The following is a 288,358-nucleotide window of genomic DNA, read 5'->3' as shown; positions in this document are numbered from 1 at the left end:
GTAACGGCCAGTGTTGCAATCAACGTACAGAATATTTTTGGCTCTGAACAGCTCCAGTGTTTCTGGTTGTTCTGACTGAAACCCCTCCCTCAAGCTATCACATTGCCTCTAAATCAGGGGTATTCAACTTTTACACACCTGGTATCCCAGGTGTAAATCAGTCCCTGATTAGAGGGGAAGAATGGGGGGAAAAAAAGGACAAACTGACTTTGAGGCCCAGAGTTGAGTTTGAGGACTCTAGATAGTGTGTTTGGGGGGGTTTTCTGAGGGAAAATGCTTAGGGTGGCTTTTGACTTACAGTGCTATCATGTGGTCAACATCTCTAGGCCCTGAGGGTCTGAGGGAATAACTAAAACCTCATCTCAGCACTGGCTAGCCTAGTCCTGACCCTCTTCAGGACAACCAGATAACTACACCAAAGTTCGGGGATCACTGGCAACTGTGATGGATTGCAATGAAGCTTAACCAACGCAGTTGCCTTGTGGTTAGTGTCTGCCCAGAGATTGGGAGGTTAGGGGTTCAGTCCTCGGTGGAGTCATACTTACAACTCAAAATGTCAAAAGTTTGCTGGCTGTCCTCCAGTGATATCTGTTGATGTATTTGTCACCTACATATTTTTCAGATCAGATTTCATTTTGTAAATACACTGCTTTTTTTCATCCCAGTACTTTAAAGGTGTCTCATACATATTGACACTCGCCAATGAAAACAGGGACAGTATATTGCCCACGTGTTGAGTCCCACACATACTGTAGTTTGTTTTCATTCTGGATTGCCATGTGGCAGACTATTACATATTATTACTTTGGCTGCAGTCGGTGCAGTACTGAAGCTTTCTGCTCAATAAACTAGGGGGGTTTCCATAGCAAAACTATGCTCTTAGCTCCCTCAGCCCTAGGGAGGTTAGCATTGCTACCATTACAGAGGCTAAATGTGTTTAGCGGTAAGCGCTAATGCTGTTTTGGATAGAATGTCCTGTAGTCCTGTAATCAACCACTTCAACACCCTGCTTCGGTGCGATCATATGGCCAGATAGAGCTTTGTGTTCAAGAATCTCCGTCTCCCAGCCGCAATAAATCAATTTCTGTTCCACCCTCTCGATATCCACTTACCTACTGATTCAACTGGCTGGAGAGACGTGTGTGATATCGCCTGTAGAAGGTAGCAACACTCACCTCACACAACTCCTCACCTCTTTCTTTAGTTTCATCTCTCCTATCTTACTCTCATCCCTCCATCTCACCATCATTCTCCAGCGTGGTCGTCGGGGCATCATGAAGGGTGGTGATGGAGCGCAGGCCAGAGAGAATAGAGAAGATGGACACTAAACCCAGTGTTGACGTGTCAGCGATGGATGTGGGGTGGCAGGAGACAGCCATTACCCAGCAGCCTGCAGAGTGAGTAACCTCTGGCTAGCACTTGAAGTTTGGTTTCTTCTCTAATGACAGAGAGTGAGGACGACCCTACTTTCTTCAGTCTATTTTCTCACTAGACGCTGGTTCCAAGCAATGCTAATATTTGGGAGTAGAAATTGAGTGTTGAAGGAACTCATTGGTCAGTAGGGATGTACTGTACAGCAAGTATTGGTTGAAATTCCTAATGTTGTGATGTCAGAAATAGTTTGGACCTAAATAACTGTTTGTCAAAGTTATCCACCAAACCATCAAACCTTTTGAATCTCAAAGTTTTGTCCTCTGATTGCCTGCTGTTGTTGCTGGCTCAGCTAACTTCTCTCAGGGTATCTCTTTCTAAATCTCAGATGGGATTTTAAACACTACATCCCCCCCACAAAGACACTGCACAAGTGAAGGGAAGAGGTGAGAGGAGGAGAGCGCGTAGATAGCTGCGAGAAGGAATTATATATATACAACGAGCAACGTGATCATGCTGTTTTTATGTGGATCAGGGGTGTATTCATTCCAGGGATAAACATACCTGAATTTGTCCAATGGAAACTCTAATGTGCAACTGTTGGACTAATGATTACATCCTATATGCAGGCAAGTGTGTGCAAGGCAGTATTGAATTTGTAACTCACCTTGATTACTCAAAATTCTCGACCTGTGCACCAACATTGTAAACTTTCAGCAATAGGGTAGGTTGTAGCAACTTCATGATGGATACAGGGAAAATGTGACTATCATGTAGTAGCCTAAACCTATCGATGTTACATTGAACTGGGTGAATGGAATATGAATGACAGTCATCCAATATTCTGTAATAGAATAAGACCCTGCTCATAAAATAAAAAAGAATCATCCTCCCTCATCTTAAACGGCACCGACCGCCACTGGATGTGATATGCCCCTGAATAGTTGATGCTGATCCAGAGTCTACTTTGTCTTTTTTCTACTAAATTCCATTCTAAAATACTTAGATTATTGTGAAGTATTATGGTGGGGATGAAGAGCATACTGAGTTGGGTGTACGTATGTATATTGGGATAGACTGTAAGAGTTAAGGTTTGGCAGAGTCAAGCAATTGACACTTGTAGGCCTCAAAGAGAAGTCTCGCCAATGACACACATTGTTTTAGTGTAAAGCAACGGATCTGGTGTCAAAATCTGATTTGGGAATCAGATTCGCAAGTCACCTCTGTAGGTAGTCCTGGACACTTCTACACCACATGCCCCCCCCCCCTTATTGGGTAAAACAAAGAGAGAAGAGCAAAAATCAGCCGTCACTCAACATCCTGCTCTACATTCCAATTTTCATCTTGCTTTAATCACTTTTCACCCCACACTAGTGGGGTGCCAGTGATCATCATTAGAGAGGCGTGTCCAAGCGTAGCTGGACGCCACGGGGGTTTAGATAGCCCATACATCACGGCGTGCTCTCTATTTATCCACATACGCCCCACTGCCCCATGGGAGGACCCCACTCAGTCCTACTGAGACAGGAAAGCTGATATAGGGTAACGCGTGTGGCGTCGTTGCGTAAAATACCATATTTCATTGCACTCGAGATTTGACTATTTGTCATCCCTCTGACAGGTTATGACATGAAGCAGTGAGAAGGTGTTCAATGTAAAATGTGTACAGTTTAAAGTGCTGTGTGGGAACAGGGAGAAAGCAAGTGAGAATAGGGATTGCAAATGCCTTGATGGGTAAAAGTGAAGATGTCAATTTGTTCTGTTTACATCACAGTCGTGTATTATTTTCAACACGTGTTGACATGAAGCTTTCAAGAGATGTCTGTGAGGCACATTGCAGATCTAATTTGAACAACAACCTTTTTGGTTGTACTCACCACCACCACCTCACCACCACTGCTTATGATTGACAAGTACAGTCATTTTTGACCCCTGAATGTCAAATATCATACATACAGTGCCTTGCGAAAGTATTCGGCCCCCTTGAACTTTGCGACCTTTTGCCACATTTCAGGCTTCAAACATAAAGATATAAAACTGTATTTTTTTGTGAAGAATCAACAACAAGTGGGACACAATCATGAAGTGGAACGACATTTATTGGATATTTCAAACTTTTTTAACAAATCAAAAACAGAAAAATTGGGCGTGCAAAATTATTCAGCCCCTTTACTTTCAGTGCAGCAAACTCTCTCCAGAAGTTCAGTGAGGATCTCTGAATGATCCAATGTTGACCTAAATGACTAATGATGATAAATACAATCCACCTGTGTGTAATCAAGTCTCCGTATAAATGCACCTGCACTGTGATAGTCTCAGAGGTCCGTTAAAAGCGCAGAGAGCATCATGAAGAACAAGGAACACACGAGGCAGGTCCGAGATACTGTTGTGAAGAAGTTTAAAGCCCGGATTTGGATACAAAAAGATTTCCCAAGCTTTAAACATCCCAAGGAGCACTGTGCAAGCGATAATATTGAAATGGAAGGAGTATCAGACCACTGCAAATCTACCAAGACCTGGCCGTCCCTCTAAACTTTCAGCTCATACAAGGAGAAGACTGATCAGAGATGCAGCCAAGAGGCCCATGATCACTCTGGATGAACTGCAGAGATCTACAGCTGAGGTGGGAGACTCTGTCCATAGGACAACAATCAGTCGTATATTGCACAAATCTGGCCTTTATGGAAGAGTGGCAAGAAGAAAGCCATCTCTTAAAGATATCCATAAAAAGTGTTGTTTAAAGTTTGCCACAAGCCACCTGGGAGACACACCAAACATGTGGAAGAAGGTGCTCTGGTCAGATGAAACCAAAATTGAACTTTTTGGCAAAAATGCAAAACGTTATGTTTGGCGTAAAAGCTACACAGGGACAGGGAAGATGGTTCAAATTGATGGGAAGATGGATGGATACAGGACCATTCTGGAAGAAAACCTGATGGAGTCTGCAAAAGACCTGAGACTGGGACGGAGATTTGTCTTCCAACAAGACAATGATCCAAAACATAAAGCAAAATCTACAATGGAATGTTTCAAAAATAAACATATCCAGAATGGCCAAGTCAAATGGCCAAGAATGGCCAAGTCAAAGTCCAGACCTGAATCCAATCGAGAATCTGTGGAAAGAACTGAAAACTGCTGTTCACAAATGCTCTCCATCCAACCTCACTGAGCTCAAGCTGTTTTGCAAGGAGGAATGGGAAAAAATGTCAGTCTCTCGATGTGCAAAACTGATAGAGACATACCCCAAGCGACTTACAGCTGTAATCGCAGCAAAAGGTGGCGCTACAAAGTATTAACTTAAGGGGGCTGAATAATTTTGCACGCCCAATTTTTCTGTTTTTGATTTGTTAAAAAAGTTTGAAATATCCAATAAATGTCGTTTCCACTTCATGATTGTGTCCCACTTGTTGTTGATTCTTAAAAAAAAAATACAGTTTTATATCTTTATGTTTGAAGCCTGAAATGTGGCAAAAGGTCGCAAAGTTCAAGGGGGCCGAATACTTTCGCAAGGCACTGTACGTGAATGTAGTACACATATACAGTTGAAGTCGGAAGTTTACATACACGTTAGCCAACTATATTTGAACTCAGTTTTCACAATTCCTGACATTTAATCCTAGTAAAAATTCCCTGTCTTAGGTCAGTTAGGATCACCACTTTATTTTAAGAATGTGAAATGTCAGAATAATAGTAGAGAAAATTATTTATTTCAGCCTTTATTGCTTTCATCACATTCCCAGTGGGTCAGAAGTTTACATACACTCAATTAATATTTGGTAGAATAGCCTTTTAAATTGAATAACTTGGGTCAAACGTTTCAGGTGGCCTTCCACAAGCTTCCCACAATAAGCTGGGTGAATTTTGGACCAATCCTCCTGACAGAGCTGGTGTAACTTGAGTCAGGATTGTAAGGCCTCCTTGCTCGCACACACTTTTTCAGTTCTGCCCACAAATGTTCTATAGGATTGAGGTCAGGGTTTGTGATGGCCACACCAACACCTTGACTTTGTTGTCCTTAAGCCATTTTTCCAAAACTTTGTAAGTATGCTTGGGGTCATTGTCCATTTGGAAGACCCATTTGCGACCAAGCTTTAACTTTAACTGACTGATGTCTGGAGATGCTTCAATATATCCACATAATTTTGTGAAGTGCACCAGTCCCTCCTGCAGCAAAACACCCCCACAACATGTTGCTGCCACCCCCGTGCTTCACGGTTGGGATGGTGTTCTTCGGCTTGCAAGCCTACCCCTTTGTCCTCCAAACATAACGATGGCAATTATGGCCAAACAGTTCTATTTTTGTTTCATCAGACCAGAGGACATTTCTCCAAAAATTACGATCTTTGTCCCCATGTGCAGTTGCAAACCGTAGTCTGGCTTTTTTTATGGCGGTTTTGGAGCAGTGGCTTCTTCCTTGCTAAGCGGCCTTTCAGGTTATGTCGATATGCAAATTGTTTTATTGTGGATATAGATACTTTTGTACCTGTTTCCTCCAGCATCTTTTCAAGGTCCTTTGCTGTTGATCTGGGATTGATTTTCACTTTTCGCACCACAGTACGTTCATCTCTAGGAGACAGAACGCGCCTCCTTCCTGAGTGGTATGACGGCTGCGTGGTCCCATGGTGTTTATACTTGCGTACTATTGTTTGTACAGATGAATGTGGTACCTTCAGGCATTTGGAAATTGCTCCCAAGGATGAACCAGACTTGTGGAGGTCTACAATTTATTTTCTGAGGTCTTGGCTCATTTCTTTTGATTTTCCCATGATGTCTAGCAAAGAGGCACTGAGTTTGGCACTGAGTTTGGTAGGCCTTGAAATATATCCACAGGTACACCTCCAATTGACTCAAGTTATGTCAATTAGCCTATCAGAAGCTTCTAAAGCCATGACATAATTTTCTGGAATTTTCCAAGCTGTTTAAAGGCACAGTCAACTTAGTGTATGTAAACTTCTGACCCACTGGAATTGTGATACAGTGAATAATCTGTCTGAAAACAATTGTTGGAAAAAGTAGATGTCCTAACCGACTTGCCAAAACTATAGTTTGTTAATAACAAGACATTTGTGGAGTGGTTGAAAAACGAGTTTTAATGGCTCCAACCTAAGTGTATGTAATCTTCCGAACTTCAACTGTAAGTACATTTTATTAATTACATTTACTTTTTATACTTAAATATGTAAAGTGTATGTAAACTTCCGACATCAACTGTAGCTCCTTCAGATCTCTGATCAATGGGGTCGATTCAACCATTGACCTCTCTTATCCCTTCAAAGTCTGCAGTCATTCATTCCCACGCATCCTAAATTTCCATAACCTTGTAGCAGACTTATCCTCTTTCTCTTTCACTCACCCCTTGTCCCACTCTTATGCTCTCCCAATCCCCCCACCTCTCTCATCTCTCTCTCTCATTCTGCACACTCATTCACTCTCTCTGAATTTCCTTGTCTTGTATCCAATGCTGAACCAGATAATGTGATGAAGCAGTATTCATCAAAGCCCTTGGTGGAGATAAAATATGACTGACTCTCTCTGGCTCTGTGTCTAAACCCCAGCACAAGGAAACAGTTAATGTTATTGCACTGTATTTAAAGTCTAAAGAGGTTACAGTGGTCGGGAGAGTTTAAATCTGATTGAGCCATCTGGAATGTGCCTGTACCCGCAGCTGGCTGGGCTGAGCCAGGTGAAACGTTCCCACTCTCTCTCTCTCTCTCTCTCTCTCTCTCTCTCTCCAGATGTGTCTGTGGAGGGATACCGCCCCGCCTCACACCGCGCCCCTAACTGAATAGTCCCACCTGACTCCCACCTAAGCCCTCCCAACACACCAGAGTCCCATCAGCTCTCACACAAACACACCTACCGCACATTTTTGCGATCATACTCGTGCATTTATTTTCCAACACCTTTTGACATCCTTTGTAATTACTTCATCTCCCTCTTGGGCTCAAGCGGAGTGAATTTGCTGCTGTAGTTTTTTTTAATGTGACGTGGCCTTTTGACCATCCCTGCGGATCAGGGTATAGAAGCCGGGAGCACTGCAGGATGATACTCTGAGTTATGAGGTAAGGATACATCTTTACTTGGAGTGAGGGATTTTTGTTCTTGAATGATGTGAAAATGTGTGTGCGTGTGTGTCTTTCTGGTTGTGTTGTGTTCAAGACCACCCAAAGCGAGACCGGTTCAAGACCGGAGAAAACCGAGTCCAAGACCAAGACTGGAGGGAGGGGCGAGACCGAGTCAAGACCAAGTTGATGTGTCATAAAAGGAGTGTGTATATTTGACCTGGCGAAGCGGTTTCATGCGCTGACTGAATAGGAACTGATAGGAACTCCGCTCTTGGTCTTGACTCTATTTTCTCTGGTCTTGGTCTTGACTCTGACTATTTTCTCTGGTCCTGGTCTTGACTCGGACTGGATTTGTGGTTTTATTTCACCTTTATTTAACCAGGTAGGTCAGTTGAGAACAAGTTCTCATTTACAATTGCGACCTGGCCAAGATAAAGCAAAGCAGTGCGACACATGGGATAAACAAACGTACAGTCAATAACACAATTGAAAAATCTATATACAGTGTGTGCAAATGTAGTAAGATTAGGGAGGTAAGGCAATAAATAGGCCATCGTGGCGAAATAATTACAATTCAGCATTAACACTGGAGTGATAGATGTGTAGATGATGATGTGCAAGTAGAAATACTGGGGTGCAAAAGAGCAAAAAAATAACATTATGGGGATGAGGTAGTTGGGTGGGCTATTTACAGATGGGCTCTGTACAGGTGCAGTGATTGGTAAGCTGCTCTGACAGTGAGGGAGTCACTGAAGTCTCCAGCTTCAGTGACTTTTGCAATTCGTTACACTCATTGGCAGCAGAGAAGTGGAAGGAAATGCGGCCAAAGGGGGTGTAGGCTTTGGGGTTGACCAGTGAAATATACCTGCTGGAGCGTGTGCTATGGGTGGGTGTTGCTATGGTGACCAGTGAGCTGAGATAAGACAGGGCTTTACCTTGCAAAGACTTATAGATGACCTGGAGCCAGTGGGTTTGTCAATGGATATGTAGCGAGGGCCAGCCAACGAGAGCATACAGGTCGCAGTGGAGGGTAGTATATGGGGCTTTGGTGACAAAATGGATGGCACTGTGATAGATCTAATTTGTTGAGTAAAGTGTTATTGGCTATTTTGTAAATGACCGCAGAAGTCAGGATCAGTAAGATAGTCAGTTTTACGAGGGTATGTTTGGCAGCATGAGTGAAGGAGGCTCTGTTGTGAAATAGGAAGCCAATTCTAGATTTAATTTTGGATTGGAGATGCTTAATGTGAGCCTGGAAGGAGAGTTTACAGTCTAGCCAGACACCTAGGTTTTTTGTAGTTGTCCACATAATCTAAGTCAGAACCGTCCAGAGTAGTGATGCTAGTCAGGCGGGTGGGTGCAGGCAGCGATCGGTTTAAGAGTATGCATTTACTTTTACTAGCATTTAAGAGCAGTTGGAAGCCACGGAGGTTTGTTAACACAGTGTCCAAAGAAGCGCCAGATGTATACAGAATGGTGTCGTCGGCGTAGAGGTGGATCAGAGAATCACCAGTAGCAAGAGCGACATCATTGATACAGAGAAAATAGTCAGCCCGAGAATTTAACCTTGTGGCACCCCCATAGAGACTGATAGGATGTGGCCTAAGAGCTACAGTGTACAGTAGTACTGGCTTGCGGGCGTAGGCAACACTTAATCACATTTAACATGTGACAAAGGTTAATTTGCCAATTAACCTACAAGCCATTTTTGCCAGAAACTACCAGAGATTCAATTTGAAATGAGGTGTGGAAATGAAATAATTAATACAACAAACTTGGTCACATCCTTAGGCCACATCCTCTCATTAAACATTGTGTGCTTATAAAATATGGAGCAATTATTAAAAAAGAAAACAGTTTCTTTCTGCAATGAAACAGCGGGTTCATAGCTCCTCTGGGTGTACTGCCTTTAGTTCCAGCTGATCCAACAACCCATTACCTTCCATAGAGACGGTAATTAACCTTTTAATTGGTTTTATATAACATGAATATGACATGAATACTGCCAGATCTGTATCCTGTACACCAAATCAGGAGTAAGTTACATGCCTATTCTTTGAAACAAGTCATGGGCAATGTCATACTCCGAGGTAAAATCGATATACCTTTGACTGTGTCTGCATGTAAATATTGATAAACTGTTTTATGGATAGATTACCAGAGGGTTTAAGCATGGTTAGTTTCAATGTTTCTGCATGTTGTCCATATTGTATGGCTCCTCTTGGTCTATGCCATGTAGCAGAGTTCTCTCAGTAGCCTTGTGTGTATTATGCCTATGTTAGCCTGCTGTCCTCCACACACACACAGACATACACACATATTCAATCGTGTTGTTTGTATGTCATGGGGGGGGGGGAATGGGGCTTCTACCTAGGTGGGGATCCCGCCCCAGAGTCCTGTGGCAGGTCACATGACTAGATGAGTTCCGGTTGGAGCACTACATCCTGATGGATAGCATGCTATAGAGTTCTGGCTTGTGCCATTGGCTAAAATAGTCAGCTTTCAACGGTAAAAAGCTGGAGTGCTTGTGTGCTGAGGCCCCTTACCTGAAACTTCACACAATACCAATATATATATATACATATTTAACCATGTCAAGATGATGTCATGACGCAGCGATGTCCAATAGTAGAGAAACCTGTATGTATGACATTGGCTGTAGACGGATTCGCTAACCTAGCATTTTAGATTAGAGGCAGTCAGCTTACTGCAGAGATGCCCAGCATCTGTCCCCTTAAGACAAAGCCCTGTACTAGGCAGGAGCAGAGCTCATCACACACACAGCGCCATCCACCATGTCATCACATCGAATTAGCATGGGCCATGAACTACAGTGCGTTAATAACACTGTGTTAATGTCATCCACTCAATATGTGAGTCACGGAGAGTGAGGACTTTGAGAAGGTCAAATAGATGTACTCTTTTGACCCTGTTGGAATGAAGATCTGAACAATTAAACGATAAATCAAGTGTTGATTGGTCAAGTCTTTTAGGTTGCCGAGCGATATGTAAGCCAATCAAGCAAAATCAGGAAGTCCATTCCCAAGCCAAGCCACATTATGTAAAGTAGGCTCATGGTTCAAATAAGTGGATAAAAAAATAAATAGCTTTAACTTACTAGACTCTTCATCTTGTTTTTCCTAGTAAACGGCCAGTTACGTAAGGGCCTAGCGATTCCAGATGGATGCTGCCTGTGACAGACTAGAGGCACAGCAATTTGGTGAACAGTCAATGCGGCGTGTTGCATGGGGCACCGCTGAGCTGCGTTAAATGAGAGCTTTGCTCAGTGGAAGTGGTATTAAGCTACAGAGTCCATATGCAGGGTAGTGATGTTCAGTCATCCTAGTTCACAGATCACAGTTTAGCCCCGGTTAACTGATGCTGTGTTGATCTTTTCACATGCAGATTTGTTTTAATTGGTTTTATACCGTTAGCAATAATGGAAAATAGCCAACCAATTTAGTTGTTTTTCTCTTGTTCCTGGAGGTTTGTCAATACAGTATGATCTATGCTTGGTTATTTTAGGTACTGCGTGTGGGAGTGAGGCAGCGATTAAAAATATTTGACACCCTAACTGTGAAACCAGTTATCCAGTCCCCCCCTGAGACACCTCTGGCATATTCAGGGTTAATAATACTGGCATCAGACAGCTGTCTCTAACTGCCGCTCCTGTCTCTGCCTCTGGTAACGGCTTTAGAGTTCGCTGGCTGGCACACATCTGTTCACGCATTGATCCTCTCCCCGTTTGTGTTGATCTCCCCATCACACTCCCAACGTTCTTTCTCTCTCTCTCTCTGTTTTCATTGCGCTCTCTCGTTGTCTCTCGCGCTCACTCTTTCTCTCTTGCTCTCACTCTTTCTCTATCTCTTTAAGCACAGGCCTGGAATGTGGTGGTGTTGTGTCATTATTCAGGGTGGGGGAGGCTGTCTCCCCAAGGGCACTGGCCCTTAGCTCGCACAGCATGACACTGTGAGTGTGTCTGAATGTGTGTGAGTGTGTGTGTCTGTTGAACGGTTTATCCCGGCTAGCCCAGATGCCCAGGCTAAATCCATCACCAGTGGTGCTGCGCAGCGAATGCTAAGCTGGAACATTTGGCACTGAGCTGAGGACCAATAGGGAGGGAGGTGAACAAAAAACACACAACGTTTTTCTCGCAAACACCAGGCAGTGGAGGAAGTGGATTTTCAGAGGGACTCTCAGGGAAAGGGACTGGAGCACATTCCCCTTTGAGCCTTTAGTGGGCTGGAGTGACCGTCCGTCCGTCTGAAGGGATGGAACGGTGCGATGATGAACTAGGGGTCTTCACCATCATCCAGTAAGTACTCTTTCTTTCTGCTTCACAGGCATGTATTGTTGTCCTCTTTGCCTTGAATAATTTTTGTGCAGCTATTATCTTGTTTGAACTACTAGGTAGAGTTATGGAGAGATTTGTAGGCCCTCTGAGGATGTGTGGTGTTGGAGACCAAACTGTCGTTCTGTATTCAGTAGAAGTATAATAGTTTTTTCCTCCCCTTACAGAAAAAAACCACATGATTTCACATGTGTCAGGATGCACATGATGTGTTTTTGGAAATGTTTCACATGTGCAGGTTCATGTTATCACATGTTGCTTTACATGTTGTTGCTTTACATGTTGTCACGTGTTATCACATTAACTTCACATAAAATCACAGGTTATCACCTATTCACATAGGTGAAATTCATGTGGTTTTTCCGTACGGGTCTTCCCAAAATGTCAGGTTGTTGTGTTGGATAGTGAGCCTTCTGTTGTCTGTGTCAAGATGGAGAATGTTCTGTTTTAGTCTTGAGTTGGATCTCATAGTGTTGCTGAGCTTTGAGAAAGATGGCAGCAGTACTGAGTTGGATCTCATAGTGTTGCTGAGCTTTGAGAAAGATGGCAGCAGTACTGAGTTGGATCTCATAGTGTTGCTGAGCTTTGAGAAAGATGCCAGCAGTATTGAGTTGGATCTCATAGTGTTGCTGAGCTTTGAGAAAGATGTCAGCAGTATTGAGTTGGATCTCATAGTGTTGCTGAGCTTTGAGAAAGATGGCAGCAGTATTGAGTTGGATCTCATAGTGTTGCTGAGCTTTGAGAAAGATGGCAGCAGTACTGAGTTGGATCTCATAGTGTTGCTGAGCTTTGAGAAAGATGGCAGCAGTATTGAGTTGGATCTCATAGTGTTGCTGAGCTTTGAGAAAGATGGCAGCAGTACTGAGTTGGATAGTGTTGCTGAGCTTTGAGAAAGATGCCAGCAGTATTGAGTTGGATCTCATAGTGTTGCTGAGCTTTGAGAAAGATGCCAGCAGTATTGAGTTGGATCTCATAGTGTTGCTGAGCTTTGAGAAAGATGGCAGCAGTACTGAGTTGGATCTCATAGTGTTGCTGAGCTTTGAGAAAGATGGCAGCAGTACTGAGTTGGATCTCATAGTGTTGCTGAGCTTTGAGAAAGATGGCAGCAGTATTGAGTTGGATCTCATAGTGTTGCTGAGCTTTGAGAAAGATGGCAGCAGTACTGAGTTGGATCTCATAGTGTTGCTGAGCTTTGAGAAAGATGGCAGCAGTACTGAGTTGGATAGTGTTGCTGAGCTTTGAGAAAGATGCCAGCAGTATTGAGTTGGTTCTCATAGTGTTGCTAAGCATTGAGAAAGATTGTAGCAGTATTCTACATGCTTTAGGTACACGTCTTGAGAAGACAAACCAGCAAACTAAAACGTGCACAAGCCCCAACCTCAAGCATCTCGAACCTCATTCGGTCTTTGAAGGCGGTGTTAATCAAACTAATTAACAATCCATAAACCAATTAACAATCCATAGGAAGGCAGCATGTAGTGTGGTGTATTGACATTTGATATCTGAGCGGTAACAGTCAGCATGGGGTACAATCCAACCCCTCACTAGTCAATATGTCCCATATCAACAGTAGCTTGTTTAGAGCTATGCAGTGGCCATCAGTACCCAAACCAATCGGAGCAGGATTGTTGTTGCATGGCATGTTGGGCAAGCGAGATGGTCTGATGGTAAATTCATCTGTCATTGCGCTTTTCCTGAGCTGGATTATAAGTGGCTAATATTGATCAATTACACTCTATGCAGGCAGATGCACACATGCCTTTCCTATTGGAAAGTGAAAGCAAACGATCGGAACTGTAATGGAGTCTCATCTAGCTCCGAGGGACTGCATACTAAAAGAAAGGAAGGTATTCTCAAGTAGAAGCTTAATAGTATGTAGTATGAGGGCTGTTTTATAAAATTATTAGTGTGAATATAATAGTTAAATCAAGGTTTTGGTTACATTGTTTAAAGGTTAAAGATGAGTTGGACATCTACAACAACATTGCAGACTACAGAAACACAGATAATCTATTCACCTAAGCCACGGAGGAACAATGACATCAAGGTGTGTAAGTCCAACCTTGCTTATTTTTTGGTCATTCAATTAAATAAGAAATCTCCTTCATGATTTTTATTTCAGATAAAAAATAAATAAAAAAATTTTACACCCAGGATTGAACATCTTGAAATAATTGTATGCCGAACTGCCACAGTACCACTAACCAGCATTTCCCAAACTCAGTCCTCGGAACCCAAAGTGGTGCACGTTTAGTTTTTTGCCCTAGCGCTACATAACTGATTCAAATAATTAACTAATCATCAAGCTTTGATCATTTGAGTCAGCTGTGTAGTGTTAGGGCAAAAAAAAAAATGTGCAACCCTTGGGGTTCCAAGGACTGAGTTTGGGAAATGCTGCACTACACATTGCCATGTTTCTATAGTGGGAAGAGTCAGGAGACGAGAATAGTCCTTGTTTCTATAGTGGGAGGAGTCAGGGGACAAGAATAGTCTGTGTTTCTATAGTGGTAGGAATCAGGGGAGAGTCAGTTGAGAAAGAACGGTATTCTTTCAGTTGAGCGTACTTCGCCTGTCTACCGGAAGTTGTTTCTGTTGCTATGGAACCTCTTGCTAGCTTGTTAGTGTAACAAATGACTTTTTACGACTTCGGTTGTGTTTGTAAATTCAATCTAGAGTGCGCTCTGGGCGTTGTCAGATTGTCCGTTCGTAAATTCAGAGCATTTCACTCTCGGAATGCTTATACTACGAGCCTACCTGACGAGCTAAATTACTTCTATGCTAGCTTCAAGGCAAATGACACTGAATCATGCATGAGAGCACCAGCTGTTCCTTAAGACTGTGTGATCACGCTCTCCGCAACCGATGTGAGTAAGACCTTTAAACAGGTCAACATTCACAAGGCCGCAGGGCCAGACGGTTTACCAGGACGTGTACTGCGAGTATGCGCTAACCAACTGGCAAGTATATTCACTGACATTTTCAACCTCTCCCTGTCCAAGTCTGTAATACCAACATGTTTTAAGCAGACCACCATAGTGCCTTGTGCCCAAGAACACGAAGGTAACCTGCCTAAATTACTACCGACCCATAGCACTCACATCTGTAGCCATGAAGTGCTTTGAAAGGCTGGTCATGGCTCACATCAACACCATTATCCCAGAAACCCTAGACCCACTCCAATTTGCATACCTCCCAAACAGATCCACTGATGATGCCATCTCTATTGCACTCCACACTGTCCTTTCCCCCCTGGACAATAGGAACACCTATGTGAGAATGCTATTCATTGACTAGAGCTCAGCATTCAACACCATAGTGCCCTCAACGCTCATCACTAATCTAAGGACCCTGGGACTAAACACCTCCCTCTGGATCCTGGACTTCCTGATGGGCTGCCCCAGGTGGTAAGGGTAGGTAACAACACATCCACCACACTGATCCTCAACACGGGGGCACCCCAGGGGTGCGTGCTCAGTCCCCTCCTGTACTCCCTGTTCACTCATGACTGCACAGCCAGGCACAACTCCAACACAATCATTAAGTTTGCCGATGACACAACAGTGGTAGGCCTGATCACCGACAATGACGAGACAGCCTATAGGGAGGAGGTCAGAGACCTGGCCATGTGGTGCCAGGAAAACAACCTCTCCCTCAACAGTCGCAAAGAGGGCACGACAACACCTATTCCCCTTCAGGAGACTGAAAAGATTTGGCATGGGTCTTCAGATCCTCAAAATTTTCTACAGCTGCACCATCGAGAGCATCCAGACTGGTTGCATAACTGCCTGGTATGGCAACTGCTCGGCCTCCGACTGCAGATGGTCCAGTACATCACTGGGGCCAAGCTTCCTGCCATCCAGGACCTCTATACCAGGCGTGTCAGAGGAAGGCCCTAAAAATTGTCAGACTCCAACCACCTTAGTCATAGACTGTTCTCTCTGGTACTGTACGGCAAGTGGTACCGCAGTGCCAAGTCTAGGTCCAAGAGGCTTCTAAACAGCTTCTACCCCCAAGCCATAAGACTCCTGAACACCTAATCAAATGGCTACCCAGACTATTTGCATTGCCCCCCCCCTTTCCCCCTCTTTTACACCGCTGCTACTCTCTGATATCATCATCTATGCATAGTCACTTTAATATCTCTACCTACATGTACATATTATCTCAACTAACCGGTGCCCCCGCACATTGGCTCTGTACTGGTACCCCCCTGTATATACTCTCCCTATTGTTATTTTACTGCTGCTCTTTAATTACTTGTTTCTTTTATTTCTTATCCATATTTTTGTTAACTGCATTTCACTGTAAGGTGTACACCTGTTGTATTCAGTGCATGTGACTAATAACATTTGATTTGATTTACTAATGGACACGATTAAGAAGAAGCGACTTGCTTGTGCCAGGAAACATGCACATTGGACATTAGACTGGTGAAAATCTGTCCTTCTGTCTGATGAGTTCAAATTTGAGATTTTTGGTACCGACCTCTGTGTCTTTGTGAGGCACGGAGTAGGTGATCTGAGGATCTCTGCATGTGTGGTTCTCACCGTGAAGCATGGGTGAGGAGGTGTGATTGTGTAGGGGTGCTTTGCTGTTGACCCTGTCAGTGATTTATTTAGAATTCAAAGCACACTTAACCAGCATGGCTTCCACAGCATTCAGTGATACACGATCCCATCTGGTTTGCCCTTAGTTGGACTATCATTTATTTTTCAACAGGGCAATGACCCAACACACCTCCAGGCTGTGTAAGGGCTATTTGAGCAAGAAGGAGAGTGATGGAGTGCTGCATCAGATGACCTGGCCTCCACAATCACCCGACCTCAACCCAATTGAGATGGTTTGGGATGAGTTGGACTGCAGGGTTAAGGAAAAGCAGCCAACAAGTGCTCAGCATATGTGGGAACTCCCACAAGATTGCTGGAAAAGCATTCCAGGTGAAGCTGGTTGAGAGAATGCCAAGAGTGTGCAAAGCTGTCATCAAGGCAAAGAGTGGCTACTTTGAAGAATCTCAAATATGAAATATATTTTGAATGGATTAACACTTTCTTTGGTTACTACAGGATTCCATATGTGTTATTTTATAGTTTTGATGTCTTCACTGTTATTCTACAATGTAAAATAAATTGTACAAATAAAGAAAAACCCTTGAATGAGTAGGTGCGTCCAAATGTTTGACTGGTACTGTATATTAATCACTTTAGAATTAACATTTGATCAGTTTGTAAAAACCATGATTGTGGATATAGATATTAGAGTAACTCTTTTATATTTTCTGCAAATTTATGAAACATAAATCTCAGAGCTGCATATATTGGCAATGTCTAGACTTATCTCAGTTCAATGAAGGGATAATATAGGAATATATGAATATACTGTAGATTATTGGAATAATGCCCCAATATTCAATCATAGCCAGTGTCATATTTTGATGTTTCAAGAACATTATTCTTGTGACATATGGTTACATCCGGTAGGATTTTGACTATAGGTTACATAATACGACCAAGACCACAGAGTACAGGACACACCAGTGTTCTTGATCACATGACTTTGAAAAAGAGATTGCGAGATCGCACATCGTTGTGGAGGATTACAACGATTGGGTGAAGGGTCACTCCCCATGAAACATGTGGCCTAGAAACCAGATAAATGAAATGTGCGTGTGGGAATTGGAATTATTTGTGAGGATATTTTAAAGGTGTGCGAGGGCAGTCACCAGCCATTTCTCTTTCTTTTTTTCACTCCTCTCTACCATTGCTAGTTTCAACAGGAAATGCAGATATGTGTTGACACATTGATAGCTCCTAATAATAGATTGATAATTTATCATGAAACATGTAATACAGGAGGGAATTCAATAGACCCAACTGTTCAGTGCTGTCTCCAGACACGTGAATGTCTCCACAGAGTTGGCAGGCATCTATAGCGCTACATCCTGCATCCCATAATCCCATGTCTGTCCGGCTCTGGAGCCTGGTGCATTATGGGATGCTGCTTTAGATGTCGCTGGGCCAGGCCGGCGGCCAAAGCGGTCAAGGCCGATTGGATTACACCACGGAGGCTTCCACTCCGAACACAGTCAGCGTCTCTTTACCTCGAACTCCTCCCCCTGTTTGTGAAACGTCATGGTGTCTGGAACTGACGCGGATAAAGCTGTTGACCACACATTGACCATGCTGACCACTGAATCACTAGGGAGTGCAGACTCTCGCAGAACTGTCAATACTATAGAGCTGGCGTACCCAGACAGGCTGGGTTCAGCATGGAACGCTTGTGGTTGTCTGCCCTACTGAGCTTGTTAGCCCAGTTTTGCCTGTGCTAATCCAAACGCTACCAGGGACAAGATACTCTTTATTTCTGGTGTGGCGGCTGTATGTTTGACGTAGCGAAAGTCATTTCAACATGGTGATTGCTGTGGGCAATAGGAAGGTGTTGGGAACATCTGACTCGCTCATCATGCCCCAAAAAGAGAAGCGTTCCAAAGTGCATATGCCACAACAAATATTAAGTACCCGCTAAAAGGGCAGTCTTCCTCAACAAAAAAAACAGCTTCTCTATTTTCGTCACCAACAACATGATCATTTTAATAGTGTGGCAATTGGGCAAATGCATGATGTACTCACCTACATTCCCGTGACACTGTGTGTACGCTCATCAGCCAATCACAGTTTTCTCAGTCCCTCATGGATGCAATAAGAGTGCCCATTACAGTTCCCGTGAAAAGTAGGAAATAGAACATATTGAGGTGAATGACGTTGGGGGAAACACTGTATCCACAACAATGGCAAGCAGATGGGTTCCTGTGTCCCGTGATCATAATCTTTCAGTAAGAAGGATTTTAGCATCCATGTCAGCCTAACGGATGGAGTCAATAGTGTAAATGGGTCTACAACTCATGCTAAGTGGGGATTTACAGTGTCAATCTATGAAAGGCTCCTGATGTTTGCCAACTGTCAGAGATCTTTTCATAAGGCAGAGCAGACCACGTTTAGTCTGGTTCTCGCACAATGGATCATATGGCCTCATTTGCCACCAATAAACCAGATCAAAGGTTCAACTCTTGCCTTAATATACTCTTCTCCGGCTCAAAAAGGTATTTTGTTGGGGTCGTATTTCAATTCATCGCTATCAAATGGGTCCAGCATAAATCCGTCCTTGACTAAGATTTGAATAAAGACATTAAAACATAGTTTGGAGACCCAGCACCTGGTGTAGAATGCAAAAGGAAGTGCTCTCAAGTGGAGAGCTGACATGCAGAGAGAGCACCTGAATACAGAGCATGTTTATTTTACAGAATTACAATGTTACATTACATTCCGATTCTGGTCTGGGGTCAGCATGTAGAGAGAGTGTCCACATGTGTAGTCTGGCATTGGTCTGACATACAGCAGGTCTAGATTCAGTATTTAGGGAATGTCAGTATGTGCACAGGTCTTAGATGCACATGTCTTCCATGCATGGCTGTGCACCTGTGTGTGTGTACCCTCTCTTCCTCTGCAGTGGTTCTGAATGTGGGGTGACAAACAGACTGTGACCCTCTCATCCAGACTGTGAAGCAGTGATAAATGGCTGTGGCTCTGTGACTCTCTAGTATCTAAACGTGCCACATGGAGCTCTGCTATTGATGAGGTAATTTAGTATTCTGACAGCAACCGTACGTCGCTGATCTACCCTCCTCGATGTCACAGACCGCATGAGTCAGGGGAGAGAGAGAGAGAGAGAAGGCCCCGAATGCCAGTAATCCATAAAAAAATATGTACTTTCCTTCCAAGAGGGAAATTCATTAAGTTATGGCTTTCGCTTGACTATACTGCAAGTCAGGAATCAAAAGCTTTTCGTTCCCTGCAGGTATAATTTATTGATGTGCGTTTGCTTGAATAGAGAGATTGAGAGATGAAAGTTATTCCTTTTTTCAAGACAGGTAGAGGTTTTTAGTGTTATGATGTGTTCGGACTATCAACCCACAGAGACAAGAGGCCATAACTGGTACTAAAACATTGCAGTATAGCTTATTTCTGGAGGGTTTTGTAACTTGAAACGGTCTTAGCGGTAGCCTACAATTGCAATCAAAACATACCTCCCATTAGACATTCTTGGTCGTGTTAATATATTCACAGTGCTCTGGACCCAGACATATGAGCATATTTTTGTGCTCAGACAGAGGTAATGGCATACATGACCCTCTGCAGTCACAGGCCTATTCTTGAGCCCAGTCTACGTTATATTACTCTAAAGTCGCTGGCTGGTCAGAATCTGTTAGGCCAAAGACAGGTGAGTTGGTCTTGAATAGGGCATCCGATCTCTCTAGGTAGATAGGTTTCCTCCCACATTAAAAAGGGTCCAGCATGCACGGGTCCACAGGTACAATTGTTGGTTGGGCTAGGTGGAAATGGAGTCTTATCCGTTAGTTAGTGTTACAAACTTTCAACCACAGACTGGCTGTGGCTATAATAAGTCTAGCTATCTGCATCCGAATTGTGTCTCTGTCATGTTTTCAAGGGGATTATTGTTCTAGAGCACAATTCTTGCTCTAATTTTAAATACCGCCTACCCAAACTCATGATTTGTTGGGAGTTGTCTTTCTGAAGAGCACCCTCCCCATTAGTGTTTTTTTTTTATCCCATTTTGAAGTGGTCCAGAAAACCCACCATGTTACCCAGACCCAGTGCTGTTGCCCTGACTACATGAGATCCTTCTTATATCTGTCAAGGGACCAGAGAATCACAGCAGCACTGTTTGGATGCCCCCCCCCCCTCTCTATTTCTCTCTCTCCATCTCCCACCCTCTATATCTATCTTCCTCCATCCCTCCATCTCCCTGGAGGGAATGGCTGCAGTGTTGTCTGGGGGATTAGGCAGCAGGCTTCCTGATAAGGAATGAAGAAATTGCTGCTTGGATTACAGGAGATGGGGTGCGCAAATCTATGATCTTATTGTTTAGACAGGACACAGAAGGCAGACATGCACTTTATCCCTAATAATTAGAAGCCAGAAAAAAACAGTTCCAAAAGGGTTCTTCAGCTTGCCCCATAGGAGAACCCTTTTTGGTTCCAGATAGAACTATTTTTGGTTCCATGTAGAATACTTTTGGGTTCCATGTAGAACCCAAAATCTAGGTTTTAGGTTCTAGATGGCACCTACCATAGTCGGCAGCGTAGCCTAGTGGTTAGAGCGTTGGACTAGCAACCAAAAGGTTGCAAGATTGAATCCCCGAGCTGACAAGGTACAAAATCTGTCATTCTGCCCCTGAACAAGGCAGTTAACCCACTGTTCCTATGCCGTCATTGAAAATAAGAATTTTTCTGAACTGACTTGCCTAGTTAAATAAAGGTTAAAAAAATAAAAAAATAGCCGCACCCTCAGCACCCCCTGAAAATATTTATTTTCTAGACAAAAGTAGTGCACTGGGCCTTTAGTAGTCGTGTATTAGGGGACATAGCCGTCTGTAGCAACCCCCACCCCCCAAACATCTTCTCACGACTATGACTACTACTAGTATTATGACTACTAAAAAGGGCTTTCTAAATTAATTTGATTGATTGACTACTACTGTAGCCTGGTCCCAGATCCATTTGCCAAACATGTTGCTATTCACACAGTCACCCAAATAGATCTGGGCCCAGACTACTAATACAGCTGCTGCTACTACTTTGGTGGGTTTAGATGTATAGTTGTTCCGGAAGACATTCGAAGTCATTTGAAGTGTATTGTTACTATAAGGTTTAGAAAGCAAAGCAGTTACTCCAATACACTATCTATTATGGACTGTTGATGATCCAATGCCAAAGAAACCAGTTAGTTAATGGAGAATTGGTACCACACAGTACCCATCACATTTCCATTGTGTAGAGGTAGGTTGCATCCCAAATAGTACCCTAAATCCCTATGTAGCATTTTTCTGGGCCCATAGGTCTCTGGTCAAAAGTAGTGCACTATATAGGGAACTGGGTGCCATTTGGGAACTACAGTACAAAGTGTACAGGACACTTCAGTATAAATCACGTCATGTTAATAGTAAAGCTGATTAATCATAAGATGGAGAGATATGTGATATGTACGCTGGGTGAGAGAGCGCTGCCAGCCAGTCATGTAAGAGCAGAGACAAGGCGTCACTGATGATGAATTAGCCACATGACATTGTGTTGATTCCTTTGTTAACATTCATTATCAGCACTGCTTTTTAATTAAATGCCACTATAAAGTCACACTCTGTAGGATGGTCATACTGTACCATCCAAAGAGTGGACCATCAACAATGTTGCAAATGCGTCCTCCATGATATTTTCACATGCAAATAGCACTTGACAACCAAAACATGTGAAAATAGGTCCTTCGTCCTTTAGTTATCATACGTTCATACAGATCCTATTAGTGTATTCATACATCATATTATATGTCCTTAATTGAAATGACTGGAAAGCTTACAGACAGTGTCTTTAAATGTGATTTTCAATACACCCATTTGGAGGGAGAAGTGACAGACTATGGATAAGATGCGGGAGCTTGGGGGTGTTGTTACGTAATACTGTAGAAGTGAATCAGCCTCTGTCAATCGCATGAGACACAATTACAAAGTCATCCTAGTCAAACAATAGATGTCTCGTTAAGAAATGTTCCAAGTCTCTTTGGCTTATCAATACCCCCCTCATGAAAAAAAGATTCACAAAAGGAGCATTTGTTGCAAGCTGACGTACTACGGTATTTGAATAGTTCATCTTGTGGTTGTTCTTTTATCACTCATATTATTGAATTATATTACAATCAAAGTGTAGCTATCTGACCCGGGACCATATCCTCAAAGCGTTCGAGAGTAGGCCTGCTAATTTAGGGTCAGGTCCATATAATGTTATTCATTATGACATCAAATGTGAAACTGATCCTAGATCACTACTGCTACTCTGAGAGGCTGCGTTCGTGTGCATTGCTATAACCTTCCTGCACATCATAGTAAAATCTGAACCTGCAGATGCCCTACTACAACTACATACGGTCCCTGTGTGTCGGAGCTGATATAATTCATAGTGCTATGAACACAGCAACCCTACAAGAACATCCAGGTCTTAAAACTCCATCTAACTCTTTTCCCAGACCCATAGCTGTTTCGTCTTGTGTTCAGTTTTCACCATTCTGGACCATCCCTTGGGCCACATGGAGAATACCAAAGCAAAATACTAATGTGTTTTTTAATAAAACACACACAGTCTCCCGTTGTGACCTTGGGTATATTGGTTTCCCCCTGTGGACAGTGTAGCCGAGCACGTCTTCCTTATCTCCCTGCAACACAAAGCATCATTGACGTTCTATGTAGACGAGCACCGCTGAGCACGTCCCTTGGCCCTATAAGGTTTAGAATCAGTGCAGGCGGTCTATTAAACCCAAGTCCAGGGCTTAGTGCTAGAAGGTGTCTTGTGTAACTTTGATGTAGAGGCTCTTGGCTTCCTGTATGGCTGGATTCTTTGGATCACAGATGTTCCAATAGCTGAGTTGACTTTCATGGTGTGGTATATGACAGGGGCACGACTTTGGTTTTAGAAGTGGGGGGGACATGTTCAAATACATATATATATATATCCAGTCTGATAAACACTCCAAACAGCCTACCTGACTGTTCGGAGGCATACGCATGGTCCTAAAGCACACCGTTGCCTCGTTTTGTTTCACATTCCAATTATAAAACTGGGAGGTACAAAAATGCAATTTCAGAATGTGGGGGGGGCGTGTCCCCCCGTCCCCAGTGAAAGTTGCACCTCTGGTATATGGTCTGAATATGGTCTCTAAATATGCTTTTGTGTCATAAAAGATCATCAAGAAGAAAGTTGAACCTCTTGAAATCTACATGACACTCTCTGTGTTGCCTATGTTTGAAAAAATAGGAACAGGCTACAGATGTGAGAAAGAGTTTTTCGCTTCAGGCTCATCTCTGAGATGAGTTGTCACGGCGACCCCTGGAGACAGCGCTCAAACACAGGTAGAGCTCTTTAGGAAACGCTGGAGTCCTCATAAAAAAATGGATGTGACATAAAAGAGCCCCTCTCCCACACCAAAGCTGTCTTCTCCCCTGCTTGACTTAAAGCTCTGTTTAATTTCGCTTCCCGACGCTCTGTTTTTAGAAAAGGGACGCTCCGTTCTTAGTGCGCCTTTGATTCACGGGGGGACGCAGAGAACAGCATACAGCGTTGAGCCATCAACCTACATGTGATGAACGAAGGGTTCTGCAGCTTTGTTTCCAGGAGCAGTTCAAAGTTCAGCAAGTGCTTGGACCTCTTGGCGTAACAAGTCACATTCACCATAGATTCACTATAGACTCCCATACAGGTGTGGGATTAGTTTGACTTTGTTGAAAGTAACCCCAGGTCAAAACAAGGTATACAGGTCTGGGATCAGGTTGAACATGTTAACATAGCCTGTGTTGACTGTGGCTGGAGAATATACACTGACCCCAGGACCGTAGTGGGTGTGTTTTCTGGTGCTGAGGAGATGAGCTGTGAGAGCTGTGTAACGGAGCCGCTAATATAACTAACACAATACGGGCAGACCTGAACCTGTGCATCTCAGAGAAGGAGTCCTGATCTACGATCAGTTATGTATTTTAGATCATAATGAATAATATGATATGGACAGGGGGGACCTCATCAGCACACTGAGATGCTTCATGAATACTATCCTAAATTCTACCTAGGCGTTCCCGGTACGGGGACCTCCTATATGTGCCCGTGCTCTTTAAAGCATCAATATGTAACTCGTAGGGGGACCCAACCAAATTCACATAGAACTGTGAGTTATAGATCTGTCATTCTCATTGAAAGCAAGTCTAAGAAATGATAGATATCTTCTATGTGCGCTATTTCTATGCTTCCCATTCTTAAGTTTAGGTTTTGTGCACCAGCTTCAAACAGCTGAAAATACAATATTTTTGGTTATGAAAAAGATATTTCACAACAGTTTAGATTGTACAATGATTCTCTACACTATACTCGCTTATTTTGTCACATAAACTGAAATTAGGCAAACTATTAGAATTTTAGCAACCATGGAATAGCTAAGCTATTTCTGCAGAGTGCATCTTAAAGAAAACTAAATGTATGGGCCTAATCATGGAACTGCATATAGAATCCTTACTAATTTCATGTAAAGCTGTGAAAACGATTCAACATGTTTCAGTTAAACTTGGATGCATATTTTATGTGGTTGAAAATGATATACTGTCATCTTTTATGTCATTGAATGAAATGGCATGTTTATAACAGGTCCCTAAGCATCACTCATTCTCTCAAGATGCTGAAAGAAAAAATGTATGTTTCTCCACTCCTGTTCCCGAGACAGAATTCACATTTGGTCAATCATTTTACTGTGAGAAACACTTCATTCTGCAGCAGTTAATATTATAATAGGCTACAAGTGAAGCTTACAGTCCTTTTCTAGACTTCAGTTAATATTATAATAAGCTACATGTGAGGCCTACAGTCAGTGTCCAGACAGTTACTATTCCAACTATTAGGTTACTTCAATTCTGCCATCCATTCAATTCTGCCGTCCATCCATACATTTGATCAATTCAAAGAGACCACTTCCAAAACACCACAAAGTGTTATGAATGACAGTCTGTTATTGTCATCCATTAGGCCCGCACAAGTCTTGTAACCTGAATTGATGCTGCTGCGGTCTCGGCCACTCATCTCTGCCTTATCATCGAACCACACTGCCTTTTGGAGCGTATTCCACAAGTTTTCAAGTCTATTCGCTCATTTTTCATGCGACTCACATCTCACATGCGGCAATGATAAATACTGTAATAGCCTACAGTTTTTGGAGAATCTATGTTCTAATTATTGTGATAGGCTCATGTTTTACTGGTTTATTTTGCCTGTACTCCATACGAGACCGTTTCAGCTTACTTTCACCCCTGATTCTACCACTGAACAGGATGACACAGTACAGGGCATTAGAAACAGATCTACACTATTAGTTAATATAGGAAAAAAGAGGATATAGGCGAAAAGGAATGATGACATTTGAAATAATATGGTATAATAAAATATACAATTAGTACAATATCATTTAACAGTAGGCTAACCTTGAATGCCAGTCTGTCTGTGCTTTCGTGCCAAAATTGCCACTCTTTGTCATGCCAAAAAACACTTGGCATGACAATTCCATAAGGGGTTGGCAAGTGAGTAGAAACAGACACCCAGGCTAAAATGCAGTAAAACTGCGACCAAAACACCACGGCACAGAAACAATCAGAGCAGAACTGAACAGACTTGCCTTTTGGTTGTGTTGCATTGGGTTTGTGTGTTGAATTGTAGTACATGGTACGGTAAATAGACTTAGGCAGTTTTACATTCGATTACAGTGTGTTGCGGCTGAGAGGCACGTTCATTATGGCTGCCATGTTCTGTCCTTGGCCCCCGTGGGCTGACTCACAGAAGGTAGAGCCTCCTGTTGCTCCCTGGACCATCTGCAGGACCACAGTCACTGCTTCAGGTCAAATGGCGAATGAGGATGGGTCCTAATGGACTTATGCGTTCCTGTTTGATGGTGGGTGGGTGGGTGGGTGGGTGTGTGTGCGTGTGTGTGCATGCGTGCGTGCATGCGAGAGAGAGCTAGTGAGAAAGAGAGACAGAGCAGTGTGCAATCGACGTACATAAAATGCATACAAAGCATGTCAAGGAGTAATTACACAAAACACAAACAGTCCTAACAGCTGTGTCTAGGCTCATATGTAACTACATATATTTCTGAGACTCATCAAAGAGTCGTCAAGCATAGCTCTGTTTCAGGTTTGTAATTAGATGAAAGTTAGCAGTGTGCTGGTGTTCTTTCTATATGTCAGTGTGGTTGCTGTGGCTCACTTAGCAACACAAATAAACCAGAGAGACAGGGTCCTGCTCCCGCCAGCCTCCCTCCCTCCCTCTCTCGTTCTGCAGAGTCAGCGCTCCTCTCCTAACGCTCGTCACGTCTCTCTCTCGTTTGTTTCTTTCTCTCTCACTCTTTCTCCCTCTCTCCCTTTCCATTCCTCTGCTGCACTCCCTCCTCCCCAGGCAATCCGAGCACCCCTCCCTATCTCTCTCCACCCCTCTCACTTTCGTAAAGGGGTGAAGACCAGGGGAACGGATGGCTCTTCTCTACTCTGCGGAGGACGTGTGAGTGCTGGGAGCATCCGTCATGTGGATTTGAGTCCCTCCTCCTTTCCTTCCCCTGCCTCTCTCACTCCTCTATCCCCCCTCCTCTTCATCCCCTCCCTCTCCTTCTTCGCTTTTATTCTCCATGTAGCTCTGGACCGGCACAATCTTTCAGCTCAGCTGAGATGGAGACCACCCAGAGAGGGCTCAGCGTTGCCCACCGCGGCCAGGGGGAGAGAGGGGTAGAGCGGACTGGCTAGTCAGAGGGGGGTCCTTCACTGGTCCACCCTATACCCTCTCAAGGGCAGTACTCTGGATAGGAAACAGGACAGGTCTTAAGGCTTAGCGCTTTCAGCAAGGAATGACACTTCTGCTTGTTGGACTTCTCCAATATTTTAGCACGGTTACTTACTGAATCCTGATCATGGAGTTTGTGCAAATGTGGTTTTCCCTACTCTGGATTTGAATCTGGATCTAATCGCCATCTGGAGTGCCTGAGTTTTTACAGCCGTAACTGGAACGCATGGACGTCTTTGGTTTCGCAAAGATGGCAAAGCTGTCAGGGTGAGTGTGTGTACCGTGCCGGGACGACGGAAACTAAGCGGGCACGCTGGGAGGGGTTGAGGGTGGCGGGGGTTGTCTCTGCATAGGAACACGGTGTGTGTGACCAATGAGCGAGCAGTCTGTTGTGCCTGGGAGCGGAGTGTGGACTGCAACACAAGCAGTGAGTCAGGACTCAGACCACGGCTTTATGGCTGATCCATAAAGTTCTGAGAGAGAGCGAGATATATATATATATATATATATATATATATGAGCTGAGCGACTGTGTTTGGCCAGATAGTTAAGTTGCAAGAGAGAGTTTGACATAGAGAGTGGGAGAGAGTAAGATAAAGACTAAGGGGAAGTGAAGGTGGGTGAACTATAGAAGTCATCATTTATGTTAGTGAGAAAGGACAGAAAGCAGACATGGAGATGATGTACCAGAGAGCTACAGAGGGAGGAGGGAAGGAGGAACAGAGTAACAACAAGATAAAGCAAGGTAAGTAAAGTGAAGAAGTAGAAAGAGGAGAAGGCCCAACAGGGAATGTGAAAGAGATAGAGGAAGATAGGGGGGGGCTCTTCATTGACTTGAAGCAGAAGAGGTTCCATAAGTAGAATGTTGTTGTAATGATGAATAGCAGAGAGCACAATTCTTCCTGATCTCTGTTACTTCCTGATCTTTGTGCTTCTAGTCCACACACACACATGCACACACACGCAAACAGAGCCTGTAGCACACACAAACACTAACACAATCACACACACAGACGTTGGGATGTTCCCTCACTTGAGTGGGGTCGCAACATTTTAAACCTCAGCACACAGAGAGAGGTCTACAGCTGGAATGAATCATTCTCTCTCTTGTGAAGTAGTGGGAGTGTGTGGCGTAGCTCGGCACCTCAAGTTTGCAGAGGCCCGGGAATTTCTGGGTTCCTTCGAGGGATTCCTTTAAGAGAGATGAGGCAGCTATGTGGATCTAGTTGGGGCTGTTCTAGTTGTTGGCTAGAAAATTATCAAACGGGGGTTATTGATGCTTATCGATGTCTCTATATTGTTTCCAGGGGCGCAACTTTCACTGGGGATTCTGAAATTGCATTTTTGTCCACACCAGTTTTATCACTGGAATGTGATACAAAGCGATGCAACGGTGTGCTTTAGGATCATGCGAATGGCTCCGAGCGTTCGAGTAGACTGTTTGGAGTGTTTATCAGACTATATATATACACAGTGCCAGTCAAAGGTTTGGACACACCTATTTATTCCAGGGGTTTTCTTTATTTTTACTATTTTCTACATTGTAGAATAATAGTGAAGACATCAAAATTATGAAATAACAAATATGGAACCATGTAGTAACCCAAAAAGTGTTAAACAAATCATAATATATAGTAGCCACTCTTTGCCTTGATGACAGCTTTTCAACTGGAATGCTTTTCCAACAGTCTTGAAGGAGTTCCCACATATGCTGAGCACTTGTTGGGTACTCTGTGGTCCAACTCTTCCCAAACCACCTCAATTGGGTTGATGTCAGGTGCTTGTGGAGGCCAGGTCATCTGATGCAGCACTCCATCACTCTCCTTCTTGGTCAAATATCCCATACACAGCCTGGTGGTGAGTTGGGTCATTGTCCTGTTGAAAAACAAATTATAGTCCCACTAAGCCCAAACCAAATGGGATGGCGTATCGCTGCAGAATGCTGTGGTAGCCATGCTGGTTAAGTGTACCTTGAATTCTAAGGTCAAGTTTTGCTGGTTCCATCGATAAAAGATCATAACGATAATTTCAAGTTTTACCGCCACAGTCGACCGTTGAATTATTCTATGAATCTGCTGTTTCTCAGAGCAAGGTGCAAGCAGTGTCACATATATGTTTGAATATAGATATCAGAGAGGCAGCCAGCCGGGAGAAACCAATAGGTTAGCGCAGGAAAACCACACATTTCTTGATTTGAGTCACGCTAATCCTCCCAAGGGATTTTGACGGGTGATCACCACTGCACACATGACCCCCCGCTTCATTCGACTGGATGAAATCGCTGAAGCATGTCACCCTCTGTCCGTGTATCTGTCAGTCAGTCAGCGAGAGAGAGAAAGAAAGGACAGACAAGAATAGGGGAACAAATAAATACACAACAATGCGGCCTTGTATTATGAAAGAAAAGATTGAGGGATTTTATAAGAGGAGGTTGTTGCTCGTGGAGGTCTGAGTAGGGACACTGTAAAGACACCCGCATGTTGTGTGGGTAGTTAGTGTTGATTATGTAGAGTCTACGTAAGGGATAATCAACGAGGGGCTATGCGTTCTGTGGAAAATAATGAACGACGTCAAAGATTTTTATAACTAAACCAAGATAGACCACAATGGGAACAAATGAGTCTTAGCAGGCAGAAAAAGCAAGGTGGTAGGCGCCTGTGCAATAACTCAATTTGCCTTTGCACTCCTTCTAAACAGAGCGATTTTTAAAAAAACTTTGCAAAGGGTAAAGTCTACAAAACTTAGTCCACCCTTTTCATAACAGATTCTAGTTTTGGGAACAGAAAGCTGTATTGAGATCAAATATTTAATTGATGAGAACATTTGCAGAATCTCATTCCATCTTCTCCCACTGCCCCACCAGTGGGCTTCCTCTCACTACCATATTTGGTAGTGAGTGGAAACGCTAATCGGATGCTTCACAATTATACATCCAGTGAAATATCTGTCTCATTGTTCTATCTGTGAAGATGTGGAAGAGAACACATAGAGCCCTGAGTTGATTATCCCTTTTATACCATGGTTATAATTTAACACATTTGCCAGTAGAAATGTGTCAATTTCCCGGTAGAAAAGTGTTCAACATCCAATGAAGTAGCTGGCAAGTTAACTAGATAGCTATACTAGTTGCTGTGGTAACCACACAAACATACTTGCTTGTTTTGCTAATCAAACCATCAGTCCTAGCATGCTATTATGTTATGAAAATCGAATTCAACAGCACCAATAAAGTTTTCAATTAAACTTTTGCTTTAAAAAGCAGCTCAAACCAAATATGTGAGAATTAACTATAGCCATTTAATTCTACCTTGCTGATATACTGTGCGTTATAGGGAATTATAAAATGGATGGGTCTAATCTTGAATGCTGATTGGTTAAAACCGCATTCAAGGCGGTGTCTATTCCACAAGTTACCACCGGCTAAATATATGATGTTAAAATGCCTATTTACTCTGTTCCATCTGTCTCATCAGCCCAGCCAAGCAAATTATAAACGTGATCTCCACTATAAAAAGCATCGCGACATTATCTCACATTTAGTTTTCAACAGTGGAGATGTGTATAAACCTTGCTGCCTGTCTCTCCGACAATAGCAGCATTGTTTCAATATTCAAATTCAATCTCCAGCTGTCCCATAGTAATGAACGTGTTGGGAGTCGGGATGAAACAGACAGGCAGGCAGCGTTTCTCAGCCAGTCGAAATCATGAATCAGCTGGCCTCGTGTTTATGGATATATACAAACAAATGTAAATTGAAAAAAGGTCAAACGAAATTAAGTGCAGCTAGTTTGCAGTCTTTCCAGCGTCACTTTGACGTGATTGTGTTCGCTGTGTTGTTGGCTAGCTCCTCTGAACAATAGTGTTCTGACGAGAGAGCACGTTTTCTCTGCAAGGCGAAATTGCTACAAAACAGCTTAAACAAATGCAAATGCAGCTACTGTTGTTATTCTGGCTGCACTGTTGACGTAGTTCGCTAGCTAGCAAGTAAGGGATAAGAACGTTGCCAGCCAGTATGTCCATAGATACAAAACAAAAAGACTGAACGACTGGGTCGCGTCTCTGGCAACCGAACCGATAGAACAACCAGCCGGCTTGGGTAGCAACCCTAGATTTGTGTCGGGACTCTATCTTGTAGAAGGATGAAATAGTATGAATAAATGTATAAAAATAACATTTTTAATGAAAATATGTAATCATTATTTGAATATGTTGGTAACCCGTATAAAAGTGATAATGCCCTCGAAGCTGGTGTTTGGAGGACATATTGGCATGGTTCTAACAACACCCGTGCCAATATATCCTCCAAACACCATCTTCTCAGGCATTATCACATTAATAATGCATGCTCTAGAATGCCCTTCAAGCCTATAACAAATGAGTATTCAACAATGCCATGGTATAATGTTGGTTATGTAGTTTATACTGTTGTTTATACTGTTGATTATGTAGTTTCTACTGTTGATTATGTCCCAATAGGCATTGTGGAAAATATTAGTCACTGGGTCTCAAACACCAGTGTAAGTCAGAGGACCGAGTTGGGAAACGCTGGTGTAAGTTATATGTTGTAAGAAGATACTTGAAATAGAAAATGGCTACTGGGCTGTTTGGGGTTTTGGCAATATCTTGAAATGAAGCTATTGTAATTATCTGTTCAATTGTTGTTGTTTTTTGCTTTTGCCAAGCAACAAGAAGGAAACTCATGTTTGATTATCCTGCCCACCTTCCAGTGGTATAGAGTAACATAGTTAGCAACCAAACTTGATCTCATGAACGCGGATCTCCAAAACATTGATTTAAACTAGAAAGTCATCTTCAGCCAAGGAAATTAAGTCCACTGCTTGGAATAAATCAGTTTGCTTGTTTTGTTTTTAGTTGAAGCAACATTCTTCTCGGCGGAAGCCACCTGCATGCATCAACTTTTAATCAGATGTGGTGTCGAAGAGACAAATACGGCCGACAACACCATATTCAAAATGATAGCCTGTATAGACAGAGGATTAATCATACAGTAGCATTTCTAACTTCTGGTTACACTGAGGAGATCAAGCACATCCTCTTCTCTCCTCCATTTATCACCAGCGTCCCCCAGATCAATTATGGAAATAAAGCAAGCAAACAACCTTTTTTTTTGCTTTCAATTTAAATTCTTGCTTACCCCATCTCTGGCAGGAAAATAAATTCGCTTTCAGGGAGAGTTCACTTACATTATGATTTGCACCAAGCGACTGAACGGAACAGAACTGAACTTTGGGTCCCAAGTCCTCTGGTTAGTTTGTTTTGACAGCAGTTTGTGTCAAAGTAATTGTCAGATTTTGGTCTGATCCCTACATGCTCTTCGATAGTGCCTTTTAGCAGATGCTATTTCCAACTTCTCTCTGTTTTACTTTCCATGCATTTCTGGAGGGGAGTGTTTCTGTTCCTGAGCACTGATCAAGTTAGAGTTATCCTGTTTGGAAAATGTTTAATGTTTTTAATGTTGACCTTCACGTTTCAATTGAGGGTTCTACAGTTAAGTGGGTGATATCAGCTTCTATGTTAGATTACAACCACAGCCTTCAGTTCTGAGGAACTGAGCTGTTTTAAAAATATATAGCATCTTGTTTTGGAGTATATAGAAAGTGTCTCTCTGAGTGGTGGGCTAAAGTCGGATTTATAAATAAGCCTCTATGTTTGAAGAGAGAATCATCTATAAGGTACATATTGGCACTCTGTGCTCAACCAACCTGGCCTCAGGGCAATTTGTAAGATTTAGTACGTACATTTCTTTCATTCATTGAGTATGATATATTACATTAAGTTACACTATGAATTAAATAGTGGTCGTACACTATGATACGAATTAGAGAAATTCTAGTGTCATACGTCTTACCCAGTCATACAATATCATAGGAATTGGATTAAGTAATGTATTATACTTTTAGGGACGTATGGTATTATACATATTTCTCTGAGACCAGGCTGCTTGTTGCTCTGTAACAACAAAGGACAATTCCTAGGTGAATTTACGTTGCTGGTATGGAGAACTAATAACAAAGGTTAGGAGAATGTACATAGCAGGTTAGGTGAATTAGGTTAAGGTTAGGGGACGGGTTAGCAAAAAGTGTACAGTTCCCGTCAAACAAGCAACCTTGGTTTGCTAGACAGTGCTTGTAATCCTCCCCGACCCATGGCCGGCGTTATGGGCGGGCCTTAGAGAACTAGCCCGGCCTGCCGTATCTCCTTGCCAGTCCAAATAAAATATTGATAATTTATTTGACCGAGATGCGCGATGACAGAAACACTCATCAATCTCAGCTAATTCATCTGAGCGAGTGACACAGCGCCGCTCTGTCTCAGTATGTGTAGACCATGTATCTGATGCTGTCTGGACCAAAATACCAAAACATGTCATAGTATTTCTGTCCAGACAGCATCAGATACATGAGCTACATATAGAGGGGCGCTGTTTCGCTCGCCTGGAAACTTTCTCTGTTTCGCTCGCCTGGAAACTTTCTCTCTTCCTCTCTGTTTCAGCAGAGAGGAAGAGGCGAAACAAGAGGGTTCACTCACAATCTGTCCAGTGTAAACCCAGTGTGTTTCTATGGGAATAATATGCAGACCTAACCTTGTCGCCTGCCTTCCCACCTTTGGGACAAAGACTCCCATTGTTAGGGCGGAGACATGAGCATCATCATTATATACAGATCTCTTCTTTCAGTCTCCTGAGAATTGGAAAGGAAAGTTGGTGAATGCTCAGTGCACTGTTAGGATGCTGGATTGCCCTAAAGTAAAACCAAAATTTTATTTATTTATTTTAACCTATTTATTTAACCTTTATTTAACTAGGAAAATCAGTTAAGAACAAATTCTTATTTACAATGACTGCCTACCCCAGCCAAACCCTAACCCGGACGACGACGCTGGGCCAATTGTGCGGCCCTATGGGACTCCCAATCACGGACGGTTGTGATACAGCCTGGAATCGAACCAGCGTCTGTAGTGACGCCTCAAGCACTGAGATGCCGTGCCTTAGACCACTGCCCCATATATAAGAATTTGAATTTGAACTTTTAGATTTGTATCATTTTGCTTCAGATTTGTATGATTAACCACGTGACAATGACTTAGAAACGTAAACGTTATTAATGAAATGAAACTGTTCCACGAAAATGTGCATATAAGAAAGTTCATAACTGTCATTCAGATCGGTAGAAATTCTAGGTTAAAATTGTAAGATTTCCCAAACTTGAAACTCACGAGCTGCCTATGGTCTTTACTATAACACCCATTAAAAAAATGGTGTGGATGCGCAAGCACGTGCACACATAGGAGGTCCGGTGAAAAATGACTGGACCGCATATTGCAACCAACTGATTCGTTCTGGCGCCAGTTCTGCACGGACCAACCCCCCTACTTTCGTTTCTGTCATTTATTTGGTTTCAGGTAACCATACCGTTCTTGATGTAACATAACATGACTAAAGCTAGTTAGGGATAGGCGGGACGCCTATGTACCAACTGGCCAATTGCCAGGGAAAATGCAGAGCGCCAGATTCAAATAAAATACTATACAATTCAAACTTTCATTAAATAACACATGTAAGATACTCAATTAAAGCTACACTCGTTGTGAATCCAGCCAACATGTATAAGAAGCTATTATCTGATAGCCTGCGCCATCTGCACCAGCAGTAAACAAAGGAGTTAGCATATTTCAACCCTGCAGGCGCTACACAAAACGCTGAAATAAAATATAAAACATGCATTACCTTTGACAAGCTTCTTTTGTTGGCACTACAATATGTCCCATAAACATCACAATTGGTCCTTTTGTTCGATTAATTCCGTCCATATATATCCAAAATGTCCATTTATAAAGCGCGTTTGACCCAGAAAAAAACAGCTTACAAAAAACACAACATCACTACAAAATATTTCAGAGGTTGCCTATAAAGGTTGCCAAAATATGCCAAAATATTTCAAACTACTTTTGTAATACAACTTTAGGTATTTTTAAACGTTAATAATCTATCAAATTGTAGACGGGGCAATCTGTGTTCAATACTGGAATGAAAACAAACCAGCGCCACTTTTCACGTCTTGCGCAACTCACAAAAGTGTACCCAGTTCCTAGTTTGCCTACTTCTTCATTGCACAAAGGAATAACCTCAACCAAATTCCAAAGACTGGTGACATCCAGTGGAAGCGGTAGGAACTGAAAACAGGTTCCTAAGAAATATCCCTTGGCAATAACAAGTCAGGAAACAGAAAGAGGCAAAAATAATTTACAATTCTGAACAGTTAGTCCTCTGGGTTTTGCCTGCTACATAAGTTCTGTTATACTCACAGACATGATTCAAACAGTTTTAGAAACTTCAGAGTGTTTTCTATCCAAATCTATGAATAATATGCATATCTTATATTCTTGGCATGAGTAGCAGGAAGTTGAAATTGGGCACGCTATTTATCCAAAAGTGAAAATTCTGCCCCCTAGCCCCAAGAGGATTTATTTTAATGGAGGTACACACATTTACGTAAAACAGCCTTTGCCTGTCCAGTGAGTCCAGCTTGGCTCAACAAACAGCTACAAAAGAAAATGATTTATATTATTCATATGTTTTATGCGATTCATTCAAATTGGTAATTTGCATCTCATTAGAATATAGTTATTGTCTCATGCTCTAGTCTAGTGTGTCTGGGACCTGTTTGGTTTAGGACTTTCCAGTCTAGCGTTTAATCCGCTAATGATGTCAACTCACTCAGCGATTTGTTTTGCTCTAGATAGTATCACTCACTCACTACATGGATTCACAGTTAACGACAAGCTGAGAGAAAGAGACCAAGACATTAGTGGATGTCAACAGGCACAAGCACACGCAGACCGACAGACACGCAGACCGACAGACACACATACATACACATACCCACCCCCCTGTCCCTTCGCTGAAGACTACATTAACGGTGGTAGAAAAAGTACTCAATTGTCATACTTAATAGGAAATGACTCAAGTGAAAGTGAGTCACCCAGTAAAATACTACTTTAGTGTTTAGTAAGTCCGCGAGGCAGTTTAGTGGGTCCGTGAGTCCGCGAGGCAGTAGGTAAGATAACGTATTATATTGATAGGTACATGAATTCAAATCAAATGTTATTTATCACATGCGCAAATACAACAGGTTAGATCTTACCGTGAAATGCGAACTTACAAGCTCTTAACTAACAATGCAGTTCAGGAAATAGTAAAGAAAATATTTACTAAATAAATTGAAGTGAAAAAAATAAGCAAAAAGTAACAATAAAATGACATAACAATAACGAGGCTGAGTACCGGTACCGAGTCAATGTGCGGGGTACAGGTTTGTCGAGGTCATTTGTAAAGTGACTATGCATAGAATTTGATCATATTGCTGTCCTGCCTGAGCATTCAAAATGTAATGAGTACATTTGGTTGCCAGCGAAAATGTATGGGAGTTAAAACTACAGATTTTCTTTACAAATGAAGTAGTGTAAAAGTAAAAATGATCCAAATACAGATACGGAAGTACAGTAAGTATTTTTACTTAGTTACTTTACACCACTTAAATACTACTGCTGAAACAGCACTGAAACAGCACTGAAACAGCACTGAAACAGCACTGAAACAGCACTGCTCTTTGGCACTAATGATTATCTTTTGTGGTCTTGTTTGGGATATATTTGTCTTGTATTTAGTGATGCTTGTTCTGTGGGATTTTTATCTGTGGGATTTGTGTTTTGCTATTGCAGATGTTGCATTCATCTGTTTTTAACACTGGCGAACGTGATGCACCCCAACCCCACCACAAAATCTGTATGTATGCACACAAGCTGCTACCATCAGCTGGGGCTTTGTCAACGAGAACCTGCACAGACCTCTTAATGATCGCTTCACGAGACTTGTGTTTCCTTATTGTCTAAGAAAGTTGAAGAACCCAATCTGGCTTTCCGGACAATTTATAATAATGACTGAACCCAATCTGGCAACCTGGAGCATTTATTAAAATGGATGAATATCAAAAAAAGCTTTTATGAGCCATTTAGGAAATCTAGGTCTACAACATCTGACTGCAATATACGCGCTCCCTTTTTCGTATGTGTGTGATGTGTTTAGTCAGTTTTCATACTGAAATGAATTATACTATCCTATGTGCCAGCCTGGCTAACATGCCAGCTCCCTGTCACACTTTGGCATGCTGAACATGTTTGCACAAACAGGTCTGGGACCAGGGCTAGGCTAGAATCATACTGTCTGGAATGTGTTCTATTTAACCCCAACATCAGTTTGGGCAGAAAATAGAAGATTTACAAATACATCTTGTTCTGCAACTGATAATATATCAATATTGTAAACAATGTTATCTAAACAAATCATGTCCACATTGTACTACTAACATACAAGTGATCAGGTTATCTCAGGGTTACCAGTACATTGAAGTGGGAGGAGAACAATGTGAGAAATGGCTGGATTAAATTATTTTCCAACAATTAAAATGACAGTGATTATCTCTAATCTGTGGTTTTGAAATATCCCTCTTGAATGACCTACAGAGTTTGTTTTATTCCGAATTAGCATGGCCATTGCAAACTATCACAGATGTGACCTAGCCCTCTGAATCACTTTGTTAATGAGTGAGGTGTGTGTCAGCCGGCCAAATAAGGGGCCAAATAATGGGCTATAATTCAATGTCATAACTTTATGTTAATGCATCCTTTAACTGAAGGACGATACAGGTTGAAATATTCAATGGACAGGTGCCTCTAGATTATAGGAAGTCAAACCAAATATATTGAATGCCCTAGTAGAATATTTCCTTTCCACATCATTCAGTACTCAAGGACACACCACTTGAAGAGGATATTTGGCCTATATGATTGTTGTTTGAAGGACTAGGAACAAAGGTGTTCAGCTCCAGCCTTTGAGTCATGAGTTGAGTCATGAGTTGAATACTGATAGTCTCCATCCCTCTGTGTGTGAGTGAGTCTTGCTGGCTGGCTGGCTAGTGGGGCCTACTGAGGATGTACTGTTCTTACTGTTCTGCTGCAGAGGGTCATGCTTTGCTGTGGGCTTCCTGCCAGACCATGTGCCAGGGTTAAAACAACAACCCTCGCCACTACCACCATTACCACCAGCAGCCTCCATGGCAGCCTCCTACAGCGTGCACACCCCCACGACCCTCTCTCTCTGTCTCTTTGCTCTGCCTATGGGTTTCCTGCTACTGTCACTCAGGGACAGGAAGAGGGGCATGGCTTTGTTTTGTTCTGCCTTTCATGTTCTTCTCCTTCTGATCTGTGCTCCCTTGAAGCACAGTGTGATAGGTATGGGGATGTCAGAACAGGTTATGTCATTTATTGTAAGATCAGAGCAATCGGCGTCAATGGAGGTGTGTGTGCGTGCACGTGTGCGGTATACACACACTTGACTTGATGCGACTGTAAACTACACGGACACGAAGGAGTATCAAGGCGCCACCCAGAGAATGTAGCTGATAGCTGTAACTGTATCATTGCATTCGTTACTGAGTATCAAGACTGTTCATTTAGCCAGTTGACGTACATCATTATACATAGCAGAGCCATGAATGAATAGCAATCAAAATAAGAGCATGGGGAGGCCTGTGAGAACCATAGCCTGTCATGGTCTGTGTGTGCCGGCAAGGAGACCAAAAGGCTCAGGGGCTATGTTAGTGTGTGTGAGTGACAGAGAGAGCGAGAGAGAGTCACTAAGTGACAGTGAAGAAAGAGAATTTGCGGGCTTTGTCATTCCAGCAATGTGCTTTTTGACCTTCCATTTGAGTAAATTGCTGCATCAAGGTGATTGCAGTGAGTAGTGCGGCTTCAGTATGGTGGCTGGGTTGAGCACTAGTGCTGTCCATGGTGCTGAACAATTCAGGGCTACTGGTGGTGCTGAATGGAAACCTAAACCCCTTGTTTTTCATAGTGGAACATCATGCTTTTCCCATGCTCTAAAGCAATGAACTCTAAATGAATAGCAATTAACTCTGAGTAACAAAATCCCAATAAAACTGCAAGGTTATCCACTTAAAATGTACATTTTTGATAACTCAAAGCTTCCATACATTGCCTTTTAACAACAGCTGCCTCTGCAAAACGCTTGCAGTTTTCATGTGGTCCTCAGCATTCCCTCGTCCAGGCCTATAGTGCATCCTCCCTGGACAAAATGTTCAGAGCAGAGCATGGGTTGTGGTATGGCTGGGTTACATAAAATGTCGCTGTGAGAGCTGAAGCATGTTGCCTTCTTCAGAAAGCCATGCTGTATTAATAGGGAGCACTTTGAGGGCATCTTTTAAAGACATGGAGGGATGTTTCATTTATGACTCTCTGAAGCACCACAGACCGACATGGGAGGGGAGAGGAATCTCTAGTAGGCTGCTGGTGGTGGAAAAAGTTAATGGGATGCCTTGAGTCACAGCTCTTGGATGGTGATGAAGTCAAGATCATAGATTTACGATGTGTAGAATTTGCATTAAACGTGGCCGATGGCAACCATATTGGTGGGGCTATTTGTATCTCCAGCTTGACTAATTTTATACCACATTCTGACCACATGACCTGTGAAGATGTACGCTGTCTAGGTAGGTCTAAGTAGAATTTAAAACCCTCTCCATTCTGCCGTGTCTATTTCTACAGTTTGGAGCAGAGTGCAGAAGTGATAAAATGGCTCCTAGCAGAGTGTTTTAGTCATCCACAGGGAATGTTGCAGAACCACATAGGGACACACTGATGCTCTCTAGCCACTGCCTTTGTGTCCTTTTCTATAATTCATGGCAGGGAACCAGACCTCCACACACTTTAGATGGATGATCCCCAGATGGAGGGAGAGTAACCTGGGTTGTTCGTGGAAAAAAAGCCTAAAATATACTCGTCCGGGATCACTTTAGCCTTTGCTCTCTGCAACTGTAGAATTCCCGCCGAACAAGGGAGGCCTTTTAGCCAATAAATAATGAAAAACAACTATATTGTGAAAATACGCTGTAAAGAAACACAAAATTTAGGCAGATTTTTCACAAATGTTAATGTTTCCTGTCCCCAATAACTTGTCTCAATTGTATGACTGAGGTGCTCTCTTGTCGTTGGATATTTCTATGCCCTCCACCCAGTCTTGGAGCGAAGGGGGGTATTAGCCTAGTTATTCCTTACAGTGTAAAAAGAGAGGCAGGGCTCGGGGAGGGAGATTGTAGCATCTCTTTTTGACATTGTGCTAATGGAGACTAACGCATCATGGAAAAGCTATTAGCATGTGTGTGGCTGGCTGAATGTCTGGGTAGAGACCTAGGTAGTGGGGGGAGAACGGGTTTTTAACCAGGGCTCGCACTCTCTCTCACTGTCTCTCTCTCTCGGTCTAGCCTCTTTACCCCTGCTTGCTGGAGCATGTTGAGTGAGGAGCCGTCCAAGCTGAACATACTGCTGTGTGGAGTGTGACGAAAGCCTGCTAGCACTAACGGCATGAGGTCTCCTCAGCCATCAGAGCTCGACAAGAATGTGATTCTCTGAACCAAGCGATAATTGTTCTGATGATCATAGCTGGCGGTGGTGCAACAGAATAGTCCACAATTAGATGGGTATTTGAGGATGGGAGCACTCGGGAAAAGGAAAATGGCTTTTGACACACTTCTTGCTTGAAGAATAGGACAATGCTGGACTCCATACTCTCCTTTCTGCTCCAACATAGATGGTTTTAGAAATGCTGGAGAAAAGCTGGAGAGTGTGCGTGAGACATGTGATCTGAAAGACCCTTTTCAAAGCATGTAGGTTATACATAGCAAAGATATTTCGCTAGGCAATGCTTGCGCAATGAGTAAACTGTCCTGAGACCAGAATACTTGTTACCTCCCAGTGCGTGCACACACACACACACACACACACACACACACACACACACACACACACACACACACACACACATCCAGTGCAGGGAGATTGCTGATTGTGAAATATGCCACTGTAGGCCATTGTTTGTTTCAAGTGTTTTACAGACCTGTTCAAAAGAAGGGAAAATCAGTGGATGTAATGGCAGGCTTTGAAGGTATAACCAAGCAATAGGATGTAAGACTTCATTCAGGAGGCTACGGCCGTTAAACAACAGACTATGTGTCATCATGAGACTGGCTGTCATTTACAGCTAGGTATTAGGTTATGAGCCCAAATCTTACAACAACTTTTGGAAATGACTCGATTCACCATCATTCTGTTCAGAATGGCCAAGAGATAATCGGTCTACGTTTAGATTTGTTGCTCAGTTTTAGTTCTTTGGGTCCTTTTTGCAGTTGAATCAGAATGATTGATTCAAGGCCTTGAGTGGTTCTGCTATCTTTTTTTTTGGGGGGGGGGGGGGGGGGGGGCAGCAAAAGCTATTCAGAAATGACCAATTCTACCTCTGAAAGGGAAAGTGCTTTTCGATTTCCTTGAAAAGTGTTACTACATGGCCCACGTTTCATATTGATTACAGGCTTCATGGGTCAATGGTTGCTTTTTTTATTCATGCAAAGTACAGCCACTCTGTTTGATGATGATGATGATCATCATTGAACTGATCATTTGAATCTCTTATTCTCATAGTCTTCTCCTCTTTTTAACTCCCACAACTTTTCCTTCCTGCAAAAACAATTGTCATATTTGCACTGAGACCATAGGGTTCCCACATCAATACCCAAATCCCTTTGCCTTCTGTACATCAACTGTTTTTGAGGAACAGTCTCCCCCTTCTGCTCCCTGCTATGCTGTGACATCAGATCTCTAGTGGAATGGCGTTTTTCATACACTCCCTCTCCTCCTCCTCTTCCTTTAAATCCTCTTACTACACACACACACACACACACACACAGTGGTAGATTTGTTTTGGCTCTGATGAGGAGGATTAGGAGATGAAGGCCTCAGCTCGGAATCCGCCACAGCAGTTTGGTTTAGACCAAAAGCCTCTTCAACACAATGAGACACACGCTGAGACACAAGCATGCCGACCGACTGCAGAGCTGGCTCTCTGAAACCCACCCCCATGATGGGATAATGGGGTTGATATTGTCCCACTGATGGCTTAATGTAGTCAACCCATTAAGTCTATAAGTATGATATTTTTGAGGGATATTTAAGTATCAGCTGACTAAAATCCACGCTAAATTGTTTTCACTGGGGTTTTGTGTCCATAAAGAAAGGTTACTGATGAAAACATGTTTTCTGATCTTGTCTTTATTGTTCTACATATTGCCGTATGGTGCCTTATCACGTTGTGCTACCACGTTGTGCTACCACATTGTGCTACCACGTTGTGCTACCACGTTGTGCTTCCACGTTGTGCTTCCACGTTGTGCTTTACATGTGTAAAGTCTTCAGCAGACATCAATGCAGCGTGGCGTGTCGGTGGCTGAAGGCCAGAGTGTGAATGAATACACTGTGACACATCAATCTGTGGGTGTTTGTCACCTACTGTGTGTTTCTGACATGATGTCCTCCGTGTTCCACTGTGCCCTAGCTTGGCGTTGTCATTGAACTGTCACGACAGTGTTATTTCTACCTCAAGGCTTGGAAGCCAATCTTTTGTATGTGATAAAAAATCAACAAATGGTGGCTATTGTATGTTCTGTATGATTTGGCCCTGTGAAGAGTTGAGAATGACAATGATACATTTTGATTCTAGGCACACTTGATGCAAAGTTTATCCAAGAGAGGATGCCAATGTTAGTGCTGTTGATACGCAACCAATTTCACAAATCTCCAAGCATTAGTTTGAAGCCTGTCGTGCCTTGACGTCTCGGTTACACCATTCATTTAATTTACGGTGAGCCCTCCGACGGTCGTCTCGGGGTTCTCTGACCGCCTCATGCCTTCACACTCTTAACAAAATTTCATGGCAGGACTTGGCTACAGCGGCTATGTAATGACCGTAGCAGCCAATTATGTTAAGCTATGTAGATATCCAGCACGAAGGACTAGGAACAATAATGTCCCGTGGTCCAGTAGTGGGTAGGCTCTGAGAAAGGTTGTTCCTTACAGCAACATCACATATTAGTAAGACGCCCATACGATCATCCTTACACCTAATTTTGCTCTGCTTCAGCCACAAGACCAAATCATCGGGCTGGCCTCCCCCCTCTGGATCCTGGGGCTCCCTGCCGGGACCCCCCTATGGCTGGGACATGGGCTCTTACAGGGACGGCCGAGACTACTTCAGCAAGTAAGTACCATCCCTCCCCAGGGGGGTGTACAACAACAGTGTCCAGGCCCAACCCCCCCCCCCCCAAAAAAAGTTGCCAATTCTAGGCCTAATTCAAGTCCACCTCACTCAGCTATTAACATTCAAATCACTTGTTGTAGCATTATAACACGGGACACACTGTTGCTCAGTGAGTGTGCCTTACAGTATAATTAGCGAGTGTGTGTGTGTGTGTGTGTGTGTGTGTGTGTGTGTGTGTGTGTGTGTGTGTGTGTGTGTGTGTGTGTGTGTGTGTGTGTGTGTGTGTGTGTGTGTGTGTGTGTGTGTGTGTGTGTGTGTGTGTGTGTGTGTGTGTGATCACCTACATTGTTTGATTAACCGTCCTGACTTAAACTTGAAATGAACCTCTGATCAAATTTCCCCCACATGCTTCATAGTGTGATTACTCAAAATGTCAGTGCTAGGGAACACCTGCGCTGTAATGGAGATTCCTAAGGATTATGAGGACTAGTGTAGTGTTTTTCTTTTTAAAGGTCCGTCGTTCCAATTTTGTCTGGAAATTCCAGACGCGTCATCTTCTCCCGTGTCCTGTATCAACAGTGTGCCAATGGAATACTGATTCCCCCCCCCCCACCTCCATCCCCTCATCCCTGTCTGATGTAGACTGCCTCAGTGTCTTGAATTATTTCGGAATACTGACTTATTTTACTACCTCTGTGGATACATAAAGCACACCTTTTCCCCACTGAGTGACACAGGAGCTCTGAACAAGGAAAGGGTGCTGTCTCCTATCTCTAGATGTGTCACTAGCATGGAGGCTTCTTTGATCCCAAGTGAGAATGGGGTGACGTTCACAGAGATGACACCGGAGTGCAGATAAGGGAGCGTGACAATTGGATTTCTAGGCGCGAGAAATAAATGGATGAGGACAGGTTAAACCACGAGATTGTTCTCCTAACCTAACCTAGCACAACCTACTGTTACAGGTTTAGTGAATGTTGCTGTTCTCCTTCGTGGCAAAGGGGAATGTGTGTGCTTGCCTGCCTACGTGTGTGTGTGCACGTGGGCGTGTATGTACGAGCCGTACCATTGGAGGTATGAGACAGCTATTAGGAGGATAATATATGGCTGGTCTCAGAGCAATATATCTGGCTTTGTGGCGATATTTTTCTCTGATTTGGCCCGAGTGTAATAGATGGTTCTCCCTGTTGGGCATAAAGGACTGAGTGGATTTCAAATACATCACCCTCTCTGTGCGCTTGGGATAATGATAGTACACTGAATCCTGAATCCCAGACAGTCCACACTATTGATATTATCCTTTGATATCCAGGGAATATTAGACATTCCGGTGTTTACTGTACCCTTGGTATACCCATGTATGGATTACCTGGTCCCGGTCTGTGTAGATTCGCTGCAACATCAGCATTTAACCTTCCATGGCACAGATGCCAGTGAACTCTGAACTCTGACCATTTGCCCAGCTCTTGGAGATGAAACCGTGATCGATATGCCTGCGTGTAGCTCACCTAGGGTACGGGACTGAACACGATTCATCAGAATACAGATTTAGGAGAGGGAGAGCTACAGTAAAGTAGTGAAGCTGTATTGAAACTAGTCCTGAGAAAATGGACCTGAACAGAGAGAGAATGGAGATGCCAAAAAGACGTAATGGATTATATAACCCAGAGATACTTCATATTATCACAGAACCAATAGACATTAGTTTAGCAGGGGACAGAACCAATTGGAATAGGTAAAGAGAGGGCAAAAAAACACAAACATGGAGGATGTGGACTGTGGATATGGTGCAAGTGGGTACATCAGAAGCACAAATGTAGGATGCCACACCCGATCACATCACTAATGCCAGACAGTGAACTTCAACCTTTGACCCATTGTGCGTACGTGCTTGCATGAGGAAGTGTGTCAGATGGTTTAGGAGTGTTATGTAGCACAGTGTCAATTAGATGTGTGAGTTATCTAAGTGGGAAGTGTCTATTTGTAGACTGCTGACCACACCCAGATACAGGGTGCCAGACTGCTGATTGTTTTTATGAATCAGGTTGTCATTGTAAATAAGAATGTGTTCTTAATTGACTTACCTGTATAAATAAAGGTCAAATAATAATTACTTGAGTTAATAACAGAATCATTCTGGGGCCCAATTCCAAACTGATCCCACTACCCTCTCGCCGGTTCCTGTTTTAGGCAGGGAACAAAAGAGTTTGGAGTAAGGCCTACCCAATACTAGGGAAAATATTATTCTAGTCAGGAGAGTCCTATGTCATTAGTCTCCAGTTGGATCAGTTTGGACTGAGAAGCTCCCCTATTGAGTCTATCTCTGATGATGCGTTGCCTGTTCCTGTTTCCTCTCAGCCACGTGTCCCAGAGCAGCTCCCTGGAGGAGGTGCACCGTCTGGATGGGGTGCAGCTGGTGCCCCCTGACCCCCGGCTGGTGGAGATGAGACGGGACCCTGTCCTGGGGTTTGGCTTCGTGGCCGGGAGTGAGAAACCGGTGGTGGTACGCTCTGTTACGCCTGGTATGCATCAACGTCCCACCAACTGCCTACATCTCCCATGACCCCTCCTGGTATATCCCTCCGCCTACGTCTCCCATGACCCCTCCTGGTATATCCCTCCGCCTACGTCTCCCATGATGATCACTGACCAAACTCACCTGAAGAGCTCTAATTTAAAACCATATCAATACACATGACACTCTCACGTCAGAACAGGGCCGTAGCTGTTTCATGGGATCATATCCAGATATGTCCCTACATGAAGTTTAGAAATCTACTGAACATGATATTGGTACAAAGTGTTCAAAGGCATTTTAGTCAATGCAAATTACATTCTAGTGTATGTGTTATGGATACCTTTACATCCTTGGGTTCATTCTGGCTTTTCAACCTTTCAAGTGTCGGTAACATTATCTGTATTTTGGTTAATAAGAGCAGTTCAATCGTTGTCACATGCTTGTAGTATGACATTGATGCCATAGGGCTTTTCACGCTCCGCACTTTGTAAGCAGTGGTCCTTGGCTCCAAGCACATGTCACGTCTCTATCAGCCTAGGGGGTATATCAATAATCCAATAATCACTGTTTGATCAACAATACAATTCAATAACCACAATTTTCTTGATTAGAGAATTATTAAGGAATATGAGGGTCGTGTTAATTCTAATGAGACTTCTGGCCCTGGTGTGATGTTATCTATCTAGTCCCCGCGATATGTCCCCGTGCATTGAATAGTCCCCGCGATATGCAACTTTTCAGGGAAGTCAGGAACCAATATACGCAGTCAGTTAGCAAAGCAAAGGCTAGCTTTTTCAAACAGAAATTTGCATCCTGTAGCTTTAACTCCAAAAAGTTTTGGGACACTGTAAATTCCTTGGAGAATAAGAGCACCTTCTCCCAGTTGTCCACGGCACTGAGGCTAGGAAACACTGTCACCACCGATAAATCCACGATAATCAAGAATTTCAATAAGCATTTATTTACGGCTGGCCATGCTTTCCTCCTGGCTACCCCAGCCCCGGCCAACAGCTCCACACCCCCCGCAGCTACTTGCTCAAGCCTCCCCAGCTTCTCCTTCACCCAAATCCAGATAGCAGATGTTCTGAAAGAGCTGCAAAACCTGGACCTGTACAAATTAGCTGGGCTAGACAATCTGGACCCTCTCTTTCTAAAATTATCTGCCGCCATTGTTGCAACCCCTATTACTAGTCTGTTCAAACTCTCTTTCGTATTGTCCAAGATTCCCAAAGATTGGAAAGCTGCCGCGGTCATCCCCATCTTCAAAGGGGGTGACACTCTAGACCCAAACTGTTACAGACCTATATCCATCTTGCCCTGCCTTTCTAAAGTCTTTGAAAGCCAAGTTAATCAACAGATCACTGACCATTTCAAATCCCACCGTACCTTCTCCGCTGTGCAATCCGGTTACCGAGCTGGTCATGGGTGCACCTCAACCACGCTCAAGGTACTAAACGATATCATAACCGCCATCGATAAAAGACTGTACTATACAGCCGTCTTCATCGACCTGGCCAAGGCTTTCGACTCTGTCAATCACCGCATTCTTATCGGCAGACTCAACAGCCTTGGTTTCTCAAATGACTGCCTTGCCTGGTTCACCAACTACTTCAGACAGAGTTCAGTGTGTAAAATCGGAGGGCCTGTTGTACGGACCTCTGGCAGTCTCTATGAGGGTACCACAGGGTTTAATTCTCAGGCCAACTCTTTTCTCTGTATTTATCAACGATGTCGCTCTTGCTGCGGGTGATTCCTTGATCCACCTCTACGCAGACAACACCATTCTGTATACATCTGGCCCTTCTTTGGACACTGTGTTAACAAACCTCCAAATGAGCTTCAATGCCATACAACACTCCTTCCATGGCCTCCAACTGCTCTTAAACGCAAGTAAAACTAATTGCATGCTTTTCAACCGATCGCTGCCCGCACCCACCCGACTAGCATCACTACTCTGGACGGTTCTTGGAATATGTGGACAACTACAATACCTAGGTGTCTGGATAGACTGTAAACTCTCCATCCAGTTTCATATTAAACATCTCCAATCCAAAATTAAATCTGGAATCGGCTTCCTATTTGGTAACAGAGCCTTCTTCACTCACGCTGCCAAACATACCCTCGTAAAACTGACTATCCTACCGATCCTCGACTTCGGCGATGTCATTTACAAAATAGCCTCCAACACTCTACTCAGCAAACTGGATGCAGTCTATCACAGTGCCATCCGTTTTGTCACTAAAGCCCCATATACTACCCACCACTGCGACTTGTCTGCTCTCGTTGGCTGGCCCTCGCTACATATTCGTCGCCAGACCCACTGGCTCCAGGTCATCTATAAGTCTTTGCTAGGTAAAGCTCTGCCTTATCTCAGCTCACCAAAACACCACCCACCCGTAGCACACGCTCCAGCAGGTATATCTCACTGGTCATCCCCAAAGCCAACACCTAATTTGGCTGCCTTTCCTTCCAGTTCTCTGCTGCCAATTTTTATTTTATTTTACTAGGCAAGTCAGTTAAGAACAAATTCTTATTTTCAATGACACTCTGGGATTCGAACTTGCAATCTTTCGGTTACTAGTCCAACGCTCTAACCACTAGGCTACCCTGCCGTCCCAATGACTGGAACGAATTGCAAAAATCGCTGAAGTCAACTTTAAACATCAGCTATCTGAGCAACTTACCGATCACTGCACCTGTACACAGCCCATCTGTAAATAGCCCATCCAACTACCTACCTCATCCCCATATTGTTTTTATTTACTTTTTTGCTCTTTTGCACACCAGTATTTCTACTTGCACATCATCACCTGCACATCTATCACTCCAGTGTTAATTTCTTGAATTGTAATTACTTCGCTGCTATGGCCTATTTATTGTCTTACCTCCTTATGCCATTTGCACACACTCTACATAGACTTTTTCTATTGTGTTATTGACTGTACGTTTGTTTATCCCATGTGTAACTCTGTTGTTGTTGTCTGTGTCACACTGCTTTGCTTTATCTTGGCCAGGTCGCAGTTGCAAATGAGAACTTGTTCTCAACTAGCCTACCTGGTTAAATAAAGATTTGATTTGATTTATTTTTATTTATTTATTCTCATCTGACAACTTTGGTGAGGTACAGCGAATATTAGTCGGTGAGAAACACCAATCACTGATGGATTACATGATGGTTGTTGGACAATCGATCCTTTAGGTATTCCATGTTGTTTTCATTTTATCCCAATAATCTACTGAAAGACTTTGACACATGTAACATTGTCAGTCAACTTATGAGTGTTGCTCATCCGGTGCTTAGTGTGACTACAGACTGAGACGACAAAACAGTAAGGCAGAGGGATTCTCTCTCAGCGTCTCTCTATTCTATTCAGATGTTGGGAGAGTTTCTGAAGCCCCTTACGCTCTCTCCCCACGTCTCCTCTCCTCAGCCAGTGTCATCCATCAATCCGTTTATTCAGGACTTCACTATCATGGGAAACAGGCTTTCTTGTTGGAAAATAATTAGCACTTTCAGAATCGGTGCAGGCATCGGGAACAAAGGCCCATCTTCATCTGTGCCTCTACATTGTGCCTCTACAACACAAGCAGAGAGATTCAATTGCCAGAGCCGGTTGAGAAGCTCGTAATCTCCACAGGAGAGAGTGGGACGCAGAGAGACTGTGTCACACCTGGGAATTGAGTGAACCTGAGTTTTTGAGAAAAATGTCATGAGTTCATTTTTCTTTGGTGTTAGCGGGTAGGGCTGACGTTTGAAACCAGATTTGAACCGAAGACAACGTGAACACGGAGCCTAAACGTCTCAGTGCATCAGCATTGTTTACGACAAATGTATGTACAAATCCCTGACAATCTGTGTGCATGTGTGTGTGTGTGTGCCTGTGCATTCATGTGCATTCATGTGCGTGTGTTGGTGTGTGTGTGTGTGTGTGTGTGTGTGTGTGTGTGTGTGTGTGTGTGTGTGTGTGTGTGTGTGTGTGTGTGTGTGTGTGTGTGTGTGTGTGTGTGTGTGCAGGAGGTCCCTCGGAGGGAAAGCTGATCCCAGGAGATGAGATCATCATGATCAACGACGAGGCAGTCAGCTCAGTGCCCAGGGAACGAGTCATCGACCTCGTCAGGTGACCCTGTCTGTCTGTCTTATTGTCTCTGTTTATCTAGGGTATTCATCATGGGTAACTATGTCCAGTTGTGCCAACAGCTGTTATCTCCCTTGGCCCTTCAGGCGCCAGACTTTACAGGCACTTTTTTCCTTTTGAGAAAAGAAATTCATAAACCATTATTTCTGTCTCCTTAACAAAGTAGAGACGTTACAAAGTATTCTGTGATTTGATGGCTGTAATTTCCCGGACACATCCGAACCCTTAGGGGGGGGGGGGCATCTTGTGTCCTGTCCTTCACGTTGTAGTTTTTATTTTGTGATTATGCTCTGTGGAGTGTAAACACGGCTGACAGTTGTTGTATTTCTGAAGGATGACCAGACTTTCTCAAAAGGCCTTCGGTCGTTTTTATGTGTTCAATTCTGAAAAGTGAAGATTGCATTTTCGTGACTGCATTACTTGATTGGGCATCTCTCAGATATTCAGAGCCAATTGTACTGAACAGAACTCAGCCAAAAGCTTGGGTAATTATACTTTCTAACATAGCAGACATGACATTTCATTTGAAATTGATAAATGTCAGAGTCTGAAGTGAGGCTGTGTTCTTGCCTGTTTGTTAGTGGAGACGTGAACATTTTTAATAACATCTCATCCCCCCCAGATACCAGAATATGGTGTGTGTATGCATGTCCATGCATGTGTGTGCCTCCAAACATGTGTGCATGCGTGCGTGTGTGCGCGTCTGTGCCTGTGTGCGCGTGTAGTTCATTATATTGGATTGGAAATCATTGATTTCCTGTTTACGTTGCCATTAAATTGAAGTCATTCACTGTGACTATCAGTCAATTAAATGTGCTTTTCTCCCTCCAGAAACTGTAAGGAGTCCATTATGTTGACTGTTGTCCAGCCGTACCCTGTGAGTATCTTTATGTTTTAGAACTGTTGGTTATAATAACAGGATGTAACATTGCTGCACACCCGACACGGGGATTGGTTTCATCCTGACCTCCATGCTAAATCTCTTTGTTCTCAGTCGCCCAAATCAGCGTTCATCAGTGCAGCCAAAAAAGCCAAGCTCAAGTCCAATCCGGTCAAAGTGCGCTTTGCAGAAGAGGTCATCATTAACGGTCAGGTTCCGGTGAGTTCTCCTCCTGTCACATGGTTGACCATTGAATTTATCCATTTGACCTTTAACCACCAACTGAACTGAGCAAGTTATTTGTGTACAGTTGAAGTTGGAAGTTTACATACACTTAGGTTGGAGTCATTAAAACTCGTTTTTTAACCACTCCACAAATTTCTTGTTAACAAACTATAGTTTTGGCAAGTCAGTTAGGACATTTACTTTGTGCATGACTCAAGTTATTTTTCCAACAATTGTTTACAGACAGATTATTTTACTTATAATTCAGTGGGTCAGACGTTTACATACACTAATTTGACTGTGCCTTTAAACCTTTTAAGCTTGGAAGATTCCCGAAAATTATGTCATGACTTTAGAAGCTTATGATAGGCTAATTGATATCATTTGAGTCAATTGGACGTGTACCTGGGGATATATTTCAAGGCCTACCTTCGAACTCAGTGCCCCTTTGCTTGACATCATGGGAAAATCAAAAGGAATCAGCCAAGACCTCAGAAAAAAATTGTAGACCTCCACAAGTCTGGTTCATCCTTGGAAGCAATTTCCGAATGCAATAGTACGCAAGTATAAACACCATGGGATCACGCAGCCGTCATACCGCTCAGGAAGGAGACGTGTTCTGTCTCCTAGAGATTAACGTACTTTGGTGCAAAAAGTGCAAATCAATCCCAGAACAACAGCAAGGGACCTTGTGAAGATGCTGGAGGAAACAGGTACAAAAGTATCTATATCCAGAGTAAAATTTGTCCTATATTGACATAACCTGAAAGGCCGCTCAGCATGGAAGAAGCCACTGCTCCAAAACCACCATAAAAAAGCCAGACTACGGTTTGCAACTGCACATGGGGACAAAGATCGTACTTTTTGGAGAAATGTCATCTGGTCTGATGAAACAAAAATAGAACTGTTTGGCCGTAATGACCAATAAAATGACCATCACAAAGCCCTGACCTCAATCCCATAGAAAATTTGTGGGCAGAACTGGAAAGGCGTACACGAGCAAGGAGGCCAAAAAACCTGACTCGGTTTCACCAGCTTATTGTGGGAAGCTTGTGGAAGGCTACCCAAAACAATTTAAGGCAATGCTAGCAAATACTAATTGAGTGTATGTAAACTTCTGACCCACTGGGAATGTGATGAAATAAATAAAGCTGAAATAAATAATTGTATCTACTATTATTCTGACATTTCACATTCTTAAAATAAAGTGGTGATCCTAACTGACCTAAGACAGAGACCTTTTACTAGGATTAAATGTCAGGAATTGTGAAACTGAGTTTAAATATATTTGGCTGAGGTGTATGTAAACTTCCGACTTCAACTGTATATTTGGTTCACATGAATTATATCTTTGTATTTAATTTTTTATAAGTAAGGCTCTCTTCCAAAATACACATCAGCATATCAGTTCAAATGAAACAATTTATTGGGGATGCATTGTAAATGGTGTGCTAGTATGGATATTGCTATTCACACCCCTTGACTTTTTCCACATTTTGTTACATTACAGCCTTATTCTAAAATCGATTAAACAAAAGGTTTTCTTTATCAATCTACACCCAGTACCTCATACAAAAAAAACTGTTTTTTAGAATTTTTTGCACATTTATTAAACCTAAAAAACAGATGTACCTTATTTACATAAGTATTCAGACCCTTTGCTATGAGACTCGAAATTGAGCTCAGGTGCATCCTGTTTCCATTGATCATCCTTGAGATGTTTCTACAACTTGATTGGAGTCCACCTGTGGTAAATTCAATTGACTGGACATGATTTGGAAAGGCACACACCTGTCTATATAAGGTCCCACAGTTGACAGTGCACATCTGAGCAAAAACCAAGCCATGAGGTCGAAGGAATTGTCCGCAGAGCTCAGAGACAGGATTGTGTCGAGGAACAGATCTGGGGAAAGGTACCAAAACATTTCTGCAGCATTGAAGATCCCCAAGAACACAGTGGCCTCCGTCATTCATGAATGGAAGAAGTTTGGAACTGCCAACGTTCTTCCTAGAGCTGACTGCCCAGGCCAAACTGAGCAATAGGGTTCCTCTGTGGAGAAGGGGGAACCTTCCACAAGGACAACTATCTCTGCAACACTCCACCAATCAGGCCATTATGGTAGAGTGGCCAGACGGAAGCCACTCCTCAGTAAAAGGCACATGACAGCCTGGTTGGAGTTTGCCAAAAGGCACCTAAAGAGTCTCAGACCATGAGAAACAAGATTCTCTGGTCTGATGAAACCAAGTTTGAATTCTTTGGCCTGAATGCCCAGCGTCACATCTGGAGGAAACCTGGCACCATCCCTGCGGTGAAGTATGCTCGTGGCAGCATCATGCATTGGGGATTTTTTTCAGCTGCAGGGACTGTGAGAATAGTCAGGATCGAGGGAAAGATGAACGGAACAAGGTACAGAGAGATCCTTGATGAAAACATGCTCCAGAGAGCTCAAAACCTCGGACTGGGGCAAAGGTTTATCTTCCAACAGGACAACGACTCTAAGCACATAACCAAGACAAAGCAAGAGTGGCTTCGGGACAAGTCTCTGAATATCCTTGAGTGGCCCAGCCAGAGCCCCGACTTGAGCCCGATCAAACATCTCTGGAGAGAACTGAAAATAGCTGTGCAGCGATGCTCCCCATTCAACCTGACAGAGCTTGAGAGGATCTGCAGATAAGAATTGGAAAAACTCCCCAAATACAGGTGTGCCTGTAGCTTGTAGCGTCATACCCAAGAAGAGTTGAGCCTGTAATCACTGCCAAAGGTGCTTCAACAAAGTACAGAGTAAAGGGTCTGAATACTTATATAAATGTGATATTTCCGTTAGAAATGTTTATAAATTTGCTAACATTTCAAAAAAACTGTTTTTGCTTTGTCATTATGGGGTATTGTGTGTAGGGGGGGGGGACAATGTAATACATTTTAGAATAAGGCTGTAACAAAATGTGGAAAAAGTCAAGGGGTCTGAATACTTTCTGTGTTGATATACACTTGTTTATCTGACTACATCCAGACAGTTCAACAATGCTAGCAAGCAATATAAGGTCATTCCTTTGTAAGTCCTGCTTCCACCTAGAACGCAGTGAAGGACAACTCTGTTGTCTTCATGTAGGCTACTGTATGTCTTGTATGTCATTCTTCTGTGTCTCCTTTCCACCCAGAACACAGTGAAGGACAACTCTCTCCTCTTCATGCAGAACGTTCTGAAGGTGTACCTGGAGAACGGGCAGACCAAGTCCTTCCGGTTCGACTGCAGCACATCCATCAAGGTGTGTGTGGCTCTTTGTGGAGGGGGTTGGAGTGGCACTCTTTCTATAATTACTGTGGTGAAATGGGAGGAAATTAATGGAATATGGCGTGGGGACTCAACCTTGACTTGAAATGCAAATTGCATTCTAACCATCTTAGCTACACAGTGGCAGAAAACAAGAAAACAAATACAAAATGTATCATTTGCTATTAGGACATTGACATTGACCTTTGGTTATGGTGTGATAGGATGTTATCATGACCTTACAAGAGAAGCTGTCTATCAAGTGCATTGAGCACTTCTCCCTGATGCTGGAACAGCGGACGGAGGGATCGGGCAGCAGGCTGCTACTGTTGCATGAACAGGAGATGCTAACTCAGGTAGGAATTACTGTAGGCATGCTAACGCTAAGTCATTGGTTTGACCTTTACTTATCCAGGAAGTCCCATTGAGGTCAAGCGACCTCTTATGTAAGGTATACCCGGCCAAGAGGGCAATTCATGACAGAGATCAATCAATGACTCAATCAACCAATCAATTTACAAAGCCCTTTTTACTAGTGCTTTGCAGTATACACTTATGCATTTCATCTAACACAAAGCAAATGGAGCTTCTGCTTTCTGCCATAAGTCCTAATAGTTTGAAAAAGCTATTAGCCCATTTCAGGAGGATAGGTCTCAGTATGGAGCTCTATAGCTACAGGTCCAAGTTATCAATGTCCCAGAGAGAATAGAGAGAATGAAAGTCATTCATCTGTTGCTAGCCCAGAGTCACCCTCAGTGATCCCATTCTGCTTCCTAAACACACTCCCACCTCGGCCTCTTCACTTAGTATCCTATAGATAAGAGGCAATTCTATTCCAGCACTACCGCACAATCACACTCCAAGCTTCTATCTGAGACAGACAAAGTACACATCCCAAATGGCACCCTATTCCCATTATAGGTCACTACTTTTGACCAGGGCCCATAGAGCATCCCATAGAGTGCTGGTCAAAAGTAGTGCACTCGGGAATGGGGTGCCATTTGGGACATGCGCAAACACTTCCTGCTCAGTATTCATAGAGCGACTCAAGAACACAGCGTGATTTATCAAGTCCGGCACAGCAGGGCGCCTCTGCTTTCAATGTTTTAATGAAAGTGTGCTGCGATCAGAGTGAGGATACTTTTAATATGCATCACCATCATCCTGCATAGACAGCCCTTTGGTGGTAAGCAATAACCGGACTAACCGACGAATAACATGTTATTCTTCTTTTCAAGGATGAAAAGAGTTATGTAATAGGTTTTGTTATGATTCTTGTAAGGGGCTGAAATCTGTAAGCTCAATGCTCAAGATGTTACACTCTTAGAAAAGAAAGGCGCTATCTACGTAGAACCAAAAAGAGTTCTCCTATGTGGCCAGCCGAAGCACCCTTTTGGAACCTTTTTTTCTAAGAGTGTACCTTTGAAGGAACGAGGGCAAACTACTGACCAGTGTAGCACTTACAATATATCTCCCTCTGCGTGTCTTAATGAATTCCTGTCCCTTGACAGAGGCCAAGAACCTGTCCAATGGATGTAAATTTGCCTGACTTGTATTTGCAACCATGACTCACCCTGTCCTTAGCACTGACCTTACCATCCCATTATGTCCTCGGGAATGAATTTACCTGACCATTTTATGAAGTTTGACGTAGCACCTTGAGGGATCTTGCATTTGATGTTTTCCATTTTGATGTGTCTGTATCTCTTTCACATCAGTATACATTTACAGTGCAGTAAAACATTGTAATATTTTCTCTATAACACACACTCAATTCCTCCCCCTCCTTTCTCACATCCTCTCGTCCCCTTTTTCGTTTCAGGTGACACAGAGGCCGGGGTCTGATAAGATGAAATGTTTCTTCAGAATCAGCTTTGTCCCCAAGGACCCGGTGGATCTGCTCAGACGGGATGCCGTGGCATTTGAATACCTCTACGTTCAGGTGAGAGCACCACAGGAGACCTGGCCCAATCATAGTGGATAACACAAGACCGCACTCCTGTATTCTCAGGTGAACTTGTCTGACAAGCATTGGGACTTTAGCATGTCAATAATGACCTTTTGATCAATTACTGTACATGCATATCAAGTTCAAGGTTCCCATCCAAAATTGGTTAGTTGTCCAAGGTTTTAGGCTCATTCAGAACTTCATAATATTTTCTGTTCTCTTGGGATTGACTATTCAAAGCAAAATCGCTTCTATGACAACAATGCCCGGTTTCTAGCTTGTCCTTCATCAACTTGTAAATAGAACAAAATGCATCTATTTTGAATGGATTTGAATCCACTGGTTCTAACTGCCCCTCCTGGTCTTCCGTAGAGCTGTAACGATGTGGTTCTTGAGCGCTTCGGCTCGGAGCTGAAGTATGACGCCGCGCTCCGATTGGCCGCTCTGCAGATGTACGTCCTCACTATGACGACCAGGCAGACGCAGAAGGTCTCGCTCAAATACATCCAGTAAGTTCAGCTCCTTACTGCAAGTCAGTTAAGAACAAATTCTTATTTTCAATGACGGCCTAGGAACAGTGGGTTAACTGCATTGTTCAGGGGCAGAACGACAGATTTTTACCTTGTCAGCTCGGGGGATTCGATCTTGCAACCTTTCAGTTACTAGTCCAACGCTCTAACCATTTCTCTCTCTCTCTCTCTAATTTGCATTATTTCTACGCCCTTGAATATCAAATGACTTCTTAATTTCCAGGAAGGAGTGGGGTCTGGCCCTTTTCATCCCACCAGCGGTGATGACCAGCATGAAGGAAAAGAACATCAAGAAAGCACTGACGCACATCCTCAAAACCAATCAGAACCTAGTGCCTCCGGGAAAAAAGGTACTGTACGGATTCCATCGTCCTCTCTCTCTCGTATGCTTAGCAGAGCTGCCCTCTAGAGGAGTGTAGCTGTCTGTTTGCTTTCTTTTTTTTTCTTCATCGTCAATGATGATGTCAGTTGTGTATTTGAGACAGAGATACAGTCAAACCTATAAACAGTTAGTGTATTTTTGTTAACCCCAAGATATTTTCCTCTGGCTTTTTCCCCCTGCAGTTGACTGCGTTGCAGGCAAAGGTGCACTACTTGAAGTATCTCAGTGACCTGAGGTTGTATGGAGGGAGAGTGTTCAAATCCATACTTTTGGTAAGGCCACTAGTTGTATCTGTCCCTATTTTAATCATTTGTCAACTAGAAAAACAATATTGTTCCAAATCCATATCCTGCCTTCTCTATTTTACACACTCTCTCACACACACACACATACACACCCCTCTTCAACCCCAACACACACACACACACTCACCCCCAACACACACCCTCACAGCAAGGGGAGAAGCAGACAGAGGTGACCTTGCTAGTGGGGCCCAGGTACGGCATCAGTCACGTGATCAACACCAAGACCAACCTGATGGCCCTGCTGGCAGACTTCAGCCACGTGAACCGCATCGAGATCCTCACAGAGGATGATATCAACGTCCGCGTGGAGCTACACGTCATGGATGTCAGGGTAAGGAGTGGGGCCTGAGGTGTCGAGTTGACACAGTTAACTGAGTGGCTTGAGGCTTGGACCAGTAACCGAAAGGTCGCTCGTTCAAATCCTGAGCCGGCAAGGTGGGAAAATCTGCCGTTCTGCCCTTGAGCAAGGCAGCCCCCCAAACCTCTCTGGTTCAAGGGGGTTGGGTTAAATACGGAAGAAACATTTTGGTTGAATGCATTTAGTTGCGCAACTGACTAGGTAAAAGTGTACAGATACCCATAAGGCATCATGCCCTGGTCAATAGCTGGCTATTAAGTAGAAAAAAACAGTTTGTACATAAATGCTATTCTTGCAAGACCACATCCTTGTGTTCTGTAATGTTTTTCTTCATGTTTGATCTGAAGCCCATCACATTGATAATGGAGTCCAGTGATGCCATGAACCTGGCGTGTCTGACAGCAGGGTACTATCGACTCCTAGTGGACTCTAGGAGATCTATCTTCAACATGGCCCACTGCAACAGCATTGCTGAAGAAATGGGTTGGTCAATCTAGTACTATGCAGTGTGTGTGTGCGCTTCTGTATAAATGTCTATTATTATCAGAATTTCGCCAAATTGTTGAAGTGAGTTCTTCTATTAAACAACAGATCAGGACAATCTTCTGGAGTGGCCGTACAGCACTTCGTTAGGCAACTGTGAGGACCCCAATGCTGCCGGCCAGGATGAGCGTTACAGCAGTGACATGGACTTCTCTAACAATGGAGGGAGAGAGAACAACATCTCTCCCCACGTTCCCGAGTCCCAAAACCATACCCTAACCCTGCAGCAGAACGAGAGGCATTCGGAGGGGCGGAGGAGTCCCCAGCCCCCACCTCTCCCCCCCGCCAGAAACAAACCCAAAGACTCCCCCCGGAGTGCCAAGGTCTCCTTCATCTTCGGAGACCCCCCTTTGAACACTGTGAACCCCCAGAACTTAGGCTACGAGTGCCTGATGGATGAGAGTCCCGAGGTGCCCGAGAACAGGCCCATAGCCTACTTGCACAACAACGTCAACAACACGGGGGACTTCAGGACCCAGGTGACCGTGCCCTATCAGTTCGCCGACGGCAGTTCGCATGTGGTCTACAGCAACATCGGTGAGGAGCTGGTGGAGGAACCGCTGCTCAGGGACCTTTGTTATGCAGACACCACGGACGACGCCGAGGATGAGGACGACGCCAGCTGTGAGGAAGACTCTACCGGGGGGGGAGGGGGGGAGGATGGCGGCAGAGGTGGAGAGGGCGGCACGACGGCGGCAAGCAAAGCCACGTTCCTCACCCTCTCAGGCTCCAGCGATGACATCATCGACCTGACCTCACTTCCTCCCCCCGAGGGGGGCGATGACGACGATGATGATACTGACGGCGTCCTCCATTCCCTAAATCTCGCCATTGCTGCCCCTCCCCCGGGGTTCAGAGACAGTTCTGATGAGGAGAGTCCCGAGGGTCGCCCTTTGGCCACTGCCGACAACGATGACATGCCCGTGTCGCTGATCGACGCTGTCCCCACGGGGTCACGTGTCGAGGTGAGCGGCGGGGAAAGGAGGCTGGAGGATGCCATGGTGACAACCCTGCAGGCACTGGAAGCCCTGACTGTGTCCGAGGAGAGGCCACGCCCACCACGCCCACAGCGACCACAGCCCAACAGTAACCCAGGTCTTTAGTTCTACCGTCATTGTGCCAACATCACTTATAGTTTACAGCTGTTGTACATACAGTGTCATGGCCTTGCTCTAGTTTTGGTTTTTCATTGCTCACTGTTGTGCTTGTGGTCAGACCTGGCCCAAATTAGGATGTCTTCAAACTATATGTTGAACTTTGTTTAAAGTGATATAATAGAATTATATTACTTTTATGTAGTTAAGGTTGAAAGAAGCTCAAATTATAATATTTTTTCTCTCTGGCTCACATAGGTGTGCATATGTCTCGGGCTTTCAGTCCTGAGTCTTCCTCTGACTCAGGCAATGAGACCAACTCCTCAGAGATGACCGAGACCATGGAGCAGGCCGCCGCCCACAAACTCATCCACGAGAACCACAGGCGCCTCCTTATCGCCACCTCCGAGGGCTACCAGCCTCTGATGGAGGAAAAGACAGACTTCCCTGTCTCGCCCAGAGTGGCCACCCAAAAGAAAGCCCACAGCCCCTCCCACCATCGAGACGGCGGGCCGCCGTCGTCCGCCACGCTCCCTAAACAGACCCTCCATCCAGATGGCATAGAGCTGGATCCAGAAACCACTGATTCTCTGACTAATCTCTCCTCCGGCTTCAGCAAGCGACCCAACTCCGTAGTTGTTGGAGGGAAACAGCTAAAAAAGTTGGCCGACACCAACGGGAAGTTCAACACGTTCAGTACCAGAGACGGCCAAAGGGGGAGCCAGCTGGATGTGGAGCGTACCTCGTTCTGCGAGAGGTTGCAGAGAAGGCCGCCTCTTCCTCTACCAGAGAATTCCATCTCCATCATGGCGGAGAACCTGGCGGTGAACAGCCTGCCGAGGAGTCACCGCAGGCTGCCGTGCCCCCCTCCCCCACACCCTGAACGGACAGAGCCTGTGGAGGAACTTGGGGAGGCTGCAGGGGGGGACACTGGGGCGATGGGCGGCCAGGAGGAAGGGTACCTGGGGGGAGCGGCAGGTCCTTTCCCCTCCTCCCCAACCAAGAAACCCCGGGACCCCCCCGGTGGGCAGGGAGATGCCCCAGGGGAGCAGCTGCAGCAAGTGAGGCAAGGAGTTGCCCGGCTGTGTGAGTACCACCTAGCCAAACGGATCTCGTCCCTCCAGAGCGAGGCCCACAACTCCCTGCAGGGCTCCCAGTGCTCATCACTGGACGCGGGCTGCAGCACGGGGAGCAGCGCCTGTGGCACCCCAACGGATTCACCCCTCTGTGCCCCTGACGGCAACCACCATCCGCTCTCCGAATCTTCCACGTCCCTCAGGGTTTTCACCTACGAGGACAAGGCTCCCCATTGCACCCCGGGCCAGATCCCTGGGGGCAGGGACCTCCACCCCCAAGCAGACCCCACACTCCTGCGGAAGATGCTGCCCAACATACACCCTCCTGGGTCAGACACCAGCAGAGAGGGTTCCATCCGGTCGGCCAAGATGAAAGAAACCACAGGTAGTACAGCTAGAAGGAGTAACCTTCAAAATGATCTGCATGCCAAGACAGCCTGTGTAAGGGGGGCTAACTCCAAGGAGGGGAATGAGTCCTATAGGCAGCTCATTAACTACCTGACAGTGAGCCAGATGCACCAGGGAGGCAGGTTGCACAGTGCAGGCCTGGGAGGGGGAGTCAGGAAGGACACTAGGAGATATATTACCAGTAATCCCCAACTGATAGAGATGGTTAGGAGTAAAGGGAACACCATTCACCGCTATCCCTGCATGCCCTCCTCGTCCTTCCTCAGCCCGAGTCTAGTGAACCCCAATGCAGCCACCTCACGGGGTGACAAAGGCTCCCGACTGTATCACTCCGCCACGCTGCCCACTAAGTTGAAGAGCTATCCTGACTTGCATGCTCAGAGACCTGCTGACAGTCTTGAAGTAAGGCCCAGTGGCACAGAGAGGAGGAGCTCCTTTTCGGGCCTTGAGAGTGAGTTAGAGAGGGGCGCCATCGACCCTGAGGTCGAGCGGTTCCTGTCCCTGAGGGACAGCATCCATGGAGGGGGTGGGGGCATGGTCCACAGGCCCCCCTCCAGGGCGCGGAGTGTGATGTTCCAAAGCGGTGCAAGCATCTGTGGCCCAGAGGACTGGCTCAGGTCTGACTGCAGGACAAAGCATGCCGTCCGACAGGCTCTTAACGATTCTCTCTGTTTCTCTACTGCCCCTAGTGTAGCTCGCACAGAGCAGCTGGGGACGTCACTGGGAGCGGAAGCAGGAGATCACCCATCAGCTTTCACTAAGCAGGCCCGAGCCTGTGCCACGGCTCCTCCTCCTCCTCCACCACCTCCTCCACCTCCCCTACCAGCCAACATGAGCACCATCAACTCCACTGTGCCAAAGCAGGAATCCACCGTCACATACAGACAAAACCACATCCAGTCAGTCACAGCCAGCCTCCACCACGAGTGCGAGCCCAATATGAACAGCCTCCAGCGGGGCAGGGATTCCAGTGTGAACAGCCTCCACCTGGGCAGGGAGCCCAGCACCAACAGCCTCCACCTGGGCAGGGAGTCCAGCACCAACAGCCTCCACCTGGGCAGGGAGCCCAGCACCAACAGCCTGCAGCGGGGCAGGGAGCTCAGGCGGAGCACCAGTAATGTAACTGCGGGCTGCGGGAGTGTGGAGGTGCTCTTCGACAAAGGCAGAACTAAGTGCCAGCAGCAGCAAAGACCAGTTGACCCCAAACTACAGAGGAGACCGACGAGGAAGAGGCTGTCGAAGAGCTACTCGCAGGGCTCGGTAGCGTCCACCTGCTGGTCGGCTGGGGGCAGAGACAGCCGGAGGGCCTCAGTGATGTTCCCCCTGCAGAAGGACACCAAGCACATGAAGGGCTCGCAGAAGCTGGACTCGGGCAGCCCCTGGAGGTGCCATGGTCCCTTCAGCTACTGCTTCTTCAAGAGGAAGAGCCAGGCGGAGGAGGATGAGGTAGAGGGAGACGAGAGGGGCGAGAGGTCCAGGCACAGCCGTGGCGGGGAAATGGAAGAAGCAGCCTCTACCTACGGCCCGGCCATGGACGCAGCAGGCGACCAGCTCTACAGCGAGGTCCTGACCAACATGAGCTTCAGCGACCGGCTGTCGCGCATCAACACACTCAAAGACCGCATGTACGTCTTCCCCGTTGGCTTCTCGGACGTACACCGTGACGCCAGCGAGCTCATCGCTCTAGTGCGCTCAAGCGTAGGCAGGGGGGACCGCAGCGGCCAGGTGCCACAGATCACAGCAGACCTGTCCCAGTACAAGCAGCTGCTATCCATCGAGTCTAAAGAGCTGGGGCGGGCATGTCGCAGGATGGCCCAGGCCCACGGCAGCCCAGAGGAGATGCTGCTGGCCATCACCTGCAGTTTCCAGGTGCTGTGCTGCCTGTCTGAGGCCTGCATGTGCCTGGTGAGGGGCCTGGGGGCATCAGCCGCCCAACAGCAGAGGGAGGTGGTGGCCAAGGTGGACGAGCTGGTCATGAACTACATCTGCCTGCTGCGCGCAGCCGAGGCGGCGTCCATCGGAGCGCCCAGCGACCACAGCGTCAATGCCCTGGTCCGCCACTCCAGCACCATGTCAGCCATCGCCAACGCACTCACCCGCTCCCTCAAAACGCTGCTTAGCAAGTAGTAGGACGCCCAGCCGGCGGCACCATCTTTTAGTGTTATGTACATTATACAAAGCCATACAAGTCCAGAACTTTGTAATAAGAACTGATGTTATTATAGACACCCTTCTTCCTGTGTACATTTTCTTCCCATGTATATAATGTACATACAGTACATATGATACACTATATGAATATATCAATTACTAAAGATATTTTGAGTGGTTATTGGGAAGACATGTACTCTTTAATGTGATATTGACGATGCAGTTATAGGTTGCAATGTGGAGAGGATTGATGTACCGTAGCACTGAAATTGCACTGCATTTCACACTCCTTAGTGTCATTTCTAAATTCTTTTGACATGTTTTTTTTTTAAATACAGAGGGCAAAAACTTATAATGAAAAGACATAAAATATGTAAGCAAGTATCTTATTAAAGCGCTTTTAAGTCAGTGTGTAATGTTTAATCATTTAAAAAAAGTTATTTCATTGTATTTGTTTTAATATGATCCTCTCTGGACTCAATGGTGTCCTTCAACAGCTATAGTTGAAGTCGGAAGTTTACATACACTTAGGTTGGAGTCATTAAAACTCATTTTTCAACCACTCCACAATATTTCTTGTTAACGAACTATAGTTTTGGCAAGTCGGTTAGGACATCTACTTTGTGCATGACACAAGTAATTTTTCCAACAATTGTTTACAGACAGATTATTTCACTTATAATTCACTATATCACAATTCCAGTGGGTCAGACACTAAATTGACTGTGCCTTTAAACAGCTTGGAAAATTCCAGAAAATGACATTATAGCTTTAGAAGCTTCTGATAGCCTAATTGACTTTTATTGTGTTGTTTTACCAGGTAAATTGACTGAGAACACGTTCTCATTTACAGCAACGACCTGGGGAATAGTTACATGGCATAGGAGGGAGATGAATGAGCCAATTGTAAACTGGGGCTTATTAGGTGACCGTGATGGCCAGATTGGGAATTTAGCCAGGACACCAGGGTTAACAGCCCTACTCTTACAATAAGTGCCAGGGGATCTTTAATGACCTCAGAGAGTCAGGACACCCGTTTAACATCCCATCCAAAAGACAGCACCCTACACAGGGCAGTGTCCCCCCCCCCCTTTTTTAGACCAGAGGAAAGAGTGCCTCCTACTGGCCCTCCAACACCACTTCCAGCAGCATCTGGTCTCCCATTGAGGGACTGACCAGGCCCAACCCTGCTTAGCTTCAGAAGCAAGCCAGCAGTGGTATGTAGGGTGGTATGCTGCTGGCTCCAATTTGAGTCAATTGGAGGTATACCCGTGGATGTATTTCAAGGCCTACCTTCAAACTCAGTGCTTGACATCATGGGAAAATCAAAATAAATCAGCCAAGACCTCAGAAAAAAGTCTGGTTCATTCTTGGGAGCAATTTCCAAAAGGTACCATGTTCATCTGTCCAAACAATAGTCTGCAAGTATAAACACCATGGGACCACGCAGCCAATCATACCGCTCAGGAAGGAGACGTGTTCTGTCTCCTAGAAATGAACGTACTTTGGTGCAAAAAGTGCAAATAAATTCCAAAACAACAGCAAAGGACCTTGTGAAGATGCTGGAGGAAACACATACAAAAGTATCTAACATCCACAGTAAAACAAGTCCTATATTGACATAACCTGAAAGGCCGCTCAGCAAGGAAGAAGCCACTGCTCCAAAACCTCCATAAAAAAGCCAGCCTAGGGTTTGCAACTGCACATGGGGACAAAGATCGTACTTTTTGGAGAAATGTCCTCTGTTCTGATGAAACAAAAATAGAACTGTTTGGCCATAATGACCATCATTATGTTTGGAGGAAAAAGGGGGAGGCTTGCAAGCCGAAGAACACCATCCCAACTGCTTTTCTGCAGGAGGGACTGGTGCACTTCACAAAATAGATGACATTATGAGGCAGGAAAATTCTGTGTATATATTGAAGCAACATCTCAAGACATCAGTCAGGAAGTTAAAGCTTGGTCGCAAATGGGTCTCCCAAATGGACAATGACCCCAAGCATACTTCCAAAGTTGTGGCAAAATGGCTTAAGGACAACAAAGTCAAGGTATTGGAGTGGCCACTACATAGTCCTGACCTCAATCCTATGAATAAATGGTGGGCTGAACTGAAAAAGTGTGTGCGAGCAAGGAGGCCTATAAATCTGATTAAGTTCCACCAGCTCTGTCAGGAGGAATGGGACAAAATTCACACAACTTATTGTGGGAAACTTGTGGAAGGCTACCCGAAACGTTTGCTACCAAATACTAATTGAGTGTATGTAAACTTTTGACCCACTGAGAATGTGATGAAAGGAATAAAAACTGAAATAAATCCTTCTCTCTACTATTATTCTGACATTTCACATTTTTAAAATAAAGTGGTGATCCTAACTGACCTAAGAGGGCATTTTTACTAGGATTAAATGTCAGGAATTGTGTAAAACAGAGTTTAAATGTACTTGGCTAAGGTGTATGTAAACTTCCGACTTCAGCTGTATGTATCAGATTACATTTTATTTCTCCGACCATAAACATAAAAATCCACTCAATATTTTTTCAGCTTCTCTGACCCATTAAAACATTTTACATATCTGTGGGTCATGGTGTGTCTTCACCTGCTATTTAATTTGCTCCACTAATATCTTGTAGAAGAACTCCATTCAGTAAAAAAAAGATGAACTTGTGCACTGTCTCATTTTTCTACACCCTAGGCCTAGTAGCTTTCTCTATCTACTAGTAGCTTTCTCTATGAACATGAAAATGTTTCATTCCAAACTACGTCTTATTCATTTGGACATAAAACCATCTATTCGTTTCAAGTGAACAGGAGGCCCTTCTTTCCTAGCGTGATGCTTCTCATGTGAGCATAGTAAGAGGGAGTGTTTCACCAAGGGTTTGACAAAGGTTTCTGTGTGTGGATAAAATAAGCACTTGAGGTATCAATCTCTCTCAGAGTTAAATCAAGTTAAAACACACAGATCCAGAGGCCTTAAAGGGTAAAGGGGGGACCCCCTGTAAGAGACCATTCCTTTCTGAATCTTTGGCCAATGTGCTTTTCAAACCAACAGTACATGTAACTATTATGCCTTGATCACACCAATAGTGTCATTGCTCAAAATAGTGTGCGGCATCATCTGGATATGCATGCAACAAAAGTTCAACATTCAACTTCTGCTACCATGTCTGTCAAGCTGTCTACGCATACAGTTTGGCACAAATGTTCAATAAATCCAACGTATGCCCCACACAGAACACACTGCAAATGCCTCTGCAACGCAAGGCTGCAAGGCAAACGCAGCGTTACATTGGAAACGAATGTACTTGTGATGTACCAAAATGCAATGACGCTGTCCGTGTGATTGGGGCGTTAGTCAGTAGGCCTGATGTATGTGTGGCAGGACAAACAAATACATCGTTGTTTTTTTTAAGGCCCAGCGCAGTCAAAATTAAGATTTTCTTTATATATATTTCCACAATATGAGGTTGGAATAATACTGTGAAATGTTTTAAATTACTATAATGCCATATTAGTGTAAAAGCTGTTTGAAAACACTGACTGAAATGTCAGCCTGTTTTGGTGGGATGGAGTTTTGGCCTTCCAAATAGCATGGACCATAACGTTTAATGTCAACCGCGGGAAAAAAAACACCTAAGAAGAAAGGCATTGATTTTGTCCAATTAGGAAGAGGATGGAAGCCGCAGAGATATACTTGGGTTTGTGAGGTTTTACTGCAGAACAGTTGCAGGGAGTGTTGATTGGTCGTGTTCTGTCCCCCCAGACCATAGTAGGATTAGATAGGGTAAATAATGGAATACGGTGGTTTTTTTGTGTGTTTTTTTTTAGGGCTAATAGATGGCAGGATACATTTTCCTTTTCCCCAATTGTATAATACTGTATCACAAATAACTTAATGTAGGTTGGCTGTGAATAGCCTCACGCTCCAATACAATAGGTGGCAGTGCATGAACCTGAAATCGGACGCGATCCGCCAAAACAATCCCAAAGAATAAGAATAAGAATTAGGAAGAGACACTTCCGCTATACCATGCAAACACTGTTCTCACTTCCTTTTCAGTTTTAGGTGTCCTGTCGTGCTGATCTGCTATGCGTGGGCTACAGCGATAATAAGTTAACTTGTTAGCTAACTTGCCCCTTGAGGGATAATTGTTGCATCCAAAATCTCCTACTCACATTACCAAATTGCACATAAATATTTAGGACATGCCAAACATCGTGCTTTTCAGCGGGAGCTCCCACCAAGACCTGTCACAAAAAGTGGCTGATCGCCTCGGACTGGAATTGGGGAAAGTGATAACGAAGAAATTCTCCAACCAAGAAACATGGTAGGTTTCGTTTTTTTACGCATTTATCGTCTGCATTTAGATACGTGCATGATTATCTAATTGATCTGCTGAGCTAGCCTAGCAAGCTATCTGGTGCTGGACGTTAACTTACTGCAGCCTGGGTCATGCATACACGTGTGCGCAGTAGTAGTAAGTTTGCTATGCTAACGGCACTGAATAACGTTAGCTTGCTGCCGCTATTACATCAACACCTAAATTGGAAAGTTAGTTATGTAATCCCATGGTCACGCGTGCTGGTGTTCATTGTTGAGTCGTAACTTTGCAAGATACACCATGCTAGCTAGTTTGCGAAAAGACTCACGTGACTTAATAATAGCCAACATAGTTCAGGTAAACAGAACCAACTACTGCAGCAACAGAGAACGAGGCCACATTCAGTAGGAAAACGTTACAGATAAAGTGTAATGAACAGAGAATGAAAAGAAGAGTGATAACTGCAGGTAGCCTAGTGGGTAAGAGGTTTCTGCCAGTAACCAAAAATCCGCCGGTTTGAACCCCCTGCACCGACTAGGTGAAAAATCGCTCGATGTGCCCTAATTGTACCAGTAAGTCGCTCTGATAAAATGTAAAATGTATGCATGTGTGTTATCCAAATTGTTCCTATAATTATTCGCCCTGCTGCAACCCCAGATTCAATCTCTGCCTAAATAATGTAATGCACTTAAACCTAATTGCACCTGTCCCTCTGTATAAGAGCCTTTGCTCAAATGACGCGAATGTCAAATATACATACATAATTTTCCTGATCTGTATTGTTCCAATATTGTTTTGCCATGCTGCCACCCCTGGTTCCATTTTAGCCTAAATGTCATGCACGTAATCTAGGTTCATTTCCAGCAAGTAAGCAAGCTGACCTAATTGTTCAGTAGCGATGGTAACTACATAAACCTGCTCTGGTGCATGTAGACTTTACAATACTCGCAATATGATGCAATGGGTGTGAGCGAGTACACTGCATTGCCCCATGAACCAAGGTGAGCTACGGTCTCCTATTGATTTTTAGCCTAGCTTCATTACTTGTCCCCTATGTGCAATAGTGGGTCTTTGTCAGCTATATTAATACAATGATCTGCTTTAGAATTTGTGGGTTCTTTTGGATACAGTTTGGCCTGATAGTGGGAGTGAGTACAAGGACACAGACAAATGAGATATTATTCTGGGATGTCCTCCTTGCAAGGATGAAAAGTGGGAGCAAGTACATAGTATTGAGTAGATGATCTGATATGATATAGTCTTATACTCAGCTGGCCCCTCCCTGGATTTTGTGTTAAACGCTCAACAACAAAGCTTTTTCTGCCCTTAACCTTGTTCTGAACACCTCCAAAACAAAGATTGTGAAACACACCCCCCTCAGAGAGAGAGAGACGCACACACAGATTAATGTTGAAAGATGTGAGAGCTCACTTTTTTTAACTTTTTTTTTTTTACAAAAGGATAGATTTGGAGTTGGATTTTTTGGCAGGTACATATGCAGGATGCTACTCTCCACAGCATGGCCTTTGTTCCAGATCAAAACTCCTAACCTACAACCTCATTTTGACCAGAATGAACCGGATAGATTACTGCTTCCAGTGTTTTCTTTTTCCAAGTCTAGCAAACAAAGAGCAGAGACCTGAGGACACCATCCAACCTGGAACTGCGCTCCCAGACTTGAAAGGACAGACCAGATACAAATTCAATTAACTCGAAGGTGTGACGTAAGAGGGCTTTTGGCCCAACAAATGTCAGGAGTCTTTGAAGCGTCCTCTGAAGCCCCCTCCTGCTGTTCAGTCCATTCACTGGCATTTTCTACAAGAAATCTGCCTCCAGAAATAAATGCTTCTCCCAAGTGGGTGTGACACCTACTCCCGTTGCCTGCTGCACTGCTGCTTGGATTCCACCTGGCGATCTGTTCACCGTGTGCTCTGGCCTGTCTCCCCCTGTCTGGTACAGGCAGTTTCACCACACTCACCCCTTTCTCCCGAGCTTTCACTCGCCTCCAGCACACACGCACTGTTTGGGCGAGTGACTCTGAACTTACAATGGCTACCCCCCTCGTTATATAAAAAAATATATATTGTCCATTTTGATATTTGACTAATGCATACTTTGTTGACTACAAACTTTCTTTACCCAACCGTGGGACAGACCGTGTTTGTTCCCACACTCGGGACTCTGACTCTCTATTGGTTACACTGACTTTTGGCCTCCCATCCTATTCTAACCACCTCTCGTCGGCTTTGTATTCATGTTACCTGATAGAATTGCTGTACAATATGATCTTGTTGCCATCTGATACACATTCAGATGTCATAAATTAGCGCTGCAGAGCTCTCCCTGTCCTATGCTGTGCCTTGATTGTATTGCTGTTGATGATATTTGGAAATGTGCATGTACACCCTGGCCCATCTACTGTTGCTAGCCCCAATTCTGACTTGTGCTCTGATATTTGCTTCACTGGTTGCTGAACTCGTGAAAGCCTGGGTTTTTCGCATGTTAACACTAGAAGCTCATGACCTAAAATGGATAAATTGAAACTGTGTGTTCACAGATCCAATCCAGATGTGTTGGTCATTACTGAGATGTGGTTAAGGAAGTGTTTAGCATACTGATGTTCAACTTTCTGGTTATAACCTTTTTTGGCAAGACAGATCTTTCAAAGGCGGGCAAGTGGCAATCTTTACCAAGGATCACTTTCAGTGCTCGGTTGTCTCCAACAAGTCTTTCCCTAAACAATTTGATTTGCTGGTTTTAAGCATTCAGCTTTCAAATAGCTCTTTGTTGACTGTTGCAGGGTACTATCGTCCTCCATCAGCACCGGCCTGTACCCTACCTGCCCTAAGATCCCTCCTGGCCAGTCTGGTGTTTTCTGTAATGACCTTAGTGATCACTGTTTTACAGCCTGTGTTCGTAATGGTTGCTCAGTGAAACGACCTGTCCTGATTTGTCAGACGCTTGCTAAAAAGAAAAATTATGAGCAAGCCTTCTTTCATGAACTGGCCTGTAAAATGGTATAGAAATCAGCTTGATCCCCTTTCGAAGATGCTTGAACCTTCTTTTTTGATATTGTTAACAAACACACCCCCATAAAGAAAATTACAATTAAAAACGGGTTCAGGCCCTGGTTTGACCTTGATCTTGCAGAGTTAATCCACCTCAGGAATTGCATTTGGCGAAAGGCTCGGCACACGCATACTCAGGCTGACTGGCTGTCTTTCAGGCAAATTCAAAATAAGTGTACTCGGGCAATCCGGAAGGCCAAAGTTAGTTACTTTAAGGAGCAGTTCTCTCTCTGTGGGTCTAACCCCAAGAAGTTCTGGAAAACGGTTAAACAACGTACTTCTTCATTTTTACTTAGCCTTTTCAAATATAGTTACAATCAGGCCTATTACCGTGAACTCCAGGAGCGTTGCGGCAGAATCTGCGATGGCCAGCAGCGGGAGGAGGGTCAGGAACAGGTCTGTCATAATTATTTCATCAAACGGTGTGCTTAAAGCATCAGACAAGCTCAGTGCATATTGTTGATTTATTCACTTAGGGTGTGCCAATATATGGGAAGAATACAAGTTTTAAAAATTTTGCCTAATCGATTGGTTGAAAGAACACGGTCGACCACATTTTTTAAATATACTCTGCGACAGTCCTAGTCTATACAGTAGCGGTGGGTCTCGCGTCTCCTCACGTCGTGCCTCTTCTGGGTGGTTCAGATAGGTAGACCGGCTGTTGCATTAATTGCCTCTCTTGGTCAGAGAGAGCACAATGACTCCAGCGGAGGCAGGGAAAGGGGGTTGTCCTGTCGGGAATGTTTCAGTTGTTGACTTGTTTTGAAGCCTGCAACTTGTGGAGAGATGGTGTGTGTGTGCCCTGATTCCCAGAAGTCTGCTTTTCCACACGCACTTTCAAATGAGAGTTTGTCAACGTTAAGCTCGTTCTGGTCACTCCAATTTACTGCACCAGACCTCCATCAGTCCTCCGCTGTTGGCGTGCAGTTATGATACTGGGTTGTTGGAAAGTGATTTGTGGTACTGTATCGTTCATGAGTGAGTAGCAGTTGCCCTTTTTTTCTAAGCATAACTTGTAGGGAGGGATTTGGCCTAGTTAATAAATGTCCATGGCGAGAAGTTTACGATCAGCCTTCTCCGTCAGGGTATACGAGCTATAGGCCTAGCGTGGAGTGATAAGAGCAGAGTGATGAGGATGATCTTCTCTACCTCAGTGTGGAGATGAGTGAGCGGTTCCGTGGTGGTAAGAGTTATCCTTTTCCTTAAGGTGACACTAAATTATGCTGCTGCTTCTCTTTGTCAGCGTGGAGATCGGGGAGAGCGTGCGCGGCGAGGACGTCTACATTGTGCAGAGCGGCTGCGGCGAGATCAACGACAACCTGATGGAGCTGCTGATCATGATCAACGCGTGCAAGATCGCCTCATCGTCCCGCGTCACCGCTGTCATCCCCTGCTTCCCCTACGCCCGGCAGGACAAAAAAGACAAGGTAAGCCTGTTTTCTGCCGGGCTCGCAGGCCCAAAGAGGTCTACTACAGTGATTCACCATGTGTGGTGTCCAGTATGTAGTGCAAAACGTAGCATATATACAGTACCAGTCAATATTTTGGACACACCTACTCATGCAAGTGTTTTTCTATTTTGTACTATTTTCTACATTGTAGAATAATATTGAAGACATCAAAACTATGAAATAACACATATGGAATCATGTAGTAACCCAAAAAAGTGTTTTGAGGTTCTTCAAAGTAGCCACCCTTTGCCTTGATGACAGGTTTGCACACTCTTGGCATTCTCTCAACCTGCTTTATGATGTGGTCACCTGGAATGCATTTCAATTAACAGGTGTGCCTTGATAAAAGTTAATTGGTGGAATTTATTCTTTGTGCGTTGTTGTGACACGGTAGGGGTGGTATATAGGAGATAGCCCTTATGGCAATAACATCTCAAATAAACAAAGAACAATGACAGTCCATTACTTTAAGACATGAAGGTCAGTCAATCTGGAAAATATCAAGAACCTTGACAGTTTCTTCAAGTGCAGTCTCAAAAACCGTCAAGCGCTATAATGACACGGGCTTTCATGAGGACTGCCATAGAAAGGGAAGACCTGAAGTTATCTCTGCTGCAGAGGATAAGTTAATTTGAGTTACCTGCCTTAGAAATTGCAGCCCAAATAAAAGCTTCAGAGTTCAAGTAACACAGATCTCAACATCAACTGTTCAGAGGAGACTGTGTGAATCAGGCCTTCATGGTCAAATTGCTCTAAAGAAACCACTACTAAAGGACACCAATAAGAAGAGACTTTCTTGGGCCAAGAAACACAAGCAATGGACATTAGACCGGTGGAAATCTATCCTTTGGTCTGAGGAGTCCAAATTTGAGATTTTTGGTTCCTACCACTGTCTTTGTGAGACGCAGTGTAGGTGAATGGATGATCTCTGCATGTGTTGTTCCCACCGTGAAGCATGGAGGTGTGATGGTGTGTGGAGGCTTTGCTGGTGACACTCCTGATTTATTTCGAATTCAAGGCACACTTAACCAGTATGGCTATCACAGCATTCGGCGGTGATACGCCATCCCATCTGGTTTGCGCTTAGTGGGACTATCATTTGTTTTTCAACAGGACAATGACCCAACACACCCCCAGGCTGTGTAAGTGCTATTTTACCAATAAGGAGAGTAATGGAGTGCTGCTTCAGATGACCTGGCCTCCACAATCAGCCGAACTCAACCCAATTGAGATGGTTTAGGGTGAATTGGACCGCAGAGTGAAGGAAAAGCAGCCAACAAGTGCTCAGCATATGTGGCAACTCCTTCAAGACTGTTGGAAAAGCATTCCAGGTCAAGCTGGTTGAGAGAATGCCTAGAGTGTGCAAAGCTGTCAAGGCAAGAGTGGTTACTTTGAAGTATCTCTGAATTTGTTTTACACTTGATTGCTATTTCATCGTTTTAATGTCTTCACTATTATTCTACAATGTAGAAAATGGTTTTAAAAAAGGAAAACCCATGTAGTTGTCCAAACTTTAGACTGGTACTGTGTTCTGAAAGAGCTGCAAAACCTGGACCCGTACAAATCAGCTGGGCTTGACAATCTGGACCCTCTATTTCTGAAACTATCTGCCACCATTGTCGCAACCCCTATTACCAGCCTGTTCAACCTCTCTTTCATATCGTCTGAGATCCCCAAGGATTGGAAAGCTGCCGCAGTCATCCCCCTCTTCAAAGGGGGAGACACCCTGGACCCAAACTGTTACAGACCTATATCCATCCTGCCCTGCCTATCTAAGGTCTTCGAAAGCCAAGTCAACAAACAGGTCACTGACCATCTCGAATCCCACCGCACCTTCTCCGCTGTGCAATCTGGTTTCCGAGCCGGTCATGGGTGCACCTCAGCCACTCTCAAGGTACTCAACGATATCATAACCGCCATCGATAAAAGACAGTACTGTGCAGCCGTCTTCATCGACCTTGCCAAGGCTTTCGACTCTGTCAATCACCATATTCTTATCGGCAGACTCAGGAGCCTCGGTTTTTCGGATGACTGCCTTGCCTGGTTCACCAATTACTTTGCAGACAGAGTTCAGTGCGTCAAATCGGAGGGCATGCTGTCTGGTCCTCTGGCAGTCTCTATGGGGGTGCCACAGGGTTCAATTCTCGGGCCGACTCTTTTCTCTGTGTATATCAATGATGTTGCTCTTGCTGCGGGCGATTCCCTGATCCACCTCTACGCAGACGACACCATTCTATATACCTTCGGCCCGTCTTTGGACACTGTGCTATCTAACCTCCAAACAAGCTTCAATGCCATACAACACTCCTTCCGTGGCCTCCAACTGCTCTTAAACGCTAGTAAAACCAAATGCATGCTTTTCAACCGGTTGCTGCCTGCACCCGCATGCCTGACTAGCATCACCACCCTGGATGGTTCCGAAATAGAATATGTGGACGTCTATAAGTACCTAGGTGTCTGGCTAGACTGCAAACTCTCCTTCCAGACTCATATCAAACATCTCCAATCGAAAATCAAATCAAGAGTCGGCTTTCTATTCCGCAACAAAGCCTCCTTCACTCACGCCGCCAAGCTTACCCTAGTAAAACTGACTATCCTACCGATCCTCGACTTCGGCGATGTCATCTACAAAATGGCTTCCAACACTCTACTCAGCAAACTGGATGCAGTCTATCACAGTGCCATCCGTTTCGTCACTAAAGCACCTTATACCACCCACCACTGCGACTTGTATGCTCTAGTCGGCTGGCCCTCGCTACATATTCGTCGCCAGACCCACTGGCTCCAGGTCATCTACAAGTCCATGCTAGGTAAAGCTCCGCCTTATCTCAGCTCACTGGTCACGATGGCAACACCCATCCGTAGCACGCGCTCCAGCAGGTGTATCTCACTGATCATCCCTAAAGCCAACACCTCATTTGGCCGCCTTTCGTTCCAGTACTTTGCTGCCTGTGACTGGAACGAATTGCAAAAATCGCTGAAGTTGGAGACTTATCTCCCTCACCAACTTCAAACATCAGCTATCTGAGCAGCTAACCGATCGCTGCAGCTGTACATAGTCTATTGGTAAATAGCCCACCCTTTTTCACCTACCTCATCCCCATACTGTTTTTATTTATTTACTTTTTTGCTCTTTTGCACACCAATATCTCTACCTGTACATGACCATCTGATCATTTATCACTCCAGTGTTAATCTGCAAAATTGTAATTATTTGCCTACCTCCTCATGCCTTTTGCACACATTGTATATAGACTCCCCCTTTGGTTTCTACTGTGTTATTGACTTGTTAATTGTTTACTCCATGTGTAACTCTTTGTTGTCTGCTCACACTGCTATGCTTTATCTTGGCCAGGTCGCAGTTGCAAATGAGAACTTGTTCTCAACTAGCCTACCTGGTTAAATAAAGGTGAAATAAAAAATAAATATAAACATACACACATCTCCTCCTATTGAATGTTTTCCCCAGACACAGTTGATTTACATGTCATCCAATAACTTCTGTGTTATAACACAAAAGACATAGGAAAAATACAGCCTCGGCCAAATAAAGCTGTAGGTTTGAATTAGAGCATGGTTCATCACCTGGGGTGACGTCAGACTTTCCAAGAGGGGAGAAAAGGTTCAGACCACCGCTTATCTGGTAAATGATTCACACACTGTTCCAGTTAATAGAGTAACAAACGAGTTTCCTCATGTAGCAACCTGCAGTTGTTCTGAGGCCTAACCTATATTCCACCTTTTCTCCCTCTTTCTCTATCAACCCAAAGACAGTGTATCAAGCACCAGTTACTATCATGAGACCCTAAGCACGCAATCTCTGTTGTGGAGCATATTTAACCTTTTATTTAACTAGGCAAGTCCGGTGAGAGAACAAATTCTTATTTACAATGACCGCCTACTCCGGCCAAACTCAGACGACACCGGGCTAAATTGTGCGCCGCCCTATGGGACTCCCAATTATGGCCGGATATGATACAGCCTGGATTTGAACTAGGTACTATAATGAAGCCTATTGCACTGAGATGCAGTGCCGTAGACCCCTACGTCACTCGGGAGCCCTATTATGTTTTGTAACAAGGTGTAACATGCCAGATCTCAAAGGCCCCTCTAACGTATTGGCATACTGTAGCCCAGTGTTTCCCTACTCTTGTCCTCTAGTGTAACAGGTTTCAAGGTCATGTCTAGCAGGGATCTTGCTAATGTCAAACTTGCATATTTGAGGTCATGTTGGAGAATCTTTGCAATTTAGCTAACCCTAACCCTTTTCCTAACCTTAATTTAATCTACCTAACCTGCTTTGAAAAGGTCACTTCTGACATTAGAGGTATCCCATCTAGTCAACCCTGATTCAACTCATTGAGGGCTTGATAATTAGTTGACAAGTTGCATCGGGTGTACTTGTCTGAGCCTACAACAAAAATGTGTGCTGCAGGGGTTACTGGAGGTTTGGAGTTGGGAAATACATCTGTAGCCTATACAAACACTCGGAACTACAAGTTCTAGAACAGGACATTACAGATTTCCGACAGAGGGTCTACTTATGTTTGTAAATCAAGTTTAATACAAGAAGGATTTAGACGGGGTATGTTTGCTTATACCAAATGGTGGCTGTTTAATTCCACATGTTGGCCTATCACTGTTGTCTTTTCCCCGAGGCATGTTAAATCAATACATGGCACTGTGGAATGTGACCTAGTACAAAATAGATGTTGAAACAAGCGTCCTGCCAGAGTTGAACTTGTGTGTGTGTGTGTGTAAATAAAGTAACCTGTGAGTTGTGATTTGTCCCCTGAAACCAGAATCTCTACGGTCACCTTGTGCTGCTATTTTGCTACAGAGGGCTGTGTGCATTAACCACAGAAGACCGAGATGTCTGTGTTGAACACGCGACAACCTGTAGCCAATCACCATCTGTTGTCTGTCGCCTGACCTGGATTGTGTTCCTTGTGGAGGAGCAAATGATTTAGACTTCACTAGTTATTTAAATCCAGGGCATTTTACTGTATTACAACAATTGTTGTCACACTGAATAATTGAATTGTGTGCTTCGTTTGAAAGAGCCTGTAACTCCCTCTGTCCCAGAGTCGTGCTCCTATCTCAGCCAAGCTGGTGGCCAACATGCTGTCTGTAGCCGGCGCCGACCACATCATCACAATGGACCTCCACGCCTCGCAGATCCAGGTAGGCAGCATCCAACACATATCACCGTCACAGCAATGCAATTGCAGGGTGCAGTTTCACCTGCCGATAAATGAAGTTATATTCAATTGAAACGACTAGTAGTAGTTGCTAGATTTGTTTCATTCCTAGTTAATGCAGTGAAGTCTAAAGTTGTCGCTATGTTTTTGCTCAATATTAGGCTAGTCGAAGAAGGCGGTATATTATCATGGAAAATCTCACTTTTTTTTTCTGTTTGTAGGGATTCTTCGACATCGCCGTGGACAACCTGTATGCGGAGCCCGCGGTCCTCCAGTGGATCCGGGAGAACATTCCAGAGTGGAAGAACAGCTGCATTGTGTCCCCTGACGCTGGAGGAGCCAAACGGTAATAACCAATTCCATGTGGCAGGGTCACATGAACTGGATACGGCTGGTCCTGAGGTCTTCAACAATGTGGCAGGGTCACATGTACCGGATACAGCTGGTCCTGAGGTCTTCAACAATGTGGCAGGGTCACATGGACCGGATACAGCTGGTCCTGAGGTCTTCAACAATGTGGCAGGGTCACATGTACCGGATACAGCTGGTCCTGAGGTCTTCAACAATGTGGCAGGGTCACGTGTACCGGATACAGCTGGTCCTGAGGTCTTCAACAATGTGGCAGGGTCACATGTACCGGATACAGCTGGTCCTGAGGTCTTCAACAATGTGGCAGGGTCACATGTACCGGATACAGCTGGTCCTGAGGTCTTCAACAATGTGGCAGGGTCACATGTACCGGATACAGCTGGTCCTGAGGTCTTCAACAATGTGGCAGGTTCACATGTACCGGATACAGCTGGTCCTGAGGTCTTCAACAATGTGGCAAAGCGACGGGGAAGAAGTGTTTGGACCCGATCATCTCTCCCTCGTTTAACTCTTTTCATTGGGTGTTTCTTTGTACCTGTCCATCTTCGAGACTTATGCCTGACTTCCGGGGGTCATGCGAATGTGGTGCTATTTCAGCTGAGCGCTGACATGCACATCTCATATTTCTTATATCTTTGTTTTAATTTCCTTGTATCCAGAGTGACCTCCATCGCTGACCGTCTGAATGTGGAGTTTGCCCTCATCCACAAAGAGAGGAAGAAGGCCAACGAGGTGGACCGCATGGTCCTGGTCGGAGACGTGAAGGACCGCGTGGCCATCCTGGTCGACGACATGGCCGACACCTGCGGTACCATCTGCAAAGCTGCTGAGAAGTGAGCCCCAGCGACCACTCACACAGCTCCTAATATCCCCAAAGTTATTCTACCATGGCCTTGCTCTAGGTTATTTGTGTTTGGCTTGTGCTGTCAATAAAAGTCTGTATTTATAGATGGTTGCTATGTAGGCTCATCTGTTGAGCATCTGTTGATCTCAAATCACCGTATGGTTTATTGACCTGAACCTATTCTATCAAACCTAATGAGAGAGATTGTGTAGAGGGTGAGAAGTGATGTGGGGATTCAAGATCAACTCAGGTTTTTTTTTCTTTATCAAAATGGGGGCTTGGCCGTGGGTGTGGCCAATGGTACTGTCGCTGACCTGAACATGTAGGGCCCTCCTGTTTGCTGCAGTGACAAAATGTAGCTGTTTTAAAGCAAGTTTTTCTCTGCTGTTTTTATTTTACTGTTTGGACATAGTTGGCCCAAGGGGGGGAAATAAAAATTATTATCGTTTTCGTTTGTTCCAGTCTCAAACATAGCTCCCGTTTCACTGTCTCTCTGAAAATCCTCAACCTTTCACTCTTCTATTTGATGCTTGTGCCTTTTTTAATTTTTCTACTTTGCTCATATGCATTATTTCAAATGCAGTTTCCAAATTACTGTCACTTTTTTATAAATAAATAAATAATTACACAACTCATCTCTCTTTCTAGATTGATTGATGCCGGTGCGATCAAGGTCTATGCTATCCTCACGCACGGCATATTTTCCGGTCCGGCCATCGCGCGCATCAACGACGCTCCCTTCGAGGCCGTGGTGGTCACCAACACCATCCCCCAGGAGGAGAAGATGAAGTCTTGCCCAAAGATACAGGTACCCCCAGTCCAGATAGGCACTTCCTGTTTTCTCACATGTCCTTCTACCTTTTAGCCAATGAGGAATCCATTTGTTGATACATGCAGCATTTTGCCTCTCCCATGTCTTGAAGCACCTGTAGCTTGCTGCTATTGTTAAAGCTAACCATTCCAACCAGGATTGATTGGCTGCCCTGTAGGTTGCCTGACCTGAGGCACTGGTATATGGCGGTCTGCCATAGAGATGTATATGATGTTGTATTTTTGTGGTCTCCACCAGATCATAGATATAGCCATGATCCTGGCCGAGGCGATCAGGAGAACCCACAATGGCGAGTCGGTGTCCTACCTCTTCAGCCACGTGCCCTTATAAAGGATGGTCACAAGGAAGAGGTCACAATGGCTAATTTAGGCCGTTTCTCTCCTCGTGGTCCAATCAGCTTGCACCTTCAGTGGCCACGCCCTCCCGGAAGTCCTTAAACCCTGACGGTTTGGGCCAATTACACGTGAACGGTTCCTAAAGGCCACGCCCACTTTCCCAGCTCCGTTGTTCCGTGTGGAAACCCAAGAAAGAGTATCACCTCTTTGAGACCAGCAAGTTTCTATTTATGCATAATACCATGTTAAGATTTCCTTATTGTGTTTGTTTTCATTATCATGCTTTGCCGGCCAAAGGATCTGGCTGTCATTTTAACCAAAGGTCCATTGCCTAACGATGTTCCTGTTTGTACCTCATTTTTTGTCCATTTCACTATAAATGAAAGCATTCCATTGTGTGATGTCACTTCTTGAGTCATCTGACTGTTCTAACCAGCTCCGTGGGGAATCTGCAACGCTGCTGGTTTTAGAGGCACCTTTGTTTCATCAATACACGCCGATTACGAAATACCAGGGTCCTATTCACTAGACTCAAAACGGTAGCAAACGGGGAGGGACTATCTATCCGATGTTTTGCTACGGTGTGTGCTAATCTATGCCACCCAGGGTTGTTTAGTCATCAACAGCTGATTTTTAATTCCTTTAACCAGCAACATTTGGTTAGTGTTCAGTTTTTCTTTCTCCGAAAGATCCAGAGTAGAGGCTGTATTTGTTCAACCAGCAGATACCTACGTAATGTCTATAAGCGTCTAGAATTGTCTCCTTAAAGTCCCAAAATTGTATAATGGAATTCAACTTGCGATATGAGAGAGAATTGTCGTAAGCATTTCCACATGTTCTGACGTTCTAGTTAAAACACTCTACTTTAGTGCCACGTAACAAGGCCAAATCTGATTTGCCATTTTACTTTCCTTCATTTAGTATGCACCTGGTGGTGCACTCTAGTGACGGACTGGTGTCATTGCAGGGCCTCATGCTCACCTTTGTATTTCTGATCACATTTGCTCCATTAAATCTTGAAATTGCTAATTTACTAAAACTCCAACACCATTTCTAAACTTTTGAAAAACTGGGCAGCAAGAGATATCTGATAGGATTTCTGCGATAGGATTAAATTAATAGAAGGGGTATCCACATTCAAGTCAATGATTACAATCGCTCTATTTATATACATTTAATTCGATCCGATAACTTAGAGGGACTGTACCCAGTTTCTCCATCGGGTGTATCCATTTTTTCAAAGGGTGATTGGTCAAACACCCTCGCCCAAAAGGTCACGAATTTCAAAGTTCTACTTTCCCCATGTCTTAAGTGTTATTTCCCCCCCCCCCAATTACTTGTAGCGTAAGTTCTAATGTAGGAGGGTAACTCCTCAGGGTTCGTTTTCCCCTGTTGTATGCTGAGTGTGCTCCAAAGGCTGTGTTCAGAATGATTTCGCGGATTGGTTGAAAACTGCTGGTGGACAGGCAGCCACACATTCGTTTTTTTTTGTTTTTTACGCCACCAGGGTTTTCATTGACAATAAACTTTGACAGTGACATCTACATACTGCTGACTGTCTTCCTTCCTTTGAGGATCCTCAGATGAATTGTTATAGACAGTACACTGTTATTTTCCCTATGGGCTGGAGTTGTGTGATCCCATTGGAAGATGGGAGTAATTGAGTGGCCATATGAGGAACGTGTTGCTACCTACGGCACCAGAATCTTGTAGCAGTGCCATGGGAAAGTAAAGGACCTTGGTTGAACGTTTGTCAGTCACACGTCTTAAGGGTGAGTTCACCAAACTAGCCATGCAACACCACCGCCCAACCACCATCTAGGACCAGGTCCTCCTTGACTATGTAATCTTATTAATTGTGATCTAAAATGCAAAACTGGTCCTAGATCAGAACTCCTGGTCTGAGACGCTTTGCCCTGGACTCCCATCCAAGGACCAACCAGGGTGAATATCCTTGTTTAGGCTCAGGCCGAGACACCTGCCAACAAGGGGGATGCGGGATGGTGTGGTTGATGGCTACAGCCATATATAATATTTCATATGTATATGACAGTGACATCTACATACTGCTGACTGTCTTATATATATATATATATATATATATATATATATATATATGCTGCCCTGGGGGGGGGGGGGGGGCTTGTTACGTTCTGTATGTGGAGTTGGCAACAGTTAATCAGTAGGCATGAGGACCGTGATGTCAGTTTGGATTTATTGGTGATGGATAGTGGCTGAAAAGATCCATAGCTGGCACCCACGTGCTTACTGGGTGTTTCATCTGAACCAGGCCAAACTGTCACGTAACCATAACATACTTCACAAAGAGGATCATCGAGAAAATAAGACAAGTGCTATTAGATATTTATTAAGAAATGTGAGTTATAACTATAGATTATCTTTGCCAGTGGTAATAATCATATGCGTCTGTTTTATAGAGACAATATAACTACTTGCCCACACCGAGTTAATGGAAGGGACATGTTCTTTGCTCTCTTAGAAATGAGTGCAAGAAAAAGTAACATGATAAATACAATATGTGGTACGGTACATACCTCCGTTTTCCGACAGGTGGCGTCTTGTGCATACTTCTCTCAGCGGTGCCTGAAACTCGGTGAATAAAGTGATTTTAAAAACACATTTGTGAAATTTTGGACACATGTATCACGTCTCCATAATTTGTTCAAATTCCCGCCTTTGAAAAATGAGGTTCAAATGTAATCTAATTTTAATATACCGTGTGTTTAATTTCCAAATCGTTCTTGGATGGGAGCTGTATCGTGACGTCAGACTCTGCAATTTGCATATTGCTCAGTATATCTCCTATGCTTGCGCAAAGGCGCGACACATTGCTGCAACGCAAAGCCTGGAGAAGTACCACTAGTCAATCAGTCCAACTTTGGTAAGCACTGATATTCATATTAACTTTAAGGTATTGGTCATATAAAAGTAGGATACCTGATATCTGCTGAAATGCTGCCAGAATAGTGTAACTAACCTGAATTTATCCTTGGGAGAACATTCTAACCTGTACCATGCCAAGGACAAAAGATGCGACTATAAAGATGTTTGGATGGATACAACATCTTTTTTTTTAAAATGTTTTTAAAGAAACATCTAACTAGTAAATAGAAACGAATGGATATGTGTTCTATTTCAGTTTCGCTGTGTAACACTTGCCATATGAATCCACATCCTTTGTTCAGATTAGTTGTGGTGGTGATAGGCTACGGTCAATTGTTTAAATCATGCGTAATAACATTTGAAATGTGCCTTTTAGATAGTATGTTGTGACATGAATGGGCCTATTTGAGGGAATTGGTGTACAATTTGGGAGCTGATCTTCGAAGATAAAGCGGATCTGGGCGGTGGTTCTCCAGATTGCGCTGCCCAAGGGAGAGGCGAGTCTTAGACCATACACGTGGAATTAAAGTCTGATAAGCATTGAAGACAAAAATACATTTAATATACTGTATCTTTATACTTTAGCCGTTGATGTGAACGCATGCTTGGTTATGTGTGGCCAACCGCTTTTTCCTCTTTTCGGCGTTCTCAGCATGGGAGTGCGTATTGTTATGTAAATGTGCATTTTGGGGAATATTAGGCGCCATTCATTGTGGGGTGCGGTTTTGTGCCCCTGTGTGTGACATGGTCCCTGAATTGGGTAACGGGATGTGAGGCAAATTGCACCAGGCTCTGCTTGAGGCGAACAAAAGAATGCAGGCGCACCACTTACACGTTTTGGTCTCGTTGCGCACTTGAGGAACAGCTATTGTGGCTGCAGTGCTGTCTGCGCATATGTTTAATTAAAAATAATGCTTCTCGTTTTGACAGAGACTTCGCAATCATGTCTGACAAGCCAAATCTCGAGGAGGTTGCCAGCTTCGACAAGACCAAGCTGAAAAAGACCGAGACGCAGGAGAAGAATCCGCTGCCGACTAAAGAAAGTAAGGATGCAGACATTTATGCAACAGTCTGACATTATGATATGACACATGAATACTATATTTTAAACTTAATTTGCATTTTTGAATAGACTTAACCCACTGGGCACACACTGGTTGAATCAACGTTGATTCCACGTAATTTCAATGAAATTCTGTGAACCAATGTGGAATAGAAGTTGAGTTGACATCAGTGCCCAGTGGGATGCATCATAAGAAGGCTACTGTACTGTAGGTCTACTGGTACTCCTATAGAATATAATCCTACCTTTTTCAATGTTAACATTTTGGGTCTAGGCTATGCTACAGTAGACATGATAGGCCTAGGCTAAGTGAAAGACCATTTATGCCTCAAGGGTGTTGATATTTTCATTACTGTTCTTTTGTCTCTCTTTCTCTCTGTCTCTCACTCTGTCCCCAGCCATTGAACAGGAGAAGCAGGCGTCATCGTGAAGACCATCCCTCCGTCATGCACTGTAACCCCCTCCTCCTGCATTGCCTTCTTTTCACTCACTTATTTTTAGCTGTATAACTTGTCAAGAAAATCCACACCAACAACACAAAGCTGCACTGCGATGGATGACCATCCATGTCCAGGCGCTGACCCCACCCCTCCTACCACCTCCACCAATAGAGGAGCAGGCCCTCGCCAGGCCAGGAATGAGGAAGTACTACCAACCAACCAGGGGCGGTACAGTGGACGGGCCCAAAGGTGTGGGTTGTGGTGTCCAAACATCAATACTGGGTAGAGAGGGCTACCGGATGGGGGCGTGGTCTTGGATCTAGGAAGTTACATCCCTCGTTCGACATCCAATTTCCTGTGTGGCCTCTTGTCAACCTGGTAACACACGCCTCAATCGTGTCCGGCTTCTTTTATTTCATTTTCGGGGAAAATGCACAACCTTTTTTTGTTTTTACGCTGGTAATATGATTAACATACCCATCGGTTAATACAAGTTTTCTGTCAGATATTTTTTGATCGAACCAAGGATGAAAAAATGGAATCCATCTAGTCTTGGGAGATACTCGTGTGGATTTTATTTACGTTGATGTTTTCAAAACGTTATTGTACGATGACCTTTTTTATCAATGTGATTTGGGATAGCTTTTTGTGTTGCACCCGGTCTCTGAATTGTTTAATATTGTAAGGAAAACATATCATTACTGGAAATTAATTCCATGTGTTCTGCGTCGATCAAATTATTTGGAGTTTTCTAAAGTCCCAACTCATGTTAATCTGCCACATACCTTTACCAAGAATGGAAACAGTGAAATGTTGTAATAAAAAAATGTGTTTCTATGAAGTGAATTGCGACATGCTTTCTTTATGCTTTCTTCATCACATTGAGGGATGCGTACTTAGTGGACCACCCACGTTCTGTGTTTGTCAACTAAGGCCAATTCTCTGGTCTGCCAACGGTAACCCACATTTCGTACTCTACATGACCCATGGGCCATGACCCTTGAACCTGCAAGGTGATGAGGCTGTTTGCACTGGGAAAATCCACTCAAAAAATGACTATCTTTGGTTATTTTACTCATTAGTCCACTGTTGATACAGTCCCGCATTTTTTTGCATGTCAGCAGTCATGTTTTCAAAATGCAACATCATGATGATGTGGCAGGTGACACTTTGCTTCCTGAAAATCCTATATCTTGAAAACTTGACTGCTCACATGCAAAACATTTTGGGACTGTATCAACAGTGGACTAGTTCATTTTTATTTTTAAAGAGAGGTTTTGAGTAGATGTTCCCTTTTTAAAGGCATATCCAGGACATTTCAGTTAACAATGCAGTACTCTATTTCCAGAAAGATCCACGGGCACGTTAATAAGGCCTTTTATCCCATGTTTATTGGGGAGTAAGATGTCTCAGACTCAGCATTGATTATTACACACATTCAGTATCAGCTCAGGCATTGTAGGCACTTAGAGTTGAGTGGAAAAGGAGTGGTTACGTTCATATCTATTGTTATTCATGAAATACACATTGATTCACAGAGTATTTGTAAGCCAGGTGAACAAGTGTACGGATGTACACATTTCAATGGCACAGTGTAGATATAAACTCTTGACAGAATACTTCATCTCAAATGTTCAAAGAAATGAAGTAAGCGCATAATAAACATGAGTAAGATTCACCTCTCAATTTAGATTTTGTATGAGTTAGCAGTTCTTTGTCCTCGGTGTGGTCAATAGGGTGTTGCCTCTACGTTGGGGATTTATTCAGCCCAACTCCCTTCAGCTTGAATTAGTGTTCACCTGCAAAGCCTAATGGTATTATCATGACATCAGACACTCCACTTCCTGGAAATAGACAGACAGATGACAAACATACCATACACAAGCCAGGACTGTTTCACTTCACTTCCTTATCAATATAAAAAAGACAAGTTGCTGATTGGGCCTTTAATGATGACACTGCTCACACTATGTTGCGACAGCAATCAATTATAATGACTGAAAAGAATTAAGTCTTAAGATGAATCCTGCAGTCTACTCTGTTGACATTTCTGTCCATCGGCCATGTGCTGGTGAAAAGACAAAAGAACACTGAGTACTGTATAAGGATTTCAATCCAGTCCTCATTCCGGCCTGCAGTGTCCACCAAAGATGTCCAAGACCTAACAGTAGGTTAATCACACGTCAGTGTAAGGGGATTGATGTTAAATCAGTTACTCTTAATAGGGCATTAATCTGCTGCTCGTGCTGGACAAGGCTGAGGACTCTTGAGACAGTCTGAGAGAGAGAGAGTAGGCCAGAGCCACAGCCTCATTCTCACGCTGCTCACATGCATGGGCACCGTGACCTCCCTGGATTAACCTAATAACTAACTAACTCTCTCTCTCTCTGTGTGGCTCTCTCTTGTTCGTAGTCAGCAACTGACCAACCCTACTGAAGGACGTTATTTACCAAGATGAATGTACTGTATAATAATCTCTACATAATATTAGCAATCCAATAGTGTGGTGACTCATATTTAATGTTTTAGTATGTGCATATGTGATATGCCTATGTTCATTTGGGCGTGCATAATGAGGTGGGGGCGGGAAGAGGACAGGGCTGTACATCGGGTCAGATGTGTCACCGGGGCCGGGATGACCTACCCCGTAACCCGTGGTAACAGCTGCATGGAACTGCTGCTGAGTCACTTCCTGGTTTATTACCCTGATGCTTGTCATGGATGATTGCAGTGTCCTACCAAGCACTTTCCCTGGGTTTGCAGTCTAAATAGAAAAACCTTTATTGTTATTTCTACTCATTTTAAAGCCACAATCTGGACTTTGCATTTCATTCCAACTGCAGTCAATGGGTTGGGTTGTCCTATATCATTAATTAAAATGATCATTGAACAGCAGGAAATATCCCATATTGTTAATATAAAGAGTTCTGTGAGAAAGAAATACATAGACAAACATTTAGGGCTCCCATCTAGAACGAGCTCATTCCGCCTCCTTGGGTTCGATTCCACAGTCATCTATTGTTTGAAACTGGGCACAGATAGAGCGATGGCCACATTCATTGATGGATTGATAGATTGATTAATGGTCCCTGTACAATCATTCCTTCCCTGGCTGCAGACATACCCTGCAGAGGCCAACGGGAAGCCGGTTAGCTCTTCACAGCCGGTTGCACAGGGTCAGTGCTCTTTAACCTCTTACCCCCCTACTTTTTTCAATTTCCGCCTGAAGACATACCCAAATCTAACTGCCTGTAGCTCAGGCCCAGAACCAAGGATATGCATATTCTTGGTTTCATTGGAAAGAAAACACTCTAAAGTTTGTGTAAATGTGAATTGAATGTGGGAGAATGTAACACAATAGATCTGGTTTAGATAATACAATGAAAAAAAACATACGTTTTTTCTTTTTATTGTTGTATCATCATCTTTAAAATGAACAAGACAAAACAAACATGCAGATGGGATGATGGGGACAATTTCAGTGAAAAACATAAGAGAGCAACAGTACTTGTGCAGAGTTTCAGAATGATAACTTCCAAAATGAGTGTGCTACATGACAATTATCATGAAGTCACCCAGGTGTCCCACACAAGTAGCCCAAATGTACCCATGTGGCCAAATTGGTGAAGTTCTACATTTTGAATGGAATAACTATATACAAAATACCAAAATGGTATTCTAACACACACACCCAAAAAATGGTTAAAAAAACATGAAAAAATATATACATTTATAAAATAACACTTTCAATATTTGGAAGACCCTCAGTCCTCTACACAATATTGTGCTGCTGATGCCAGGTGCCATAGCAGTCTCTTTCTGCTGTAAAGCAGAGGGTCACCAAGCATGTGGTGCAGGTGATGGGGGACTTCATTTTGCAAAGAACACAGCGACGCCTCCATGCTGTGCCCTTTTGGCCCTGAGGCACATCCATGCCTGCAGAAATACATTTGGGCAGATGAACACCACTTGTGGCAGGAGCAGAAGGGACAGAGGTAGAGGGGCCAGAACGTGGTGCTGTGGTGCTGTAGCCAGCAAGCTCCTTGATGAGCAGCTCTCTGAAATCTAGCTGTAAGATGGGGGGCTTTCCACAGCTCTTAGCCATTTCCTTGTGTAGGATGAATGCGTTCACCACAGCAATGTCGATTAAATGATAGAAGAAAGTCTTGTACCATTTCATCATCTTATGGAGAACATTGTAATAGCCTATCAGCGCATCTGACAGGTCCACACCTCCCATGCTCTTGTTGTTGTCCTTTATTGCAGTTGGAATGGGGAAATTTTTTGTGGTCCATGCCCCAGTAGCGCTGAGACAACAGGTGTCCGGCTGGATGAACCAGCTTCAGTGGGGGATGGACACCTTGGCACTGGGGGCTCCCATTCGGAGTCAGTGTCACTGTGAAAGAAAATGTTCAGTTAGAATAGTTTCACATATGAGCCCTGTATCAACAGGTATAATAAACAGATACGTGAAACAATCTCTTATCAATCTCTCATCTGTCACCGTGTCATTGGTTGTCTGTGTCTTCCACATCAAATTGTATGTAATTTCTAAAACCATGTTGTGGCCTTAAGCAGGAGCGAACGACATCTTCATCTCTGCAATCAGTTGTATCTTGACTTGGCTCTGAGATCATACTGTAGATAAGACATATTTTCTGTTTTCTCTGCTCTGCCGGAAGAAAGAAAGGTGTGTCAATGCTTGTCTCTGCAGAATAAGTTGGGGAGAAATGGATCTGCCCTCATATCTATGTGCTGTGTGTGCAGGAGAAAAGGGTGTAGCACTACATAGTTGGCTAAAGTAAAGAGATTGCTGCCAAACTATAGACAGCACTCCTGTAGTCTACACCCTACTCTATTAGACTAGCCTCAGTAGGCTGGAGATCAATGATGGCTAGTGGTGTTGACTGTTCTCCATTCCATGTCTGTACTGTAATGCATTAGCCGAAGTAGAGGGGAAATCGATGGGCACTGCTTGGACAGCATGGCTAAGCACAGCATTAGTCCACCCATTGCAGATCGACTCATGGTGGTTTGATGAAGTGGCTAGCTGGTGCTGCTGACAGTAGTTATCGACTCAAAGATATCGACTTTGATGTTGCTATTGACTCAAAGATGTTGACCCCCCCCCCCCGTGTCTGTCTGTCCTTCTATATCAGTATGTCTGTGCCTCTGCATGTAAACGTGCGTATATGATCCAATCTGATGTTCCGCATTCACGTGTGCGTGAGTCACCTTTAGCAGCACCTCCATCTAGGAGGGAGGTGTAAACATGGACAATCTCTCTTTATAACTGCAGTATAACTCTACTCGACTCGCTAAAAACAAGTGTGTGCCTGTGTGTGCCCCCATTCATGTGTGTGTCTGTTAATGCGTCAAACCACTGAGATATCTGAGCCATTTCTCAACTTCTTCTTCCTCTGAGACAATTGCAGCTCTCTTCACTTTCAGATTTGTCTCTGTCTCTGTGAGACTGTGTGTCTGGTGTTGGGTTTGCAGTGAGACTGTGGAGTCACAGTATTAATGATGATGTCACAGTAGGGCCTGAGAAGGATAGAGAGAGAGAGAGCTCTGGTTAATTACCAGCCCTCGTGTCATGTCTACCTTTCGGTTATGCATTAATCAAAGCAACATTATATACAATTATCTGTTAGGACACTCAGTCGAGCAGTGAATTTTAAACACAGATACAACCACAAAGACCAGGGAGGTTTTCCAATGCCTCGCAAATAATTGCATCTATTGGTAGATGGGTAAAAAAAAGCTGACATTGAATATCCCTTTGAACATGGTGAAGTTATTAATTACACTTTGGATGGTGTATCAATACACCCAGTCACTACAAAGATACAGGTGTCCTTCATAACTCAGTTGCCAGAGAGGAAGGAAACCGCTCAGCTATTTCACCATGAGGCCAATGGTGATTTTAAAACAGATACAGAGTTTAGTGGCTGTCATAGGAGAAAACTGAGGATGGATCAACAACATTGTAGTTACTCCACAATACTAACCTAAATGATGGAGTGAAAAGAAGGAAGCCTGTACAGAATAAATATATTCCTAAACATGCATCCTGTATGAGGCAGTAAAGTAAAACTGCAAATAATGTGGCAAAGAAATTAACATTATGTCCTGAATGCAAAGTGTTATGTTTGGAGCAAACACAACACAGCACTGAGTACTACTCTTCATATTTTCAAGCATGGTGGTGGCTGCATCATGTTATGGGTATGCTTGTCATCGGTAAGGACTAGGGAGTTTTTTAGGATAAAAATAAACTTAATAGAGCTGAGCACAGGCAAAATCCTAGAGTCAAACCTGGTTCAGTCTGTTTTCCACCAGACACTGGGAGATCAATTAATCTTTCAGTAGGACAATAACCTATAACACAAGGCCAAATATACACTTGAGTTGCTTACCAAGACGATATTGAATCTTCCTGTGGCATAGTTACAGTTTTGACTTAAATTGGCTTGGAAATCTTTGGCAAGACTTGACAATGGCTGTTTTGCAAGGATCAACAACCAACTTGACAGAGCTTTAAGAATCACAATCCAGGTGTGCAAAGCTCTTAGAGACTTACCCAGAAAGACTCACAGCTGTAATCACTGCCAAAGGTGTTTCTAACATGTATTGACTCGGGGGTGTAAATACTTTTGTAAATACTGAGAAAAAAAATATTGAATCTATTTTGAATTCAGGCTGTAACACAATGTGGATGAAGTCAAAGGGTATGAATGCTTTCTGAAGTGAAGTTGATATATGCCTTAGTTAACATATAACAGTGCATAAAGTCTCATGTGATTGCTTAATACACAAACTATTACCAGAATATCTCTTGACCACCGGATCGACACAGTGTGGAGATCCTCAACAACTAGTCATTGGGACAATAATAAAATGAGCAGAATTATCATGCTGGTTTGGGAACATGTGAAGGAATAGGTGAGTGGAACTGGAACGTTCCATGTGAATATTTCCAATGGATAAAACTGGGCCCTTTTTCCATTGTATGAGTGCATGTGTGTCTGTCTGTGCACATGAATGTGTGGTGTGTGTTTTGTCTGTGATGGAAAACATTGTGCCAACTCATTGTAGCATTGCTCACCTCAAATGCTACCGTGTCCTTGTGGGAGCATGAGCCCATAGCGCTAACTGGTGATTCAATCTTACAGGATACTCAGTCACTGTTTGTGTGATTTGTAACACAAACTATCTGCCACAAAATGCTAATGTGTTCCCTTATAACACTCTTCCTGTATAAGGATTAAGCATTAGGCATCAATCCGCCTGAATCTGCTGTTTGGGTCCATGTGCTATTTCTTATCCCTTAAAGCTACAGTCTGGGATTTGTTGAATAGCAGAATAGCGAACCACTTGTTTTGGTTGAACAGATTCCCAGATCCCAGACTGTAGCTTTAACTAAAGCAGTGGAACCCAGGAGTGAATGTGATGTTACATCGTTGGCCCAAACATTGCTCAATGATATGTGTTCATGTTGATCTCTATCTAGGTCGAATATGTTTCAGCCTGTTTCTGTCTGCTGCCTCTGGAGGTGGTCAATAGTGTAGTGATGACGAATAGGGACACATAAAACAGTCTTTTTTTTGTTGGCTCATTTTCTATGATTCATCTCTTGCCAGAGCCCTTGAGCCAAAAGGTTGATAGCTTTCTTATTCGCTGGTCAAGTTTGACGTCATCGTTCTCAGCATCTTATTTCGTTGACTAAGACACAAAAAAACTAGACTTGTGTGGGCTGTTCGGATGACACAAGTGTTGAAAGACATGTATTGGACAGTATATTATTGGTCTCCTGAAATGTCTACATACAACGGACTACAACGCCAGAGGCCATCCATGAGTCATGTGGCTGGAATCCACAGGAGGGGAAACAGTTCCACTGACTGCCCCACCACCGTTGTTATAGTTTAGTTGCTAAGCTGAGGAGCGTCGCACATCATAGTAAACATTTTTTGCAGTACATACAGTACATATTGTGCTCTTCTATCAAGTGTACAATAATGTCAGAGGGGAAAAAAAACTGTGTTTGTTGTAATATCGTAAACGGACGTGGCTGTTTCACCATTAAGGATTCCAGCTGTAAGTCACGCACAAATGAGAAAGAAAACATTTTCTTTTCTATATTTGAGATGGGAACCCTTAGGAAAACTGTATACAATGACATCACGGTGTCCAAATTAATCTGGGGTTCTCTGCCAGAAGGAGGGGTCAACCACAGAAACCTAAGGATGCATTTGGCTGTGTGTGTTTGTGGGGGGTTCAAAGGTTAATGATGAGATGACTGTCAGTCTGGTTAATACGCATGACTCCTCCCTAACACCTTATAGGGAATGTGTTTGTTCTGAGCTTCCATTTTGAGCGCGGAGGCCGGTACGGCTGCGATAGCGTCTTCTGGTACGTTGATTATGCAAACAGGTTAAGGTCAGTACAAACGCAGAATCTACAACAGCGGACACACATTTCTCCAGCATAAGGTAACCAATCCAGGAAGTTGGTCCATAATCACGGGAGCGGGAACTAGCTGTAGTGGAGTGCATGCAGAGTCAAGGTGAACAGCACAGCTATGCTGTGAATAGGGTGATTAGTGTATATGCAGTGAGGAAGCTGTTTTTTTTGCTTTCTGACTAAACCAGGTAGAGTTGTGAGAAGGATTGTAAGCATTGCAGCATGTACATAATGTCTCACACACACACACACACACACACACACACACACACACACACACACACACACACACACACACACACACACACACACACACACACACACACACACACACACAGACACACACACACACACACACACACAGGCTGTGTTGCATGAAAGATTTTAAAAGGGGACATTAGCAGATATTTTTCTCATTAACTGTCAGGTTGTAGGGGTTTATTGAAGTTTCACATAAGTCTTGAAACAGGAGACAGGGGAGCCATTGGAAGACAAATAACTATGTTATTTATCTCCTAGTTCCTGTTTCTCATCTCTAGCTACATAACGGGGATGTTTATGATTATATTCACACATTTATAGAGCCCCGCCCACTCTTCAAACACATGCACTTAAGCACGGACACAAACACACCAACACGCCATGGGTATGCCATGGCAAGGGACCAAGAGGGCCCATTGTCCTCATTACGTCAAATTAAGTCACCAACGGTAGGCTGTACGCCAACCTCGGCGCCCAAATAAGGATGGGCCTCCAGACCCAGCTAGCACAGTGGATCTGGGCCGATTCCGGCTGAGAGTCGGAGCACTCGGCTGAGAGTCAGACTCGGCCGATGTCATGTGGCCCGAGTTTGGGCCACCTTCGGCACTATTACTTATGGCTAGGATGTGGCGATTGAGTTCGGGCCGATTCCGGTGTTCGTTATCTGTCCCAAATATATTACTTGGGACTCGGGCCGATTGAGGCTACTCTCTGGCAGATGATTACACGGGCTGCTTTATATAATTAACATTTCATTATTTGTTTTTCCATATTTTGCTGGTTCGAGACCAGTGTCGGCTGTGCCCAGGAAACCCATGAGGCGATGCATAATTGGCCCAGCGTCGTCTGAGTTAGAGGGTTTGGCCGGCCGGGATGGCCTTGTCCCATCGCGCTGTAGCGACTCCCATGGCGGGCCAGGTGCATGACGATGACACGGTCACACAGGTGTATGGTGTTCCCTCCAACAAATTTGTTTTGGGGGGGATGGGTATAATTTGAATGTACACAATGTATAATAGTAATATTTAAAATGAGTAAATTGGGTCATTTGTTTACATTTATTAAAGTTGCATTGGGCCGCTTCTTGGGGGATTCTGGTAAGATACCGGTAAGTGGCTGAATTCTGGTAGACGGAAACGGCCGATGTACTTGGGCCGATTCTGGGCAGTCATTCTTTTTGATTCCGTCCGAGTCCGACATCTGATTCTGGGTCGATTCAATCAGTTCCGGCCCCCCCCGGAACACAAACGAAGATGTTGGATTTGTCTTAGACTATGTTATTCTACAGTAGGGTCCTGCTAAGTCAATATTTATCCTGCTTTGATAAGCATAAACAGAATTGATAATTGGTATATTTTGTTATCTAGGACAGCCTCTTATTACACTTAAGGACATGTACGTGCGCGTGTGCACACAGAACGTACACACAACGTTTTATGTACTAGTTTGCAGGCATCTTTTTCAGCCACATGCTGTTTTTTCTTAGGCGAGTGAATTCTCTTATTGATCCACACAGACTTAGTGGGAATTGGCCATAGAGCTGGACCCGACATTACCACAGAAGACATTCAAGGACATGTTCTCCTTAGAAATGTGTCTGTTGCTGAAATTAAGATGGAGTTTGCAATTGTTTGAAACACACTGTATGTTAACTTTAATCCATAATGAATGTTGTTTGCTGACCTCATCATGCTTTTTATCAGGAGGATCAGTGAGAATTGCCCACTCCTGTCTGTCAGAAGGCCGGCCAGTTAATTGTGTACTTTAAAGTTTTCAAAAGAACCTAAGAAATATGTTTACCAGCATTTGAAAACTGCATATACCCACAAGGCTGCTATATGGTGTGGCTGAAATAATGCACTCTCTCACTCTCACTCTCACTCTCACTCTCACTCTCACTCTCACTCTCACTCTCTCGACAATCCTTCTGCTGATGGGCCGGGCACCAATCACAGCCAGGTCTGGCTAAGCTTCCTCCGTTCTCACCAGAGGACTGAATGTTCTCTCTTCCTCCATCACAGATGAATGAGGCCTTTTGTCAGCTCTGTCTAAACAACAAAAAGGAAGAAGTCAAGGATTTCACTTCCTCTCAGGGTATTTCAGCTGAACAGTTTAAAAGTAACAGGAGCTATTCGAATACAGTTTGGCAATTGCATTATATGATGTATGTTGTGTCCTCCACTGAAAATTAACACATTGAATGCTGCTTGTTTTAATAATACCCGAGAAGCAAAAGACACTCAAGTTCGAAAACTCAATGTGGGGTCACATCAGGGTGACGGGGTGGAGTCACCCTCAAAGACGCCAGTGTCGTATGAGGCAAAACAGGAAGTTACACAGCAGTGGAGCTCCAAAATGGACTCTTTGTGTCTCTTTATTTTTCTTCCCTTATCAATGCCCATCTCCTCTCAGATCCGTAGAGTGATTGCCTGGGCCTCAGTGCTGTCTCCATGGCAACAGACCAGCTAGTCCCCTCAGGATGTGTTGATGATGTACATCTCAATCTGATAGCTGTGATAGGCCTGGGGGCAGTAATGTATTTAGCCTGACCTAGTGGAGCAATCATTTCAGGTGTGAAACTGTCTGAATTCGCTTCAATATGAAATGATTGTTAGATCAGTGTAATAGGGTTATTTGATAGGACAATTCAAGAATTTGCCATCTCTGATATACACCGAGTGTACAAAACATTAAGAACACCTGCTCTTTCCATGACATACTGTAGACTGACCAGGTGAATCCAGGTGAAAGCTACGATCTCTTATCAATGTCACTTGTTAAATCCACTTAAATCAGTGTAGATGAAGGGGAGGAGAGTTAAAGAAGGATGTTTAAGCCTCGAGACAATTGAGACATGGATTGTGTCTGTGTGTTATTCAGAGGTTGAATGGGCCCGACAGAAAATGTATGTGCCTTTGAACAGGGTACGGTAGTAGGTCCCAGGCGCAACAGTTTGAGGGTGTCAAATCAAATCAAATCAAATTTATTTATATAGCCCTTCGTACATCAGCTGATATCTCAAAGTGCTGTACAGAAACCCAGCCTAAAACCCCAAACAACAAGCAATGCAGGTGTAGAAGCACGGTGGCTAGGAAAAACTCCCTAGAAAGGCCAAAACCTAGGAAGAAACCTAGAGAGGAACCAGGCTATGTGGGGTGGCCAGTCCTCTTCTGGCTGTGCCGGGTGGAGATTATAACAGAACATGGCCAAGATGTTCAAATGTTCATAAATGACCAGCATGGTCGAATAATAATAAGGCAGAACAGTTGAAACTGGAGCAGCAGCACAGTCAGGTGGAAGTTGAAACTGGAGCAGCAGCATGGCCAGGTGGACTGGGGACAGCAAGGAGTCATCATGTCAGGTAGTCCTGGGGCATGGTCCTAGGGCTCAGGTCAGTTGAAACTGGAACAGCAGCATGGCCAGGTGGACATCCAGGGGGGGGGGGCAACCCAGACAGGATGACCACAACAGTGAATCAACCCACTCAGGTGACGCACCCCCTCCAGGGACGGCATGAGAGAGCCCCAGCAAGCCAGTGACTCAGCCCCTGTAATAGGGTTAGAGGCAGAGAATCCCAGTGGAAAGAGGGGAACCGGCCAGGCAGAGACAGCAAGGGCGGTTCGTTGCTCCAGAGCCTTTCCGTTCACCTTCCCACTCCTGGGCCATACTACACTCAATCATATGACCCACTGAAGAGATGAGTCTTCAGTAAAGACTTAAAGGTTGAGACCGAGTTTGTGTCTCTGACATGGGTAGGCAGACCGTTCCATAAAAATGGAGCTCTATAGGAGAAAGCCCTGCCTCCAGCTGTTTGCTTAGAAATTCTAGGGACAATTAGGAGGCCTGCGTCTTGTGACCGTAGCGTACGTGTAGGTATGTACGGCAGGACCAAATCAGAGAGATAGGTAGGAGCAAGCCCATGTAATGCTTTGTAGGTTAGCAGTAAAACCTTGAAATCAGCCCTTGCTTTGACAGGAAGCCAGTGTAGAGAGGCTAGCACTGGAGTAATATGATCACATTTTTTGGTTCTAGTCAGGATTCTAGCAACCGTATTTAGCACTAACTGAAGTTTATTTAGTGCTTTATCCGGGTAGCCGGAAAATAGAGCATTGCAGTAGTCTAACCTAGAAGTGACAAAAGCATGGATTCATTTTTCTGCATCATTTTTGGACAGAAAGTTTCTGATTTTTGCAATGTTACGTAGATGGAAAAAAGCTGTCCTCGAAATGGTCTTGATATGTTCTTCAAAAGAGAGATCAGGGTCCAGAGTAACGCCGAGATCCTTCACAGTTTTATTTGAGACGACTGTACAACCATTAAGATTAATTGTCAGATTCAACAGAAGATCTCTTTGTTTCTTGGGACCTAGAACAAGCATCTCTGTTTTGTCCGAGTTTAATAGTAGAAAGTTTGCAGCCATCCACTTCCTTATGTCTGAAACACATGCTTCTAGCGAGGGCAATTTTGGGGCTTCACCATGTTTCATTGAAATGTACAGCTGTGTGTCATCCGCATAGCAGTGAAAGTTTACATTATGTTTTCGAATAACATCCCCAAGAGGTAAAATATATAGTGAAAACAATAGTGGTCCTAAAACGGAACCTTGAGGAACACCGAAATTTACAGTTGATTTGTCAGAGGACAAACCATTCACAGAAACAAACTGATATCTTTCCGACAGATAAGATCTAAACCAGGCCAGAACATGTCCGTGTAGACCAATTTGGGTTTCCAATCTCTCCAAAAGAATGTGGTGATCGATGGTATCAAAAGCAGCACTAAGGTCTAGGAGCACGAGGACAGATGCAGAGCCTCGGTCCGATGCCATTAAAATGTCATTTACCACCTTCACAAGTGCCGTCTCAGTGCTATGATGGGGTCTAAAACCAGACTGAAGCATTTCGTATACATTGTTTGTCTTCAGGAAGGCAGTGAGTTGCTGCGCAACAGCCTTCTCTAAAAATTTTGAGAGGAATGGAAGATTCGATATAGGCCGATAGTTTTTTATATTTTCTGGGTCAAGGTTTGGCTTTTTCAAGAGAGGCTTTATTACTGCCACTTTTAGTGAGTTTGGTACACATCCAGTGGATAGAGAGCCGTTTATTATGTTCAACATAGGAGGGCCAAGCACAGGAAGCAGCTCTTTCAGTAGTTTAGTTGGAATAGGGTCCAGTATGCAGCTTGAAGGTTTAGAGGCCATGATTATTTTCATCATTGTGTCAAGAGATATAGTACTAAAACACTTGAGCGTCTCTCTTGATCCTAGGTCCTGGCAGAGTTGTGCAGACTCAGGACAACTGAGGTTTGGAGGAATACGCAGGTTTAAAGAGGAGTCCGTAATTTGCTTTCTAATAATCATAATCTTTTCCTCAAAGAAGTTCATGAATTTATCACTGCTAAAGTGAAAGTCATCCTCTCTTGGGGAATGCTGCTTTTTAGTTAGCTTTGCGACAGTCTCAAAAAGGAATTTCGGATTGTTCTTATTTTCCTCAATTAAGTTAGAAAAATAGGATGATCGAGCAGCAGTAAGGGCTCTACGGTACTGCACGGTACCGTCCTTCCAAGCTAGTCGGAAGATTTCCAGTTTGGTGTGGCGCCATTTCCGTTCCAATTTTCTGGAAGCTTGCTTCAGAGCTCGGGTATTTTCTGTGTACCAGGGAGCTAGTTTCTTATGAGAATTTCTTTTAGTTTTTAGGGGTGCAACTGCATCTAGGGTATTGCGCAAGGTTAAATTGAGATCCTCAGTTAGGTGGTTAACTGATTTTTGTCCTCTGGCGTCCTTGGGTAGGCAGAGGGAGTCTGGAAGGGCATCAAGGAATCTTTGTGTTGTCTATGAATTTATAGCACGACTTTTGATGTTCCTTGGTTGGGGTCTGAGCAGATTATTTGTTGCAATTGCAAACGTAATAAAATGGTGGTCCGATAGTCCAGGATTATGAGGAAAAACATTAAGATCCACCACATTTATTCCATGGGACAAAACTAGGTCCAGCGTATGACTGTGACAGTGAGTGGGTCCAGAGACATGTTGGACAAAACCAACTGAGTCGATGATGGCTCCGAAAGCCTTTTGGAGTGGGTCTGTGGACTTTTCCATGTGAATATTAAAGTCACCAAAGATTAGAATATTATCTGCTATGACTACAAGGTCCGATAGGAATTCAGGGAACTCAGTGAGAAACGCTGTATATGGCCCAGGAGGCCTGTAAACAGTAGCTATAAAAAGTGATTGAGTAGGCTGCATAGATTTCATGACTAGAAGCTCAAAAGACGAAAACGTCATTTTTTTTTTTTTTGTAAATTGAAATTTGCTATCGTAAATTTTAGCAACACCTCCACCTTTGCGGGATGCACGGGGGATATGGTCACTAGTGTAGCCAGGAGGTGAGGCCTCATTTAAAACAGTAAATTCATCAGGCTTGAGCCATGTTTCAGTCAGGCCAATCACATCAAGATTATGATCAGTGATTAGTTCATTGACTATAATTGCCTTTGAAGTAAGGGATCTAACATTAAGTAGCCCTATTTTGAGATGTGAGGTATCATGATCTCTTTCAGTAATGACAGGAATGGAGGTGGTCTTTATCCTAGTGAGATTGCTAAGGCGAACACCGCCATGTTTAGTTTTGCCCAACCTAGGTCGAGGCACAGACCCGGTGTCAAGAGCTGCAACGCTGCTGTGTTTTAAAAATAATAATTTTTATTTTTCTCCCCAATTTCATGGTATCCAATTGTTGTAGTAGCTACTATCTTGTCTCATCGCTACAACTCCCGTACGGGCTCGGGAGAGACGAAGGTTGAAAGTCATGCGTCCTCCAATACACAACCCAGCCAGCCGTACTACTTCTTAACACAGCGTGCATCCAACCCGGAAGCCAGCCGCACCAATGTGTCAGAGGGTATACCGTGCAACTGGCAACCTTGGTTAGCACGCACTGCACCCAGTCCGCCACAGGAGTCGCTGGTGCACGTTGAGACAAGGACATCCCTACCGACCAAGCCCTCCTTAACCCGGACGACGCTAGGCCAATTGTGTGTCGCCCCACGGACCTCCCGGTCGCGGCTGGTTACGACAGAGCCTGGGCGCGAACCCAGGGACTCTGATGGCACAGCTGGTGCTGCAGTACAGCGCCCTTAACCACTGCGCCACCCGGGAGGCTGCTGCTGGGTTTTTCACGCTCAACAGTTTCCTGTGTGTGTCAAGAATGGTCCACCACCCAAAGAACATCCAGCCAACTTGACACAACTGCAGAAAGCATTGGAGTCAACATGGGCTTCAATCCCGAGTGGCGCAGCGGTCTAAGGCACTGCATCTCAGTGCTAGATGCGTCACTAAAGTCCCTGGTTTGATTCCAGGCTGTATCACAAACGGTTGTGATTGGGAGTCCCTTAGGGCGGCGCACAATTGGCCCAGCGTCGTCCAGGTTAGGGTTTGGCCGGGGTAGGTCATCATTGTAAATAAGATTTTGTTCATAACTGACTTGCCTAGTTAAATCCAAAAATGTAAATCCAAATAATCCATGTGGAATGCTTTTGCCACTTTATAGAGTCCATTCGCTGAAGAATTGAAGCTTGTTCTGAGGGCAAAAGTGGGTCTAGTCAGTGTATACACCGTACACCATCGCAATATGTTAATTCACCTTGTTAGCAACATTACCATTAGGCCTATCTATGAGTCATTGACTATGACATTGATAAGGCAATCTACTTTAGGCTGGAACTCATTCTCCCACGATACAGTAGCCATGTAGGCCAATCTGATATCAATGTAGATAAGACTGGTTGACTGTGCCTGACTCCGTGCACCAGAGGAGGCTGGTGGGAGCAGTATGAAATGATATCAAACATGTGGAAACTACATGTTTAACTCCGTTCCATTTATTCCATTCCATCACAAGGAGCCCATCCTCCTATAGCTCGTCCCACCAGCCTCCTCTGCCGTACACATATTCAGAACAGTTGTGAAACCAATGATTTACTTGATGTCAGGGTGTGGCTGATACTGAAATCTTTAGATTTGCAACTATTGGTGCTGCACTGATAAGGCATTGCTTAACTTCATGAAGATTGAACACAGGAGGTTGGTGGCACCTTAATTGGGGAGGACGGGCTCTTGGTAAGGATTGGGGAGGAATAGGTGTAATGGTATCCAATACATCAATCCCATGATTTCCATGTGTTTGATGCCACTCCATTTACTCCGTTCCAGCCATTACTATGAGCCGTCCTCCCCTCAGCAGCCTCCTCTGTGTTTGAATAATGCATAAGGCGAATCAGATAGGATCTTTCCCATGTGGAAAACCTGCTAGCATGCAGGTGTTCACGCTACATTTTCTACAAAACAGGACATCATCTGAATCCTGCCTGCTCTTCAAGATTACATGGACACAAAGCGAGTAATGTGATTGAGTACTTTGTTTCTCTGAGAGGTTTTGTTGATTTGAGGTTGGTCCTCCTCTAGACTTCCTGAGCTCAGGTCTGTGTGACTGTGAGCTTGAGAAACCCCTGTGGTTCCTCTCTGAGTGAATTTAAAACAATACACACTGTGACGTGTCTGAAGTTCTGTTGTCTCTGCACAAGGAAGTCGGCTTCAAGGAGCTGATTATACTTCCTGTTTTGGATGAGATTCTTTGGCCACCTAGCAGCCTACTGTTCTCCTTTTGGACCAGTTTCCTCCTTGTTTGGAATTTGGTATTTTATTAGGATCCCCATTAGCTGTTACTCTTCCATGGGTCCACACGAAACATGACATAATACAGAACATTATTAGAAAAGAACAGCTACATTTTTTTAAAGGCACATGGAGCCTACATATCAATGCATACACACAAATTATCTAGATCAAATAGGGGAGAGGTGTTGTGCCCCGAGGTGTTGCTTTATCTGTTTTTTGAAACCAGATTTGCTGTTTATTTGAGCAATATGAGATGGAACGGAGTTCCATGCAATAATGGCTCTATATAATACTGTACACTTTCTTGCATTTGTTCTGGATTTGGGGACTGTGAAAAGACCCCTGGTGGCATGTCTGGTGGGGTAAGTATGTGTGTCAGAGCTGTGTGTAAGTTGACTATGCAAACCATTTGTGATTTTCAACACATTGTTTCATACAAAAAAGAAGAAGTGACACAGTCATTCTCCCCTCAACTCTTAGCCAAGAGAGACTGGCATGTATAGTATTTATATCAGCCCTCTGATTACAATGAAGAGCAAGATGTGCCGCTCTGTTCTGGGCCAGCTGCAGCTTAACTAGGTCTTTCCTTACAGCACAGGACCACACGACTAGACAATAATCAAGATTAGACTAAACTAGAGCCTGCGGGACTTGCTTTTTGGAGAGTACGTGTCAAAAAGGCAGAGCATCTCTTTATTACAGACAGACCTCTCCCCATCTTTACAACCATTGAGTCCATATGGTAAATATCACAAGGAAAACCACTACAGAGGTGTGGCTTGGTGACTCAGTCGGCTCATGCTGGGAGGAAGACACTGTTGAACGGCTGTGTAGTCGACTGAGCATTGGCCAACACTCTTCGGAACTTCAGATACTTAAGTCTCTTGTGACAGAGTGGGTTAAACATTACAACATTATAATCAAGTAGCTGGTTGTTGGTGCCGAGATTACAAATACTCAATTGCCCCACATGATAAAAAAAATGGATTTGCAGGAACAAGAGTGGGTCAAAACAAATGGTGCACTCTAGGGTTGCCGATGACAGTACTGCGTGTACCACTACAAACGAGCTTCCAGCATGCATCTGTTAATGTATTCATTTAGCATGTGTTAATTAGTTTAAAAGAAAGTCAACAAGGGTTGCCCGGGGGAAAGGAATCCAGATACATTGAGCTTCGGCGGGTGAAACGGACATGTGTCTCCCTCTTCATCAGAGAGGTCTTTGGATGGACGCGTGCCTGCATTCTCCCAACCCCTGGGGCCGGCCTCTCGCCAAACTCTACGCCCAACTCACCCTCTTTGCTTGCCGGCCTGGCGCATGACCCTGTCTGGCACCTGGTCCCACGGGCCGGGCTCCAAACTCCCCCACGAACCCTTGTTCCCTTTTCCCAGCTCCCCCCATGCCCCCCCATCAACCCCATCCCAATGTGGGCACGGTGCCAGACTGTCCCCAACTACAATAGGCTACCCACTCAAGCATAGATAGAGAAAGGAGAATGCAGAGTGGACACAGTCGAGTTATGAAGGGTCCGTGCACTGAGAAAATGTTTCCTTGATTGGGTCTTTTGTATAATTACTTTTTCAATCCATTCATATTAAATCAATTTGGCTTGGGGGGGGGACGGGGGGGACGGGGGACGGGGGACGGGGGGCAGAGAGAACAGGGAAGCATCCGGATAAGGTTCAGTGGAGTAGTATAATAGGAATACGGGAGGTACCGGGAATAAGGTGGAAGAGACAGAATAAGGTGGAAGAGACAGAATAAGAAGAGAGAATGAGGTGGAATAGAGGGAATAAAGTGGAGGAGAGGGAATGTCAGACATGGAGCATCCCAACAGATATTTCAACCCAGGCACCTCATAGCACAAAGGAGACAGATGAGACAGAGGATCAGGTCTGACGGCCTGTCTGTCCCCCTGAAGATAGCTGATGCTGCACCTGTCTGTGCAGTCAGTTGAGTGGAGTGTTGGGAGGCCTCAGCCGTAGGCTACACAGACAGTGTTAGAACTATTTCATCTTTCAAGTCCCCCCATGACTTCAGGAGATATATTTTCAATCAGAATAAGCTATTCTGATATTCTAGAGGTCGTATCAGTTGACGACTGAAGTCGACTTGAGTGGTCTGCCACATACCGACTCATTGAGCCAAACATAATTGAAGCGTTTCAGGTCAACTTTGAGTGAATCCCAGAGAGCACAGCCTTTGCGGATTTCCCCCTTCGGTTCTATAATTAAACTGAGTGTACTTCTCTGTAGACTGGCTGGGGATACGCTTCTTGTTATGAACATTCATTTGCATCCAGTTCATACGGGAAATGTGAGGGGGGAAACAAGAGGATTATCTGAGAGAGAGCAACAGAGTGAGAGAGAGAGAGAGTTTGAATAAAGAAAGAACGGCCTCCTTCCCTCCAAACAGCATTCTTCCAAACCCCCAGGTTCTCTCTCAGAGAGGTAAGACTTGGGGTTCCTTCCCAGAAGTGGTCCCACCCTCCACAGCTCTCCATAACAAAGCTCTGGAATACTGATTTGGATAATACTGAATTATAATGTATTTAAGGACAGGATCATACAAACATTTGGGTTATAGTACACGTAGTGTGGTAATATGTGGAAAAGAGGAAGTGTGGACCAATGTTAAATCAAAACAAACATTCTACACTGACAGTGATCTCAACCATCTGGTGAGGATTTGTGATTTTGCAACATGTAGTTGCTACCGCACTAGACTGTCTTCACCCGACTCAATACAGTTAAACTGGCTTGATTATGAAGGTTTCATCATGTGTTTCATGTGGATTTCATAATGTGTTTCTATGTTTGTGCACACCTATGGGCGTTTATTAGTCTGTTTGAATTCCCAGTAGCCATTTGCAGGTACTTTAGCAAGAGCTATACTCGGCCTTGTCTCAGGATAGTAAGTTGGTGGTCGGTCGTAGATATCCCTCTAGTGGTGTGGGGGCTGTGCTTTGGCAAAGTGGGTGGGGTTATATCCTGCCTGTTTGGCCCTGTCCGGGGGTATCGTCGGACGGGGACACAGTGACTCCTGACCCCTCCTGTCTCAGCCTCCAGTATTTATGCTGCAAAAGTTTGTGTCAGGGGGCTAGGGTCAGTCTGTTATATCTGGAGTATTTCTCTTATCTTATCCAGTTGATGTACGAAGGGCTTTCTAAATACATTTGAGTGATTGAGCTAGTTTTTAGCAACAGCTAATATGTGCATGTTTCGTGTGTGTGTGTGTGTTTAAGTATTCTCTCTCTCTCTCTCTCTCTCTCTCTCTCTCTCTCTCTCTCTCTCTCTCTGTCTCTCTCTCTCTCTGTCTCTCTCTCTCTCTGTCTGAGGACCTGAGCCCTAGGACCATGCCTCAGGACTACCTGGCCTGATGACTCCTTGCTGTCCCTAGTCCACCTGGTCGTGCTGCTGCTCCAGTTTAAACTGTTCTGCCTGCGGCTATGGAACCCTGACCTGTTCACCGGACGTGCTACCTTGTCCCAGACCTGCTGTTTTCAACTCTCTAGAGTTGACAACTGACATTTACTCCTGAGGTGCTGACCTGTTGCACCCTCTACAACCACTGTGATTATTATTATTTGACCCTGCTGGTCATCTATGAACATTTGAACATCTTGACCATGTTCTGTTATAATCTCCACCCGGCACAGCCAGAAGAGGACTGGCCACCCCTCAGAGCCTGGTTCCTCTTGGTTTCTTCCTAGGTTCCGGCCTTTCTAGGGAGTTTTTCCTAGCCACCATGCTTCTACACCTGCATTGCTTGCTGTTTGGGGTTTTAGGCTGTGTTTCTGTATAGCACTTTGTGACATCTGTTGATGTACGAAGGGCTTTCTAAATACATTTGAGTGATTGAGCTAGTTTTTAGCAACAGCTAATATGTGCATGTTTCGTGTGTGTGTGTGTGTGTGTGTGCTTTCATTGGTTTGTTTGTTTGTTTGTTTGTTTTAGAGCCACAAGCATTCTGAGCCTGTGGGCTGGACTGGTCAGTTAGTCAGGAAGTCTTTTTCCCTTCAGGGAAGTCCCTCCCGTTCACACTTTTCACCTAATGTGTGTAATGGTTAACCTCTTGGCAGGCTGGGTCATACCAAAATTCCCTTAGGTGCTTTTACAGAGCCTTGTGTGGTGTTCCAGTAATGTAAGGTTGTATATCCAGGCTGTATCACATCCGGCCATGATTGGGAGTCCCATAGGGCGGTGCACAATTGGCCCAGCGTCGTCCAGGTTTGGCCGGGGTAGGCCGTCATTGTAAATACGAATTTGTTCTTAACTGACATGCCTAGTTAAATAAAAAAAAGTAAAAAAATCTAACATACTGATTTTATGAGGTACAACTAGCTTTCAGGGCAAGACCTCATCCAAGATGTCCATAAAAAAATAGATTGTGTAAAACAAATCTCCTTGAAGTTGAGTGCTTTTTGGTAACGGGGTTGAAAAGGCCTCAGTTACTGTATGTTGACACAAGATTCCAATAACATCACAAAGAGGGTACTTTAAACAGCAGAGAGGTGCTAGACCAACACTAACCAATAGAATAGAATAAAACCGAATAGAATAGAATGAGAGCTGTGGACGTGCATTGGCACTTTTATCGTCCCAGGGCCCAAGAGTGGACGTCAACATGTTTATGAGGACTCCTAACTCCATTTCTTCTAACAGTCCCATGGCAGATATACAGATGAGATTAGCCAAGTCACAACAAGAGACAAAACAATACAGTCTCTATCTGTCTCTATCAGATGGGCACTGTGAGATACTGAAACAATGGTCTAATGTTATGGGCTAGCTGGCTGGTAGCCAGTCGCCTCTGACATTCCTGCATTGTGCAGTCAGATAGATGGAGATAGACCCACTGACCATCCATTCAGACCCATTAAGAACCCAATCAATTTGCACAGGGATGGGAAGAGCCCTGTTAAATGTGTCCACTCAGTGTCACATTCTGGTGGTGATGGCAGTGTTGGGGTGGATGGGTACGGCTAGAAGGCTGCTAGAGCCCAGAGGGGTCATTGAGTTAGTTGAGTGTTCGGTTCAGTAATATAGGGCAACTGGTGTTGCTATAGCTACAATAGCAATGGCATTTCAGTCTGAATATAAGTGAAACAATTCCATGTTTAAACTGAAGCTAAGGGCCTTGTTTTCTACCATGTCTGGGAGTTTGGACGTTGGTGTCTGGAGGTTTACTATCTTTAGTTTTAATATGCTCCTCAAGAGTAGTCTTTAAATATACATGTCCCAGTGTGTTATTATCATCAAATATCGAGACAATGCCAAGTGGTTCTTATGAATATTTCAGATCTAATCAAGAGAATTCGGGCTTGTGTGTTAATTACTTTGCGCTCTTCCACTCATCTGATCTGGTGTTCAAGCACTTCTATTTTGACATGGCATTCCTTTATGAAGTGTGAAGCGTTTCATCCTGTACCATGACAGATAGACCTACAGCAGGATGCAGGGAGGCACACTTCACACACCATAAATGTCACTCAAGCTTCCATACGTCCCAAGGGTTTAGAATTGGGTGGAAACAGACGGGTTACATAAAAGACAGGCTGGATCCAAGAGCCTGAGGCATGGTATGTTAACTCTCCCTAAAGTCAAAATACCCCCCTTCAACTCAGCTATTCTGTAAATAGCAATATAATACATTACACCGTAACATGGACGCTGTAATGTAAAACGTTACCAAAGTGGAAAATCGTCACCCTTTTGAATGAACTGTTAACCCAAGTTGATGGGCCTTAGTTTTCAACAATATCATATGAATATCATATGACTACCTACTTATACAGTATAGCCTGGCTAGGGCCTGGTGTTTTTCTGACCCTATTTAAAATATATATATATTTAACTAGGCAAGTCAGTTAAGAACAAATTCTTGTTTACAATGACAGCCTACCCCAGCCATACCCTAATAATGCTGGGCCAATTGTGCGCCGCCCTATGGGACTCCCAATCACGGCCGGTTGTGATACAGGCTGGAATCGAACCAGGGTCTGTAGTGACATATCTAGCACTGAGATGCAGTGCCTTAGACCGCTGCGCCACTCTGGAGCCCAAATTACCTGACCAGGAAGATAATTGTATTTAAGTCTATATAAAGACCCTTTGTGAGGAGGAGCATCAGCTAAACATAGTACATCTAGTTATAGCTATAGCTAATCTGCTACCTGGTCAAGTCTGACGTTCACATTTTACCAAGCTTAGTTTGACAGATGGAAGGGATGTCCATTTTCCACACACACACACACACACACACACACACACACACACACACACACACACACACACACACACACGCAAAGGTGTTCATTGTAGTGACTGGAGACCATTCACACCTATGACAGGGTGTGGAGGAGGAAACAAGGTGTGGAGAAAGGGAAAGGGGGATACCTAGTCAGTTGTACAACTGAATGCCTTTAACTGAAATGTGTCTTCCGCATTCAGCCCAACCCCTCTGAATCAGAGAGGTGCGGGGGGCTGCCTTAATTGACATCCACGTCTTTGCCAAGGAACCCTGTAGGAAAACAAGGTGTGGAGGAGGAACCCTGTAAGAAAACAAGGTGTGGAGGAAGAACCTTGTAGGAAAACAATGTTGTAAAGAGATAAAAGAAGGGAAAGGTCAGAGGAAGTGATGTAATCTCTTTAGGCATAACGGGGACAAGCCTGTTTTCATGGGAACTGCTGTGAGACTAGTACTGTTTTGGTTTGCCCTGGTAAGGTTCCAATCTTTTATGTCTCTGCCATCTTATTTCCTACCTCCCAGGCCAAATGTGACACAAACATCCCCCCTTCCACCCCCCACCCCAACGGCTGTGAAAGTAGTAATGTTTTGGTTTGCCCTGGTAAGGTTCCAATCTTTTATGTCTCTGTGACACAAACATCCCTCCTTCCACCCCCCTTGGCGCGGTGATACTTATAGCACGTCCTTGGAGAAAATAATCCCATTGCAAATAGGAATCAAAATGCAGTTAAGGTTAGACTACACCTCAAAGTGTCATTCAATGGATGTGCAAGTTTTCCCTCTACAGTGATAAAGGAGAACAGATGGCCTGTCATCAATATCAGTTCTAAGTTACTAGAGGCCCTGAGGTTTCCCTGACCATGTGACCGGACCAGGAAGCCCAAACAGAAGTAACAAAGGAGAGATGGTACCTAACCAGGTGACATGAGACAAACACTGACTCAGAAACTCACTGTGACTTTCTTCCCCCTATTGGAGGTGTGGTTAAGCTTCTTTCTCTGCTCAGTCTTTTATCTACTCAGTGTTTTCTCTGCTCAGTGTTTACTCTGGCCTGTGGCGAGGAGAGGAGAGCGGTCTCCTTGCCTAATGATCTACATCACAGTGGTTAGGTTATAAATAGCGGAGCGGTCATGGATGATGTCAGTGCAGTGGTGGAAAACATTGTGCTCTCTCTCTGCTGAGCGAGAGACTCAATGGGGATGGGGTATACGGCATTGGGCGTTGCCACGGTAACCTCAGTGGGCAATTGAATTAAAATACGTTGCTACGAGGGAGCATGTCATTTTGATGACATGAGCATACGGTACGCAAATCAACTATATTGGTCAGTCAGTATGCTGGTAGAATGTTCCGGATTCACAGGGCTCAGGAGTTTCCATTCTATATCATTACAGAAAATGTACAATAATAAGCTTTCCATTTACTTTCTCATGCTCGTACTGTACGTGTACGCAGCCTCTATGACTGAACAGTGTGTGAGAGAGTGTCATTTCTATTCAAGTTCCACATGCAGTGTATACTGTATAACTCTTTACGCATTCAGATTTTTATGCAAATCACTGTTGAGGAATTTCGAAGAGGAACTTCCCTCTGGCTTCCCTCCTCTGTTTTAGCTGTCTCTGGCCTAATCTGGGATAGTGTCCACTTTGTAGCAGGCTTTACTTACAATTTGTTATTGACTGTTGGCATCTTATCATGCAAAGAGTTGGTTAAATAGCTATATTTTATCATTGTGAATTCCTCAGGAGGGGAAAGAGGGGGAGTACAACCAGATCAATGTATGTCTTCTATTAAGAAAAACAATGGATAACCAATCCCATTATCAATTACAAATATTTTATTACAAAATATATTTTACAAAGGAAGTGATGGAAATGAGATTTAGTTGTTTAGTGAATAGTGAACAGATTTCATTGGGGTTGAATTAGTAGCCTATATCTTTATATGTATCAACCCGGTGTTGTCATGGAAATTGATATTGAGCCAACATACAACAGATGGCATGTGAAATCAGTGGCATCCTTTCAACACACTAGCTGGCAGGAGTGCATTACTTGTACTTTTCTTTAGGCCTAACTTAGTGGAAATAATTGGACAGTAGTTGTACCAAGGTTATTTTGCTGGACATGCTGGGTCAGTGTTTCCCATACCATTGTACTGTAGAGTCGGGGCTCTCCCTTCCACTACCTAGCTCTGTTCCCCCTGCCTAAAAGTATTTGACTTCAATTGTTTTCAATTGAAAAGATCTGTGAATAAGAGGCCCTGGACGTTGGTGTGGGGGGCCTAGGAATGGGGAATGACTGTTTTTGTACAGTACCCAAAACTTCCAATAGTACAGCCCCCTCAATACACACACACATACACACACACTTTTGCCTGGCTCTGGACACAGACCAGATATAATTACTAACATTCCACCCCAAATCCAGGCCTGTGTCTCAGGATAAAGCTTCAGCAGGACTTCCACCATTCCACTGACGTCCTCATAGTCCCCTATATGGAAGTGGGAGACTTGTACAATTAAAGTTAGGTCAGCACAATACCTACAATGGGGCAAAAAAGTATTTAGTCAGCCACCAATTGTGAAAGTTCTCCCACTTAAAAAGATGAGAGAGGCCTGTAATTTTCATCATAGGTACACTTCAACTATGACAGACAAAATGAGAGAAAAGAAATCCAGAAAATCACATTGTAGGATTTTTTATGAATATATTTGCAAATTATGGTGGAAAATAAGTATTTGGTCAATAACAAAAGTTTATCTCAATACTTTGTTATATACCCTTTGTTGGCAATGACAGAGGTCAAATGTTTTCTGTAAGTCTTCACAAGGTTTTCACACACTGTTGCTGGTATTTTGGCCCATTCCTCCATGCAGATCTCCTCTAGAGCAGTGATGTTTTGGGGCTGTTGCTGGGCACCACGGACTTTCAACTCCCTCCAAAGATTTTCTATGGGGTTGAGATCTGGAGACTCCAGGACCTTGAAATGCTTCTTACAAAGCCACTCCTTCGTTGCCCGGGCGGTGTGTTTGGGATCATTGTCATGCTGAAAGACCCAGCCATGTTTCATCTTCAATGCACTTGCTGATGGAAGGAGGTTTTACTCAAAATCTCACGATACATGGCCCCGTTCATTCTTTCCTTTACACGGATCAGTCGTCCTGGTCCCTTTGCAGAAAAACAGCCCCAAGCATGATGTTTCCACCCCCATGCTTCACAGTAGGTATGGTGTTCTTTGGATGCAACTCAGCATTCTTTGTCCTCCAAACACGACGAGTTGAGTTTTTACCAAAAAGTTATATTTTGGTTTCATCTGACCATATGACATTCTCCCAATCTTCTTCTGGATCATCCAAATGCTCTCTAGCAAACTTCAGATGGACCTGGAAATGTACTGGCTTAAGCAGGGGGACACGTCTGGCACTGCAGGATTTGAGTCCCTGGCAGCATAGTGTGTTACTGATGGTAGGCTTTGTTACTTTGGTCCCAGCTCTCTGTAGGTCATTCACTAGGTCCCCCCGTGTGGTTCTGGGATTTTTGCTCACTGTTCTTGTGATCATTTTGACCCCACGGGGTGAGAGCTTGCGTGGAGCCCCAGATCGAGGGAGATTATCAGTGGTCTTGTATGTCTTCCATTTCCTAATAATTGCTCCCACAGTTGATTTCTTCAAACCAAGCTGCTTACCTATTGCAGATTCAGTCTTCCCAGCCTGGTGCAGGTCTACAATTTTATTTCTTGTGTCCTTTGACAGCACTTTGGTCTTGGCCATAGTGGATTTTGGAGTGTGACTGTTTGAGGTTGTGTCTTTTTTTACTGATAACAAGTTCAAACAGGTGCCATTAATACAGGTAACGAGTGGAGGACAGGGGAGCCTCTTAAAGAAGAAGTTACAGGTCTGTGAGAGCCAGAAATCTTGCTTGTTTGTAGGTGACCAAATACTTATTTTCCACCATAATTTGCAAATAAATTCATAAAAAATACTACAATGTGATTTTCTGGATTTTTTCCCCCTCATTTTGTCTGTCATACTTGAAGTGTACCTACGATGACAATTACAGGCCTCTCTCATATTTTTAAGTGGGAGACCTTGCACAATTGGTGGCTGACTAAATACTTTTTGCCCTACTATAAATGTGCATTACTGATGTGCATAGTTCCTTTTCAATTGTCCAATAAGATAACCACAAAGTACAGTACAGTGGGAATTATCAAGTAACTATTATGTGTCATGCTGTCAGTCCAGTCTCTCGTTTGACTGTATAATTGCTTTACATTTCTAGGAGTCTTCAAAGCTAAATCTAACGCTTTCAATTCTTACTCCCTTCAAGGAAAGAATACAGTGAAAATATATCAATATATTATTTTCTCTGTCTCTCCTTGTACAGTATTAGCATACCCATGGTGGGAAAGTCCAGCATGCCATTTCCTGATTGGGGGCACCAATGCCGAGGAAAACAGCCAGCCAACGAGAGGACCCCCTGCAGGGACAGCTGCCGTGTCATTCAAATGAACTGAGGACATTTCTGCTCATCATGACTCTCACTCTCTCTCTCTGTGTGTGTGTGTGTGTGTGTGTGTGTGTGTGTGTGTGTGTGTGTGTGTGTGTGTGTGTGTGTGTGTGTGTGTGTGTGTGTGTGTGTGTGTGTGTAAAAACTGTGTGTGCGTGTGTGTAAGTAAAAAAGAGAGAGAGAGATGGAGAAAGAGTCAGGGGGAAGCATAGCGAATTTGACCGATTGAAAATTGATGCAGACAGTTTGTTTTTCCAACATAATGGCGCATGAACACAGTGAAATGTCACTTTTCAACACTCTTTCAGTGTTCTTTCATCAGTCTTTGTAGTGCCATCTGAGGCCACAGGCTCGTTCCCTTGTTTTCGGGGGTAGGCGTTCAAATGGGCCTTTTCCTCTGGGAGGCCTGAGTGGAACACATTCATCACATGGGCTCCAATCTCTCTCTCTCTCTCTTCTCACTTTTGGTCTCTCTTTTCTCTTGCTCTTTTCCTCTCTCACCCCATGTAGCACATTTGGTTCCTTGAAAGATGTGGGAATTAAGCCATGAGTTTCCTGACCATCATTTTTTTTTCTAAACGTTCTGAGAACGGAAGTGAAAATGTAACCTGTTCTGGGAGCGTACATATTTAGGTTGCATGTAGGTTCTGAGAACATTTTTCTATGGTTCACTGAAAGTTTTCCTGGGAAATTAGAGGTTATTTGACCTTTAATAACACTGCTAGCATAATTTGGGTTAACTGTTTTGAACTCCAAGCACAGATAGAAATTCAATATCGATTAGGCATTAATCATGCGAATACATATTTTTTTTTTATTGTAGCATGTTGTCTGTGAGACTCAAATCTATGATATTCTGTTCTCTAATCAGTCCACTGCGCCACCAGGATGGAGCTAGCATAACATGTTATTTTTTAAACTCATTTTTGCCTATTTAAACAGACTCTATATCAAAGGAAACAAGCACTAATAAACATTAACAAACCTGAACACAAGATAGAGGATAGAGAGAGTGTAATGAATACTCAGGGAGAAAAAGGTGTAGATTCATGCACAGATGTTTATTAGGCAGGAATTGTGGTCGCAGGCAGGCTATGGTCAAACACAGGTAGGAAGTCAAAAACAAACAATACCTCACAACCATACAAACAGAAAGAACTGAACTAAATAGGGAGCTGATGAGATCAGGTGAGAAACAAACAGGTGAAATCAATGAACAAAAATGAAAGACAGGAATATATTCCAGAACACAAAGAAACAGGGCTACGTTCAAGAACACAAAGAAAAAGAACACAAGGTTGACTAAGAAAAAGAAAAGCAGAACCTTACAGGGAGTTTTGTTGATGCTAAGAATGGAATGTATGTTTTTGAATAACATTCTTAGAAAGTGTTTTGAACGCTACTCGTGTTTTCTTAATGTTCGAAGAACATGCCTTTAAACAGAACCACAAGGGAAACCTGCAGGAAACATTATGCTGAAGGACTGGAATTCCCACAGAAGAATGTTGTTTCTTAATGTTCTCAGATTGTTCTGAGAACACGAGTTTAAATAGAATCACGAGGGAACCTGTAGAAAACGTTATGCTGAAGGACTGAAATTCACACAGAAGAATGTTGTTTCTTAACATTTCTTAGAACCATGAGGAAACCTGTAGTAAAAGTCATGGGAAGGTTGTATGCAAAATAACTATAGGACAACCAAGCTCTAAGAAACATATGGTTCTCAGAACATTATATGCTAGCTGGAGCTTTGCTCTTTCCAACTCCAACACTCCAACAATCAACTCCAACATTCATCTTCTGCACACCTGTTTAATTGCTAAATTGTAATTATTTCGCCACTATGGCCTATTTATTGCCTTACCTCCCTTATCTTACCTCATTTGCACACACTGTATATAGACTTTTTTTCTCTATTGTGTAATTGACTGTATGTTTGTTTATTCCATGTGTAACTCTGTGTTGTTGTTTGTGTTGCACTGCTTTGCTTTATCTTGGCCAGGTCGCAGTTGTAAATGAGAACTTGTTCTCAACTAGCCTACCTGGTTAAATAGAGGTGAAATAAAAAAATGAACTCTCTCTCTTCCCCCTTCTCTCTACTCTCTCTTCCCCTGTCTAGTTATTTGGAGTGTTAGCACACACAGCCATATTAGGATGTGAAAGAACATGACCTTTTATCTGCACAGAAATGTCTCAATTCAGCTCCTTATCTCCCAGTACTCAGTGAAGATGATAACAGATCCTTCTGGCTGGGTACAAGAGCCAGCTCTGTGTTTCTGTGAGAGGGGAGGAGAAGAAAGGAGAGTGAGAGAGAGAGAGAAGAGAGAGCGAGTGAGCGAGATGGATAGATATTATTCCATTAGGCACTAATATTAGAAACCAAGGAAAAGAGATCACGGGAGGGGTCTGAGCCTGCATTTCATGCCAAAACCTTGTCTCCTTCCTTCTTCCCTCCCTCCTCTTCACAGATCTGATAAGACAGGTTAGGTCAAAGCAACATTGACGAAATTAGGTTGATCTAAACAGTGAGGAAACTCTTGTCATTGTTCAAACAAACAACAATCCTACTATAATGCACTTTTTACCATATCAACAGTGTTGTAACCCACAGCCCCAGAGATAAAACCTCTGTTGACATCGTTACAAGTAGGCTGAGTCACAAATGGCACCCTATTCCCTATATAGTGCACTACTCTTGAGGACACCGCCATGGTAGCCCACTGTCCCTAAAATGGACAGGTTGTACAGATCCGTTTGTCGACTTTCAGAATAATAAGGACAGCCCACATTCTTTAGCTCTGACTTCATTGTTTAAACCTACAGTGATTGGTTTAAAGTTTAGACACGTGACCCCACTCTATACTAGCTTAGAGAAAAATCTTGGTGCGAAGTGTGCCACAGCAGCTGTTATTTGGTAGTGCAGTCGTAAGCAGCAGAGCATGTTTCCCCCAAACATGTTTGGATTAGAGGGAGAGCATTTTACTGAAACCATGAGGAAGCATTTCATACCTGAAAGGATTGGATGGGTTTAACCTGTTCATGATGATGGTCTCTGGTACAATATTACTGAAATGGTGTACTGTGGCCATCACAAATGTTCTCTTGCATTTCATGAACATGTTATATTAACGAAGGTGCAACCAATCCTAGTCACTTTTATGCAGTAGCCTATCTTTATTCACAAACTCCTCTCCGTGCACACGACTGAAAAGTAAACACAAAAGGGTGAAGGAGGAGGAAGAAGAGGAGGAATGGAGGGAGAACTGAAAACACTAGCCCTCATGGCCGACCCTTGTCCACTTCTGCATTCACCACTGCAGAGGAAGTAGGAGCAATGACCTCCTTTCGCGACGATGAACGCCACGGGTCCTCTACTACCCAGAACCCCTTGTGCCTCCTGTCGCAGTGATGAACATCATGGGTCCTCTACTACCCAGAACCCCTTGTGTCACAGCAGGCGGTAGAGCTACAGGAAGTGTGAGCTAGGTGGTCATACTGGGTGAACATTTCAGATGGACTGACCACAGGGTACACAGAGATGTGTCCTTCATGTTTCCTGTTTGATGATTGTCAGCAAATGGACTATAGTTTGAGTTAGGTTAAAGGGTGGTGTTTTGCTGTGTTAGAGTGGATCGCAGGATTGCAATATTCTGAGGCCTGGACCCAGTAGTCATGTGATGAACACTATTTAATAAACCCTTAGTGCAGCTTCAAAGTTAGAACCCTCCCTCAGACAAGTCAGCAAGGTAATAGAGGAGGAAATGGCAGACGGAGACAGTGGAGTGTTTCTCGTATGTCCTGTGCAGACGGGCTGATTCTCTCACATGGTCATGTGAAGAAAGGCTGGCTGGTGGTTTGCACTGCCAGAATTTGGGTTCGCACAGGAAATGGTGTCAGACTAGCTCAGCGGAGTAGTGTGTAGTGTGTGTGTGTGTCCTATTGTACCTTGTACCATATCGCTTTTATTTTCACTCTCTTAAAACTTCGGTGCAATACTCTTGTCCTCGAGACACAGCCACAGTCTGTTAAAACAGGCCTGGGAAAGCAGGTGTGTGCGCTCTCTGGCTAAGCAGGGCCATTAATTGGTCAATTACGAAACCGAGGGAAACCAAACCCAGCGGGACTTTGGCACTCACGCACTTAAGTTGTGCCCCCCTGCCTTAAACCATCCTACCCCCTCCTATCCCTTAGGTCAGTCTGCCAGTAAAGACACAACTTCAAAGCTGTCGCTATTAACCTAGTTGACGGCTCCGAGATAACTGAGGTCAAGAATATTTCTTAGGTATGCAGTGACCTAACCTGAAGCCATGTTATGACATAAAACACACTGTAATTCTTGTGCTCTTTAAGATGCCAGATCCTGATACGCAGGGTATGTTATTCTTAAGTCCTTTAAGTCCTAGGCTGGGCAGATGCCCCTTGGTCAGGCTTGGGTTGATAGGCTACTAATGCTACGCTAACTAATGCTAAGTTCGTCTTCGTTTGATAAAAACCTGCTGTGGAATTTTGGCTCTCTGGAGCTTCCTTCCTTCCTCTCCGCCATTATGCTAAATATGGCCTGGGCTTGCCACATATGCTGAAATATGAAGCTGTGTGTGTGTGTGTGTGTGTTCACTATGTTTACCCCGCTGACTATGAGATATGACCTCAGCCACGTACTATGAAATGGATGACATTATCATTTCTTTCTCTCTCCCCCCTCCTTTTTGTACCTCTATCCTGCATTTTTACACGTTCTGTATAATGTAACTCTGTTATACTGGCCAGGTAGATAGTGAACCTTTGCACTGCTCAGAGAAAAATGTTCTGTTTTTTCCCTTTTCAACTCTGCAGCCAGCTGCTCTGTTTCACTAGCTTTCATTGTGTGAGTAAAGAACGTCAACAAGAAATAGACATGTTTTTATTTTGGGCAGAGTTTTCATTTACACTTAAAAAATATTTTAGAACAAAGCCTAAATTAGGAAAATGGAGAGCGTTGACTGGGTTTGGGGAAAGGGGGCCCTTCAACTAGTCTTGCACAATGTGTGTCTGTCGTAGGATATTTAGAAATATACTACTTCTAAATTTGGTTGTGCATCAGCAGTTTTTCTCTTGTTATGTCAGTCACTGACAGTCACTCAATTAGCCTTGTCAGCTAACAATTTTTTGATTGGTAAGTTAGTCTAGCCAGCTATCTAAACTTAGTAGTAATCATGTAGTAATCATGGCCGAATACCAACCGCATGGCATGATTTGATTTGATAGATTTTTACCTTCAGGAGGCCCACATTGATTTCATTAGTCACTCAGATATCATTAACATGTCATAAGTCATGGTAAAATGTGTAGAACTGCAGATAATTGGCTTTAAAACTGCTAAAATTACTCTCTGCCCCATTGCAAAATGTGTAGAATGTCAGAAAACTTGCTTTAAAACTGCAACCTGCTCATGTGGTTGGTGGTTGCATTAATATATACAGTGGGGCAGAAAAATATTTAGTCAGCCGCCAATTGTGCAAGTTCTCCCACTTAAAAAGATGAGAGAGGCCTGTAATTTTCATCATAGGTACCACTTCAACTATGACAGACAAAATGAGAAAGAAAAATCCAGAAAATCACATTGTAGGATTTTTTATGAATTTATTTGCAAATTATTTATTTGCAGAAACGTTTGACCCAAGTTAAACAATTTAAAGGCAGTGCTACCAAGTACTAATTGAGTGTATGTAAACTTCTGACCCACTGGGAATGTGATGAAAGAAATAGAAGATGAAATAAATCATTCTCTCCACTATTATTCTGACATTTCACATTCTTAAAATAAAGTGGTGATCCTAACTGACCTAAGACAATGAATGTCAGGAATTGTGAAAAACTGAGTTTAAATGTATTTGGCTTAGGTGTATGTAAACTTCCGACTGTATGTACATACATACATTTCCATTTTTCTCTGCCCCACGGGCTTGGACCTGGGGCTTTGGCCCCTGCCTTAATCAGGCCCTGCTCATATGATCTGCCTCGTCTAACTAGTTTATATGCAGGCTACTATAGACATTTCTCCTTAAACATGAGATGTTGATTTCTCACTTGATCATCTCAGTTCCTGTTTGGCAATGAGGTGAGGTTGCATGTGAAATGTTCACAGGGAAGTGAGTGAGAGAGGCTTCTCTAAATGAAACTTGTCACTTCTACACGATTCCCTTGAAATTAGCAAAGTGACAGACAACTGATGGTTGTGCTAATGAGGGGAGTGAACAGAGAGATCAGAGATCAGACAAAACTTAATAACTGGCTCTGGTGTTTACAGTTCCAGACACTGATCTCAGTCCATAGATATGCAAGAGAAGTGAGGATTGGTACAGTGGGCCTACATCCTACCAATACTGTACATCCAACCAATTGTCCCATCTACTCAAAACCAACCCCAACAACATGTCTGATTGTCTAAGTTGAACACGTGTTCTTTCTGTTTACTAGTCCTTTTTGGAGACGGATGGCCTTAACACTGGGTCAGAGGTTAAGTATCTATACTTTTGTGAAAGAGCTTGAAGAGGTTACTGGTTGTAGAGGGTGAGACGTGAAGTGTCTTTGTATGTCCTCCTGAGTTGTTTTATAACCCCAGAGGGCTAAACTCCCCTTAACACACACACACACACACACACACACACACACACACACACACACACACCAGCTGTGTTTGGTAGGCCTGCAGGAGTGGAACATCTTTGAGGGTCGTTCCTCAAGACACTGAGGGAAGAGAGAGTGAGAGGGCTCTCCTCTTTGTTTATGCCTTTGCCACATGAGCAAGCAGGAATATAATGTGCTCATAGTGGCTAGGAGGTGTGTGTGCGGATGGAGTTGCATTGAAGACAAGCCAAACAACTTCCCCGCGACATACCCACGAAACAAAGCTCCTCCCTACTACACACATACTATAGCCCAATTGACGATTGACCCAAGAAGCTACATCAAAAACTGAAGAACCAGTCCAACTGAACGCACTCTCCCCACCTTCTGTTTCTCCCTCTCTCTCATTCTCCCTTTTCTCTCCCTTCATACTCACTCCCCTTGTTTTTCAAAACACTCTTTTACCCCCTCCCTATCCACTATCTTTCTTCTCTTATTTCACTGTGCCCGCCCTGTTAAGTCACGTGACTGTCTACTGTTTTTTCCTTTCTTCTTCTTGCATGTTTGTCTATCATGGATCTGCCTGTGGAGGAGAGGAGAGGGGGAGAGGAGGGGCGCTGGGAGTATAACAGGGGCCTAAGGAATGCACAGTTGGGAAATCTGCAGGGGAGGAAGTGGAGGAGGGCTGGGGGTGCTGAGAGATGGAGGGAGGGGGCAGTTGAGTAGCGTCCTACACACACCACAGGCCAAAGAATCCTCACTGTGGGATATCTGGTTTTCATGCGAAATCAGGCAATGTAAATCATTACCATAAAAGACAAGGGGTGGGGGGGCAAAACAGACAGCAGTACAGTACATTCAGTCTTTGTCCTGTCCTCTTGGGAAAAGTAATATACTGTATATATAGTTCCAGTCAAAAGTTTGGACACACCTACTCATTCAAGGGGCTTTCTTTATTTTTACTATTTTACATTGTAGAATAATAGTGAAGACATCAAAACTATGGAATAACACATAGGGAATCATGTAGTAACCAAAGGTTTTAATCAAATCAAAATATATTTTAGATTCTTCGAAGTAGCCACCCTTTGACAGCTTTGCACACTCTTGGCATTCTTTCAAATAGCTTCACCTGGAATGCTTTTCCAACAGTCTTGAAGGAGTTCCCACATATGCTGAGCACTTGTTGGCTGCTTTTCCTTCACTCTGCGGTCCAACTTATCCCAAACCATCTCAATTGGGGTAAGATCGGGTGATTGTGGAGGCCTGGTCATCTGATGAAGCACTACATCACTCTCCTTCATGGTCAAATAGTCCTTACACAGCCTGGAGGTGTGTTGGGTCATTGCCTGTTGAAAAAACACACGATAATGCTGTGGTGGCCATGCTGTGCCTTGAATTCTAAATAAATCACAGACAGTGTCACCAGCAAAGCACCCCCAAACCATCACACCTTCTCCTCCATGCTTCATGGTGGGAACCACACATGCGGAGGTCATACGTTCACCTACTCTGCGAATCACGAAGACACAAAAAATGTCACATTTGAACCCCTCAGATCAAAGGACAGTTTTCCCACCCGTCTAATGTCCATTGCTTGTGTTTCTTGGGCCAAACAAGTCTCTTCTTCTTATTGGTGTCCTTTAATAGTGGTTTCTTTGCAGGAATTCGACCATGAAGGCCTGATTCACGCAGTCTCCTCTGAACAGTTGATGTTGAGATGAACGCTGAACTCTGTGAAGCATTTATTTAGGCTGCAATTTTTGAGGCTGGTAACTAATTAACTTATCCTCTGCAGCAGAGGGAACTCTGGGTCCTCCTTTTCTGTGGTGGTCCTCATGAGAGCCAGTTTCATCTTAGCGCTTGATAGTTTTTAATTATTATTATTATTTTTTACATTTTACCCCTTTTTCTCCCCAATTTCGTGGTATCCAATTGTTTAGTAACTACTATCTTGTCTCATCGCTACAACTCCCGTACGGGCTCGGGAGAGACGAAGGTTGAAAGTCATGCGTCCTCCGATACACAACCCAACCAAGCCGCACTGCTTCTTAACACAGCGCCATCCAGCCCGGAAGCCAGCTCCACCAATGTGTCGGAGGAAACACCGTGGACCTGGTAACCTTGGTTAGCGCGCACTGCGCCCGGCCCGCCACAGGAGTCGCTGGTGCGTGATGAGACAAGGATTTCCCTACCGGCCAAACGCTGCAGTACAGCACCCTTTCCCACTGCGCCACCCGGGAGGCCTGCACTTGATAGTTTTTGCGACTGCACTTGAGGAAACGTTCAAAGTTCTTGACATTTTCCGAATTGACTGACCTTCATGTCTTAAAGTAATGATGGACTGTTGTTTCTCTTTGCTCATTTGAGCTGTCCTTGCCATAATTTGAACTTGGTCTTTTACCAAATAGGGCTATCTTCTGTATACCAACCCTTCCTTTGTCACAACACAACTGATTGGCTCAAACGCATTAAGAAGGAAAGAAATTCCACAAATTAACTTTTAACACACCTGTTAATTGAAATGCATTCCAGGTGACTACCTCATGAAGCTGGTTGAAGGAATGGCAAGTGTGTGCAAAGCTGTCATCAAAGCAATTACTTTAAACAATCTAAAATAAAAATATATTTTGATTTGTTTAACACTTTTTTGGTTACTACATGATTCCATATGTGTTATTTCATAGTTTTGATGTCTTCACTATTACTCAACAATGTAAAACAAATAGTAAAAATTAAGAAAATCCCTTGAATGAGTAGGTGTGTCCAAACTTTTGACTGGTACTGTGTATACAGACAGCTACTTTTCAATCGGTATTTTCTACAGTCGTCATAAACAGCTTCATGCATCGAATGCAAATATAATATTATCCAAGAGCTCCTGCAGAATATTAATTTTGTAACACCTTTATGTGTGCAAATTCTGATATGTTCAAGTACCCTGCCCACAAAAAGTATTTGAAGTCCAAAAAACACACCCATACATATCATGACTATAAAATGTGCTTGCATTCTAAAGTGACTAGAGTAACGGGCCAATTCAAACCATAATACAACAACCATGTTACTTATAGTGGAATAGTTTATGACACACAGGGTGTGACCGTACAAAACAAAGTGCCACTGTCAGACCTCTTATCAGACCATGGTTATCCATCACACCTGTGTACACACAGTTAAATAAGTAAATGTGTTACCACAACTGATAAATTCCTTCTATGTCACACCCTTCCCTTGGAATACATATGAGGCTGGACTTCCTGTACTCTTCAAGTTAGGAGAAGTGAAGGTTGTGTAGTAAGAGTAACGGTTTAGAGCGTTGGACCAGTAACCGAACGGTCGCTGATTCGAATCCCAGAGTCTACTAGGTGAAAAAAATATGTCAATGTGCCCTTGAGCAAGGCACTTAGCCCTAATTGCTCCTATAAGAGTGTCTGCTATATGACTAAAATGTAATGAATGTAAGCGATTGAGTGTGGGAAAAGTATTGATGCAATTTGCAGCAACAGTAGACTGGGTGTCTGTTGAAACAATAAGGGTGCCTGTGGTCTCACTACGGTTGGAGTATGCAAAATAAACATATGCCTGATAGTGTTGGTGAACACAATACACACAGTACCAGTCAGATTCCGCCCCTAAAGCATTTCATTCATACCATATCACAGTGACCATGAATCAACCGTAAACCTCCAGATACATCATATGACGAGCAGGGTCAGGCATTGGAGGCATGACCTTTTTTTTGTACGATATTTTATACATTTCTTCAAACAATATAAAACAAACACACGCAAACAACAGCATACAGACGCATACGAACATCAACGACATCACACCTACTGACACACAAACCCCCCCATCTCCAGCACCCACATCAACCTCTGCCACATGGTCTGAAACTGCGCCATTTTGTTTCTCTCTAACGCCCACGCACTTTCAACATTTAGATAATAAAGCATTTGACCTTTCCATTTTATTAACGATGAAGGATTTGGTTGATTTCCAATTTTGAAGTATACGTTTTTTCAAGATGATTGGCGAGAAAAGTATTATCCAAGCCCTCAGGCATTGGAGTCATTACTAACTTCATTTGCAGGCCCTTTTGGACTTATATGTAGATAGATATCTCTAGGCATTGTGGGAGGACGTGGGCGATTGTGTCTACAAGGACCCTGGTGGGCTGCGGCTTCCCGTGAGACCAATCATCTCTCCGATGTGAGTTCATGGGAAAACAATGTGATGAGTCACCACAGTGGCAAATCGTAAATACACTGTACAGCCGATCCGGTGGACATGTGTTAAAAACCACAGCAGTGGCTGAGCAGAAACATCATCAATTTTTCCTTCCCAGAAAATACCTTACTGTGATCCGAGGCCTACGGTGAGCAGGATGGATCAAAATACGTAATTCAAACAATGTGAGAGTGGCAGAGATAAAAACTTTCGCTAGTAAGTGCAATCCTTCCCATTCACTTGACAATGGAAAGGCAGTAAGCACCTGTATATATGCATCCAGTCAAGGGAGTAATGGAATATGTTAATCAAGCAGCACACTTGAAATGAGTCATAATTTCACCCAGATTTCCCATGGACTGTTTCGATATCGTCATCTGAAATATGGAACATGCTGTAGAGCAGGGGTACTCAACTCTTACACTACGAGGTCCAGAGCCTGCTGGTTTTCTGTTCTACCTGGTAATGAATTGCACACACCTGGTGTCACAGGTACAAATCAGTCCCTGATTAGAGGGGAACAATGAAACAATGCAGTGGAACTTGGCTTTGAGTTCCAGAGTTGAGTTTGAGGGCTGTAAGAGCCTCAATGCAGGTTAATACAAGCGGAAAGCAGACACAGTAGTAATAAATAAATAAAACACACTGTACCAGTTACTGCACAGTCGGAACTAGAAGCACAATTATTTCGCTACACTCACATTAACATCTGCTAACCATGTGTATGTGACCAATGAAATTTGATTTGATTTAACAACAACAAAGTAGTAGGACAGGAGACATCTCTTCTCAGATACTTCTAGATTAAAAACAATAATGTCTCTTATCAGACTAACTGAAACGTCACCCCAGCTCAGACATAACAGTCCATAGTTTAGTCTCGCTGGCTGTTTGTGGAGTCTCATATACTGAGGCATGGGAGTTTGGGGGGGGGGGGGGGGGGTGTCAAACATACAGTAACAGACAGGCGGTCCAATAGTATCCTGAGGTGATGTACTCATGTCTCGTGAGACTCTTTGTTAGTAAACACACAGATGTGTAGAGTTCAGGCTAGGCGAGCAGGGGTGAATCCCATGGGATAACAAAATCTGTCACACACACTAACCCACCCCCTCCCCATCCCTGTTGTCTGTCTGCTCTCAAGGTCACTGTGCGTGCGTTTGTGCGCGTGCTTGTGTGTGTTGGCCGGGATAGTCAGCCTCCCTCTCCCTTCCAGTACACTGTGTTGTCTGCAATACTGACTGAATCCATCTCTCCAGTCTCCCCTAACAGACTGATGCAGAGATGATGCAGTTATAGCACTGCTGTAAGTGAGTCTAATGTGAACTGGCTTAACAGACATCGTGACACATTCATCATAGACACAATCCTTTCACTAAATGTGATTAACAAATAACATAAATCCTTTTCAGAATAAGTGGCATTTAAAAAAAAAGTATGACTACTGTAAGAGTACTTGCAGCAGGGGGAAAATGAAACATTTGTGGGAGGTACCTTGGTGCAGGCAATGGTAATATTTGGGTGTAAGGGATGTGTCTTGTGTCTTGGGGACTGGCCACATTCCTTTTCTACCTGCTCATTCTGTATGAGAATCTTCATACTTTAAAACAAGTTCCCTCCTTATGAGGTGTCAAGCAGAGACATTGGATGTGGTTGTGTGCGATGGAGGAGGGGACAACGTGACAAAGCAGATTACGCCATCACGTCTATCTGATCAAATCAGAAGGCAGAGAGCGCCTCCTTGTGGCCATAACACATCTGAGCGTCATCATCATCATCATCATCATCATCATCACTACGATCTGGTAAAATTCCATTCCCATGTACAAGGAACGCACCGAGTGCAGGGAGGACGGACTGCGGCAGAGGGCCAAGCAAATCATTCAATAAGATCCAAAGGAGCCTGGTGCGAGTTTTTAGGAAGTCCTGTCATTCCTGGTTGCAGTTAGATCAGCACACTGGGGCCAGTCATTGTTGTGGTAGACCTACAGCTGGTTTTCCCCTTGACTAATCAACAGACCAACCTGACTCCACCCATCTCCTTCCCCATATTGTAGCATGATAAGGGTGAGTTTAAAGTGTTCTGAGAATTACGTTTTATTCCCCACTGATCCTTTGTATTTAAAAAATATACATTCATACACAACCTCTGTATACCTGTCTACCTGCTGTAAACAGTACAAAAGGCCTAAACATATAGGAGTGGCAAGATTTTGTGAGAAGATTATGAGTATTGTAACTATCACCTGCAAGTAGGCTTTCAGAGAAAAGGTGAAACTCTCCCTTAGTTTATTGAAAAGGTCACCTTGTATTCATCAAATTAAAAATAGAGCTAAATCCCCACAACACAAGAGCTCACTATACCAATGACATGTTCCCAATACCTTTAGTCTGCTTACCTTCTCTGGCCAATGGGTGTAGCGCTAGAGCAGGGATTCCCAAATTTGGTCCTGGGGCACCCCCTTGGGGCACCTTTCGGTTTTGCCCTAGCACTACACAGTTGATTCAAATAACCAACTCATCATCAAGTTTTTAATATTTGAATTAACTGTGTAGTGCTATGGCCAAAACCAAAACGTGCACCCAGGGAGGGCCCCAGGACCGAGTTTGGGAATCCCTGCTCTAGAGCATAACTGCATGAATATAAAAAATCTATTTTTCTTCAATGCAAACGACGATGTCGTGGCAAAACACTGCCAAATGTTGAAGTCAGTAGGTTTTTGTTATTTTTATTGATTTATTATACTATTTTCGTTTTTGTTCTTTTATATTTTTTTGAAGTCAGTGTTTACATACAACCCATTCTCTGTTAACGGACTAAATGCATTGTGCACAGCTGCTTATGTAATATAGACCAGGTAAGTTATACCATTAAACACACTGCCCATGCAATAATAAAGGTTAAATCAAATCAAATAAATAACAATTATAACATTTGAATAATATAATATATGCCACCTTCACACAGTCAGTGTGTAAAACTTTATCCTGGATAACTTAACAAGATAAATGTTTGTGTTGCATTTGTATTGGCAGAGAAATACTGGTAGGTCTATAGTTAGAGCAGTAGGCCTTACTAAGGTGTGACATCGTACAGGTTTAAGTAATTAATTTTAATGCCACACAAACATTTACCTTCCTTCTTTATGTCATACCAAACAGAGTATAGCTCAAATCCTATTCATCTATCACCGATCCTCATGCCTATTCTACTTTAGCCATTCTACCATTTGCTTAGCGGCAAACTTGCTAGCTACAATTTCACAACCCAGATGGCATGTGCCCATTTCCACAGTTCTCCCTCAACTTGCTAACTTTATTACATAACATGAAGTTATTCCATTTCACAACTGACAGACTTGCCTCCTCTTGCTTGTAAACTTCCTTTTCTTAGCTTTCATCCATTGGCTGCATTGCAGAAAAAGTAACTGGTTTTAGCACTATTGCTTGAGAGCATGCTCCAACATGTCATCTACTGGCCATGAACAACTCCACAACAAAGCAACAAACACTATTATGGCTGACCAAGGTGTGACCTCAAAATAATACTTTAAAACAATGTGATATGGGTAGATATGGCTTTATTTATATACTATGAATTATTATTATTTATTTTCTACCTAATACATTTTTCAACCTAGCCTACAATATATTTTCTATAATGGAAATGTAAACGTACATGGCAAAATGTCACATGGACATTATTACAATCAAAGATGTTCTATTATATTGACAAGATAGTCGAGAGAACGCTCTAACAATGGAAATGTTCCTCAGACATGGAAGCAGGCGGGAGGAGTCACGATCAGGTGGGACCATTCTAGCCAATGAGAGGGCAGATACACGCGTGTGACCAGGCAAAACTCAAATATAAAATTTTTGTTTTTTTGCCGAAATTCCATGTGCGTCCACTTATATCAATACATTCGTAACAAAATAACAATTACGAAACTTATATTCGATCAATTAAGATTCACGTAGCAAATTATATATTAATTATTTTTGTTTTAGCAAATTCAACACTCTCATTGACCTCCATACAAAAATGTCTCACTTCACGCATTATTTTCGTAGACAGATTTTGGGCGGAGTAAATCCTCTCGCGTCGCCTCTTTCTCTGTGCTACAATGTTGCAACAAGTGACAGTTGGACACCGCAAAACAAAACAAATATGGCGGCTGACGGCTCAAGAACTGCAATTCGATTCGAATGGTAGGCTGCGCTGTAATTTTCGAACCGAAAAGGGGTATGAATAACGTTTAGTGCTTTTAAATTATATTTGGTGTGATAGAATTTAGCTAACATGTTGCATCAAAGCTTCCGTTTCCCAACATACATTTTAGTGTAGCCCGCCCTGAAGTGCATTAGCTGCATTTTAGAATCTGGTTTCAAAATTATGTTCAAATGTGTCTGCCACACTTCAAAGCATTGCATAAAAAGTTGTATTAACTGCAGAAATGTTTGTAGGCCCAAGGGTTTCGGTTGACAATATCAAACAAAATGTCATGACCCTACAAAATATGTAGCCTAAATGGCAATTACATATCAATGTCTTTCTCCCGCCAGTCTCTAAGAATATGACCACCATGGACACAAAACAGATCACTCATCATGCTCTTCAAATGGACAAATTTAACAGGGCAGGTAACTATGGCAACATTATGCCTCTCCTGACCACCCTTGATAATGCCTGTGTGACTTGTGAGCAGCTGCAAGGCACAGACATTGTCAGGGTCCTTTACAGACTCCTCAAAACCTGCTCAGACAATTCAGTGAAAAAAACAGCCAAGCACCTGTTGTCAAAATGGAAGAAACTCTACAGTCACCCCTATCATATCTCAAAGGAGAATGGAAGTGAAGAAGAATTCACTGTCATTGGAGAGAGTATGCTGGCTGATGAAGCGTGTCTGGCAGACAAAGGTGGCCTAGCTGCTGGTGATGCTAGTAAACCAGTGGAGTTGGGTGTGTCTTGTGAACATGTGGTTTTCCATACTGGGTCAGAGGACAGAACACTCAAAAATGAGACCAAGTGTGGGAGAGCTAAGGGAGAAGGGTTGTCATCGTGGCAGGCAGCTGGTGATTCGTCTTCGGGGTCAATTTTGCCCACCCTCTCAAAGCAGTCAGAACCTCCTACCACCACTTCCCTGGATACCCCTCCCCTCTGTAAGGATTCCTCTGATTCGGGTTTGAGGACAAAGTGCATCCAGCTTCTCCATGGTGCCCTCGATCCAGAAACTTCCAAGGAAGCAGAGGGGAAGACTGCAGATCTGGCCCGCGTCATAGAGGTGCACATCCACGCGCTGCACCGTGCAAACCAGGCCAAATACAAGGCCTGCATCAGGAGTAAAGTGGCCAACCTAAGGAACCCCAAAAACGGCCACCTTCGGTGTGGTCTCCTGGGCGGCAGCCTGGGGCCGGAAGTCTTCGCTGGGATGTCTTTGGAGGAGATGGCCAACGAGGAGCTCCAGCGGCTGAGGGAGGAGTACTCATCGCAGGGGGTGAGTGAGAGGCAGCTACCCCAGGGGGTGGAGGGGACGCCCACCCAGAAGCTGCGGTGCAGGCGGTGCGAGGGGTCGGACTGCAGAGTGACGCAGGTGTCCCGGAGCACTCTGTTTCTGCCGGCGTGGGTCCGCCAGGCCACCGCAGACCAGGATGCCATGACCTTTGTGACCTGTAGCAGGTGTGGGGAGCAGTGGTACCACAGCGGCTGGGTGTGCCTCTGATAGGCCATCCTCACCACACTACATGTAAAATGCCTGCTTTGTTTTTGTCGAGATTCTGTTGAAATGGCTTTACCCTATCAAACTGAATAATGTAATGTTTTAATCACAGAAATAAAGGTACATTTTACCACATGATTATGCATTACATTGTCATTAAACTTTCTGCGCTACATTTTGTAATACAAATGTGGTTCTCTTTCTTTGACAATTTATTTCTCAATCTGGCATTAATAGGTACTGTGTGTTTAGCATGGGGTCTTTCTGTGTGTGAGAACAGAAGATGTTGACATTTCTGTTGAGCTGCAGATTAAGACCCATGTGGCCTTCCTGTGGCCACGTGACCCTGTGAGCAGCACAAGGAACATGTGACCCATTAATCAGCCCAAGATACAGCTCTGGCAGGGTCATGTCTAGAAGGGATACAGTTTATGTCAAAAGTAGATTTTTACTTTAGCTAACCCTTTTCCTGACCTAAACTTAATTATCCTAACCTGCTATGTTAATTCTCCTAACCTGCTGTGTAAATTCTCCTAACCTGCTACGAAAAGTCAATTTTGAGATAAGCTTTATCCCATCTAGACAAAACCCTCCGGCCTGAGGTTTGCTGATCTCCCATGATCCCTCACTTTCTAGCCCACAGCCAGTGCTAATGACTCAGGATCCCATCATTGTGATGACAGTGAAGTCTTAGAATTCCAGAAAGATCCATGCTAGTTGGACAAAGTTGGCTAAATGAGCTATTCTCTGTAGGCAGGGATAGTGGTTCGAGAATATATGGAATGGTAGCAGTATTTTGTTTTACATAAGATTAGAATAAATGGTTATATTGTTAAAGAATCAAATAAAATAAAAATGTATTTGTCACATACACATGGTTAGCAGATGTTAATGTGAGTGTAGAGAAATGCTTGTGCTTCTAGTTCCGACAATGCAGTAATAACCAACAAGTAATCTAACCTAACAATTCCACAACTACTACCTTATACACACAAGTGTAAAGGGATAAAGAATATGTACATAAAGATATATGAATGAGTGATGGTACAGAACGGCATAGGCAAGATGCAGTAGATGGTATAGAGTACAGCATATACATATAAGATGAGTAATGTAGGGTATATAAACATAAAGTGGCATTGTTTAAAGTGCTAGTGATACATTTTTACATCAATTTCCATCAATTAATATACCCATTATATTAATTAATGTTAAAGTTATATTAAATGGGTATATATTTCATTGAAATGGCCATTGAACAGTAGGAATTATTGTATATGATTTGTTCTCATCAGTGTTTTTGTAATGTGTCTGTACATTAGAGATATCTGTATCGGAGTCATTGGAGATAACATTCTGTTTTATCAACTGAATTAAGTTTGTGTTTCACTATCAGTATGTCATGTGTATTTTCAAGGAGTGTCTTTTCCAAAGTCCATGCAGTTCCCTATCTTATTGATAGTCTCCCTGTTTATAGCCTTTAACTTTTCAATCATTGTCTGGCGACTTTCTTTCTTTGAGAGACACACACATGCATGCTCAGGCAGTATGTGTGTAATGCACATGGTGGTACTTACAAACATAGACACACCTTTACAATCATTCACATTCACACTGTTTAATATATTGTGTGTGCAGGCTTTTCTGCCCAGTCCCACACTGATAATATTACAATAGATAAACGTTATCAAGTGGAAAGTCCACATTCTCATATCTTTCAAAGAGCATACTATTGCTGATACTGTACATTGAGGTACAGCAGAATGAAATGTAGGGGAGAGTGGGGTAAGTTGAGCCACCCTTGTTTCTAGGCAAACTATACACAAAATGTATATTTTTACCAAATATTTAGGGATAGGCCATCCTTTCATGGAGTCTGTTAAGGAAGAAACCACATGGAAAAAGTGGCAGGCAAAAAAAAACAGATTTTCACCAAGTTATAGGAATTTGTGTTAGAGGTTTCATGATTCTTGTATCTAAACCAAAGTAGATCATTTTAAGATTGTTCTATACATCAGTTGGGGTCAATATGAGGTCCTAAACCTAGCATGAAATTGCATCCTTGTAGCTGTGTGGGCTAAAATGGTCAAATGTTTGCCTTGGGGTAAGTTGAGTAAATTGAAGTGTTTTGTTCCCAGGCGTAATGCAAGGCATTATCGCTGGCATATGAGATAACAACAGGGCCTGGTCTGTTAAAAGTGTCAAATAATAATAATTGTTTGTTAGGTGTTGAGCCTGTGTTAAAATATGCTTAAAATATAAAAATTATTCTGTTGAATTGTGTTTGGGAAATAAATATAGACATGGTTTTAAACATTTGTATGCGGCTTAATTTACCTTCTCCCGGGGCTCAACTTACCCCATACTACAATTTATCTTCTTAAAATCTGATTTTAAACCAAACCCTAACCTTAACTACACCGCTAACGTTATGCTTAACCTAAATTAATATTTAGACTTTTGTGGCCAATTCTGACTTTGTGGTTGTGCTTTCAACCCGTATTCTTGTCACAACGGGGCTTGGCTATCCTTGACAAAGTGCAGTGTTTGAGTGATTGACTGTGTCATCGACTAAAATATTGCTATAACATATGTTGTAATTAAAAAACTATCCATTGCATTGTAAGATCTGACATGTGTATACAACTCCTGGGCAGAGGAAAGCGCCCATTGTATAGAACGTTACAGTAACGTCATTACAATATTGCCAGAGATGTTTTGTATGGGCATTGCAATGGCCACATTCAAATGCCATGACGCATCAGTGTTTAGAATGTCAATTTTCTGCTATACTTTTTCAGTAGTAAAAGCACCATTACACACACATTAATAGCTTCCTTTATCCATTTAGCACACAGTAGGCGTGACAAACGATCGGTCATATGAGCGTCAGTAGCGCTCGAGCAGTCCTGCCCAGTAGCGCCAAGTCACCGGGAAACCTCGGCCGCTCGTGAGGATTTTGCAAAGGGATGGAGCGGTATGGCGACGCCGACGTACATTATAAACATCAAGGTACAGTTGCAAACAATTGATACTTTTCGTAGTTAGATATTTCAGACTTTCACATTTAATGGAAATTCTATTTGTTTACCAGTTAGCCTAGCCAGCTACATGAAGCCAGCTGATGTTTAGGCTTCGCGCATGATCTCACAGACTACGTGGTTCATGGCAAGCGAGCAGTTCGAGACAACTGGGAACTGAAAAAAGAACGAGGTCAAATCAGTCAGTGATCTTCAGGTCGGAATGTCGGAGCTCTAAGAAAGATGCCCAAGTCTCCGAATTATAATTCCGAGTTGCATGACCGTTCAAACGATTTTGTTCTCCAGTCAGAGCTCGTTTTTACCTAGTTGTCTTGAACGCATTGAAGTCAAGGATGTCCGAGTTCCCAGTTGTTTTTGAACGCGTATATTCATTAGCAGTCTTTATTCCTAATGTTTGTTTGTTATTTAGACCGTGGGAGTCCGCTATACTTACTCCATATGACAGTCTTGTTGTGTACCTGCTAATCAGCCTACTACCAAAGCAAGTTTGTTTCCAATAGCCTATACCGTCACATAGCTATAGCCTACGTCCCTTTTCAGATCATCGCGATGGATATGTGTTCACTTTTATCTAAGTGTGTCATCAAACAAACAAAGCACAAACATTCCAAGCTTCTGCGCATGTTCTGTCCAACCAAGTACTCTGTTGGCTAGTGATGGAAGTTATGCTGGGGATAGGACCAGAGTGCCTTGTTCTACAAATCTATGGTACGATATTTGAATAGGGCTCTTTGTTGAATAGATAGAGCATTACCATAGTTATAAAGTTTTTTTTTTTTAAATACCATTGATTACAATGCTGATAATGCTCAATTTTTTATTTATTTAATTCGAACCTGAACAGTAGGCCTACTTCTCCTTTAAATCTTGTGACTGGTGAGAGCCAGTGCTGATATGGGCACATGACTCTCTCTCTCTCTCTGTCTCTCTCTCTCTCTGTCTCTCTCTCTCTCTGTCTCTCTCTCTGTCTGTCTCTCTCTCTGTCTCTGTCTCTCTCTCTCTCTCTCTCTCTGTCTCTCTCTCTCTCTCTCTCTCTCTCTCTCTCTCTGTCTCTCTCTCTGTCTCTCTCTCTCTCTGTGTATGGTGTGTTTTTCTGTGAACCACAGCTGCAGAAAGGCAGCATAACAAAGGTGCAGTCAGTCAGTGTCCTCCCTTGTCCAGATATATTCCGGCACATTAATTTCACTGTAGTTGGCTGAGGCAGCTAACAATAGGCAGAGTCTTTAACCAATTTGACGAAAAAGATGTGGGTCTGTTACCTATGTCTCTGACCTATTTGGGCTGATTAGCCCATTTCACTACCCTTTTGGATGTTATTATATCATTATGGAAATGGATAGAGGGCTAGAGAAGATTTCTTAAGTAGTTAACTCCATTGACTAAAGGTCAGTGGTGCAAGTCATTTCAATTTAACGGCACATTGTTTGTCACAGTATTTGTGGCTGCTGAACACTACCTCAATCAGAGACAAGGCATTGATCGATTATGTGATGGAGAGGCATTGAGGTGGTGATAAGCTCATATTTCTCTACTCATTCTAACCCCTTCATCACCAACCAGATAACAGTTGGAGCCCCGTTAAAATCGTCACTCTGGTCTCACAGGGATGTTAGGAATTGGATGATTGGATTTTCTATTTCTTCTCTTAAAAAAAAAAAAACTTGAAATATAATTAATAGAATTGCAAGTGGGTTGACCCACCTGGTCTCTTGGACTAATTGGGGTCTTTGTTTGTTAAAGGATAACATTCGTCTTTACTTTCTCAGCAGCCTGCAATGTTAGTCATTGCTTAACCCTTCAGTGTGTTACTGTATTAATAACCAAGGCCTACAACAACCTGGAATTTTAATACCCATACCAGACATCCGTCAGACTAATAGAGTTGAAATAAACGACATTCACTCTAATTACAGGAATTTAAAGTCCTCATTAAATGCACGTCATGGAATCCTTTGACATGTTCACATAGTTCATCATCGTCATGGTATTAACCTAACATCATACCTTCTGTTTTTTCTAACAGGTGCTGAATTAGGCTATGGTTTGCCCTGATACATAACGGTAAGAAATGACGTGTTAAGAATGTATTACTGTCACTGTCTCTTGTGTCCTTACACAATGTTTTCTATACTCTACTGTGCTGCTGTATTGTAGTAGACTAAGCTCATTTTTAGGCCTAGTTTAGGCCTAGGTCTGCTGTACTGTGCAGTCGGCCAAACTCACCCCACGTGTTTAATGCATCATGTCTGCTCTGAAGCCAAGCATTATGCAGACAAAACGTTTTTGTGGTGTGTGGCCTGTGGCCACAGCTTTGCTCATGTGATTCTCTAAGAGATGGTCACCTGATCATTGTCCATGTGACACATGCTGAGAATATTACAACTCCTACAACAGTTAATGTCGGCAGGAAAATGTTACGTCTTCATTGGTTAAGATATCAACTACTAGACTGTATAACATTGTGACTGATTTGAATTTAGCTGACTACAGATGAGGTTGTTAGTCTGTGTTTGTTAATCTGTGTCACATGTTGTTTTCTTTTCTGACTGTTAACAGAGCAATCAATCAGTTGATTGATTAAACTGAATGACTATGTCATCTATTTGTCAGGTAACAGCAGCGCTTCCCAGACCATTCCCCCCCCCCCCCCCCCAGCCAGCTACTCCACCAACCCTTCAGCCCAGGCCCAGCCATGACAGCCAAGTCGTCCCTGCTCAAGGTGATCCTCCTTGGGGACGGAGGCGTGGGCAAGTCCTCCCTTATGAACCGCTACGTCACCAACAAGTTTGACACGCATCTCTTCCACACCATTGGCGTGGAGTTCCTAAACAAGGAGCTGGAGGTGGACGGGCGCACCGTGACGCTCCAAATCTGGGACACGGCGGGCCAGGAGCGCTTCCGCTCACTCCGGACACCTTTTTACCGTGGCTCCGACTGTTGTCTCCTGACCTTCAGCGTAGATGACAACCAGAGCTTCCACAATCTCAACAACTGGAAGAAGGAGTTTGCCTACTACGCTGATGTCAAGGAACCTGAGAAGTTCCCATTCGTGATCCTGGGTAATAAGTTGGATGTGCCAGAGAGGCAGGTTTCGGGCGAGGACGCCCGCCAGTGGTGCCGCGACAATGGCGGCCACCCGTACTTTGAGACGAGCGCCAAGGACTCGACCAACGTGGCGGCGGCGTTTGAGGAGGCGGTGAGGAGGGTGCTGGCGCAGGAGGAAAGGGGGGAGCACCTCATCCCGACGGACACAGTGGACCTGCACAGGAAGCCACGCTCTGGCACCTCCTGCTGCTGAGGAGATGTAGGGTTGATTACCTTTATTTGACTCTTAAAGGCCAAATGCAGCTGTTTATCTCAATTTGAAATGGGCAAATATAGCTTTTTAGCAAAAAAACTATTTCTCAAGCAAGAATTTTGCTAAGATGGTGAAAACTAGCTGTTTATTGGAAGAGAGGTTTGGAACAGTTTTTGTTATTGGTATATTAACCAGTCTACCGAACAGTGATGTCACCATTGAAAGCTGAAACTCCCGTCCATGCAAACCTGCTGATTATAATGTCCTGTGTAGATTGTATTTTCAACCACCAACTATCAGGAAATAAACTGATCACATTTTTTCACAATTTTACAGTGTTTGTTTCATCAGCTGTTTATTACAATATGGTATGAAACACAGGAAAATTAGAATTTTGACTGCACTGGGCCTTCAAAGAGACAGTAGGGGCATATTTGAACTTCTGCTGCCCAACTCTGGCCGTAACTTGTGAGTTCTGATGATGCCAACGGCCACTTGGTTCAAGTTCTCTTTTTTAACTGTGGTTAATGCTTTCGTTCTGCTCTGTGCTCCTCCCTTGGTTTACCTGACTGCATGTGCACGCAGACACACAGCCTGTTCATGGCATTATACACACCCAACCCACTTAGGCTATATAAGTTTTATCATACACAGGAGTGCTCATAGTTGGGCCTGCTATTTGACATTCCTTTGCGCTGGCGAGTATGTTTTATCAGTGACTACTACGATCAAGAGATTACTTTGTTCTGCGCTTGTCCTCCAGCAATCAAGTAATGACTAAATATTTACATTTTTAGTCATAGCAGACACCCTTATCCAGAGCAACTTACAGTAGTGAGTTGCCTCTCTGGCACTTTTTCATAGTGGTCCCCCGTGGGAATCAAATTCACAACACTGCCGTTGCAAGCACCCTGCTCTACCAATTGAGCCACATGGGGAAATACTACATTGTCATCCCATCTATTAAATGGGCTGAATGTGCCAAATGTATATTAATATTGTTGATTGTTTAAAATAATCGTATTTTGTATTAACGTTAGTGGTGGTAGTCAGTACACAGACTGACTGAACTACAGTATGTGTTGGGGGGAAAACCAGAGGGTTGTGTCCAGTCTACATCATTGTACAAATGGAAAGAAAATTTCAGTCAAACCCATTTCTCTGATTATTCTCACTTGATGGGCTGATTTTAGATTTTAAACCCACTCAACCCAGCCATGCAAATTTTGGCTGTGTGAATTCGCAAGCCGTTCATTGGCTGGATTGCGTGCTCTATAGAGACCAACGTATGTCCAGCCTTCATAATGACCAAAATAGCTTTAACATGTTTAATCTCATCCAATTTCCAGATAAACTGTCAAAAGCCTTTTTATAGCCATGTTAATGTGTGTTCGTTAGGAATGTCAGGGCACTGAAGCATGTAGATTGGTCTTTTAGCTACAAAAACAATAGCTTTAATTTATTTAAATGTGTTTACAGTCACTCACTACGCGAACTAGTGCACCTGATGCCTCAGGACGTAAGTGCATTAGCTAGCCTAACTGTTTTCGGAGAGTTTGGAAATGAGAGGCTTTTTAATGTTATGTTGCCTGGACCTGGACTAACCATTTTGGAATTGAGCAGCAAATCCCGGGCCATTGCACCACAATTTATTATAGTAGGCTATAGGCTGACTTGTGCCATCATGAGTTCTGTGTACTATAGCCCCAAGGAAACCAGTCGTAAATGCATACCAGTTGTTTCTATGTTTTGCTGTAAAACGAGACCAACCATGACACACTAAAAACTGTAGGCCTATTGTACTTTTTTATGTAAAAAAAATATTGTTGGTTATTTGTCAAAAGACCCCCAATAACAGTGATGTTACCAGTATTCAAATGCGAACCAGTAATTTCTACAGCAGGGTTCCCCAATTGGTAGCCCACGGCACACCAAGTTTTCTGAGCATATACAGTACCAGTCAAAGGTTTGGAGACACCTACTCATTCAAGGGTTTCTCTTTATTTTCTACATTGTAGAATAATAGTGAAGACATCAAAACGATGAAATAACACATATGGAATCATGCAGTAACCAAAAAAGTGTTTAATAAATCAAAATATATTTGAGGTTCTTCAAAGTAGGCACCCTTTGCCTCGATGACAACTTTGGACACTTGGCATTCTCTCAACCACCTTTCCAACAGTCTTGAAGGAGTTCCCACATATGCTGAGCACATGTTGGCTGCTTTTCCTTCACTCTGTAGTCCAACTAGATCATCCGTTCACCTACTCTGCGTCTCACAAAGACACAGTGTTTGGAACCAAAAATCTAAAATTTGGACTCATCAGACATATTTCCACCGGTCTAATGTCCATTGCTCATGTTTCTTGGCCCATGCAAGTCTCTTCTGATTGTCCTTTAGTAGTGGTTTCTTTATAGCAATTTGACCATGAAGGCCTGATTCACACCATCTCCTCTGAACAGTTGATGTTGAGATGTGTCTGTTATTTGAACTTTGAAGCATTTATTTGGGCTGCAATTTCTGAGGCTGGTAACTCTAATCAAATTTCAAATCAAATGTATTTATATAGCCCTTCGTACATCAGCTGATATCTCAAAGTGCTGTACAGAAACCCAGCCTAAAACCCCAAACAGCAAGCAATGCAGGTGTAGAAGCACGGTGGCTAGGAAAAACTCCCTAGAAAGGCCAAAACCTAGGAAGAAACCTAGAGAGGAACCAGGCTATGTGGGGTGGCCAGTCCTCTTCTGGCTGGGCCGAGTGGAGATTATAACAGAACATGGCCAAGATGTTCAAATGTTCATAAATGACCAGCATGGTCGTATAATAATAAGGCAGAACAGTTGAAACTGGAGCAGCAGCACAGTCAGATGGACTGGGGACAGCAAGGAGTCATCATGTCAGGTAGTCCTGGGGCATGGTCCTAGGGCTCAGGTCCTCCGAGAGAGAAAAAAAAAAGAGAATTAGAGAGAGCATATGTGGGGTGGCCAGTCCTAATGAACTTATCCTCTGCAGCAGAGGTAACTCTGGGTCTTCCCTTCCTGTGGCAGTCCTCATGAGAGCCAGTGCTTGATGGTTTTTGCGACTGCACTTGAAGAAACTTTCAAAGTTCTTGAAATTTTACAGATTGACTGACCTTCATGTCTTAAAGTAATGATGGACTGTTTCTCTTTGCTTATTTGATCTGTGAAGATTCCACAATATGGACTGGGTCTTTTACTAAATAGGGTTATCTTCTGTATACCATCCCTACCTTGTCAAAACACAACTGACTGGCTCAAATGTATTAAGGAAAGAAATTCCACAAATTAACTTTTCACAAGTCTTAATTGAATTGCATTCCGTGTGACTACCTCATGAAGCTGGTTGAGGGAATGCCAAGAGTGTGCAAAGCTGTCAGAGGCAAAGGGTGGCTACTTTGAACAATCTAAAATATATTTGGATTTGTTTAACACTTTTTTTGTTTACATGATTCCATGTGATATTTCATAGTTTGGTGTCTTCACTATTATTCTAGGATGTAAAAAATAATGAAACTTTGAATGAGTAGGTGTCTCAACTTTTGACCGATACTGTGTATAATATATGTATAGTTATTGTTTTATTGTTGCATGTAAGACTGTAAAAACACTGGCAAATCAGCTCCAAGTGATTTTTATTTTATAAGTCTTCCAAAGTATTCCCACGCATTATAGAAAGATGCATGTAATCGTATACAAATGTAAGCAAGGTTTGAAATGTATGTTTTCGTCAAATATTCGATCTTTGGACTTTGTGGTTAATTTGCAGTCTAAAAATAATTTATTTTCTGGCCCCCTGACCATCCGCTCACGAACAAAAATTGTCCTGTTCCAGTGTCTTGCATTAAAACATGAACCACCCTGAAACACTCAATACGGTCTTAAAATGTATGTTTGTGTGTGTGTGTTGAAATAAAAAGTTGGCCATTTTTTAACCTATGTTGAAGTAATGTGCTCCATCTGTGGAGTGCGTTTGGTCTTCCACTGACCACTACTGTCGGTCAACTGTAGGCCAAATACACTGCTATCCTAATTTGTGCGGACCCCCTTCTTGGGGTGTAGTGGAAAGTTGCCCCTAGATGCAGATCTTGGGTCAGGTATGTATTTCCCCCACTAATGGTTGTGTTTATGATTTGGGGAGGGGGAGTGGATCCTAGATCTGTACCTAGGGGAAACTTCACCGCGGAGCTTTCCTTGGTCTTAATCAATAGCTTTGGACTACCATTTTAGGAATGGAACAATGCTACATTTTTCCACCAGGTGGACTCAGCATCTCACAAAACTCTACAAAGGCAACACCCCAAGGTTGTCCCATCACTGTGGTTGAGGGTGAGCGCTGGGGCACAACATTTTGGAATGTTCAGATGGAAATAGGCTATGTAGAACAAACACGCCTTTCTGATACATAGAATAAGGAATCACATCAGCTATATAAATGGCATTTCTATCTGCAACATTCCACAACGTTTGGCAACTGAACTGTTCAAAGCATATGTCATTCATCCCATTGTGTGTGTGTTTAACAGGAAGTCCAAACTTGTAAGAAAGCGACAGAAAGCAGCTCTTTCACGATAAAATATCGGTTTTACTAGAGAAGGTTACAAAAATCATCACTATACAGGAGTCATAACTATTTAAAACTTTAAAAAGAAAACCAATGAAACAACTACAGGGTCTACAATGTCATCAAGGTACAATGGATATCTTTTAAAAAAAAGAGTTGAGTGGGGGCAAACGCTGCCTACCATAGTTGTCAGTACAATTGACTACACATCACCTGAAAAACTGCAAAGACACAGTCATGTCGCCTTCATGCAATAACGAGGAAACGACAACACACCCTGACTGACACGCATCTTATATGAAACGGCACATGCCCTTGCCTACATCAACCTGGTGGCAAAGCACACTGTATTATATCAAACATAACACACATGGGAATATAGTCCTTTTTTCAGTATTTAGACGTTTGCACACGTGGACAATACCGACATGCCTTTTCATATGAAAGTGAAATAAATCATCGTTTCACTGGTGTGAGGAAATATAACTTGGGACTATAAGGTTCTACTTGCAAAAAGATGATTCTGAGATAATTGGCTTTACAGTTTCGAGCCCTCGTTTGTTTGAATGGGGTCAGACATTTTTATCTTGTATTCTTTTGAATTAGTTTGAACTTACCCCAATTCATGTTATTTAGAGTATACTGTATGTAGGTAGAGAACATTGAACAGAACAAGGCTGTGTCACTAACTCAATTTAGACTAAAATGCAGATAACTTATAGCCCGAAGCACTTGAACTACTCAGTGATGATTATTATAGAATAGGTCATGATAATCAAATGATATCTGGGAAAAAAAGAAAATTCATGACTTGTTATATTGTAAACATCCAAACGGCATCTGTTCATATAACAGGCCTAAAAGTATGACAGATGAGTCACTTTCATTTGGCTTGCCATTGTAAAATAATTACAAATAATGTCAAAGACAAGTTATTCATTACTTTAGCACAGGGAAAGATTCAGCTGCCTAAAACTGATTAAAAAACATTGAAAACCATTTTGTACATTTTTTTTTTCTTCACATTTCAAAATGTATACAATACAAGCACCACCACCATCATGAATCTGTATTTGCTTCCTTCTCACAACATACCGTTTTAAAAGATGTCACATTACTATTATATTTAATGCAGAACTAGTAATAGGATGCTAAACATATACTCCAAAAGGAAACATTTACATATTGATAATGAAAGGTCAAATAGCATGGTAAAACATTGACCGTGCTCTCCACATTCAGGACGTGCCATTCAATAGAACTTCCTTTGGGGCGGTCCATATATATACAGGTGAACTTCACCCCTTTAAGGGTGGACTTGTCTTGAGGAAAGTGGATGTTTGATTCCAAAAACCGGGAGGAGAAAGAAATCCACCCTTCACAGTTGTGTACAATGAACAAACATTGGGCCTTTTGTTATGTTCACTTCAGCTGTGGCCTTGCCTTGTAACAAGTGTGTGCTTAATCAGTGAAGTGTTAGCCTGGTCCCAGAGCTATTTGCGCTGTCTTGCCAACTCCTATGGTCATTATTATGCCAAACATAGGAGCTATAAAGCACAAACAGATCTGGGACCAGGCTAGTGGAGTTTTTATTTTGGTTTAGTACCTGAGGTATGTATAATGTATCACTTACAAACAGAACAAGGCAATCTGACCTTGAGTGTTGGTTAGTCCTGTGGGTTTAGAAGCAATGCCGTTTCCAGAGAAAAACTGCCATACAGAGGGCTAGGTGGAGGTTCAATAGCCTGGTCCAAGATCAGTCTGTGCTGTCTTGCCAATTCCTATGGTCATAATAACACGACAATGACCATAGGAGTTGGCAAGACAGCACGATCAGATCTGGGACCAGGCTAGACGTTTCCCTTGCGGGTCAAGGTAATGCGTTAACACTGCAGACAGCTGCTGACAGAACTGCTGCTTTGGGCCAACAGTCACATTAGTGAATGTGTCCAAACCGGTTAGGGTACAGCACACGTTTTTCTCCTCAGGCCAAAATGAAGAATTACTTAACAGAAATTGCTGGATGTCAACAAAGGATTGGAAAATTGATGTAATAGTAGGACTATATTCTATGAGAGGCACCCTGAGATGCTGTGTATGTCATGTTTACATGGGTTTTGGAAGTCTAGTTTACTTCTTTATATTTTTGATACAAGCATTACCATAAAAAGAGCAAAAAAACTAAATCAGGTAAAACAGGGTTGCGGTAAGATAACCAAAGGAGAAAAATACCAGAAATAAGAGAAGACCAGATAAATATAATAGTAAACCTGTCATATTTTGAAGTAGTATAAAAAAAAAAAAAACATTCATACATACACATTCGCACAATATATTCATATATATATAAAACAGCAAAGAAACAGGACGTTTTGTGGCACACTTCCTCAGGAGTTGTGCAGACAGTGACCTTATTGTTAGGCGGTTATTCGCTGTGTTAGTGCTGTGCTGTGATTGATTCAGAGCAGTTAGGCTATGGCAGCAGGGTTGCCCTCAGTAACGGTCCAATCGAGAGCAAACAGGAAGAGGTACCACCTAACCTGAGCTCATCCAATAGGAACTTCTCATATACCTGTTCCGTTTGAAAACGTTTGCTCCTGTTTGGACAAAGGACATGATTCAGATTTGAGAAAAGTGTGCTCAACTCAGACCTTAGCTTAAATTGTCCATTGATGTTAATGGAAGACATGGGCTGCATTTCATTTACACAGGCAGTCCAATTCTGATATTTTGTTCACTAATTGGTCTTTTGACCAATCAGATAAGCTCCAAAAAAGAGTTGATGTGAAAATATATGATTGGTCATAGGACCAATTAGTGGGAAAAAATAACAGAATTGTGCTCCCTGTGTAAACGTAGCCAACGTGTGAAAATTTGAGTTGAGTGAACATATCTCAAGTCAGAACACCGCCCATAGTGAAGGAGACCCGGGTGTTGGTTTTACCCAGAAGGGGGTTGGAGGTTAGGTGTGAGGAAGTGTGTGAAGGGGTGGTTGGCTGGTTCTTATGAGTAAGAGGAGTTGAGACCCTCCTTGGAGCCACCTTCCTCCACGTCGTCGTCCTTTGTCTTGATGTCCTGGTACTCGTTCTGGTTGCAGGAGCTCCTCAGGTAGGCCCAGTTTGCCGACAGGATCATCAGATAGTGGATCTGTGTGGGGAGGGGGGGAACAGAGAGGAGAGAGGAAGGGAGAACAGAAATAGGGAGGGAGGGAATGAGGGAAAGGAAAGTGCACAGGGTGGTGGCCAGTGGGAGGGTTAGTTAGCCAAAGCGAACTATATAAGTAGAAGATACATATCATGTTGACCAGTCTAAAAGATGTCAAACGAGACACATTAGCATTGCTACTGTACAATGTCAGTATTATTTGGTTAGGTTGGCTAGATTAGTATTACTAAATGACAAAAAAACAAGTCAGTGGGGATTAATTTTCTCCAAACAGTCACTATCCTAAAAAGAGAGGACAATGGTCTTGGTTTTCCTTCACATTTTATGTTTATTTTGCATAAACTAAAAAGGCACAACGTCTTTCATAACAAATATCACAAAAAGAGACTAGCCTAAACAGGCTAAAAAAGACTAACTTCAAGCTAGACAGTTGGAATTTGGGGAAAAGATATTGAAGTGTCATTGAAAAGAAAACTATATCCTTCGATTAGAATAACTACAGAATATTGTAGTAATCTGAAGCTAGATACAGCAACACAAATATTCCCTTCTTCTTACACTGGCGCCATCCCTTTGTATTGATAATCTATCCGTCCTCAATGCTCTGTGCCTGCTCTACCTGAATGAACGGGTCAGCCTAGCCATAGCCTTGACTGGTGGTCCCACAGGGGGCTGTACTCCTACTGTACTGGATCAGTACTTCTAGGCACATATCCTGTCTGGAGAGAGAATGTGAGGGACCTCAGCCATGTTTGCTAATCATGCACTCACTAGTCCCTCAGTGTGGTTCAAAAGGCGTGTGTTGCAATAGGCTTGGACGCAAAGGCACATAGATCTATCTGTATTATGTTGACAGTCGCACACATTTTCTCTACGTGCTACAGTACATGCTCTCCTCCCCACCCTCTCGCTCTTTCTTTCTCTTCATCTTTCTTTCTTCCTTTTTAACTATCTTTCTTTTTTTTGTTGCTCTCTCACTTTCTATCATTTCTCTCTCTTCTCTCATTCTCACGCTCTCTAATACGGCTCGGAGAACTTTGCAGAGCGGCGGTTGCCGTGGCTCATAAACTTGAGAACAGCGTAGTTATACGTGGTGGCCATCATGTAGATCAGCTGGGAGGGAGAGATGAGAAGACAGACTGGGGTGAGAAACAAAGTCAATGACCAGGAGGCCTTTGGGAGGCCAGTGCTGTTCTTGGGTGGCATCTGGCTAGATTGTGCAGTACTGTACCTTCACATTGCATGGATCTACAAACAAAGTTAGACTGCCACAGCACACACAATTTCAGATGGCCGTCTATGTGTTGAATCTTCTCACACGCACTAATGAGCAATCTAAGTTTGGTAGAGTAGCTGAAAGACCTTATTAAGCCCTGTTGCCTCAGTGGAGAGCATGGCCTCATGACCCCATTACTAGCCAACTAGCCATCACATAAGGACAACCACACCGATGGGATAAAACAACTTAATTATTTGCTAAATAAAATGTATGTACAAATCATTAGCTCCACCTATGAAGACATGTAGTTCTTGTTCTATCATCTCAGGTACAAAATACTGTATGGTCAGAGTCTTGTGAGGCATTCCTCTTCATTGGCCACAAAGTAAATGTGTGTTAGGCCAGATGAAAGAGCTCCTGGCTATGTCAGTGTGTGTCCAGCCAGAAGCTATAGGGCAGACTTACACCCTCAGAAAAACTGAGTCAGAACCATGAAGCGTGGAGGAGGGATTACCATGGCAACAGATCAGTGTACCATGGCAACGCATGCAAATTATTCAAACATGGGGAATTCGGGATATAGGGCATCCAAAGCTTACCAATGCAATGAGGGTGGCGCCTGCCCCAGCACACGCAACAATGTACAGGTGGAAAGACAGGTAGAACTGGAAAACATGGAGACCGATCTCTGGTTAGTGATGATACTTTGATTGACACTCATAAAATATGTCCTTTCCACAATCAGCCTCTGTATAATTGCAGTACAGTGATGAAGAATGTTCTATTTTTGCGCTTTTGACATGTATAAAACATGTTTGTTTTTTCCCCCCCAAAAAAGTAGTGAATAGGAAGGTTTATATGATATTCCTATTATATGAGGTTCATGAAGGTTCATATGATGTGCATAAAGATTTACAGGAGCAGGAGGGGGTTGCCGTTCTCACCTCGCTGGTGCTACAGATGTCTCCTAGTGTAGATCCGCAGGCTTTTCCGGGTGTCGCATTCCATGGAATAATACCTAGACAATCAGGAACAAGAGATATCGGTTAGGACCAACAGACAGGCCCTATTCAGCGCAGAGTGGTCAATCACTTCACTTGTACAACATTTGTTGGAAAAAACAGTTGAGTTGACCTCATGTGATAGTAAATGTTAACTGTTTATAGCATCTGCCATTTAAGTGGACAGATGGTGATGGCGCACTGCTTCAGGGTGATGGTAATAGTTATAAACATGACATAGATATCGATGCCGTAAATGACTTAAACACCCTATAGATATTGACATGTAAAGGCTAAGTGTAATCAGCACCCGTAGCGAAGGCATAATGTTAATAGGATACATCCACTTGGCAGTGGTAGGATGTATGTCACACATTAGGCCCTTATGCAGGGCTATATCGGGATGTGACAAATCTATACATGGGCGTGTTCTGCTGGATGCTATAGGCAGAACTCCATACTCCAACCAGGTTGAAATGTTACTACACGGACCCGTGTGTGTGTTACTTAGTGACACTCACCGTACTGCCTGACGTCCACACAGATGGAGTCGGGATCGGTGATGTTGGCCATGGGGGACTTCATGGCAGCACAGGTAGTCCACATGTTGTAGAAGAGGAAGACGGGAATGGCTGAGAAGCCAAAGATCCCCAGGAAGGCCAGGCCCAGGATATACGTAAGGAACACAAACTGATGAAGAGGGAGAGGAGCTAGTGACATAATCACCCTCATCGTAATCCCCATCGTTGTCGTCATCATCATCATATAAGCATTTCGCAACACCCACAATAACATCTGCTAAAAATGTGTACGTGACCAATGCAGTTTGATCATCATCGTCAGTTATCATCATCATCCTCGTCATCATCATCCTCCTCGTTGTCTTGATCATCATCAACCTTGACATTGAAATCTACTGCTATGCCTAACATAACACTGTACTATGTATAAGTATCCATCAGTACGACCTAATGACAGAGGATATTTATAACCAAGCTCGTCAACATCTTCATCACCATATCATCATCCACATTTCCCTGATACATGACACAATACTGGTTAGAAGGGTGGGAAGATAAAAAGTTTCATCCGACGTTAGCTTGACTACACTCAGGAGGATACAACCGTCCTCATAGCAGCCTTAAAGGCTGATGTTACTGAACATCTGCAGCGATTACACTCATCAGGCTAGAGAGTACAAACTGTGCCAGTTACCCTCCAGGGTGTGTGTGTACAGCTGCATGTGTGTAAACGCATGCACGTCATGTGTGCGGTTGTACGTGTGTGCGCATGTATGCATGCACGTGACTGTATGTGTGTGTATGTATTCATGAGTGCAATGTGTGTATGTGTGTGTGTATTCATGTCTCACCGTGGCTGTGATGCAGCGGCCACACACGGTGGTCTTGAACTGGCTCTGCAGCTCCTTCTTGACGGCGCTGGTGGTGTAGAAGCCCTCAGCCAGCAGAATGATCCCATAAACAAAGAAGAAGGAGGCGATGCCGTAGATGACGTACTGCATGGTCTGGATCCTGCTCGGACAGGTACAGTCCATACAGTAAACAATGTGAAGACAGGAACATTCATATTGAATAACCTGGATAAGACTTGTTCAAAGACATATACCTTAACAAACTGTAAAGGTTGACATAAAGGTAAAGACATATAGGAGATACAACAGAGAAAATTAGTTCCCTTTCTCTCACACACACACACACTCTACTACCCCCCAGACACACACAACACACAACTTACACGATGGTGAGGGTAGCGTGGTCAGTGGTGATCTGAGAGAAGTGATTCTCCAGCATGGTCAGTGTGCCGGTCAGCGCCACGTGACCACACCCGCAGAACAGAGCCACGCCCGAGAAACAGAGGATGGTGGCCACCAGCGAGGCGTAGGGCACGCCGCCCAGACACTTGATGCAGCATTCGAAGCAACCTGCAGGGGGAGACAGAGAGCACCGTGCTTAGCTACACAGTTGGTCAATGGTTTTTGTTGTTGAGCTACATTAGCCTATAACTTGCTACATTATAATGTAGGCATACATTGGAACTATACTATGTATGTTTTTTGTCCTGGAGAGCAACCGTCACTGCTTAATTAATCATGAATTAGTGAATTCATAAATGCTAAATGTGATCCGATTTAGCAGCCCATGTCATATTTGACTGAGAAAGGGATTCACTGTATGCTGTAGCCTGAAAGCCTTGAGATTACGCATTCCTGCTAACCTGTGTGGAGTAAACAATGCTTTGACAGAAACAACCAAGTCACATTTACAGTAAAGTTGACAGATACAGTAGTGTCACTGTCTCCAACCAAGAGCCACAACATGTCTTCTCTTCATTCATCTCAACCATATCGGAACAATTTTCACTTCATCATTGCAACTTTACCAGTTAGAATTGACACGCTCTGGCACCCAGGAGTGTTAAATATTACATGTGCTCCGTTGTACAAGCTCCTATCTTCCAATCTACTCCCCACAAAAGATCCCTTTCCTTTGACTTCATAGAGAAACATACACAAAGCACTTTTGACCAATGGCATGAATAATGCACCGCCTAATTCTAAATGAATCCCTTTTAACCAATGGCATAAATAATGCACAGTCTAATTCTAAATAAATTATTGCTACTTATTGTCAGAGCAGTGGTTTCTGGGCCACAGGCAAACAGACCTGGGCTGTGTTCATTAGGCACCAAACGGAAGAAAACAGACAAACAGGGTGGGACTACCTGAACTTCCGTTGCAACGCGTTTTCCTATGGTGTGCCCTAATGAATACCACCCAGATGTGTGGAACTGCCGATAGGTCAAATCCTCCCCAAGATCTCCTATTGGATGTTCATAGAACGTATACAGAACTAACCAGTGGTAGCAACACGAGATTCTATCATTAACCTTTGACTTCACATATTGCTAGATTAGATCCCTGACCAGTCCTCTGTGCACAGCACCTAGTCATACCATCTAATGGACACTACTAGTTCAACAAAGGCAGGATGAGAGAGTTATGAGGGTTATGCTATATTGAATGATACTGTGTCATATGGTGAGTCAACGGTACAATGCTTTGCCTACGGCAGCTACAAAACCAAAACTCTACAGTGTAACCATGACTTCTATTCTTTTTTGTTTTGTTTCAAGACCATTAAATCTGACGTCGCATTGGCAGTGCACAGTGATAAGCTCACAAAGAGTTACGGGCAGGGTTGTAATGAAGGACCATTGTGGGAGGCAGTGGAGCGGGTTTGGCAGTGCTATGGTTGCTGGTACCTCGGAGAAGGTGGCAACAGCAGTGTTGTTAGAGGGGAAAAGAGAGAACGAAGGAACCAAAAATGTGGAGAAAAAAAAAATTGCACTGAAGACAAGTGTTCAGGCTTATGTAACTGCGCATTATAAATAGCTCCGCATTGCAAACGTGGGAAGTTACTCTGGGAAGATTTTGCACTCCCTTACATGTGCCACTGTTTCCATGACAACCTGCTCCAATTGGCATCTCTCACACTAATTACAGACCGGCAAATTTCTTCAGGAGTGTTATGGCTCTTTCTTTTACAATTATTCCTCCAAATAAACAAATCAATTGTGATTTTATATTTTCAATTTTGGAGGATGTACCCATAGTTTATTTTTTAAATTCAATTTCTGAGGCTGAAATGAATGTCGGGACAGACCCCGACTGAAAAGAAGGGGCCAATAAGCTATTTCTATAGTGACTGGTGACCGTTTCTATAGTGACGGGTGACAGAGTTGACTGTTAATGACATCCACATGCCAACATCAATGGAATCCCATAATATCAGGCAAAGCATTTAGTCGCCCTCATTAGTGTTGCTTCCAACTGACGATTCACAGGACTATGGACTACAACGTCAACTGGATATGAACAGCTTGTTAGAGGCATTGAGATAAGAGTGCTACAGAATCTTGTCTGCATGCTATGCCTAATGGTAATACTTCCAGACAGCACTAAGGTTTGCTTATCCAGAAAACACAAAGGGTTAAACCTAGCAGGCAGCTGCTGCTGAGGGGGAAGTTGAAACTCAAAGATGAGGCGTTAGTTGGTTGCATAGTACGAAGACGGAGAAAGCGTTGCATAACGGATCTCTATCCCATTAATGTTAATGAAGTACCAAGGCAAGGCATGGATGGATGCGAATGGGGCACTAACTACCCTACCATCTCAGCAGAGAAACTGGCTAAACGACCAGAACTCAAAGTGGGTTTGTCGACATTGGACAAACAGGTCGGGCCCCCCCTGAGTCTTGTGCCCCCTTGTCAAATGGAATGTTCCACTACTACTCCACTTCCTGCTTTAAACGAGGGGCCTCATCCGGGGCTAGGCTGCTTGTGGTGATGCCAGCTGAGCTGAGCGTTTATCATCACAGTTAAAGTGCACTAATGGGAAACAGAAAGGCATGAGCGGACGGCCGCGGCGGAGCAGAACGGAAATCGATGGGCTATTCATTAGAGGAGAATTTAGGTGACAGAGCGAGGTCGAGTCCATCTCTCTCACTCTGCCCTGCTCTCTCTGGGGTGAAATATGAGAACTACAGGGCCCCAGTAGAGCTGGCACAAAGCTATATGGACATATAGACATATATGTCTGTATTCCCAGTAGAAATATAGACAGAGGCCTCAGACCAGACACAAGGCTATATATCTATATGCCCAGTAGATCTAAGGACAGAGCCCTCATACCAGACACAAGGCTGTCTAGTTCTCCACCTTCAATGATTCCCATGTTGTTTGGGTGGAATCTGACACTATAATAAAACCAACCTTAAACCCATTCAGAATGACAGAGTATGAAATACTATGGGTATATTTACAATTATAAACTGGATGGTTCGAGGCATGAATGCTGATTGGCTGACTGCCGGGTATAACGAAGCATTTATTTTAACTTCTGTAATTACGTTGGTAACCCGTTTTAATAGTAATAAGACACCTCAGGGGTTTGTGATATATGGCCCTTACCACGGTTAAGGGCTGTATCCAGGCACTCCATGTTGCGTTGTGCATAAGAACAGCCCTTGGCCATATATATACCCCCCCCCCCTCCCTATAAGCCTATGAGGCTCAGTTGGAGAATTACAGTGGCAAAATAGGAAACTGTCTTTCGTTTGCCTATTTTTCTGCCAGCAGCGAGAGAATAGCAAGGCCCTCCAAGGGCTCTCTCACCAACCTCTTTCAGTACAGTGGTTTTGCTGTCAAGAAGTTCAGCCCACTGCTTTGTGATGCCAGAGAGAGAGAGACAAACTGCCAGAGAGAGAGAAAAAAAATCTGAGAGATAGCGAATTGGGCAGAGAGAGAGAAAGCAAGATGGAGAGAGAAAAACAGATAGAGAGAGAGGAAGCAAATGGGAGAGAGAGAGAGAGAACATGTAAGATGAAGTGAGAATGAGAGAGAGAGAGTAAGCAAAGAGCATTTTTTGGCCCGGGGGCCAGTGAATAGTGGTTGCCATGGCAGCATGTTACCCACGACCCAGTTGAGCAGGGCCTGAAGCTAGCTGACTTACATCCCTCCGCGGATCCTCGCTTTCCTTCCCACGCATACACAGCAAAAGGACGTGAACTCCCCCTCGGGGTTCAGAGTAGAGGGTTCAGGGATGGGGACATGACTCTCAACCTCAACCTGGTCTGACCGTGGTTCAAGCAAAGTGAGACTGAACAGGTAGAGGAGAATGTGCGTGGTCCAAAAGTGTTCTGAGCACTCTTGTCAGCCGGTCCCAATTCACTCTCTACCCCTTTCCTTTGGCACTTCAATGCAGATCTGTAAGATGGAAGCAATATATGCTTATACCTATCCAGACCCTTCAGATCTGCAAACATCAAACAGGTAAGGACGGTGAGGAAGCGTAATGGGACCAGCTGTGAGAGTACACTAAAGCTGTTGTGACCGCGTTTAGAGCGACAACAGACAGAGAGAACTGTGGCTGTGTGACTACACCTACATCCATTATTCAGTAGCCAGGTGATTGGTTTTATCCCATTTGGAAAATGGGCCATCCCCAGCCAGAGGAAACGCCACTTTCACGTTCATATGTTGATGGGTAAAAAAACTAAAGTCCTGCAAAAGGACATATCTATTTAAAATAGCTACTGTACTTGATACTTTTCCGAAGGTTTTTCCTCCTCCAAATTATGAGTCACATTATGACACGACTAAATATTATGAGACGTTACAGTGACACAGCAAATGTACAACATATTTTTCAACTCTACATTGACTAGTTTTAGCGTCTAATAAAGTCGGTTCTCTTGCCTCAGGGACTTTTCCAGTTTAGAAGCTCCGTATTCATTACAGGACAGCTTCCGCTTGCATTGCATCGTGGGAAGATTCCTAACAGATATCTGTGGATCACGAAGAGAGACACATCTCCTCTCTACAGCAGGGGGAAAAAATGTCCGCTTCAATGAGGCGTTGATGAAAGAGAAACCCCATCTGTTTAAAAAGTGAACAGGCTTGGGATAGAAAACAGGTACACGACACGTGTCATGATTTGAGATGATTAGAATTTTGGTAAATTATGACTAATACTTTCAGCATGTTCTGATATTTTAGGCTACTCTGTGTTTCTCATGTATGTTATATCCTTATTCTACAACTGCTAGTCACAATAATATAGACCAAATAAATATTGTGAAATCCAACGGTTTTAGCAACACGTGACAGCATGTTTCGGGCTATTTCTGTCGGATATCAAAGAACGGTACAGTTAGAGGATCACATGTGAAAAGTGACCTTCATCAAACTTCTGCCATATTCATAGAACCTTTCCCTCTGAACCTACTAAACTGGTCTACATCCTATAGCCAAGTCTTTACCCTGGTCCAGCATTAATATGAAGGACACCGGGCAACAAGGTCAGTATCTGCTCACGCATAATTAAGTGTACAGCTTTTAAATCCCCCCTCAGCACTTGTCTACTACACTCCTATAATTTGATCAATCCTTCACCCCAGCAGTGATCCCTAACCGTGTGGACTTACTGTAGCCTTCGCTCTTTAGCTGTCTGTCTCCCTGCCTGCCTGCCTCCCTGCCTGCCTGTCCACCCCCCATCAGCCAGTGTACTGTTATGGGAAATCTGGGATAAACCTAGCCAGCTGTGCAGGGGACTCCCATCATATACTTATGCACACAGAGAACTAGCTCTATTCAGTCAGGCACATATACATGACATACAGTGTACTTCATGTACAATATAGCTAGCTTGCACATTAAGTTTCTTGGATGTTGTGGGAATGTACATTTTTGGTTTCCCATTGATTCTGGGAACAAAGCCATACGTTTCCTGGCCGGTAAAGCTGAGAACATTCAGTCTATTCTGGGAACATACATTTTTACATTACAGGGAGGTTGAGAACATTTTACTATTGTTACCTGAAAGTTATATTAATTCATTTGCTTAGGCATTAATCATGCAAACACATTTATTGTTTATTGTGGCACGGCATCAGTGAGATTTGAGCTTATGATCTTCTGTTCTCTATCCATGGAATTAGTCCACTGCGCCACCAGGATGGAGCTAGCATGCCATGTTATTTTTTTTAAACTCAAAGCTGTTCATTTTAGTCTATTCATACAGACCCCATTTCAAAGGAAACATGCACTCATTAAGATCAGATGTGGCCAATTAGTGGGTGCGGCCAACACACCTGAAAATACTTAATAAGACAGAGGATAGAGAGTTTTGTTGAGGCTGAGAATAGAATGTTCATATTTTTTTATAATATTCTTTGAACGTTACTAGCATTTTCTTGCGGTTTTTATGGAACGTTTTCCTAATGTTCTGAGAACATAGCTTTAAGTAGAACCATGAGGAAACCTGCAGAAAATGTTATGCTAAAGTACAAAAAGTCCCACTAAAAAAACATTGTTTCTTAGAGTTCTTGGAACAATTTGAGAACGTTACTATAAATAGAACCCTGAGGAAACCTGCAGGAAACTGAAATTCCCACCTAAGAAACACATGGTTCTCAGAACATTATGTGCTAGCTGGGTATCCTGCACCATTCCCAGAACATTATGGGAAGGTTGTATGCAAAATAATCATAGGACAACCATGCTCTCGCCAAGCTCTAAGAAACATATGGTTCTCAGAATGTTATGTGATAGCTGGGGAATCACGTAAACACACACACAAGCAACACTGAACCATGCATGAGAGCACAAGCAGTTCCGGACAACTGTGTGATCACACTCTCCGTAGCTGATGTGAGTATGTATTTTAAACAGGTTAACATTCACAAGATCGCAGGGCCAGACATATTGGATCAAGTGTCTTCTCTGATATTACCAACTTTGCCTGTCCCAGTCTGTTATACCCACATGTTTCAAGCAAACCACCACCGTCCCTGTGCTCAAGAACGCCAAGTTACACATGCCTCTCCCTAATGTCAATATGTCTAGTAATTATTGTCTTATTTCACTGTAGAGCCTCCAGCCCTGCTCAATATGCCTTAGCTCGCCCTTATATTCCACCCCCCCCCCCCACCACCCACCCACACACATGCTGTGACCACACCTGGTATAAATGGTGTCTCTAGAGACAAAACCTCTCTCATCGTCACTCAATGCCTAGGCTTACCTCCATTGTACTCACATCCTACCATACCCTTGTCTGTATATTATGCCTTGAATCTATTCTTCCGCGCCCAGAAACCTGCTCCTTTTACTCTCTGTTCTGAACATGCTAGACGGCCAGTTCTTATAGCCTTTAGCCGTACTCTTATCCTACTCCGCCTCTGTTCCTCTGGTGATGTAGAGGTTAACCCAGGCCCTGCAGCACCTAGCATCACTCCCATTCCCCAGGCGCTCTCATCTGTTGACTTCTGCAACCGTAAAAGCATTGGTTTCATGCATGTTAACATTAGAAGCTTCCTCCCTAAGTTTATTTTATTCACTGCTTTAGCACACTCCACCAACCCGGATGTCCTAGCCATGTCTGAATCCTGGCTTAGGAAGACAACCAAAAAGTCCTGACATTTCTATTCCTAACTATAACATTTTCTGACAAGATAGAACTGCCAAAGGGGGCAGAGATGTAATCTACTGCAGAGATAGACCTGGATAGTATGACAGAACTATGCAGGCTGTGCCCAAACAATTCAAGCTTCTACTTTTAAAAATCCACTTTTCCAGAAACAAGTATCTCACCGTTGGCGCTTGTTATAGACCCCCCTCAGCCCCCAGTTGTGCCCTGGACACCATATGTGAAATGATCGCCCCCCATCTATCTTCAGTGTTAGGTGACCTAAACTGGGACATGCTTAACACCCCGTCATCCTACAATCTAAGCTAGAATCCCTCAATCTCACACAAATGATCAAGGAACCTACCAGGTACAACCCTAAATCCGTAACCACGGGCACCCTCTTTGATACCATCCTGACCAACTTGCACTCTAAATACACCTCTGCTGTCTTCAACCAGGATCTCAGCGATCACTGCCTCATTGCCTGCGTGCGTAATGGGTCCGCGGTCAAACGACCACCCCTCATCACTGTCAAACGTTCCCTAAAACACTTCAGTGAGCAGACCTTTCTAATCATCCTGGCCCGGGTATCCTGGAAGTATATTGACCTCATCCCATCAGTAGAGGATGCCTGGTTGCTCTTCAAAAGTGCTTTCCTCTCCATCTTAAATAAGCATGCCCCAATCAAAAAATGTAGAACTAAGAACAGATATAGCCCTTGTTTCACCCCAGACTTGACTGCCCTTGACCAGCACAAAAACATCCTGTGGCGTTCTGCATTAGCATCGAATAGCCCCAGCGACATGCAACTTTTCAGAGGAGTCAGGAACCAATGTACACAGTCAGTTAGGAAAGCTAAGGCTAGCTTTTTCAAACAGAAATTTGCTTCCTGTAGCACTAATTCCCCAAAAATGAGGGACACTGTAAATTCCATGGAGAATAAGAGCACCTCCTCCCAGCTGCCCACTGCACTGAGGCTAGGAAACACTGTCACCACCAATAAATCTACAATAATCGATAATTCCAATAAGCATCTTTCCACGGCTGGCCACGCTTCCACCTGGCTACCCCTACCCTGGCCAACATCTCCAACACCCCCCCCCCCCCCCCCCCCCCCCCCCCCCCCCCCCCCCCCCCCACACACACACTTCTCCTTCGCCCAAAACCAGACAACTGATGTTCTGAAAGAACTACAAAATCTGGATCCCTACAAATCAGCTGGGCTAGACAATCTGGACCCTCGCTTTCTAAAATTATCAGACAAAATTGTTGCAACCCCTATTACTAGCCTATTCAACCTACTAGCCTATTACTAGCCTATTCTCTTTCGAAAGGCAAGTTAATAAACAGATCACCGACCATTTCGAATCTCACTGAACCTTCTCCACTATGCAATCTGGTTACCGAGCTGGTCATGGGTGAACATCAGCCACGCTCAAGGTCCTAAACGATATCATAACGCCATCGATAAAAGACAGTACTGTGCAGCCGTCTTCATCAACCTGGCTAAGGCTTTCAACTCTGTCAATCACCGCATACTTATCGGCAGACTCAATAGCCTTGGCTTCTCAAATAACTGCCTTGCCTGGTTCACCAACTACTTCTCAGATAGAGTTCAGTGTGTCAAATCGGAGGGACTGTTGTCCGGACCTCTGGCAGTCTCTATGGGGGTGCCACAGGGTTCAATTCTTGGGCCGACTCTTTTCTCTGTATATATCAATGTCGCTCTTGCTGCTGGTGATTCTCTGATCCACCTCTACGCAGACGACACCATTCTGTATACATCTGGGCCTTCTTTCACTGTGCTAACAAACCTCCAAACGAGCTTCAATGCCATACAACACTCCTTCCGTAAACCTCCAACTGCTTTTAAAATGCTAGTAAAACTAAATTCATGCTCTTCAACCGATTGCTGCCCGCACCCTCCCGCCCGACTAGCATCACTACTCTGGATGGTTCTAATCTAGAATATGAGGACAACTACAAATACCTGGGTGTCTGGTTAGACTGTAAACTCTCCTTCCAGACTCACATTAAGCATCTCCAAACCAAAATTAAATCTAGAATCGGCTTCCTATTTCGCAACAAAGCCTCCTTCACTCATGCTGCCAAACATACCCTCGTAAAACTGACTATCCTACCGATCCTTGACTTTGGCGATGTCATTTACAAAATAGCCCCCAACACTCTACTCAGCAAACTGGATGTAGTCTATCACAGTGCCATCCGTTTTATGAGCAAATCCCCATATACTACCCACCACTGCTCTCTTTGGCTGGCCCTCGCTTCATATTCGTCACCAAACCCACTGGCTCCAGGTCATCTTAAAGTCTTTGCTAGGTAAAGCCCCGCCTTATCTCAGCTCACAGCAGGTATATTTCACTGGTCACCCCCAAAGTCAATTGTTCCTTTGGCCAGCCTTTCCTTACAGTTCTCTGCTGCCAATGACTGGAACAAATTGCAAAAAAATTTAAAAATTTAAATTAAAAAAAAGTTTTAAATCACTGAAGCTGGAGACTCATATCTCCCTCACAAACTTTAAGAATCAGCTGTCAGAGCAGCTCACAGATCATCTCCCTACTATACAGATACAAGTGAACCAGAGTCTAAAGAGAATGGTTTTACTAACAATTTGGGAATAACACATAGTATCATGCAGCCCATTTCCATAGAATAGATTTCCATTCAATGTTCCCATTAATACACCATAGTCCTCTTTGTCTTTCGCTCTATTTCCCAAATCTTTGTAGTCACTGGGCAAAATCACATTAGCTGTCTCTCTTTATGATCCTGGATGTATTGATGTCATCGTTAACGATGACGAGAGTTAAATCGGGCACACTGAGGTTTATGGGATGTGAGTAGAGCGAGCAGATTGGGCATCAGTAGGCGATGGAAGAGGGCCAGGGAGACTGGCATTGCATAAGAACAATGCATGCTGCGCCAACCTGTCACTCAGTGCTATTCATATACCCACATAGAGCATACTGTAGACAAAATGAACACACAGCATAAACATACTAACATCCACACAGACACATACAAAGGACTAAAACATACATCATTTAATTCACACAGACTAAGGAGCTGCATGTGGATACACTCCCACTAAAATACACATATTATGCATGCATGAACACACACACACACACTCCCCAGGTGGAGGCTGACAGCGTGTGTGTGTCAGAGAGAGCAAGAGAGAAACGGCTGAAGGGCTTGGAGATTAATTAAGATAGTGGAGATGAGAGAGAGATGACAGTGTGGGGGTGACGGAGGGATGTAGCAAGCTGAATGAAAGAGCAATAGGAGACGAAAGAGAGAGCGACAGAGAGAGAAATTAGAAGAGACTGGGTAGAATAAATGAACAGAGAAAAAGATAGAAAGGGAAAGATGGGGAGAGAGAGAGAGAGAGAAAGAGAAAGAGAAAAAAAAAACATATAGCCAGCAGCATGAAAATCCTACCAAGTGAAAGCATCACTCATAGGAGAACCCTTTTTGGTTCCAGATAGAACCCTTCTAGATAGCACCTTTTTTTCCTGAGAGATCTGCCGATGACAACCGTGACATGAGAGAGATACAGTACCAAGCCAACACACAAAGAACTTGGAAGCCTGCTCACACCTCCCTCACCCCTTCTCACTCCCACCTCCGCCTCCCCCACGTTCATCAAACAGGCCTGAAGGGTTAGGGACCTTTATATACACAGAGCCTCAGCTGGACCTTTCCGGACCCTTCTGTGAGCTGAATGACTGTGTGGGTGAGTGTTTGTCTTGAACATGCCCTTATAGCACCTCCTTGGCTACATACAGTATGTTGTCATGGAGATAGCAGAACACCACCCTAGACACTGTGACATCGCGCCCCGCTCACGCCGATAGAGGCAGAGTCTCATCAAGAAAACAAAGACACCTAAGAGGTTCTCCATTGATAATCTTAATGAGACTCATAATCAATATTGGTCACAATATTTCACATAGGCCCACTCTCAACACTGTCATCACCATTGAATGTGTCTCAATCAGTACTTTTACATACATAGTAATAATTGTATATTAAACTGATTATGGCAGTAGGCAGATTAGGCAATAGTCATTCAAACACCTTCCTCTGCTTATCTTAATTGGGGTAAGGTCAAAATCGAAGTAAGCATATGGCGATGGTTTTCTGAGCAATTCTGCTAATTATTAGGATTTGTAAACAACTTAACAATCGGTGTTCCAGCTGTGTATTTGATCTGTGCATGTGCTAGAATCAGCCGAGCGAGCCTCTCTCTTTAACTCGAGTGAAGTGAGTTCGGGACAACTGAATGTATGTGTCTTAAAGTAGACTGAACAAAAATGTAAATCGGAACGTTCAACCATTTCAAAGATTTTACTGAGTAACAGTTCAATGAAATGAATTAATTAGGCCCTCATCTATGGATACCCACTTGAGAGCCAGGCTCACCCACTGGAGAGCTAGGCCCAGCTAGTCAGAATGAGTTTTTCCCCACAAAAAGGCTTTATTACACACAGAAATACTTCTCAGCATCAACACCCCCCCCCCCCTCTCTTTTATTCATGAAACATGGGACCAACACTTTACATGTTGCGTTTATATTTTTGTTCAGTGTAGTTTTCACATACAAATGTCCAAATAAAAATAGGCTTCGCAAAAATGCCATGGTCGCTGTGGTAGAACGTTTATTTTGATTGGCGATGTTCTGCATTTATTGAAGTCCCATCAGGTGGTCTGGTTTCAGATGTATCCATGTAAACAGGATTATTAGGGAAATCATTCTTCTTCCAAAGCATGTAAACGTTTAAATCAAACTATTATATTAATCTGACTTTCCACAAAAATTGCATTATTATGTGCATGTAACAGCACTCAATGTAACCAGGGAATTTCACACACACACACCACCTACAGTGCAACATTCCAATGGCATTCCGTACACTCGCATTAACATCTGCTAACCATGTGGATGTGACCAATATAATTTGATTTGATGGCATCCACTTATCCTGCAGTTGGATACATTGCATTGAGAATCTTTACACAGAGGTTCAGTACAGTAGAGGGACTAGTACAAGGGAGCATAGCGCTGCGTGTGTTCTGCCTGCGTTAAGCTTGAACGGTAGTGAGAAAAATGCTCTACGACTCATATATTATACAGAACCCATCAGCTCTCCACTGTTACGCCCTATCGCCGTGGTGATGATGATGTAATCCCTCACGGTTGTGATCTGAAGATGTGGATGGCAACGCAGCGAAGCGTTACGTAAGAGAGAACATACTACCCCCTGCCCCCTCCCTACTTTCCTGTGCAATACAGGGAGAATAGGAGGTGTATGCCTGGCTAAGTCAGTGTGACATCATAGAGAGAAAGAGAAGAAGAGGGGGAGGGAGAGATGGAGGTGAACTGACCGAGCGGCAAATGGTGGCAGAGAGTGAGTGGAAGAGGAGGGAATAGGAAAGGCCAAAGGAGAGAGAAAGAGAGAGGGATAGAATAACTAATTATCCTGTATTTTACAAAGGGTTAGAGAGGAGTCCCTGTACTGAGGCACCACAGGTCCAGATAGTAGGGATATAGCCTATAATAATTTAAACTCTCTCTCACAGCCTCTACTATATTGGAGTACAATGAAGCCCAACTGAAACTCCAAGGGGTTTGGCAGAAACACAGGGAGGGATGCCAATTTGGTGTTCGAAATCACAGCCAATGTGTGTGGTTGAGTTTGTCTTCAGCCTGAAAGGTGGGCGTGACAGATGTCAGCAGATATGATTTATAGACTCCATTGCAAGGGGCTGGGATGTCAGGTCACATCTTTGATCGGATTACATTAGAAATTGTGACGGATGCCTCAACTGAGGTGTTAGGCCTACAAGAACGCTTTGGTTAGATACCTCGAGGCTGTCTGATTGCCTGAATCTACAGCTGTTACTGTGCAACTGATGTTGTTGGATCCCCAATGGAGGCGAGGCACTTGAAACATACAAGACACAAGCTTCTTACATGACATGGCAGAGCTTCAACTGCTTGCCCTTGTCCCTATAAATCTCTTCTATTTTAGAGATGCTGAGGATTATGGTGGAATGTCAACAGTTGTAGAATACACTCCAGTTGTAGATCGTGAAAAGATTGCCAGCCACACAGCCCCTTCCCTCACTGTGAATGCCATCCACAGCCATACCCCTAACCAAACCATAGGATATCATGTTACATGACTTTTGTAGAGATAAGCTACATATCCTGTAGAACGTTAGTTCTGCAAGTGTCATGTAAGATGATTCACCACAGGAGAACTTCCTAAGGAGATGTTATACAGTGTTGGGGAAGCTACTCTGAAAATACAATTTACCAAGCTACCAACTACTTCAAACTGAAGTTAAATGACACTAAAGCTACCTTTTAAGAAAAACATAGTTGACTTAACTAAAGTTACGTTGAAATTGTAGTTCACTACCTCCAAACTACTTTTTGATCAATTATAATATCTAAATCTGAAATGTCAAGATGCAAAAACAGACCACTGTGGAGTCAGATGTTAACATCATGTGTGATGTGGCCTATTACACACAAAAACCCTTTTAAGTGAGAATTAGGCAGGTCTGATGCTGAAAAAGCAAGGATGCTATAGCCTACTTCACCCATATTTTCATTTAGCAAAAACAGTAGTGTGTAGTTCCAGTAGTTAGCTACACTGCTATATACATGGAAAAACAGTAATTAACTACTGAAAACACTGTCAAGATCTGAATTTAGTTCGACTACCACCAAGCTTCTGCAAAATCTATATGTATAGTTCATTACTCCCAAACATTGATGTTATAGTGTTAGTAATTATGGTTAGGTCAATGTAGGCTTTTTGTTGGCTATGGAAAGCCCTATGACATACAGTATGTAGCATTTATGCCTACTGAATGTAAATCTCTATGTAAAACATATTCAAACGTAACCACATCTGAACAACGCATTGAATGGATGGGGGATGGAGTGAAAGCCTTGGTGTATGTTGTACACTCTTAGAAGAAAAAAAAGGTGCCATCTAGAACCTAAAAGTGTTCTTCGGCTGTCCCCATAAGAGAACCCTTTGAAGAACCCTTGTTGGTTCCAGGTATAACCCTTTTGGTTAATTGGTTCCAAATAAGTCAATTTCTACCTGGAACCAAAAATGGTTTTTACCTGGAACCTAAAAGGGTTCTCCTATGGGGACACCCTAAGAACGCTTTTGGAACACTTTTTCCCCCGAAGAGTGTAGGGTTAAATGTCTAGAAACAGAAGGGTGGGTGGATGGATGGGGTGGCAGGGTAAAGGAGCAGCCCTGAGGACACCGCTTTAGCTGCTACATAACACTGCCCCCTAAGAACTGATTTAGGATCAGATTTGTGCATTCAACTCCTGACCTCAGCACAGGGAGGTAATATAACCAGCTGCTATTGGATTTAGTAGGCTGTAGCGCCAAGGGATAGCCTGTATAAAACACATTGATTGAAATAGTGATTGTAAAATAGTGTAGTCTAATTGAGGTGATGGACAATTCAGCCTGTTATCTGATTTACCGAGAGATAATGACTGGGCAAGGGTGTTATTTTGCCCCAGTAGCCTATATCAAAAACAAATGTAATCCCTATGTACATTCCTATACATTGGGCAAATTGAGTCGGCCCACCCCCTGCTTTGTAGCTGGACAAAGGCAACGAAAACCCAACATATATCGGAAACAATATTATGTCTTGCCTAAAGGCTACCATTTATAATTTGTCATTCCATGAACAATGGTGGGCAAAAGCTGCTGTTTTTACTAGTGTTATCATGTGAAGCGAGAGGACCGAGCTCGGTATGTGTCAAGTGGATCGGAACCCTAGTTTATGTGTCGCTGATCCCTTATTCACAGAGGGATGTGTTTTATTTTTATTTTTTTATCAACATCACAAACGGGTCGTCAACACACGGGCGCCCTGCGCTGCATCCATCCTCTTATACTTGGAACAAAAGACCCAAATCCTAATTTCTCTATTCCATAAACCAAAGATAACAATGACTGTCACATTGAGGACCACGTCTATGGCAAAATCCCTTTGTGAAACGGCTATTTCGCAATGATGACAGCAGTGGTCCATGCACCTGCCCATTAGCCCACACCAATACGCTCACCTGAGACAAAAAAAAATACAAAGGAGACAACCCCGCCTTTGATGGGCCACCCGACTCATTTATAATTTTCACATGATTGAAAAGCAGGGTAATGGTGATTCTACAAGGCTGCAGCAAAGCAAAGCAAATTGGCATTAACTCTGCTCCATAAAACCGAGCGCGCGCCTTCCGCCCTCCCCTCTATCTTGGTCGCGCAAAACATGTCCAAATAAAAACCAACGTCGATGGGACACAGAAAACATTAATGTTATTTAATATTCTTTGTCATTTGCAAAAGGCTCTTAATTAACAAAACAGATGCCCCACGGTGCCGGAGGAGAAAACAGCGCTTTTGTGTCACGTGAAGCGAAGCCATTGCAAGTAGGTTAAATCGCGCAGTAGTCTAACAGTGCGGTTGAAACGCGCAAAAAATGCTACCTATCACAACTACGACCATTCCGTACCTTTGCTTTCTTCCCTCTCCTCTTGGTTTTCCTCTGTGGTAGACTCCATGACTGGCTTCGTCCCATCCATTTTGGAATGTTTTCCTTTGAATACTTTTTCTCCCTGTCTTTTGGATTCTGACTTTGCTCTCTCTTTCTCGCTCCCTCCCTCCCTCACCCTCTCTCCCTTGCAAGCTTAGCTCCTCTGTATATACTAGGCTACAATCCCATTTCAAGATTCAAAGGTCTTGTCCGATTTTGCACAGATTAGTGGTCCCTAAACGATGCCAGTGAACGCTTTGTCTGTATGTCACTTGCAATCCCAATTCGGCGATGGATAAAAACGTTGATCACGGTAGATTTTTGAGCGCCCACCCTATTTTATAGTATAGAATGAACTCAACCACATGACCCATCCCTGCCTCCAGGCACATAGCATCCCTACACTTGTGGAAAAAACGGTTCCAACAGGGTTCTTTAGCTGTCCCCATATGATACATCGTTTTTTTTATTCCAGGTCGAACCCTCTTTGGTTCCAGGTATAAACCTTTGGGTTCCATGTAGACCCCTCTGTAAATGGAATCCAAAAGGGTTCTACCTGCAACCAAAAAGGGTTATTCAAAGGGTTTTCCGGACAGCCGAAGAACCCTTCAAGGTTCTATATAGCACATTTGTTTCTAAGAGTGTACAGCAATATCACACAGGTGAGAGAAAGAAAACAAGAGAAAGAGAGCGGAAAAAAGGAGAGATATACAGATAGTGAGGTGGTCACCCCCTTAAATCGGGGTTATAGGTTACTGCACCGCAGGCTGTATCTGTTAGCACACACATGCACCAATGTGCAAACTCACAGTACTGACACACAAAAATACACACACGTCAACGCTCACATATGCACTTGCACTAACGCACAGAAGCTATCACACAAAAACACACGCACACACACCGCCCACTCTCCATCTGGTGACTAGAGGGCTAGAAAGAGAGAGTGGGTGATCTACAGAGAGTAGAGAATAGGAGAGAGGGAGAAGAGGGAGGTGAGGAGAGAGGGAGGTGAGGAGAGAGGGAAAAGAGGAGAGAGTGAGAAGAGGGAAGGGGGAGATGCTGGAGAAAGGGAGAAGAGGAGAGTGAGAAGAAGAGGGAGATGAGAGAGGGAGAAGAGGAGAAAGGGAGATGAGGGAGATGCGGGAGAAGAGGGAGAAGAGAGGAGAGAGTGAGAAGAGGGAGTTGTGGGAAAAGAGGAGAGAGTGAGAAGAGGGAAATGCGGGAGAACAGGAGAGAGTGAGAAGAGGGAAATGCGGGAGAACAGGAGAGAGTGAGAAGAGGGAAATGCGGGAGAACAGGAGAGAGTGAGAAGAGTGAGAAGAGCAGAGAGGGAGATACAGAGAGAGAGAGAGAGAATATAATACAGAATAGTCTAGGCTTTATTTGATCTGTAGTTCTGGTGTATAGGCCTACAGTTTGGGGGATGGTTACAGACTTCCCCATCCTAACAAAATATAAGATCATTCATGCTGGACAATAAAATTACAAAGAAAACTACATATTCATATTTAATTTGAATTCATTTTCTCTGTGTACTATTGTTCAGCTCATTTTCTAATACACACACATCCTCAAACAAAGGGACGCCATCTGCCCCGAATCCTCTTAAATAAGGTATTAATTCTGATGCACGTGGCCTAATGCAGCTCAAACGCTTGCTGTCTAGCTGGACAAAGCCTCGTGCTCTGTCTGTTGTAGCAGAGCCACACAACTGTCCAGGAAAGGGGCTTTCAGAGCACAAACAGGTGTTTTACAGAATGTCATCAGGAGTCAGACTCTGAGGGTCCAATATGTGGTGGAAAAATCTTCACATGGAGGCTCAGGCTGAGCACTGGGCAGTGCAGTTCAACACTATAGCTCCTGAAGGTTGAATATCGTCACACACACATAGACGACCCCCCCCCCCCCCCCCCCCTCCACACATACACACACACCATCCAATCCAATGGTCATAGAGGGGGAGCAAACAGCAAACCTCCTGGGTGAACCTCAGGGTCCATTTCCCCCCACATCCAATAATCCCTTATGCTGGGTCACAGATTAAGCACTTGTCCAGAAGATGAGATACAGTGGGCCCTGGCACTCTCTCCTTCCGCACACATAATACACACACACACACACACATACATTATAGACACACACATACTACACACTCTTTGAGGTTCGGATCCAATCTGTTCCAATTTAGGAGATATAACAGGTCAAGCCAATACTGTATATCCTCTCTGGAAATCTCCTGCAGAGTTAAACATTGGGCTTTGGTCAAGTAGAGTAGATATCAGCCCCAGTCATAGAATCCTTGACCAGTGTCAAACCAAAAACAGCTGTTCTAGTTATTATATTTCTATGGTTAGTCTTTGGTTGGGAGGGTCATTGGGGAATGTAGGGATTTAATATCCCTGTATATGAATCCTCTGTATCCTGTATACTGACTGAATTATCCACTAAGGACTAACAAATGCGGTCTAGACAGGCCAATAACTAACTCTCTCTGTCGCTCTCTCTTTAGATCAGGCTGATCACTAGTCTTTGCTGACTCATTCTATGTCCCAGAAAATGCACTGAACCAAAGATGTCAGCCACATGGCTTCCCTTTATAAAAGAGCTCAACAATGGAACCGTGCCTTTAATTCCTCATAGGAAATGACTACTTACTTTCTTATGACCACAAAATAATAGTTTAAAAAAAACTCTGAATATGAATTAAGGAGCGGGACCGGGACGCCTCTCCTTCCTCATTACTGTGGAACAGAGAGGAACTAGAGCCGCTGGAGCCACAATGGGGTCGTCACTCTCCCAGTAATGAGGCCATTACGGCTCCATTATGCCCTCCGATGTGGAGTTAATGGGGAGAAAGGAACAGCCTGGCCTCCCTTTGATGTCCCTGGAAACAACACTGCAGTTATGTCCTCTAATTCTGTCCCACTCCCAAAGCACCTTCATTTTTGGAAATCGGTTTACAAAACTTAACCAATTCCGTTAAAAGATATGTATGTGTGTCTGACTTGGCAAAATGGATCGGTCCGATCTTCTACAAGTCAACATGTGAGTCGATTAAAATATCGACTCAACGGAGAGATGATGTCAATCGCTGTTGCTATGGTGACTTGTCAACAGTCATAGCTGGTTGAAATCTATGAATCTAATGATGCGATCGGTTCCTAGGACACGTCTTCGGTGTTCTCTCCGACAGCTGAAGTCAATGAAGTGCAAATCTTTGAAATCCCGAGCTAAATACGGATGGCTGTAAAGAGCGCCTGGTCAAGTTTGGAAAAGAAACAGCAGCAGATATAATCAGCCCTGTGGGTGGATGTTCTGTCTTGGTCATCAGCAGGTCAACTTATGGCATCATCTACAGACCTTCTCCCCAGAGTTAGTGGATGGCCACCCTGACAGAGGCTTTGGAACGCACGGTCATGTTTTTTTGTTTACGCCTCAAGCTGTCTCTGTCTCCTTCCCTCTTCAGAGTTATTTAAAGCCCCCGGGGACCTGCTCCCCTCCACCGCTTGCGGGGCTCTCCATCCATTACAGAAAAGAAGGAGAGAAAACAGGATTTTCTCAATGCACCAAGAACGCCAAGCACACCACCCCTAGAGGCAGTCTGCATGCATCTGCATCATCCCAAATGGCACCCTATTCCCTATTTAATGGTTCTCTAAAAGTAGTGAACTACTGTATATTGGGAATAGGGTGCAATTTGAGACACACCCATGTTATTGAACAAGTTCCCATGATTCTCATGACCCCCATTCGGTCACCCTACTCCAGCCTACTGCGTTTCCACCAATGGGCTGCCCTTGTCTGACCCCTGAACCCTCTCTGAACCGTCGTCTGAGTCTCGTATCCTACTCACCTGGGATAGCAGCAACCTGTCCAGTGATGATATGCGTGTCTACTACTGCCTATCGGGTGGGGACGGAGTTTCATCGATACACAGACGACTGATCACAAACACCAGCAACCAAAAAAGCTAACTAATACAGACACACACACACACACACACACACACATAAACAATGCACATTATCTGGGAGTGGGCATTAGTAGCCTCCTGCTGAAGCTTCATCTAATCCTGGCCGTTTTAATTGACTTTGCTCCCTGTAAAAGGGAAACGTTGGCTGGGAGAGTGCCTATGGGTGTTCTGATTAAGTCAACCACAGCTGGGACTAGGGAGACATGGAGGGCTGTAACATAGCAGCGACTCCTAATTCTGCTCCCCTGGTTAGACGGGGCAGAGAGGACAGGGCCAGGCACACGGGACGTAATCTGGCAGGATGACCCACTTTCCCACCAGGCCATTCTCTGCACGCTCTCGCCCCGCCCCTACGCTGGCGGTCGCTAAGGAGACGCCTAGCTCCCTCTCATCAGGGACTCTGAACGTGGATGCTGGAGAGAGTTCATCCTTAGTAACTAAATATCAACAGGGGGAGTTGTAGGTCCTGGCGGCACCTTTCCCAATCCTGCTGACAACCTTACCTGCTCATACTCACTCCCCACACAGATTAACTAGAGCACACATATACAGATCCACTCACACACATACAGATCCACTCACACATGTACATCCATGCAAACTCTGCCGGTCGCGTCTGACATGGCTCTCAGACGCAGCCTAACTGAAAACTCCTGCAACTCTAGTTTCCTCACCTTAACTCTGGCTAAACTATACGGTGTGGGCCGACAATTTTCTGAGCCAGCATCCATCCCTAGACATATAGGGATGTGAGGGGAGTTACATAGGGAAGGGGAGTCATATAGGGAGGGGAGGGGAGTTTGAAGGTTCAAGAGACTCCAAGACAAACACTGAGATTCCAGGAATTTAGACACATTGGGATAAAAGTGTCTGAATAACTCAGGGGACAGGTCACAACTCTCCTCTCGAGAAGCAACCACTGTTTGATAAAACAGATCATTAATTCATTTTGCTTTCCCGTCTATCTCGTACAACATCTTCTAGTCAGAGAGCTCAAAAGCCAAGGAGCTGAGGATGGAAATTGAGGTGGGACTGTGGGGTCTCCCTTAACAACTCACAATATCTCACCACTGTCTTTGCTGACATGCTTAACCCAGCCCTCCTACCCCGCCACCCACTGTTTTATCTGACTAGCCCCGTAATCCCTCTGGCCCAGATACTGCAGGCAGCTCAACATGATGTCACATCACATCCCCACAGCAGGTACCCCCCCCCCCTTCCCCATTTCATATATCCGCCAGGAAGCCAGGGTCACGTGACCAGGGCCTCTGCTTCAAAACAACCCGCCGCCCCACCACCCAGGAAAATTGTAAAATGTTGCACCTGCACCTAGCCTGTCGCTCCAATGGAATCCTTTACAGCGATCACTCAGAGGCCAATAATAAGTAATGTTGCAGGAGAGAGAACGTACAGGCCTCGGAGGTTAGTATCGTCATCATTATGGTTCCCATGTAGATGGAAAGAAAGATTGACAGGGCTACAAATGGGCATGCTCGGCCTGTGTATGTGTATGTTCACGCACATGAGTGTTCCCAGATCACACGTAACAGGATTGAGATGGTGCCTTTAAACTCCCAGCATACATAGGTGTCGCTATGGCAACAAGTCATCTCAACGATCCCTCCATCTTCCATCTCAGAGACCAGAGAAACCTATGGTTGCATGAAAGTCTCAGAAATGACTCCTACCACAGGATTGGCTACAGTAGCCAGACAGCCTATGGCAGTCATGGAGATTTCTTTACAGTGAGAAGTGGAGTAAAAGAGGAAAGAGAGAGGAGTAAGACCTCCGCTCCAGTCCTCTGTTTACCCAAATATCCTACGTTAGTTCACCTAGGGTGTGTGTGTGTGTCTGTGCTTGTGTTCGTCAAGTGTGTGTTTAAGAGGCTCTTTGCTGCTCAACTCACAATCAACAGCAGGCAGCCTAGTGGTTAGAGCGTTGAGCCAGTAACTGAAAGGTTGCTAGATCGAATCCCCGAGCTGACAAGGTCATATCTGTCGTTCTGCCCCTGAACAAGGCAGTTAACCCACTGTTCCTAGGCTGTCATTGTAAATAAGAATTTCTTAAATGACTTGCCTAGTTAAATAAACAATGGCCATTTATTTTACCACTTAAGTTGACTGAGAACACATTCTCATTTCCACAGTACTTAGTGGAATAGTTTCAGGGGAGAGAAATGAGCCAAATGGGGCCATCTCTGTCTGTGAAGCGCTTCATGAAGCAGTACCTCAACAGCTTCCTAACCAACCGGAGAGCAGAGAGAGAGATGGCGTCTTGTTGGAGAGGTTGGCTGACGTCACTGCCTCCCTGGGTCAGAGTGTTAAAGGCAGCTGTTGCTAGAGAGCACAGCCAGTGTCATGCAAATCTGTCACAGTCAGCCATAACAACAGACCAAGGCTGAGACAATGACACGACATGGCTAGAAACAAAGCTATCTGGGTTACATTCAACAGAGAGGGCAGTGACAAATAAGTGAGATCCTCATGGGTAGTCAGTCAGTGTAGAGCGCGATAGTTCCCTTTTGATTATTCAGTCCGTGTCACAAGTCAAAACTCATTCATTGCATTTATAACTCAGCGCTCACACAGCAACGATAATATCCCCAGGCTCTGTTGGGGCAGAGAGTAGTCTGCCATCAGACTCCATGGATACACGGCGGAGAATGTAAGGCCACAGCTGAGACAGATCACTTGATTTCTTTCCCATCCATTTGGGCTACAACAGGGGCCAGGACGTGCACCCAGATTCACACAGACACGATCTGTCACCGCATGCACTTCATTTATTAGTGTAAACAGAAAAAGCTGATATAATATCAAATATAATACAGAATACAAAACAATAAAAAACGATTTAGTAACTGTAGGCCACTACATTCTGTAAACCTATTAGTTTATTGGATTCTTTTTTATTGTTGCGTAAAATCAGTCAAATCACAGAACGTGCTCAGCATTCATGCATTAGCCTGTAGACTAGATTAGGCAAATTAACTATGAGAGCGCAGTTCAGATGATAGAATTTATACTTGACACCATAAAGAAAATCCATTTAACATCGCCTTAATCAATTGATCGTGCTTGTAGGCTACGCCCACTAAATCGAGCACTCTAACCTGTTGAACACTATTGCTATGACATTAAAAACGTACCCAAGCATGAAGAAGTAAAAAAAAGACAACTTGTGTAGGCATGTCTTTTCCATTTGAAGAAAAGGAAAGTATTTGGGTATGAATAATTGCACCTACCCATTGTGTTACTTTCGTAGAACTTCAGTGCTTGGCGGATGCGATGTGTCAAAAAGTTATGCAAGCAGGGAGCTGTTTCGTGCAGGGTAGCAGGTCGCGCGCTGGAAGCACCGGTGCACGAACGCTCTCCCCGAATTCAATACACCCCATCCCGTAGAGACTGGGGAAGGGTGAGTGACGTCGATGCTGGGCCTTGGTCCTTTTTTAGTCAATAGAAAAGCTTACTAATGTCTGCAACAAAATTGCATTCAACATATTTTGATCTCTACTATGACATTCTTGATGTATTTTTATTCATTTACTTAACCTTTATTTAACTAGGCAAGTCAGTTAAGAACAAAGTATTATTTCAATGACGACCTGACCCGCCAAACCCGGACAATGCTGGGCCAATTGTGCGCAGCCCAATGGAACTCCCAATCACTGCCAGATGTGAGCTCACCTGGATAGTAATGTTATTTATTTATTTTTTATTGGGGGGGGGGGGGGGGGGTTGTGAAATGTAATAAACTTGAAGGGGACAAGAGAAGTAAATTCAGTGTTTATGGTAGGGGAGGAAATTATCTATAAAATATCACATTTGACCTCTTGGCTTGGCAACTATGGCCAGTGGGCTAAGAGTGAAATGGCAGGTGACGGAAGACCTCTGCAACTCCTACCCTGACACAGAACGCCACCAATGGTTTGTTGCACCATGACCCCAATGTAAATGTCAAGCGTGTGTAGACCTAACTCTGGTTCTATGTGCTGGCCTATTTTCTAGCAGTTGGACCACCTGGTTTCCTGTGACAGTAAGACTAAGGTTAGGTGAAGTTGCATTAAAAAAAAAAATCGGGCCAAAACCTTCACTACAACTATGCCAGAATCCACTCAGTGGCTGGATTCTCATATATAACAGAACACAGACCCAATTAAATCAGTGTACCAAGATTCAATTTACAGGGTCATAAATGATCATTAGCCTCACTGACACAGAATTTGACATTTCAAATCTGATTTAGATTTAAACGTATTTAGAGTTTCAAGTCATCAAAAACATTCTTTATTCAAAACTAGATCAACAAGCTTACGATTTTGATATGAAACAGACACACGGGAAGAAACCAACACATTGTTCTACCGGAGCACGCTGAGGCAGATGCGACCCATCCGAATGTTGAGAAAGAAGCAGACAGAGGCGGAGGCTATTAAGCAGCATCTGAAGATGATATCAAAACAATCTAGTGAAACCAAATTAGCAGCAATCTTTTTTCATTTAGGGTTGAATTAACTAGGAATGAACGCCCCCCCCCCCCCCAAAAAAAAAACTACCTCAACAATAAGAGGATCATAGATTGAAGGCTACCTGGACGTGAAACCATGCTTGTTGGCTGAACAGGTGGCCTGAAAAAGAGATTCACTTTTGAGTCTGTAAACTCAATTTGCTGGGGAGCTTTAACATGTATGCAAATTGTGTATACCTGTCCTCTTCTTCTGCCTGCATCTTATGATTTTGTCATTTCATTGTGAAACCAGAAGAACGGAAATAACTGGCTAAGAACGACAGAAACAAAATTCCCCCCCAAAATGTTGGTTGACATAAGATGTTATGGTGAGAGGGGAATGTTTAGGCACTTGTGATCAGGTTGCAGGGAGTACCTCTCCGTTTCAATCAGTTTCCTCCCTACTGAACATGACCCAGTTTCTCAGCTCTATGTTTCAGGGGGTTGTCTCGACTGGAACTGTGTCGGTGGGCTCCATTGGAAGAAGATGGACGTCCGTAGTGGAGCTACAGTTTTAGAGGGATGACGGGCCAGTATTTGGGCTGTTTCTTGTCACAGTTTCTGTCAAAGGTGAGCTGCATGGCCGCCTCCATACCCTGGACCTTTGCCGCGTCTTCCCCGTACAGCTTCTTCATCTCAGCGCCTCGGCGCTCGCCCGGCCGCTCAGAGGGGGGCAGCGACCTGCTGTGCCAGGATATTCTGTGCAGGTCTTGGTCGGCCAACACGTAATTATCCTGCTGCTCCGCCTCCAGCTGCTGCTGCTTCTCTGTGGGGAGGAACACAAGACACATGGCTTTTAAAGTCAGCCTCAGAATACTTCATAATTCATGACATGTAATTCATTCATTAAATGTAGTTGTATTGGTGCATTAAGTTGTCTACTTATACAGCAATATGATGATAGAGTTATTAACACTCATTGTGGAACTTTTAAAAGTAGAAACTGGCTGGCTGGCTGGCTGACTGACTGACTGACTGACTGACTGACACACACACACACACACACACACACACACACACACACACACACACACACACACACACACACACACACACACACAACACACACACACACACACACACACACACACACACACACACTCACTGAGCTCCTCCTTGTGCCGCTCAGTCTGGGCAAAATACTGGCGCAGCTCCTCTGTGATCTCCATGTTGCTGACATCACATTCGATCTCGCTGTCCGAGCCACTTTCTCCGCCCCCCTCCTCGTCATCTGTGCCCCCCTCCAAATCCACTTCTACATGGTCCTTAGCAGCGACCGTCTTCTCTGCCCTCCTCCCCCCACTCTCTCCCCCATGCCAGTCTGCATAGCGTTGGGGGGCAGTGGGGTACTGTTGGGAGTAACCTGGCCTGTAGGCAGCCTCCCAGGCTTTTCTGTAGGCCTGCCTGTGTCTCTGGTGCCAGTTCATCGCCTGCTGATAATGCTGCCAGTAGTGGCCATACACAGGGTGGGCAAACCAGGAGTAGATGCTACCATGGTCCTCCTGTCCAGGACAACAGAGGATGGATGACAATTGTTATCACCATGATTCATTGATAACATCCAACCAACATACATTGTTTCATCAACGTTCACGTGCAAAACTAACCGAAATGTGCAGAACTAGACTAACCAAAAAGGTCCAATGTGGTACCTTACCATGGTGGTGCTTCTCCTGCAGCGTGGTTTAGATCGCAGCTAGTGTCTGTAAAGGGAAATGCATTGTGGTCATAATACACCTAATTTCAAAACAAGTACAAGCTAACGTTAGCTGGCTAGCATAGGAGCTCCAGGGAAGCCATAGCAAGCAAGTTATCAGCAGCGAACAACGATATCAATCCAAAGATGGAGGCAGCCAGAAATAAAACAGATAAATCCTCAAACATCAATAGCTATAACATTATTATAGACGGGATCTCATTGTGAATAAATGCACGAGACATAACGTATATAGTTAGTTACCTTCATTTAATACAGTACACCCAAGCGATGACAAACGCACGCGCTACATACAGCAACCAAGAACCAGGAGAAAAAACTCCCAGAAGCCTTTGAAAAAAGAAATATATATATTTATATATATATATTTAGTTCACGACTACATGGTGCCACCTAGTGGATAGTAGTTCAAACGAATACATATATAGCAAGTTTGTTATTTGAGTGTATCGCTATGGCAAAACCCAAAACGTGCAGTAATGGGGGGCCCCAAGACCAAGTTTGGTAAAAATCTGGTCTAGAGAAGTTCACCTGTCAATTGGCAGTGGCACACACACACAGGTGCTGAATATTTTCTACATGCAATTTGTGCGTCATGCATGTGCTCTGCTACAGCTGTAGTCCAAATTAAATCTTTTGTTTTTGTTGTCATTATAATGTTTGAGTGTTCAGTGTTGACTACAAAATATGTTGAAAACTATCCAACCTCATACTGTACAATCATTGCATCCATTTTGCCTTTACCAATCAAAGTGGCAGGGTCAGACTGTCGAAATGGAATTGTGGCTTTTAAGCATTTTGAGTGTAAGTTTGTCTGTTAGTTGTCTGTAACAGCTGACATTGAAACATTGATTTACTTCCTCCCAAACAGCGCGTCAGCCAACTGGTTTTGGTTCCTTGTCTTCTGAGCACGAGAGATGCAAGATCAGCTTTATCAGAGCAGGTAAGCCTAATAATAAAAATAGTCCAAGTTGATATGCTATTTGTAAAAGTTGTAGAATTTGCGATATTTTGAAAAATTTCTTCTCAAACAGGACATTCAAAAGAAAACAGGAAACAAGAAAACGATCTCGTATCGAATATGTACAAGGTGAGCGCTCTGGTGTCCACTTGTAGTCCCGGGACAGCTGTTTGTGTATAGAGTATGATAAAGTACGATTGCGCAACATCAGCAAACATTTCTCCAGAGAACACTGAAATCCATGTGCATTTACACATTTTCAAGTGTATATCAACCCAGGTGTGTGTGTGTGTGTGTTCAATATATGCCACTGTTTTGATGCTGCATAGTTGTCCATACCAATCATAAATGGAGTATTTTAACCTGAAACTATCACGTTTTTTTTAAAGACAGAAGCAGTGCACTGCAGCTCAACTGAATTCAATGTACCACACAAACGCACAGAGTAATAATACTGAGTGTCATCCATTTTCCCACAGACTCATCAGACAAGTATGACTCCAGGGATGTGGACAGGTTATGGAAGGATGATGTTTTGGTTGACAGTTATCTGGAGGGGCGCCACTTTGTGGTGGAGGACACCTTGAAGATGATCGATGAGAGTCTTCAGTGGAGAAAATAATTCAAACTGAATGGTGGATTGACCTTTGCTTATACATTATACAGGGACTTGATGTCAACCAGTGGCCTTGTCCCATAATGTATAGCTGTATTAATGAATATATAGCTCCAACAAAGAACAGTAGAATAGCTTGGCTAGTGCACATACCCTGTTATTGTGCATTCTTGCAAATTGCTGACAAACTTCCACTGGTTGAACTGAACATGATGGTGTTGATAAGATGTTTCCCGATTTGAAATGTCTTTATGTAATGAATAGTGCTATATAAGTATAATATGTAAGAATGATGTATTATTATTATTATTATAGACAGCATTGATAGTCCAGTTTGATTCATTTTTTAATATCCCTTTCTCTTCCATACATCATGAAAGCTCTGTTCAAATTCTCTATTTGAGTCTGGCATGCATTATCTCCACGGCTATGATAAAGAGGGCAACAAACTGTGTATGTATTTAAATAATAATAATAATAATAATTAAACAGTGACAATCAAGAAGGTTCTGTTGTGAAAATGTTGTTTCTGAGACCTAATTTATGGCCACCCTCATCATTTTATCTCTTGTAAAAGCCTCATCCTCTGGGGTGCTGTGATCATTTTTCCATGCATCTCACTATTCAGATTGTAGTTTCCTGATTCAAGTTAGGATTGGGATTGTCAATCTTGAGTTTTTGTATGGTGGATTACAGTTGGCTCTTTTTGAGCTATTTGGGTATCTGCCTTGAAGGCCACTGAGGTTTGCTTGTATGTTCTCTGCCCAGTCTGGTTCAGGGTTAAGTTGCACATGAAGGATGTGAAGATGTTGACGGAGAAGAAAATGTACGTGGCCTTCTGGTTGGAGAGCTACGCCCGACGGGAACCAGGGATTCCCCTCACAGTGATCTTTGACATGTCCGAAGCGGGTCTAAGCTGCGTTGTAAGATGTCTGCTCTCCTCTCATTCCCCTCTAGCTGATTTGTTTTGTGGAACTTGGTATTAATGTCCAAACATTGTGTTAACAAGTCACAGAGTGGATCTTTACACACTAATGCTTGTCTTTGGTTTCCTTTTAAACTACCATTGGGAAGACACTAAGGTATACCTGAACTTTCCTCACCTATTCTATACTCATCCATGTTCTGTTATTTATTTTCCATATTATGTACTGTGCATGACAAGAAGAAACATGTGGTAGATGGCAAACTCTGAAATACTAGATGCTGACTATCAAATGTATTATACCATTTTTCTCTCTGAGTGGTTTCTTAGGAGCCTAAGACAGTATAAACAGTAGCATTGTCTGGAGTACATTGAGACAAAGTATTCTCCGTTGACCAATCTGGGTCATGCCTTAGCTTGGGGCTCAGAATATGTCAGGAGACATACAGTACAGCTATGTGCTTTCAAAACAAGTTTATCCTCACATGCCGGGTTGAAAGATGTATTGGCTTATTTGTTGAAAATATTTGAACAATAGGAATTCTCTCTTTTCTTTTCTCTTGTAGGACATGGATTTGATCAAATATATAATCAATTGCTTCCAGTTGTATTACCCTAGATTGTTCTGTAAGTATCCCTTTCTTCTGGTGGGCTTCCAACACAGGAGGCTGCTGAGGGGAGGACGGCTCATAGTAATGGCTGGAATGGAGTAAATGGAATGGTACCAAACGCATGGAAGCCATGGGTTCGATACCATTCCATCAATTCCCTTCCAGCCATTACTATGAGCTCGTCCTCCCCAATTAAGCTGCCACCAGCCGCCTGTGGCTTCCATCTGGTGCATTTGGTCCCATAGTGTAAAAGGACTCAGTGAACCCAATTGCATGCCTTTATTGCCTACAGAGGATGTAAAATGAATTGTGTTATTTATGTGTTCTATTTCATTTCAGACAAAATGCTCAAGTATGAGATGCCATGGATCATGAATGGGGAGTCACTTAAAGAAGGAAATGCTAAGCTTCCACTCAATGGCACTGCTGCAGTCAATACTACTAACTACCCCCCCCCCCCCCCCCCCATCTTCTATATATAGCGGCATTGAAAATAGTGAAGAACATGCTCAGTCAAGACGCCATCGACAAGCTGAGGTTTGTGTCCAAGAGTGACATCCAGAACTATGTTGATGGGGAGCATCTCCTGTCTTACATGGGAGGAACTGTGTGTAACTTACCACTCAATGGCCACAATAACCCCCATACATCCAAATATCTACTGAGCACATAAGCACATGCAGATGTTAAAACATCTGTGTATGCCCATTGGCTAACATGAAAACATGTGTGCCCGTTACTTTCAGTACAGTGCATATGATGCACAAGACAGACACATGACTGACATACATCCATGTTCTCATGTAAAGCTACTGTGTATGTGCACACACACGTACTTGCATGTATACAAACAACTCCATATGATGGTATCATACATACAGTACATAAACCAATACTATTTTGCATACACACACCTTGCCAGAATTCATCACCAGTACGTTATACTACATTGATAAATAATTGATGTAATACAAATGCATTGCATTTACTATGGAGTTCTTTTCAAATTTTCTCCCAGTACCCAATCAAATTCAGTTACCCGCCGTTGCCTGATGACGTCTTTCAGAACCCCATACCAGAGACTGGACAAGAGGATGACACAGAGTCAAAGGATGATGACCTGGAGGCCAAGGACACTCTGGTGCCAAGCTCTCCTACACAACCAGAAATGTTGTTCTTCGTTCCCCTTACGACACTCCTTGGTTTTAATACTGAGCATTGTTACACTTTCGAATCTCATAAGTGCATTGAATGATATCAACAACAGTAACATTAGTGTCTTTTATTTCTATTTGTCTGAGGCAGGTATACTTGGCACAGGATGGGGACAATGATGGCTCCATCAGATGGAAAGGATCCCGTAGGCCAACCATCACTTTCAAAGGCACCTTACTCTATATCAGGTTAGCTTTGGATTCTGTGTATTTCCCCTGATACACACAGTATAGTGTAAACACTTCCAAAACGTATTGAGTTACAGTTTCCAACCACAGACCTCACACTACCTTTCAAGGTTATGAGGCCACTGTTTACACTGAGGCTGCTAGACGGAGATGATATGTGACTCCCACACTCTCACTCTCTCTTTCCAGTCCTGATGATTTGTGCTTTGGCCACAGAGAGGGTGAGAAGAGATGTCTGATCATGCTTAGTACTGTCACCAAAAACCAAGTGGCCTTCAAGGTCAGTTCTCATGTTGCTCTTTTTAAGTGTGTGATTGCATCATTACAATGTACTCGTATGAGAGCACCCTTATTTGTGTTTTGCCGCAGGTGCGTACCACAGCCCCAGAGAAGTACAGGGTGAAGCCAAGCAGTAGCAGTTGTGGGGCGGGCGAGAGTATGGAAATCACTGTGTCCCTGCATGGAGGTACGACATATCGTAGCCCTAATTCTTCCATCTCCTCTGTCGCTATGTAATACAAACCCCTCATTCAGGTTTTGAGAAGGTCAAGGACTAGCCCATGTGGAATTGTTGCTGTCCCCTGACTGTTTGTGGTCAAATTCCGTCCTCTCTGATTGGCTCTTAGGGTTCCTGTGTTCTCCTCAGGATCGCTTCTTAATCATGGCTGCTGAGATGGAGCCACGTAGCGGTGGGGGGAGCGCAGACCTCGCCCAGTTCTGGAAGGGTGTCCCAAAGGCTAAAATAATGGAGCACAGGTAGCATCATCCATTGTACACACATAGAACACAACTCAAACCAGTTTTTATGAGTACTGGTTTGTTGACTGACACTAAAAGCAACAAGGCCTCGAGGACGCATGTGTAGGGACTGTTCACCAATGGTCTTCTACTTTCTTTACCTTCAGGCTGCGGTGTCGCATGCTGGAGGGCATCAAGTCGGCACTCAGCCCTTTGACTGACAGGTCTCACAAAATGGAGATCAATGGCTACCAAGACAAGCACACCATGGTGAGTTGTGACCTCAGGCGACAGACACTGACACACACACACACACACACACACACACGCACACACATCCTTATTATGCAAATGTATCAGTAGGACAATTTCATATCTTCAATCTATCAAGTCAATCTGAAGTCAGTCTGTGGTCTGAAAAAGGTCCGATACTTCACCTGGGTCGTGTTCCATATGGAAGAGAAAACTGTTTTCTTCCATTTGGTGCCAAATTAATATGCCCCGGTTGCTGTTGGTGCCCTCTGTTCCTCCCCCAGGTCTTTCAGTAGATGGCCAGCAGCTCCAGGCTGGAACAGAAGATGGACTGCTGCCTGTGGTGGCAGAAGCTCTTGACTGTACTGGTGACTGCACTGACGGCCTTGGGCTTCTCCGCCCTCTACATACAGTACACTGGGGAGTGGCCATTTTGAAACTTTCCTACAGTGGAGGAAGAAGACCAAAGACCAGTTACAGTTGAGTCAGGATGAAAGTGGATTTCTGATTGGAGCAGAAATATGAGGAACTACTCGCAATCCACTCTATGGCCTTTGGACACTGAATTTAATTATATTTCCACACTATCAGGTTGGAATAATACTGTGAAATTATGAAAGTAATAATAATGCCCTTTTAGTGTAAGAGCTGTTTGAGTGGGTGATGGCTAGAAGGGATCTAGCTTTTGTCTTGACTTTTCGTAGCAGGTTAGGAGAATTAGGTTATGGTTGGAAACTTTTTACATTAATTTGACAAAAGCTGGAGTCCTTCTCGCCATGACCGTTTTGATGGTATGGAGTTTTAGCCTGCCTGGTGACCATGTTTTCAGTTAAAATCACAGTAAGGTACTTAATTGTTACCCAGAAAACGATTTGATATTGAGATAAAAACAGCTGCATTGGACCTTTTCAACCATTCTTCTGAATTATGTCTAACTAGAACTATTTACTATGGGTTTATATGAATGCAAGACCATGGATATAATTTTATAGCCAACATGTCATCTTGGTGTTTTCACAGTGTAATTTACGTTGTTACATTACATTGTAACAGTGCTGTAGCATTTCCCCTCGATTCAGCTGAAGAAGCAGAACCAGCCAAATACCTACATGCACTCTATGAAATAAACACATTTATTGATTTGATTAAAAGATAATAACACTCACTCACTTCTCTCCCATTGTCACCAATGCAAAATAATTGTTCTGAGAACATTCTGAGATATTTACAGAAGTAATCAATGGGTTGTTGTTTTTTAAACCACCTGTCTGTCACTATGCACTCCACATCCAACTCACTTCAAGGGATTGGGAGTGACACGTTCATACATTTTTCTGAACGAAATAGGCAACGTTGTTTTTAATTGGTCTACTCTACTGCACAGTGTGTGGTTGGCATCTTTTGGCGGAGGACCCCCGCCTTGAGCAGATGGAGCCGGGGTGACCTTTCACCTCCGCTGATGTGACAGGCGTTCTGGAGGGAGGTGTAGATGGAGAGAGAAACAAACGTTCTCCTGCCAACACCTCCACTGATTAGCTGGGGACATGGCGGCTTGGTGATACACCTCAGACAAAGATAGACGATTTAATGGCTGACACGCATTCCGTGTGACAGATGTGGTCACAAGGTGTTTTTTTCTCTCACTGGTAGTTTGCTTGTGTAATTATCTTGACTGTTATTGTACTAATTGAGTGTGATTCACTATTTGACTCCCCCTTTGATGCTTAGGTACGGCCTTCCAAGAACAGATGTAGAGATCTACAGCAACTGGCACATTAGATAAAGTATGTGTGATTGTTAAGTGGTGATAGTATTGCCCCCATCTTCTATTTGTCATTGTTGACCATGGTTCTGTAGCTTAAACCATTTGCTTATACTTCTATTGGACACTTTGGAGACTAATGAGCTGTAATATCAGCTATTGGTCGGTCTTGGCTTGAAACCAAAGAACATGTTACACAACTGTTTTGTGATGTGTCCTCATTCTGTGTAGGCTATGTCTGCCTGCCACCCAAATGTTGGTTATACTAGAAATCCATAAAGAGAAGAGTATACGAGCCATTTTGGGGGTGTAGTAAGAAGCTAATTACAATGTGTCAAAACCCCAGGGATGGAAATGGGGGGACCAACAGTTATATATTGTGTGAGATGGGAAGCAGAACAAAAACAGCTTTTAGTCATTGCTCGACAAACAAGCTACAGATCTCAGGGGAATATAATCGTATGATTTGACAATTATAGCAGGCTGCACTAGGATGCCCACATTGGTAGCTAGGGACAATGGCAATAATACATTTTCCCAAAGGTTGGAACAGGTTTGTTAGCCTAGTTTGTATCACACTAATATTTGGTGCTTTGAGCATCAATTTGGGTCTGTATTAAATGCACAAACTGCTTTACGAGCTGGTGCAGTTTAAGGGACACGGAGTCAGCTGCATTCAGCTCCCCCTTGCTCCTAGAAAGCGACCTACAGCAGAATGTTGCGGAGGGTGGAAGTGGTCATCAAGGCGCCGGAAGTACCCAATGTTCCGACGAATTTGTTTTGAATGAGGAATTCTGGCTGATTCATTGTAGCAAGCTAGACTTCAATAGTTATCACACGCGAGGATTCTTTCCAACATTTTTACAGATTGAATAGGTAAGATCGCACTCCCACAAATGTTTAGATCACTACCCTAGCAGAAAATAATCCACGCTGAAGAAGTTGCTATCTAGTTAGTTCGGGTTTTCGACTCTCGTGCAACGAAAGAGCTAACGTTAGCTAGCTAACTGTCGCTAACGTTACCGCTAGCAAGCGAGCTAAGGCAGTTTATCTGGTTAACGTTAGCAAACTTAGTCAAACATGTTGGATAGTTGACAGGGACCACTGTTTATTAAGAATGTGATGTTATACCGTGTTTTAACATTTGTTTTATTTGTTCTGGTGGATAACATTAACATTAGACAGCTAGATGATTAGCTAACTACCTATAATATGTAGCTAACGCTAACTAACGACGTTGACAGTTAGCGTTAGCTACATATTGTAGGTAGTTACGGTTATCTGTCATTAACATTAAATTGTCTCATCACAAATTCTTGAATCTAGTTATATAACAGGCAGGAAAAATAACTAGATGGTACTGTCTGAAAGCAGACGTTCCAGATTAATCAGGAAAATCAGCTACCTACCTGTGAAACAGATGGGTTTGTCACAAAATCATATTGTCTGAGAGCTAACGTTACCTGTCAAACTACGCCATCATGTCATTCTATCCTGCTCTTTTTACTGCCTTTTGGTGAAATATATTAACAACTATTTTGTAGTTTACTATCTAACAACAATGCATATTGTTTAGAAAGTAATCGGGTTGAAGATGATAAATAGGGTTGACATTCATTGCTGTTTTTTTCCCCTCAACAGAAATGGATAGGCTGCTGAGGCTTGGAGGAGGAATGCCTGGACTGGGTCAGGTGTGTTTTCAGCCATGACTTATCTCGCACCCTGTCGCTATGAATGCCTTTAGACCTTCTCTCATTAATTCAATAATGAATCAGAGCTCTAATATAGCTCTAATATTGGGCTATATCTATCCTAGCCTCACTACAACACCTATCTTATTCCTGATCACCAAACAGGGAGTGATGCTGACTTGAGATGGGTGGAATAGGCAGAAGCGACTACAAGTGAAAAGTGAGAGGCTGTAGCCAGGGTAGACCTTGTTGTTCTTATCCACAGACTGAAAAGGACCTGGCACAGCTTAGCAGTCTTAAATATTGTAAGTATTAGACTGTTATGTAGTCTATAGCCCACAAAATCATGTTAAGAGTTAGTTATAAAAATGTCCAACTTATATACATTTTTTTATTTAACCTTTATTTAACTAGGCAAGTCAGTTGAGATCAAATTCTTATTTACAATGACTGCTTACCCAGGCCAAACTTGGATGACGCTGGGCCAATTGTGCGTCGCCCTATGGGACTCACAATCACGACCGGATGTGATAGTCTGGATTCGAACCAGGGGCTGTAGTGATGCCTCTTGCACTGAGATGCAGAGCCTTAGACCACTGCGCCACTCGGGAGCCAATTGCCTCACTCAATAACCTCTGCAAAGTTGAATAGTTTTCCTAGCTATAGCCTATTAGCTCTACACATTATTTTTGGATAGTGAGAATAGATTGTCAAGGCATTCTGTTCAATATGTATTAACAAATTCTAAGTAGCCTAATCGAAAGTAAAAATGATGGTGTAGGCTGACTAACCACTGCAGTGTCTCCCTTGCACTATTATCGAGCATGCTTTGTTGGAACATGTTTTTAGAGTAGTGTAGCCCTGCCCAATCAAAAGAGCCCGGGGCGCTCTTTGGTGAGAGAAATAAAAAGAGCCCACTTTGTTGTGTTCGCAGTGGCCAAGCCTTGCAAGGCGAGGCCAATGAGGAGCTTGCTCCCGACTGGCGTTGAATTTGCCAATTAACACCTCCAGTAAGTGGCTGCCTTGGCACCCTACAGAGGTGTTAAAAATAGGGGGGTGTCTTCTTTTAACCCCTTCCTCTCTGACATGCAGGGTTTCAGATCACTGTTTAAATTACAAAATTACTTTCAGGATATTGAACATACACTGAGTGTACAAAACATTAGGAACACATGCTCTTTCCATGACCGACTGACCAAGTGAAAGCTATGATCCCTAAATGATGTGACTTGCTAAATCCAATTAAATCAGTGTAGATGAAGGGGAGGAGACGGGTTAAAGAAGGATTTTGAAGCCTTGAGACAATTGAGACATGGATTGTGGATGTGTGCCATTGAGGGTGAATGGGCAAGACAAAAGATTTAAGTGCTTTTGAATGGGGTATGGTAGTAGGTGCCAGATACACTAGTTTGAGTGTGTCAAGAACTGCAATGCTGCTGGGTTTTTCACTGGCTAGTGGGCTAATGTCAATTTGAAGGTGGTGTTTATTGTTAACAAAAATATGTTCCAGGTAGACAAAACGATATGACGTAGAAGCATAAAGTAAACAGCATAGTTGGTAAATTTCTGCAACAACTAAGAGCGTTGAAGCACGAGGCTCAACTTCCCCGTGGACGTGCGCAGACACTGTGACAGAGCGAAGTCTTGCATCTCACTCCTCTCAATATCTGCGGTGCCACTCGTGGCAACATCATTTCGCTGAGTCTCCCTTTAAACAATGATCATCAGTTTGTCAGTAATATAATACTAATATATCATAAACTGCAGTGAAGCTGTATTTTGTCATCCTTAACCAGCTCTGTGTGATAAACTATAGCCTAAAAGCTGTTATTTTCCCCTCAGGGCCCACCTACAGACGCCCCCGCCGTAGACACTGCAGAGCAGGTGTACATCTCCTCACTGGCACTGCTCAAGGTAAGAAGGAAATAAACAGTAGTTGCCATTTATAATTTACACCAACTCGTTACATGTGTGTCCATGGCAGTCGTCTATGTCTCACCATGTATTTCCATCTCCTTCAGATGCTGAAGCACGGGCGTGCTGGTGTGCCCATGGAGGTCATGGGTTTGATGCTGGGCGAGTTTGTGGACGACTACACTGTGCGAGTGATTGACGTGTTCGCCATGCCGCAGTCAGGAACTGTACGTTTTCCCAGTCATTTCCCCTAACAGACCTCGCAGGACAATGTTGAGTAACTCTATAGTTATGCATGTGACGTTTTCTCCACCGGTGTTTGCGTAATAGCACTTCTCTCTCCAATAGGGTGTCAGTGTGGAGGCCGTGGACCCCGTCTTCCAAGCTAAAATGTTGGATATGCTTAAGCAGACTGGCAGGTAAATGCATATGGACTTATTAATACAAAAATGATTAGTTAGTACGCCACTCGATTTGGCATAGCATCTCCAGGACAAAGTCACACACATGCTCTACACTCCAGGATACACTTAAAAACAGAGAAATATCATTTGTAACAATAAAACAAAGAAATGTGTAAAATAGACACAAAGAAAGGCATCTGTGCAGTAATAGTGTTGAACTAAAATAATTGAGGTGGTTGTGTGGTGGCTCCTCCAACTAGACCAGAGATGGTGGTGGGCTGGTACCACAGTCACCCCGGGTTTGGCTGCTGGCTGTCCGGCGTTGACATCAACACCCAGCAGAGTTTCGAAGCCCTGTCGGAGAGAGCCGTGGCCGTGGTGGTGGACCCCATCCAGAGCGTCAAAGGAAAGGTATGTCCAACAACCACAGGCATGCAAACTCGTCACATTTCAACGATATTCTACGTTTTGCAACCTGGCTGCAAAATAATGCTGTGATTATAGTTGATAAGAAGGATGTATGTTTCAATAGTGCAAATAACAACTTTCTGTGTAATAAATGTTAGCTAGCTACATTAGCATCTAAGTTGGCAAGCTAGCATTACCACACGCTTGCCTCGGCTAACTTTGCGTTGCTCGGGCTTACTTCACTTTACTGTCTGTGTGTAACAACCTACTGGAGCACGTATATTAAAAAATATATATATATTTTTTTCACCTTTTACAACTGCGACCTGGTCAAGATGAAGCAAAGCAGTGCGACACAAACAACAACACAGAGTTACACATGGACTAAACAAATGTGCAGTCAATAACAAAATAGAAAAGTCTATATACAGTGTGTGCAAATGTAGTAAGATTAGGGAGGTAAGGCAATAAATAGGCCGTAGTGGCGAATTAATTACAATTTAGCAATTAAACACGAGTGATGAATGTGCAAGTAGAGATGCTGGGTACAAAAGAACAATATGGGGATGAGGCAATTGGATGGGCTATTTACAGATGGGCGATGTACAGGTGCAATGATCTGTGAGCTGCTCTGACAGCTGATGCTTAAAGTTAGTGAGGGACATATGAGTCTCCAGCTTCAGTGATTTTTATTTTTTTTTGCAATTCGTTCCAGTCATTGGCAGCAGAGAACTGGAAGGAAAGGCGGCAAAAAGATGAATTGGCTTTGGGGGTAACCAGTGAAATATACCTGCTAGAGCACGTGCTACGGGTGGGTGCTGCTTTGGTGACCAGTGAGCTGAGATAAGGCGGGGCTTTACCTAACAAATACTTATAGATGACCTAGAGCCAGTGGTGGGTAGTATATACAGGTCACAGTGGTGGGTAGTATATGGGGCTTTGGTGACTAAACAGATGGCACTGTGATATACTACATCCAATTTGCTGAGTAGAGTGTTGGAGGCTATTTTGTAAATGACATAGCTGAAGTCGAGGATCAGTAGGATAGTCAGTTTGACCAGGGTATGTTTGGCAGCATGAGAGAAGGATTAGAGATGCTTAATGTGAGTCTGGAAGGAGAGTTTACAGTCTAACCAGACCCCTAGGTATTTGTAGGTGTCCACATATTCTAAGTTAGAACCATGCAGAGTAGTGATGCTGGGTGGGTGGGCGGGCAGGTGTGGGCATCCAGGTTGAGGAGCATGCGTTTAGTTTTACTTGCATTCAAGAGCAGTTGGAGGCCATGGAAGGAGAGTTGTATGGCATTGAAACACGTCTGGAGTTTAGTTAACACAGTGTCCAAAGAAGGGCCAGAAGTATACAGAATGGTGTCGTCTGTGTTAAGGTAGGTGGATCAGAGAATCACCAAGTAGCAAGAGCGACATCATTGATGTATTCAGAGAAAAGAGTCGGCCTGAGAATTGAACCCTGTGGCACCCCCATAGAGACTGCCAGAGGTCCGGACAACAAGCCCTCCGATTTGACACACTGAACTCTGTCTGAGAAGAAGTTGGTGAACCAGACGAGGCAGTCATTTGAGAAACCAAGGCTGTTGAGTCTGCCCATAAGAATGTGGTGATTGACAGAGTCGAAAGCCTTGGCCAGGTGGATGAATACGGCTGCACAGTAATGTCTCTTATCGATAGTGGTTATGATATCGTTTAGTACCTTGAGCGTGGCTGAGGTGCACTCATGACCAGCTCGGAAACCAGATTGCATAGCGGAGAAGGTACCATGGGATTCGAAATGGGCGGCGATCTGTTTGTTTACTTGGCTTTCGAAGGCCTTAGAAAGGCAGGGTAGGATAGATTGATATAGGTCTGTAACAGTTTGGGTCTAGAGTGTCTGTCTCCCCCTTTTTGAAGAGGGGGGATGACTGCAGCAGCTTTCCAATCTTTGGGGATCTCAGACGACTCGAGGTTGAACAGGTTAGTAATAGGGGTTGCAACAATTGCGGCGGATCATTTTAGAGAGGGTCCAGATTGTCTAGCCCAGTTGATTTGTAGGGGTCCAGATTTTGCCGCTCTTTCAGAACATCAGCTATCTGCATTTGGGGGAAGGCTTCGGCGAGTTGCTGTGGGGGGTGCAGAGCTCTTGACCGGGGTAGGGGTAGCCAGGTGGAAAGCATGGCCAGCCGTAGATAAATGCTTATTGAAATTCTCAATTATCGTGGATTTATCGGTGGTGACAGTGTTTCCTAGTCTCGGTGCAGTGGGCAGCTGGGAGGAGGTGCTCTTATTCTCCATGGACTTTACAGTGTGGCAGAACCTTTTTGAGTTTGTGCTACAGAATGTAATTTTCTGTTTGAAAAAGCTAGCCTTCGCTTTCCTAACTGCCTGTGTATATTGGTTCCTAACTTCCTGAAAAGTTGCATTTTGCGGGGGCTATTTAATGCTAATGCAGTCCGCCACAGGATGTTTTTCTGCTGGTCAAGGGCAGTCAGGTCTGGAGTGAACCAAGGGCTATATCTGTTCCTGGTTCTACTGTTCTACTTTTAAAGAATAACCAGGCATCCTCTACTGACAAAATTAGGTCAATATCCTTCCTGGAACTGGAACTTGAAAATATTGTTCATACAAATGTTCCTTACAAAAGACTTAAAACTGAAGCAATTTCGATTACCAGGAACTTCTCTTGGGTAGCAGCAAATGTTTGTTCACTTCAGGTTAATAAATATATATATATATATATATATATATATACGCATGCATACATATACACATGCATACATATACACATACCTATATCGACATACATACTTTTTTAAAGAATATACCTTTTATTATTATTCCCCGCAAACCCTACCACCGATCCCCCAATTGGAGTAAACTAAAACACTTCTGCTTCTACCTTCACTTTATACATCTTATACACATTTTAGACACAGTCTACCTTACAATAGTTATATTTAGTTTGTTTTTAGTCTTTCCTCTATTTCTGATGTCCATCCAGTTTGATTTCTATTTGTAACTGTGCTATTTCACAAAAGTTCTGAACCTATATACATTTTACAGACCCCGTATGTTTTACATTGTTTATCAAATCAAATGTATTTATATAGCCCTTCGTACATCAGCTGATATCTCAATGTGCTGTACAGAAACCCAGCCTAAAACCCCAAACAGCAAGCAATGCAGGTGTAGAAGCACGGTGGCTAGGAAAAACTCCCTAGAAAGGCCAAAACCTAGGAAGAAACCTAGAGAGGAACCAGGCTATGTGGGGTGGCCAGTCCTCTTCTGGCTGTGCCGTGTGGAGAATATAACAGAACATGGCCAAGATGTTCAAATGTTCATAAATGACCAGCATGGTCGAATAATAATAAGGCAGAACAGTTGAAACTGGAGCAGCAGCACGGCCAGGTGGACTGGGGACAGCAAGGAGTCATCATGTCAGGTAGTCCTGGGGCATGGTCCTAGGGCTCAGGTCCTCCGAGAGATAGAAAGAAAGAGGGAAGGAGAGAATTAGAGAACGCACACTTAGATTCACACAGGACACCGACTAGGACAGGAGAAGTACTCCAGATATAACAAACTGACCCTTGCCCCCCGACACATAAACTACTGCAGCATAAATACTGGAGGCTGAGACAGGAGGGGTCAGTTTATCTTGTTATTAGTCTCACCCTTCAGCTTTACTCAACCCCCCCCCCTCCCCATCTATCTCTCAACACCACCCACTTCGGATCTCGACCCATCATATATTTTTCAACTGTGCTGTGATGCCTCACAAAATAATTGAACCTTTCTATTCTCATATATTCCACAGATTGTAAACCAAAAACAAACATCTTTGCTCAAATAATTATTATATTATTGATTGATTGACTATGGCTTTTCAAATCACCCAGTATTGCTATCTGTAGCGTTAGTTCTAGGCCAATGTTGCAATTCTTCAGCCAATCCTGGACCAGTGACCAAAAATGAGCTACATATGGACAATACCAAAATAAATGATCTAATGACTCTGCCTCCTCACAGCAGAATCTGCAGAGCTGGGAAGATTGTATCCCCCATATATATAACATTCTATTAGTTGCAAGAATTTTGTATAGTAATTTAAATTAAAACATTTGAAGTTATGAATCCGGCGTTGTTTTGCGTATCAATTCATAAACCATGTGCCATGGAATGGGTACATCGAAAATCTCTCCCCAATTATTTTGCAATTTAGCTGTCAGCTTTTTGGTCCTTAAATGAAATTGGTGTATGTTTTCATTTATCACACCTTTCTTTAACCATTTATGTTCTTTAATACAGGGCCGACATACAAGTTCCTTACTTTTTTCCCTTTCTACTTGTAATTTGGGGGTAGAGCAGACATTTCCATATGTCTGTGTTAGCTGCATGTGTGACATAACTCCATCAGTCCTATTTATGATATCATTCACTAAATTGATATCTTTTTTAAACATTTCTTAGAAAAATAGTTTTTTAAAATAAATTATTAGTAGTAGTATTTAACCACGATATTTTTGTATTATTTGTTCTGTCTTTTCAGGTGGATTAAACTGAAATTGCAACCAACTTTCTATGGCTTGTTTAAAAAACAAAGATATTTTGGAGATTATATCCTTTTCAAACAACTGAAAGTGGGCAGGTGTAATCTGAATAAAGTGGACAAGGCCCTTCTTGAACAGGATGAGACATTCGTACCAATTTACTAGAGAACCAGTTTGGATTTAAGTACAACTTTTGTATGACTGATGCCTTTAGTGAGAGGTCTAATGCTTTAATATTTAATCATTTCTGCCCTCCAAATTCATATTTGTTTATTAAATATTTATTAAATTTTAATTTTATTTGGCTTGCCATTCCAAATAAAATGGAATATTTTTTTGTTCATATAATTTAAAAAGCATGTCACTAGGTGTAGGCAAAACCATAAGCAAATAGGTCAACTGTGATATAACTAAAGAGTTAATCAGGGTGATTTTCCCACATATAGACAGGTATTTTCCTTTCCATGGTAACAAGATCTTATCTATTTTTGCTAACTTTCTATAAAAATGTATTTGTGTGAGATCATTTCTTTCTTTAGGGATTTGCATACCGAGTATGTCCACATCTCCGTCAGACCATTTAATTAGTCAACTCCATGGTAATGTAAAATGTAAATTTTTTGGGTGATCCAATACGTAGTACACTTATCATAATTTGGTTTTAATCCAGAGAGGATAGAAAAAGTATCTAGATCCTCTGAGGCCGTGGAGAGATTCTAATTGTGGTTTTAAAACCTTAGTTTTAAAGCCACGGATTTCTAATCCCTTAATATTATTGTTTGATCTAATCTTAGCAGCTAACATTTCGATGGCAATAATAAATAGATATGCCGATAGTGGACAACCTTGTTTTACTCCTCTAGATAGTTTAAAACTTTCTGAGATGAAGACATTTACTATTTTACACCTAGGGTTACTATACATACCTTTTTAACCCATTTTATAAGAGATTCCCCAAAATTGAAATATTCTAGGTATTTATATATAAACTCCAGTTGTACTTTATCAAAAGCCTTTTCAAAATCAGCTATGAGAACCAGGCCTGGTGTCCCCGATATTTCATAGTATTCTATTGTTTCCCGTACTTGTCTTATACACTGCTCAAAAAAAGAAAGGGAACACTAAAATAACACATCCTAAATCTGAATGAATGAAATATTCTTATGAAATACTTTTTTCTTTACATAGTTGAATGTGCTGACAACAAAATCACACACAAATGATCAATGGAAATCAAATGTATCAACCCATGGAGGTCTGGATTTGGAGTCACACTCAAAATTAAAGTGGAAAACCACACTACAGGCTGATCCAACTTTGATGTAATGTCCTTAAAACAAGTCAAAATGAGGCTCAGTAGTGTGTGTGGCCTCCACGTGCCTGTATGACCTCCCTACAACACCTGGGCATGCTCCTGATGAGGTGGCAGATGGTCTCCTGAGGGATCTCCTCCCAGACCTGGACTAAAGCATCCGCCAACTCCTGGACAGTCTGTGGTGCAACGCCACGTTGCATGTTGGTGGATAGAGCGAGACATGATGTGCTCAATTGGATTCAGGTCTGGGGAACGGGCGGGCCAGTCCATAGCATCAATGCCTTCCTCTTGCAGGAACTGCTGACACACTCCACCCACATGAGGTCTAGCATTGTCTTGCATTAGGAGGAACCCAGGGCCAACCGCACCAGCATATAGTCTCACAAGGGGTCTGAGGATCTCGGTACCTAATTGCAGTCAGGCTACCTCTGGCGAGCACATGGAGGGCTGTGCGGCTCCCCAAATAAATGCCACCCCACACCATGACTGCCAAACCGGTCATGCTGGAGGATGTTGCAGGCAGCAGAACGTTCTCCACGGCGTCTCCAGACTCTGTCACATGTGCTCAGTGTGAACCTGCTTTCATCTGTGAAGAGCACAAGGCGCCAGTGGCGAATTTGCCAATCTTGGTGTTCTCTGGCAAATGCCAAACGTCCTGCACGGTGTTGGGCTGTAAGCACAACCCCCACCTGTGGACGTCGGGCCCTCATACCACCCTCATGGAGTCTGTTTCTGACTGTTTGAGCAGACACATGCACATTTGTGGCCTGCTGGAGGTCATTTTGCAGGGCTCTGGCAGTGCTCCTCCTGCTCCTCCTTGCACAAAGGCGGCGGTAGCGGTCCTGCTGCTGGGTTGTTGCCCTCCTACGGCCTCCTCCACATCTCCTGATGTACTGGCCTGTCTCCTGGTAGCGCCTCCATGCTCTGGACACTACGCTGACAGACACAGCAAACCTTCTTGCCACATCTCGCATTGATGTGCCTGAACCACTTGTGTGGGTTGTAGACTCCGTCTCATGCTACCACTAGAGTGAAAGCACCGCCAGCAATCAAAAGTGATCAAAACATCAGCCATGAAGCATTGGAACTGAGAAGTGGTCTGTGGTCACCACCTGCAGAACCACTCCTTTATTGTGGGTGTCTTGCTAATTGCCTATAATTTTCACCCAGCTGTTGTCTTCCATTTGCACAACAGCATGTGAAATGTATTGTCAATCAGTGTTGCTTCCTAAGTGGACAGTTTGATTTCACAGAAGTGTGATTGACTTGGAGTTACATTGTGTTGTTTAATTGTTCCCTTCATTTTTTTGAGCAGTGTGTTATCTCCAATGTATCGTCCATGTACAAAACCTGTCTGATTAGGATGAATAATATCTGACAATACTTTTTAAATTCTATGCGCCAAGCATTTTGCTAGGATTTTTGCATCACAACACTGAAGTGTAAGAGGTCTCCAATTTCTTAAATGGACTGGATCTTTATATATACCACTTGGGTCCTGTTTCAGTAATAATGATATCAGACCTTCTTGTTGAGTGTCTGATAATCTACCATTTATATAGGAGTGGTTAAAACAAGCCAATAATGGTCCTTTGAGTATACCAAAAAAGTTTTGTGTACTTCCACTGGTATGCCATTTAGCCCTGGTGTTTTCCCATCCCTAAAGGCCCCAATTGCCTCAAGCAGTTCCTCCTCTGTAATTTGGACTTCACATGAGTCTTTCTGTACAGATGTTAATTTTACATTATTATTAGGAAAAACATCCATACAATTAGTTTCAGTTAGTGGAGATGGAGGAGACTGAAATGAAAACATATTCTTTAAGTACTTTACTTCCTCTTTCAAAATATCATTTGGTGAATCATGTGTGACTCCATCATTTGTAACAAGTTGTAATACATTTTTTTTGGTAACATTTCTATATTGAAGATTGAAAAAGAATTTGGTGCCTTTTTCCCCATAATCCATCCAGTTCGCTTTAATTTTTATAATATATTACACTGGATCTTTCTTGAATAAGTTCCTCCATTTATTTTTGTTTTTCCTCTAACTTATTCTGTAACTCTATGGTACTGTTTTTATTGCTATCTAATTTCCTTTGTTAATATGGACTCTTTTGATCTAAATTGCTTTTGTTTTATAGATGAGTACTGAATTGCATTGCCTCTAAAGGCACATTTAAAAGTGTCCCATACAGTAAGGGGATCTGCTGTTATGTCTGAAAGTCTGTTATAAATTCTTCTGTCCTAGTTCTAAACAATTCATCATCTAAAAGGCATTGATTAAATTTCCAATGACCTCGCCCACGTGGAAATTCTGTAAGAGTAATATATATGCCAATTATGTGATGATCCGACCTCATTCTATCCCCTATCAACACTTTAAGACATTTGGTGCCAGAGAGAATGGTATAAGAACGGAGTCAAGACGACTAGCTTGATTAAGCCTCCGCCATGTATATCTCACTAGGTCAGGGTATTTAAGTCTCCATATATCCACTAATTCCAATATATCCATGACATTCATGATTTCCTTAAGTGCCTGAGGGTGATAGTTTGTAGTGTGATTTCCTTTCCGGTCCATAGAGGTATTTAAGACCGTATTAAAATCTCCCACCATAATAATAGAGTCTAGTGTTGCTTGTAGAGTTGATAGATTCTTATATATATTTTCAAAGAAGCTTGGATCATCATTATTTGGACCGTATAGGTTAATAAGCCATATCTGTTTATTGTCCAGTAACATATTTAAAATAATCCATCTACCTTGATAATCTGTTTGGACAGATTATCCAGGCCAGCTTTGATTTACAACCTGCTAGCAATATTTTTTGGACTACCAAGAAATGTATTGGTGAATATGAATAATCCATTGAACTGCATCCATCTATTCTGCCAATAATGCCTTACTGTATGCCATGGAATTCTGAGTCAAATATAACCTATTTTTAAAACCTCTTATAAAGTTGGTTTTGAAGCATAAACTGGGAATTTTATATTTTTCATATTATGGTTGTCTGTTTCATATCTGCAAAGTAGTTCAAACACTGTCAGTTTCACTTTAAATTCTGTTTGGTACCTAACATTTGTGTCTGTGTGTGTGTGTGTGTGTGTGTGAGAGAGAGAGAGAGGTGTGAGTGTAGGCTGTGTGTGTAAAGTTGTCTGACGAGTAGGCTAAAGATGGTTTCATATAGGCCTAGAGTGTTTTCCCCTTACTGCCACAATGGAAATAAATGCAGATCATTATGCAGTTGTATTCCTTACTGCATTCCTCCTGCCCGATCACAGGTAGGCCTTTGGGTATGAACAAATCAGCTATTTTCTGCAGTAGCCTTTTCTATCATACAGTAAAAAAGTGTGAAGCGAAAATCAATGTGTTGTATTGAGTAGAGGTGCTGCACAAAAATCTGATAGTCACACGTATAGAAAATGGGAACAGGCGTTTATACAGATTTCTTTTCACGTGTTTCTGCGCAAAAAAGATTTCTCACCTTTTTTGGGCCTTCATCAGTTTGCATCCCTGAACCACCATGATTTATTCAGCAATATTCTAATTTAATTTGTATGCAAATTGTGTGACAGGTTGACTTTCTCGTGGCTGCAAACTTCAATCAATCCAATAATAAAATCAAGTGATTGATTGGGTGGAAACTCAAATCGTTAGAGATTTTAGCTAACAGCGTTCTGCCCGTGTAGCCATCTAAGGTTGTTTACTCTTACATCTCCTGGGATTGAGATGTCTTCATCTAGAACTGATCATACACCCCCATCCCCACCACCCTCCTTTCCTTATTATGTTTCTTTCTCTCTCTTCCACCCTCACGGGCCCCATATGGCACTTCCTCCATCTCCTCCTGCCTCTGTGCTCCGGGGAGCTGTCTATTATCACCTCCACGGAGCTGTCTGTGGGTGTGAGAGCCAATTCCATCTCAATGTGTGATCTCCGCTCAGAGGAGAGTGCACCACTAGAAATGAAAGTTAGCTCTCCAATGTTTTACATTAGAAATGGTTTCTAAGCACAGGCAATCTCATAAAGATATTTAATTAGATTGCTATTAGGAGTAGTGTGTTGACCGAGGGGATGGTTTAAACCTTTTTAGTCTTAATAATATTTTGCCACCCAAGCGTGAGAGAATATTAAAATATATACATTACATTTTTACATTTCTACAAATACCAGGGCACATTTGCTAATCCTCGTTTTTAAATATTTGTGTTTTTAGCAGGTTCCACCCCTCTGCCTTAGAGGAAAGGGTGTCTCCCGGCCAAGTCTTGCTGGTGAAAGATGAAGCCTACTCTTGATATGCTCAGAACATGGCAGTGTCCTGCTTCCCTGTCACGTTCACTGTCTCTCGTCACTCTGTCCGCCACTCGGAATATTGTTGTACACAATGCATTACGGTCCATTGAATGAGCAGCCAATATAACCACATAGATGGAACATAACAATAATGCCAGTCGTTTCATGGCGCTCGGGCACCTTTCCTTCGTGTGACCCATTTTCTCACAAGACACGATAACCTAGGGTTCATTTGGAGCGATGCAGGTAATAAAAGTCGAGTACTTAATCTTTGGCTAATGCAGCCAAGACCAGTGAGAGAAAAGAGCTAAATGTGTTTTCATACACTAATTTCCTATGCTTTGTAGTAAAACGATTTCGTAGTGATTTATGGACGCAGGTCTCAGGGTGACATCTACTAAACAAGGCATGAGTAAGTCAGGACCGCCATAAACCCATCATCCTCATCAATGTTTTAACATGAATGTAACCATGAGCTACTCATCTGTCATGCTTTCACACATAACCGCAGTTGGCAGAGCCTCTCATAGCATGGTGGCATATCTTTGCCTTGCTGTGACTATGCAATGTCTACTCACCTGGAAGGATGCAACTTAGGGCCTAGTAATAGGATGTGATTAGGGACATGTACGGCACTCAGGCAGAGCCGTGGTTTTGGTGTCGTTTACACACATCTGGAGTGACAGCCTGGTTACAGCAGTTAGTGAACATCAGATCAGGGACGGTACCATCTCTCTCCGTCCCCGGTCATCTACTCTCCCTTTCACAGTATTCTCACACACTAACGTTACCCTCATGGCTTAGATCCAAAGCACAGTGTTGTACTTACTTGGCATTCTTTCAATTTTTGGGGGTTATTTATTTTATTTTTCTGCTCAGGAATTTAAATGGAATTGACACGGACACCGTTCCTCTACTCTCTGTGAGATAACACGTGGTTCCTTTTTGTTATTTCGGGCAGGTTGTTATCGATGCGTTCCGGCTGATCAATGCCAACATGATGGTTCTGGGACACGAGCCCAGGCAAACCACCTCCAACCTGGGGCATCTGAACAAGCCCTCCATCCAGGTAAGACCATGGAGACGTTGACCAGCACGCATCTGAACACCTCGGTGTTGTTAACATGCATGTGAATGTAGAGTTTCTGTTCTTATTTCAATCATCTGTTGTCCTCCTCCAAGGCTCTGATCCATGGACTGAACAGGCATTACTACTCCATCACCATCAACTACAGGAAAAATGAACTCGAGCAAAAGGTGTGAAGAGTTTCTGAAACTCTACTATACATGTCAAAATTACATATTTTTTAAGGGGAGTATAGAATATCAGAAAAAGATGAGGACTGTTGACTGTCGTAGTTGAATGAGTTAGTTATAATTACACCGCTGAGAGTGACATTTCATAATATGCCTACCGTATGTACTCCTGCCTGAATGACAGGTGATGTCATCTTCTGTGCGACCGTTAAACATATGTACACGGTGCCTCTATCCTCTCTTGGTTGCATGTGCCACATTAACATATGATCCTTGAGTTACTTTTGATCCTTGACCTCCCAGATGCTGTTGAACCTGCACAAGAAGAGCTGGATGGAGGGCCTGACCCTGCAGGACTACAGCGAGCACTGCAAGCTCAACGAGAACATCGTCAAGGAGATGCTGGAGCTGGCCAAGAACTACAACAAGGTGAGCAGGCAGGGATCAGAAGGGGAAAGTGGGAGGGCCTGGAAGTATTTTTAGACCAGGGGTCAGCGTGGGCAAACTGCATGAGTTCTCCCAGGTGGTGTTCATTAGTATTCAAATAGAATAAAATGGACTGAAACAGGGAGTGTCTACGTGGACTTGTCCAATCAGAAACACTCCTTTTCAAGATATAGGCATGGTATATGGGGGTGTAGTGAGATACCTGATGGGTTGGACGATTCTATTCTCATCTCTCGCCTTGAAAAAGCGTAAACTAAAAACGTGGAAATCAATCAATGCACCATCAGTAACAAAGGAAAATTGAAAGATTTATTATTTAAATATTGAAAGTGAGCGGTCTGGCCAGGTGTGATGCAACTGATGTTTGTATGATTGTATGTTTCTTATAAGGTCAAATAAAACACACTTTTTCATATTCTGTTGCAAAATGTTTCTTTCTTTACATGCCATAATGAACAAGACCCAGCTTTAAATGTTAATGTCTGAGTGAGAATCAATGTCCCCGTGTTCTACCCCAGGCGGTCGAAGAAGAGGATAAGATGACCCCTGAGCAGCTGGCCATCAAGAATGTCGGAAAGCAGGTATCCGTCCTCGCTGTAACCTGAATACTACATCTGTTTTGCGATCATCATAAATGCCCATGGATAATCTTTGCAACGACCTTCCTTAACCTGTTAACTGCGTTCGTCTCGCAGGATCCCAAGAGGCACCTGGAGGAGCACGTCGACGTCCTGATGACGTCCAACATTGTTCAGTGCCTAGCCGCCATGTTGGATACTGTGGTCTTTCAGTGAAGCCTCCCCTCCCCCAGCATTTAACTGTTCATATTCTAACTCTTTGTTTTGTTTTATAAAAAATAAATGTGTATGAAAGGTGGACCGTGGACTTGTATCCATAATATACAGAACAACAGCATGGGTGACGTGTTGCGGTTCGACTGGTTGGTCTCAGATGGGTCTGAGAGAAAGTTTTGGTCTGTATATACACAGAATGGCTGCATATGAAATGGCACACTAATCCTTATGTAGTTCCCTGGGTCCTGGTCAAATGTATTGCATGTGCAGTTGAAGTGGGAAGTTTACATACACTTAGGTTGGAGTCATTAAAACCTGTTTTTCAACCACTCCACATTTCTTGTTAACAAACTGTTTTGGCAAGTCGGTTAGGACATCGGCTTTGTGCATGACACAAGTAATTTTTTCCAACAATTGTTTACAGATTATTTCACTTATCATTCACTGTATCACAATTCTAGTGGGTCAGAAGTTGACATACACTTAAGTTTACTGTGCCTTTAAACAGCTTGGAAAACTCTTTCCTCGACATTGTGGGGAAATCAGCCAAGACCGCAAAAAAATATTGTAGACCTCCACAAGTCTGATTCATCCTTGGGAGCAGTTTCCAAATGCCTAAAGGTACCACATTCATCTGTACAAACAGTATGCAAGTATAAACACCATTGGACCACGCAGCCATCATACCGCTCAGGATGGAGACGCGTTCTGTCTCCTAGAGATGAACATACTTTGGAACTGAAAAGGTGTGCAAGCTACCAAATACTAATTGAGTGTATGTAAACTTCTGACCCACTGGGAATGTGATGAAAGAAATAAAAGATTAAATAAATCATTCTCTACTATTATTCTGACATTTCACATTAAAATAAAGTGGTGATCTTAACTGACCTAAGACAGGGAATTTTTACTAGGATTAAATGTCAGAAATTGTGAAAAACTGAGTTTAAATGTATTTGACTGAGGTGTATGTAAACTTCTGACTTCAACTGTATATAGTGAAGCTGTCACTAGCTGTCATTTTTCAATTAGTTATGCCATAGTTGACATTTCTGACACTCCTTGGAGCCTTGTTTTCCAATAACATTAAAATGACCCGCCCCGTTTGATGTGAGGTGATGCCCACTTTCAATATTTAGTCATATTTCCTGATTTAAAAAAAAATCAAATAATGAAATATGAATGTTGCCATTAACTATAAACATGTTTAAATGTATAATCTACCTGCCACATGATACTAGAGGTATAAAAACAGTATTTTGTTCGTCCAGCAAAACGAACATGATCAGAGAGATTTATATAACTTATAAATATAACTGTTTGTACAGGCTACTTCTAAAACCTTATCCCTATTCTGTAATGTAAAGAGTAACAACTGTAGACGTTTCATTAGTTTCGTTCCAGGAGTATTTAGAGTTCATATTCCCTACATGTGATACGTGTAACCTTAACCAAATTGGTTATTGTGTTGAGCGTAATTCTCCTTGCGCAGCTCCAATATCTTCGCATCTCAACATCCAACGCCCAATAATATGGATAGCGACTACCACAGGTCTGAACTCGCTACCCAGTACCACCCTATGCTCTCCTCAAGTGAAGGGCTGAACTGAAAAGAGGAACCTAACACGTTCTAATAAAGAAACCACAGGGATGACAAATCTGTCAGACGCAGACGACTTTATCGACTCGGAGGACTCATTTGGTGACGGCGACAAGGGAAGCAGTAGGCAGTCTGCTCAAGAGACCGTCTGCGACAATCGTCATAACTTCCATGGATCTACGGAGGGACCGTATCCCTCGTCTCAGCCCAGCCCCAGCCAAGCTCAGTCCGCGTCTGCTGCCTCGCCTGGTACCATGTTCCCACACCGGACACTGCACGGAGCCACCTACCCGGCCCTCGCCATCACCAGTTCGGGTCACTACATGGCACACCATCCTGTGGTCACGCAAGGCTCATATAATAGCCTCTTGACCAATACGTCACCTCAAGGCTTCCCAGCGCCCGGATATTTTTACGCTCAGCCATACGGGCATGGCCACCAAGGAGGTGCTTTCCACAAGACCTCAGCAATGCAAACCGGGATGGTTTTTGGTAAAGCGCAAGTTTATCTCTGCAATAGGGCTCTGTGGCTCACGTTTCACAGGCACCAAACAGAGATGATCATCACTAAACAGGGGCGGTGAGTATTGACCCGTTCACTTTCTCGCTTGCCTTGCAATAATGCTAGCTAATGTCAACATAGTGGGCAAACTACCGTACTTATTTGGACGAAGTAATATTGACCTGTGTATTGAAAACGCCTGGGGTTTATTAACAAAATATGGCCACAGCAATAGTCCCAATTAGAATGAATTTCGTTGTCTCATTAAGTAAAGTTTTAGCGGGCTTTGGGAAGTTGTAAAGGAAATAAAACTCTATTTTTTATTCTTCCAGACGAATGTTTCCATTCCTGAGCTTTAATATATCTGGACTTGATCCGACGGCAAATTACAATATTTTTGTGGACGTCAGTCTCGCGGACCCTAATCACTGGCGGTTCCAAGGAGGACAGTGGGTACCCTGCGGTAAAGCGGAGTCAAATGGGACAGGCAAGTGATGTTACTTTTATTGTCCCCCTTCTATCCTCTCCAAGTGAGGTTTTCTGACATAGAAAGTGAGTAATGTCTTCAATAATCAATTTATAGGGAACAAGGCCTACATGCATCCAGACTCTCCGAACACCGGCGCGCACTGGATGCGTCAAGAAATTTCTTTTGGAAAACTGAAGTTGGCAAATAATAAAGGGGCATTGGAAAGTGCAGGGCAGGTATGTTTAATATAATCCTTATTTCGTACGGGCTCATATATATACGGTGAAAGAGGTCTTGAAAATATGCTATATTCAAGTCTAGAGACGTTTCATTGAGAGATTGTATATAAAAAAAAATGAGTTTTTATGTATTTATCAACCATTTTGTATGAAATAATTCCGAATTTGTCTTTTTTTTTTACACAAATCTTCAAATTGTGCTTTGTCTCTAGAGATGATCACAGATGCCCCAATTAACACCTGTTTTTCATGTCCTCTGTTCAGATGGTTGTCGTTCAGTCCCTCCATAGGTACCAACCCCGTCTTAATGTGGTCGAGGTGCACGAGGATGGGGCCGAGAACGCCAGTCAACCCAGACAGTCATTTACGTTCCCCGAGACGCAATTCGTTGCAGTCACAGCATACCAGAACACAGACGTAAGGAAATTCGTTCTTTCAAATATTAATTCATTTTTTAAATTGGGTCTAGGCAAATATTTTCCAATTGGGGTAAAAGTGGTTCACAAATTGACATTAGACTAGACTAGGCCCTTTTAATGGTTTTATTTTCTTCTTTCAGATAACACAGCTGAAAATAGACCACAATCCTTTCGCAAAAGGTTTTCGGGACAATTATGACAAGTAAGTAAAAAATATATTAGCCTAGCCGTTGTTTTGTTTTTTAATATCCTTACATATTTAAATATTATTCTATTGAAATTATTCATATCACAAATTGTGACTAAAATATTAACACATTTAATGTAGTTTGTTCCGAAATTAGACTATGCTTTACGCACGACTTTTCCCCATTTATTTGTGACGTTGCTGTCACTCCTAAAACAACCATATGTTTTTTTTAATGATTTCTTCAATACCATCTTTAAAGGTAAGGACTACATTATGATGTAAACGAGCTTGAAATGCATTATGGATTTGGATACGCGCATATTTTTGTTCAATTGGATATTTATGCGTTTGTGTGTCCGAATTCATGTAGACAGACAAGTTCAATTTTCTTTCCAATATTATCTTCAAATATTTAGTGTTTTAAATCTAATGTAAGAAACTATTGGAGATGAATTAGGCTTAATGGTGTAAGATGTCAGTTAATTTTTTTAAATAATTGCATGCCATTGTTACTTCACCCTTGTGGAAGAGGGTGAAGTCATTTGTATTATTTTCCAATTTCCTAATTGATTGTTTTGAATGTCTCTAGAATCTACACAGGCTACGATAGTGACCGGTTGACGCCATCGCCGAGTGACTCGACCTACGCCCAGTTTGTGCCCGGTGCCAGATATGCACTTGCTAATTCTTTCCTTCAGCACCAATTCGTCAGCACTTATGCCAAGTCCTGTTTCCGCCCTAGCGCAGGAGCTACGTCTGGACTAGACTATAACGTTCCCTTAACTAACAGCATGCTGTCACCGCAAACCAGCGAGGAGGACACGATGGCGGCATCCCCGAGATGGTTTGTGACACCGACCAACAACAGACTGGACTATGCCTCCCGCACAAATGACGCGACTGGAAACACGGCAACTTTGCTGTCATATGCAACAGCTGGAAAGGCACTACAGCTGTCCGCAACGGACAGTTCGGGTAGAGCCCTTACTTATTACGCAGAACCAACGGATTTTGCGCCTACCTCACCCCAGTATTGCGGTGCGTCTAGCCCGGCTCTGTCCTGCTGGACTAATGGACACGCTATTGGTACTGCGGACTTTGACGAGGTCCTCTCACTTTCAAAGGAGAGTTTGCCAACGAGTGTCTCTGAAGACGCAAAACCACAAGATATCTCGGAGTCTAGTTGGATAGAGACATCATAAACTGAATTGAAGAGATATCCCATCCTAGGTTATTGGCACCAGTCTAAATAGTCATCTGGACATCGTTCATTCGTTTTTTCATTAGACTGCATTTTTGGATTAGCCTACAGTGGGCTGTGGATATGACTGAAGTATTAAAATGTTAACGACAAAATGGTCTATTTAAGCTATAATAATGTATCTATATAACATTAGCTGTAGTCCCACTCTAGATGTTTTAATTGAATCCTGTTTTCTAATTTGACTGATTTGATTGATTTTGATTTGTTGAATACATTTCTGGAACGTGTTCATGTCTTAGCCTGCGTTGAGTTTCCTTGGCATTATGTTCTATTGTGCTGGCTTTAGTAGGCTATATATGATCCACAATGTCTTTACTAGCGCAAAAAACAAGGATCTGAGTTATAACAACTGTACTAAAAGTAAGTAGCCCAATGCTTCAAACACAATGGACATATTAATAAATCAACGCCCAACGCAAAAAAAAAGGCGAAGAGGGAATTTGTTGTAGTCTTTGATAGGATGTACACTAATTAATTATCTAAAAATGAAGTAAAAATATAAATTCGATTAAGAGCAGATGGAGAAGTTGCAATTCCTTCTCTCTTTAAATGTGTTTATACCAGGTATGATGGTTTATCAGTGCTGTTGCTGCTTTGCTTGCAGATGCGTGAACAATGGAACAAACTGAAGATGAAAGATATTCATAAGAGGACCACAATGGACATAAGTAATCTGAACTTGTTTTTTAATCCTTGATAATGTTTAATGTGTGTATTGTTGTACTCACATATCTGATTCAACATCTGTATTTTACATTTGTCAAATAACTTTAATTTATTCGGCGACTATTGACGTTTTCTTTAAAAATAAAATATTTTTGTGTTAAAGTAACTGCCCAGTGTTTCCAGATTTCTATGAAATATGACCTATAATTTACAATATGAGTAAAACACTTTTCCTACCAAAAGATAATTAAATATGTTGAAAATAAGCTTTTCGGTGTTTGAATGATATGGGCGTACCCCAATAACAATGATGGGGGTGTAAACAGGTCATTAAAAATATTAAATCACAAGTCAACCGCTGATTGGCCAACACAGCCAGTGAGCCAACCTGACTTCACAATATATGTTGAAATAGTAAGCATTTTTGAGATGGGTTTTTTCTCAAATGCGTTGGCGTCAAATACGAGTATAGGACGAGTCAACAACATTATTTGAGAATGAGCTAACAAACAATGAACTTTTAAGTGATATTGTCACTGGACAGTTACTTTAACCTTCATTGAGGTATTTACAGAAAAGTAATCTCGGTTAAACCAGAACAAAAATCTTGCGCAATTTGCTCAACTGTGTTTACATATTTACATATAACATAAATTATTTGCAAAGAGCTTCCTATTGGTTGTTTATGATACATTCCAAGTGGAAATGTACGAATGGCTATATAAATACATTTGATTTTATTTGAAAACTCGGCCAAATTGGAAGTTTCCGAGTTGTCTTTCCAGTAGTCTTTCTATGAGAGATTAACAGAAAGTAGTCATGGCCCAATCCCAAACCAGGGACTGTTTACATAGCAGGTTTGGATAACTAATCTGGCAGGTTAGGATAAACCACGTGGCAGGTTGGAATTAACATAACAGGCTAGGAAAATGAGGTTAATGTTAGGAAAATAGTTAGGTATAGGCTTAAAAACATTTTAAGGATCCGCCCCTTTTTTTCAATCGTTGCCTAAAATTACATACCCAAATCTAACTGCCTGTAGCTCAGACCCTGAAACAAGGATATGAATATTACTGATACGATTTGAAAGGAAACACTTTGAAGTTTGTGTAAATGTGAAAGGAATGTAGGAGAATATAACACATTTGATATGGGAAAAGATAATACAAAGAAAGAAAAAAGGTGTTTTTTGTACCTTCATCTTTGAAAAGCAAGAGAACGGGCATAATGAATTATTCCAGCCCAGGCGCAATTTAGACTTTGGCCACTAGAGGACAGCACTGTATGTGCAAAGTTTTGAGTGATCCAGTGAAATCTTGCATATCTATTCAAAAGGTTGTATCAAGACTACCCAAATGTGCCTAATTGGTTTATACATACATTTTCAAGTTCATAATTGTGCACTCTCCTCAAACAATAAGATCAAGATAGCACGAAATGAGGGAAAGGTTGCTTACTTGGTCGGAGGACGAGGCTTCATCAACGGTTCAGAAATCCATATTCCTCCCTAAAATCTCACCAGAAGAAACAGATTGATGGTTTCGCCCATGGTATTGTAATGAAACAGCATTTCCGCACTTATAAACCCAGGGTCGTTACAGTATTCTCATTTTCCTTGTATTGTTTAACTTTACATCAGGTGACTATTTTTCGGAATACTCATGTACTTCAATTTATTAGTTTGTTCTTGTTTGACCAGAAGACCTATTTTGTTTACAAACTTACGAAGAAGCTTTATTAGTTGTTTATGTATACAGTAACTAAGATACTGTTTCAAAGGGCATACAGGTCTGCTCTGACTTTACATGTTTATTTTTGTATTTCGTTATTAATACTTATTTCCATGTGAAAAAGGTCTCAGGAACGTTTATATGTAAAACATGTTTTATTCAATTTTTTTTATGATCAGTTTTCATATGTACTTAAAATAGTAGGTACCCTTTTATTTAAATTATTATTTTGTATTTTATTTCTCAGAATAGTTCCTGATTACACTAAAGAGGGTTTTTAGTCTCTCTTACTACAAGAACCCTTGGTTTGGTCTTCATTTTCTGTTGAGTTGAATTTCAAAAGCTGGATAACATCTAGCTCAAAGTTGATAGAATAAGATATTTTCACTTTATGTTGACTTAAAATAGTGCAGATATCGGTTCCTTATCGCTTACATTCACTGCTCCTACATTTGACTCATCCTACTACAGTGCGCAAGACCTTATTTTTATTTGCTAAACAATTTCGAACAGATTTTTGCTTTTTTCAAGAGTCTCACTCAATTTCGGCTGATGCCAACTTCTGGAGGTCACAGTGGGGCAACGATATTTGGCTTTCCCGTGGATCTGAACGCTCCGCCGGTGTCACTACAATGAACAATACCTTTGGTGGTAATATTCTACACTCGAAATGTGACCCCTTTGGTCACTTTATTGGTCTTGTGATCAGTTACAATGACATTACACTCATTACTGTAAACTTCTACGGGTACAACACCAAACATGAGAATGATGAGTTGATTGAATCTATAGAGAAACTTATAATTCATTGGTTATCTAAATTTCCGAATTCGTTATTATTGATAGGAGGGGACTTTAACATTACTATAGATAATTCAACTGATAGATGGCCCTCAGGTAGGCCAACCAATCAGAATTTGGGTTTAATACTTTTTATGGTAATGTTTGATCTTACTGATATATGGAGAGAGGGGTTTCTGGCCGACAGATCATTCACTTGGAGTAACAAAACAGATTCCAGACAATCCAGAATAGATTTTTGACTTATATCCAAATGGATTGATAGTGAGTGTGTTACTACAAATATTTGTACTACTCCCCTCACAGACCATAGGGCCATTTACATTGATATCAAAATATTTATCCCTGATACTATCCTTGGTAGAGCATCCTACTGGAAGCTAAATAGCTCATTATTAAATAATGATATAGTTAAGTTTGAGGTTAAAGATCTGCTTTCACACTTTTGGGAAAGGGCTTGTGAAGAAAAATCTTACTGCAAGAACTGTGAGCTCTTCAAATTTGAGGTGTCCAAATACCTTAGAAAATATGGTAGTAATCTTGCTAAGACCAGAAGAGCTGAGGATCATTAAGATAACTTCCCTTTCTCAGAGATCCCCAGCCAGCCTCTCGGGGGAGGAGAAGATGGAACTAATTGAGTCACAAAATAAACTGGATAATATATATACATTAAAAGCAGGAGCCGTTATTAGATCTAGGAAAAATGGATTGAGGAGGGAGAACAGAATTCATCCTATTTCTTTAGACTCGAAAAATTGCAATCTAAAAATAACACTATCCATAAGTTAAACATTTATGGTGTTATTACAGATGACCAAAAATGTATCGCTAAATACTGTAGAAATTTTTACAGAAAATTGTATAGCTCTATGTACTGTCAGGAATCCACAGATATGTTTTTTGACTCACTAAATAATGTTCACTCTATCAGTGATATAGAATCTAAACAGTGTGAAAGTTGAAGAGATTATAGAGTCTATCAAACATCTAAAAAACAATAAATCATCAGGTGTTGATGGAATTACATCAGAATTTTAAAATTATTTTCTGAACAAGTAGCTCCCTTCCTATTTGAAGTCTTTTTAGAGAGGATTAAACACAATGTTCTCCCTCCTACAATGAGTCAGGGGTTAATAACACTGATACCTAAGCCTAAAAATAAGTGCTGCTCATCGACAACTGGCGTCCAATTTGTCTTCTTAATAATGACTAAGATATTGGCCTTACTACTTGCAAAAATAATTAAAGAAGTCCTGGATGCAAACATTGATGAAACACAGTCTGGCTTCATGAGGAAAATACATATTTCTAACAATGTCAGACTGGTATTAGACATACTTGACTACTCAGACCTAATAACCGAGGATCTCTTCATATTGTTTTTAGATTTTAATAAACCATTTGATACAGTAGAGCATCAGTTCCTCTTCCACTCCCTTGAGAGACTTGGCTTTGGGGATTTTTTTCTCTAAGGCTTTTAAGACACTCTATACAAATGGTAACAGCTCAAATTGAAATATGGCACCTCAGCTAGATTTGAGTTAATGAGAGGAATTAGGCAAGGTTGTCCTATCTCTCCGTACCTGTTTTTATTAATCACCCAACTTCTTACAAATTCTTTAAATAATAGTCCTGTACAAGGTATTTCCATAGCTGGTAAAGAAATTATTATTAGCCAGCTGGCTGACGATACTACACTTTTTCTGAAAGATGCTAACCAAATTCCCATATCGATCAATGTGATTACAATCCTTTTCCAAAGCGTCTGGTCTATATCTTAACATTAATAAATGTGAACTCATAGCTGTCAAAGATTGTGTGACACCTTCAAATTATGGTATTCCAGTAAAAGAAGAACTTACATATTTAGGCATAACCATTACAAAGGATTAAAAGTCTAGAGTCTTACTAAATTTTAACCCTCTTACAGAGGGACTTATCTTTAAAAGGTGTCCTAATAACCAAGGCTGAAGTTCTCTAGACTAACATATGGCGCTCTCTTTATTTCTTGACAGTAAAATAAGCAAGGAGGTAGACCAGATGCTTTTCAACTTTCTTTGGAGAAACCGTACCCATTACATTAGGAAAACTGTTGTAATGAACACTTATGAGAATGGTGGGCTGAATTTTCTGGACTTTACTACCTTAAACAATACTTAAGATCAATTGGATAAAACAATTCCTAAGAAGACCCACTTCTATGTGGAATTTTATTCCTCATCATGTCTTCTCTACTTTTGGTGGCATTAAAATATCAACTAAAATGGCTCCTTTTGTAATGACCACCCAGAAACAGTGTTGCATCTTTTTTGGCATTGTATTCATGTAAGAAAACTGTGGCAAGACATCAGTAGATTTCTAATTTAACACATTTATGAAGATCTTGCACTATTGTGGAGAGATGTACTGCTTGGATTCTTTACCTACGATAGAAATACGCTGAAATATTTTTTGGTAATTAATTTCATTATTCTTTTGGCCAAATTTCATATTCACAACTGTAATTTACAACAAAAAAACCACACATTTTCTTACCTTACAAAAATAAATTGAACTGTATTTTAAGACAATTAAATACTCTACTAACAAAAAAGCTGTTAAGATTATATGTCCCTTAAGGTCCTTAGGCCAATTTTCCATTGAATATATGAATAAATTGGGCTAGGGACCATTGAATATATGGTCCCTAGCCCAATTTTCCATTGTATATTATTCATATATACTTGTGTTCCCACGTGTACTTCCTGTATTTATTTGTTGTTAAAAAAAGTTTTTTTGAATTAAATAAAAATTGCACCATACACATTAGCTAGATGTAAAATTGGCCGACTACAACCTGCAAAAACGTCCAAATTAATTACAGATTTAAAAAAGATTCTCACTATTCTGACGAAGTATTGACTTTGTTCCTATGGTGACCCATGGGGGACAGACATCAATAACTACCACATCGAATCACACCCCCAAGACTGAAACATAGTTTTTTTTAATGAGCAATAGAAACACATTCGGGAATCTGAGGGGTGAGTATCCAAAAATGTAATGGTATGCTGTCAAACAAGGCTCCAAAAAAGCTAAAGGGGCTCTATAACGATTTGCTATGTATTCTCCTAAGGCCCATTGCTACTAGAGCAGTCCTTTCCCATACCAGCCGTCTGACTGACTTCCTAAAACAAGGCCACTGGAGAGGCCCAGTGGAAACATCAATCTACCATCCACTGCTCAGCCTGTGATGAAGATGTCAGCTGAGAATCAAAATTTGACTGGTTTAGGCTACACTTATACTGTTTAATTGCCTATAAAAAGAACAAACCTTTTTTGGTAAACATCTTTAATTGCATATCCTAACTTTGGGTTTCTCACCAGGTCATGGCTTCAGTTGGTCAGACATCTTCAAATTAGGGCTGGGCGGTATACAGTATTTTAAGTTATACCGGTATTGATGCAGGGACCGGTTTGGTTTTTACTTTACCTTCTATACAGGTATTTGAATGTTTGGGTTGTTAAATGTGATACGCCATGTGTAATGTACATTTTTAGTGTTTACTTCGCTACTTGAGTCATCGCTCTCCGCTTTCTCTCTGTGCCACTTTCCACACAGCCCTAGCCACGCCCCCTGTCACTCAAGGAGCGCATTTGATGTTCCTCAACCATGAGACATTTGCGTTCAGTCTGCATGATGAATGCAGCACATGCAACAATGTTGATGACAACAATGCTGTTTTCACTTTGCTTCTTAATATAAATCCACTAGCGTTCTATAATGACACTATTAGTTTGTGTTTCTTACATCAGCAAACAGCTAGTTTGTCTTTTCTTAGCAAGTTGCCCTAAATCTTGTGAGATGCTAATTGTTAGCCGCTAATGCTAATAGCTAGCTAATAAATGTACCGAGTAAGAGCAAACGTAGCTAGCTAATACATCCTGACAATACCAGTGATGGTGTAGACCTAAATCAGCATGTTGTTTGTGCAACAGTGTCTTCTAAATCAAAGAGGAATATGCAAAGCAAGAATATGTTAGCTACATGAAGTAGCTAAGAGAAAACATGCAACGTAGCCAAAATGTATAGGGTCCCCTGGGAAACACTTATCAAAACTTGAGTTCCTACCCTGTCACAACTCCTCCCTGGCATTTTAATTCGTTGTCATCTCAAACAACGCTCTATTCAAAGTGCCCACTATTATATTCTAACTATAGAATTAGAATAGTCATTCTATTTCCATGATTCCAACAGTTTTGCTCTAATTCGCAAGTCAAATCTCAATTGCAACATTTGGTTAAAAATAAATACTAGATTATTTGCCCATATCATGCAGCCCTATGTGGCAGTGTGGAAATTACTTTGAAGAACTGAAATGGCTCAAGGTGAAAATAGGAGTCACTGATTAAATTGGGGTTTACCCACAAAATTGTCCATAACTCTGTCTCCAAATATCTAGGGTTGGACCAATATTCCCCTTAAGCACGTTGACATGCAAATACAGGCCCAGCCTTACTCAGACATTTTAAGACCTTTGCACTATCCTGCTGATTTTTTTGTAAATATTCTGTAAATATCCGTAGCTTTTTTCCGTTGTTGTGTTTCCCATTTTAATATGTGATCTTGTCATATGAACTAGGACTGCTGCGAAATGGAATTGTCTCTTGAGGACATTAAAGTTGTCTGAACCTGTAATTATTTCATCCGTATAAATGACACATCAGTACTTCACCAGAAGGAGCTCTGCTAACTTTGATCCCTGCAGATTTCAGTGGCCCCATGGGGAAAAACGAATGTGTGTATTTTGCTGCAGTTCTGTGGAACAGTTTCCCAAACTACCTAAAAACTCATCAGAGAACAGCTTTAAGGTGTCACAAACAAACCAAAAATATTTGAGAAACACCGTGGCGGTTTGATTAGGGGTATTCTCCCACGAGGTAACTCGTAAACGGGCTCCTCTGTGCTGTAGATGTCGTTGTTGTAAATTGATTGCTGTAAATTGCTTTTGTTGCTTTTAATTGCATTGAGTGCATGTGCAGTGTTGGTCTTTCCCACCTGTCATCTTGCTGAACAATGAGGACCACAATGGAACTAAGCCATCGGGTTTCATTGTGTTTTTATCCAAAATTATTTTTTGATGTAATGTTTTCTCCTGCTGGAGCAGTCTACTGCTTTTGATTATCCAATACATTTTATCAGTTGATCAACAACTTTATCTTGAGTTGTACCATAGAACTATAATTGACTTGAAACGGGTATTCATTTCAATCTAATATCTCGATGTGATTGGAGATATGCGTTTTTTCTATTGATAGTTGTTTTATATTTGTAATATATTCCTGCTTGATTAATGTTGATCATTGCATTTTAAAGAAAATGAGCTGGCTACTTAAAATTACGCCAATTTATTAATCAAATTGCTCAGTTTGATATGACGCATCATCCCATTGAACACTAGGTGGCACCAATGTAACGTTTTTCAAAGGATGTCAGTCAACTACTTCACAAATGGGTAAATTAATCAATGTGCTGTATATCCCATCGCACTGCGCACACATGTGGGCCAGGATATAAATGGTTCATGGTTATCTGCATGCATTTGACAATTTATGAAGTAGGCCATTCCATGACGGTCCCAAATGTCCCTCGTCGATTGCAATAGAGCAAATTAATTACTGTATAGGCTAATTTCATGGGTCAGGCATCAATCCTAGGATCCTTCCTTAACCACATAATACGGACAGAACCAAAATAGACAATTAAATATGGTAGCCTACGTGTTTTTGTGTGTGGTTAATTTGGATTACAATAGGACCATGGTATAATGGCGTATAATAGCCTACCTAATTATATATTGTCCCAAATTAACAGAAATATCTGTCAACATAGCAACTAGAGCCTACCTCTGTTTTATCCTGAACTTCTCCGGTGTTGTGCGCTCATATCCTGTTCTATTGAGTGCAAATCGTCCTAAAACAATATTCTGTGGATCATTTTTAAGAATAGGTCGACATGTGTGCAATCTTGGGGCAACGCGCGCCACTGTGGACGAAATCTATATCGTGCTGCGCTTCATTGCCTCACGTGTGCTCCAACTCGTCATGGAGCGCAAATTGCACTCCAAGCTTGAGCGCGTGAATGGGAAATCGCTACCCCATGACTAAATTATGTAGGACTGGACGAGGAGGATGCTTACCTTCATTTGAGAAAATCGGCCCAGTTTATATAAGGGTTCACCCTGATATAGCCCGGCAACACTAGATAGAAGAATACATTAGGAGCGTATCAAGTCTACAGAGAAAGCCAGGAAAGGAAAATATGGACCTAACGGACCAAGGAGCACAAATGGAGCCGCTACTACCCTCGGTAAGGATGTCCCATAGACAACCTACGATAGGCAACCATTGTGTTCTCACTGAAAATGGATTTCATATCGTTGATTGAGAATGGCTTGATGTGGGGATTGAACACACCTGCGTAGATCAGCCTATGTGTGTAATACATTTGAAATAAATCATAGATAGTCTATGTATGTTATTACATCGGTTATTTTTATAGCGTTAGAAAATTACAAAACTGTAGTAGACCTAATATAGGTAAGTAGGTTATAACCTAGTTTTATAGACCGGTTTGCCAAGACAACTGTTTTATCGAGAATATCGAGACATCGTAATATTTGTGATGATCGCTTCACTCTGGACCATCCTGGATCTTTCATTTGTGCTGGACCAATAGACCTGCATTAATATTGTCATCAACGTGGGCTAATAAAACTCCACAATGTTGACGTTTTTTATTGCATAGTCTACTACATCAAGTACCTATAGAATACTGTAATTAACCTGACTTAGAAAGATATGGTCGTATTTATTTACCAATTACTAATGCCTCATTTTCTTTATATCCACTCATTTCTTCTCTAATGCCATAGCTGACACATTTAGTTATTGATAAAGGATGATGTCGGCCCATGTCTTGTTGATGCACCTACTGACAGTGGAGGCTGCTGAGGGGAAGACGGCTCATACGAATGGCGGGAACGGAGCAAATGGAATGGCATTAAACCGTGTGTTTGATCTATTTGATACCATTCCACCGATTCCGCTCCGGCCATTACCACGAGCCCGTCCTCCCCAATTAAAGTGCCACCAACCTCCTGTGCCTACTGTGGTTCCAGTTCAATTGGTCCCCCTGCTGGATTACCTTACGGTGGAGCCGATTAGAATGTCTGTCATCTTGTTCATCCGGACTCCGAGTCAGACACATCCCAACTGATAACCAAATACTTCATAGAAGCACTATGGTGAAGTCCTACTCAGTCTGTCTGCCAATCAGGGGTTATGATGCGAAGGAGATAAGGAAAAGAAGCCATTTAAGAGCTTTGGGACAGAGCCAGGTCCTATAATTGTGGACAGCTGTAAATTCACGGGCCCCATGTTGTTACGGTAGTTTACTACTAGACAGTAGATGAAGGCTCCTCTAATATCTGATTGGACCCATTAGGATCTATAGGTGTATTATTAAGGAAAGCCACAGACAGACACCACTCATCAATAAGAGCCAGAGTTTTTTTTCTCTCTCTCTCACCCTATAGGACATACTCTTTCTATGGTCAATCCATGGTCATAGACAAGACTGGTGAACCGTAATCTATACATGTTGAATAGAGACCACACACCCAGTGGTGTCCAAAGACTGTGCCTGTTTCAGCGGTCAGGTCCTGTTTAGCATTCCGGTGATGGCTTGTTGAGAAATGGCCGCCGTGCTGGATTCTCGACTCAAAGCCAGGGAGAGGAGAAATATGGCTTTTGCTCAAACACTGTTGAAAACATTGTTTCCCTTTATGCATAGGTCATTATAAAAAGGAAAACCAAACATTGACATTGAAAAATGACATTGATAAAACAGGTCGCCTGTGCGAGCCTACTTAACCAGTGCTGTGGATTGACCACGGGTTGAATATAACATGGGATGCTTTTGGTCACTGACTCACAATGCAGAGTGCAGTGCCCTGTCATCATAACTCTTGGCTGCCTAGCTGTAGCGTGTGTCCTGCATCCCAATGTGTTGCCATAGTTGCTGAAGGTTGTGTGTGGGTATGTGAGGGGATAGTAGGAGTGAGTATTATGTGGAAATCCTCAGTGTATGACAAACAAAAATGGCATGTAAACTTGTATTAGAAACCTGGGGATCGGCAGTGATTGCATAGCACTCAATGACTTCCAGTGTGAAGATGCGTAGCTAAGCAAGACTGGGTAATGCATGTAAACAATGTCCTGTGGATTGACGTTATACTGACCTTGTTATTTACAGGAACCAGGCCCCCAGAGCCCTCAGATACCTCAAGGAGACACGAATGTGGTGAGTACTTCTGCTTTCATACCAAGCCAAGCATGCAGGATAAGTCCTACTACTTTTGCTCAGTGATTCCTTTTGATTTCCACTACAGATAAAGCCACTTCATGCAGCAAATGTGTAGGCATCCATTTCAAACGGTCTTGGTTATGAATATCACTGAAAATCCATCTGGCAAGCTTTCGAAGTCCTGAGTCAGACTTGAGATAAGAGCTCCCAACCAAGACTTTCACAGAAATCATTCATTGACGTCAATGGGAGACTTCAGCAAAAACTTGAGTCGAGCGCTCCGATTCCACATCAGAAATACATGGTATATATTGGGTAGAGAGAGGGTGTTGGGAGTTAGGGCTGGGGACAGGAGATGGAGAGGGTGTGATGTAGTAACGATGGGTCTGAATGCTGAGTCCTAAACCTGGGCACAGTGAGCCTGGCTGGTCTTCTGGCTGGAGTGGATCTAGTGTGAACAGACGGGGGAGGTCTGTAGAGCAGAGTGGGTATAGCAGGCAGAGCTAGGCCTGTTCTCTTGGACATAATGTGCTTGGATCAGTGGGACATCTCTGTCTGACTGGGTGATCCGACTGTGCAGAGCCAGCCCCACTGTAGCGAGCTAAGTGCCTGGACCGACTGTGCAGAGCCAGCCCCACTGTAGCGAGCTAAGTGCCTGGACCGACTGTGTCTGAGCCAGCCCCAATGTAGTGAGCTAAGTGCCTGGACCGACTGTGCAGAGCCAGCCACACTGTAGTGAGCTAAGTGCCTGGACCGACTGTGCAGAGCCAGCCCCACTGTAGTGAGCTAAGTGCCTGGACCGACTGTGCAGAGCCAGCCACACTGTAGTGAGCTAAGTGCCTGGACCGACTGTGCAGAGCCAGCCCCACTGTAGTGAGCTAAGTGCCTGGACCGACTGTGCAGAGCCAGCCCCACTGTAGTGAGCTAAGTGCCTGGACCGACTGTGCCTTTGGATGTTTAATTATAGCAGAGAGAGGGGGAGGAAGAGAGAGAGAGGGGGAGGAAGAGAGAGAGGGGGAGGGGGAGAGAAGACACAGCTAAGAGAGATGCTAGTGCCTTTCCTTCACATTTCTGATAGTTTCCCCAACAATCCTATTTATCATCCGTGCCTAAATTGTTATTGATCCAGTACAACTGCCACTGGGAATGTATGTCATTAGGTAGTGTAGCAGAAGAATCGCTTGAAACGACGGATCCATTTCCAGTACAGCATGTTTCTGCCACAGTGTTCTGCTGACCATGCAGCACAGACTGAGTACAGTAGTGTCCTAGGCAGGACACACACACACACACACACACACACACACACACACACACACACACACACACACACACACACACACACACACACACACACACACACACACACACACACACACACACACACACACACACACACAGAGGATGACTGCAGAGTAGAACCGCCTCATAGCATGTCCCTGTGGATTTGGGATGGATCAGATGTGGCAGGTGCAGCGGTGAGAAGTCCTAGGGCTTTTCTCTTCAAACCTCACAGAAGAAGGGTCTGTCTGTGTGTTTTGCTTACCGTGACTTAGCTACAAGCTTCTCTTAGATAAGAGGGCCACAACACCACACAGCCCAGCATCAGTGATGTCAGCAGCTCGCTAATCTCACAGGGGATTGGTGGACGGATGCTTGTCAGAAAACATCGGAGCCCGTCTGGATCAGAGCTGGGCAGTCTGAGCGCTTGTTTGTGTTGCAAAGCTGCTGTCAGGAGGAGGCTGGCTGGCATGGGGAAGAGGAACCGGTGAGAAGAGCCTGGCTCGACCTTACTGCCAATATCTCCAGCTGACAAACACAGACTCTGTCAGGGGGCTTGGATTCTGAGCTTCCATCTTGCGGTCTCTCGACCACTGTACATCCAAGGGGAAATCTCGGGCTTCCTTGCCCACACTGACGCGCCATGTTATCGGGGAGCCTGGACCCCAACTCTAATGGATTTAACTGCCAGGTACGCCTCTGGGTTTAGCCTGTGCCACCTGAGGGAGGTTGGCACATAGGGGGTGGCACAAAGAATGAGATGGAAATGCTGGTGATGATCAGGTGGCCTAAACTATTGGTTGTTGCGTCACAACATTGTTTGTGTTCATGTAAGAATATATCCTGATTCGAGTTTTAGCTCATATTTGGGTTTATGAAAATATACCACTGCAGACTTATCATGCACACATTCACGTCATGATTCCTCGACAGTGACATTGGACAGAAACACCATGCAACATTATTGATGGATAGCAAATGGGCCATTTGACGCTTTCCTGGACACTCTTGCCTATTAACATTGAAGTCACTACAGGGCAGAGTAAATGGCCTCCAGTTCAGTAGTATAGTGTTGGTTAATGCGATGCTTGATTACTGCTGTTGTTCTGCAGTAGAGGCTAGCGGTGCTGCTGATCTCCATGCATAGGAAAAGGTTCTGAGGAGCTACTGACAGATGGGACTCGAGCACTCTCATTTTGCGAGTTGGGGGGAGATCGAGCTAGAGATTATACCCACTGCCATGAACTGATCTTTGAGAGAAGCCAGAGGAAACCAAATGACCTAAACTGTTTGTGTTTGTCTCTGTCTTTGTCCATTTATGGCTACTTCAGAAGTATTGCTGTTTGTTGATGTCTTTTAGGCTTTGGATTAAACTGTGTTGATGTCACAAAGTGAATAGGACGTCTGTGATAGATAGGTATGGCTTTGAGAAGCTCTCCTGGGATGCTGATGCTGAGCACACTGCCATTGCCACGGTAACTACGGCCATCTGTAGGGATCAGACGCATGACGACGTCTGCCCTTATCCAATCCCATGGCTCTGGTGTAAGGGGCTCCGCCCATGCTAATCCACTAGCTGCAGCTATATAGAATCCCCCCGGCTTGAAACACATGTACAGTACTCTCATCCACATTAGACTGATCTACAGTCAGTAATCCTCTATCCTGTAGTTGAGGCTTTGTGAAAAGTCACATGCTATATGCCTCTGACCTGTATAGGTGTTGTTGGTCAAAATAATAAGTAGAGAAGTTCTTTAATGTATACCTCATGGCCTAGATATCCTATGAAGGTAAACGTTGATCATCTCTGCAGGTTCCGTGCGTCACAGAACTCCCTGAGAGACATATGAGGAACGTGGAAATTGGGTCACAAGGCTGGTGGGTGTGTCCTGGAAGGCTGTATTCTCACCGAAACGGCTTCCTGGAAACGGTTCGTGTGAAATCTCCTGGTTGAATTTTCACCTAGGTACAGATTTAGGATCAGCGTCCCCTCCCCCAATCCTAACCTTAACCATTAGTGGGGGAAAAGCGTAGCTGACCTCAGGTCAGCGTCAAGGGGCAACTTCACCCTACACCCGTGTGAACAGATAGGTCTGTGATTTTTACTGGCAAAGATATGGATACATAACCCAGGCACACCTTTTGGTCAACATTAGGAGACATCCTCTGTGTTTATTGTTTCTTAATGAGTTCCATAATACTTCCTCCCCCTGAAAGATAACATCAGCAGACCACCTCCTCTAGTGCAGCAGCCAATCATATTGTTCTCTCTGCCGGAGGTCGACCTGAAGTCACAGGATGTCATTTTGATTTGTAGGTGGTTTACATTTTAAACAACGACTTTGTTCACAACCGGGATGTGCAACCCTGGCCCTGGGGTTCCAGACTGTGTGTTAGCAGGCCTTTGTTCCAGCCCTGCATTAACACTTCTGATTCAACTGGTTACAGTGGGTGCATTATCAAACCAGTTCTTGTTCAAACTCAAGAAAACGATGTATATCCTGCGCTGAAAATCACCGTCTCCTTGAATACGGTCATTCGAAAATAAAATGCTCAAGGAAAAGGAAATCTCAAGCGAGGTTCTAGAGTGGTTCTCAAAGAAAGGAATTGACGTCCAGCAGCGTGTGTGGGAGATAAAGACGAGAAAGGAAGTCGTTTTTAAGCTGCCAGTCATTTTAAGGGAACTGGAAGTGTTGGGTGCAGTTTATTTCAGAACACATCAGTTGCTAGTTGAGAGACCTCTACACGCCATGCTCTTTGCTGAAAGCCACCTGACCATCTGTCGGTTTGATGAGAACATGTCATTATCACAAAATTGAACATGAAGAGAATGCTACGGTTCGTACTGTCCAAGGTGTAGGACCTGACCTAACATGAGGGGAATGCAGGTGCTATCGCTACACACACAGGGACCAGCTGGTGTGTGTGTACGTGTGTGTGTGCGTGCGTGTGTGTGTGTGTTGTTGCAACTGTGCCTGTTTGCGTGCGTGTGTGTTTGTGCTCACTCGGGTTCTGAAGAAAAATATAAACAAAAATATACATGTAACAATTTAAAAGATTTTACTGAGATACAGTTCATATGATTATTATGATTATATATATACATATTAACCAGGCAAGTCAGTTAAGAGCAAATTCTTATTTACAATGACGGCCTACCCCGGCCAAACCCGGACGATTGGGACTCCCAATCACGGCCAGATGTGATACAGCCTGGAATCGAACCAGAGACTGTAGGGACGCCTCTTGCACTGAGATGCAGTGCCTTAGACCGCTGTGCCACTTCGGACCCCTTAGGAAATCAGAAAATTGAAATATATTCATTAGGCACTAATCTATAGATTTCACATGACTGGGCGGGGGTGCAGCCATGAGTGAGCCTGGGAGTGCATAGGCCTAGCCAATCGGAATGAGTTTTTCCCAGCACAAGGTGCACCTGTGTAATGATCATGCTGTTTAATCAGCTTCTTGATATGCCACACCTGTCAGGTGGATAGATTATCTTGGCAAATGGTAAATGTTCACTAACAGCGATGTAAACAAATGTGTGCACAAAATTTGAGAGAAATAAGCTATTCGTGCGTGTGGAAAATCTCTGGGATTTCTTTACATCTGCTCAAGAAACATAGGACCAGTGTATACTACCTCATTTGTCATCACCTCCAAGCCTCCCGTGCTCCTTCATGGGTCGTCCTTTTAACCAGTAGCAGTTAGTACAGCTTATCTAGAGTTTTGATTAGATGGTATATGCTGTAGCTACAAAGTGACTTTTTCGTAGCAGGTTAGGAGCACTTACGCAGCAGGTTAGGAGAATTACCCTAACCTTAACCCTTATGCTAACCCTAAACTTAACCCTTATCCTAACCATTACCCTAACCCTTATTCTCAACCTAACCATAACCTAACCAAGCATTTGCTTATCAACAGATAGAAAACCCAATTAGGTTAGGAAAAGGGTTAGGGTGAGCTAAAATGCTCTCCTAACCTGCTACGAAAGTAACTTCCGGTGGTAGCTGTACTCCTTTATCGAGGTCAGTTAGTTTCCTCGTGGTCCGACTCCTCTCAGGAAACACAGACTGACTTTGTTGATTCCTAAGGTCACAGCCACACTCACTCCATAATAGTCCATTGATGTCAGATTTCAGAACTCATCAGAATGAGTGGTGACCGGTGGGGATACAGACTACTAGGTTATCCTGGGTCAGTTGTCGTGTCCCAGGGTTGGGGACTGATTTGGGTCAGTGGTGTATTGTATTGATAGGCTAGCTGGCTGGGGGAATGAAAGCAGCACCTGTGAAACTGTAATTCTATTCCGGGCCACCTGCTGTTTGTAATCCATAGAGGGATTTTGGTTTCGGAGGCTTTTGGCTTGATTCTTGTTTTTTGTTGCTTCGTCACTGGCACGGAAAAAATCGACAAAAAGTATGATTTGACAGACAAAACCGGTAATCACGTTACTGGAGTAAATAAAACAATTGTGTCAATATTCACTTTTGTACCTTTTCACTTCGTAAAGAACGGGTGTCCTTGATGGTTTGGATGTTTTCTTGTCACATACGCCGGTCCTGCGATAGACTAGCGCCCTGTCCAGCGGGAGTACTTGTACATCAATCTGCCTCACGCTACATAAACAGGAGATAGACTCCTGCTTAATGGACCTTTCTGGCTCGGACAAAGCTTACTTACTAAATAGACGACCGATTCCCATCCCATCTCTACCGCCAAATCTGCATATCTATGTAAATATAAGTGTATTGGACGCAGTCCAGATTAAAGGGGAGATTGTTGTAAACTTCAAGGAAATAGTAGGATAAAGCTCTTCCTTGTCCCTGTTCTGTTCAGGGCTCTGTTCAGGGCTCTGTTCAGGGCTATGTCCCAAATGGCCCTGTGGACCCACACTGCACAGATGATACATACAGTTAGTCAGCTTGATAGGAAAGAGCAGAGTGCATCAGTGAGCAACACGTGTAGGGACATGGGGGGGGGAGGCTGCTGTAGCCCTGAACTGAATACCAAACAACTGTACACGTTTCTCCTCCTCTGTCTCTTTCTGTCTCACAGAGAGACGCTTTAGGATAACAATGAGACTACTCTTTCAGTAAATAGTCAAATGACACAAAACAAATCATGGACAATTGCTGATGGGAAATGCAGAAAATGTAGCTACACGCTGTTTCTACTGCATCTCTGTGGAGTGCATAGAGAACCGGAGAATAAGCCTGGGAACGGCCTTGGTGTTTAGTAAACAGAGAGGAGGAGGGAGAGAAGCCAATGGCAGGCATCTTTCCAAGGTCAACCTTGAACTCGCCAAACGTGGAAATCAGATAGACGTCAAGCTCCTCGTCCTCCTTTGGTTTTCAGTCCCGGGCTACAGCAACTTCCCCTTCCCCCTACATGATGTCAAGCTCCTCGTCCTCCTTTGGTTTTCAGTCCCGGGCTACAGCAGCTGTCCCCTACATGTGTTTCTCTGCTCATTCCCATCATGCTGACTAACTGCCTGCAGAACTAGGCCTGGATATGCGTTTGTTAGCGTATGCATGGTGTGTGCTCATTTCTCTGTGCATTTATGCGTGTGTGTGCGTGCGTGCATGGAGAGCAACTTCCAACCCACGCTGGCTGCTCTGATGTCGTCACCAGGCAGAGGGCATGATAGGAGCTGATTTAGTCAGTGCTGTGTATGTCTCTTTCCAGGGTTAGATCCTGGGATATACACATCTAATGGCAAAAGATTAGCATTTGTGGGGAGATGAAATCTTTGGCGGGAAGCTCTCTCTGCCGCTCTTACATCAGTGTTCTGCAGCCTGCAGGAGATCCTGTCCCCACACCAGGCTATTAATAGATAGACAGAAACCTGCTGCAGGCCGGAGATGCTGTCTCATTTGTCAAACTGAACAGAAGACACGGAACACCACTCCGTCCTCCTATAGTGGTCCCGGCACAGAGAAAGACAGTTGGCGTTCTAGGATTTATTGACCGCTTTTCTCATCATGTTGATCTAACGAGACTTCAACATGAATTCATGAGCAAGTCTCTGTTAAGATGGTGTTGTGGGATCAGTGGTGGAGTCCTCTCCATTCTAACTCCCTCGGATCAGGAAGTGAATTGAAATTTGATTCATTAATAAAATGAGTATCATGTAAGTTGAGTGAATTACACTTCTACTTCTGAAATGAACTGAGATTCATCTCCTGAATTCACTGAATTGAAATTGAATTGACACTCAACCCTGAAGAGAATAACAAATATTTGATCAGACCCAGAATTTATAACAAGATGTTCTCGTAGGTTATTTCATTGTTGTTATATCAGACCAAACATTTTTCTCACGGGCTAGCAGCCAGGGAGCAGGAGGTGGGGTATTTCATTATGGTGTCACTGAGAACGAGGGGATTTCCCAGGGGGCCGTGGGTCCTCCTGGGCATAGAAGCAGCAGGGTCTGCCCCTGGTCACCCTTCACATTTCTCCAAGGGTGGTCTCTTGCGCTCCACACTCTGCTATGACAGCCATACTGCCTGATAAATCGAATGGGTATACATGACAGTTTTGCCCTACACCATTGAATAAACAAAAATATGTATTTATGACTTTTTAAATTCCGTGCCCGACACCAAAGGGACTCTGGTTAGGATGTCTGTCTTTCTTTCTTTCATACTTTCATTCTTTCATTCATTCCTCTTTTGATGCTTCTTCCCACAGCCTCTATACTAGAGATCTCGGTCAGACTTTCAGCTGTGTATGTGGAAACAGCTTTGCTCGTGTCCGACTTCTAAGATAATCATTGAGCCCACTGACACTGCCCACATGATGGGTCAGTGGCCCATTCCTCGAAGCAAGATGTAAATAACTTGACATCCAATATCACATTCACAAACAAACCAGCGCTGAAAACGTTTGTATACTTTCTATTGGTAATTCCTTGATCTCCGTCTGTCTAGGAGAAATCACCCTCCTGAGACTGTCTAATGTGATGTCTAAGCCCACCCGGCCACATCCCACCCATCCCCACCACCATCTGTCCAGAACATTCCCATGATCCTCTAGGCTCAGTCACATGGGCGTCCATGTGTGGGTGCCTCCTCCCTCCAGCAACCTGGCCTGGGCTAGCCTAATCTTCTTCAGCACCCAGGACTGGCAGTGTAGGACGTCTTTGATTGGTCTGTAGCCACAGTCATCCAGTCACGGGATGCGTATGTAATGGAATTGTATTCCCTGTATAGTGCACTGCTTTTGACCAGCATTCTAAATGGAATGCAGAAAATACACAGTCTTTTGTAATACTGTCCAGATCTGAACTGATCTGAACTGTGGTATCATTTTGTTATGTTAATAGGCTCTGGTATCTTACCTTTGGAAGCTGTAGCATAGAGCCAGTGTCCAGGGGCAGGTTCTGAGGTGCTTCCACCAGCTGCAGGCCTGAAAACATCAACGCGTTCTAGAATTAAGCGACGTGACAGGAATAATACAACCACTGTTGTATCTGTAGCTCATTTCCATGCCTGTTGTATTACTAATACACTGCTGCCGTATCTACACCGTCTAACTGAAGTGCTGTAGATTCACTGTCTCCCAATCACGTTGAGTGCTGATTACATTCTAGTCTGATTAGATTGTCAAATGATGCAATATGGAAAAGCTCAGCAGTGACCGGAAATTATTTGAGTGTAGCATTGACTTGTTCTCAGAGATGATTGTGAATGAAGTGTGGCTGATTACCAAAGGGAATTAACTAGCATTACTCGGCATCTGTGAGTATAGCCCTGCCTCTCATATTTTACCAGCTTACCGCTGGCACCCAGAACCTCCTATGTCACCTCATGTTATTTGGCAAAAAGATTAAGCCAACAACCCCCTGGACAGAAACATGTTATTTTGGGAACACTCACTAAGCGAATAGTACATAGACACAGTATAAATGCACGCACGCACGCACGCACATACACACACATATATATATATATATATATATACATACATACAGTGGGGCAAAAAAGTATTTAGTCAGCCACCAATTCTGCAAGTTCTCCCATTTAAAAAGATGAGAGAGGCCTGTAATTTTCATCATAGGTACACTTCAACTATGACAGACAAAATGAGGGGAAAAAATCCAGGAAATCACATTGTAGGATTTTTTATGAATTTATTTGCAAATTATGGTGGAAAATAAGTATTTGGTCACCTACAAACAAGCAAGATTTCTGGCTCTCACAGACCTGTAACTTCTTCTTTAAGAGGCTCCTCTGTCCTCCACTCGTTACCTGTATTAATGGCACCTGTTTGAACTTGTTATCAGTATAAAAGACACCTGTCCACAACTTCAAACAGTCACACTCCAAACTCCACTATGGCCAAGACCAAAGAGTTGTCAAAGGACACCAGAAACAAAATTGTAGACCTGCACCAGGCTGGGAAGACTGAATCTGCAATAGGTAAGCAGCTTGGTTTGAAGAAATCAACTGTGGGAGCAATTATTAGGAAATGGAAGACATACAAGACCACTGATAATCTCCCTCGATCTGGGGCTCCACGCAGATCTCACCCCGTGGGGTCAAAATGATCACAAGAACGGTGAGCAAAAATCCCAGAACCACACGGGGGGACCTAGTGAATGACCTGCAGAGAGCTGGGACCAAAGTAACAAAGCCTACCATCAGTAACACACTACGCCGCCAGGGACTCAAATCCTGCAGTGCCAGACGTGTCCAGGCCTGTCTGAAGTTTGCTAGAGAGTATTTGGATGATCCAGAAGAAGATTGGGAGAATGTCATATGGTCAGATGAAACCAAAATAGAACTTTTTGGAAAAACTCAACTCGTTGTGTTTGGAGGAAAAAGAATGCTGAGTTGCATCCAAAGAACACCATACCTACTGTGAAGCATGGGGGTGGAAACATCATGCTTTGGGGCTGTTTTTCTACAAAGGGACCAGGACGACTGATCCGTGTAAAGGAAAGAATGAATGGGGCCATGTATCGTGAGATTTTGAGTGAAAACCTCCTTCCATCAGCAAGGGCATTGAAGATGAAACGAGGCTTCCACCAGCTGCTCTAGAGGAGATCTGCATGGAGGAATGGGCCAAAATACCAGCAACAGTGTGTGAAAACCTTGTGAAGACTTACAGAAAACGTTTGACCTCTGTCATTGCCATCAAAGGGTATATAACAAAGTATTGAGATACTTTTGTTATTGACCAAATACTTATTTTCCACCATAATTTGCAAATAAATTCATTAAAAATGTGATTTTCTGGATTTTTTTTCTCATTTTGTCTGTCATTGTTGAAGTGTACCTATGATGAAAATTACAGGCCTCTCTCATCTTTTTAAGTGGGAGAACTTGCACAATTGGTGGCTGACTAAATACTTTTTTGCCCCACTGTGTGTATATATATATATATATATATATATATATATATATACATATATATATACAGTTGAAGTCGGAAGTTTACTTACACCTTAGCAAAATACATTTAAACTCAGTTTTTCACAATTCCTGACATTTAATCTTGGTAGAAATTCCCTGTTTTAGGTCAGTTAGGATCACCACTTTATTTTATGAATGTGAAATGTCAGAATAATAGTAGAGAGAAGGATTTAGCTTCGCTTTTTTTTCTTTCATCACATTCCCAGTGGGCCAGAAGTTTACATACACTCAATTAGTATTTGGTAGCATTGCCTAAAAATCATACAATGGGATTTTCTGGATTTCTGTTTTAGATTCCGTCTCTCACAGTTGAAGTGTACCTATGATAAAAAGTACAGACCTCTACGTGCTTTGTAAGTAGGAAAACCTGCAAAATCGGCAGTGATCAAATACTTGTTCTCCCCACTGTACTTGCATACTATTGTTTGTACAGATGAACGTGGTATTTTCAGGCGTTTGGAAATTGCTCCCAAAGATGAACCAGACTTGTGGAGGTCTACTATTGTTTTTCTGAGGTGTTGGCTGATTTCTTTTGATTTTCCCATGATGTCAAGCAAAGGGGGAACTGAGTTTGAAGGTAGGCCTTGAAATACATCCACAGGTCCACCTCCAATTGACTCAAATTATGTCAATTAGCCTATCAGAAGCTTCTGAAGCCATGACATTATTTTCTAGAATTTTCCAAGCTGTTTAAAGGCAAGGTCAACTTAGTGTATGTAAACTTCTGACCCACTGGAATTGTGATACAGTGAATTATAAGTGTAATAATCTGTCTGTTAACAATTGTTGGAAAAATTACTTGTGTCGTGCACAAAGTGGATGTCCTAACCGAGTTGCCAAAACTATAGTTTGTTAACAAGGTGTTTGTGGAGTTGTTGAGAAACGGGTTTTAATGACTCCAAACTAAGTGTATGTGAACTTCCGACTTCAATTGTATGTGCGTGGGGTCGAGGGTCTCAGAGGGTTGATGGTGTGTGTGTGTGTGTGTGTGTGTGTATATAGATATATATATATATATATATAAAAAAGCCAGACTACACACACACACACACCATCAACCCTCTGAGACCCTCGACCCCATAACCCTCCTACAACAATCCTAGCCATTATCAGGATGGTCTGTTGGGTCAACAACAGTGTTCCTCTCGGCAGCTGTGTGAGAGTCAGTATTTATCTGACCACACGCATGAGGAAGCATCCTTGTAAAAAAAACAAACGGGACTAAAACAATAAAGCTATCTGGGTAGTCAGGGAACATGAATTCATAAAAATTGTGATTGGCCACATTAGTTGCCATGGTGACTGTCTGATGAAGTTAGCCTCATGAAGCTGCTGTGTGTTTATTTAAGGATTCATCCTCTTGCAGCAGGAGGAAGGCAGGATGCCAGAGGCCTGTTATATAAGAGTTGTGGCTTTAAAAAAAAATTCAAATGTGCTTCTATGTACAGAATGGTCAATGGGACAAATTCACCACTGGTGTGTTTGGCCCGTTAAGAAAACAGACCTCTGAGCTTTTTCTGTGAAAATCTCTTGATGTGCAAAAGAATGGTTCTCTTTATACTGTAAATACATGTGCATATTAAGTCGTTCTGACCATGATAGATCGTTGGTGATGTGGACACCAAGGAACTTGAAACTCTCCACCCGCTCCACTACAGCCCCGTCGATGTTAATGGGGGCCTTATCGGCCCGACTTCATCTCTCTCTCTCTCTTCTCTCACCGCTCCCCCTCTCTCTCTTTCGCTCTCCCTCTATCTTTCTCTCTCTCTCTCTCCCCTCTCTCTCTCTCTCTCTCTCTCTCTATCTCTCTCTATCTCTGTCTCTCTTCTCTCACCGCTCCCCTCTCTCTCTTTCGTTCTCTCTTTCGCTCTCTCTCTCTTCTCTCACCGCTCCCCCTCTCTCTCTTTCGTTCTCTCTTTCGCTCTCCCTCTATCTTTATATATCTCTCTCCCCTCTCTCTCTCTCTCTCTCTCTCTTCTCTCACCTCTCTCCTCTCTCTCTCTTTCGCTCTCCCTCTATCTTTATATATCTCTCTCCCCTCTCTCTCTCTCTCTCCTTCTCTCACCGCTCCCCTCTCTCTCTTCTCTCACCTCTCTCCTCTCTCTCTCTTTCGCTCTCCCTCTATCTTTATATATCTCTCTCCCCTCTCTCTCTCTTCTCTCACCTCTCCCCTCTCTCTCTCTTTCGCTCTCCCTCTATCTTTATATATCTCTTTCCCCTCTCTCTCTCTCTTCTCTCACCGCTCCCCTCTCTCTCCCCTCTCTCTCTTTCGCTCTCCCTCTATCTTTATATATCTCTCTCCCCTCTCTCTCTCTCTTCTCTCACCTCTCCCCTCTCTCTCTCTCTTTCGCTCTCCCTCTCTTTATATATCTCTCTCCCCTCTCTCTCTCTCTCTCTCTCTCTCTCTCTCTCTCTTCTCTCACCGCTCCCCTCTCTCTCTTTCGTTCTCTTTCGCTCTCTCTTCTCTCACCTCTCTCCTCTCTCTCTCTTTCGCTCTCCCTCTATCTTTATATATCTCTCTCCCCTCTCTCTCTCTTCTCTCACCGCTCCCCTCTCTCTCCCCTCTCTCTCTTTCGCTCTCCCTCTATCTTTATATATCTCTCTCCCCTCTCTCTCTCTTTCGCTCTCCCTCTATCTTTATATATCTCTCTCTCCTCTCTCTCCTCTCTCTCTCTTTCGCTCTCCCTCTATATATCTCTCTCCCCGCTCTCTCTCTTCTCTCACCGCTCCCCTCTCTCTCCCCTCTCTCGCTTTCTCTCTCGCTTTCGCTCTCCCTCTCTTCTCTCACCGCTCCCCTCTCTCTCCCCTCTCTCTCTTTCGCTCTCCCTCTATCTTTATATATCTCTCTCCCCTCTCTCTCTCTCTTCTCTCACCTCTCCCCTCTCTCTCTCTCTTTCGCTCTCCCTCTCTTTATATATCTCTCTCCCCTCTCTCTCTCTCTCTCTCTCTCTCTCTCTCTTCTCTCACCGCTCCCCTCTCTCTCTTTCGTTCTCTTTCGCTCTCTCTTCTCTCACCTCTCTCCTCTCTCTCTCTTTCGCTCTCCCTCTATCTTTATATATCTCTCTCCCCTCTCTCTCTCTTCTCTCACCGCTCCCCTCTCTCTCCCCTCTCTCTCTTTCGCTCTCCCTCTATCTTTATATATCTCTCTCCCCTCTCTTCTCTCACCGCTCCCCTCTCTCTCCCCTCTCTCTCTCTTTCGCTCTCCCTCTATCTTTATATATCTCTCTCTCCTCTCTCCTCTCTCTCTCTTTCGCTCTCCCTCTATATATCTCTCTCCCCGCTCTCTCTCTTCTCTCACCGCTCCCCTCTCTCTCCCCTCTCTCGCTTTCTCTCTCGCTTTCGCTCTCTCTCTCTCTCTCTCTCTCTCTCTCTCTCTCTCTCTCTCTCTCTCTCTTCTATAGAGGACTGATGAGGAGGCGGTGCTGGACAGAGGGGGCACTCGCTCCATGCTCAACACCAACTTTGAGAAGGAGGAGCTGGAAGGTGAGTCAACATTAACAGCTTAAGGGATGCATCTCAATTAGTCTAAACTGGCTTTCTCCCCTTGTCTCCACCTCTACCTAACCATATTCTGCTTTTACGTAGTCTGTGACTTCATATCACTTATGGGTGGAAGGAGAAGACACAAGTAGACAAGGACCGGGAGCAGGTTTAGGAAACTGGGATGCACCCTGTGACCTTTCTCAGACACTCATGGTTGCCATGATTATTTGTTCCGCCTGCAGTGGAAACTGTGACACTATATTTGCTCTGGTGTAGTATTCCCTGCTGCCCCATAAGGAGAACCTATGGACTTGTGAGAGAGGACACTGTAGTGAAAACAAGGAATACACACACACACACACACACACACACACAAACGCAATCATGTTTAATACGCGTGCCACTTTCATGCCACAGAGAGCAGGATGGGAGAGAACAGACGTTCCATCACACTCGGAAGTTCACAGGCATGAGGGATGTTGTGCTATTTTTAGAGAGAACCTCCCATCTTGACTCACAGACTGTAAGCTGCAGCCAGGGTCCTCTGGGGTCCTCAGTGTTTCAACCAGGCATGTCCTAGGTCTGCCCTAATGTCTTTCATAATAGTCTCTACGACACATTCAAAGGGAGATATACTCTATTGCACTGTGATATACCATGTTAGATGTTTTGTTGATGTCAGTGTGTTGCCGGCTGACTCAGAGATTCATGTGGTTGTTGTTGTTGTTGTTGTGGTGACTGTAACAGTTCACACGCTAAGGCTGTCACACATGACATTTCAGGGAGACATATTGCTAGAATCATCCTGTCCTTGACTTACTGCCTTAGTTTTTGGGTATGGTTGTTTTTGTTTAACAGTACTTCCACTGAGTAGTGCTGTTAGAGCAGGCCTGGAGGTAGGGACATTGATATGACAGAGAGATGAGTGGCCAGGGTCTTGTCCATGTCACCATGTGCACCCCAGCTCTCCCAGAGTTGGTTTGAGACCTATAGGGCAGGCCATTTTGGTTGTTCTAGCTCAGCATTGGAGTCAGGATAGATTATGCTCACCATGGCAGAGAGCGAGAGAAAGGAACAGGGAAGAGAGTGTGGCATATAATGAGGGAGAGAGAAAGATGGAGGGGGGGGGTTGTGAGGACGAGAGAGAGTGTGGCATATAATGAGGGTGAGAGAAAGATGGAGGGGGGGGGGTTGTGAGGACGAGAGAGAGTGTGGCATATAATGAGGGAGAGAGAAAGATGGAGGGGGGGGGGGTTGTGAGGACGAGAGAGAGTGTGGCATATAATGAGGGTGAGAGAGATGGAGGGGGGGGGGGTTGTGAGGACGAGAGAGAGTGTGGCATATAATGAGGGTGAGAGAGATGGAGGGGGGGGGGTTGTGAGGACGAGAGAGAGTGTGGCATATAATGAGGGAGAGAAAGATGGAGGGGGGGGTTGTGAGGACGAGAGAGTGTGGCATATAATGAGGGGGTTGTGAGGACGAGAGAGTGTGGCATATAATGAGGGGGGGTTGTGAGGACGAGAGAGTGTGGCATATAATGAGGGAGAGAGAAAGATGGAGGGGGGGGGTTGTGAGGACGAGAGAGAGTGCAAAAGGGTGTGTTATCATTGCAGTGCTTCAGTATTTCATTTCCAGCTGATACTAAATTGTAATTTATCTTGTATGAATCTGGCCCAAGTGTTTTTTTTTTTTCTTCCATCAGGACCCTGCGTCTTAACGAATGCATCACATTTTAAAAGTACATTTTAGTAAATGCACTTATTGTAGGCCCTGCGGTTGGAGGCCCTACATTTCTGGGGTTATAGTGATTGTAGTTTGATGCCACATTTTCATCGTGTCCCCAGGCCACCGGACTCTTTACATTGGGGTCCACGTTCCCCTGGGGAGGAAGTCCCACCGACGTCACCGTCACCATGGCGGCCACAACAAAAACAGCAGGAAGAGATCCAAAGAGAGGGAATCTGGGGTGGACGGCGATGGCAGAGAATCACCCTCCCACAGTAAGTCTATGGGGTGGGGTGGGGGGGGTGGGGGGGGTGCAAAGAAGGTTCCCTGTGAAAATGTGACCAAACAACAACACTCTTTGAAAAAAGGGTTCCAAAAGGGTTCTTCAGCTGTCCTCATAGGAAAACCCTTTTTTGGTTACATGTAAAACCCTTTTTGGTTCCATGCAGAACCCTCTGTGGAAAGGGTTCCACATGGAACCCAAACCGGTTCTATTTGGAACCAAAAGGGTTTTTACCTGAAACCAACAGGGGTTTTACTTGGAACCAACAAGGGTTTTACCTGAAACCAACAATGGTTTTACTTGGAACCAACAATGGTTTTACTTGGAACCAACAATGGTTTTACTTGGAACCAACAATGGTTTTACTTGGAACCAAAAGGGTTTTACCTGGAACCAACAAGGGTTTTACCTGGAACCAACAAGGGTTTTACCTGGAACCAACAAGGGTTTTACCTGGAACCAACAAGGGTTTTACCTGGAACCAACAAGGGTTTTACCTGGAACCAACAAGGGTTTTACCTGGAACCAACAATGGTTTTTACTTGGAACCAACAAGGGTTCATCCAACCAAAAAATCTAAGTGTGAACTGTAAGTCTATGGGGCAGTGTACTGACAAAATGTTCCCTGTGAAAATGTGTGACTTGTCATTTGTTCTTGTTTCTCCGTCATTGACACTAGCCAGGTTCCAGATATCTGTGTGTTCTTGCCAAGTATCATTAATGAGCCAAAAGAGAACAGAAGATGTGATCCTGATTCAATAACGCAATGGTTATGCAAATATTGGGTTCTGCAAATATACAAGGGTTATGCAAATATTGGAATACTATCGCTTTGGACCACAAATCCTTTTTTTTCTCAAGTTGCTAAGCAACTGTTATTTGTCTGTCCTGACAGATAGTTGCTAGCTCATGTCAAATTTCTTAAACTAAATCGGTGACCCCACACAACATCTGTCTGCATAATGAACGTTGAGATTGCCGCGAGGCCAGACCGTTGGCAAGAGTGCAGATCAGACTGGTACCCAGGCTACATTGATTGGCGTCTCTTCACACCACTTCTCTGCACTCCTCTCTCGCTCTTTCTCTCTTTTTTATCCCTTTCTTTCTTTCTTTCTCTCACTATCTTTCTCTCACTATCTGTCTCTCTCTCTGTCTCTCTCTCTCTGGCTTTCTCTCTCTCTCTCGCTTTCTCTCTTCACCCTCTTTCTCTCTTTCTCATTTTCCACCCTCTCCCTTTCCCCCCCCCCTCTCCACATCCCCAACTCTCTCCTCCTCCTCCACTACCCCTCTACAGCAGACACTCCTGCCCAGAGGGTGCAGTTCCTGCTGGGCACAGAGGATGGTGACGAGGAGCACATATCTCACGCCCTCTTCACTGAGCTGGATGAGATCTGCCTGAGAGAGGGCGAGGACGCAGAGTGGAAGGAGACCGCCAGGTAACCAATCGCACGACCCGCTCCAGCTCCACAGCCAATTAGGTGTCCGTTTCTGGCTTATGCGTATCTGTTTGTGTGTGTAGGTGGCTGAAGTTTGAGGAGGACGTGGAGGATGGAGGCGAGCGTTGGAGCAAGCCCTACGTGGCCACCCTGTCTCTTCATAGTCTGTTTGAGCTGAGGAGCTGCATCCTCAACGGCACCGTGCTGCTGGACATGAGGGCCAACTCACTGGAGGAGATCGCCGGTACGTAGAGTGGTGCTGGAGTGGAGGGTGGCCAGAAGGTTGACGGTTTAAATCCGAGTGTCGACGGGGAAAATCTGGCGGGAGTGAGTCTGCAACTGGAGAGATACTGGAGTTAGAATATCAGGTGCCAACTACTGCCGTTGTGCTCTTGAGCAAGGCAGTCAACCCCTAACCAATCTATGTGTGTGTTCTCTCAGATATGGTCCTGGACCAGCATGAGGTGTCGGGCGCAGTGGGGGAGGACGTGAGGAGGAGGATCCGTGAGGCGCTCCTGAAGCAGCACCACCACCAGAACCACAAGAAGCTGGCTAACCGCATCCCCATCGTACGCTCCTTCGCCGACATCGGCAAGAAGCATTCCGAGCCCCACTCTATGGACAAGAATGGTGAGCTAACCAACTAACCAACCAATCACACACTAACCAACCAATCACACACCAACCAACCAACCAACCAACCAATCACACACCAACCAACCAGTCACACACCAACCAACCAATCAATCACACACCAACCAACCAATCACAGTATTGTGTTTTTTCTGATTGTTGTGCTGTATTGTCTCTGTGACTTGCTGTGTTGTCTGATTAATATCTCAACTACTATCTACATTCTCTCCTTTTGTGTGTGTGTGTGTGTCTGTGAGTGTGTGTGTGTCCACTTCATTACCTCCTGTTTATCCATTAATAACCTCCATGTGTTTTCTCTAACCTCTTGGGCAGTACCAAACCTTCAAAAGTAGAATAGTACTACTTCAAATTCAACTTAGAAAGTGCATCGTTTTGGTCACAAAGACTATCGTCAAGGCCTCATTCCTTCATTAATCTAGGTAGGATTAATCAATTGATGAATTTCATCTAGATTATAGTGTTACACTGAAGGCCTTAATCTGAATACTGTGCAGGATGTTGCCCAGTGAGAGTGACTAACAAGCTGGCTCTCTCCTGTCCTGGTGTCTCCCAGGTCAGACAGTCTCTCCCCAGTCCCAGCCAGCCACCACAGAGGGCAAGGAACATGTCAGCCGGGAGAACAGCCATGTGGACTTCAGCAAGTTAAGGCCCCACTCATCTAGCCTGGTCGCACCATATTTCTATGTTCTGTATAGCCAACTCCTATGGTTGTTGTAATATCAAGGTTGGCTACCAGGTCACCCAAAAGTTTCCACTAAGCACAATGCTACTTTTCATTGACATATAGTACATTAGCAAGTAGCTACATTACTGTGACTATGCTAACCACCAGTTAGTATGTGTTAGACCAGTGCATTTACTATGCTGTGTGACCCACTCAAAGTGTTTAGCCATTTCTCTGTAGCTCAGTGAATAATAAACCCACTGATTCTAGTCACAACCCAGTATCTAGCCAAACATCTGCTGTAGCCTATGTATGACAGATTTCTCAGTGGGCCTATCCATGATCCCCTGGCCTTCATTTCAGTCGACCCTATTTAGCATATTTTCCTATCTCCTATTAGCTAAATAGGATCATCATGTCTGTAGATTGACCTCCACTTCATGAAGAAGATTCCCCCCGGTGCAGAGGCATCCAACGTCCTGGTGGGGGAGCTAGAGTTCCTAGAGCAGCCTGTGGTGGCCTTTGTCCGTCTGTGTCCCGCCGTGCTGCTCAACGGCCTGGCTGAGGTCCCCATCACCACCAGGTCAGACACACACGCTCTCATTTGATTAAAATATTGTTGTTTAATGATGATTGAGGTTAATACTATGCATTTTATTTGTTCGTAACTAAATTGGGACTGGGGTTTTTGCATTGGGTAAGTTCCTGAGTGGATCCACTCTATTCAGGTAAAACTATGGTTAAAACCTTCTTCTGTGTTCTCCCTCAGGTTCCTGTTCATTCTGCTGGGGCCTCTAGGAAAAGGACCACAGTACCATGAGATTGGCCGATCCATCGCAACTCTGATGACAGACGAGGTAAGTAGCCTCGTTGCAGTAGTCCTGTGTGTGCTTTTCCCTGCGTGGCCTTTGGTTATGTTAGCCAAGTTTAATAGCAGCTCATGATGACACATACAGGTTAAACCCATTCCCTCTCTGCTCCTCCCAGGTGTTCCATGACGTGGCGTATAAAGCCAAGGACAGGAACGACCTGGTGGCCGGCATCGATGAGTTCCTGGACCAGGTGACTGTGTTGCCACCTGGGGAGTGGGACCCCTCCATCAGGATAGAGCCGCCCAAAAACGTGCCCTCTCAGGTGAGCCTCTTCCTGGTGGTGTCCATGACAACATGTATTTTGAGATGCTCTGACCCTGTGCCATCATCTGTTAGTTTGCTTCCAACTGCATCACTGGCTAAACCCAATCTGAATTGTGCTCGGATTTAATGGCTGGTGTACCCCAAGGACGTGTTCTTATTCCCTCCGAATCCATTTGTTTTGTTTTTCTATTATCATCTGTTTTTGGTACGTGCCAGGTGGCTTGTCCTTAAAAAATCAGTCCTGTGTTTTTGGAAGGAATGTTTTTCCTGACAGGCTATTTTAGGCCAATTCCTACTAGTGGAGAAAATAAATTATTTATTTTGGCAAATAAATATTTATTTTCCATCTGACCTCTGAACTCTACTCTTTACCACACAGGAAAAGCGCAAGGTCCCTCCTCTACCCAACGGAGATCTGGGAGAAGCAGAGGAACCTGGTGGCCATGGAGGCCCAGAGCTACAACGCACAGGAAGGTAGGGTTGAGTGTGTGTGTGTGGTGGTTGTGAGTTGAAGGGAAGTGGTGTGTGTGTTTGGGCTGAGATTAGGCCGGCAAGCACTGTGAGTGTGATCTACAGCACTGTGAGTGTGATCTACAGCACTGTGAGTGTGATCTACAGCACTGTGAGTGTGTGTGATCTACAGCACTGTGGACCATCTTTGGTCCTCTCTGTCTTTGTCTTCCAGTCCCCTGTTTGTCTCCTCTCCGGCTCTCACTGTCCCCGGCAGTACATCTAGCCACCCTTTAAAAAAAACACACATCCTTATGGTTCTCTCTCGTTCCTCAAGCTCTGCGTTCCTAAAAATAGCTGTGATTGATTCAGTGTGATACATGCATTTTGAATCATCCATGCGTACTTTCCGACATAAGACCAGCATCACTTATTAAAATGTGCCTCGACAACCCTGGCGAAAACACTTTAGCTATTTTGGTAACACTTCATTGTACAATTTGTGTGCGTTAACTAAGGGCCGATTTTGAATATTTCATTAAGCAATTATTAGTTCGCCATGTAATCATGTCCACTTATTATACGAGCACTAAGTGTGCATTAACAAAGTGCTGACCTGAATCTGTTTTATAGGCAATAATTAGTTCAATAGTTAATAGACTACAGCATTCGCTCATAAGCATTTGGATCTCTGAAAATACCTAATAAATACTTAACAGTGCAAAATAATGTATGAAGTATTAGTATCTTCTTAGCAGTAGCTTATGAGTACTGACAGACACTCATAATACAGTGTTACAACTTTATTAACAATACTTTATTGTAGGTGTCATGTGTTTTGGGTTTCTACAGTAGTGTAGTAGAGTGTATCTAGCGCGAGGAGGAAGCTGCAGTAGTGTAATACAGTATATTTAGAGGGAGGCAGTAGGCTATGTGTAGCTGTAGTAAGTGGATACTGTATGTCGTGGGGTTTGAAGTGATGTAGTTGTAAGGGATGCTCCCTGCTACAGTAGGTCTCTGAGGAACTCATCCTGACGTGTAAAGTAGATTGGCCTGCAGCCCAGTTCTGCTGTGAGCTATGATCTCCCAGAGGGCCAACAGCGTAGCATCCATCCCCGCACGGTTGAAATACCACTCAAAGTCACGCCCCCCCCCCCCCCCCCCCGTTACCCCGGCAACCGCCTCTGGCTAGGACGCCATGTGCTTCCTCTAACATCAGAAGGCTTCCTCTCTCCAACCCTCCTCCTAGTGTGTGGCCTGTGGGAATGTGTTTAAAAAAAAGAAACATTTAAAAACACGCTATGGTGCATACATTTCCCCATTGAAACGGAAAAATGAAAGGGAACACAGATTTGACTCCTTTTTACTTCATATGGTATTTGATGCTGGTTCACTAAGGTTGTGTGTGTGTGTGTGTGTGTGTGTGCACGTGTATATGCGCTAATGTGTGTGTCATGTCCAGGTTCTTTGGAGGGTTCTTCATGGACATCAAGCGCAAGGCGCCCCACTACCTGTCTGACTACACGGACGCTTTGAGCCTGCAGTGTCTGGCCTCCTTCCTTTTCCTCTACTGTGCCTGCATGTCTCCTGTCATCACCTTCGGCGGACTGCTGGGGGAAGCCACCGAGGGACGCATAGTAAGACACACCGCTCATACCACATGACACGCGTTGGCTTTGCTGCGTTAACAACATGTTGTCCCGAATGGCAGAAGAACAGACTTTCTGAAGGCCTTACTTCATGTGTTTGTTGGTTTTTGGATTTCTGATGGAGTTCTGCACAACAATAAAGCACTTTCATATTCACACGTTAGGTAAGCACGATGGTGTCCCGGTGAAGCTGAACTAAACGGATAGCTAGGTTTTGGTTGCCGTATCCCCTAGTAGATCCCCGACTTCAACAAATAAAGACTGCTATGCAGTTATTATGAAAGTGCTATGTAACCTGTGGTCCATTAACCCATTACTGTCACTTCCCCTTTTGGCCAGAGTGCAATTGAGTCGCTGTTCGGAGCCTCCATGACGGGGATAGCCTACTCCCTGTTCGCTGGGCAGCCTCTCACCATCCTAGGCAGCACAGGCCCTGTTCTAGTGTTTGAGAAGATTCTCTTCAAGTTCTGCAAGTGAGTTTGCCCCTTTTCAGATACGTTGTCTCAGGTGCTCTCATCACTGTGACGTGGCTACAGTACGTTGTTCCTGGCATTCAGGAAGACTTTAAGTATACAGGTTTTTCTAAGGCTGTCTGTGTGTCCGCATGTGTGTCGCTCGTGTGAAAATCGGTGACAACCTCGGCCCAAGAAGAAATGTCCTTTTGGGCTAATAGTTAAGACGTTGGTCTTCCGAGTGGGAGATGGAGGTTCGCGTCCCACCAGTTACACGTGTGTGTTTGTCAACAGGTACTATGACTATGGCTATATATGCGAACAGATCTGGAACCAGGCTAATTGGAAATATATTGGCAGACAGTGTTAGGTACAATGTCTGTAGCACTGTACCACTGACATTTCATATGGACGGCTCCACTATAAATATATTTCATGTCAGTGACTCCATTTCCTCTCTGCAAAGATTTGGACAGAGTCAAAGTGCGTGCATGAGTGACTGGCTCATGCTGGATCATGTCTCTGTGAACCCAGTCATTCATGCACGCTCGCACTTTGGATTGCAGTCACATATTGTGTGTGTGTGTGTGTCCATGTATGTAGGCATGACTTGCCTAGTTAAATAAGGGTTAAATAAAAAATGAATAAATGTCCTTTTGGTCTAAAGGTTAAGACGTTGGCCTTCCTAGTGGGAGATGGGGGGGGGGGGTTCGCGTCCCACCAGTTACACGTGTGTGTGTGTGTGTTTGTCCACAGGGACTATGACCTGTCCTACCTCTCCCTGAGGGCCTGTATCGGCCTGTGGACGGCGTTCCTCTGCCTGCTCCTGGTGGCTACAGACGCTAGCTCCCTGGTCTGTTACATCACCCGCTTCACAGAGGAGGCCTTCGCCTCGCTCATCTGCATCATCTTCATCTACGAGGCCCTGGAGAAACTCATCCACCTGGGGGAACACTACCCCATCAACATGAACAACAACCTGCAGAAACTCACCCAGTACTCGTAAGTCATGGAAATAATGTTAGTTAGTGGAACTAATACTCATAAGTGGATCAAATTGTCATAAGTGGAACTGGTATTCCTCTAACTACCAGTAATTTTAAGTGCAACTAGTAAACTTGTAGTACTCATAGGTGGAAGTAGTACTCCTTTAACTGCCAACAAATTAAACTAGTACTCTTAACCTGTAGTATACTCTTAGAAAAAAAGCTGCTATCTAGAACCTAAAAGGGTTCTTCGGGTGTCCCCATGGGAGAACCCTTTGAAGAACACTTTTTGGTTCCAGGTAGAACTCTTTTGGGTACCATGTAGAAAGAACCCTTTCCACATAGGGATTCTACATGGAACTCAAAAGGGTCCTACCAAAAAGGGTTATCCTATGGGGACAGCCAAAGAACCCTTTTGGAACCCTTTTTCTAAGAGTGTACTCATTAATGGAACCAGTACCCCACTAACTACCGCTAATCTTAAGTGGAACTAGTAGTGGAAGGAGTATATTGTACTTCTTTGTTTAAGTAGCATTCGTAAGTGTAAGGAGTACTCCACCTACAATACTGCAGGTGGAAAACAGTCCATTTTTTGGGGCCAAAACACAGACAGTAAACCAGAGTCCTGTACACAGTTTTAGTGTTAGCTAGCTACATCATCAAAGCACAGATGGGCAATATGGGCAGTTTATCCAGTTTTTTGGTAATGCTACAAGATTATTGCAGTAGGCTGAATAATCCCATGTGTAAACCCAGGGACATACATTAATACATGATGTAATTGTTCCAAGTCGATGTAATGTACGGTCAAGTAAATGTTTTCCGTACATTGGTGAAGTCATAGAGAGGAATCCTTATGGGTCATTCCATGTCATTTCGTCAAGCCATGTCACCCACCATCTCAGATTGTTCTGAAATTGTTTCTGTAGTTAGAAACAGATGATATTAACATTCCTGAAACATTATTTTGAATATAATATAATAATAAATATAATTTGATCTCTGAGAAATTAAGCTAATTGATTGCACCCAAATTGGCTGTTTTAATTTATAGGATTCACATAATCTTAAATAAATATAGTACCTAACATCCGATTTGGACCATAATTCTTCATAACAAAGAGTAAGACATGAGGAATCCAATAAAAGCCATCCACGGAACCCCAACATCCCACACCAAACTCATCCCAACAACCAGTATCAGTTCTCTATGTCTGACACGTAGTACGGAGCTGATGCTTGGAGTATTGCTTCTTCATTCTTTTTAATGTATTCCCTGTGAATCTGGTGATGTCGTTTCCCCATTGTTCAGAGAAATTAGTCATTGAAGTCACTTGCATTCTATACCATAAATTAGTGTTGAACGTACCAAGTTTTTCCCACTAGATGGAGCTGTTCCTGCTACTGCCACCACACCCTTTTATCCATTTTGCTGGTCTCTTGTGTTTATTAAATGGATCACAACATTTTCTTTGCTACTTTAGGTAGAAAACAAATTGATTTTGCTCATATAAGTCCTATAAATTAAAATTGCCAATTTTGGTGCAATCCTGTAATTTCCCAGAGATCAAATTATATTTAAACAAAATAATATTTCAGGAACGCTAATCTTATCCGTTTCTAACTACAAAAATGATTTCAGAACAATCTGAGACAGTGGGGGTCAAAATCCTCTTTCTTGTGCTTTGTGAGGTGTAACAATTTATATAGTAGAGGACATAGATGTGTTGACATGTGTAGACTGAGGCTGGAACATGACGAGTGTGTGTGTCTACTCGTGCACGTGTGTGTGTACTTGTGCAAGTGTGTGTCTGCGGGCTTGTGTGTGTGTGTGTGTACCCATGCATATGTGTGTTGTGCTCTGGTAGGTGTGCGTGTGTGGAGCCAAAGGATCCCAGCAACTCCACTCTGAGGTACTGGGAGGACAGGAACATCACTGCATCAGAGGTCAACTGGACCAGCATGGAGGTCAAGGTAAAGAGGGGTTTGAAGCCTAAAAGCTCTTGGGTTCAGGGGGATGAAGCCATGCTTTGTAAGGTCACTGACCCACCTCGTTCTGTAGCAGAGCACCAGCTGCACTGTGCAATCATCACATGAACTTCTAGAGGTCAGAAGTATTACAGTGCAGTGCAGGGTCAGGCACCATGGGGGACTATTGACCAATAACCACCCCCTGAAGTAATATTGATACATGATTGTTGTCTCTACTTTCTTGCCCTTTGTGCTGTTGTCTGTGCCCAATAATGTTTGTGCCGTGTTTTGTGCTGCTACCATGTTGTGCTGCTACCATGTTGTTGTCCAGTTGTGTTGCTACCATGCTGTGTTGTCATGTGTTGCTGCCTTCCTATGTTGTTGTCTTATAGGGCTCTCTTTATGTAGTGTTGTCTCTCTTGTCGTGTTGTAGTATTTTTATTTTTAATCCCAACCCCCGTCCCCGCAGGAGGCCTTTTGTCTTTTGGTAGGCCGTCATTATAAATAAGAATTTGTTCTTAACTGACTTGCCTAGTTAAATGTGTAAAATGTAGCTAACACTCCTTACTCAATTACTTCTAAAACATCACTCATCAGCAAATTGCGACACATATTATATTGTATACATACAGTGTATTTTTCATGGTGAAATAGCTGTCCCCTGGAGAGGGATGTGAGGCTATAGGGATAATACAATGTGTTTCCCCAGAGGGAACAGAACAGCGTGACAGGATTAAAGACATGTAGGCAGGATTTCAACAGGATTTAACCATGTACAGTCACCATAGAGAAACAGTCACCGTAGAGCATTCTTTTAGTATTCACTGTGACTCTGTCACACATATGCACACACACATGCACGCACATACTGTATGCACACCTGCACGCACGCACACACACACTATGTGATTGCAATCCGAAGTGCATGTGAGCGTACATGAATGACTGGATTCACACAGACATGATTCAGCATTGGCCAGTCACTCATGCACTTTGATTCTGTCCAAATCAGTGCATAGAGGACATTAAATATATTTATAGTGGAGCCATTCCTATGACATGTCAGTGGTGGAGTACTACAGAATATAAGCACTGTGCAGCATGTACAAACATTTGACCTAACATTGAGTGTGCCAATGCATTTCCAATTAGCCTGGTTCCAGATCTGTTAAGTGTGTAAAGCCTATGGTTGTGGCAACCATACAGTGAGAGTTGGCGATCTGCAAACAGATCTGGGACCAGAGGCTTATTATCTTTCCTATCTAGATAACTTATACCTTACAGTGGCCGTGTCCAAATACCCATACTTGTGTTCTAAATAATAGACTTTTTGGGTATGCAAAAATATAAAGTTTTATTGTATGTGAAATGTAAATAAATATGTATGCTTTAAATGGCAGGATGTCAGACTCAGTTTGGCTTTTCATCAAGTAGAATTTGCTGCACACTGTTGAGGAAGAGAATCGTCTTTTCACACCCACGTGTGTTTGACAACAGCTGATAATCAGAATAGGGGATGCGCTCTATAAACATAAACAAATAGCGGGGAACAAGCACCATTGTGCATTAGATGATGACTTCTCAGTATGAATGAGTAGTATGTTGATATTTGAATGTAGTACTGTTAATACACAGTATGTAGTTGTAGTAGACAAGATGGCCAGTCTATCCTGTTAACTTCATAGGAAATATATGGGGTATGGAGTTCCACTCACATATCTCTCTATCTGCTGTAGGAGTGCTTTGTGTTCCGGGGGGAGTTTGAGGGCAACGCCTGTGGCCCCCACGGACCCTACATTCCTGACGTCCTCTTCTGGTCCGTGGTCCTCTTTTTCTCTACTGTCTTCATGTCCGCTTTCCTCAAGGAGTTCAAGACCAGCCGCTACTTCCCCACCAAGGCACGTCCATCTACACCTCAGGCTTCCTGAGTGCAAGGAATGTGGACCGGTAGCCACATGTGCAGGGATTTCAATGATATTTGATTGATTGATTGATGCTTGCCAAATAATCTCTCAGGCTTTGGTGGATGTATCAGTGTAAAACCGCGTCATAATAACCGCGTCATAATGCGTCATAATATGAAAATCTACCCATTCTATTTCAATGATGTCAATGAGTGCTGTGTGCTGTGTGCTGCATGAGTAAGAATAGATTTTGTAGTATATTGATGCCTCCTTGTGGCATCTAAGATATCCTACATTTACTTGCACTTTATTATAATGATTCTGATTATTTGCCTTTATTTAACCAGGTAAGTCATTGAGAACACATAGTCTTTTATGACAACGACCTGAACACGATAGATGTGAACAACCGTGCAGACAAGTGAAGACTACAGACAAAGCAGACAAGTCATTTGTATTCAAATGATACTGAGCAATAGGAGATTGGCCATAAGCTCAGGTCCTAGTTTGACTGTGAGTTTCTCTTGCTCTTCAGGTGAGAGCCCAGATCAGTGACTTTGCTGTCTTCATCACCATCCTCACCATGGTCCTAGTGGACTATGCCCTGGGAATCCCCTCACCCAAACTACAGGTCCCCAACAAGTTCAAGGTGAGTACACACACACACACACACACACACCACACTCACAAATCATGTTCACTCCCTCCCACAGCCAACCAGAGACGACCGTGGTTGGATCGTGAACCCAATAGGACGCAACCCGTGGTGGACCACCATAATCGCCGTCCTCCCTGCGCTGCTCTGCACCATCCTCATCTTCATGGACCAACAGATCACTGCTGTTATCATCAACAGGAAGGAGCACAAACTGAAGGTGATGGCTGCCAATTCAAGTCATTCTACTGTCAGCTTTTACTGCTATACGATGGTAAAAATGATCACAGCTAAAATGTGAAATTGAAAATGTAACAGGTCATTATTACAATATAATGAACAGTCAAAGCCCTAAAAGCTGATTCTATTTTGGGGTTTTGACCAAACATTTTTTGTGGACTATTTCAAATCTGTGCCATTTGACTATGGCTGCCTTTTCAACTAAAGCCTTGATTACTGTTCCTCATTTCTCCATAACTAAAGATCTGAACAGTATACAGTATATCTCCTTACTGTTCATGTATTATATATATATATATATACTGCCTGTATATCTGCAATATGGATGCCATAACCCCACATCTCTGGTGCCCATCTACAGAAGGGTTGTGGCTACCACCTGGACCTGTTTGTGGTGGGGGTGATGCTGGGGGTGTGTTCTGTGATGGGCCTGCCCTGGTTCGTGGCGGCCACCGTGCTCTCCATCTCCCACGTCAACAGCCTGAAGCTGGAGTCGGAGTGCTCGGCCCCCGGGGAACAGCCCAAGTTCCTGGGGATCAGAGAGCAGCGCTTCACCGGCCTCATGATCTTCCTACTCATGGGCTGCTCCGTCTTCATGACCTCTGTCCTCAAGGTGAGGGAGGTGCGAGGTCAAAGGGCAGACCTCAGATATACATGAGATCAGTTACAACACACACACTTTAGCACAGTCATGCTCACAAGCGCACGTGCATGAGCATACATACAGTAACCGTTGAAGACTAAATGGAGAGCTGCCTGTCTGTTTCCAGTTTATCCCCATGCCTGTACTGTATGGAGTGTTCTTGTACATGGGAGCGTCCTCGCTGAGAGGTATCCAGTTCTTTGACCGTCTCAAGCTGTTTGGCATGCCGGCCAAGCACCAGCCAGACTTCATCTACCTGAGACACGTTCCCCTGAGGAAGGTCCACCTCTTCACCATCATCCAGCTCAGCTGCCTGGTCCTGCTGTGGGTCATCAAGACCTCAAATTATGCCATCGTCTTCCCCATGATGGTAACGTGTGTGTGTGTGTGTGGACGGTGGTGTTGTGTTTGGGTGGGTAGGGTAGGGTGGGCGTGTTGGTGTGGGGGGGGGGTCTGTGTGTGTGTGTGTGCGTGTGCACGAGAGAGCGATTGAGAAAGAGACGTTATGTCTGAGTATGTTGGCATTTATTTAGCTTTTATATTTAATTCGGTATTCCCCTTAAGCTTTACGTAGAGTAGGTACAGCCTGTGTCGACGTCATTCACCACACTGAGTTGACAGGAGTAGAATGTAAGGAGAAGTGCTTCTCTTCTCTAGGTGTTGGCTCTGGTGTTCATCCGTAAGCTTCTGGACTTCATGTTCACCAAGAAGGAGCTGAGCTGGCTGGACGACCTGATGCCTGAGTGGAAGAAGAAGAAACTAGAGGAAGGAGAAGAAGAGGTATACAGTACTTGGTGCTCTTAAACATATTGAAGCCATACAGATATGTTAGCACATTATGACTCTATCAATCATCTGGGCTTGTGGTGCAATAGTGTGTGATTTTAACAGTCACTTTCTTCATTTCTCTCTCTCCAGGAGGAGCCCAGTATTATAGTGGAGGAGGAGGAGGGGATAGTCACTTTGCCACTGGAAGGAAATTACAAGTAAGTCCAACTAACGAAACATCCAGAGACTGTGGGCACTAAAAAGTTTGTAAAAAAAAAAAAACAGTACAGGTTTTGGTGACTAACTATATAGAGGGCCATGTTGCGCATGGGTTGTGTCAATACCGCGGCACAAGCACACTTTTTTTAGAGCCAGCAACAGAAAAAATGATTTCAGCTAATTCAAGATCAGGGCCTAAGCATCAACACATTTCAGAGGATGTCTTAACCATGAGAACCTGCAATGACTGACAGAGCATCCTTGGTTTTTGTGTTCTGTAGGAGCGATCCCGCAACGGTTAACATTTCCGACGAGATGTCCAAAGGCTCCTTCGGGAACGTGTGGAATAGTGTTAGTCCCAGTGACAGCTCCAAGAAGGAGCCAAGCTCCAAAAGGTTTGGAATGTCCACCAATCAATCAATCAATATCAACGTTTCACCAAAAATGCCATTTCATCTATTTATTGGACCTGTATATTAGCCGCAGACCATTTACTTGTCCAATCAACTACTGTCCTGTTTTCTATTGTTCATGGTGTGAATACTGTAAACCATATTTCATGTGGATATCAAAGGTGGATTTTGTCCCGCCCTTCGTTGTAGAGATATAGATGGTCATTAACTTCTATCCTTTCTCATTCCATTCCCATCATAAGCTCCCCTTCCTAACCTCTCAGAAGCTCATTATCCCAAAGGTAAGTGACTCCCAATCCTCAGTGGCATGGTGTTACATATCTTGTCCCTCCATTGCAGTTTTCTAGAACCAATGTGCAGTTTATAATTGTATGATGTGGAGGTGACAATATGAACGTGATGGTATTTTGTCGTGCAAGTGTGCCTGTAGTTTGAGTGTGGGACTTCAGTCTTAAGTACCCTGGAGCAACCTGTTATCTCTTGACCCATAAAGATCCACAGTAGAAACCACCAACTCAAAGTTGGCACTCAGGTCTAAACAAATGTCCCAAGGCGTCTCTTTTTGTTTTGAATGTTTCATGCTCACTGGTTTGGGGAATGTGAATGCATGCGTATGGTGGACAGACACACACACACACACACACACACACGGCATGCTCTGGTGTGGTTTGGTGGTGGTTGGGGACAACTGCATCTCTAGGGTGGTTATGCATGATGGTAATAATACCCCAAGTCAATGGAGTGCGTGACACTTCTGCCATGCAGGGCTCCAATACACAATGTCATCCAGCTGGTCAGTTCAGTGGTATACTGTATGTAGTGTCTCCTCTAATGCTGTTTGTGACACGTAGCCTTTTGTTTTCCAGTGGTTGCGAGAGAAGACAAAAGAGGAAGGACTCAAAGTTGGACAGAGAGACGAGTTTGTGATCCATACCGGCTTCGTCACCGTTCTGTGGAAAATAACTCCTAACGTGCCACACTCGACCACCTCTGAACTGTGCTGCACCATGCGTTCTCGTCATGTAAGACTGTGTGTGTGTGTGCAACTCATGTAAATCTTTTAGAAACAGTGTTACCCTATGGAGGAACCAACAAACATTAACTGTGATTATTTTCTATGTATGTCAATGTATGGTGATACCAGCAACAGAGGAAGCAAGGAATTCATATTATTATGTCTATCTACCCGTGGGCCAATTTATTACAGATGTAAGATCTTAATTTGAGCAGGTTTGCTACAGCAGGAAATTAATCCTGAAGTATGGATTATAATTAATGGACATTTTTGTAAGGGCTGAACATATTTTCATAAGGTAAAATCAAGTCTGACATTTTTACGCGGAAATTACAAAACTTCAGACGGCTTTTTAAACCGTAAATACACTACAGGTTTAGTATTTCTGCAACAGGGTGATCAAATTAAGATCCTACATCTGTCTCAACCAAATAGTTTTTAAAGCAACCTTACTTTTTAATGGAATCGTTTGTATTTTGTATGTTTTTTCTATTTTTTCAGCATAGTAATCCTTTAAAAAAAATCTATTACAGTATACAACGAAAATCTTGTTCATGGAATAATCGATGTGTTTAGTTTTGTAATTTGACATCACTGTCGGGTCTCTGCACTTAACGATACGAAAACAGTATACTGTATATGTGTTAAATGTACACGTTTTTTTCTTGAAATCTCATTTGTAACATTTTCACTGCCATTTTCCAGAAGATTTGTTGATAGTATTCTTTCTCCATTACAGGCCAGTGTTATATTTCAGGCATTGGGGACCATTACATTCCAGTTAGCGTAGCAGCATAGCCCTGCCATTCTGTACCTATTGGGAATGTGATTCCTTTAGGGTTTTAACCATAGACTTTCAATGAACACCATGTAGTAATTTATAGGATCTCTGGTTTTAACGATCAAATTGTCTTTGAAGTCGTTTGATGACCATGTAGAGATACAGTGCCTTCAGAAAGTATTCACACCCCTTGACCTTTCCCCCATTTTGTTGTTACAGCCTGAATTTAAAATGTAATTACATTTCGATTTTTTGGTCAGTGGCCTACAAACAATAACCCATAATGTCAAAGTGGAATAGTTTTTTTGAAATTAACAAATTCATTCAAAATGAAAAGCTAAAATGTATTGACTCAGGGAGTTGAATACTTATCTAATCAAGATATATTACTGTATTTTTTTTAAATTTATTAATAGATTTGAATTTTACAATTAAATTCATTTGAATCCCACTTTGTAACACGAAATGTGGAAAAAGTCAAGGGGTGTGAATACTTTCGAGAAGGCACTGTAGCTGTGTGTTCCACGGGCATACAAATGTGTCTTTACCGGCATATTGTCCCAGTCACCCTGTCGGTACGTTATGTGATATCTTCTCCTGCATTCCAGTTTGTTTGACACCTACAAAGTGATGTTGTGTTCTGATTCTGAACTACCAGTAACTGTATTTAAACACCTGCACAAAAGGTGAATCAAACTTAGCAGTGTCTCTCTACAGGGATGTTGTGGTTAATTGATAGAAATGCAATAATAGCTTTGTGAGAAAGGGCAAAATGTAATAAAGTGAAGACTCTTAACGATGTACTATACATAGTATATTTTATTCATGTGTAAAGTGTTACTAATATGTTACTAAAAACTTTGAATTGGGGTAAGTGAAAACTCGTGGTTTTTATGTCGTTGACGTCTATCCCATTGTACTGTGTTTGTTGATGGATTTTACTTATTAGAGAAATAAGAATGGATCAATATCACATTTTGGCCACTTTACTTGTGGAAATCTGCCTTTAAATGTAGTATTGATAGCTGAAGACAAATTTATGTTTCAGAGTTTATCGACTCATCTGTGGAAAATGATCAATTCAGATAAATGTTGTTCTATTATAAATGTGATTTGTTATATGACAGAAAGAGAGAGAAATGTAGGAAACAATAAAGTGACTGAAACATCCTTTCATTTGGTGAACGTTGATATCTTGGCCATCCACTTCTGATCGAGATGAAATGATACCAACACTCATTAACCCCTAACACATCACAGTTCAAAACCAAATCGCCAATGACCTTACTTCCTTCCTATCTGCTCCAATAGCTTTCCCTATATACAGTGTTCTCCACACTCTCAATAAAGGAACCGGGTCCCTATCCTTGGCCTTTGAGGAGCTGGGTGTCCTCTGCCTTTGGGGCGAGGTGCAGGCTGGAGTTGTCAGCCCAGATCTCGCCCCCCACACCCACTAGGGTGTAGCGGGTATGGGCCAGCTCCTCTGGGTCCATCCCCCTAGCCTCCTCCCAGCTGGGCATGGTCAAAGTGGAAGCGAACCAGTTGCTGGTACTCTGCCTGAACACGCCGAACCACGAAATCTGAAGAGGTAGACAGAGAATATTCACAGCATATTAGAAATGTCCTTAAATAAATAATACATACTAATACGCACTACACTCTACTTGTGTAGGCTATCAAGGAGAAAATACATCTACTACAGTGGAGGCTGGTGAGGGGAGGACGGCTCATAATAATGGCTGGAATGGAGTAAATGGAATGGCATGATACACATAAACCACGTGTTTGATACCAATCCAACCACTCCATTCCAGGCATTATTATGAGCCGTCCTCCCCTCACCAGCCTCCACTGGCTTGTACTACATGGTATACGACGTGTAACTGCAGTCTCTTAAATGCATGTGGTTGAGGTTTCTGTTCTGTGTGTGTGATGACTGCATACACATCACAGGAGGTTGGTGGCACCTTAATTGGGGAGGACGGGCTCGTGGTAATGACTGGAGCGGAATCAGTGGAATGGTATCAAACATGGTTTCCAGGTGTCTGTCATTCCATTCGCTCCATTCCAGACATTATTATGAGCCGTCCCCCCCTCAGCATCCTCCTGTGAATACTCATTACACGGTGTGTGAGATGAGCCATGCATCCAATACATCCTTCTGCCTGATTGTGTGTGTTTTGTCATCTCAGGCCCTTCCTCCAGTACTGTACCTGGTTCTGTGTGATCCAGCTCTCCTCCAGCTTGTTGCCGTGCTGCTGACACAGCTTTAAAGCCTTGTTGAGGATGGCGTTGGCCAGAGCCTCGTGGCCCGCCAGCATGTACATGTAAGCTCTGAGGTGCAGCACCCGGGGCAAGTACATCTTGCTGGTCGAGTACTTCCGGTTGAACTCTGTGAAGTGCTGCATAAGAAATACTATGGCTATTAGGCTACAGTTTCAGGGAAAACATTTATCATTTGGCTCTGTGAGTTTTCTAAAGGTACATTATACACAACTGTGTGTGTGGGGGCATGTGAAGGCATATGTGCGTGAGGAAGAGCTTGAGAGAAAGACAGAGCGTCCTAATGTGAGTGTGTGTGAGCGTGTGCATAAACCTGTTCATGCATATATGTTAGTCATTTAGCAGACGCTCTTATCCAGAGCAATTATGATTAAGTGACTTGATCAAGGGCACGACGGCAGATTTTTCAACTAGTCGACTTGGGGATTCGAACCAGCAAACTTTCAGTTTCTGGCTCAACGCTCTTAATCGCTAGGCTACCTGTCGCTAGGCTACCCGTCGCTAGGCTACCTGTCGCTTGGCTACCTGTCGCTTGGCTACCCGTCGCTAGGCTACCTTCTGTGTGCTCTGGTAGATGGCTTTGATGTGTTGGTTGTGCTCCACCAGGGCCTTTCTGAACAGCAGCACATGACACTCCAGGAACATGACCACGCCGTTGATGGAGTGGATGGATGAGGGAGCCTGTCGGGTCACTCCACAGGCCTTGGTGTAGAAGAAACAGGCCTTCTCCCACTCACACAGACGGGCATACCTAGGCCGAACGGGACACACACACACACACACACACACACACACACACAGCAAAGATAGTAGGGTGGACTAGAGTATAGCTTAGGGCAGCATTTTGAAAGGCACAAGATTGTAGAACGTTCAGCTAGAAATATGTTATGAAGAACAGAAATGCCTCTCTGGCAAGTAGAGAAAAGAATCATGTGCGCTCTACTCATAACACTTCTATCAGTCCACTGACCACAGAGCCAGAGCAGAGTAGAGGTTCATCATCAGACTCTTGTCAGCCACCAGGTTAGGGTCTGACTGGGACTCCTCCACAAAGGTGTAGCACTCCTCAAACGGACGGAAGGCAAAGCCTGGAACACACACCATGAGACCCAACCTATGCTAGTGGTCCTCTGTAGCTCAGTTAGTAGAGCACGGAGCTCGCAACGGCGGTTCGATTCCCAGGATCAACCATATGTAAAATGTATGCGCGTATGACTAAGTCACTTTGGATAAAAACTAAATGGCATTTCTAATTATTATCCATTAGTTCATTAACTAAGATATGTCACGTGGAGATGGTGTCCCACAGTGATGGAATATCCAACTTGCCTGAGTAGAGCAGGAAGTCAAAGCAGCCTGCATAGAACCAGCCTTTAGCCGTGCTGATGCGGGTCCTGTTTCCCAGGTACTCCAGACTCTGCATCAGCTGGACACACTCCTCATACCTGGGTATCATAGTATTCAACAGTAGATAAGGTACACATCCCAGTAAAAGAAACAAGTAGAAGTAGTGCTTCACCTCTGTGTGAGGAGGAGGGGTGTGTGAAGGACAGAGATCACCAACATGTCCAGGCCCCGGCGGTTCGTCAGCTTGCTGATCTGCTCTGCTCGGAGACCTGAGAAGTAGAACTACTTTCAATACTGAAACTTTTTTGCTATTTATTTCTTCTCCGTCTGTCTCGCTTGCTTACACACTTATTTGTTTAAACCGAACACACACATCCACTCCTCTCCTCACCATACTGGATGGAGTCGTGCAGGGCTCCGGAGCAGAGCTTGACGATGGAGAGGGAGCGTATGAAGTAGCTGGTGAGGATCAGGCCCTCCATGCAGTCAGGCAGCTCAACACAGGTTCCACACAGCATCCTCTCATAGATCTTACACCGGTCGTCCTGACCATTCAGCTGACAATACTGGAGGTAGTCGATGCACGAGAAGATGATCTATAGACAGAGGTGGTGTGTCTGCGAGTGAGAGGGATGTGGAAGAGTGTAGTGGTGAATGTATACCAGGGTTCCCCAACTGGCAGCCCATGGGTGCTTTTATTTATCCCTGCTGTATACTCTCTTAAGGATGGAAGACTTAGAGAATGTCAGATAATCTGTATTTCCTGATGAATCAATCTCTGAACAGTGTCTCTCTTTCTCCCCCCTCTCCCTCTCAACACACTGAGCCACATTGTGTTTGAGATTTCCACTGACCGAACAAACCCCCCCGCCCCCCCCCCCTCCCGTTTTCCTGTAAAAAAGCAGAGAAGCAGAGTAAACAATCCACCTTGGTCTCCTCTGCACTCTTCTGGGCTGAGTTCATCTCCATAGTGATGGCCAGCGATGCGTTGAGCATGTTCTTGGGAGCTCTCCTCATGCAGCCGATCTGCCACATGTACGACAGACAGCAGATCTGCTCGTGGAGGAACGCCAGCTTCTTCTCTCTTTGGACACCAAGACAACAACAATAACAACATCTAAACAACAAAACCTTTAAAAAGTGCAGCATGCACACGATTGTAAGATCCACTCAATTGATGGTGGAGCGCCTACATCACCACTGTGCTAGAGTTTATCTTTATAAAACGTTTTACTGTTTGAGTTGAATGCAGATAAATGACTTAATTGTAGGTTGCGGTATGTTGTAGTATTTTGTCGTCAATAAACGGAAAATAGTTTATATTATAGTGCTTGCTGTATATAAAATTGGTTTAATCTTTATAGGGGCTTGTTGAACATAGAACACACCCAGGGTTGTCAGGGTTCTTGAATCTGTAGCACAGACTCTTCATCTTCTCACAGACATACTTCAGGGACATGGCCACGCGGTTCGTAGGGAGACGTCTGTTCAGGAGCCGTAGGGCGCTGGAAAACATGCTCTCAGCCTCCTCGATTTGGCCTGTGTTGTACAACACCTAAATGTACAACAAACTATACACTTTAGTTTGAGAAAAGCACTATTTTGTATACATTCATATCGTCCTTATCCTTTGAGATCATAAATATCATTTCAGTGAACTGTTACCTCCCCTCTGAGACGGAAAATACAGGCTCTCTCAAAGTTGTTGATTTTCACTTTGACTTTCGGGTCGGCAGTCTCAAAGGCTGGCTTGCCCACTTTCAGATTATCCAGTATGATCTTGGCTTCGTTTAAATAGGACAGGGCCTGTGAGAGAGAGAGCGAGAGAGAGAGAGAGAGAGAGAGAGAGAGAGAGAGAGTATTTCTGTATGAGCATGAACAGTTCAGAAAAAAGTGTAAAGGACACACACACACCTTGAGGTTGTTGGAGAGGTAAGCCGATGCTGCGGCGGTCTCTAGCAGGTAATAAAAGGTTTTGGGCACGTCGCCCACACCTGTGCAGTGGCGCACCATGGGGCACAGCACACACTCCGTCACCTGGGCACACCTACACTTCCTGGTTCTGTCCACTGTGGTGTTGTACTCATTCACCATAGAATCTAGTTTCAACAAGAACTCGTCCTCCACACTGACACACGCAAACACACAAATACATTTGTTATGGAATCAGCCCACTTGTATTACTGGCCAGCTGATCTGGGACCAGGGGTAGAATATAAAACCTTACCTGTTGGGATGCAAAGGGCTGACCTGGTTCAGTTGTATAGTCTCTGAGAGGTGGAGAGGAGAACAACACCAACAGCACACGTGAAATCAACCCTCAATGGTTACTTAGATCAGTTGGTTACAGCGTCACTAGTGTCAATCTGCATGAGCGTGTGTGTGAAGTGTTTGTGTGTGTGTGTGTGTGTTTGGCCGAGCATGAGTGTTTGCGTCTGTCTCTCAGGGAATGTTTGTGTGCGTTTTCTCAGCTTGCGTGTGCTTCTCTAGCGGAGAGGTCAGTGGGTCCATCACTCACCCTTGGGGAGCCCCAGTGTAGTACTTTGGCCCAGGAACAGGGCCTCCCCAGACTCTTGTATGTTGAGCAAACTCGGGTGGATCTCGATGAGGTTGTACCCTATAGCCGCCTTGTGGCCGAAGATGAACTCGGCAATGCCGCAGTCCCTGCAGCGGTGGGCCTGCTTGAGGAGGTAGCTGGCACACTTCTGGTGGATTTCTCTCTTCTGCTCCTTCAGCCACAGCTCGTAGGCCGTCTCCTTGACCAGGGCCGTACAGAAACGCATCACCCTGCAGCGCCACGCGCCATCCACAGACGCCTTGCCTGACACTTCTGAGAGGGGGGGCGAAGGAGGAAGGGCGAGAGAAATATACATGAGAGTGGGAGATAGATTTGGGGGGAGGAAGGTAGAGAGAGTCAGAGGGGAGACAGAGAGAGGTAGAGAGAGTGAAAGTTTTCCTTGTCTGCGCTAGCCTCAGCTCCACTACTGACCTTCACGGACGTCTTCTTGGCTGTCCTGGACACAGTAGCAGTTGAGTGCATCCCAGCACTCTGACTCCTTGGTGAGTTGCTGGGTGAACTGCTTGGGCTTGGAGCCGCACTCAAACGTGCCCGACTTGAACAGGGAGGTGAGCGACAGGTTGAGCTTGTCAGGGTTTTCTGACTCTGGCAGGATGTTGATGAGCATCTGCGTGGTGATGGTTTGGCCGATGATGGCAGCACACTTCACCACCATCTGGTCGGCCGGCTGCAGGTGGTCTAGGTGGGCCAGGGCCATGCCTGAATAGAATTCCCTTTTATTAGTAGATCGGTTGGTAGAGAATGGCGCTTACAACGCCAGAATAGCGGGTTCGATTCCCGGGACCACCCATATGTAAAATGTATGCATGCATGACTAAGTCGCTTTGGATAAAAGTGTCAGCTAAATGGAACTTATTATTAGTAGGCCAATAGACATGCCTGAACAGAAAACATCCTTAATGATTTTAGTGTTTTATTTATGAGTCATTTCTATCAAATAAAACTAATGAGATGAGGTTGCATTGTGTTTGGGGGCAGAATGCAGGAACCCTGTACTACACCTTTCAATGTCAGAGGGATGGGAACTTCGTGGAATTTGGCAGCTTCTCCGACAAAACAGACCAAAGCACGGTCAACAAAATGGTCCAGGGCTGTGATCTTGCGGGATTTCAACATGGATGCCTTGGGTGGACCTGCAACATTACAGTGTTTCACAAACAAGGGTGTTGATTGGCTGGGAAACCTGCCACTCATATATTCTCAGCCAATAGGTCTGTCCGTTTCACAGACAAGGGTGTTAATAGGCCGGGAGACCTCCCACTCAAACATTTTCAGCCAACAGGTCCATCTTCCTACCCAGCGCTCCGGCCCTGGCGTCCTCCTCTTGCCCCACCTGGCTGGGTTTGGAGCAGTGTACCACCAGGGTGGGCTCAGGGAACAGGATGTCTACGTCTTTAGCCTCATCCTCCCCCTCCACCTCCTCGATCACGATCAGATTTCCCAGATACAGACTCTTCAAGAGCTCCTCACAGTAGTATGGAACTCCATGGCTTCTCTCCACCAGGAACCTATAAAACAGATGACACTTTTAATTGATACATGGCATGTTTTCATGAGGTAACTCCGGCTTCTTCTGTGAGATATTCATGTACTGAGACAATGACAGCCTTAGAATGAGTCTTAAAGAAATTGCTATACAGTCGACAAGCCAATTCAAAAATGTACATTCAAATAAATTACTTTTTACTTCCTCTGGAATTCGATGCTTCAAGTTGTCTTTGAGGGGTCAAAGGTCAAATTGGGGTGCTTATATTTGTCCTGTTTCACTGTATGTACAAGTGGGTAACCTGAACGTGTGTGAGGTGTGAAACTCCCAACTCCGCCCCGAGACACCCTCGGCGAGTCGATATGTGTAACGTATGTATATTAACACAGTGTGTGTGTGTGTTCGTGTACACGTACAGCTCCACCTCGCTAGGGATGCGGACCACCCCCAGTATCTGGCAGGCTAGCTGGGCGATGACGGGGGGCTCCAACCCAGGCAGGTTAAGGTAGAGGGTCCGGGGGTCCTTGATGATGCGGCTAAGCTCCGAGAAGGGCCCGCTCTGACTGGTGTGGGGGAGAAGGGCCATACACACCAGAACCGAGGCTTTTTCACATGCTTCGAGCAGGAAGGTCAATGAGGATCGATCCACAAAGTGAGCCTGGTCCAACACGTACACGCACGGCTCGTCCTCGGCGAACTGGACAGACCACGCGCACGTAGTTATCACGAATCAATTGAATTCTAAGTAATCAAACAATCAATTCTACACCTAAGTCGTGTTGTTACATCATCCACGTTATTTTCTTCTACATTACCTTGCAAAACAACTCCAGAAAGTAGTTCCTCATCTTCTTGTTCTTCGTTTGACTGTCCATGAGTGACACATCCTTCGACACAGGAAACTAAAAGCATAGAACAGATCTTACAGAAAAGACCCACCTACCCTCGTTAGCTACTACGAAAACAGAATTAGAACTTTTAGAAAAGCAACAGTTCAGAGACCTGTTAGTCAAGGACCTACCTTGACTCAAGGACCTACCTTGACTAACAGGATATCATTGAGAAGGCAGAGGTTCTGCCTCATCTTTGGGTCTAGGATCTTGGAGAGGAGGACTCTCTCTCGCTCGGCGTAGCTCTTACAGTTCTGAACTGACATGACGATGGCCAGTAGGGTCTGGAGGGCGTAGTTGGACTGCTTGATGTCCGTCTTGGCCAGCTCAAAAGAGATCACTCTGAAAGAAAGGAGACAGAAGAAATGCTTTCCAATCCCCCATTGTTGATGTCTATTTTTCTTTGTCACTACTGGAGTTGACTTACAACGAAATTAAATGACCACGGCTTGGGATACAGCACATATCTGTTTGTATTATCAACTAGCCTGGTGTCAGATCTGTTTGTGCATTTGGCATGACAATGACCATCGTAGTTGCCAAGACCTGAGCTGGGACCAGGCTAACTAACCAGGCTGATCTGGGACCAGGCTAAACTAACAGCTGGCACTGACCTGACTCCCTCCTTGGCTGTTCTGTATACCACCTCAGCCAGCAGGCGGCTCTTGCCATAGCCGATAGGTCCCTCGTAGATCAAAACATTGTTGTAGTTCTTGTGACCTGCAGCCCTGGCCTCCAAGAAGCCCTTCAGCATGCTGGAGTACACTTCAATTTCTTTCTCTCGGCCTAGGGAGCATTTGAGCGCAACATTATCATTCAAATCAATGTGATCTTCCACGATGAATGCATTTCATTCATAATCGTCAATACTTGAGAAAACTCACCCAAAAGAGGATATCCCTCCTCTCTCTCAACGGACATAGGTGCTTTACCAACAGTTCTGGAGATTAGATTTTGTTTTATAAGCATGTATGAACCTTTATAATTTCTTATTACAATATGTCTCATTATGTAGCTTTTCAATACAAGAAAGCCACGACAATACACTTAATTATCTAACATGACAATAGTACAGTCCTCAATATGAAAGTGAGTACCAGTCAAGAGTTAATGGAGTATAAATGATGTTGGTCACATCAGATGGTCGTACATCTGCTGTTTATTGGCCATGAACTGATAAAGGACTCCAGGGTTCTTGACTCCCTTCATGGCTTTCTTGGGCAGTTCGTTAAAATAAAACGCGGGCAGTTTTGAGTAGTAGCAAGTCTCGCTGTCACATGACACCACCCCAGGGTAGTGCATCATCAGCCGTGCCGCCAGGTTCACCTTACGACCAATCACTAACGGCAAAGGACACAGAGATAGAGTTCAAAGTGCATAGGTCAAACTGGTCAAAATCTGAACATAATAGTTATGTGAGTTTAAAAAAAAATATATATAAAAGAGTCTACAACAAGTTATAGTAAGGTGGCAGTGGCAAAGCACAGTTCCAGCTGAGAGTTCAAGAGGATGTCAAGGTGGATTGTACCTGTGTATTCATGCCTCACTGGATGTCCTACTACACCACAGAACACTGGACCTGTGGTTACTCCAACAGAGACAGTCCTGTTGGACAACATTGGACCTTTTGTTAACTAACTATACAACATATTGCCCTCAAGTGTAATACAGATGTAGGATCTTAATTTGAGCCAGTTTTCTAGAGCAGGAAAATAGTCCTGTAGCAAAAGAAAATGTGAATTATTATGTGAATTATAATTCATGGTCATTTTTGTAGGAGTTGATACATTTTTCGTAAGGGAAAATCAAGTGGAAATTACAAACTTCAGAAGCCTTTTTAAACCTCAAATACACTACAAGTTTAACATGTCCCGCATGGCAGGGAAATGATCCTGCAACAGGGTGATCAAATTACAATTCTACATCTGTAGCTTGATAAAAATTAAAGGCATGTGGTCTTAGAATATTAGGATCAAATGGGACTTACTTGAGGCTGCGGATCTCTTTCTGGCAAAGGTCATGTACTCCATAGGCAGCCTGTAAGGCGTGGGCACTCTCATCCTCCCGCTTGTCCCCAGGGAGCCCAAACAGACAGAGGAAAGTACAGCCCTGCAACAAATTCCTTGTTATTTAAAAACATACAGCGGGTTTGACTGAAGAAGAAAGTATTGGTGAGTGCACCCATTGTTTCTGTTTCTGGTTAATTGTGTTTGTAGTTTTTCTCATTGCCACCGGGAACAGAGAATTGCTGGGTTGTTTTCATTTGTTCACACCGTACCAAAACATTTTGCATTTCTTATTGGACAACTTCAGGTTAGTCCCTCCCTGTTTCAGCCTGTTTACATTCATTTGGTTCCTACTGAATAAACCCCCAGGATTCCACCTTGAACAAACCACTAACTGACCTTGTCGAACATAAACACTTTATTGACCCTCCCGTGGTGCTTGACTATCTGCTGACCGATGCCAATGGCAGCCTGGTGGATGGTCATACACTGCTCCTGGTCACTCTCTCCTCCCTTGAACTGCATGTTGACAAACACTATGGTGGCCGGACGCATCTCAGAAAGATACTCCAGAGGCTGGTCGTCATCTATCTAATGAGGGAGGAGAGGTCAGAATAGAAAACCATGGCTACGTTCCAGTGACCGTACTAAGATACTTAATAGAATGTTTAGCTCAATACATTTCTTAATTCTAGGTAAGTAGTAGTGTGGACATTATAACAGAGCCTACATTTATACATTCACAAATAGTGATTCTGATTTGGGGAAAAACTGACAACTTTTGCTATTGTACAGAAAGAGGACGGTAGTAGGTAGGTTCTTACCTTCTGCAAAACCGTTTTCATGATGTACTTCCGTAAAGTTTTCTCAAGCTCGGCGTTTGGCATCAGTCGAGATGCTCTCCTCACACAATCTGTAGACCAAAAAAAGGTCTGGTTAGGATGTTACAACACAACCGTGCAAGTAGAAATATCACAGGCAGATATCTAGCTACTCTCGTTACGGTACCTCTTGTCACTTTTTCATGCTCTACAGACATTCCTATTGAATCCTGGTACTTCTCAACAGAGAAACTGGGCTCTCGCTTGATGTATCGCACCTGCATTGAATGACAACCATTTACATATAGTAATCTAGAAACCACCTGCCTGCTTGAAACTGCATTCATCATAAATGTATCCATCCATCCATCCATCCACAAACACACACACACCTTCACGGCTCTCTCGTTCTCTATGGGGTCAATGGCGATGTTGTCCCTCTCACATAGTTCCCAGGCGTTAGGTGACAAGATGATTGTGCTGGCCACCGCCAAACCCTCTGCCAGCCGCACCTCGTCTACCGCCCGGCCAATCACCACAAAGTACTGACTGATCTCGTCTCCTACGATCACCTTGGAGAGCTTCCCAGCAGATATACCTTGGGACAGCAGAGGACAAAGGGTATCATATTTGAGGTTCTAGTTGCCTATAAAGTCAAGTGTAACCGGATAATAAGGGCACAAATTCACAAAGAGTAGAGTACTGATCTAGGATCAAGTCCCCCTTATTCAAATCAAAATCAAATCAAATGTTATATTTAGCAGATGTTATTGCAGGTGCAGCGAAATGCATGTGTTCCTTATGATTTAAAAGGAAAAACTGATCCTAGATCTGCACTCTTTGTGAATACAGGCCCTGGTGTTATAGCACAAAAATGTCTCTCGGCCTGTAGGAGACTCAGACAAGCACCTATTTTAACTTTTAGCTGACAGCCCACTTCCGTCTCCCGGACTCCACACTGGTCCTGGATGTTGAGGCTGCATTTGACTACCAGGGAGATTACTTCACTGAGCTGGACTCTCTCCACAGTCCATAGAGCCAAGATGGCATCGCCTGTGATTAAAAGTTGTTTGGCCATGAAGAGTTGAAAAGCACTGTAACTAGGAATTGTGATCATGGTGAATCTGTGTCTAAAAGCTGAGAGGGAAGCCTATTGTTACCTGCATAATTCAGAATATCTCCCCCAGCATCAAGGATATCTGAAATACAGGCAACAAAGCATTGCTTGGTAATATTGTTTTTTAGACTAACTTATTCTAAGTTAAGTTAACTAACGGTACATCACGTTAGATTGATATTGTGTTGCTTTAACTTAATAAAACCATCTCTAACTTACGACTGACTATTTCCCCAATGTAGCTGTTGAGTGTGCGTGTCAACTCGTCTGCTCCATAGCCTTTCTTGCTACTCAAACTGAATTTCTCAGTCAGATTAGTGAAGCCTAAAAAATATACAAAATGGATTAGTTGACTTCCAGCTAGTGGGTTAGCAAACGTTAGCTAGGTAGCTTCTAAACGTAGATCGAAAGGGAATTCCAGCTCATGTTAGCTAGCGAGATCGCTAATGTAGCTAGCTACTGAGATTAGCTTGCCTGAGACATCCGCGAAGAGAAGGACTCCATGAAAGTTCTCTGCGTATGGGATATCGTTGGTGAGGGTGCTGTAGACAACAAGATCAGGTACATGGGCAGCTATTTTGCTTATTTTGTACGAGTCCTCTATCTCACCCTCTCCCTTTATCCAACCCATTTTAGCTGTAGTTTAGGGGCATCATGTTTTTCCGTTGAGCGAATCTGAACGGTCGTTTTTTTCCGTGAACGTTCTAGAATTCAGCTGTTCACTACAAACTCTGGTTCACCAATTCAAAAACAAGTAGCTATGAAAAGTATATATTTTTTTATATCTAAACGTTACTTGAATGCCATGCATTTCGGTTTCAGAACCATGGACAGAGCTTCTTTGAGACGCAAAACCACAGTTTCTCAACTCTAGTCTAGTACATAAACTACGATCATTGGCACCACAGTTGAATGTTGTGATGTTTTTTTTTCAGCACCATGAAGTGAAATAGTTTGGGATTCCATTGGTATGGATGCATGGCTAGTCAAAAACAGTACAGCAAACACAATGAAAGAGTTTAATTTTGCAGAGCAGGTTTTGATACATATAGGATAAAAAACCTAATTCACACAAATGTTACCAGATAATTTTGCACATTATATCTGAGTTTTTACCATGTTCCCTTTTTTTCAACATTACAAATATAGAAAATAATGTTAATTTATAGAAAAATATTTGTATAATTTAACAACTGATGCATAAATGCACCACAAAGTTAAGGAAGAATACATGATCTGTTTTTTTTATCACATAATGTAGAGTAAACAATGTAAGTATTTCCAACATTGTATCAACGTTACAACAATGCTAAGCAGTATGGCTTTTTAGTATGGCTTTCAGTTTTTGTCAAGGCTTATCATTTGTAGCACAGTATCCACGTTTCTCTTGAACAAGGAAGCGTTTGTCTTCTTTCAATGATCTTCTTGACGTTTGTTACTGAAATAAACAATAAACAAAATGATCAAACTGTGACACCGTACAGTAACACAGTTTAGTGTGTGAGAGTGAGATACAGAGAAAAAGAGTGTGACAACAATAAATTATTGATCAAAATGGCACCAAATTCACTCATTTTAATCAGAGCCCCAGTGCACAATAAAGGCAGTAGGGTCCCATTTCATACAGCTTCTGGTTGTGTTCTGATGTTTACCTTTTCCCTGAGGGTTTGGAGGTCATGACCCAGAGTAAATACTCTTTGGCAGCCAAGCTGTCTAGGACCTTGTTCACGTCGCTGGTGAAGCTCCCATCTACATGTCTTCTGCTCATTGGACCATTCCTGCTCTCCTCTGCAGATCTAGGTACAGCACACAAGATAACACACCCTTGTCAGTGGTTCCAAACACAATACTTCCACACACAAAACTTCCACACACAATACTACCACACACAGTACTTGCACACACAATACTTCCACACAAAATAATTCCACACTCAATACTTCCATACACAATACTTCTGTACATGATTACCAACCAGGTTGGGTTCAACTTTTAGTCGGCCGAACACATTTTCTTCAGGAAATGTACCCTTTTCTAGTTGCGCCTTATGACTATTGGATGATTTCTGAAGTAGTGATCTGTAGCTGTAGTCATTCATTGTGCATTAGAGGACACCTTGGCTCCCTGAACAGGTTTTTGTGCACACAGTAACTGGGTAATATGCTCTCTTCCAACCCAGTCAATACAGCCATCCGAGGGGCAAATATCAATAAATGTATCAATAAATGCAGAGCATAGTTTCATGGGATTTATTGGGCACGACCACATAAAATGTCAACACAGGCCTTAAGACATCAGAAAGTGACGGTGTGGCAATGGATCAATTAGCTAAGTAGTTGATTATCTTTTCTCTCTCTCTTCTTCTCGCGTTAGACATGACACACAAGAGGTTGGTACTGTAGGGTGAAGGGAAGCCTACTCTCGTCTGGCCGGTCCTGATTTGAGCCAGGAAACAAAGTCCTTGGCCGCCTGGTCCTGTAGGTAGGTGCTCACGTCGCTGGTGTAGGTCCCATCGGCATGGCGTTTGGATGGAGCACTAGATGGAGGTAGAGAGGAAATGGTGTGATGGACACGAAACTCCACTCAACCAATTATAGTACTGTGAAATCATTCTGGCTCAGCTAAAAATGGCCTCTGAGTTCTTATAACTGTGTTTCACTAACTTTGCTAGTAAAACATTAAAATATTGTATTTTAAGTGTATGTATTATTACACAAGTTGAGGATAAGTTGATAAGGAAAATGGATGGGTGGTATTAGTTTCAAAGTGATGAGTAGTGTTAATGTCATCATGTTACTTTGTTTGACTTGGAAAGACTGTGTATATGAATATGTTGCTCAGTACTATCCTTTCTCTGTATGTATAAACAATGCCATAATATACATGGTGCTTTAGACATGTGTTTTTGGGATGAAGTTTACATCTGTAACTTCTCCATCCAAATCTTTGATTGTTCATCTCAAGATATGCCGTATTCATCACATTAAAAGTTTAATTCAAAAAAACAGAACTGTTCTTGTTCTCATTATGAGAAATATCTTATTATTTCTCGACCCCACAGTATAATATCAGTCATGAGCCTAGAAATATATAATATTACTCTGATGAAACACTCACCCACTCCTCTTGGAGTTCATAAGCCATTGAAGAAAGTCCCGAGCCATCCTTTCTTCCTGGTATTTACTGTAGTAGTTAGAGAAGGTTCCCTCGGAATGTCTCTTCATGTTAGGCACGCCCCTCAAATCCTCCAATAGTGAGTCTGCTGTCTCTAAGCTGCAGGAGAAGAATAATCTTTCATGCTGAAATTCTGATGATAGATGCCTCATTATAGTCTAATTATGATTGACAGTTGCTGTTGGATACATGTACATGATGTGTTAAACACTAGTCATTCCGTCTGTACTCTACGTTGATACTGTACATTTTTTTTCTCTGATATGTTCTGAAAATATTTGTTAAAATATCCCATGGAAAATTGTGATTCCCCCCCCCCCCCCCCCCCATGGAAAATATACAATTTTTGAGCTGAACCTTGAGTTGTCCTCAGCCTCTTGCAGAGGAACTTGCCAACTGCTCTGTACGATGACCAGGAGGAGAACACCAGCCAGGGAGTGGATGCCAAACATTGTGACCTGCAGACAGAACTACAATTGAGTAACTTAGCTGAAGACAGTCATGTCCATTTTATATTGACAAGCAAAAGGCTCCGTATCAATCATACATCCATTGACAAAATCAAAGGTTTTGTTCACAATGGAAAAACTCATACAGTTTTGAAACAGATTTTCCTAAATCAATTAAGACGTGTCCTGGATGCAAGAAACTCACCTGTTCCTGTTAATATGCGGGTAGATGAGAAGAAATGTGTGTCTGAGAGAGAGTGAGATCCTCTTCTTCAGTCCTGGTTCCTTGTGGTTGTAGCTTGCTGACCTGACTGGCTGTGGGGGTCTTATATAGCATGGCCATGAGGCCAGGTTTGCTCCGGTGGCCCAATCCTCCCACTCTCCCACTCTGTTACACCCATTTGTTACTCTCAATCCATTACACATAGGGCCCCGTTTGGTTGCATTGGATTAACTCGCAATGAAACGTCTGTTTAAAATGGAAGATGTGGCATTATCCATGCGAGAAAACAGCTGTCACTTAGGTGTAGAAATCAAACAAGATGACATCCTGTCATATAGTGTGTGTGTGTGTGTGTGTGTGTGTGTGTGTGTGTGTGTGTGTGTGTGTGTGTGTGTGTGTGTGTGTGTGTGTGTGTGTGTGTGTGTATGTGTGTTTACTGTAAATGGGAAGCTAAGTCAGTGTTTGTGGATTTTATTAACTATGATAGAATCAGAGGTGGAAAATATTTTTGGGGTGTTTATACAGTACCAGCCAAAAGTTTGGACACACCTACTCATTCGAGGGTTTTTCTTTATTTTTTACAATTTTCTACATTGTAGAATAATAGTGAAGACAAAACGATGAAATAACACATGTGGAATCATGTAGTAACCAACAAAAAGTGTTTAAAAAAATCAAAGTATATTTTATACTTAAAATTCTTCAAAGTAGCCACCCTTTGCCTTGATGACAGCTTTGCACACTCTTGGCATTCTCTCAACCAGCTTCATGAGGTAGTCACCTGGAATGCATTTCAATTAACAGGTGTGCCTTGTTAAAAGTGAATTTGTGGAATTCCTTTCCTTCTTAATGCGTTTGAGCCAATCAGTTGTGTTGTGACAAGGTAGGGGTGGTATACAGAAGATAACCCTATTTGGTAAAAGACCAAGTCCATATTATGGCAAGAACAGCTCAAGTAAGCAGAGAGAAACAACAGTCCATCATTACTTTAAGACATGAAGGTCAGTCAATCTGGAAAATGTCAAGAAATTTGAACATTTCTTCAAGTGCAGTCACAAAAAACATCTAGCGCTATGATGAAACTGGCTCTCATGAGGACCGCCACAGGAAAGGAAGACACAGAGTTACCTCTGCTGCAGAGGATAAGTTCATTAGAGTTACCAGCCACAGAAATAAATGCTTCACAGAATTCAGATAACAGACACATTTCAACATCAACTGTTCAGAGGAGACTGCGTGAATCAGGCCTTCATGGTCGAATTGCTGCAAAGAAACCACTACTAAAGGACACCAATAATAAGAATAGACTTTCTTGGGCCAAGAAACATGAGCAAGTCCACCATGTCTTTGTGAGACGCAGAGTAGGTGAACGGATGATCTCTTCATGTGTGGTTCCCACCGTGAAGCATGCAGGAGGTGTGATGGTGTGGGGGTGCTTTGCTGGTGACACTGTCTGTGATTTATTTAGAATTCAAGGCACACTTAACCAGCATGGCTACCATAACATTCTGCAGCAATATGCCATCCCGTCTGGTTTGCGCTTAGTGGGGCTTATTATTTGTTTTTCAACAGGACAATGACCCAAAACACATCTCCAGGCTGTGTAAGGGCTATTTGATCAAGAAGGAGAGTGATGGAGTGCTGCATCAGATGACCTGGCCTCCACATTCACCCAACCTCAACCCAATTGAGATGGTTTAGGATGAGTTGGACCGCAGAGTGAAGGAAAAGCAGCCAGCAAGTGCTCACCATATCTGGAAACTCCTTTAAGACTGTTGGAAAAGCATTCCTCATGAAGCTGGTTGAGAGAATGCCAAGAGTGTGCAAAGCTGTCATGAAGGCAAAGGGTGGCTACTTTGAATAATCTAAAATCTAAAAGATATTTTGATTTGTTTAACACTATTTTGGTTACTACCTGATTCCAAAGGTGTTATTTCATAGTTTTGATGTCTTCACTACTATTCTATAGTGTAGAAAATAGTAAAACATTTAAATAAACCCTTGAATGTGTAGGTGTACTGTACTGTATGTACTGTCAATCCCCTACAGTAAGAATCCACAATCCAGATTTAAACAATTTTATTGAAACAGTAGACACACACACTGTAGGTGCAAAGGTCTTCCAATATTCCCTTTATAAAAACATACAGTATGTTTGTACAATGTAAAATACAAAGCAATATAATGTATGGACATTCATGTTGATACCTCATAAATAAAACAGTGCAATCAAGGCCCTTTAATGGATACAAGTCAGACATGCTTAGTCACTGGCTGATCAGTTCTCACAAAGCTCTTTGGTATTTCAATATAATCACATCCTTCATTTCAAATGTAACCCCATAACTCGCAGTGAGGCTCAGAACAAACAACGATAGATCAATCCTGCTGATGTCATTGTTTTATAACTGTATAGAGAGAGGAGAGTCGTTTGGAGTGTATGTTTGGGTACTGGCTCAATCAACTCAATTGATCAGAAAATAGGACAACATTCAATTAGATTTACATCATTTAGTAGACGTTCTTATGCAGAACTACTTCCACAAGCAATTAGGGTTAAGTGCCTTGCTCAAGGGCACATTGGCATATTTTTCACCTAGCCGGCTCGGGGATTCAAACCAGCAAACTTTTGGTAACTGGCCAAACGGTCTTAACCACTAGGCTACCTGCTGTCCAAATGAATTGCAAATTCATTTGGGGCAGTTTGGTTATCGTTCGGCAAGCATCAGGTTGGGCATCATTCGTTCGAATGGCATCAGGCGAAGCACCTCTGTAGGAAGTGACTCATGTGGGTATAGACATGCTGATTGGCTGAACCATCAAGACCATGGTCCTTGTCCGTGTACCACTGTAGTAAAGTGATAGAAAGAAGGAATAAGCACAGATCATGTGTTTATTGGAGAAGTGCTTTCATGGAGCAGGTTCATGGAGGTATAAAGCTGTACAACCACTGATTGTGTAGATAACTCATCAATCTAAAATCTAAATATTTACCATAGCCTCAAAGTCCACTTGTTCTTCAACCAGAGCTGCAGAGATCTGAGCAGCTTGCTGAAAATGGACGTTGTCTGCAACAAATAGAGAGATATAAATAACAATTTAACAGTAGTGTTTTCCTATTCTCACATGATATGGTAAAGCCTCAGGAAAAATATGCACACTGCTTAGTTAACACTTTTAGCTTCCTAAAACGAATGGGTTTACAAAGTCAAATGAATAGTCTCGACTCTAAACATTGCACGGTTGTTAATTGCACAATCTGTTTTTACAGAACATTCCAGAAATACTAGAGGAGGCTTCACCATCTGCTGTCCCATGGACCAGAAGGTATTGCACTGATTTGAAGTTCTTAGCTCTGGCTGTCACTGTGGAGTTCTGTAAAACACATCTACATTCAGTTGTTTCCGTGGAGAGTAATACCAGTTTGGATAACACAGGCCATAGTATAAAATCATGTGTATAAATAGCCATTTAAAACATTGGAATTGGGTAAACTTACTTTGTAGAATTCAAGATTTTCAGAAGGTTGATTCATGTAACGTTCTGTGTAGATTGTATCTGAAATATTGAACGTCGGGGACATTTTATGGATCATTTGCAATGATTTACAATTAGATATTTAGCTAACATGTATATTATTGTACATATATTAAGAACATATCAATAACAGAATGGCATACCATAATAATCCCACTTGGAAACTGGGGCAACTGCCATTCCACATTTGAAAACTCCACTCCCAGCTCCTAGAACCATTGACGTGACATAACCTCCATAGGACTATAAAACACAATGACAGCTGATCATTTTGGCCATGAATTCAGATAAGATTAGATTACTCAAGGCATTCACACAAGATGATTGCACACATGCTGCATTTCATTACGTTGCACTTGATGGTTCCAACTGATCATATGTTCAAACCTTATGCTTTAACTTACCCAACCCCAAATTGCTATTCTGCCTTTGTCGACAAAGCCCATATTGGTGAATTCTCTGAAAGAGAAAAGTGACTTGCTGTGATTGGGAACCACCATTACAAACACAAATTAATTTAAACGTGATGGTCAATTAAAAGGGGTTCTAATGGATCGTGACCACTGATGGTCCATGGTCTAACTCTAATCTCTACTGTCCTTCGTCAGTGAGTCATCACTGTCCCTTTGACGTGAGATAAGGGAGAGGTAAGTAAATGTTGCATTCCAGCTGACCACATGTGACGTCTGATCTGTCACATCATTAGCCTGGTGGTCAGATCTGTATGTTCTTTAACCAACACCTCTGTCACATCCGTTGTCCTGCCAGACAGGAAACATTTAGCATGAAAGTGGAGATGAAGAGGAGTTGGATAAAGCACATAAAGATCTGTCCACCAGGCTATTTTGCTCATAAAGCTCAAACCACAATAGCCTTGGAATCTCTAAATATCCATGTAGAAATATATTGTGTTAAATCATGTTATCAAAATGTCACTATTGCAGTGTGACACAGTATAATACAAAGCAAGCTGTTTGAGTCAACCTTACTTTGCGGCCATTATCTGATCTTCCACTTCATAGGTTCCCAGACGTCGGTAGATGGAGTGCATTAGCTTGTCACCTTGGTAACCACTTCCCCTTCCATCGAAGCTGGCAACGATGACCTTCTCCGTGCTCGCCAGGTATGCGGCCCAGCCTAACCTGTAGCGGTAGTCTGCTTTCTGACTGCAAGGCCCTGCATACCTGGAACACAAAAGAGGAAGACCAACGTTATGGTTAGCGCCCAGAGTTTTCCCTGACCACTTGAGCTCACCAGAAAACACTGCCGACTTCTGAATTTAACTAGGGCCAAGAGTATTTCCTGCTCAAGTCATGTTGTCAGGATTAACTCCAGGCCCACCTTATTACTACAGGAATTCATCATCAGATAAAGCAGATCATGTATTCACAGAGGTTAATGAATTAACATTCGTACACATCAATAAGTAAGGGGTATTTCTTGGATTTATCAAATCCAGGAGGCAAGGTCATCTGGTACCAAAGATCTGTCGGGAGAAACAGAAACATCCATCAGTGGACATCGAGCGAGGGATGTCCCATGGTTTTAATATCGGTTGAAAGATTGAATTTAAGTCTTTAATAGTCGAAAACCTTACTGAATTCCCCTTGCTTGATAAAGCCACGTCGCATGGTGGGCATGTGGATCTCAGATAGAATGCCTTCTAAAGCCATGTTGTCCTCAAGAACCTGCATCTCTAAACAGGGCGATGAGAAGATGCACTGTGACGTTGCTTGGCTTATATAATTTATTTCCATCTCATACTAGTAAATGCAACTGGCCTACCTGAACCAGCATCCCTGTTGTCCCTGAGAGTATACAGAGGTAGTCCAGGACCTGTGGAGACAAACACATATTTAATATAGTGTGTGTCCAAACAAATGATCTAGAAGCACTACAACTACAGAAAATATCATTTTAAAGTAAATACCCCGGCTGGGATTTTGTTTAGGGATGTCACAGCACCAGTATTGCAATGACTTGACTGCACAAACACCGTTGGGATAGTGGGTTGTGTAGTGTGTGTGTGTGTGTGTGTGTGTGTGTGTGTGTGTGTGTGTGTGTGTGTGTGTGTGTGTGTGTGTGTGTGTGTGTGTGTGTGTGTGTGTGTGTGTGTGTGTGTGTGTGTGTGTGTGCTTGTATGTTGTGTGGCTGACGGACCTGAGCAGTCCATGCGGAAGAAAGAGGCATTATGGCTGAAGTAAGCTGCGTTGTATTGACACCTGTCCTCATTCAGGGTACAGGTCAGGCACTGGGTGGTGGGGGGAGTGGCTCCGAGAGTGATCCTGACACACACACACAAACAACTGACATGATTCTATTGGCTACAAATATAGAGTGAGAGTAAGTCATAGATTATGCATGTTGGAAATTACTGAATGAGCAGGACAGAACGAAGGCATGAAAATGAAAGAGTGATATTCTTACTTGTAAACGTTTCTCCCTCCTGGCTTGTGACCATATTGGTTGCTTGAATAGTATATGGTGTTGCTCGTCACTTTTAAAATGTCAATGACCTCCCAAGTCCCTGAGGTGACAGCTGTTGCTGTGCCCTGCAAGGACCCCATACAAATATTACAAATCAAGTGTGTATCATAACCATGTCTGGGTTACTGAGAAGGTGCATAAAGAGAAGTGTACTACTTAGTACTTACACCTGTTACGTGATGAATATGTTTATAGCCGTTATTGTCACTCATCACAATGTAAAAACCGTCTTTGTTTGCCGATAATGTAGGATTAGAAGGTGAAAACTAGAAGAAAAAAAAAAGATAATGTATTTATTTACAGGAATAATCCATGCTTGTTACTTTGTAAATGACGTTTTTATGGCCCAGGGATTGTGTAAACATGTTCCTATTGTTGTGTTCGTATAAAGTACATACCCGTCCAATCCAACCTGTCTTGCTTGTCATGTCAAGTTTCTGAAAACACAACAGAAACAGTACATGATTTGATGGTTTATTGTAATTTAATAGGAAATGTATTGTTTGTCATTCGTACAGTCTGATCCGATCTGTGTGACATATTAGGACCCCAACAAGTTCTCTGAGGTAAGGGGGATGAGAGGACAGGAGGGGAGGGCGGCGGGAAAACGTGGGGTGGGGGCGTTTATGACGTACCTCTAACGCATTCTCGATCCAGGTGTTTCCGACTATGCTGAAGTCGTAGATCTGAAAGCGGAGCTCGTTCTGTTTCCTCTTCTGCCACTGGACAGCGATGCGTTCATCCGTTACCCAGGTGACTGTGGCCAAATAGTGATCACTGTAAAAAAAACAACACCACTTGTCTCACAGCTTACACCTAAAATAGATTTTAAAATTCCAATGCAATGCATTTCTCTCCTACCCTTAAAAATGACAGCATTGTATAATGTATTGTGTACTACAGAGTTTCATTACCCTGCACCAACTGAAGCTGGCACAACAACTTCTGTGATGTTTGATATGTTCGCAGTATCATACACATACAGCTTCACCACTGGATTGGGAGTGCCAGGCTAGAAGATGGAGAAAAATATACATTTATGCAAAACAATTACGATGAAATAAAAACAAACTTTGGGTCTTATAGGTTTCTTTCTTACAAGCACATCTTTAAAATGTATTTTTAATGTCTTGTTTTATAATGACTATAGATACAGTATCAATGCATTAATATGTGCAAATACAGAGTATATGACTCAAATACACAGTCATCAAGAGAGGTTTCCGAATTGGGAAATCACAGACCAATATAATTTTATTGGGACAGCTTAGACCTGAATGTACCCTGAGTTGTGATAAAACAACATGTTTTTAACCCAGAGGCCTTATGGTCCAGAGTCCAGTTCCCTTATCAACTCCCTCAGAACCTCATGCCAATAATGACCTACTCCAGCACACTTTTTACATACACATCAAACATACATTAAGTGTTATCTTACCTTAGGATAGGGGAAAATGACCGTGTCGGGATACTGTTCCTTCCCATACCAAGAATACTCTATGTTTTGGACCAGAGTGTCGTTAAACTCAGCATAGGCCAGATACCTCCCTCCAGGTGACCACCACATTGCCTCGTAAGAAGAGAACATTTCCTCTAACAAAACAATCAAAAACCACGGTTAGGCTACATCAGGATGGCACATCTATTTTGTGTGTTGTGTTTGCCTGTGTGGCTTAAACTGTTCACAGACTTCTGTGTTGTCAAATGAGAAACTTGTTCACTAGGGACTATATAAATCACACTTTACACAATTCACATCACAGTGCTGACTAATATCTACTAGTTATAGTAAGAGGTATGTAAGATTCACAGCTGCCTTCTTGTATGTAATGCTTACCCTCATACACCCAATCTGGGATGCCATTTAAAATGTTGTTGTGTTTTCCATTGGAGGTCACCTGTATGGCCTTAGCAGTAGGGCTCGTCTTCACATAGACATCATTTTCCCACACAAAGGCCTGCATGTGAGAGGAACAAAGATATGGAGATACGTCTTAATGACTCGAGTTCCTCTTTAAACAAAGGTATAACACTGTAATATGCACACTAGTGTGGAATATCTTTTGGTTCTCCAAGTAACCTGCAATATTATGTTTAGAGTAACAGTAACCTATTACATGTTGTCAATAAGTAATTTATTTGGAGCGTGATGAAAATGCGATTTTTGAGCATTCCAGCTTTGAACTGAAGACAAACAAAAGTACATGTTGAATTGTTGGGTGAGTCCTATTGATGATGAGTGTTTGGAGGACGTGTTGAATTGACAGCATATGGTGGCTGACCCATAAGAGTGTAATGGGTCAGCCACCAGAGAAGCATAGTATATAAACAAGTCCAATGGTTTCTCTCAAAGTGTCCTTTTAACCTACCATTTTGTTCCCTATTGGCGCCCATGCAAACAAATGGACTCGGTGAGGGATGTCTGGTGTACTGAGAAATGTCCTAAAATGAGAATAAATAAAAACGAACAGTATTAATGTCTTTCAGTTTGACAAAACACCATATACAGAAAATATTCAGATCCCTTGACCTTTTCTACATTTTGTTACGTTACAGCTAGAGGTCGACCGATTATGATTTTTCAACACCACATACCGATTATTGGAGGACCAAAAAAGCCGATACCGATTAATCGGCCGATTTTTATTTATTTGTAATAATGACAATTACAACAATACTGAATTAACACTTATTTTAACTTAATATAATACATCAATAAAATCAATTTAACCTCAAATAAATAATGAAACATGTTCAATTTGGTTTAAATAATGCAAAAACAAAGTGTTGGAGAAGAAAGTAAAAGTGCAATATGTGCCATGTAAGAAAGCTAAAGTTTAAGTTCCTTGCTCAGAACATGAGAACATATGAAAGCTGGTGGTTCCTTTTAACATGAGTCTTCAATATTCCCAGGTAAGAAGTTTTAGGTTGTAGTTATTATAGGAATTATAGGACTATTTCCCTCTATACCATTTGTATTTCATTAACCTTTGACTATTGGAAGTTCTTATAGGAACTTTAGTATTGCCAGTGTAACGGTATAGCTTCCGTCCCTCTCCTCGCTCCTCCCTGGGCTCGAACCAGGAACACATCGACAACAGCCACCCTCGGAGCAGCGTTACCCATGCAGAGCAAGGGAAACAACCACTGCAAGTCTCAGAGCGAGTGACGTTTGAAACGCTATTAGCGCGCTAACTAGCCAGCCATTTCACTTCGGTTACACCAGCCTCATCTCGGGAGTTGATAGGCTTGAAGTCATAAACAGCGCAATGCTTGACGCACAACGAAGAGCTACTGGCAAAACGCACAAAAGTGCTGTTTAAATGAATGTTTACGTGCCTGCTTCTGCCTACCACCGCTCAGTTAGATACTTAGATACTTGTATGCTTGTATGCTCAGTCAGATTATACGCAACGCAGGACACGCTAGATAATATCTAGTAATATCCTGAACCATGTGTAGTTAACTAGTGATTATGATTGATTGATTGTTTTTTATAAGATAAGTTTAATGCTAGCTAGCAACTTACCTTGGCTTACTGCATTCGCGTAACAGGCAGTCTCCTTGTGGAGTGCAACAAGAGGCAGGTCGTTATTGCGTTGGACTAGTTAACTGTAAGGTTGCAAGATTCTGTCTTCTGCCCCTGAAGGAGGCAGCTAAACCACCGTTCCTAGGCCTTCATTGAAAATAAGAATGTGTTCTTAACTGACTTGCCTAGTTAAATAAAGATGAAATAAAGGTGTAATTTTTTTGTTGTCAAAATCGGTGTCCAAAAATACCGATTTCCGATTGTTATGAAATCGGCCCTAATTAAATCGGCCATTCTGATTAATCGGTCAACCTCTAGTTACAGCCTTATTCTAAAATGTATTAGATAGTTTGCACCTGAGCTCAATTTCGAGTCTCAGCAAAGGCTCTGAATACTTATGTAAATAAGGTATTTCTGTTTTTTATTTGTAATTAAGATTTCTAAATAGGTTTTTGTTTTGTCATTATGGGTTATTGTGTGTAGATTTTTAAAAATTTATTTTACCTTTATTTAACTAGGCAAGTCAGTTAAGAACAAATTCTTATTTTCAATAACAGCCTAGGAACAGTGGGTTAACTGCCTGTTCAGGGGCAGAACGACAGATTTGTACCTTGTCAGCTCGGGGGTTTGAACTTGCAACCTTCCGGTTACTAGTCCAACTAGTCCAAGGCTCTAACCACTAGGCTACCCTGCCGCCCTGATGAGGATTTTTATTTATTTAATCCATTTTAAAATAAGGCTGTAATGTAACACAATGTGGAAAAAGGGAAGGGGACTGAATATTTTCCGAATGCACTGTAAATGCGTCCCTATGAATAATTTGCAGTAAACAATACATTTTATGGCCCTCTTCAGTTCCTCTATTTGTTGAGTACTGGTGACCATTTCCTGCACTAGTCCCATGAATAAAATTAAACTCCCTATGTTCTCTACACTGCATATGTAATTCTCAAAGTCAAAGGGATATTGAAGATGTGTGTATAGTACACATTTGCAAATAAGAACAGTTGAAAGAGGCTTACGAGTCTGCCAAATCATAGAGAGAATATGAAGCTGTGAAGGAGTGTCTCCATATCTGTTGAAATAAATGAAGCAAAGTATAATTAGGAATTTGATTAGTAGCACAGATCAAATACTTATATACATTAATTAATACATTAATTCAATTAGATGTATTTATTTTTAAACTTTATTTATCCCTGCAGGGCAATTACTTTGGGCACATAAGTCTGATTCTGCAACAACAACCACACCACAATGACATGCCACACATAGCTACTTCACAGCAGGATAGCACAACAGCAACAAATCATTAAATAGTACAATACATTACCTTAGTCCAATTGCTCTTGAAAGCAACATATCTTTTATCAGCAGACACTACATAATCAGAGGCAGCCACTTGATCCTATTTTCAACAAAAAAAGGAGCTGTGTTATACATGACACAAACACTCCTTCCTTCACCATGCTTACTTCCAAATATGCACAGACAGACAGACAGACAGACAGACAGACACAGAGACACACACACACACACACACACACACACACACACACACACACACACACACACACACACACACACACACACACACACACACACACACACACACACACACACACACACACACACACACACACACACACACACACACACACACACACACACACACACACACACACACACACACACACCCATGAGGGGTATCTTACAAATGTGATGCTGCTCAGGAATTCTGAGTTGTTTCCTGTAATCAGGTTGTGAAGGAAGACTGAACCGTCTTTTTGATGCAGATACTCATGGTCTATGAGGAGGGGAAAGAAGAGAGGAGTTTAATAATAATGAACTAACTGACGTTTAAGTTGAAATATCAGCAGTGTTGCTACTCGGGTCTCTGCCTAGCACTGATGATTTAACAAAAAGCCAAAGTGTGCCATTTAAATAGATGCAGTACATAGGCCTAGTATTGTTCTTTATTGTTTCTTATCATTTTTGAATGGGAACATTGTGTTGTTGGCTTATATCTAAACGTACATCCTACCTGGGAGAGAGTGTTGTGTAATACATTCCAGGCACACAATTACTAACTGGATTGAACATAACAGCCATCCACTCATTTACATACAGTTGATTGATTAGGCTTCTAGGGTGTTTTACCTGAGATCCAGCGCATGTTGTAGGATCTGGCCCTGATGGAGCTATTGAAGACATCACTGAGGGTGAACGTCCTCTGAGCCGTCACTTTTTCCTCTGAAACATGGGGCTCAAAGTTAGCATTCACTTATGTATTGTACTATACTCTATACTAGGAGGAATGTATCAGTGAAAACGACAGCAAGTCATAGGCTACTATAATGACTCATAAGACTACACTGCATTTACACATGATTAAACAGGGTCTTGATAAAAATAGATACGGATCATGGGAGGAGGACTATAAGATTGTAACAGATAACAATGTAAGACCAATGTACATTTGACTGGGTTTGTAGAGCTGCTATAACTGAGGTAAATGTGCTAGTAGGCTACACAAATGTGGTACCTGCATAGAAGATGTGATATTGCAACAAGGTCCTACATTTCTAAAGCAATAAAGGACTAGGTCTACATGTTTGTATGGCACATGGATTATGTAAAAGTGTTTAATTTATGCAGTGTTCTGTTACAATAATACAATATTATTATCCAGTGTATGCAATGTTCTATTGTAATAATAAAATACTTATTCTGAACAGTTTTTTTTTTTTTACAGTTATGGTAGGCTACAATTTAATGGGTCACTGAAAGCAACTGAAAGTGGAACCACTCACCGTTCAGATATATTGCCGTGGGCACTGCTATCAAGATGATGACGACAGCAAGCCCCAAAAGTCCCAACACCACCTTACCTATGGAATTCTGTCAAAGGTGAATAGAATGATGGAAAAATTTTATGAAATAAATCGTTTTATCGTTTTAAAACGATTTATTTCATAACATTTGACTTGACTTGTTCATCAACGAAATGTTATGTTGTATTATAAACAAATTATTGTCATTGAGTTTTTAAGTTTACCATCCTGCCGTTTTGAAGGTGGTGAATCCGTTTATATTCAAAATCACATTGACAGTAAACACGTTACCCACTAAACTGTTGAAGTGTAAATGGTGCAAAATAAAGTTCTGCGCAAGATCATTTCTGTAAAATATTATCTCAACGTCGGTTATAAAGTTGGGGCAATAAAATTCCGAAGTCCAAGGTAAACCTCGTGAAGTTTGAACGTGTCTATTTTTTTCCCCAGCGCCTGTTTTTGTGGTGAAGTTTATGGTTACTTATTGACTATTGTCGGATTGCATCCATACACAACTTTCATACACAAAACAGTTGAACAGTTGTAGAACAAGAATAGCCTTCAACACGCAAATGATTAATTGAAGGCTATTCTTGTTCTACAACGGCATCCAGACACTGCATTTACAGTATTTTTATAATTCCATTCAATCTGAATTAGGCATACATGCTTTATCTCCCTTTTTGAAGGGAATTGTTTGGGCATTTTGTAAGGCATATGTCCTTGTGAGGGCAGGGTAGTCACATATGACTCTTGAGTGAATATCAACAATAAACTGACGTTTCATGTCTCACTGCTAATGGTATAAGAACAATGTAGCCTAATTCACAACTGCGTTGGATGACGCTGACGTCACAGTTGGGCGAGATCTAATGCGCTAGCATCCCCCTGCATTGGGTCAAAGAGTATCACTACTCTAAACTACTCATGGCTACAAATTATATTTACAAACTTCATTAATGAACTTCCTACTTGGGGTTCAGGTCAGGTTCCCCTCTTTAATCAGCGTGGGATCTCAACAGAAGTGTGAAAACAAATACCGGTCTACATTCAGATACAGTATATCTGAGAACCAAATGAGTGTATATTAAGTGTAATTTAGTGACTTTTTTATTGGTTGCTTTCCTATTAACATTTTTCTTTAGATTAATTGAATTGTCACAGTAAGCTGTAACTCAACCAAAGGTGGTGGAATGACTCTCAAAGCTTAATTCCAATTTCTGTGGTGATGTAATGCCTTTACTTCAAGGTCAACAACAAAGCCCCCTCTATTTTATTCTCAAGGGTTTTATGACATTGTCATCACATCTGATTTTTTACATGACTCACAATTATGATCATGATGTCAGAGGCCCCCAGCTTGTGAACTTATGCTTCTGGTTATCGGCGGATTCAACCAGTTTCTCTGCGTAGGACTTACTCCATCTCATGGACTTTGTGTACAAGGCTACAAAAGTAGATAGGGGTTACGTTAACTTTTACAACATGTCAACAGACAGACAAACAAGCAATTTTACAAGAAAAAGCTCTTTATTGAGAGACAGAGAGAGAGAGAGAGAGAGAGAGGCATACTTATATAGCTGTCTTGATGAGTAAGGATACAGTAACATGGTTGAAAAGCTCAATAACTAGTGGAAGGGTCACTGATGAGTCCATAAGTGATGAGCATTTGAAGATAAAGACTAAAAGCCAGTTAAAAGCTTAACAAATATCAGGTTCTTTTTTTTATTGACCTGAGCACTAGCAGCCTTTGCTGCTCTCGTTCTCTCAGACCGGACTTCCTATGCGAACAAATAGATCACTCTATTTTTGCCTGATGCAGTATAGTTTGAGGAGCATTACACCGCGGATCTTTCCATTTACAGTATCTACTCTCAGATTCATGGTTAGGGCTAATGAAATTGTTTCCAGGTGTCACTTTGAACACGTTTTAGGTTTTATTGGCGTTCCTGGAATGAGAGAGGGGGAGGAGGGGTTAATAGTGGAGTACAGTGAGCACTATGGCGCAACATCATACCATAAAGCCATGGTTGATACTGGTGATTTTTCCTCTCTCTGGCTGTTCTGTCCTTGGTTTTTACAACACATAGTCCCTGTTTCCTATAGCTTCCTATTGTCCCTTGAATAGATGGAAAACTGTGGCATTTGAAGGTACACTGTGATGATAGGAGGTTGGTGGCACCTTAATTGGGGAGGGCGGGCTCATGGTAATGGCCGGAGCAGTATAAGTGGAATGTTATCAAATACATCCAACATACGGTTTCCATGTGTTTGATGCCATTCCATTTGTGCTGTTTCAGCCATTATTATGAGCCATCCTCCCCTCAGCAGCCTTCACTGACTGTGATAGTTTATCAGTAGGCTAGGATTGAAAGAATGAAAAAGTGTAGTAACTACAGACAGTTGTAAAATGTCTACTGGTGGTGTCTACTGTCTAATCAATGTCTACTGGTGGTGTCTACTGTCTAATCAATGTCTACTGGTAGTGTCTACTGTGTAATCAATGTCTACTGGTAGTGTCTACTGTCTAATCAATGTCTACTGGTGGTGTCTACTGTCTAATCAATGTCTACTGGTAGTGTCTACTGTCTAATCAATGTCTACTGGTGGTGTCTACTGTCTAATCAATGTCTACTGGTGGTGTCTACTGTGTAATCAATGTCTACTGGTAGTGTCTACTGTCTAATCAATGTCTACTGGTGGTGTCTACTGTCTAATCAATGTCTACTGGTAGTGTCTACTGTCTAATCAATGTCTACTGGTGGTGTCTACTGTGTAATCAATGTCTACTGGTAGTGTATACTGTCTAATCAATGTCTACTGGTGGTGTCTACTGTCTAATCAATGTCTACTGGTAGTGTCTACTGTCTAATCAATGTCTACTGGTGGTGTCTACTGTCTAATCAATGTCTACTGTGTAATCAATGTCTACTGGTAGTGTCTACTGTCTAATCAATGTCTGTCTACTGGTGGTGTCTACTGTCTAATCAATGTCTACTGTCTAATCAATGTCTACTGGTAGTGTCTACTGTCTAATCTATGTCTACTGGTGGTGTCTACTATCTAATCAATGTCTACTATCTAATCAATGTCTACTGGTTGTGTCTACTGTCTAATCAATGTCTACTGGTGGTGTCTACTGTCTAATCAATGTCTACTGTCTAATCAATGTCTACTGGTTGTGTCTACAGTCTAATCAATGTCTACTGGTGGTGTCTACTGTCTAATCAATGTCTACTCTCTAATCAATGTCTACTGGTTGTGTCTACTGTCTAATCAATATCTACTGGTGGTGTCTACTGTCTAATCAATGTCTACTGGTAGTGTCTACTGTCTAATCAATGTCTACTGGTAGTGTCTACTGTCTAATCAATGTCTACTGGTGGTGTCTACTGTCTAATCAATGTCTACTGGTGGTGTCTACTGTCTAATCAATGTCTACTGTCTAATCAATGTCTACTGGTAGTGTATACTGTCTAATCTATGTCTACTGGTGGTGTCTACTGTATAATCAATGTCTACTGGTGGTGTCTACTGTCTAATCTATGTCTACTGGTGGTGTCTACTGTGTAATCAATGTCTACTGGTAGTGTCTACTGTCTAATCAATGTCTACTGGTGGTGTCTACTGTCTAATCAATGTCTACTGGTAGTGTCTACTGTCTAATCAATGTCTACTGGTGGTGTCTACTGTCTAATCAATGTCTACTGGTGGTGTCTACTGTGTAATCAATGTCTACTGGTAGTGTCTACTGTCTAATCAATGTCTACTGGTGGTGTCTACTGTCTAATCAATGTCTACTGGTAGTGTCTACTGTCTAATCAATGTCTACTGGTGGTGTCTACTGTGTAATCAATGTCTACTGGTAGTGTATACTGTCTAATCAATGTCTACTGGTGGTGTCTACTGTCTAATCAATGTCTACTGGTAGTGTCTACTGTCTAATCAATGTCTACTGGTGGTGTCTACTGTCTAATCAATGTCTACTGTGTAATCAATGTCTACTGGTAGTGTCTACTGTCTAATCAATGTCTGTCTACTGGTGGTGTCTACTGTCTAATCAATGTCTACTGTCTAATCAATGTCTACTGGTAGTGTCTACTGTCTAATCAATGTCTACTGGTAGTGTCTACTGTCTAATCTATGTCTACTGGTGGTGTCTACTATCTAATCAATGTCTACTATCTAATCAATGTCTACTGGTTGTGTCTACTGTCTAATCAATGTCTACTGGTGGTGTCTACTGTCTAATCAATGTCTACTGTCTAATCAATGTCTACTGGTTGTGTCTACAGTCTAATCAATGTCTACTGGTGGTGTCTACTGTCTAATCAATGTCTACTCTCTAATCAATGTCTACTGGTTGTGTCTACTGTCTAATCAATGTCTACTGGTAGTGTCTACTGTCTAATCAATGTCTACTGGTGGTGTCTACTGTCTAATCAATGTCTACTGGTGGTGTCTACTGTCTAATCAATGTCTACTGTCTAATCAATGTCTACTGGTAGTGTATACTGTCTAATCTATGTCTACTGGTGGTGTCTACTGTATAATCAATGTCTACTGGTTGTGTCTACTGTCTAATCTATGTCTACTGGTGGTGTCTACTGTCTAATCAATGTCTACTGTCTAATCAATGTCTACTGTCTAATCGATGTCTACTGGTGGTGTCTACTGTCTAATCAATGTCTACTGTCTAATCAATGTCTACTGGTAGTGTCTACTGTCTAATCTATGTCTACTGGTGGTGTCTACTATCTAATCTATGTCTACTGGTGGTGTCTACTGTCTAATCAATGTCTACTGTCTAATCAATGTCTACTGTCTAATCGATGTCTACTGGTGGTGTCTACTGTCTAATCAATGTCTACTGTCTAATCAATGTCTACTGGTGTTGTCTACTGTCTAATCAATGTCTACTGGTTGTGTCTACTGTCTAATCAATGTCTACTGGTAGTGTCTACTGTCTAATCAATGTCTACTGTCTAATCAATGTCTACTGGTTGTGTCTACTGTCTAATCAATGTCTACTGGTAGTGTCTACTGTCTAATCAATGTCTACTGGTGGTGTCTACTGTGTAATCAATGTCTACTGGTAGTGTCTACTGTCTAATCAATGTCTACTGGTAGTGTCTACTGTCTAATCAATGTCTACTGTCTAATCTATGTCTACTGGTGGTGTCTACTGTCTAATCAATGTCTACTGGTAGTGTCTACTGTCTAATCAATGTCTACTGGTGGTGTCTACTGTGTAATCAATGTCTACTGGTAGTGTCTACTGTCTAATCAATGTCTACTGGTGGTGTCTACTGTTTAATCAATGTCTACTGTCTAATCAATGTCTACTGGTAGTGTATACTGTCTAATCTATGTCTACTGGTGGTGTCTACTGTCTAATCAATGTCTACTGGTAGTGTCTACTGTCTAATCAATGTCTACTGGTGGTGTCTACTGTCTAATCATTGTCTACTGTCTAATCAATGTCTACTGGTGTTGTCTACTGTCTAATCAATGTCTACTGGTTGTGTCTACTGTCTAATCAATGTCTACTGGTAGTGTCTACTGTCTAATCAATGTCTACTGTCTAATCAATGTCTACTGGTTGTGTCTACTGTCTAATCAATGTCTACTGGTAGTGTCTACTGTCTAATCAATGTCTACTGGTGGTGTCTACTGTTTAATCAATGTCTACTGTCTAATCTATGTCTACTGGTGGTGTCTACTGTCTAATCAATGTCTACTGGTAGTGTCTACTGTCTAATCAATGTCTACTGGTGGTGTCTACTGTGTAATCAATGTCTACTGGTAGTGTCTACTGTCTAATCAATGTCTACTGGTGGTGTCTACTGTTTAATCAATGTCTACTGTCTAATCAATGTCTACTGGTAGTGTATACTGTCTAATCTATGTCTACTGGTGGTGTCTACTGTCTAATCAATGTCTACTGGTAGTGTCTACTGTCTAATCAATGTCTACTGGTGGTGTCTACTGTCTAATCATTGTCTACTGTCTAATCAATGTCTACTGGTAGTGTATACTGTCTAATCAATGTCTACTGGTGGTGTCTATTGTCTAAACAATGTCTACTGTTTAATCAATGTCTACTGTCTAATCAACGTCTACTGTTTAATCAATGTCTACTGTCTAAGCAATGTCTACTGTTTAATCAATGTCTACTGTCTAATCAACGTCTACTGTTTAATCAATGTCTACTGTCTAATCAATGTCTACTGTTTAATCAATGTCTACTGTCTAATCAATGTCTACTGGTAGTGTCTACTGTCTAATCAATGTCTGCTGGTAGTGTCTACTGTCTAATCAATGTCTACTGGTAGTGTATACTGTCTAATCTATGTCTACTGGTGGTGTCTACTGTCTAATCAATGTCTACTGGTAGTGTCTACTGTCTAATCAATGTCTACTGGTGGTGTCTACTGTCTAATCATTGTCTACTGTCTAATCAATGTCTACTGGTAGTGTATACTGTCTAATCAATGTCTACTGGTGGTGTCTATTGTCTAAACAATGTCTACTGTTTAATCAATGTCTACTGTCTAATCAACGTCTACTGTTTAATCAATGTCTACTGTCTAAGCAATGTCTACTGTTTAATCAATGTCTACTGTCTAATCAACGTCTACTGTTTAATCAATGTCTACTGTCTAATCAATGTCTACTGTTTAATCAATGTCTACTGTCTAATCAATGTCTACTGGTAGTGTCTACTGTCTAATCAATGTCTGCTGGTAGTGTCTACTGTCTAATCAATGTCTACTGGTGGTGTCTATTGTCTAATAAATGTCTACTGTCTAATCAATGTCTACTGGTTGTGTCTACTGTCTAATAAATGTCTACTGTCTAATCAATGTCTACTGGTGGTGTCTACTGTCTAATCAATGTCTACTGTCTAATCAATGTCTTCTGGTGGTGTCTACTGTCTAATCAATGTCTACTGGTGGTGTCTACTGTCTAATCAATGTCTACTGGTGGTGTCTACTGTTTAATCAATGTCTACTGGTAGTGTCTATTGTCTAATCAATGTCTACTGGTGGTGTCTACTGTCTAATCAATGTCTACTGGTGGTGTCTACTGTCTAATCAATGTCTACTAGTGGTGTCTACTGTCTAATCAATGTCTACTGGTAGTGTCTACTGTCTAATCAATGTCTACTGGTGGTGTCTACTGTTTAATCAATGTCTACTGTCTAATAAATGTCTCCTGGTGGTGTCTACTGTCTAATCAATGTTACCTGGTGGTGTCTACTCAATGTCTACTGGTGGTTTCTACTATCTAATCAATGTCTACTGTCTAATCAATGTTACCTGGTGGTGTCTATTCAATGTCTACTCGTAGTGACTACTGTCTAGTGCATTTGGAAAGTATTCAGACCCCTTGACTTTTCCACATCTTGTTATGTTACATCCTTATTCTAAAATTGATTCAATTGCCCCCCCCCCATCAATCTACACACAATACCCCATAATGGCAAAGCAAAAATGCATTAAATGTTTCACTCCCTGAACCTGCTTCCCGACTCCCAGACTCTTTTACTCAGTACTTTGTTAAAGCCCCTTTGACAGCGATTACATCCGTGAGTCTACTTGGGTATCATATCAAATGTATTTATAAACCTTTTTTTTTACATCAGCTGATATCACAAAGTGCTATGCAGAAACTCAGCCTAAAACCCCAAACAGCAAGCAATGCAGATGTAGAAGCACAGTGGCTAGGAAAAACTCCCTTGAAAGGCAGGAATTTAGGAAGAAACCTAGAGAGGAACCAGGCTCTGAGGGGTGGCCAGTCCTCTTCTGGCTGTGCCGGGTTGAGATTATAACAGTACATGGCCAAGATGTTCAAACGTTCATAGATGACCAGCAAGGTCAAATAATAATCACAGTGGTTGTAGAGGGTGCAACAGGTCAGCACCTCAGGAGTAAATTTCAGTTGGCTTTTCATAGCCGAGCATTCAGTAAGAGACAGCAGGTACGGTAGAAAGAGAGAGTCGAAAACAGCAGGGTAGCACGTCTGATCACACCAGGGTAAGCCTACACGAAACACAGCCCTTATTTTAAGTATTTTAAAACCCCCTATGTGAAAAATGAATGGTGGAAAAACGATTGGAATTTTTTTTGTTTGACCACTAGGGTTTATGGGTATTCAGACTCATACTGTGGTACTCTATCGTCTGTGAGTCTGTGTAAGCCTCTATATGTTGGCATGTCTGATACCTGTAGAAATGCTTTAAAAATGGACTATGCCGAAATCGCTCTGCCATTTCCTGGTTGCAAAAATTCTAATAGCGTGCCTAATTTCAGTTTATGTGACAAAACACCCAAGTATAGTGTAAATAATCATTGTACCATCTAAACCGCTAAACAAAAAAATATGATATTTTCTGCTGTTTCAAGCTGGTTTACAAAAACGAAAGTAAAAGATGCAAAAACAAACGTAAGCACGGGAAGCATAGAACAGTGCACATAGCAGATATCTACCGTTTCTTAGACTTGCTTTCAATGAGCATAACAGACCTATAACTCACATCTCTATGTGAATTTGGTCAGGTCGCCTAAAAAGTTACATATTGCATGCATATTGCATGTGTTTTATTCTAGTCAAATGTGTTGTTGTACTATTATGTTTTTGTGATACAATTTTCTCAAAAGTAATCTCTTGTGAGGATTGTCAATTTTGAAAAGTGTGAAGCTTCTGCTTTTGGTAGCCTAATGAAATGGCCTTTAAAGCTGCATCTTTGGGTACCCTCTTGTGGTGACTATTGACTATTGTGTGAAGAAGATAGTGGTATTTTTTAGTCTGTGTAGTTTTTATTGGTGAATGTAAATGCTTATTCATTATAGGCCAGTCAGCCCTTGTACATTTTAGATCTGATTATTGTGCAGGAAATATATAAATATCTGATAGCTTTTCCTATTTTTACTTGCTATGTTTAACTCTATCAAGGTCTATTTCTGAGTGATGCTTGGTTGGAGCCGGTGAACAAGAACATTCCTATTTGGATGACTTATATATTCTATTCTTCTTTAATGGCCAGCAGGCCTACCTTCTAGTCAACAGAGTACCAAGAATGCTGCTGGAGCTAATTGAATGCTATGAGCTTCCTCATTGGCTATCTTCACTATCAGTCAATTAGCCAATTCGGACTTCCGCCTTCTCGCAACACTTTATCGGATATTATGGTTTCCACTAGATAGCACAGTCACAATGTAAAGTTGGCTATATCGTAAAAAATATATACATACAAATTCGATTTTTGGTCTTAATTTAGGGTTAGGGTTATGCATAAGGTTAGCAGTGTGTTTAAGATTGTGGTTAAGATTAAGTTATAAAAGGTATAAAATCATATTTTAAGAAGATAAATTGTAGAAATGGGCGGGTTTATATATTGTGGCTGTAGTAACTAGTGACGACCGGAAATTATGTACACGTTACGTTGTTGCAGTGCATTTCAAGTAACGAGTTCGGTTTTGGTTTACATTTACTGACGTCGAAACATTTCAGTCCATCGAATCGTTTTGTGGCAATTCTTTATAGTGTACAAATGGCTTATCCAGGATATGGCGGGGTGAGTAAACGCTTCATGTGTTATTTTACCTGGTGTTACAGTAGTCTACATACATCAGGAGTTTGGCCTATTCCATTTCCGATATGGGGAGTGCTCAGATAAGACCCCTAAAATGTATTCGGTTTTGGTTTACATTTACTGACATCGAAACATTTCAGTGCATCGAATCGTTTTGTGGCAATTCTTTATAGTGTACAAATGGCTTATCCAGGATATGGCGGGGTGAGTAAACGCTTCATGTGTTATTTTGACCTGGTACAGTAGTCTACATAAATCAGGAGTTTGGCCTATTCCATTTCCGATATGGGGAGTGCTCAGATAAGACCCCTAAAATGTATCTTTGTTATGATGAAACATTGGAACACGGTCAGTTGTAAGTGCAATCGTTTCTAAGTATCGACATTAAAAGGTTTCGCATCTTTCTAGGCACAGTCAGTTTGGCAAGTAGCTGTTAGGCTACATCTTGATTGTGACAGAAAAGTTGATATTGCCCTCAGTTTTAGTTACTTAGTTTAGTCACTAGTTCCAGTTTTCATAAATAGTTTTTGACCCCCTCGATGAACTCTGAGGGGACTGTGGATCTGTCTCCCTGTACGTTCGTACATTAGTCACACACGATATCTCTGACAGCTTTGGGTCGATTTTGATTAAACTTGGCTTAATTAATCGTCTTGTCATTGTGATCCGGAATTTACAAAATTACACCGATTGGCCCAATGTGGGAGCTTATGTAATTAACTGAAATGTGTATTTCTCAATTTGCCCAAGGGTGGCACTGCATCATTCTTGGGGGAGGACATGTTTACTTTTGCTTTGTTTATTTTTGAGTAATGTTAACAATTGACAAAATACCAGCTGACAAAATTCAGTCTTTAGAAGCACTTAATGCTGTATTTTCAAGTCACCCCATGTAAATGCACTAAGTAGGTGGCTATTTAGGCTACTGTAACTAGTTAGCCTATCTGTAGTTAGTAGCCTAGTCTTGGCTGCATACACTGTTTCAACCCTAGCATGGCCCCAAAGCTCAACCTCTCAACAGCTGTCATGGTCACTGCATTGACCTAGGATATATGTCCACACCTACAGTAGCCCCCGAGAACCCAAGTGGGGCTGGGCTTATACCCAGATCTTGAGTCTGGGACTCAATTGAACATATGGACTTCAACTGGATCAATTAACTACAATCCCAATGCTCTGTTTTTAACATTTAGAAACATTATAATCCTTGCTTGCAATACAGTTTTGGAAACCTTTGGAACTTTCACATCGGGAGAAAGAGTCTTTCAAATCCATAAGATACACTTACTGTATGCAGTTATGCAACGTTTTACCAAACATAATTTTCAAAACCACAGCCCTCAGCTGAGGTACAGAACTTCCTCCCTAGTTATGCTCCATTGCAGATTTTTGAAGTGGAAATTGGAGGTGAGGAAGTGTCGTCTCGGTTGGAGTCGGTGTTCTTGAAAATACAGCCGGGTGAAATGTTCCTAAACTGCGTACCGTAAGTGTATATTTTGTATATGACATTTTTTCTCACTTATATGAAAGTTAAGTTCCAAATGTTTACAAAACTGTCACGTGCGAGGCCATTTGCATTTAGACAGAACATTTGGGCAGCGTTGGTGCGCCGGGCGTTTTCCGCACAAGTTGAAAGGGGATTTCCAGTGGCGGAATGGAGTTGGAGTCATGGTCTCGTCCACACCCTGCTTATATTGTCAGTACAAATATCCCCTCACTACATTTAGAAATAAGTCCACAACCTGCTAATATTGTCACTGCAAATGTCCCCTCACTACATTTAGAAATAGGTCCACAACCTGCTAATATTGACAGTGAAAATATTTTGAAATGGGGAAACTGGAATGAATACACATCACTCAATGATAATCAATCACCTGACTATATCGTTTAAGAATGACTACTGAGGAAGACGTCCTGTCCAAACGTCAGTAATAGTACACCTGTTTGCTTCCCACCAAGGCAACAGGCCTTAGTGTAAGAACGTCTACAGTGCCTTCAGAAGGTATTCATGCTCCTTGATTTATTCCACATTTTGGTGTTACGGCCTGAATTCTAAATGGATTCAATTATACATTGTTTCACCAATCTACACTCTATACACCATAACGACAAAGTAGAAACATTTCCATAAGTATTCGCACCCGAGTCAATACTTTTGCAGAAGCACCTTTGGCGGCGATAACAGCTGTGAGTCTCTTTGGGTAAGCCTCTAAGAGCTTTGCACACCAGGATTGTAAAATATTTGGCCATTATCCTTTACAAAAAAAATATTCAAGCTCTGTCAAGTTGTTCATTGCTAGACAGCCATTTTCTTGCCTTGCCATAGATTTTCAAGCTGGTTTTTAGGTCAATACAGTAACTAGGCCACTCAGGAACATTAAATGTCATCTTGGTAAGTAACTTCAGTGTAGATTTGGCCTTGTATTAGGTTATTGTCCTGCTGCATGGTGAATTCGCCTCGCCTCCCGGTGTTGGAAAGCAGATATCTTTACACATCTACTGATTCGTGCCATTCTTTGTGAAGCATTAAAAAACGTCCCTGGTCTTTGTTGTTGAATATGTGCTTGAAATTCATTACTCAATTGAGGGACCTTACCGATACTTTTATGTGTGGGGTACAGATATGGGGTAGTTAACCACTATTAACCACTAACCACTACAATGCAACTTGTGATTTAAAAAAATAAAATTTAAGCACATTTTTACTTCTGAACTTACTTAGGCTTGCCATAACAAAGGTGTTGAATACCTATTGACTCAAGACATTTCAGCGTTACATTTTTTTATTCATTTCAAACATTTTCTACAATCAAAATTCCACTTTGTCATTAAGGGGTATTGTGTGTTGGATCAGTGACACGAAATCTCAATTGAATCAATGTTAAATTCAGACTAACACAAAAAATGTGTGAAAAAGTATATGGTGAAGGCACCGTATATAGCTGCTTGTTTGTTGAGTGCTACAATCTATTGAATTAGTCCTTTTTGGGAAGTTTTCCTTAAGCCCTGTTACTTGATGACTGTACTCTTCTGTTCCTGTCAGTATGGAGGACCAATGCAAGGCATGCAACTCCAGGGTATGCCCATGCAGGGTGGACCCATGGGAGGCCCACCCCAGACAGGCTACCCCCAGAATGGTGGAGGCTACCCTGGGACCTTTTCTGCTCCTCCTCAGCAGCCTGTTAATGACCCCATGTGGGGATACTTTACTACCATAGCAGGACAGGTGAGTGATCAATGCTTTTCATTTAAATTCATGATCATGGGTACAGTAAATACAGTAAATATTCCTCTTTGGATAGAATGGAACATTTACTGGCGTTCCGAGTGGCGCAGCGGTCTAAGGCACTGCATCGCATTGCTCGGCGCTGTAGCAACTCCTTTTGGCAGGCCGGGCGCCTGCAGGCTGACTTCCTCCGACACATTGGTGCAGCTGGCTTCCGGGTTAAGCGGGCGAGTGTTAAGAAGCACGGCTTGGCGGGTCATGTTTCGGAGGACTCATGACTCGACCTTCGCCTCTCCCTAGTCCATTGGGGAGTTGCAGCGACGAGACGAGTTCGCAATTTGATATCATGAGAAAAAGGGGGTAAAATACAACGACAACAAAAAGAATGCAACATTACTGGTACATGCATGGTGATGTCATGGTTACACCACAAAGTGATCTCAAGACATTCAAGTCTTTTTTTTTTTTTTTTTAATTAAATTCATTGCATAGTAATGATACGTTGTTGCTGGAGTGTAATCTTACAGGGATATTCCTCTGTGCAGGATGGTGAGATTGATGCAGAGGAACTTCAGAGGTGTCTTACACAGACTGGTATCAGTGGCACCTATACTCGTAAGTTCACACCCAGTCCCATGATCAAGGTTCACTTTGGTTCATAAATGATTAGATTATGTTGTGTGTGTTTTATGATTTTAGTATCCCGTGTTAATATAGTCTTTACAAAGATTTGTCACTGGTTTTCTGTTTGGTATTGTCATTGTATGTTTGTTTTTTCATTGTGTGATCATGGTTTCTCTTCTCCAACAGCCTTCAGTTTGGAGACATGTAGAATCATGATCGCAATGCTGGATGTATCCTTTCTATATCAATGAATCTCTTGGACTGGGCCTCTGTCCAGTGTCATTGAAGTTTGTTTGGTATTGCACTTTGCTTCTTTGACTTGCTGGTGAAAAATGAATAGCAGACATAAATGTGAATGAACTAATAAACCTAATGTATCAGTGCTGAGTTCATCCTTCTCTTTTAACAGGTGAGAAAGCTTTGAGCAGGAGGTGGCTTGGGATGATTCATTTTAATTCCCCTAAATTACTTCCTGGCTGCAGTATATTT

The 288,358-nt window shown here is 43.0% G+C and overlaps 14 protein-coding genes and 2 long non-coding RNA genes across 27 annotated transcripts in view; 11 read left to right on the top strand and 5 right to left on the bottom strand.

The window, feature by feature from the left end:
- Positions 1–26,845: 26,845 nt before the first annotated feature.
- Positions 26,846–63,782, top strand: LOC109890413 (FERM and PDZ domain-containing protein 4-like). The gene is made up of 16 exons (XM_031824341.1): positions 26,846–27,475; positions 43,275–43,391; positions 45,750–45,913; positions 49,925–50,027; positions 50,877–50,922; positions 51,040–51,144; positions 54,310–54,417; positions 54,647–54,778; positions 56,245–56,364; positions 56,743–56,879; positions 57,124–57,250; positions 57,465–57,554; positions 57,736–57,918; positions 58,293–58,428; positions 58,537–59,583; positions 59,841–63,782. The coding sequence occupies exons 1-16, from the start codon at positions 27,435–27,437 to the stop codon at positions 63,191–63,193; spliced, it is 6,009 nt and encodes a 2,002-aa protein (XP_031680201.1). The 5' UTR covers positions 26,846–27,434; the 3' UTR covers positions 63,194–63,782.
- Positions 63,783–67,137: 3,355 nt separating this feature from the next.
- LOC109890601 (ribose-phosphate pyrophosphokinase 2) lies at positions 67,138–81,181 on the top strand. Of its 2 annotated transcripts, XM_020482547.2 has the most exons (7): positions 67,138–67,543; positions 71,849–72,032; positions 77,142–77,240; positions 77,479–77,603; positions 78,286–78,459; positions 79,119–79,278; positions 79,540–81,181. In XM_020482547.2, exons 1-7 carry the CDS (start codon positions 67,422–67,424, stop codon positions 79,630–79,632), a joined length of 957 nt encoding a protein of 318 aa, XP_020338136.1. In that variant the 5' UTR covers positions 67,138–67,421; the 3' UTR covers positions 79,633–81,181. The 2 variants fall into 2 exon arrangements, with proteins under 2 accessions (XP_020338136.1, XP_031680200.1); XM_031824340.1 differs by having other exon boundaries at positions 67,247–67,543; positions 77,479–78,459.
- A 1,288-nt stretch (positions 81,182–82,469) lies between these two features.
- LOC109890600 (uncharacterized) lies at positions 82,470–84,890 on the top strand. The gene is made up of 3 exons (XR_002255434.2): positions 82,470–82,539; positions 83,472–83,584; positions 84,003–84,890. It is a non-coding gene; the product is annotated as an uncharacterized LOC109890600 (long non-coding RNA).
- Positions 84,891–127,144: 42,254 nt separating this feature from the next.
- LOC109890599 (ras-related protein Rab-9A) lies at positions 127,145–139,064 on the top strand. Of its 2 annotated transcripts, none has more exons than XM_020482545.2 (4): positions 127,145–127,257; positions 131,617–131,777; positions 133,830–133,867; positions 134,417–139,064. In XM_020482545.2, exon 4 carries the CDS (start codon positions 134,499–134,501, stop codon positions 135,102–135,104), a length of 606 nt encoding a protein of 201 aa, XP_020338134.1. In that variant the 5' UTR covers positions 127,145–127,257; positions 131,617–131,777; positions 133,830–133,867; positions 134,417–134,498; the 3' UTR covers positions 135,105–139,064. The 2 variants fall into 2 exon arrangements, with proteins under 2 accessions (XP_020338134.1, XP_031680199.1); XM_031824339.1 differs by lacking the exon at positions 127,145–127,257 and adding an exon at positions 130,029–130,550.
- On the top strand, positions 127,175–128,954 carry tceanc (transcription elongation factor A N-terminal and central domain containing). Its single transcript, XM_020482543.2, has 2 exons — positions 127,175–127,291; positions 127,612–128,954. Exons 1-2 carry the CDS (start codon positions 127,255–127,257, stop codon positions 128,766–128,768), a joined length of 1,194 nt encoding a protein of 397 aa, XP_020338132.1. The 5' UTR covers positions 127,175–127,254; the 3' UTR covers positions 128,769–128,954.
- Positions 139,065–139,689: 625 nt separating the features above from the next.
- Positions 139,690–170,314, bottom strand: LOC109890597 (neuronal membrane glycoprotein M6-b-like). Of its 4 annotated transcripts, none has more exons than XM_020482542.2 (7): positions 169,888–170,077; positions 146,830–147,016; positions 146,447–146,606; positions 145,596–145,764; positions 145,018–145,091; positions 144,673–144,738; positions 139,690–142,836 (listed from the first exon to the last, which is right to left on the bottom strand). In XM_020482542.2, the coding sequence occupies exons 1-7, from the start codon at positions 169,889–169,891 to the stop codon at positions 142,693–142,695; spliced, it is 804 nt and encodes a 267-aa protein (XP_020338131.1). In that variant the 5' UTR covers positions 169,892–170,077; the 3' UTR covers positions 139,690–142,692. The 4 variants fall into 4 exon arrangements, with proteins under 4 accessions (XP_020338131.1, XP_020338129.1, XP_031680198.1 ...); XM_020482540.2 differs by lacking the exon at positions 169,888–170,077 and adding an exon at positions 162,647–163,408; XM_031824338.1 differs by lacking the exon at positions 139,690–142,836 and adding an exon at positions 143,163–143,967 and having other exon boundaries at positions 169,888–170,314.
- Positions 170,315–170,906: 592 nt separating this feature from the next.
- Positions 170,907–173,219, bottom strand: LOC109890596 (gem-associated protein 8). 2 transcript variants are annotated; one of them, XM_020482539.2, is made up of 4 exons: positions 173,110–173,219; positions 172,781–172,852; positions 172,255–172,651; positions 170,907–171,915 (listed from the first exon to the last, which is right to left on the bottom strand). In XM_020482539.2, the coding sequence occupies exons 3-4, from the start codon at positions 172,574–172,576 to the stop codon at positions 171,656–171,658; spliced, it is 582 nt and encodes a 193-aa protein (XP_020338128.2). In that variant the 5' UTR covers positions 172,577–172,651; positions 172,781–172,852; positions 173,110–173,219; the 3' UTR covers positions 170,907–171,655. The 2 variants fall into 2 exon arrangements, with proteins under 2 accessions (XP_020338128.2, XP_020338127.2); XM_020482538.2 differs by having other exon boundaries at positions 172,807–172,852.
- Positions 173,220–173,719: 500 nt separating this feature from the next.
- Positions 173,720–174,884, top strand: LOC116374164 (uncharacterized). The gene is made up of 3 exons (XR_004209942.1): positions 173,720–173,809; positions 173,901–173,956; positions 174,307–174,884. It is a non-coding gene; the product is annotated as an uncharacterized LOC116374164 (long non-coding RNA).
- A 2,327-nt stretch (positions 174,885–177,211) lies between these two features.
- On the top strand, positions 177,212–179,536 carry LOC116374163 (motile sperm domain-containing protein 2-like). Its single transcript, XM_031824337.1, has 6 exons — positions 177,212–177,382; positions 177,572–177,662; positions 177,752–177,848; positions 178,009–178,138; positions 178,288–178,390; positions 178,657–179,536. Exons 1-6 carry the CDS (start codon positions 177,231–177,233, stop codon positions 178,666–178,668), a joined length of 585 nt encoding a protein of 194 aa, XP_031680197.1. The 5' UTR covers positions 177,212–177,230; the 3' UTR covers positions 178,669–179,536.
- Positions 179,537–180,872: 1,336 nt separating this feature from the next.
- Positions 180,873–197,284, top strand: LOC109890595 (26S proteasome non-ATPase regulatory subunit 14). The gene is made up of 11 exons (XM_020482537.2): positions 180,873–181,010; positions 181,776–181,825; positions 183,668–183,739; positions 183,847–183,966; positions 184,088–184,158; positions 184,404–184,554; positions 195,664–195,771; positions 195,885–195,959; positions 196,263–196,388; positions 196,925–196,987; positions 197,102–197,284. Exons 2-11 carry the CDS (start codon positions 181,778–181,780, stop codon positions 197,198–197,200), a joined length of 933 nt encoding a protein of 310 aa, XP_020338126.1. The 5' UTR covers positions 180,873–181,010; positions 181,776–181,777; the 3' UTR covers positions 197,201–197,284.
- A 1,482-nt stretch (positions 197,285–198,766) lies between these two features.
- Positions 198,767–202,740, top strand: LOC109890102 (T-box brain protein 1). The gene is made up of 6 exons (XM_020482053.2): positions 198,767–199,380; positions 199,635–199,789; positions 199,886–200,007; positions 200,275–200,427; positions 200,570–200,631; positions 201,209–202,740. Exons 1-6 carry the CDS (start codon positions 198,851–198,853, stop codon positions 201,819–201,821), a joined length of 1,635 nt encoding a protein of 544 aa, XP_020337642.1. The 5' UTR covers positions 198,767–198,850; the 3' UTR covers positions 201,822–202,740.
- Positions 202,741–211,123: 8,383 nt separating this feature from the next.
- Positions 211,124–246,827, top strand: LOC109890594 (sodium-driven chloride bicarbonate exchanger). Of its 3 annotated transcripts, XM_020482532.2 has the most exons (26): positions 211,125–211,429; positions 213,377–213,424; positions 227,532–227,613; positions 229,458–229,613; positions 230,916–231,057; positions 231,141–231,301; positions 231,499–231,687; positions 232,265–232,353; positions 232,801–232,958; positions 233,145–233,232; positions 233,363–233,509; positions 233,891–233,985; positions 235,424–235,598; positions 235,950–236,083; positions 236,819–237,064; positions 238,917–239,022; positions 240,756–240,917; positions 241,459–241,572; positions 241,637–241,798; positions 242,180–242,431; positions 242,589–242,831; positions 243,119–243,241; positions 243,380–243,447; positions 243,730–243,843; positions 244,104–244,142; positions 244,728–246,456. In XM_020482532.2, the coding sequence occupies exons 1-25, from the start codon at positions 211,382–211,384 to the stop codon at positions 244,114–244,116; spliced, it is 3,315 nt and encodes a 1,104-aa protein (XP_020338121.2). In that variant the 5' UTR covers positions 211,125–211,381; the 3' UTR covers positions 244,117–244,142; positions 244,728–246,456. The 3 variants fall into 3 exon arrangements, with proteins under 3 accessions (XP_031680195.1, XP_020338121.2, XP_031680196.1); XM_031824335.1 differs by lacking the exon at positions 244,104–244,142 and having other exon boundaries at positions 211,124–211,429; positions 244,728–246,827; XM_031824336.1 differs by lacking the exons at positions 211,125–211,429; positions 213,377–213,424; positions 244,104–244,142 and adding an exon at positions 215,103–215,399 and having other exon boundaries at positions 244,728–246,827.
- Positions 245,478–259,013, bottom strand: LOC109890410 (adenylate cyclase 10). The gene is made up of 32 exons (XM_020482359.2): positions 258,660–259,013; positions 258,405–258,509; positions 258,229–258,267; positions 257,978–258,121; positions 257,461–257,666; positions 257,256–257,346; positions 257,072–257,160; positions 256,647–256,838; positions 256,229–256,350; positions 255,770–255,846; positions 255,392–255,581; positions 255,126–255,181; positions 254,856–255,027; positions 254,391–254,583; positions 254,167–254,253; positions 253,768–254,048; positions 253,162–253,373; positions 252,867–252,998; positions 252,277–252,564; positions 251,806–252,117; positions 251,515–251,557; positions 251,202–251,415; positions 250,953–251,093; positions 250,676–250,842; positions 250,215–250,371; positions 249,679–249,883; positions 249,505–249,556; positions 249,270–249,385; positions 248,911–249,028; positions 248,496–248,691; positions 247,871–248,059; positions 245,478–247,237 (listed from the first exon to the last, which is right to left on the bottom strand). Exons 1-32 carry the CDS (start codon positions 258,814–258,816, stop codon positions 247,019–247,021), a joined length of 4,962 nt encoding a protein of 1,653 aa, XP_020337948.2. The 5' UTR covers positions 258,817–259,013; the 3' UTR covers positions 245,478–247,018.
- Positions 259,014–259,190: 177 nt separating this feature from the next.
- On the bottom strand, positions 259,191–262,143 carry LOC109888079 (glucagon-2). Its single transcript, XM_031824334.1, has 6 exons — positions 262,014–262,143; positions 261,717–261,817; positions 261,303–261,458; positions 260,605–260,721; positions 259,838–259,981; positions 259,191–259,623 (listed from the first exon to the last, which is right to left on the bottom strand). The coding sequence occupies exons 2-6, from the start codon at positions 261,809–261,811 to the stop codon at positions 259,599–259,601; spliced, it is 537 nt and encodes a 178-aa protein (XP_031680194.1). The 5' UTR covers positions 261,812–261,817; positions 262,014–262,143; the 3' UTR covers positions 259,191–259,598.
- A 1,950-nt stretch (positions 262,144–264,093) lies between these two features.
- Positions 264,094–274,777, bottom strand: LOC109890593 (dipeptidyl peptidase 4). Its single transcript, XM_020482531.2, has 25 exons — positions 274,643–274,777; positions 274,398–274,485; positions 273,745–273,837; positions 273,300–273,391; positions 272,918–272,992; positions 272,607–272,659; positions 270,425–270,497; positions 269,893–270,013; positions 269,494–269,648; positions 268,970–269,067; positions 268,691–268,832; positions 268,454–268,492; positions 268,223–268,321; positions 267,996–268,120; positions 267,729–267,853; positions 267,354–267,404; positions 267,166–267,264; positions 266,985–267,054; positions 266,558–266,752; positions 265,973–266,027; positions 265,712–265,811; positions 265,531–265,589; positions 265,334–265,406; positions 265,026–265,099; positions 264,094–264,879 (listed from the first exon to the last, which is right to left on the bottom strand). The coding sequence occupies exons 1-25, from the start codon at positions 274,643–274,645 to the stop codon at positions 264,787–264,789; spliced, it is 2,250 nt and encodes a 749-aa protein (XP_020338120.1). The 5' UTR covers positions 274,646–274,777; the 3' UTR covers positions 264,094–264,786.
- Positions 274,778–283,800: 9,023 nt separating this feature from the next.
- The window catches only part of gca (grancalcin), a 7,169-nt gene continuing 2,611 nt past the window's right edge, over positions 283,801–288,358 (top strand). Inside the window, exons 1-4 of one of the 4 annotated variants that reach the window (XM_020482530.2) lie at positions 283,801–283,998; positions 287,063–287,245; positions 287,791–287,860; positions 288,056–288,099. In XM_020482530.2, the coding sequence (XP_020338119.1) occupies positions 283,975–283,998; positions 287,063–287,245; positions 287,791–287,860; positions 288,056–288,099 (321 nt within the window). In that variant the 5' untranslated portion in view covers positions 283,801–283,974. Of the gene's footprint in view, positions 283,999–284,091; positions 284,221–287,062; positions 287,246–287,790; positions 287,861–288,055; positions 288,100–288,358 lie in introns of those variants that run through there. The other 3 variants (XR_004209941.1, XR_004209940.1, XM_020482529.2) reach the window with 3 other exon arrangements.

Source organism: Oncorhynchus kisutch, linkage group LG5 (genome assembly GCF_002021735.2).
Source record: "Oncorhynchus kisutch isolate 150728-3 linkage group LG5, Okis_V2, whole genome shotgun sequence".
Classification (NCBI taxonomy): domain Eukaryota; kingdom Metazoa; phylum Chordata; class Actinopteri; order Salmoniformes; family Salmonidae; genus Oncorhynchus; species Oncorhynchus kisutch.
Note: the sequence above shows the minus strand (reverse complement) of the source record. Positions and strands in the feature narration are given on the sequence as shown.

Bases quoted from the DNA above. Each gene is read 5' to 3' on its own strand.
- LOC109890410 (XM_020482359.2), bottom strand. From the start codon at position 258,816: ATGGGTTGGATAAAGGGAGAGGGTGAGATAGAGGACTCGTACAAAATA. The intron at 255,847-256,228 runs GTAAGTCCCATT...GTTGTCCAACAG, and splicing joins AAAGAGATCCGCAGCCTCAA to GACTGTCTCTGTTGGAGTAA. The intron at 255,182-255,391 runs GTACGACCATCT...TCTAATCTCCAG, and splicing joins ATGGCCAATAAACAGCAGAT to AACTGTTGGTAAAGCACCTA.
- LOC109890413 (XM_031824341.1), top strand. From the start codon at position 27,435: ATGGACGTCTTTGGTTTCGCAAAGATGGCAAAGCTGTCAGG. The intron at 54,418-54,646 runs GTGTGTGTGGCT...ATGGTGTGATAG, and splicing joins ACTGCAGCACATCCATCAAG to GATGTTATCATGACCTTACA. The intron at 58,429-58,536 runs GTTGGTCAATCT...ATTAAACAACAG, and splicing joins CAGCATTGCTGAAGAAATGG to ATCAGGACAATCTTCTGGAG.
- LOC109890595 (XM_020482537.2), top strand. From the start codon at position 181,778: ATGGATAGGCTGCTGAGGCTTGGAGGAGGAATGCCTGGACTGGGTCAG. The intron at 183,967-184,087 runs GTACGTTTTCCC...TCTCTCCAATAG, and splicing joins CCATGCCGCAGTCAGGAACT to GGTGTCAGTGTGGAGGCCGT. The intron at 196,988-197,101 runs GTATCCGTCCTC...TTCGTCTCGCAG, and splicing joins TCAAGAATGTCGGAAAGCAG to GATCCCAAGAGGCACCTGGA.
- LOC109890596 (XM_020482538.2), bottom strand. The intron at 171,916-172,254 runs GTGAGTGTGTGT...TCCTCCCCACAG, and splicing joins GCGGCACAAGGAGGAGCTCA to AGAAGCAGCAGCAGCTGGAG.
- LOC116374163 (XM_031824337.1), top strand. From the start codon at position 177,231: ATGATATCAACAACAGTAACATTAGTGTCTTTTATTTCTATTTGTCTG. The intron at 177,663-177,751 runs GTCAGTTCTCAT...GTTTTGCCGCAG, and splicing joins AAAACCAAGTGGCCTTCAAG to GTGCGTACCACAGCCCCAGA. The intron at 178,139-178,287 runs GTAGCATCATCC...CTTTACCTTCAG, and splicing joins GCTAAAATAATGGAGCACAG to GCTGCGGTGTCGCATGCTGG.
- LOC109890593 (XM_020482531.2), bottom strand. The intron at 272,660-272,917 runs GTAATGTATTGT...TTATTTCAACAG, and splicing joins TCAAGAGCAATTGGACTAAG to ATATGGAGACACTCCTTCAC. The intron at 267,854-267,995 runs GTAAGAATATCA...TGTGTGTGTCAG, and splicing joins GGAGGGAGAAACGTTTACAA to GATCACTCTCGGAGCCACTC.
- LOC109888079 (XM_031824334.1), bottom strand. From the start codon at position 261,811: ATGTTTGGCATCCACTCCCTGGCTGGTGTTCTCCTCCTGGTCATCGTA. The intron at 261,459-261,716 runs GTTCAGCTCAAA...CTTCTCCTGCAG, and splicing joins GAGGCTGAGGACAACTCAAG to CTTAGAGACAGCAGACTCAC. The intron at 259,982-260,604 runs GTAGGCTTCCCT...TGCTGTACCTAG, and splicing joins TCAGGACCGGCCAGACGAGA to ATCTGCAGAGGAGAGCAGGA.
- LOC109890601 (XM_031824340.1), top strand. From the start codon at position 77,510: ATGCGGAGCCCGCGGTCCTCCAGTGGATCCGGGAGAACATTCCAGAGT. The intron at 78,460-79,118 runs GTGAGCCCCAGC...CTCTCTTTCTAG, and splicing joins ATCTGCAAAGCTGCTGAGAA to ATTGATTGATGCCGGTGCGA. The intron at 79,279-79,539 runs GTACCCCCAGTC...GGTCTCCACCAG, and splicing joins AGTCTTGCCCAAAGATACAG to ATCATAGATATAGCCATGAT.
- LOC109890597 (XM_020482540.2), bottom strand. From the start codon at position 162,716: ATGGATGGGACGAAGCCAGTCATGGAGTCTACCACAGAGGAAAACCAA. The intron at 145,092-145,595 runs GTGAGTGTCACT...CTGATTGTCTAG, and splicing joins TGTGGACGTCAGGCAGTACG to GTATTATTCCATGGAATGCG. The intron at 144,739-145,017 runs GTGAGAACGGCA...CATGTTTTCCAG, and splicing joins ACATCTGTAGCACCAGCGAG to TTCTACCTGTCTTTCCACCT.
- LOC109890599 (XM_020482545.2), top strand. From the start codon at position 134,499: ATGACAGCCAAGTCGTCCCTGCTCAAGGTGATCCTCCTTGGGGACGGA.
- LOC109890594 (XM_031824335.1), top strand. From the start codon at position 211,382: ATGGACCTAACGGACCAAGGAGCACAAATGGAGCCGCTACTACCCTCG. The intron at 231,688-232,264 runs GTGAGCTAACCA...GGTGTCTCCCAG, and splicing joins CCACTCTATGGACAAGAATG to GTCAGACAGTCTCTCCCCAG. The intron at 233,510-233,890 runs GTGAGCCTCTTC...TTTACCACACAG, and splicing joins CCAAAAACGTGCCCTCTCAG to GAAAAGCGCAAGGTCCCTCC.
- LOC109890102 (XM_020482053.2), top strand. From the start codon at position 198,851: ATGACAAATCTGTCAGACGCAGACGACTTTATCGACTCGGAGGACTCA. The intron at 199,381-199,634 runs GTGAGTATTGAC...TTATTCTTCCAG, and splicing joins ATCATCACTAAACAGGGGCG to ACGAATGTTTCCATTCCTGA. The intron at 200,008-200,274 runs GTATGTTTAATA...TCCTCTGTTCAG, and splicing joins CATTGGAAAGTGCAGGGCAG to ATGGTTGTCGTTCAGTCCCT.
- tceanc (XM_020482543.2), top strand. From the start codon at position 127,255: ATGGTAGGCTGCGCTGTAATTTTCGAACCGAAAAGGG. The intron at 127,292-127,611 runs GTATGAATAACG...TTCTCCCGCCAG, and splicing joins AATTTTCGAACCGAAAAGGG to TCTCTAAGAATATGACCACC.